The sequence below is a fragment of the Zootoca vivipara genome, chromosome 9, assembly GCF_965207765.1.
Source record: "Zootoca vivipara chromosome 9, rZooViv2.hap1.1, whole genome shotgun sequence".
Taxonomy (NCBI): Eukaryota; Metazoa; Chordata; class Lepidosauria; order Squamata; family Lacertidae; genus Zootoca; species Zootoca vivipara.
In genome coordinates, this window is record NC_142592.1 from 69,243,713 (window position 1) to 69,519,617 (window position 275,905).

Here is a 275,905-nt window from a genome sequence, read left to right on the forward strand (position 1 = left end):
TCCTCCTGGGCCATGTCCAAAAAGTGGTGATGGGTGATGAGTGCTCAGGCCCCTTGGGCTCTCACTTGTGGGGTGCCTCACGGCTCCATCCTCTCCCCCCTGCTTTTTAATATCTATATGAAGCTGCTGGGAGAGGTCATCAGGGGGTTTGGGCTGGGTGTTCCCCAGCATGTTGATGATTCCCAGTGCTTCCTCTCTTTTAAATTGGAACCAGTGAAGGTCCTGTGTGAGTGTCTGGAGGCGGTTGGAGGATGGATGGTGGCTAAGAGATTGAAGCATTGTGTTGGGGGCACAGAGGACGGGCAGGTGTGGGGGACTCCCTGGTCCTGAATGGGGTTAGGGTCAGTTCTGGGTCCAGGGCAGCTGTCTGGTACACAGGCTGAGACCCTACCAGCCTGCCGACTGTCTCCCCAGAGTGGTGCATGCTCTGGTTATCTCCCGCTTGGACTATTGTCATGCGCTACATGGGGCTACCTTTGAAGGCAACTTGTAAACTGCAACTGAATGGGAGCAGCCGCTGAGACAACATAACACCAGTCCTAATGGATATTCACTGGCTCCCAGTACATTTCTGAGCACAATTCACACAGCTGGTGCTGACCTTTCAATTGCCGTGGTTGCATTTTTCAGGCATGGAATCCTGTTATGCTTCCTTGCCTTCAGTAATAAATTTATTTGCTGAAGGAATTTTTTGCTATCTCTGAGCGTTTTTTCTTACTCTGCTAAGTGTACGTCGGACTTGTTCTGGAGATCATTGTGATCTGCAACCTAAAGCCCTAAACAGCCTCGGTCATGTAGGCCTGAAGGAGCGTCTCCACCCCCATCGCTCAGTCTGGACAGAGGTCCTCCTTCGAGGGTCTTCTGCTGGTCCTCCCCCCCCCCCCCCAGTGAGAAGCGAAGTTACAGGGAAGCAGGCAGAGGGCAAGGAAATGGGTAACTATCTGACATTTAGAAGAAAGCTAAAGGCAGCCTTATATCGGGAGGTTTTTAATGTTTGATGTTTTCCTGTATTTTATATGTTCTGTAAGCTGTCAAGAGTGGCTGCGGAAACGGAGCCAGATGGGCAGGGTATAAATACTACAATCATTCTTATTATATTGTGATTTTTTTTGTAGTTATTTTGGAATTCGTACTGCACATACCTCACCTGTGCTAATACTGGCAGTCTTTGGCCCGTATAGGCACACCCTGTGTGTAGAGCCTCCAGCCACAGGCACTGTCTATCATGAAAATGGGTCCTTTGACTGGAAAGAATCTCAGCTTGTCAGTCACTCTCTGTCACTGCCTACAATAAGAGGAAGAGAAATGCTTTCAACTTCTATATCAATCCTGAGCGTCTTTCCACGGACTCTGCACCCCTGTTTCTGATGACAGGTGTACATTATCCTCATCCTCAATGAACCAGGCAGTGGAAAAGACACTTAAAGATGGAAGCCTGAGAGAGAGGAAAAGGTTTCTGGCAAAGAGCCGCTTTGGAGAAGGCCTCTTCCCTCTCCTCTTCCTCTGGGGATTTCCTCTCCTCTCCAGGGGGACCAATGGTTGGACTGGGCAGGCTTATGGGGGCTTATGGGGTGGGAAGAGGATGGAACTTGCAGGAAGGAAGGGGTGGGGGGGACTGGACCCCCCGCTTTCCAGGGATCCCTCTCTGGTCGCCTCTCTGGCCAGGATAGAGAAGCCGAGGCGTCCACTACCCTATCTCTCCCCCCCCCCCACCAATGCTGCCCTTCCCTGCCCCAGGGATGCTCCCCCCCACTTCCTCGACCCCCCCTCTCTTTCCCTGGATCTCCCCTCGCCCTGCGCGCCCCATCTCTCCATCCAGAGGACACCCCCCTTACACGGGGGTCTCTATCCAGGCGTCCCCCGCGCCCGTTAACCCTTTCATGGCCCGCCTTTCTCAGGGATCCCTGCGTGGGGGAAACGGGGCAAGGGGGGGTCCTCGTGGGGACCCCCCTGGGTGGGCGCCCCATGTCCCCCCTGCCAAGGCGCCAAAGGGGCCAAGGAAAGCCCCCTTCGCAGCTCGCGTGCAGGGATCCAGGCCCTGCCGATGGGACCCACGAAAGGCGCTCTGGGGAGCTGGCGGGGGTCTCTGCGTCTTTTTCTCCCCGCCCCCGCGGCCCCTTTACCTCTTTTCCCTCGTTCCCGATTCTCTTTCCCACGGGGGGGTGGGATTTCCCCTGCCGCGCCTCCTCCCCTTTCCGAAAGCGCGCGCCCCGAGAGCTACGGCGCAGAGGAGCAACCCGGCATAGAAGCTCCACTTCCGGGAGAAGCAGGCAGTTTGGGAGGGGGGGATCACACAAACCCCCATCCCGGAACAGAAGCTGGATGGCAAGGAGGAGGAGCAACATATTGGGGAGGGGATTTGGGGTTGTAGGGGCGGAGTGAGGGAAGGATATGCCGGGAGGGGAGGGGAGAGGAGGATTTTTTTGGGGGGGGGAAGGACGGTTGGGAGTGGGGGAGGGAGCTGCAAAGTGGGTTCCCCAGTCCCCCCCAAAAAACGTTGCAAAAAGCAAAATCCTCCCCTCCCCCACCCCACGCCACGATATTAGATCCGTCCATGTTTTAGGTATTGGTGCAGAAGCTTGGACTCTGTCTCTGTGACTCCCAGGTAAATACATCCCTTGTGTCTCCCTTCAGAGGTAACACAATGAGGCTAGTAAGAAAGCGATGCAGCTGTTGATCTGTTTGCGCGCAGGGCCCCCCCCTGCAAGGAGTGAAGCAGCCCAGAACTAAAGCGCGTTGCAATTTGTACCCCCTCAGATAGTAGCCCCCCCCCACACGTCACAGAGAGAACACCCCAAAAACACCCTACAGGAGGAACGGCTTAGGGAGCTGGGTATGTTTAGCCTGGAGAAGAGAAGGTTAAGGGGTGATATGATAGCCATGTTCAAATATATAAAAAGATGCCATATAGAGGAGGGTGAAAGGTTGTTTTCTGCTGCTCCACAGAAGTGGACACGGAGCAATGGATTCAAACTACAAGAAAGAAGATTCCACCTAAACATTAGGAAGAACTTCCTGACAGTAAGAGCTGTTCGGCAGTGAAATTTGCTGCCAAAGAGTGTGGTGGAGTCTCCTTCTTTGGAGGTCTTTAAGCGGTCATATGTCAAGAATGCTTTGATGGTGTTTCCTGCTTGACAAGGGGTTGGACTGGATGGCCCTTGCAGTGATTTTCATGAAGTCACTAGTTTACACCAGGCGTCCTATTGGGAAGACCCAGTTCTCCGAGTGCATGTTCTGGAAGTTGGGCAACAGGAGCAGTACAGGATTCCTTTTGATGTACAGACCTCCCCGCTGCACCAAGGATTTCCTGGCCGAGCTGCTTCTGAGAAGGCTCAGAGCCCAGGCATTGGTGGTGGGACGATGATGAGAGGGCAGGAGGAGAAGACTGGGAAGAGGAGGTGTTGGAAGCTGAAGGGGTAACCCTGAATTGGGAGGTTCTGTGGCAGAGAGAAGCAGAAGCAGGAGAGTGGAATGAGGGAGGCCATGGGGCAGTGATGAGTCTGGCTGGTGAAAAGTCACAGGTATCTCTCCCTCCTTCTGTGACAAGCTCTCCTTCCTGGTCTCCCAGAACCAGAAGAGGCGTGAAGAGGGCAGAGGAGAGGTTAGTTTCAGACACAGTCTCAGATTGCTTGGGGAAGACCCGGGAGAGGAGGGCGGCTGAGGGACCTTCAGTCCCCCCAATTGCCTCATAGGGGCAAGACCTGCTGAGGAAGAGGACTTTTGCCGAAAGTGGCCTTGTTTTCATGTGTTTATCACTTTCATATCCCATCTCTCCTCCAAGGGGCTCAAGGTAGTGTATGCAGGTCTCTTCCTCCTCATTTTATCTTCACAACGACCCTATGAGGTAGGCCAGGCCGAGAGTGAGTGACTGCCCCAAGGTCACCCGCTGAGCTTCATGGCTGAGCAGGGATTTGGACCCTGGTCTCCCAGGTCCTACTCTGACACTCTAAATAATAATAATAATAATAATAATAATAATAATAATAATAATAATATATTATTATTTATACCCCGCCCATCTGGCTGGGTTTCCCCAGCGGCTTCCAACAGAAAAATGAAATAAAATAATCTATTAAACATTAAAAGCCTCCCTAAACAGGGCTGCCTTCTGATGTCTTCTAAAAATCTGGTAGCTGTTTTTCTCTTTGACATCTGATGGGAGGGCGTTCCACAAGGCGGGCGCCACTACCGAGAAGGCCCTCTGCCTGGTTCCCTGTAACTTGGCTTCTCGCAGCGAGGGAACCGCCAGAAGGCCCTCGGTGCTGGATCTCAGTGTCCAGGCAGAACAATGGGGGTGGAGACGCTCCTTCACTAAGCACTGCACAACACTGGTTCCTTAGCCATGGTTTCCTGTAGCTCAAAGATGGGTCCCCACAGATGTTATTCTGATCAGGCCAAACATGAGACCGAGACACATACAAACCCATTTAAAGTACTGAAAGTGGTTCAGGTGTATTTCCGTTCAAATATTTAGCTCTGCAAATCATTAACGGGCTTAAGACTTCTTTTGGTTCGGCAAACCTAACCCACACATGTCATTTTAACACACATTTTCATATATTATGCAAGTTTTGCTTCCCTTTTGATAATTTTTAGGTTGGCTTGCCTTCAGTATTTTTAATGAGCATTTTATATTTTACATGGAGGATTAAGTCTTACACAACTCCTATACAGAGAAAGCAATAAGTAAAATCTTATTCAATGAACAAAGAGATAAAGATGAAGTTTATTGGATGTTACATTTTCTGATCAACAACCAGGAGACGTGCGCAGGCAAATCAACAGCCAATCAACAAGGAGAGATCATAAAAGGATGTAGAGCTGGGGTCCTTGCAGGAATATCCCCTTTCCTTTATCTAAAGGAAGGTGTGTCTTCCTGATCCTGCCTTCTCAGGTGATGAGAAGCAGCGGCTCCATCCTAGCGTCTGTACTGGCAGAGGTATGGACGATCAGATCTGCAGTTCTCATCGTTCCACTTCAAGTATCCTGCAAAGCAAAAGAGAACCTGTGTCTCATGCTCCAGTCTGAGATTTTCCAAGGTTTAATATTGCAATGGATGTCACTGAGTTATCGCTAGGGATGTTGGAGAACTCGATAGTCAGAGAGCTATGACACCCAGACTAGTCAGAAGTACAAGATGGCAAAGCCCAAGGCTACTCCAGTTGCAAGTAGTTTATCTCCCTGAAATATACTCGGAGCCGAGAGTGAATTTCATGCTCTTTATTCAGCTTATATACATTATTTACACAATGGGCCTTGCATGATTGGCTACTTCAGGGCTACACCTGTGGGCCAATCAGGTTGTGGATTGACTTCTGCCTGCAGTCTGATTGGCTGCTCCTGCAGGCCAATCAGGTTGCGGGTTCACTTCCACCTGGAGTTGGATTGGGTAGCTCCTGCGGACCAATCAGACTGCTGATTCTGAATCCTATTGTTCTAGGATTCAGCTCAGTACATAACACTCCCCACAACTTTCTTTCTACTTGAAGAGCTGAGATTCCCCCCTCTCCTGTTTTGATGGCAGACTCCAACCTTAAGTTTACAGAAAACAGAAACAAGTTCTACACTGCAGCCACCAAAACTAGGATGCAATGGTTAAAGGGAGTATTAAAGGGAATATTAGATGTGTGTTTATAGGTTTGATCTGGCATCTCTCCCCCTGGAAACACTATATGGAGCAGTGATCGGGGACGACCTGGAGGAAACATCGCAGGAAATATTTGATTTATGGGGATTGCTCTAAGATGGCTGCGGCTGGCTGCTGTCGGCTGTGAGAAGGATCTTTGGATTTTTGGACGGACTTGGCAAAATACCAGGGGGCGAAGAGACAGGGTTAATTCATAGAGGAATCATAGGCATACTTTCACACAGAAACATATATGGTTTGGTTAAACTCGCTTGCTCGAAAAAACTCAGGGGCTTGAAAGAAGACAGAAGGATTTTAATAGACTATTGGATAAGATATGGACTTGATTGATTAGAAAGCAGTGAATATAAGAGGACTGGGCTTTCTGAGTCTGAAGTATGGGAAGTCAAATTTAAATTTGTATAATTCAGCAGAAGATTTGGATTAATTGTTTAATTGATATTTGTATAATTTGAAAATGGATTAGATGTTTAAATTGGGAAATCTAATAAAAATGTTTATTAAAAATAAATAAAGGGAATATGAGTTCTGATCATAGATTTTTTTATACTTTGGTTTTAAGATGAGGTCGTGCTTTTCCTAGATAGCTTTATGCAGCCTCTGATGCTTATTGCCTGCAGACCAATCAAATGAAACCTGACATGATTTTGCACTTCGTTACCCCAACGTGGGTTGCGTGTGGGTTAAACCACAGAGCCTAGGGCTTGCCAATCAGAAGGTCGGTGTTTCGAATCCCCGCAACGGGGTGAGCTCCCGTTGCTCGGTCCCAGCTCCTGCCCACCTAGCAGTTCAAAAACACGTCAAAGTGCAAGTAGATAAATAGGTACCGCTCTGGCGGGAAGGTAAACGGCGTTTCCGTGTGCTGCTCTGGTTTACCACATGACCCAGAAGCTGTACGCCGGCTCCCTCGGCCAGTAAAGCGAGATGAGCACCACAACCCCAGAGTCGTCCGTGACTGGACCTAACAGTCAGGGATAACTTTACCTTTACCTTTAGCCCGACGGCTAATAAGATTCAAAGAGATCTCTCATTCTGCAAGCACACCCTCCATTCCTAGGGGGTCCCACAACCGGGCTGCTCAGTTCATTGCCCCCCAGGGCCGGCTCTAGGTAGACCCCCGGTGGCGCGGTGCGCCAGGGCGCCGGGCCGTTAGGTAGGGCGCCGGGCGGAAACCATGCAGCGCCCTGTGAGGGCGGGGGCGCCGGAGCGATCTCCGCCCCTCAGCGCCAGGGCGGCCGACCTGCTCAAGACTGCCCTGTTGCCCCCCGCCAACATCTCCACGTCACCTGGGCTCACCCACTGGCGGAGGAAGGGGGTGCGGGGTGTGTGGTCCGTCCCAGGTGTCATTCCCGGGGTGTGTGACATTGTGCCACGCACCCCCCCACCTGCGACATGCTCTCTGGGACACGCACCAGCCACGCCCCCGCATGTGCGCCGCTCCGGATGCCAGAGCAGGATGCTCACTCTCTGGGCTCACCTGTGTCAGCCCAAAGCTCAACGCAGTTCTCGTTGTTGTTGTTGTTGTTGGGCTCTCCCGCATTCCAGTTCTTGTATCTGTTTGAAGACCAATCCGTCCACCGCCACTGCCGGTTCTGTGTGAGCAGGAAATAATAATTTAATAATAATAATTTATTATTTATACCCCGCCCATCTGGCCGGGTTCCCCCAGCCACTCTGGGCGGCTTCCAACAAAACAGAAATTCTAAAATACAGAAATCCATCAAACATTAAAATACAGAAATCCATCAAACATTAAAAGCTTCCCTAAACAGGGCTGCCTTGAGATGCCAGTTTGGTTGAGAAAGCAGTTTGGTTGTCAGGGAAGAGAGCAAAGATGCCCAGACGAGGCTCTCGCTAGGCAGAAGGGAGACCTGGAGTCTCCTTGCAGCAGATGCTCACTCTCTTTTTTACACACACACACACACATATATATATTATTTAATTTTCTTTTTTACAATTTAAATTACTCATTTTTTACATCCTTAAGATATCAATGGCTTCCCTTCTTCTCTTTCCACGGTTTATTTTACATATCACAAATCCCTGCATATTTTACAAAAACTATACTATTCAGTATTCCATTATTGCATCCATCAAAACTTATTTACACCGTTGAATTAATGCTGCCAGGGTTTTCAGCTGTACACAGTTATTTCCCGTATATCCAATCAACGTTTTCCGATCTTCTCTAAACGTATGTTCTTCTTGTTCTCTTATTCTATAGGTTAAGTCTGCAAGCTGCGCATATTCTGTCAACTTAAGTTGCCATTCTTCGTTAGTTGGGACCTCGCTCGTTTTCCATTTGGGGGCTAACGAAACGCAGTTGTTGCATACATAAAGAACCTTTTTTGACACCTGGGAATTTATGACTGAATTATCCCCAACAGAAAGGACTCTTGGGGGTTTTTTTGGGGGGGGGGGAGTACTTTTAAACTCCCCCCCCCAATTCATTATGGATCATTTGCTAATACCATTGTACCAAATGTGAAAGACCATTCCCTCCAGTGCAGCCACATGCTCTCAGTCTAGCCTACCTCGATGTACACCACTTTCCGCTCCTTGGAGGAGAGGCAGGATACAAATGCAATAAATTAAATAATAACCACTCAGCCAGTGCGGCCGCAGTGCATAGTATTTTAAAAATAAATTATTCTGCTACTGATCAATATATATGAAAATGGTTCACAACAATGAAGAATCCCAATGAATTTCCAAATACATTAAGTTCAGCATCTTCCTACAAGGCCCCCCGCAATCTGCTTTGGAGTCGTTTGTCCAAAAGCACCTTAGAAGCTAAAATAAGCCAGCAAATTCACCTTCAGGGGATCATGCAGTCCAATCCAGACACTAGTTCCATCTTTGTGGTATTTCATGATGTACTCGGCCAGCACGGCAGATTGATGGATGCTGTGGATGGAGGCCAGGTGACCGTAGGGGAAGTAATATTGGCAGGCGACCTGAGAGAGGGCAGGAGAAGCGTCAATTTTTTTAAAAAAAAAATTACCCAAAGAGCAGGAAATCAGGGAGAATTCAGTAAAGGGCAGGGATGAGGGAACATGCATGGAAGCCCAAAGAGTTTGGAGGTGGGAAAGAGGGTCCTGGGCACTTTTGTGGCATCCCATAGCTCAGAGTAAGCCCTGAAAGCTGGAGGCAGAGCTTGTTTTCCTGCCCTCCATCTAAAATCGCACGTATACCTAACTGGGGCACATGACCTGTCCTCCCACCCCTGCCAAGGACAGGGGCAGCCCTCTCCTTGAAAAATGGGGGAGGGATGAAGACCCCTCAGCCCCCAATACTTGGCACCCCAGATACCTATGAATTAGCACATGCAGATTTGAGACAAGGGCTTGCACCATTGCGCTTCCAGGCCCCCCTGTTCTGTATTTCGTATATTTGTGTATTTGTATTTGTATATTTGTATGGAAGTGAGAGTTGGACCATAAAGAAGGCTGATCGCCGAAGAATTGATGCTTTTGAATTATGGTGCTGGAGGAGACTCTTGAGAGTCCCATGGACTGCAAGAAGATCAAACCTATCCATTCTTAAGGAAATCAGCCCTGAGTGCTCCCTGGAAGGACAGATCGTGAAGCTGAGGCTCCAATACTTTGGCCACCTCATGAGAAGAGAAGAATCCTTGGAAAAGACCCTGATGTTGGGAAAGATTGAGGGCACTAGGAGAAGGGGACGACAGAGGACAAGATGGTTGGACAGTGTTCTCGAAGCTACGAACATGAGTTTGACCAAACTGCGGGAGGCAGTGCAAGACAGGAGTGCCTGGCGTGCTCTGGTCCATGGGGTCACGAAGAGTCGGACACGACTAAACGACTAAACAACAACAACAACATTTGTATTTGTATTTACAAACCGGCATCAACTCCCGCCCAGAAACCAATGTCCCCACTGTAAAAGGACGTGTGGATCCAGAATTGGCCTCCACAGTCACTTACGGACTCATTGTTAAGACCGCATTTATGCAAGACAATCTTCAGGGTCATCTTACCCATAGAGGCGCCAAGTTCTGGTGGCTGCCAGGGAAGAGGCAGAGGCTGGACGTGGCACCTCCCGGCATCAGCTCACCGCCCTGGCCGTCTCTGCCATGCAGCCTTCACCTCTTCCCCGCCAGAGGAGCCGGCTTCCAGCCGCTGCCCACCTCCTCCAGCCCCACCGGCAGCGCCGCCCTCCCTAAAAAACTCTGGGAAATGGGTGGCGGCGCCGGAGGGAGCTTTGCACCACGGCGCCAGATATGCTGAAGACGGCCCTGACAATCTTACTTCACTACAATATTTGTATTTCTAGTGCTCTGTGTTTGGGTGTTTTTAAGGTTTGCTGCAAGACGTTTTAGGCACGGCTCGTTGTGTAAAATCAGCATGTAAGTAAACCGATCAATCCAAGAGGCTGCACTTACCTCTGCCTCAGCCCAGGTCAATTTATTGCTGAAGAGTTTGTAGCAATAGCCACCATATGGAAACCAGTCCATGTGGCACCAGGAGGCCTCAGCAGCTGCTCACGGAGTCAAAGAAAAGCCCAGTCAGAAGCTGGCCTGGGGTTGATTTTCATTTATTTGTTTAGATATTTGTTTAGATACGTGTGTGTGTGTGTGTAAAATATTGTGTCAACACTACAACCAATTACATTCCCACCCCTTTCCCCCCTCCTCTCCCCGGACTTCCCTCAGCTCCCTTATCTGATTTGTATATTCATATTGTTTCTGCATATTATACAATTGTACCTATCAATTCCCTATACAGTGGTACCTCGGTTTACAAACACAATTGGTTCCGGAAGTCTGTACTTAACCTGAAGCGTACTTAACCTGAAGCGAACTTTCCCACTGAAAGCAATGGAAAGTGGACTAATCCGTTCCGGACGGTCTGCGGAGTACTCCACCTGAAGCGTACTTAACCCGAAGTATGAGTGTAATTGGTTCCGGAAGTCCGTACTTAAAGTGAAGCGTACTTAACCTGAAGCGAAGTTTCCCATTGAAAGCAATGGAAAGTGGATTAATCCGTTCCAGACGGGTCCGCGGAGTACTCAACTTGAAGTGTACTTAACCCGAAGTATGAGTGTAATTGGTTCCGGGAGTCCGTACTTAAAGTGAAGCGTACTTAACCTGAAGCGAAGTTTCCCATTGAAAGCAATGGAAAGTGGATTAATCCGTTCCAGACGGGTCCACGGAGTACTTAAACTGAAAGTACTCAAACCGAGGTGTACTTAAGCCGAGGTATGACTGTACAGTGGTACCTCAGTTTATTAACACAATTGGTTCTGGAAGTCTGTTCATAAACTGAAGCGTTCATAAACTGAAGCGAACTTTCCCATTGAAAGTAATGGAAAGTGAATTAATCCGTTCCAGACGGTCCCCGGAGTACTTAAACTGAAGCGTTCATAAACTGAAGCGAACTTTCCCATTGAAAGTAATGGAAAGTGGATTAATCTGTTCCAGACAGGTCCGCGGAGTACTCAACTTGAAGTGTACTTAACCCGAAGCATGGGTGTAATTGGTTCCGGAAGTCTGTTTATAAACTGAAGCGTTCATAAACTGAAGCGAACTTTCCCATTGAAAGTAATGGAAATTGGATTAATCCGTTCCAGATGGGTCCACGGCGTTCATAAACCGAAAATTCATAAACCGAGGTGTTCATAAACCGAGGTTCCACTGTAGTTCATATTCTACTAATAAAAAGTTATGTATGTATGTATGCTTGTTTGTTTCATTTCTATCCCACCTTTCCTCAAGGAGCCCAAGGTCCCTCCCTAGCTCTGTCTGGAAGAATGGAACTCACCTCTCGAGAAAGGAGCAGCAATTAGGAAGCTGAGACCAAAAAAAGCCAAAACCCCCATCTTTAGTTTTCCTTCCTTTTCTGTGGGGAGAAAGAGGTAAAGGTAAAGGACCTCTGGGTGGTTAAGTCCAGTCAAATGTGACTATGGGGTTGTGACGCTCATGCTGTCCCTGAATAAGTCTGGCCCAACTCATAGCCGCGGACGTGCCTTGGACCTGGTGTTTACCTCTATGGATGTTGGTGATCTGACACTAAGGAAAAGCGAAACTAAAGAAGTGCCATGGTCAGATCACTACCTGGTGCAACTGGACTTCTCCGCGACCCTTCTCCTCTGCAGGGAGGTGGGACCAATTTGGATGGTCCGCCCCCGCCACTTAATGGATCCAAATGGTTTCCAGAGAGTGGTAGGGGATGCTTTATCCCATGTTGATGGCCTTTCAGCCAATTCCCTGGTGGCCCGCTGGAATGTAGAGTTAACCAGGGCTATTGACTGTCTGGCTCCAAAGGGCCCTCTCAGATTGCATGGAGCCCGGACACACACAAAACCTAATCCTAATGACAAACTTAGTTGATCTCTAAGGTGCTACTGGAAGCAATTTTTTTATTTTGTTCCGTGTCAAGACGAAAGAGGAGATGGAGCTGAGAGAGGTGATCGGTGCCAAACCTTTGGAATGCCCCCCCCATCTGTTATGACAATTGCCAAATCCAACCTCCTTTGTGGAGTGTTCCTTCAGCTTCTTATCTCCTCTCCCCTCCTTGGGAGTCCTCTGGGTAGCTGCCGCTGCCATCCCTGGTCTCTGAGCTGCCCCACCTGCTGCCCCAAGGAGAGGTGCCTCCTCACACTGCCCCAAAGGGGCCTGGGACTTGTCTGTCCATTCCCAACAGCAAGGGCTGGTCGACTGGCTGGCTGGGCTCCCTCACCTGCTGGCTTGCTTACTCCGAGGCCACCTCAGCTCCTGGAAACCAAAACCCCCTGGCCAGCCCCAGAGGCACCATTCGCCTGTGGGTCTTGTAGCCAGGGCTGCTGCAACAAACAGCTGTGCAAGCCTTTGGGAGGCAGAGTCGCGAGAGGGCATCAGAGGAGGAAGGGAAGGACAGAGGGACAGAGCCCAGTGTTGCCCGGGCACCCCGGCCATCCTTCATGGCACCCCAGGGTGCTATGGCACACTGGTTGAAAACCACTGATCTTGGGGCATTGAGGTGCCCCCGAAAAACATACCCAGGTCAAGAGAATTCACTTGCACGGTGCAGTATGATTCTTCTGCAGGGATTTGGCTGCTGTTGAACCCTGGACAAAGGGACCAGCTTGGCTACTCACCTGTCCACCTGGATGAATGGATGATTGATCTGCTGTGGTGGCAATTCACGCTTCATCTGAGACAAACACAAACCGTTCTGGGTCATTTATATCCCCTGGAGAGTTTAGTGAGAGGCTAGTGGTTTTGCATTTGCATAGATAGGAGGAAGCACAAAAGGGCAAGTTGAATTTTTGTTTAAGGGCAAACATGACCCAGAAGCAAGGAAGTATTTTGCTTTTACGTAGTGGGACAATAGTGTGCTTCAAATGAGTTTTATGTTGTGCAAACACGGGTGTATGAATAACGTTCCCGGTTTACGGAAGTTTTTTTGACTGATGTTTTAATGTATTTTTAATCTTTTGTTGGAAGCCGCTCAGAGTGGCTGGGGAAACCCAGCCAGATGGGAAGCGTAGAAATTTGTTATTGTTATTATTATTATTATTATTATTATTATTATTATTATTATTATTACTCGTAGTTTCCTGAAATGTGGCCTGAAAACCTTTGCTTCATCTTAATGGTAGGCAATTAACTGAGTGAGTGGATTACCCTGACTCAGACTTGTGCCAACCACTCACATCAAAGTCCTGTTGGAATAATTTGCCTTATAAACTTTTAGCATATCCTTCCTGGATGGCGACCTGGGGCTTTCCCTGAAAACATACCAGACTATTCAAACATTCCTCACCAAGAGAAAGAGGGAGAGGAGAGGAGAGACAACTCACCGTAATTCTCACTGCTCTCTGATGCCCACACCAGGTCACTGAAGTAAGCAAGCCGAACCCCAGCATATGGAAAGAGAGAAATAAACAAACCAATCCTTAGGGCATGTAGCAACTCCCCTATCATAGAATCACAGAGTCAGAAGTGGTCATCTAGTCCAACCCCCTGCAATGCAGGAATCTCAGCTGAAGCATCCAGGTCAGAAGGCCATGCAATCTCTGCTTAAAAACCTCCAAGGAAGGAGAGTCCACCACCTGCCAAGGGAGACCGTTCCACTGCTGAACGCCTCTTACAGTCGGAAAGTTCTTCCCGATGTTGAGTTGGAATCTCCTTTCTTGTAACTGGAAGCCATTGGATCGAGTCCCGCCTTCCAGAGCAGGAGAAAAAAAGCTTGGTCCCTTTTCCTTGTGACAGCCCTTTGTCACACTAAACATATCCAGCTCCTTCGACCATTCCTCATAAGGCTCGGTTTCCAGACCCCCTAGGAGGAAAGGGAGAAATATTTGGGACTTTTCACTTTAGAGAACAGGCGAGTCGTGATGTGATCGAAGTTCATGAAATGATGCAGGGCATGGAGAGAGCAAATCGGGGAAAGTTTCCCCCCTCTCTCATGACGTTAGAACTCATGAGCATCCAACACAGCAGAATTTTGGAAGGGGGTATTGATGGCTCCTAGCCATGACGACTGTTCTGCCCCACAGCTGCTTCCAAATCTCAGCTGCTGGAAACCACAGGAGAGGAGAGTGTTGCTCTGGTGCTCGGATCCTGCTTGCAGGTTCCCCACAGGCATCTATTTGGCCACTGTGAGAACAGGATGCTGAACTAGACGCGCCATTGGCCTGATCCAGCAGGCTCTTCTTACCAAGTTCGCCCCCCCCCCACCAACACCATCACCAGTCAGCGGCACCCTCACCCCACCCCTCTCGGAGGCCTGAGCTCTGCACCGCAGCTCCCAACATCCCCTCTCTTAGATATTTATTTTGTACTAGGAAGTGTTTTTATTTGTTAATCCTTTGTTGCTCTTGTGAGCTGTTTTGAGCTCACCCTGGTTGTTAGGAAAGGGCTTGGAGGAGGAGTCAGCGGATCTCTGAGGCTTCTGTACACAGTGCTTGATTCTGATTTTTATGCTTGAGGAGCTGGACACAGAGGAAGGGTATAGAACTTGTACAGGTATATATCTGTATCTGCGAAGCTGTATGTATAGATCAATGTCCAGAATTAAGTAAAAGTGAAACAAAAGAAGTGCCATGGTCAGATCACTTTCTGGTGCAACTGGACTTCTCCGCAACCCTTCCCCTCTGCAGGGAGGTGGGACCGATTCGGATGGTCCGCCCCCGCTACTTAATGGATCCAATTGGCTTCCAGAGAGTGGTAGGGGATGTTTTATCCCATGTTGATGGCCTCTCAGCCGACTCCCTGGTGGCCCGCTGGAATGTGGAGTTAACCAGGGCCATTGACTGGCTCCGAAGCGCCCTCTCCGATTGCATGGAGCCCGGACAGCCCCGTGGTTTTCCCCAGAGCTGAGGGCGATGAAACAGTCGCTGAGACGGCTAGAGCGCCGGTGGCGGAAAACTCATTCTGAATCCGACCGAACACGGGCTAGAGCTCAACTTCGAGCCTACCAAGTGGCAATGGCGACGGCGAAGAGGACCTTCTTCACCGTCTCCATCGCATCTGCAGAAAACAGCAGCAGGAGACTCTTCCAGGTGGTTCGCAATTTAGCGGAACCACCTGCTCCATCCGGGCCCAGTACGGGCCACAGGATCTCCTGCAATGATTTTGCAAAGTTTTTTGCAGATAAAGTCGCTCAGATTCGGGTAGAGGTAGACTCCACCGTGGGAGCAGGGCCGGGGCGGGGGAGTGCTAGAGTCTTGTCTAGTCAAGTTTTGTGGGATCAATTTCAATCTGTTACCTCCGAGGATGTGGACAGGCTGCTTGGACGAGTGAAACCAGCCACCTGTCTCCTTGATCCTTGCCCATCCTGGCTAATAAAAGCTAGCCGGGAAGGGCTGGGCGATGGGCTCCGCAGGGTGATAAATGCTTCTCTCCATGAGGGAGCCTTCCCAGACCCGCTGAAAGAGGCGGTTATTAAACCGCTTCTTAAAAAACCATCTTTAGATCCAGCCAATATGGCCAACTATTGCCCAGTCTCAATTCTTGGGCAAGGTGATTGAGCAAGTGGTTGCTGAACAACTCCAGGCACGCCTGGAAGAAGCGGACCATTTGGATCCCTTCCAGTCAGGATTCAGGCCTCATCATGGGACTGAAACTGCCTTGGTCGCACTGGTCGATGATCTCCGGCGGGCTAGGGACAAAGGTAAGAGCTGTTTCCTTGTTCTGCTGGATCTCTCAGCGGCTTTTGACACCATCGACCATAACATCCTTCTGGACCGTCTAGAGGGCTTGGGAGCTGGGGGCACTGTCATGCAGTGGTTCCGCTCCTTCCTCCTGGGCCGTGTTCAGAAAGTGGTGGTGGGGGATGAGTGTTCAGACCCCTGGGCTCTCACTTGTGGGGTGCCTCAGGGTTCTGTCCTCTCCCCCATGCTTTTTAACATCTATATGCAGCCGCAGTTATATGCATATAGATGTTAAATATGCATATGCATATAGCTGCATCTATATGCAGCTCAGTTGCGGATATGCCTGGAAGCGAAGCGAAAGGAAAGTCCGATGCTGTAAAGAAAAATATTGCATAGGAACCTGGAATGTAAGAACCATGAATAGAGGTAAGCTGGATGTGGTCAAAAATGAGATGACAAGAATAAATATCGACATCCTGGGCATCAGTGAACTAAAATGGAAGGGAATGGGCGAATTCAGTTCGGGTGACTATCATATCTACTACTGTGGGCAAGAATCCTGTAGCAGAAATGGAGTGGCCCTCATAGTCAACAAAAGAGTGGCAAAAGCTGTGATGGGATGCAATCTCAAAAATGACAGAATGATCTCGATACGAATCCAAGGCAGACCTTTTAACATCACAGTAATCCAAGTTTATGCACCAACTACCGGTGCTGAAGAAAGTGAAATTGACCAATTCTATGAAGACCTACAACACCTTCTAGAAATGACACCAAAGAAGGATGTTCTTCTCATTACAGGGGATTGGAATGCTAAAGTAGGGAATCAAGAGATAAAAGGAACAACTGGCAAGTTTGGCCTTGGAGTTCAAAATGAAGCAGGGCAAAGGCTAATAGAGTTCTGTCAAGAGAACAAGCTGGTCATCAGAAACACTCTCTTCCAGCAACACAAGAGACGACTCTACACATGGATATCACCAAATGGGCAGCATCGAAATCAGATTGATTATATTCTCTGCAGCCAAAGATGGAGAAGCTCTATACAGTCAGCAAAAACAAGACCTGGAGCTGACTGTAACTCAGATCATCAGCTTCTTATAGCAAAATTCCAGCTTAAACTGAAGAAAGTAGGAAAAACCACTGGGCCAGTAAGATACAATCTGAATCAAATCCCTTATGAATACACAGTGGAAGTGAGGAACAGGTTTAAGGATTTAGATTTGGTGGACAGAGTGCCTGAAGAACTATGGATGGAGGCTCGTAACATTATACAGGAGGCAGCAACGAAAACCATCCCAAGGAAAAGGAAATGCAAGAAAGCAAAGTGGCTGTCCAACGAGGCCTTACAAATAGCGGAGGAGAGGAGGCAAGCAAAATGCAAGGGAGATAGGGAAAGATACAGGAAACTGAATGCAGATTTCCAAAAAACAGCAAGGAGAGACAAGAGGGTCTTCTTAAATGAGCAATGCAAAGAAATAGAGGAAAACAATAGAATGGGGAAAACCAGAGATCTGTTCAAGAAAATTGGAGATATGAAAGGAACATTTCGTACAAAGATTACCATAATCAAGGACAAAAGTGGTAAGGACCTAACAGAAGCAGAAGACATCAAGAAGAGGTGGCAAGAATACACAGAGGAATTATACCAGAAAGATATGGAGGTCTCGTACACCCCAGGTAGTGTGGTTGCTGACCTTGAGCCAGACATCTTGGAGAGTGAAGTCAAATGGGCCTTAGAAAGCACTGCTAATAACAAGGCCAGTGGAAGTGATGATATTCCAGCTGAACTATTTAAAATTTTAAAAGATGATGCTGTTAAGGTGCTACACCCAATATGCCAGCAAGTTTGGAAAACTCAGCAATGGCCAGAGGATTGGAGAAGATCAGTCTACATCCCAATTCCAAAGAAGGGCAGTGCCAAAGAATGCTCCAACTACCGCACAATTGCCCTCATTTCACACGCTAGCAAGGTTATGCTTAAAATTCTACAAGGCAGGCTTAGGCAGTATGTGGACCGAGAACTCCCAGAAGTGCAAGCTGGATTTCGAAAGGGCAGAGGAACCAGAGACCAAATAGCAAACATGCGCTGGATTATGGAGAAAGCTAGAGAGTTCCAGAAAAACGTCTACTTCTGCTTCATTGACTATGCAAAAGCCTTTGACTGTGTCGACCACAGCAAACTATGGCAAGTTCTTAAAGAAATGGGAGTGCCTGATCACCTCATCTGTCTCCTGAGAAATCTCTATGTGGGACAAGAAGCTACAGTTAGAACTGGATATGGAACAACTGAGTGGTTCAAAATTGGGAAAGGAGTACGACAAGGTTGTATATTGTCTCCCTGCTTATTTAACTTATATGCAGAATTCATCATGCGAAAGGCTGGACTAGATGAATCCCAAGCAGGAATTAAGATTGCCGGAAGAAATATCAACAACCTCAGATATGCAGATGACACAACCTTGATGGCAGAAAGTGAGGAGGAATTAAAGAACCTTTTAATGAGGGTGAAAGAGGAGAGCGCAAAATATGGTCTGAAGCTCAACATCAAAAAAACCAAGATCATGGCCACTGGTCCCATCACCTCCTGGCAAATAGAAGGGGAAGAAATGGAGGCAGTGAGAGATTTTACTTTCTTGGGCTCCTTGATCACTGCAGATGGTGACAGCAGTCACGAAATTAAAAGACGCCTGCTTCTTGGGAGAAAAGCAATGACAAACCTAGACAGCATCTTAAAAAGCAGAGACATCAGCTTGCCGACAAAGGTCCGTATAGTTAAAGCTATGGTTTTCCCAGTAGTGATGTATGGAAGTGAGAGCTGGACCATAAAGAAGGCTGATCGCCGAAGAATTGATGCTTTTGAATTATGGTGCTGGAGGAGACTCTTGAGAGTCCCATGGACTGCTAGAAGATCAAACCTATCCATTCTTAAGGAAATCAGCCCTGAGTGCTCCCTGGAAGGACAGATCGTGAAGCTGAGGCTCCAATACTTTGGCCACCTCATGAGAAGAGAAGAATCCTTGGAAAAGACCCTGATGTTGGGAAAGATTGAGGGCACTAGGAGAAGGCGACGACAGAGGACAAGATGGTTGGACAGTGTTCTCGAAGCTACGAACATGAGTTTGACCAAACTACGGGAGGCAGTGGAAGACAGGAGTGCCTGGCGTGCTATGGTCCATGGGGTCACGAAGAGTCGGACACGACTAGACGACTAAACAACAATGCAGCCGCTGGGAGAGATCGTCAGGGGGTTTGGGGTGGGTGTCCATCAGTATGCTGATGATACCCAGCTCTACCTCTCTTTTAAATCAGAACCAGTGAAGGCGGTGAAGGTCCTGTGTGAGTGCTTGGAAGCGGTTAGAGGATGGATGGCGGCTAACAGATTGAGATTGAATCCTGACAAGACAGAAGTCCTGTTTGTGGGGGACAGGAGGCGGGCGGGTGTGGAGGACTCCCTGGTCCTGAATGGGGAACTGTGCCCCTGAAAGACCAGGTGCGCAGCCTGGGAGTCATTTTAGACTCACAGCTGTCCATGGAGGCACAGGTCAACTCTGTGTCCAGGGCAGCTGTTTATCAGCTCCATCTGGTACGCAGACTGAGTCCCTACCTGTCTCTCCAGAGTGGTGCATGCTCTAGTTATCTCTCGCTTGGACTACTGCAATGCGCTCTACGTGGGGCTACCCTTGAAGGTGACCCGGAAACTACAACTAATCCAGAATGCGGCAGCTAGACTGGTGACTGGGAGCGGCCGCCGAGACCACATAACACCAGTCCTGAAAGACCTACATTGGCTCCCAGTACGTTTCCGAGCACAATTCAAAGTGTTGGTGTTGACCTTTAAAGCCCTAAACGGCCTCGGTCCGTTATACCTGAAGGAGCGTCTCCACCCCCATCTTTCTGCCCGGACACTGAGGTCCAGCTCTGAGGGCCTTCTGGCGGTTCCCTTGTTGCGAGAAGCCAAGTTACAGGGAACCAGGCAGAGGGCCTTCTCGGTAGTGGCACCCACCCTGTGGAATGCCCTCCCACTAGAGGTCAAAGAGAACAACAATTACCAGACCTTTAGAAGGCATCTCAAGGCAGCCCTGTTTATGGAAGCTTTTAATGTGTGATGGATTTCTGTATTTTAATGTTTGATGGATTTCTGTATTTTAGAATTTCTGTTTTGTTGGAAGCTGCCCAGAGTGGCTGGGGGCACCCGGCCAGATGGGCGGGGTATAAATAATAAATTATTATTATTATTATTATTATTATTATTATTATTATTATTATTATTATTACTGAAGCCTTATCTTCTGCAGGAGTAAACATTTTTGAATCTTAAGCTGTCTCTGTGAGGCAATTGGAACTGGGGGGGGGAACTTCTGCTATGTGGGTATCCCAACAACCTTGGGCTTCTGTTTCATGCACAGTGCTGTACAAAACTGGTTCATCTGACAACATTAATGTCAGGTGAGTGTCATTTCCAGCTCCCCCTGCATCTGAGAAGAGCCTGGCTGCTGGATTAGGCCAAAGGGGGCCCATCTGGTCCAGCAATCTGTTCTTCACCAGATGCCCAAATGGGAAGCCTGAAATCAGAACACCCTGTTCAACATGCCCCAGCTTTTCAAGGGTGGGTAAAGCTTTCTACAATGAAAACAGGCGAAATACCTCGTATAAGTGCTATGCAAATAGATGTGCAATGCTATGATTAGGAAGAAGCAATGCAAAACTCAGGCTGCTCTAAAAACAGTCCTGGACACTCCTTGGACACTTTCCAGCTTTTGGATCTGAATAGAGGATGCAAAGAACCAACATGCAGAATTGGAGGAGGGAGGAGGAAGGAAGCGTCAGTCCCCAACCTCACCAGGGCTTCCCCGTGCAGGTTTGGTGGCAAATTCCCAATTTCCTGGTCACATTCTTGGTACTCACCCAATCCTCCCAGACACTTGTAAAAAAAGTAAGTATTGACACTTAAAACAGGGAAATGTTCCATGCCCAGACTTGTGGTCAGCTTGATGGCAAAGTGTGTCTTTTCAGCTAATGCCAGGAATTAATTGTGCAAATACCAGAGGCTACTGGAGATTATTCGTTCAGGTAAATAGCTTAAAACACCGCACATGTTTCTAAGGAGGTGGCTGGGTGGAATGCTAATACAACAGGATGATAAAATGAATTCATAGATATTGTGAACAGTCAAATGGCATACAGGAAGTAGCATCATTGCTTCCCAATCCTCTTTTGCATTCTCCATTGTAGATTCACACCTATAAAAATGACCAGTAACCAAGGTGATTGAGAAATGAGATTGTGCTGCGCATGAGATTGTGCTGCGCATTAGGCATCACTGAAACCTGGTGGGATGAGTCTCGTGACTGGAATGTAGTAATAGAGGGATACAATCTATTTAAGAGAAATAGACCAAACAGGAAAGGAGGAGGAGTAGCTTTATATGTTAGGGATATGTATACCTGTGAAGAGATCCAGGATTTAAAACTTCAAAGCCAAATTGAGAGTATCTGGGTCAAAATTAAGGGAGAGAAAAACAACAGTGATCTCATTGTGGGAGTTTACTATAGATCCCCAAGCCAAACTGAGGACACAGATGATGCCTTCCTGGAACAGATGGCCAAGCATTCCAAAGGAAGTGAGATAGTAGTAATGGGGGATTTCAACTATCCTGATATTTGTTGGAAGTCAAACTCAGCCAAGAGCATAAGGTCGAACAGATTCCTCACTGGCCTTGCAGACAACTTCATTGTCCAGAAAGTGGGAGAAGCAACAAGAGGATCAGCCATTTTAGATCTGGTCCTAACCAATAGTGATGACTTGGTTAGTGGGGTAGAAGTGGCAGGATCATTAGGTGGGAGTGACCATGCTCTTCTGGAGTTTATTATCCAGCGGAAAGGAGCAACCAAGCACACTAAGGTCCAAATTCTTGACTTTAAGAAAGCCGACTTCAGAAAACTTAGGGAAACGCTGGGTGAAATCCCATGGACAGTAATACTAAAAGGGAAGGGAGTTCATGATGGTTGGGAGTTTGTTAAAAGGGAGATATTAAAAGCACAACTTCAGGCAATACCAATGAGACGGAAACATGGAAGGTGCCTAAAGAAGCCAGGCTGGCTATCTAAAGAACTTTTGACTGAGTTAAGATTTAAAAGGGATATGTACAAAAAATGGAAAAGGGGGGAAATCTCCAGAGAGGAATTCAAACATATAGCCAGCACGTGTAGAGACAAAGTCAGAAAAGCTAAAGCACAGAATGAACTCAGGCTCGCCAGAGAGGTTAAAAGCAACAAAAAGGGCTTTTATGGGTATGTTCGTAGCAAAAGGAAAAACAAGGAAACAGTGGGGTCACTCAGAGGAGAAGATGGTGAAATGCAAACAGGGGACAGAGAAAGGGCAGAACTCCTCAATGCCTTCTTTGCCTCAGTCTTCTCCAAGAAAGAAAAAAACACCCGACCTGAAGAATATGGAGCAGATGATTCAGCAGGGGGAACACAGCCCAGAATAAGTGAGGTGGTAGTACAAGAATACTTGGCTAGTTTAGATGTATTCAAGTCTCCAGGGCCAGATGAACTACATCCAAGAGTATTAAAAGAACTGGCAGAGGTGATTTCAGAACCACTGGCAATAATCTTTGAAAATTCCTGGAGAACAGGCGAAGTTCCAGCAGACTGGAGGAGGGCAAATGTTGTCCCTATTTTCAAAAAGGGGGGAAGAGAGGACCCAAACAATTACCGCCCAGTCAGCCTGACATCAATACCAGGAAAGATTCTAGAGCAGATCATTAAGCAAACAGTCTGTGAGCACCTAGAAAGAAACTCTGTGATCACTAAAAGTCAGCATGGGTACCTGAAAAATAAGTCATGTCAGACTAATCTGATCTCATTTTTTGACAGAATTACAAGCCTGGTAGATGAAGGGAACGCTGTGGATGTAGCCTATCTTGATTTCAGCAAGGCCTTTGACAAGGTGCCCCATGATATTCTTGTAAAGAAGCTGGTAAAATGTGGGCTAGACAATGCTACCATTCAGTGGATTTGTAGCTGGATTACTGACCGAACCCAAAGGGTGCTCATCAATGGCTCCTCCTCATCCTGGAGAGTAGTGACTAGTGGGGTGCCACAGGGTTCTGTCTTGGGCCCAGTCTTGTTCAACATCTTTATCAATGACTTGGATGATGGGCTTGAGGGAATCCTGAGCAAGTTTGCAGATGACACCAAGTTGGGAGGGGTGGCTAACACCCCAGAGGACAGGATCACACTTCAGAATGACCTTAACAGATTAGACAACTGGGCCAAAGCAAACAAGATGAATTTTAACAAGGAGAAATGTAAAGTACTACACTTGGGCAAAAAAAATGAAAGGCACAAATACAGGATGGGAGACACCTGGCTTGAGAGCAGTACATGTGAAAAGGATCTAGGAGTTTTGGTTGACCACAAACTTGACATGAGTCAGCAGTGTGATGCAGCAGCTAAAAAAGCCAATGCAATTCTGGGCTGCATCAATAGGAGTATAGCATCTAGATCAAGGGAAGTAATAGTACCACTGTATTCTGCTCTGGTCAGACCTCACCTGGAGTATTGTGTCCAGTTCTGGGCACCACAGTTCAAGAAGGATACTGATAAGCTGGAACGTGTCCAGAAGAGGGCAACCAAAATGGTCAAAGGCCTGGAAACGATGCCTTATGAGGAACGGCTTAGGGAGCTGGGTATGTTTAGCCTGGAGAAGAGAAGGTTAAGGGGTGATATGATAACCATGTTCAAATATATAAAAGGATGTCATATAAAGGAGGGAGAAAGGTTGTTTTCTGCTGCTCCAGAGAAGCGGACACGGAGCAACGGATTCAAACTACAAGAAAGAAAATTCCACCTAAACATTAGGAAGAACTTCCTGACAGTAAGAGCTGTTCGGCAGTGGAATTTGCTGCCAAGGAGTGTGGTGGAGTCTCCTTATTTGGAGGTCTTTAAGCAGAGGCTTGACAGCCATCTGTCAGGAATGCTTTGATGGTGTTTCCTGCTTGGCAGGGGGTTGGACTGGATGGCCCTTGTGGTCTCTTCCAACTCTATGATTCTATGATTCTATGATTCTATGATTATATCTACAAAATGACATGGGTGACAGAGACTTGGTTGGATGAAGCAGATGGGCCTGTCCTTGCCGCTGCTTGTCCACCAGGTTTCTCGTATGCACAGCAGCCCAAGTCATATGGTGTGTGTGTGTGTGTTTAACAGTGATTTTCAGGAAGTCACTAGTTTACATCAGGCGTCCTATTGGGAAGACCCACTTTTCTGAGTGCATGTTCTGGAAGTTGGGCAACAGGGGCAGTACAGGATTCCTTTTGGTGTACCGACCTCCCCGCTGCACCAAGGATTTCCTGGCCGAGCTGCTTCAGGTCGTGGCAGATGTTCTCCTGGAGACACCTAGTTTGATTGTCCTATGGGATTTTAACATCCATGCGGTCACTTCCCTGGTGGACTCCCAGGCTGTGGATCTGGTCCTTCAGGGGCACCGTTACCCCATTCAGGACCAGGGAGTCCTCCACACCCACCCGCCCTCTGTCCCCCCAAAACAGTACTTCTGTCTTATCAGGATTCAACCTCAATCTGTTAGCCGCCATCCATCCTCCAAACGCCTCCAGGGCCTTCACTGCCTTCACTGGTTCTGATTTGAAAGAGAGGTAGAGCTGGGTATCATCCGCATACTGATGAACACCCAGCCCAACCCCCCTGATGATCTCTCCCAGCAGCTGCATGTAGATTTTAAAAAGCATGGGGGAGAGGACAGAACCCTGAGGCACCCCACAAGTGAGAGCGCAGGGGTCTGAACACTCATCCCCCACCACCACTTTCTGGACACGGCCCAAGAGGAAGGAGCGGACTGTATGACAGTGCCCCCAGCTCCCAAGCCCTCTAGATGGTACAGAAGGATGTTATGGTTGATGGTATCAAAGGCCACTGAGAGACCCAGCGCAACTAGGAAACAGCTCTCATCTTTGTCCCTGGCCCGCCAGAGATCATCAACCAGTGCGACCAAGGCAGTTTCAGTCCCATGGTGAGGCCTGAATCCCACCTGGAAGGGATCCAAATGGTCCGCATCCTCCAGCTCCATGCCTGGAGTTGTTCCGCAATCACTCAGCACAGTATCCCTGAAGGAGCGTCTCCACCCCCATCGTTCAGCCCAGATACCAAGGTCCAGCTCCAAGGGCCCTCTGGCGGTTCCCTCCCTGTGAGAAGCCAAGTTACAGGGAACCAGGCAGAAGGCCTTCTTGGTGGTGGCTCCCACCCTGTGGAACGTCCTCCCATCAGATGTCAAAGAAATAGACAACTATCTGACTTTTAGAAGACATCTGAAGGCAGCCCTCTTTAGGGAAGTTTTTAATGCCCGATGTTTTATTGTATTTTAATACAACCCCCAGGATGGGCGGGGTATACTGTAAATAATAAATACTGTAATAAAGGTTGTGCCTGTGAGAATTTCTAGTCTGGAAAAAATGCAAGTAAGAGGTAACTGGATATAAATTTGTAAAACTATGAATGTGTGAGAAGTCCCTTACGTGGACTTGCAATCAGACAAGGAGACACCGAGGTAAGTCTTACCGGTTCCTCTTTATTGTAACGCGTTTGCAAAGGCGGGCTCCACGACCTGAGTGGCGAAGAGCCAAGAGCAATGTACAGGCTTAAGCTTATATCTCTCCCTACTGCTGCCGCCCCTCCCTTCAGAGGCTTGGCTTACAATCTAACTATCAGAGTCAAACACATTTCTATACATTAACCGAGCTACACTCCCTATTCTAACGTTTAACCTTATCAGGAAGCAGGGGCTATGCTTCCTTATCTCTATGGCACCCTCTAACTCAGCTGACAGGGCACCCTGGAATTTTCCACTGAGTTTGAGGCACATCCTGTCTTTGTTTTAGTGACATCCTGACTTAGTTTTTCCCACAATCCCCCCTCTTTTTATATCTTGTCTCAAACTCACAGAGTAGTTCATGTCCCAATCTGCTTTGATTATTCTCATCCTCCCTGGTGGAAACTGCCGTATACCTCATTGTCATCAAATGTGTATGTACTTTTCTCTCTGCTAATAGAGCCAGTGAATTATTAATAGCTCGGACAAAGATGGGCAATATGCATGGGATCAGGATGCACCCTGCTGCTATTAGTCCAATAAGGGCTACAATTGCCTGTAGTCCGGGTAATTTTGGAAACCAGGTACTGAACATGTCCTTAAAATTGAATCCATCCCACGTTTGAACCGGCACGTGAGCTAATTTAACCATTCTATCAGCTATGTCCTTTACCACCTTTCCACTATCATCTATTTCTATACAACAATTGGTCAGATTGAATTTTCCACAGACCCCTCCCAGCGCCCACGTTTTCTCCTTTAATATGTTTGAAAAGATATTTTCTGTCTTGTAAATAGGATCGTTCCCATTCGTAACTTCCACATCCAATTCCGGCGTTCCCATTTGGTCCTTGGCCTTTGTTTATTGCTAGACAGGCATCAAAGCAGACCATAACCTTCCCGGCTCCCCTTGTGGTGTTATGTGCTATGTATCCCTGCCTGTTTTGGGCTATCTGGAACATGTTTGTTCTTTCCCCGGCTGTATTTGATCCTACAATGCTGGATTATAACCTCCTCTATGAAAACTATATTACACTCTTCAGTACAATGCACACACAGCACACACCCCTCACAATGCGCACAGCAACAGCATTCAAAGAAACACTCACACGTGCAGAACAGACACATTTACAGTCTAGGAGTGCTCTGCTGGATTCTGGTTCCTGATTTTGTAAGAGTCACTCTTAGCGGGTTATCTGGACTGGCCGTTGCCGTCCAACTCTCCGGCGGGGCTTTCTTCACCCGGTGGTAGTGGGTCCATCCATGCTCTCTGGTCCGTACTGCTGACTCAGTGGTGAGTAGGACTTGGTATGGGCCCTCCCAACTCGGGGTGAGTTTCTCCGACCGCCACGCTTTTATCAGGACCAGGTCTCCAGGTTGGAAGCTGTGCTGTTGTTCCAAGAGTGGGGGTCTCTGTGCTAGTACGCCTTGCCTGTGAAAGGATAACAAAGACTGGGACAGTGACTGCAGATATTTCCGGGTGAACTGATCCCTAAATTCAATCTGAGGGTTTCCTAGGGGAGCTAGATAGGGGTGGCCCATCATCATTTCAAATGGGGACAGTCCAGTGTCCTTCCGGGGAGCCACCCTCATCCTTAATAAGGCCAGGGGGAGATTCTTTGTCCAGGGCAAACCATTCTCTAGATACAGCTTGGTCAAGTGTTTCTTAATCTCTCCATTGGCCCGTTCCACTTTCCCACTACTCTCAGGATGCCAGGGGGTGTGAAAGTTCCATGTGATTCCCACCGCCCTCATCACCTCTTGCATTGCCAATTGGGTGAAATGGGTCCCCCTATCTGAGTCTATTGCTTCCGTTATCCCATAGCGAGGAAGAATATGCTCCAGGATGGCTTTTCCAACCACTTGGGCCGTGGCTCTGCGGCTGGGAAAGGCCTCAACCCATCCTGTGAGATGATCCTTAAACACCAACAAATACTTTTGCCCCCCTCTTTCTGGCAACTCAGTAAAATCTACTTGTATCCTTTGGAATGGCCACACCGCTAACGGTCGCCCGCCCCTTTCTGTCTTTCTGGCTCGGGCCTTATTGACCTTCTGACATATTAAACATTTCCATGCAATGGCGTGCGCCATGGGCCACATGTCCCTGCTCCAATACAGGGGTTTCACCAGATTAACCATTCCCTCAGTGCCCAGATGGCTTCCCGCGTGTATTTTCTCTAAAATATTTAGCATCACCGATTTAGGAAGGACCATCTGTCTCTCTGGGGTTTCCCAATCATCTCCTTTCTTTTTCCACCCCTCCTTTTCCATATATTCCTTTTCCTTTTGAGTAAATACTAAATTTTTCAGGTCCTGCGGATCTATCACCGGAACCTGTAGGACACATTGCCTAATTACTTCGTCTCTGGGCTCTCCCTCAGCTGCTTCTCGCGCCCTGAGGTCTGCCCATGCATTTCCCTGCTCCTCTGGACTATGTCCCTTGGTATGAGCTAGAATATGCACAATCCCTACTTTCCGTGGTCCCATTAGAGATTCTAGCAACCGTTCCAACAAGGCCACATGCTCAATCCGTTTCCCATCTGCCTTAATAAAACCTCTCTCTCTCCATGTCCTGCCAAAAGTATGAACCACTCCCCACGCGTATCTTGAATCTGTCCATATGGTTATATCCAATCCTTTTGCTAATTCTAGGGCACGAGTCAATGCCATCACTTCACATTTTTGAGCTGACCAAGTGCTGGGGAGCGCCCCGCTTTCTATAGCCTCCCCATCTTCCTTTACCACTGCATATCCTGACTTCCTTCTGCCTTCTCTAACATAGCTGGACCCATCCACAAACCACCTTTCACCTTCCTTCAATGGCACTTCACTTAGATCTTCCCTTACTTTTGCCATCAATTCTATATCTCTCAGGCAGTCATGCTCATCTGGCTCCCATTCCTTCCTTTCTCCCCTAAGAAATTCCGCGGGATTCAAGTTCCTGTCTGTCCCAATAGTGATGTCTGAGCCTGTTCTCAAAATTCCCTCATATTGTACCAGACGTCTGTCCGTCATCCAGGTCGGAGCGGCTCCCGTCATGACCGCCCCGATCTGGTGAGGGCTGTGTACAATCAAGGCTCCCCCAAAAGTCAGTTTTCTGCTTTCTAGAACCAGTTCAGCTGCTGCTGCTACTGCTTGTATACACGCTGGCCACCCTCTGACCACTGGTTCTAATGTTGTACTCAAATAAGCCACCGGGTGGTATCTTCCTCCCCTTTTCTGAGCTAGCACCCCCACTGCCGTTTGGGATGCCACTGTCACATATAGGTGGAAGGGTTGTTGTAAGTTGGGCAGGGCCAATGCCGGACTGGCGATTAGGGTTCTCTTAATTTCTTCCCATCTTTCCCTGTCTCCTTCATCCCACAATACTTCCTCTTCCTTCCCAGTTAGCTTCTTATTCAAGAATTGGGTTAATTTTGAATATTGGTCTATCCATAATCTACAATATCCCAGCAATCCCAACATCCTTCGCACATCAGTCCTAGTTCTCGGGGGTCTCAATTCCATGATACCTCTTACCCTATCTGGGTCCAATTGTCTGGTTCCCCCATCCAATATGTGCCCTAAATATTTAACTCTCCTTTCAGTGAACTGCAACTTTTCCCTGGATACCTTGACTCCCAGGTTGCCCAGCCAATTCAACAATCGAATGGAATCTAATTTAACTTCCTTTTCCTTTTCTTGCAGACACATTCTCTCTTTCTCCTTCTACCTACCTAGCACCTTCACTGCACATACAACATACAATCCACCATTTAACTCCCCTACTCAGCAAGAAATTTGTAGGCTTGCAGACATGTTGCCTTCCACCTAGCCATAAAGTAACAGAATTGGAAGGGACCTAAGGTCATCCAATCTGACCCTCTAAAACAATGGTTCCCAAATAGGGGTTCGGGGACCCCTGGGGGTCCACGGAGTACACCCATGTGGTACACGGCCCCATCCCTTGCCTCCCCCCAACTAATTTTTGTCATTTTTGCATGGTAATAGCACAAATTTTATGGTCTGTTATATCACTGTGTGGTTTTTTAATAGATTGGCCAGAATCAGTTTATATATTTTGACCTGCCAATACATAGCAATGTTTCACTCCTCAGGCTGAGGGAAAACAGGGCAGCCGATTGCGAAACCCTGCCTTCCCCTCACACTGACAGATCATCCTCACTTCAAGGCACCATGGCACTACCTTCCCTTCTCACTGAGGCAAAGCAGCCTCTCTTAATCAGCAAGAAAGCAGCAGCAGCAGCCACAGTGGGCATGCATCTTCACTGGCTGCCACCGCTCGCTGCCCTGCTGATGGCGGCTTGAAGTACCGGTACCCCCTCATCCCCTTCCACTCAAACCATGCGGTGGAAGTGACTCTGCTTTCCTTCCCCCCCTCATCCGACCTCTGTGGCTGCTCCTTCCCTCAACCCCACTAGGCCTGGCTGATACATTGCCCAGGACCAGCATGAGGGACAGACTGCAACTACGGCTTCACTCAGCAGTGTATCATGGGTGAAACTGCTGCCTCCTGAGTCCCTCTGCACGCAAGCAGGTGTGGGATCGCGGCTGCTCAGCTGGGGAAATGCAAGTTCTGTCCCAGTTCTCCATTGAGAGGCATGCAGTTGCATTCCCCTCAAGTGGGAAGTTTAACCCCCACCTTGCCTCCAGCATGAGCCAGAGAGGGGGGTGAGGTCTCTGTTAGACTTCCCCCCCCCCACCCTCTACCACCACCTGGTCCATATTTGGGGGGGGGCACACATCATGGTCTATCAGGATATCATGATGCTAAGCTGCTGATATACCATGATGTTGAAAGCCAGCTATCACCCAGCCCTAGTCTGTTTTTTTTTTTTAGTATCCCTAAAATCCATTGCTTATTAGGAGCTACCCCACATTTTGTTCAAAAACTTGCTTTGCAGAGGTAACTACCATAGAGTTATAAGATACCCAAGTTGGGTGAATTTTCTAGAGAAAAATCATCCTCATTTGCATGGTACGCCTAACGCAAAGGATAGGAGTAACTAAGGGTTAAATAAGCACATACAGAAACTGAGAAGGGGTGAGTACCTTCCACACCAAATGGAGTTCCTAGCAATACTTTCCCCCTCCCTTTCAGCTTTCCCATGGAAGGAAGCTTACTTGGGAGTAAGTTTACTTATTAGTAAATCCTGGCTGCTCTCACAGAAACTGTAGGAGCCCTTCTGCCCAACTGAACCAAAGCTAAAACTGGACTCAGGTAGACAATTGCTGGCTATGGAGCCTCTACCTTTAATAATATTTTCCTAGAAGGCACGCCGTATTAAAACATTGGGCTAAATTCACAGCACATTTCAAAGTAGAATAGAACATGACGGTAGATTAGCTCTCTCATAAACTCAATTCCAACTAAACATTCCCCATAAGTTCCAAATTTCTTTCCTCTTTAATTGCAAGGGGGGGGGCAATCCCCCTCTCAGAACACAATTTAACACGTACAGGAATTCTTTCCTTTCCTTTCTACCACTTAGAGGAAGACTCTATTTTGGAGCCCTTCTTTTGACAAAACATTTGCACACCTCATTCTTACATTTCCATGTTTAAGATTGATCAGGTCCAACATGGCTTCTTTAAACTAATTTTTTTTTTTTTTTTGAGCAAGCTTGCAATTATAACTATCTGTGGATATTATGGCCAAATTTAAACAAATCCCTTGAACATTTTCAGTCTTGAGTACAGCTCTTATTTACTTCAAGAAAAACAGAGATCTCTAACATACAGACTCTCAGGCTGGATTTTTCTCTAATTATTTATGGGTTTCTGTCTGGCCTTTTGACAGAGACACAAAGAACAGACTCACATATACTTAACAAACACACATAATAGACAACATGTAACATATAACTATATATATATATCTTTCCTTCATTTTAAGGAATTTGCTTGTTCCATTAAACTCTTATACACTGGGGTTGATGAGCCTCCCCCCATTTTCCCTTCACCTCAATTATTCACTGCACTCACACACTCGCACCTGAGTTTTGTGGCCTGGGTGGTCGCCCACACGCAGGAAACGCACTACTGCCCAGTCCGGTCTCTGCCAAGGCAGAGACCCACACTCAGTTTTGGGTTTCCTCTACGGTCCCCCACTCTTTCACACTCCATGCATATAGGCGCCTCACACAAACAGCCTCCCAACCTAACCTGGTTCCCTTTTACCTTCCCATTTTTATTTTATTTTATTTTATTTTTACCTTACACGTTTTACCTTTACCCTATGGAAGGATAGTTCGGTCACGTCTTACCTCTACTGCGTGCCTACTAGACCACTTCCACGAGGCTGATCAGGCCTCTTGCCCCTACCTCTGCTGCGGGGTCCCTTATTCTCTGTTCCTTATTTTCTGTCAGTTCCTCTGACTTCTTCTCCCCTGTCTTTCCCTTCTCAGGAAATCACACAATACTCACCCCTTTCAGTCCAGTGCCCCCTTCTCGGTGTGGCTAGTGAACTGACAGGCGTCCCTGCAGGGCAAGGCAGTTCGTGACTGCAACGGTCCCTGACCGCTTCCTTTCTCTTATTTCCCTTAAACACACTTAAATCGGTTCTCCGTCGTTCAGCCCTCGGGATCTGTCACCACAGGATCCGGACAGTGGGTCTCTCTGAAAAGAACAGAGTGCCGGCCGACCCTCTCCCGAGATTCCTGCCGCGCAGACCGTCGAGGGCCCCACGTTGGGCGCCAAAATTGTGAGAAGTCCCTTACGTGGACTTGCAATCAGACAAGGAGACACCGAGGTAAGTCTTACCGGTTCCTCTTTATTGTAACGCGTTTGCAAAGGCGGGCTCCACGACCTGAGTGGCGAAGAGCCAAGAGCAATGTACAGGCTTAAGCTTATATCTCTCCCTACTGCTGCCGCCCCTCCCTTCAGAGGCTTGGCTTACAATCTAACTATCAGAGTCAAACACATTTCTATACATTAACCGAGCTACACTCCCTATTCTAACGTTTAACCTTATCAGGAAGCAGGGGCTATGCTTCCTTATCTCTATGGCACCCTCTAACTCAGCTGACAGGGCACCCTGGAATTTTCCACTGAGTTTGAGGCACATCCTGTCTTTGTTTTAGTGACATCCTGACTTAGTTTTTCCCACAATCCCCCCTCTTTTTATATCTTGTCTCAAACTCACAGAGTAGTTCATGTCCCAATCTGCTTTGATTATTCTCATCCTCCCTGGTGGAAACTGCCGTATACCTCATTGTCATCAAATGTGTATGTACTTTTCTCTCTGCTAATAGAGCCAGTGAATTATTAATAGCTCGGACAAAGATGGGCAATATGCATGGGATCAGGATGCACCCTGCTGCTATTAGTCCAATAAGGGCTACAATTGCCTGTAGTCCGGGTAATTTTGGAAACCAGGTACTGAACATGTCCTTAAAATTGAATCCATCCCACGTTTGAACCGGCACGTGAGCTAATTTAACCATTCTATCAGCTATGTCCTTTACCACCTTTCCACTATCATCTATTTCTATACAACAATTGGTCAGATTGAATTTTCCACAGACCCCTCCCAGCGCCCACGTTTTCTCCTTTAATATGTTTGAAAAGATATTTTCTGTCTTGTAAATAGGATCGTTCCCATTCGTAACTTCCACATCCAATTCCGGCGTTCCCATTTGGTCCTTGGCCTTTGTTTATTGCTAGACAGGCATCAAAGCAGACCATAACCTTCCCGGCTCCCCTTGTGGTGTTATGTGCTATGTATCCCTGCCTGTTTTGGGCTATCTGGAACATGTTTGTTCTTTCCCCGGCTGTATTTGATCCTACAATGCTGGATTATAACCTCCTCTATGAAAACTATATTACACTCTTCAGTACAATGCACACACAGCACACACCCCTCACAATGCGCACAGCAACAGCATTCAAAGAAACACTCACACGTGCAGAACAGACACATTTACAGTCTAGGAGTGCTCTGCTGGATTCTGGTTCCTGATTTTGTAAGAGTCACTCTTAGCGGGTTATCTGGACTGGCCGTTGCCGTCCAACTCTCCGGCGGGGCTTTCTTCACCCGGTGGTAGTGGGTCCATCCATGCTCTCTGGTCCGTACTGCTGACTCAGTGGTGAGTAGGACTTGGTATGGGCCCTCCCAACTCGGGGTGAGTTTCTCCGACCGCCACGCTTTTATCAGGACCAGGTCTCCAGGTTGGAAGCTGTGCTGTTGTTCCAAGAGTGGGGGTCTCTGTGCTAGTACGCCTTGCCTGTGAAAGGATAACAAAGACTGGGACAGTGACTGCAGATATTTCCGGGTGAACTGATCCCTAAATTCAATCTGAGGGTTTCCTAGGGGAGCTAGATAGGGGTGGCCCATCATCATTTCAAATGGGGACAGTCCAGTGTCCTTCCGGGGAGCCACCCTCATCCTTAATAAGGCCAGGGGGAGATTCTTTGTCCAGGGCAAACCATTCTCTAGATACAGCTTGGTCAAGTGTTTCTTAATCTCTCCATTGGCCCGTTCCACTTTCCCACTACTCTCAGGATGCCAGGGGGTGTGAAAGTTCCATGTGATTCCCACCGCCCTCATCACCTCTTGCATTGCCAATTGGGTGAAATGGGTCCCCCTATCTGAGTCTATTGCTTCCGTTATCCCATAGCGAGGAAGAATATGCTCCAGGATGGCTTTTCCAACCACTTGGGCCGTGGCTCTGCGGCTGGGAAAGGCCTCAACCCATCCTGTGAGATGATCCTTAAACACCAACAAATACTTTTGCCCCCCTCTTTCTGGCAACTCAGTAAAATCTACTTGTATCCTTTGGAATGGCCACACCGCTAACGGTCGCCCGCCCCTTTCTGTCTTTCTGGCTCGGGCCTTATTGACCTTCTGACATATTAAACATTTCCATGCAATGGCGTGCGCCATGGGCCACATGTCCCTGCTCCAATACAGGGGTTTCACCAGATTAACCATTCCCTCAGTGCCCAGATGGCTTCCCGCGTGTATTTTCTCTAAAATATTTAGCATCACCGATTTAGGAAGGACCATCTGTCTCTCTGGGGTTTCCCAATCATCTCCTTTCTTTTTCCACCCCTCCTTTTCCATATATTCCTTTTCCTTTTGAGTAAATACTAAATTTTTCAGGTCCTGCGGATCTATCACCGGAACCTGTAGGACACATTGCCTAATTACTTCGTCTCTGGGCTCTCCCTCAGCTGCTTCTCGCGCCCTGAGGTCTGCCCATGCATTTCCCTGCTCCTCTGGACTATGTCCCTTGGTATGAGCTAGAATATGCACAATCCCTACTTTCCGTGGTCCCATTAGAGATTCTAGCAACCGTTCCAACAAGGCCACATGCTCAATCCGTTTCCCATCTGCCTTAATAAAACCTCTCTCTCTCCATGTCCTGCCAAAAGTATGAACCACTCCCCACGCGTATCTTGAATCTGTCCATATGGTTATATCCAATCCTTTTGCTAATTCTAGGGCACGAGTCAATGCCATCACTTCACATTTTTGAGCTGACCAAGTGCTGGGGAGCGCCCCGCTTTCTATAGCCTCCCCATCTTCCTTTACCACTGCATATCCTGACTTCCTTCTGCCTTCTCTAACATAGCTGGACCCATCCACAAACCACCTTTCACCTTCCTTCAATGGCACTTCACTTAGATCTTCCCTTACTTTTGCCATCAATTCTATATCTCTCAGGCAGTCATGCTCATCTGGCTCCCATTCCTTCCTTTCTCCCCTAAGAAATTCCGCGGGATTCAAGTTCCTGTCTGTCCCAATAGTGATGTCTGAGCCTGTTCTCAAAATTCCCTCATATTGTACCAGACGTCTGTCCGTCATCCAGGTCGGAGCGGCTCCCGTCATGACTGCCCCGATCTGGTGAGGGCTGTGTACAATCAAGGCTCCCCCAAAAGTCAGTTTTCTGCTTTCTAGAACCAGTTCAGCTGCTGCTGCTACTGCTTGTATACACGCTGGCCACCCTCTGACCACTGGTTCTAATGTTGTACTCAAATAAGCCACCGGGTGGTATCTTCCTCCCCTTTTCTGAGCTAGCACCCCCACTGCCGTTTGGGATGCCACTGTCACATATAGGTGGAAGGGTTGTTGTAAGTTGGGCAGGGCCAATGCCGGACTGGCGATTAGGGTTCTCTTAATTTCTTCCCATCTTTCCCTGTCTCCTTCATCCCACAATACTTCCTCTTCCTTCCCAGTTAGCTTCTTATTCAAGAATTGGGTTAATTTTGAATATTGGTCTATCCATAATCTACAATATCCCAGCAATCCCAACATCCTTCGCACATCAGTCCTAGTTCTCGGGGGTCTCAATTCCATGATACCTCTTACCCTATCTGGGTCCAATTGTCTGGTTCCCCCATCCAATATGTGCCCTAAATATTTAACTCTCCTTTCAGTGAACTGCAACTTTTCCCTGGATACCTTGACTCCCAGGTTGCCCAGCCAATTCAACAATCGAATGGAATCTAATTTAACTTCCTTTTCCTTTTCTTGCAGACACATTCTCTCTTTCTCCTTCTACCTACCTAGCACCTTCACTGCACATACAACATACAATCCACCATTTAACTCCCCTACTCAGCAAGAAATTTGTAGGCTTGCAGACACGTTGCCTTCCACCTAGCCATAAAGTAACAGAATTGGAAGGGACCTAAGGTCATCCAATCTGACCCTCTAAAACAATGGTTCCCAAATAGGGGTTCGGGGACCCCTGGGGGTCCACGGAGTACACCCATGTGGTACACGGCCCCATCCCTTGCCTCCCCCCAACTAATTTTTGTCATTTTTGCATGGTAATAGCACAAATTTTATGGTCTGTTATATCACTGTGTGGTTTTTTAATAGATTGGCCAGAATCAGTTTATATATTTTGACCTGCCAATACATAGCAATGTTTCACTCCTCAGGCTGAGGGAAAACAGGGCAGCCGATTGCGAAACCCTGCCTTCCCCTCACACTGACAGATCATCCTCACTTCAAGGCACCATGGCACTACCTTCCCTTCTCACTGAGGCAAAGCAGCCTCTCTTAATCAGCAAGAAAGCAGCAGCAGCAGCCACAGTGGGCATGCATCTTCACTGGCTGCCACCGCTCGCTGCCCTGCTGATGGCGGCTTGAAGTACCGGTACCCCCTCATCCCCTTCCACTCAAACCATGCGGTGGAAGTGACTCTGCTTTCCTTCCCCCCCTCATCCGACCTCTGTGGCTGCTCCTTCCCTCAACCCCACTAGGCCTGGCTGATACATTGCCCAGGACCAGCATGAGGGACAGACTGCAACTACGGCTTCACTCAGCAGTGTATCATGGGTGAAACTGCTGCCTCCTGAGTCCCTCTGCACGCAAGCAGGTGTGGGATCGCGGCTGCTCAGCTGGGGAAATGCAAGTTCTGTCCCAGTTCTCCATTGAGAGGCATGCAGTTGCATTCCCCTCAAGTGGGAAGTTTAACCCCCACCTTGCCTCCAGCATGAGCCAGAGAGGGGGGTGAGGTCTCTGTTAGACTTCCCCCCCCCACCCTCTACCACCACCTGGTCCATATTTGGGGGGGGGGCACACATCATGGTCTATCAGGATATCATGATGCTAAGCTGCTGATATACCATGATGTTGAAAGCCAGCTATCACCCAGCCCTAGTCTGTTTTTTTTTTTTAGTATCCCTAAAATCCATTGCTTATTAGGAGCTACCCCACATTTTGTTCAAAAACTTGCTTTGCAGAGGTAACTACCATAGAGTTATAAGATACCCAAGTTGGGTGAATTTTCTAGAGAAAAATCATCCTCATTTGCATGGTACGCCTAACGCAAAGGATAGGAGTAACTAAGGGTTAAATAAGCACATACAGAAACTGAGAAGGGGTGAGTACCTTCCACACCAAATGGAGTTCCTACCGTGTTTCTCCGAAAATAAGACACTGTCTTACATTTATTTTTCCTCAAAAAAGCACACTATGGTTTATTTTCAGGGGATGTCTTATATTTTTCCTCCTCCTGCTGCCACGGCCAGTATTGCTGCTGTGCCTATCACTATGTCTTATTTTTGGGGTATGGCTTATATTCCTTGAATGCTTAAAAATCCTGCTATGGCTTATTTTATGACTACGTATTAAAATAGGAGAAACAGGGTAGCAATACTTTCCCCCTCCCTTTCAGCTTTCCCATGGAAGGAAGCTTACTTGGGAGTAAGTTTACTTATTAGTAAATCCTGGCTGCTCTCACAGAAACTGTAGGAGCCCTTCTGCCCAACTGAACCAAAGCTAAAACTGGACTCAGGTAGACAATTGCTGGCTATGGAGCCTCTACCTTTAATAATATTTTCCTAGAAGGCACGCCGTATTAAAACATTGGGCTAAATTCACAGCACATTTCAAAGTAGAATAGAACATGACGGTAGATTAGCTCTCTCATAAACTCAATTCCAACTAAACATTCCCCATAAGTTCCAAATTTCTTTCCTCTTTAATTGCAAGGGGGGGGGGGCAATCCCCCTCTCAGAACACAATTTAACACGTACAGGAATTCTTTCCTTTCCTTTCTACCACTTAGAGGAAGACTCTATTTTGGAGCCCTTCTTTTGACAAAACATTTGCACACCTCATTCTTACATTTCCATGTTTAAGATTGATCAGGTCCAACATGGCTTCTTTAAACTAATTTTTTTTTTTTTTTTTTGAGCAAGCTTGCAATTATAACTATCTGTGGATATTATGGCCAAATTTAAACAAATCCCTTGAACATTTTCAGTCTTGAGTACAGCTCTTATTTACTTCAAGAAAAACAGAGATCTCTAACATACAGACTCTCAGGCTGGATTTTTCTCTAATTATTTATGGGTTTCTGTCTGGCCTTTTGACAGAGACACAAAGAACAGACTCACATATACTTAACAAACACACATAATAGACAACATGTAACATATAACTATATATATATATCTTTCCTTCATTTTAAGGAATTTGCTTGTTCCATTAAACTCTTATACACTGGGGTTGATGAGCCTCCCCCCATTTTCCCTTCACCTCAATTATTCACTGCACTCACACACTCGCACCTGAGTTTTGTGGCCTGGGTGGTCGCCCACACGCAGGAAACGCACTACTGCCCAGTCCGGTCTCTGCCAAGGCAGAGACCCACACTCAGTTTTGGGTTTCCTCTACGGTCCCCCACTCTTTCACACTCCATGCATATAGGCGCCTCACACAAACAGCCTCCCAACCTAACCTGGTTCCCTTTTACCTTCCCATTTTTATTTTATTTTATTTTATTTTTACCTTACACGTTTTACCTTTACCCTATGGAAGGATAGTTCGGTCACGTCTTACCTCTACTGCGTGCCTACTAGACCACTTCCACGAGGCTGATCAGGCCTCTTGCCCCTACCTCTGCTGCGGGGTCCCTTATTCTCTGTTCCTTATTTTCTGTCAGTTCCTCTGACTTCTTCTCCCCTGTCTTTCCCTTCTCAGGAAATCACACAATACTCACCCCTTTCAGTCCAGTGCCCCCTTCTCGGTGTGGCTAGTGAACTGACAGGCGTCCCTGCAGGGCAAGGCAGTTCGTGACTGCAACGGTCCCTGACCGCTTCCTTTCTCTTATTTCCCTTAAACACACTTAAATCGGTTCTCCGTCGTTCAGCCCTCGGGATCTGTCACCACAGGATCCGGACAGTGGGTCTCTCTGAAAAGAACAGAGTGCCGGCCGACCCTCTCCCGAGATTCCTGCCGCGCAGACCGTCGAGGGCCCCACGTTGGGCGCCAAAATTGTGAGAAGTCCCTTACGTGGACTTGCAATCAGACAAGGAGACACCGAGGTAAGTCTTACCGGTTCCTCTTTATTGTAACGCGTTTGCAAAGGCGGGCTCCACGACCTGAGTGGCGAAGAGCCAAGAGCAATGTACAGGCTTAAGCTTATATCTCTCCCTACTGCTGCCGCCCCTCCCTTCAGAGGCTTGGCTTACAATCTAACTATCAGAGTCAAACACATTTCTATACATTAACCGAGCTACACTCCCTATTCTAACGTTTAACCTTATCAGGAAGCAGGGGCTATGCTTCCTTATCTCTATGGCACCCTCTAACTCAGCTGACAGGGCACCCTGGAATTTTCCACTGAGTTTGAGGCACATCCTGTCTTTGTTTTAGTGACATCCTGACTTAGTTTTTCCCACAAATGGTAAAGAGAAAGTAGATAGAGAACAGCTCTTCTGCCTCTTTCCTAAAACTAGAACGCCTGGTATACAACGAAACCGAATGTTGGAATTTAGGTGGGAATGTTTTAAAAGTTCTTGCAACCCTGCTTCAACTGCTCAGTCTTGGCTCGAACCTGTTGCGCAATAAACCTTGCTATTTTGCTCCGGTTGGTGGCTGGATTCCTTCCTTTATTCCGACCGCGGGCTCTTGGCTGAGCAGCTGGGTGGCTGAGCAGCCACGCACCGAGAATTTTCTATAACCGGCTGTATTTTACTTGGATGTCTCTTTTGTGTGTGTGTGTGTGTGTGTGTGTGTGCGTGCAAAAGCCAAAGCCCCATTTTCCCCATAACACAGGAGTCACAGAATCCAAGCCTCTGCACCAGGGGTCAGCAACCTTTTTCAGCAGGGGGCTGGTCCACTGTCCCTCAGACCTTGGGGGGGGGGGCGCGGACTATATTTTTTGGGGGGGGGGGGATGAACAAATTCCTATGCCCCAATAATTTCCCAGAGATTTAATAAAAGGACACATTCTACTCATGTAAAAACACACTGATTCCCGGACCGTCCGCGGGCCGGATTGAGAAGGTGATTGGGCCGCATCCGGCCCCCGGGCCTTAGGTTGCCTACCCCGCTCTGCACCAAAACCTAAATCACGGATGGATCTAATCTCGTGGCGTGGGGTGGGGGAGGGAAGGATTTTGCAATGAAAACATTGTGGGGGGGGGGCCCACTTTGCAATTGGATTTCTGGGATCAGCCCCTCCGTTGATCTCTAGATCCCCAGAAGGAAGAGGGGAGGGGGGAAACCTTCCTCTCCCCCCACATTCAACTCTTTCTCTCTCCTCCCTCACACAGCACCCACAACCCACCCATCATATGTTGCTCCTCCTCCTCGCCATCCGGCTTCTGTTCCGGGAATGGGAGGGGGAGAGAGAGCCCCCTCCCAAACTGCCTGCTTCTCCCGGAAGTGGCGCTTCTACGCCGGTTTGCTCCTCTGCGCCGTAGCTCTAGGGGCGCGCGCTTTCGGAAAGGGGAGGAGGGGCGGCAGGGGAAATCCCCCCCCCCGTGGGAAAGAGAATCGGGAGCGAGGACAAAGAGGTAAAGGGGCCGCGGGGGGGGGAGAGAAAAGGACTCAGAGGCCCCCCGCCAGCTCCCCAAAGAGCCTTTCGTGGGTCCCATCGGCAGGGCCTGGATCCCTGCACGCGCCATGGCGGGGGGGGGGGACATGGGGCGCCAACCCAGGGGGTCCCCACGAGGACCCCCCTTGCCCCGTTTCCCCCACGCACGGATCCCTGAGAAAGGCGGGCCATGAAAGGGTTAAGGGGCGCGGGGGACGCCTGGATAGAGACCCCCCTCGTCCCTTCTCTACTCGTCTTGGGGGGGGGCTCCGGATGGAGAAACAAGGGGTGCGGAGGGGAGACACAGGGACAGAGAGGGGAGGTCGAGGAAGTGGGGGGGAGCATCCCTGGGGCAGGGAAGGGCAGCATTGGCGGGGGGGGGGAGAAGAGAGAGATAGGAAGACCAGTTTTTAGGGAGACGTCTCCGCGGGGAAGCTCCGGAATGACCGTCTTGGGTTCTCCCTCCCACCCAGGAATCCACCTCCACGTAACCAGAGAGGGATCAAGGTAACCAGAGAGGGATCCCTGGAAAAGGGGGGGTCCAGTCCCCCCACCCCTTCCTTCCTTCATGCTCCATCCTCTTCCCACCCCAGAAGCCCCTTCCCTTCCCTGCCCAGACTCGTAGGTTCTGCCAAGTCCAACTGTTATGTATTAAGTTAACTGCAATTCTCACTCAGGTCCACAACATGCAAATGAAGGATTGAGAGTGCTGTTGACGGATTGGGTAGCTAGGGGAAGTTTGTTACTGCTACAAGTTACAGAGTACTATATAAGCCAGTTGGCTAAGCTACTGTTCAGCCTGGACTCAGAGCTAGAATAAAGAACTGGTTGTTTTGAGAGCTGTGTCTTCATCCTTCTTAGCCACTATTCAACACCAACCATTGGTCCCCCTGGAGAGGAGAGGAAATCCCAAGAGGAAGAGGGGAGGGGAAGCTTCCCGGAAGCGGCTCTTTGTTTCCGCAATCCCACCCAGGAAGCAGCCAGAAACCTTTCCCTCTCTCTCAGGCTTCCATCTTTAAGTGTCTTTTCCACTCCCTGGTTCATTGAGGATGAGGATAATGTACACCTGTCATCAGAAACACAGGTGCAGAGTCCGTGGAAAGGCTCTCAGGATTGATATAGAAGTCGAAAGCATTTCTCTTCCTCTTATTCTTTGTAGGCAGCGTCAGAGTGACTGACAAGCTGAGATACAATCCATCAGCATCCGATGACAGCGACTGCATGAATCTTCCCAGTCAAAGGACCCATTTTCATGATAGACAGTGCCTGTGGCTGGAGGCTCTACACGCAGGGTTTGCCTATGCAGGCCAAAGACTGCCAGTTTTAGCACAGGTGAGGTGTGTGACCTCCCCAAATTTACAGACTGTATGTGAATTAGAATTTGTGGGTGGGATTATAGTTCACGGCAACCCTGTGATTTTCTCCACCCATAATGTTTTGAGATCTGATATTGTAGTACAAATCCAAAATAACTACAAACAATCACAATATAACAACAAGAAGAGATAGTGGTTCATTTCCTTGACCTCTGAAGGGAGAGCGTTCCACAGGGTGGGTGCCACCACCGAGAAGGCCCTCTGCCTGGTTTCCTGTAACCTCATTTCTCATGGGGGGGGGAGGGACACTAGCAGAAGACCCTCTGAGTAGGACCTCAGTGTCTGGGCTGGACGATGGGCTTGGAGATGCTCCTCCAGGTCTTCAGAACCAAGTCTGGGCTTTAGGTTGCAGATTTTTCTCCTCCATAATGATCTCTAGATCAAGTACGACATATTATTAGCAGAGTAGGAAAAAACAGCAGCAAAAAAATTCAATCAGCAGAGAAATTTATTACTGAAGGTAAATAAGCATAACAGGAGCCAAAAAAAGGAGCAAAAAATTAACTTCCAGTAAAACCCTAACTTAGCAAACCCAAACAGCACTCAAGTAAGAAACACACAAGCAGAGTACAGAATAGCAGGATAGGAAGTGGGACCAGGCACCTTTCAATACTGTAATTTATAAGCAATTCAATGGCAGAGTAACCTTGGGACTGGATAACAAGCCTGGTTCACTCCAGTTCAAACCAGCTTCATCTGGTTCCCAAACACAAGGAAGGATCTCCTTCTATCTCAGGTCGGGGACAGAGGGTGGCGCTAAGGAAGGACTCGTTGCCACAGCCCTCCTTGGTGTGCGGAGTCCCCAGGGCGCAATACTTTCCCTGATGCTTTTCAACATCTTTATGCGTTCCTTTGCTCAGATTGTCCAGAGTTTTGGGCTGGGTTGTCATCAATATACTGATGACACCCAGCTTTATCTTTTGATGGACGGCCACCCTGCCTCGTCCCTGGACACACTGACCAGATGCTTGGATCCTGTGGCTGGATGGCTGCGTGGGAGACGGTTGAGCTAAATCCTTCGAAGACAGAGGTCCTCTGGCTGGGTCGGGACGACATGGGGTTGGGGGGCCATCTCCCATCTCTTGCCGGGGCTCAATTAGTGCCAGCTCCTTCTGTCAAGAGTTTGGGTGTAGCCTTTAACGCCTCCCTTTCCATGGAGGCGCAGGTTACAGCCACAGCAAAGGTGCCATTTTTCCATCCCCACCGTATCAAGCAGTTGGTCCCTTACCTCTCTCACCCTGATCTGGCCACAGTGATCCGTGCGACGGTCACCTCCAGGCTTGATTATTGTAACTCGCTCTACGCGGGGCTGCCCAGAAACTCCAGCGGGTGCAGAATGCTGTGGCGAGGCTCCTTACAGGGTCCCTGCCATGGGACCACATTCATCCAGTGCTTTACCAGTGGAGTACAGGGTCAGATTTAAGGTGCTGGTTTTGACCTTTAAAGCCCTATGCGGCCTAGGATCCTTGTACCTACCGGACTGCCTTTGCTGGTATGCCCTGCGGAGGACCTTAAGGTCCACAAATAACAACACATTGGAGGTCCTGAGCCTCAATGAGGTTAGATTGGTCTTAACTATTTGCAGCTTTTGAGTCACCTTCAAAGGTAGCCGCATGTTGAGCACATGGCAATAGTCCAAGCAGGAGATAACCAGAGCATGCACCACTCTGGGAAGACAGTCTGCAGGCTGGTAGGGTCTCAGCCTGTGTACCAGATGGAGCTGGTAGACAGCTGCCGTGGACACAGAACTGACCTGTGCCTCCATGGACAGCTGTGAGTCCAAAATGACTCCAAGGCTGCACACCTGGTCCTGAATGGGCACAGTTACCCCATTCAGGACCAGGGAGTCCCCCACACCTACCTGCCCTCTGCCCCCCCCCAAAAAAACAGTACTTCCGTCTTGTCAGGATTTGTCCTCAATCTGTTAGCCACCACCCACCTGCTGACAGTCAAACAGGGCATTCACCGCCTTCACTGGTTCCAATTTAAAAAGAGAGGTAGAGCTGGGTATCATCCACATACTGGTGAACGCCCAGCTCAAATGCCCTGATGATCTCTCCCAGTGGCTTCATATAGATGTTAAAAAGCCTGAGGGGGGAGGAAGATAATGGTGGCAGGAGCTTTCCTGGTCCTGCACCCCCAAAAGCTCCAGGCATAATACTTTCATTAGCTTTGAAGGGGGCACTTGATACTTCTTCAAAGGACAAATATTCTGCATACTTTTTCATTGACGTATGATATAAAAAGGAGTTATGTTTTATATATTCCACATAGGAGAGACTTTGATAAACAGGTCTGAGTTCATCGCTCCGCCTGAAACTGCTGTGTTAGCAGCAATGGAAGCCTGGGCAGTGTGGTTGGGGGTCCTGGGCTGCCTAGACCCCCTCCTCAGCCTGGCTGATATGGTCCCAAAGAAAGCAGAACAGAACGTTTGGCACCAGTTTGGCTGCAGGAGTTGCTGGAAGGAGGTGTGCAGGACACCATCCAACGGTCTTAGAGAGGCTCTCCTCCAGAGCCTTTTCTTCTCCTGAGGATAAACCACGAGGCAGCGAAGGTTTAGGATCCGAGTTTTCCTTCTCAATGGGCTCCCTTTCCCGGTTGACGAGCCCCACCTTCCCTTCACTTTCCTCTGCAACATGGACAGAATCTGCCTTCCTCACTGAGGGATTCACTGCTGTTCTCATCCTCTCCATCCAGCAGGGCCTGCCTTCACCTGCAGCAGAATTCCCCAACACACCAAGGATTGGAGACCCATCAGCTATCCTCACCTGGTTTAGCCGGCCGGTTGAAGCCGTTGCTTGGATCCTGGCCTCTGTTGCATGCTGGCAGCTTCTGGAAGCCACAGGTGAGCACTCAGTGCAGGGTGGGGACCCCCAAAACATGTCGGCCACCAAAGGTACTACTGCTCCCCCAACACCCCAAGACATCCTATAATTGTGATATTTAAGATGGATCAGGAATAAATTCATGTCCCCAGAAATAACACAACTTCTGGCCATTAATGAATCAATACTACATGTTCAAGGTTGAAGTTTCCCTTAAGTACAGTTATCCATTTGCCTTTGATATCCAGCTTTTTCAGTGCCAGATTAGGATAGTCCTGCGTCAGAAGAGGGGCACGAGGTCCGGCAGCACATCATTATAAAGAACAATGGGGGTGGGTGTTTCCATCTGGGATCCCCATGTTCCAGCTGCTTTCCTTCGGCTTCTCCTGCTCTTTCAATGCAATGTGAGGCATGTAGACGGAGGTCCATCTCCAAGAACAGGAGCTTCCCTGAGCACCCATTCAGCTGACCCCAAGCGCCAAGCCTTGTCACTAGTTCTCTGACTGACCCAGACCACAGTCCCTGGAAAAGATGTAGACCTGGATCTCACAGAATGGTCCATATGGACCTCCTGAGGCCAATGGGACTGTGCAGGGGATTAATGAAGATCTAGATCTGTTTGTTTCTGGTTGGTGACCTTGCAGTGACCTTCTGGTGAGTCAGGGGAGCCAGGTGATTAGCTGTGGGCGGAGCTAGTCAGTGCTTGGAGTGCAGCAACTGAAGAGGGAGCAGAAGGGCTTCTGCCTCTTGGATTTAGGTGACTGTCCAGGCTTGTGTGTCCAGGCGCGCAGTTTGACCCATCTTTTAGTTTTAGCTCAGCAAGTCTCACACATTTATTAGGGGGGGGGGGAGCCTAGGCTTCTTCTTCTTCACCACCGACTTCAAGCTTTTCAAGATGGAGGGGGAGGGAACAACTGTAGTCACTTGCAATTCCTGCGCAATGTTTGTTTTCTTGCCAAAGGATGTAGGCAGCTACACTTTCCGCAATTGCAAGTTGGTTGCCCTACTGGAAGGCAAGGTTGCCCTACTGGAAAACAAGGTCCAGCAACTTCGGGTCCGTGTTTCTACACTCCAGAGAATCAAAGAGCTGGAGCTTTACTTGGATGCAGCAGAGCACACTGTCTGCACCAAGGAGGAGGAGACAGGGGACATCCCTGAGGAGGTCAGTTCCCCAAGACAGCAGCCAGATGTATGGAGGAACGTGACTCATAGAAGTAGAAGGCCCAGGGATCGCTCTGAGTGTTTAGAGCTACACAATCGATTTGAAGTCCTCTCCCTTAACATGGAAGACGAGGAACAGACTCCGTTTGAAGATCTCTCCCTCATCACAGTTGATCAGGAATATGAAGATGAGCAGCAAAGTCAGTCCTCCGGGAATATGCAGGTAACCTTGGAAGAGACAGCACATGGAAGAATCCCGAACAAGCCTATGAAGAGGCGTGTAGTGCATAGCTGCCAAGTTTTCGCTTTTCTCGCGAGGAAGCCTATTCAGCATAAGGGAAAATCCCTGTAAAAAAGGGATAACTTGGCAGCTATGGGGTGTAGTGGTGATAGGGGATTCCCTACTGAGGGGTACAGAAGCAGTGATCTGTGGGCCTGACATGATGTCTCGAGAGGTGTGCTGTCTCCCCGGGGCCAAGATCAAAGATGTAACAGAACAGAACGGCTGCAAGGAATCACAAAACCCACTGACAAATACCCCTTCCTTTTGGTGCATGTGGGAACCAATGACACTGCAAGCCATAGCCTCCAGAAGATCAAAAGTGATTATGAGGCTCTGGGCAGGAAGTTGAAGCAATTAAATGCACAAATTGTCATCTCATCTGTCCTCCCAGTTGAACGACATGGCCCAGGGAGAGAGGGAAAAATAGGGGAAGTGAACAACTGGCTTCGCAAATGGTGCAAACAGGAACGGTTTGGATTCTTAGATCACGGTCTGCAGTTTCTTGAAGACGGACTTCTGGCAAGTGATGGGCTGCACCTCACAAGGGTTGGAAGGAATGTTTTTGCCATGAAACTCAAAAACCTCATCAGGAGGGCTTTAAACTGACTTATGTGGGGGAGGGAGACAGTGGTCCTGAAGGTAGGAGTCTATCAAATGCTGAAGATGATCATCCAAATGTCAAGGACCAAATGGAGCAAACAGCATGCAGACCTAGTGGCGGGAGGAAAATATCATTAAATAAGACACATGGGGGAATGATCAATGGTCTTCAATGTCTGTATACTAATGCACAGAGCATGGGAAATAAACAAGATGAACTTGAGCTCTTGGTACAGCAAACTAAATACGACATAATAGGCATCACTAAAACCTGGTGGGATGAGTCTCATGATTGGAATGTAGAAATAGAGGGATACAATCTATTTCAGAGAAATAGACCAAAGAGGAAAGGAGGAGGCGTAGCGTTATATGTCAGGGATGTGTATACCTGTGAAGAGATCCAGGATTTAAAACTTCAAAGCCAAGTTGAGTGTATCTGGGTCAAAATTAAGGGATGTGTATACCTGTGAAGAGATCCAGGATTTAAAACTTCAAAGCCAAGTTGAGTGTATCTGGGTCAAAATTAAGGGAGAGAAAAATAACAGTGATCTCATTGTGGGAGTTTACCGGTACTATAGCTCCCCAAGCCAAACTGAGGACACAGATGATGCCTTCCTGGAACAGATGACCAGGCATTCAAAAGGAAGTGAGATAGTAGTAATGGGGGATTTCAACTATCCTGATATTTGTTGGATGTCAAACTCAGCCAAGAGCATAAGGTCGAACAGATTCCTCACTGGCCTTGCAGACAATTTCATTGTCCAGAAAGTGGGAGAAGCAACAAGAGGATCAGCCATTTTAGATCTGGTCCTAACCAATAGTGATGACCTGGTTAGTGGGGTAGAAGTGGCAGGATCATTAGGTGGGAGTGATCATGCTCTTCTGGAGTTTATTGTTCAGCGGAAAGGAGCAACCAAGCATACTAAATCTCAAATCCTAGACTTTAAGAAAGCCGACTTCAGAAAACTTAGAGAAACGCTGGGTGAAATCCCATGGACAGAAATGCTAAAAGGGAAGGGAGTTCATGACGGTTGGGAGTGTGTTAAAAGGGAGATATTAAAAGCACAACTTCAGGCAATACCAATGAGACGGAAACATGGAAGGTGCCTAAAGAAGCCAGGGTGGCTATCTAAAGAACTTTTAACTGAGTTAAGATTTAAAAGGGAGATGTACCAAAAATGGAAAAAGGGGGAAATCACCAGAGAGGAATTCAAACAAATAGCCAGCACGTATAGAGACAAAGTCAGAAAAGCTAAAGCACAGAATGAACTTAGACTTGCTAGCGGTCACTCTGACCTGCACATCACCACTGGACGTTTTACGGTCGATTGGTGACGTGCCAACTACAAAATAAACACCTCCACCAAAACACCACAGACCAGGATACAGATAAAATAAAACGAAGTTGCTTTATTGTGTGTTCATATGCTTAATGGTTGCAGTACAAATCTTAGGTTGTTCTAAATTTCAGATGGTTCCTATACCGGCCTATTACCTCTAATTATAAATTACCGGCCTATTACCGCTAAAGTCAACTAAGTAAATATTTATTAATAATCTCACAACTTTGTATCCCGTCTGACTAAATCACCACCTATTCTCCTTCCTCAATATATTAAACCAGCTCTCTCTGCATATAACCAACCACTCCTAGCTCAACACCAACTCCCACTCCCTCAACCTCAACTCAACTCCAACCTCAACTGACTAACTACCACTCGGGAGGGGTTTTTATCCCTGGGCTGAGCCCGCCCCCGAGGGTTCTATCTGCTCTAAGCTTAACCCCTCACATGCTGGGTTTGTCTAGGTGGCGAATCGCCACATACCTCCCCCCATATTAAATTTGTAACAGGGCGTTGCTAGTTTTAAGTAACCCCCTGTTACAAATGGCATATTAAAAGGTCACACAACTAACTAATTTCCTAACATAAACATTTAAATCATGTTACTCTTACCTTTTAATTTCTTTTACACATATAACATAACAGTTTCAGCAACAGTAAAAATACATACCCTTTTGAAACCTTTATTTACATGCAATAGCATATTTTACCCAGACATGCAATAGTTCATTACTGGCATGGTGACTCCTTTATGGCTCAGTCCGTGTGATCAGGTCTTCTTGATAATGCATCAGCGATGACGTTCATAGTCCCTTTAACTGGTCGGATGGAGAAATAAAAGCAACAAAAAGGGCTTTTATGGGTATGTCCGTAGCAAAAGGAAGAACAAGGAAACACTGGGGTCGCTTAGGGGAGAAGATGGTGAAATGCAAACAGGGGACAGAGAAAGGGCAGAACTCCTCAATGCCTTCTTTGCCTCAGTCTTCTCCAAGAAAGAAAACAACGCGCGACCTGAAGAATATGGAGCAGATGATTCAGCAGGGGAAACACAGCCCAGAATAAGTAAGGAGGTAGTACAAGAATACTTGGCTAGTTTAGATGTATTCAAGTCTCCAGGGCCAGATGAACTACATCCAAGAGTATTAAAAGAACTGGCAGAGGTGATTTCAGAACCACTGGCAATAATCTTTGAAAATTCCTGGAGAACAGGCAAAGTTCCAGCAGACTGGAGGAGGGCAAATGTTGTCCCTATTTTCAAAAAGGGGAAAAGAGAGGACCCAAACAATTACCGCCCAGTCAGCCTGACATCAATACCAGGAAAGATTCTAGAGCAGATCATTAAGCAAACAGTCTGTGAGCACCTAGAAAGAAACTCTGTGATCACTAAAAGTCAGCATGGGTTCCTGAAAAATAAGTCATGTCAGACTAATCTGATCTCATTTTTTGACAGAATTACAAGCCTGGTAGATGAAGGGAATGCTGTGGATATAGCCTATCTTGATTTTAGCAAGGCCTTTGACAAAGTGCCCCATGATATTCTTGTAAAGAAGCTGGTAAAATGCGGGCTAGACAATGCTACCATTCAGTGGATTTGTAACTGGCTGACTGACCGAACCCAAAGGGTGCTCATCAATGGCTCCTCTTCATCCTGGAGAGTAGTGACTAGTGGGGTGCCACAGGGTTCTGTCTTGGACCCAGTCTTATTCAACATCTTTATCAATGACTTGGATGATGGGCTTGAGGACATCCTGAGCATGTTTGCAGACGACACCAAATTGGGAGGGGTGGCTAATTCCCCAGAGGACAGAATCACACTTCAGAATGACCTTAACAGATTAGACAACTGGGCCAAAGCAAACAAGATGAATTTTAACAAGGAGAAAGGTAAAGTACTACACTTGGGCAAAAAAAATGAAAGGCACAAATACAGGATGGGTGACACCTGGCTTGAGAGCAGTACATGTGAAAAGGATCTAGGAGTCCTGGTAGACCACAAGCTTGACATGAGTCAGCAGTGTGATGCAGTAGCTAAAAAAGCCAATACAATTCTGGGCTGCATCAATAGGAGTATAGCGTCTAGATCAAGGGAAGTAATAGTACCACTGTATTCTGCTCTGGTCAGACCTCACCTGGAGTACTGTGTCCAGTTCTGGGCACCACAGTTCAATAAAGATACTGACAAGCTGGAACGTGTCCAGAGGAGGGCAACCAAAATGGTCAAAGGCCTGGAAACAATGCCTTATGAGGAACGGCTTAGGGAACTGGGTATGTTTAACCTGGAGAATAGAAGGTTAAGGGGTGATATGATATCCATGTTCAAATATATAAAAGGATGTCATATGGAGGAGGGTGAAAGGTTGTTTTCTGCTGCTCTGGAGAAGCAGACGCGGAACAATGGATTCAAACTACAAGAACGAAGATTCCAGCTAAACATTAGGAAGAACTTCCTGACAGTAAGAGCTGTTCGGCAGTGGAATTTGCTGCCAAGGAGTGTGGTGGAGTCTCCTTCTTTGGAGGTCTTTAAGCAGAGGCTTGACAGCCATCTGTCAAGAATGCTTTGATGGTGTTTCCTGCTTGGCAGGGGGTTGGACTGGATGGCCCTTGTGGTCTCTTCCAACTCTATGATTCTATGATTCTAGAGGTGGAAACAGGGGTGGATGGAGGATTATGATGCAGAGGATGGGAAATATCCAAAGGAACGAGGAACCAGAGAAGGAGACAGAGAGCAGCTGCCTTTCCTGTGAGGAAACAATGGATTTGAAAAGGCTGTATTCCCAGATCATGCTGCTTTATTAACGATGATTGAGGACTATGAAAGGTTGCTGATGCATTACTATCATTTGATGACATTCCATCTTCATTTACTACAATCTGGAATCATGGGTGGAGATGTAGGAGGCATAGAAATAAGAGAGGGTGCTAATGGTGCTTGATGTGTTCTTTTTTTCTTTGTTCCCTTCCTTGAAACCCAAACAGGACTTCTTCTCAGCCCACCCTGAGGAAAGTGATGGAGAAGACAAGTCAGAATTTCAGGGGAGGGAGCAACTTTCATTTCCCTAGAAAAAACCATTATAATGTGTGAAATGTGGAATATGCTTCACTGAATGAGCACACATAGCTCACATCAACTATCTCAAGGAGCTAAGAAACCATTTAAAGGTATGGAGAGTGGAAAGAGTTTTACTGATAGTGGAACACTTAGAACACATCAGCGGACTCACATGGGCAAGAAAGGATTCCAATGCAAGGAGTCTGGAAAGAGCTTCAATCAGAGTGAACACCTCAATATTCACCTACAGACTCAAACAGGAGAGAAACCATATGAATGTATGGAGTGCGGACGACACTATAGTGATAGTGGAAACCTTCGAAGACACCAACGGGTTCACACAGGAGAGAAACCATATAAATGTATGGAGTGTGGAAAGAGTTTCAGTCACAGTGGTCACCTCAATATACATCTACAGACTCATACAGGAGAGAAACCATTTAAGTGCATGGAGTGTGGGAAGAGCTTCAGTCAGAGTGGAAACCTTAGACAACACCAATTGGTTCACACAGAGGAGAAACCATTTAAATGCATGGAGTGCGGAAAGAGCTTCAGTCAGAGTGGAAACCTTAGACAACACCAATTGGTTCACACAGAGGAGAAACCATTTAAGTGCACGGAGTGTGAAAAAAGCTTCAGTCAGAGTGGAAAGCTTAGACAACACCAATTGGTTCACACAGAGGAGAAACCATTTAAATGCATGGAGTGCGGAAAGAGCTTCAGGTTCAATGCAAACCTGAGATGCCATCAACGGACTCACACAGGAGAGAAACCATATAAATGTATGGAGTGTGGAAAGAGTTTTAGTGATAATGGAAACCTTAGAAGCCATCAACGGACTCACACAGGAGAGAAACCATATAAATGTATGGAGTGTGGAAAGAGCTTCTGTCAGAATGGACACCTTAGAAAACATCTACAGACTCACACAAGGGAGAAACCATTTAAATCCATGGAGTGCGGAAAGAACTTCAGTAGGAGTAGACAACTCAATATACATCTACAGATTCACACAGGGGAGAAACCATTTAAATGCATGGAGTGCGGAAAGAGCTTCAGTTTAAATGAGTCCCTTAGAAGACACCAACGGACTCACACAGGAGAGAAACCATATAAATGTATGGAGTGTGGACAGAGTTTCAGTCACAGTGGACAACTCAATATACATCTACAGATTCACACAGGGGAGAAACCATTTAAATGCATGGAGTGCGGAAAGAGCTTCAGTTTCAATGAGTCCCTTAGAAGACACCAACGGACTCACACAGGAGAGAAACCATATAAATGTATGGAGTGTGGAAAGAGCTTCAGTTTAAATGAGTCCCTTAGAAGACACCAACGGACTCACACGGGTGAAAAACCATATAAATGTATGGAGTGTGGAAAGAATTTTAGTGATAATGGAAACTTTGGAAAACATCAACGGACTCACACAGGAGAGAAACCATATAAATGTATGTAGTGTGGAAAGAGTTTCAGGTACAGTGGACACCTCAATAGACATTTACAGACTCACACAGGAGAGAAACCATATAAATGCATGGAGTGTGGAAAGAACTTCAGTAGGAGTAGACAACTCAATAGACATCTACAGATTCACACAGGGGAGAAACCATTTAAATGCATGGAGTGTGGAAAGAGTTTCAGTTTTAATGAGTCCCTTAGAAGACACCAACGGAATCACACAGGAGAGAAACCATATAAATGTATGGAGTGTGGAAAGAGCTTCTGTCAGAATGGACACCTTAGAAAACATCAACGGACTCACACAGGAGAGAAACCATATAAATGTATGGGGTGTGGAAAGAGTTTCAGTCACAGTGGAAATCTTAGAAAACATCAGCAGACACACAGGGAAGAAACCATATAAATGTATGGCATGTGGAAGGAACTTCAGTCAGAGGGGAGCCCTTGATTTAAGTCAAAAAACTTGCACAAGAGACAAACCATGTAAATGTCAGGAAAGTAGATAGAGGGTCAGTCCTAGTGGAAGTCCTGTATCAACAGACTCATGAGCAGGAAGAACTTTAATAGTTTAACCATACAAACCCATCAACAACTGAAGAGTAGAAGCAGTTTAAATGGAAAGATTTGCAGAAAGTGCTTTTGTTATAATGGAGTGTTTAAGAAACATCTTGGGACTCTCACAGGGGAGAACCCATTTAGATGTATGGAATGTGGGACGTGTTCCTCTCAGAATCCACTCCTTTCTTCACAGCAATAAACTCAGCAGGAAATCAGTCTTAAAAGCATGATGTGTATGTGAAGTTCTTGTGTTTATATGTAAAACAACAGTAATGAAATATTTAAGGCAATGTCTCACAATAGGGAGTATAATTTTAGATGTAAGATACCTTTTGATAGAGAGGGACAATCTGGATTGCTGGTGGGGAGTGAGGATTAGGGCTGGGCGATATATTAATAGCTCGTCCAATACCGGTTTCTAGACCACATTGTGATAACCTTTGAAAAACAATTGATATGGCAATAAACCACGAATCACAGTGTGTGTTTTGAGGATGTGCCTGGAAGCAGCCGGCAGAAAACTTTGCTTCGTGAAGCCCCTGAAGATGCCCAGTTGCTGACTTCCCTCCCAGACGACAGGAAGCGAAACACACACCTCCTTTGCCCTGTGTCGTTCCAGCCTCTTTCCTCCCTTGCTCCCTTCTGCCGGTTTGTGTGTCTGACTTAGATATACTGTGGGTGTATTTTTTTACTGCTGGAACTGGATTTGCTCTCAGGAGCTAAGCTTTGTGCCTCATTGGGCACCAACTGAAAATTGTATGCTTTGAACCCTCAGTAAACTATTACTGAAGAAGTCCTCCTGCCTGTGTGTGTTGTTGTTGTTGTTGTTGTTTTGACCTCTGCATGGGAATTGCTCTGCACGTGGCCCGTTCCCCGCTGATACTTAGTTTATGCCCTGGAGTTGCTGTACTCAAGCATGCAAGATGGGTGTGTGTGTGTGTGTGTGTGTGTGTGACTGGTTTTTCCACCAAACTCTGTCCCCCCCTCCCCCCACCACATGATCTCCAAACACTGCTTCTTCACTAGAACTTATCCCTGCCTCCTACATATTCTGAAGAAAACTTAAAATTCTGTAATTTAATGGGAGATTCCCCGCCCCTAAGCCTAATTGCAAGAGGGGGAAGGAGGGGCTGCAGGTACCAGGGAAGTCTCCTGGGGGGGGGTCCATCTTCACTCATGTACCCCATGGGGCACCCCAGAGCTGCTGCTTATTCCGGGGTTAGGGGATGATAGTACTTTTCCATTGTCCCAGAAGTTATTATTCTTCCAGCTAGAGGACCACAGTGCATATTGTTATTGTACTGATTTGATTGCTGCTGCTGCTGCTGCCATGGACTGGCAGGGTGGAAGGGGGGGGGGAGGCACCAGCTGGGGAACTGACCAGGGAAGAAGGCTGGATCCCGGGTGTTCTATGCCCCCAAAGGCTATCCAAACTCCTAGCTCTAGGTCTCGCCAGTGTGGTGTAGTGGTTAAGAGCGGTAGACTAGACGTAATCTGGGGAATCAGGTTCGAGTCTCCACTCTTCCACATGCAGCTGCTGGGTGACCTTGGTCTAGTCACACTTCTCTGAAGTCTCTCAGCCTCACTCACGTCACAGAGTGTTTGTTGTGGGGGAGGAAGGGAAAGGAGAATGTTATCCGCTTTGAGACTCCTTCAGGTAGTGATAAAGCGGGATATCAAATCTAAAATCCAAACTCTAGGTCTGGCCAATAAAAGGCTGATATGGGAGCTGTTGGGGGCCAGGCTGGTTCTTTCTTTTTCACCTCTCCTCTGGGAAAGTGCTCTTTCTTTTGGGCTTTGATTACTTCTGCCTCCTTCAGTGCCCACGGCACCATCAGCGAGGTACAATTCTGCGCCCCCATTCCTGGTGTTAACAGCACCAAGACCTAAAACATGGATGGAGCATTCTGAGGTCATGCCGTGGGGTGGGGGAAGGAAGGATTTTGCAATGTAACCATTGTGGGGGGGGGCGACCCCCACTTTGCAGTTTTATTGCTGGGATCAGCCCCTCCCTCGTTCTCCTGATCCCCAGAAGGAAGAGGGGAGGTCAAAAACCTTCCTCTCCCCCCACTAAATTCCTCCCCACTCCTCCCGGCACATCCTTCCCTCCCTCCGCCCCCTCAACCCCAAATCCCCTCCCCAATATGTTGCTCCTCCTCCTCGCCATCCAGCTTCTGTTCCGGGAATGGGGGGGGGAGAGCCCCCTCCCAAACTGCCTGCTTCTCCCGGAAGTGGAGCTTCTACACCGGATTGCTGCTCTGCGCCGTAGCTCTAGGGGCGCGCGCTTTCGGAAAGGGGAGGAGGTACACGCAGGGGAAATCCCCCCCCCCCGTGGGAAAGAGAATCGGGAACGAGGGGAAAGAGGTAAAAGGGCGGGGGGGGGGAGAGAAAAGGACCCAGAGACCCCCGCCAGCTCCGCAAAGCGCCATTCGTGGTTCCCGTCTGCATGTTGTCGATCCCTGCACGCGTGCTGCGAAGGGGGCTTTCCTTGGCCCCTTAGGCGCCTTGGCAGGGGGGGGCATGGGGCGCCCACCCAGGGGGTCCCCACGAGGACCCCCCTTGCCCCGTTTCCCCCACGCAGGGATCCCTGAGACCCTGTGGTCTCTGCATGGAGAAAGGCGGGCCAGGAAAGGGTTAACGGGAGCGGGGGACGCCTGGATACAGACCCCCCCTCGTCCCTTCTCTACTCGTCTTGGGGGGGGGGCTCCGGATGGAGAGACAAGGGGTGCGGAGGGGAGACACAGGGAAAGAGAGGGGAGGTCGAGGAAGTGGGGGGGAGCATCCCTGGCGGGGGGGGAGAGAAGAGAGAGATCGGAAGACCAGATTTTAGGGAGACGTCCCCATCGTCACCGTCTTGGCTTCTCTCTCCCACCCAGGAATCCGCCTCCCCGTCAAGGTAACCAGAGAGGGATCCCTGGAAAGGGGGGGTGTCCAGCCCCCCCCCTTCCTTCCTTCCTTCCTGCATGCTCCATCCTCTTCCCACCCCAGAAGCCCCTTCCCTTCCCTGCCCAGACTCATTGGCTCTTCCAAGTCCAACTGTTATGTATTAAGTTTACTGCAATTCTCACTCATGTCCACAACAAGCAAATGAAGGATTGAGAGTGCTGTTCACGGATTGGGTAGCTAGGGGAAGTTTGTTACTGTTGCAAGTTACAGAATACTATATAAACCAGTTGGCTAAGCTACTGTTCAGCCTGGACTCAGAGCTAGAATAAAGAGCTGGTTGTTTTGAGAGCTGTGTCTTCATCCTTCTTAGCCACTATTCAACACCAACCATTGGTCCCCCTGCAGAGGAGAGGAAATCCCAAGAGGAAGAGGGGAGGGGAAGCTTCCCGGAAGCGGCTCTTTGTTTCCGCACTCCCACCCAGGAAGCAGCCGGAAACCTTTCCCTCTCTCTCAGGTTTCCATCTTTAAGTGTCTTTCCCACTGCCGGGTTCATTGAGGATGAGGATAATGTACACCTGTCATAAGAAACAGGGGTGCAGAGTCCGTGGAAAGGCTCTCAGGATTGATATAGAAGTTGCACCTCAAAAGCATTTCTGTTCCTCTTATTCTTTGTAGCCAGTGTCAACTGCCCTGAAACCAGTTCTGGCCAGGGAGGGTGGGGTACCAATTAAAATTTATTAATATTATTATTCTTAACCTCATAACCACTTATCCCACCACCTGCTCTCAGCAGAAAGGAAACTGCCTTATCAGCTAAAATGTTCCAGTTAGAGAATACAACTTTGAATCACAGAGTAAAACTACCAGAACCTTCTTGAACCAATAGACTAGGAATCATCTCTCTACATGAGACCAATACTTTTCTATGCCTGAAAAAATGCAACCATGACACTTTAAAGGTCAGCACCAAGAGTTTGAATTAAGCTCAGAAATGCGCTGAGAGCCAGGGAAGATCCTTTAGGACCAGTGATATGTGGTCCCGGCGGCTGCTCCTAGGTCCTCATTATTTGGAGTTTTTGAGTCACCTTCAAAGGTAGCCCCATGTTGAGCACATGGCAATAGTCCAAGCAGGAGATAACCAGAGCATGCACCACTCGGGGGGGGGGGGGACAGTCTGCAGGCTGGTAGGGTCTCAGCCTACGTACCAGACAGCTGCCCTGGACCCAGAACTGACCTGCGTCTCCATGGACAGCTGTGAGTCCAAAATGACCCCCAGGCTGAGTACCTGGTCCTTTAGGGGCACAGTTAACCCATCAGGACCAGGGAGTCCCCCACACCTGCCCGCCCTCTGTGCCCCCAAATTGTTACTTCTGTCTTGTCAGGGTTCAACCTAAATCTGTTAGCCGCCATCCATCCTCCAACCACCTCTGGAAATGCGCACAAGGCATTCACTGCCTTCACTGGTTCCAATTTAAAAGAGAGGAAGATCTGGGAATCATCCACAGTTTCAGTTCCAGGATGAGGCCTGAATCCCAATTGGAAGGATAATGGTGGCAGAAGCTTTCCTGGTCCTGCAGCCCACAAAAGTTCCAGGCACAATACTTTCATTAGCTTTGAAGGGGCCATAGGATGCTTGGTGGTCTTTCCTTCAAAAAACAAATATTCGGAATACTTTGACAGTGACGTATGATGAAAATAGCACTTCTGTTTTCCTTATTCAACATCGGACAGACTTTGATAGACAGGTCTGAGCTCATCTCTTCATCCGAAACTGCTGTGTTAGCAGCAATGGAAGCCTGGGCAGTGGGGTTGGGGGTCCTGGGCTGCCTAGACCCTCTTCTCAGCCTGGCTACTATGGTCCCAACGAAAGCAGAGCAGTAGGTTTGGCACCAGTTTGGCTGCAGGAGTTGCTGGACACCATCCAACGGTCTTAGAGAGGTTCTCCTCCAGAGCCTTTTCTTCTCCTGAGGATAACCCACGAGGCAGCGGAGGTTTAGGATCAGAGTTTTCCTTCTCAATGGGCTCCCTTCCCCGGTTGACGAGCCCCATCTTCCCTTCCCTTTCCTCTGCAACATGGACAGGATCTGCCTTCCTGACTGTGAGATTCACTATTGTTCTCATCCTCTCCATCCACCAGGGCCTGCCTTCACCTGCAGCAGAATTCCCCAACCCACCAACGATTTGAGACCCATCAGCTATCCTCACCTGGTTTAGCCGGCCGGTTGAAGCCGTTGCTTGGATCCTGGCCTCTGTTGCATGCTGGCAGCTTCTGGAAGCCACAGGTGAGCACTCAGTGCAGGGTGGGAACCCCCCCCCCCCAACATGTCGGCCACCAAAGGTACTACTGCTCCCCTAACACCCCAAGGCATCCTATAATTATGATATTTAAGATGGATCAGGAATAAATTCATGTCCCCAGAAATAACACAACTTCTGGCCATTAATGAATCAATACTACATGTTCAAGGTTGAAGTTTCCCTTAAGTACAGTTATCCATTTGCCTTTGATATCCAGCTTTTTCAGTGCCAGATTAGGATAGTCCTGTGTCAGAAAAGGGGCACGAGGTCAGGCAGCACATCATTATTATAAAGAACAATGGAGGTGGGTGTTTCCATCTGGGATCCCCATGTGCCAGCTGCTTTCCTTCGGCTTCTCCTGCTCTTTCAATGCAATGTGAGGCATGTAGACGGAGGTCCATCTCCAAGAACAGGAGCTTCCCTGAGCACCCATTCAGCTGACCCCAAGCGCCAAGCCTTGTCTCTAGTCCTCTGACTGACCCAGACCACAGTCCCTGGAAAAGACGTAGACCTGGGTCTCACAGAATGGTCCACATGGACCTCCTGAGGCCAATGGGACTGTGCAGGTGATTCATGAAGATTTAGAGGTGGAAACGGGGGTGGATGGAGGATTATGATGCAGAGGATGGGAAATGTTCAAAGGAATGATGAAGTGGAGAAAGAGAGGACCTGTTGATGGACAGAGAGCAGCTGCCTTTCCTGTGAGGAAAGAATAGATTTGAAAAGGCTGTATTCCAAGATCATGCTGCTTTATTAACGATGATTGATAAACTATGAAAGGTTGCTGATGCATTAGTATCATTTGATGACATTGCATCTTCATTTCCTAAAATCTGGGAACATGGGTGGAGAATGTAGGAGACATCGAAATAAGAGAGGGTGCTAATGGTGCTTGATGTGTTCTTTTTTTCTTTGTTCCCTTCCTTGAAACCCAAACAGGACTTCTTCTCAGCCCACCCTGAGGAAAGTGATGGAGAAGACAAGTCAGAATTTCAGGGGAGGGAGCAACTTTCATTTCACTAGAAAAAACCATTATAATGTGTGAAATGTGGAATATGCTTCACTGAATGAGCACACATAGCTCACATCTCAAAAAGGGGAGAAACCGTTTAAAGCTATGGAGAATGGAAAGAGTTTAACTGATAGTGGAACACTTAGAGCACATCAAGGTACTCACATGGGCAAGAAAAGATTCCAATGCAAGGAGTCTGGAAAGAGGGGAAACCTCAATATACATCAGCGGACTCACACAGGAGAGAAACCATATGAATGTATGGAGTGCGGAAAGAGTTTTAGTGATAATGGAAACCTTAGAAGACACCAACGGGTTCACACAGGGGAGAAACCTTTTAAATGCATGGAGTGTGGAAAGAGCTTCAGTTGGAGTGGACACCTCAATAGTCATCTACAGACTCACACGGGAGAAAGACCATTTAAATGTATGGAGTACGGAAAAAGCTTCAGTCAGAGTGGAGACCTTAAATTACACCAGCGAACTCACATGGGAGAAAAACCATATGATTGCATAGAGTGTGGAAAAAGCTTCTGTTTCAATGCAAGACTTAAAACACATCAACGGACTCACACAGGAGAGAAACCATTTAAGTGCATGGAGTGTGGAAAGAGCTTCAGTTTAAATGCAAACCTTAGAAGCCATCAACGGACTCACGCGGGTGAAAAACCATATAAATGTATGGAGTGTGGAAAGAACTTCAGTAAGAGGGTACAACTCAATATACATCTACAGATTCACACAGGGGAGAAACCATTTAAATGCATGGAGTGTGGAAAGAGCTTCAGTTTAAATGCGTGCCTTCGAAGACACCAACGGACTCACACAGGAGAGAAACCATATAAATGTATGGAGTGTGGAAAGAGTTTCAGTCACAGTGGACAATTCAACATACATCTAGAGACTCACACAGGGGAGAAGCCATTTAAATGCAAGGAGTGTGGAAAGAGCTTCAGTTTAAATGCAAACCTTAGAAGCCATCAACGGACTCACACGGGTGAAAAACCATATAAATGTATGGAGTGTGGAAAGAGTTTTAGTGATAATGGAAACTTTGGAAAACATCAACGGACTCACACAGGAGAGAAACCATATAAATGTATGGAGTGTGGAAAGAGTTTCAGGTACAGTGGACACCTCAATAGACATTTACAGACTCACACAGGAGAGAAACCATATAAATGCATGGAGTGTGGAAAGAACTTCAGTAGGAGTAGACAACTCAATAGACATCTACAGATTCACACAGGGGAGAAGCCATTTAATTGCATGGAGTGCGGAAAGAGCTTCAGTTTCAATGAGTCCCTTAGAAGACACCAACGGACTCACACAGGAGAGAAACCATATAAATGTATGGAGTGTGGAAAGAGTTTTAGTGATAATGGAAACCTTAGACAACATCAACGGACTCACACAGGAGAGAAACCATATAAATGTATGGGGTGTGGAAAGAGTTTCAGTCACAGTGGAAATCTTAGAAAACATCAGCAGACACACAGGGAAGAAACCATATAAATGTATGGCATGTGGAAGGAACTTCAGTCAGAGGGGAGCCCTTGATTTAAGTCAAAAAACTTGCACAAGAGACAAACCATGTAAATGTCAGGAAAGTAGATAGAGGGTCAGTCCTAGTGGAAGTCCTGTATCAACAGACTCATGATCAGGAAGAACTTTAATAGTTTAACCGTACAAACCCATCAACAACTGAAGAGTAGAAGCAGTTTAAATGGAAAGATTTGCAGAAAGTGCTTTTGTTATAATGGAGTGTTTAAGAAACATCTTGGGACTCTCACAGGGGAGAACCCATTTAGATGTATGGAATGTGGGACGTGTTCCTCTCAGAATCCACTCCTTTCTTCACAGTAATAAACTCAGCAGGAAATCAGTCTTCAAAGCATGATGTGTATGTGAAGTTCTTGTGTTTATATGTAAAACTGAACAGTAATGAAATATTGAAGGCAATGTCTCACAATAGGGAGTATAATTTTAGATGTAAGATACCTTTTGATAGAGAGGGACAATCTGGATTGCTGGTGGGGAGTGAGGATTAGGGCTGGGCGATATATTAATAGCTCGTCCAATACCGGTTTCTAGACCACATCGCGATATCCTTTGAAAAACAATTGATATGGCAATAAACCACGAATCACAGCGTGTGTTTCTGGGATGTGCCTGGAAGCAGCCGGCAGAAAACTTTGCTTCGTGAAGCCCCTGAAGATGCCCAGTTGATGACTTCCCTCCCAGACGACAGGAAGAGAAACACACACCTCCATTGCCTTGTGTCGTTCCAGCCTCTTTCCTCCCTTGCTCCCTTCTGCCGGTTTGTGTGCCTGACTTAGATATACTGTGGGTGTATATTTTTTTACTGCTGAAACTGGATTTGCTCTCAGGAGCTAAGCTTTGTGCCTCACTGGGGACGCAATGAGAACTGTATGCTTTGAACCCTCAGTAAACTATTACTGAGGAAGTCCTGCTGCCTGTGTGTGTGTGTGTGTGTGTGTGTGTGGTTGTTGTTGTTGTTTTGACCTCTGCATGGGAATTGCTCTGCATGTGGCCCCTTCCCCGCTGATACTTAGTTTATGCCCTGGAGTTGCTGTACTCAAGCATGCAAGATGGTGTGTGTGTGTGTGTGTGTGTGTGTGTGTGTGTGTGTGTGTCTGGTTTTTCCACCAAACTCTGTCCCCCTCCCCCCACCACATGATCTCCAAACACTGCTTCTTCGCTAGAATTTATCCCTGCCTCCTACGCATTCTGAAGAAAACATAAAATTCTGTAATTTAATGGGAGATTCCCCGCCCCTAAGCCTAATTGCAAGAGGGAGAAGGAGGGGCTGCAGGTACCAGGGAAGTCTCCTGGGGGCGGGGCATCTTCACTCATGAACCCCATGGGGCACCCCAGAGCTGCTGCTTATTCTGGGGTTTGGGGATGATAGTACTTTTCCATTGTCCCAGGAGTTATTCTTCCAGCTAGAGGACCACAGTGCATATTGTTATTGTACTAATTTTATTGCTGCTGCTGCTGCTGCTGTCATTGACTGGCAGGGTGGAAGGGGGAGGGGAGGCACCAGTTGGGGAACTGACCAGGGAAGAAGGCTTGGATACCGGGTGTTGTATGCCCCGAAAGGCTATCCAAACTCCTAGCTCTAGGTCTCGCCAGTGTGGTGTAGTGGTTAAGAGCGGTAGACTAGACTCGTAATCTGGGGAATCAGGTTCGAGTCTCCACTCTTCCACATGCAGCTGCTTGGTGACCTTGGTCTAGTCACACTTCTCTGAAGTCTCTCAGCCTCACTCACCTCACAGAGTGTTTGTTGTGGGGGAGGAAGGGAAAGGAGAATGTTAGCCGCTTTGAGACTCCTTCAGGTAGTGATAAAGCAGGATATCAAATCCAAAATCCAAACTCTAGGTCTGGCCAATAAAAGGCTGATATGGGAGCGGTTGGGGGCCAGGCTGGTTCTTTCTTTTTCACCTCTCCTCTGGGAAAGTGCTCTTTCTTTTGGGCTTTGATTACTTCTGCCTCCTTCAGTGCCCACGGCACCCACAATTTTCTTGCCAAAGGATGTGGGTAGCTACACCTGCAACAATTGCAAGTTGGTTTCCCTACTAGAAAACAAGGTTGCCCTTCTGGAAGAGAAGGTGCAGCAGCTTCAGGGGCGTGTATCTACGCTCCAGAGAATTAAAGAGCTGGAGCTTTTCTCGGATGCAGCAGAGCACACTGTCTGCACCAAGGAGGAGACAGGGGATCTCCCTGAGGAGGAGGTCAGTTCCCCAACACAGCAGCCAGATGTATGGAGGAACGTGACTCATAGAAGTAGAAGGCCCAGGGATCGCTCTGAGTGCTTAGAATTACACAACCGTTTTGAAGTGCTCATGGAAGACGAGGAACAGACTCCACCTGAGGATCTCTCCCTCATCACAGTTGATGAGGAATATGAAGACGAGCAACCAAGTCAGTCCTCTGGAAATATGCAGGTAACCTTGGAAGGGACAGCACATAGAAGAATCCCAACCAAGCCTATGAAGAGGCGTGTAGTGGTGATTGGGGATTCCCTACTGAGGGGTACAGAAGCAGTGATCTGTGGGCCTGACAAGATGTCTCGAGAGGTGTGCTGTCTACCTGGGGCCAAGATCAAAGATGTAACAGAACGGCTGCAAGGAATCATAAAACCCACTGACAAATACCCCTTCCTTTTGGTGCATGTGGGAACCAATGACACTGCAAGCCATAGCTTACAGAAGATCAAAAATGATTATGAGGCTCTGGGCAGGAAGTTGAAGCAATTAGATGCACAAATTGTCATCTCTTCTGTCCTCCCAGTTGAACGACATGGCCCAGGGAGAGAGGGAAAAATAGGGGAAGTGAACAACTGGCTTCGCAAATGGTGCAAACAGGAACGGTTTGGATTCCTAGATCACGGCCTGCAGTTTCTTGAAGATGGACTTCTGGCAAGTGATGGACTGCACCTCACAAAAGTTGGGAGGAATGTTTTTGCCACAAAACTCAAAAACCTCATCAGGAGGGCTTTAAACTGACTTATGTGGGGGAGGGAGACAGTGGTCCTGAAGGTAGGAGTCTATCAAATGCTGAAGATGATCATCCAAATGTCAAGGACCAAATGGAGCAAGCAGCATGCAGACCTAGTGGTGGGACAAAAATATCCTTAAATAAGAGACATGGGGGAATGATCAACGGTCTTCAATGTCTGTATACTAATGCACAGAGCATGGGAAATAAACAAGATGAACTTGAGCTCTTGGTACAGCAAACTAAATATGACATAATAGGCATCACTGAAACCTGGTGGGATGAGTCTCATGACTGGAATGTAGTAATAGAGGGATACAATCTATTTAAGAGAAATAGACCAAACAGGAAAGGAGGAGGAGTAGCTTTATATGTTAGGGATATGTATACCTGTGAAGAGATCCAGGATTTAAAACTTCAAAGCCAAATTGAGAGTATCTGGGTCAAAATTAAGGGAGAGAAAAACAACAGTGATCTCATTGTGGGAGTTTACTATAGATCCCCAAGCCAAACTGAGGACACAGATGATGCCTTCCTGGAACAGATGGCCAAGCATTCCAAAGGAAGTGAGATAGTAGTAATGGGGGATTTCAACTATCCTGATATTTGTTGGATGTCAAACTCAGCCAAGAGCATAAGGTCGAACAGATTCCTCACTGGCCTTGCAGACAACTTCATTGTCCAGAAAGTGGGAGAAGCAACAAGAGGATCAGCCATTTTAGATCTGGTCCTAACCAATAGTGATGACTTGGTTAGTGGGGTAGAAGTGGCAGGATCATTAGGTGGGAGTGACCATGCTCTTCTGGAGTTTATTATCCAGCGGAAAGGAGCAACCAAGCATACTAAGGTCCAAATTCTAGACTTTAAGAAAGCCGACTTCAGAAAACTTAGGGAAACGCTGGGTGAAATCCCATGGACAGTAATACTAAAAGGGAAGGGAGTTCATGATGGTTGGGAGTTTGTTAAAAGGGAGATATTAAAAGCACAACTTCAGGCAATACCAATGAGACGGAAACATGGAAGGTGCCTAAAGAAGCCAGGCTGGCTATCTAAAGAACTTTTGACTGAGTTAAGATTTAAAAGGGATATGTACAAAAAATGGAAAAGGGGGGAAATCTCCAGAGAGGAATTCAAACATATAGCCAGCACGTGTAGAGACAAAGTCAGAAAAGCTAAAGCACAGAATGAACTCAGGCTCGCTAGAGAGGTTAAAAGCAACAAAAAGGGCTTTTATGGGTATGTCCGTAGCAAAAGGAAAAACAAGGAAACAGTGGGGTCACTCAGAGGAGAAGATGGTGAAATGCAAACAGGGGACAGAGAAAGGGCAGAACTCCTCAATGCCTTCTTTGCCTCAGTCTTCTCCAAGAAAGAAAACAACGCCCGACCTGAAGAATATGGAGCAGATGATTCAGCAGGGGAAACACAGCCCAGAATAAGTAAGGAGGTAGTACAAGAATACTTGGCTAGTTTAGATGTATTCAAGTCTCCAGGGCCAGATGAACTACATCCAAGAGTATTAAAAGAACTGGCAGAGGTGATTTCAGAACCACTGGCAATAATCTTTGAAAATTCCTGGAGAACAGGCGAAGTTCCAGCAGACTGGAGGAGGGCAAATGTTGCCCCTATTTTCAAAAAGGGGAAAAGAGAGGACCCAAACAATTACCGCCCAGTCAGCCTGACATCAATACCAGGAAAGATTCTAGAGCAGATCATTAAGCAAACAGTCTGTGAGCACCTAGAAAGAAACTCTGTGATCACTAAAAGTCAGCATGGGTTCCTGAAAAATAAGTCATGTCAGACTAATCTGATCTCATTTTTTGACAGAATTACAAGCCTGGTAGATGAAGGGAATGTTGTGGATGTAGCCTATCTTGATTTCAGCAAGGCCTTTGACAAGGTGCCCCATGATATTCTTGTAAAGAAGCTGGTAAACTGTGGGCTAGACAATGCTACCATTCAGTGGATTTGTAACTGGCTTACTGACCGAACCCAAAGGGTGCTCATCAATGGCTCCTCCTCATCCTGGAGAGTAGTGACTAGTGGGGTGCCACAGGGTTCTGTCTTGGGCCCAGTCCTGTTCAACATCTTTATCAATGACTTGGATGATGGGCTTGAGGGCATCCTGAGCAAGTTTGCAGATGACACCAAATTGGGAGGGGTGGCTAACACCCCAGAGGACAGGATCACACTTCAGAATGACCTTAACAGATTAGACAACTGGGCCAAAGCAAACAAGATGAATTTTAACAAAGAGAAATGTAAAGTACTACACTTGGGCAAAAAAAATGAAAGGCACAAATACAGGATGGGAGACACCTGGCTTGAGAGCAGTACATGTGAAAAGGATCTAGGAGTCTTGGTAGACCACAAACTTGACATGAGTCAACAGTGTGATGCAGCAGCTAAAAAAGCCAATGCAATTCTGGGCTGCATCAATAGGAGTATAGCATCTAGATCAAGGGAAGTAATAGTACCACTGTATTCTGCTCTGGTCAGACCTCACCTGGAGTACTGTGTCCAGTTCTGGGCACCACAGTTCAAGAAGGATACTGATAAGCTGGAACGTGTCCAGAAGAGGGCAACCAAAATGGTCAAAGGCCTGGAAACGATGCCTTATGAGGAACGGCTTAGGGAGCTGGGTATGTTTAGCCTGGAGAAGAGAAGGTTAAGGGGTGATATGATAACCATGTTCAAATATATAAAAGGATGTCATATAGAGGAGGGAGAAAGGTTGTTTTCTGCTGCTCCAGAGAAGCGGACACGGAGCAACGGATTCAAACTACAAGAAAGAAAATTCCACCTAAACATTAGGAAGAACTTCCTGACAGTAAGAGCTGTTCGGCAGTGGAATTTGCTGCCAAGGAGTGTGGTGGAGTCTCCTTCTTTGGAGGTCTTTAAGCAGAGGCTTGACAGCCATCTGTCAGGAATGCTTTGATGGTGTTTCCTGCTTGGCAGGGGGTTGGACTGGATGGCCCTTGTGGTCTCTTCCAACTCTATGATTCTATGATTCTATGATTCTATGATCAACGAGGTACAATACTTTCCTTTGAACTTCTGTAGCCACGTAGGGCTCTCTCTCAGGACCGCTACCCAGGAGTCGGCGTATGGAAACTGCTCCCAACATCCAGGGTGTTTTGTCACACTTCGAAAGATCTGGTTGGTTAGGTCCAGGTCCTACGAGCCCTGGGAGAGTGGGGCTGTTTGCAGGGAGTTCTCAGTCATTTGGGGTTCATCGCTCCACCGTACGTATTTGCGTTTGAATTTGCCAAAATTATTCACCATGCCTTGTAATGGAATCCATTCCTCCTATGAGTGTGCCCCCCCCCCCATTATGCCTCCTGCTTGAGTTGTCAGCCTTCAGTGCCCACGGCACCATCAGTGAGGTACAATTCTGCCCCCCATTCCTGGTGTTAAGAGCACCAAGACCTAAAACATGGATGGAGCATTCTGAGGTCATGGCGTGGAGTGGGGGAAGGAAGGATTTTGCAATGTAACCATTGTGGGGGGGGGGGCACTTTGCAGTTGGATTGCTGGGATCAGCCCCTCCCTCGCTCTCCTGATCCCCAGAAGGAAGAGGGGAGGGGGGAAACCTTCCTCTCCGCCCCCCACTAAATTCCTCCCCTCCCCTCCTGGAACATCCTTGTCTCACTCCGCCCCTACAACCCCAAATCCCCTCCCCAATATGTTGCTCCTCCTCCTCGCCATCCGGCTTCTGTTCCGGGAATGGGGGGGGGAGGAGAGCCCCGTCCCAAACTGCCTGCTTCTCCCGGAAGTGGAGCTTCTACACCGGATTGCTCTTTTGCGCCGTAGCTCTAAGGGCGCGCGCTTTCGGAAAGGGGAGGAGGGGCGGCAGGGGAAACGCCCCCCCCCGTGGGAAAGAGAATCGGGAGCGAGGACGAAGAGGTAAAGGGGCCGCGGGGGGGGGGGAGAGAAAGGACCCAGAGACCCCCGCCAGCTCCGCAAAGCGCCATTCGTGGTTCCCGTCCGCATGGTGTCGATCCCTGCACGCGTGCTGCGAAGGGGGCTTTCCTTGGTCCCATAGGCGCCTTGGCGGGGGGGGGGACATGGGGCGCCCACCCAGGGGGTCCCCACGAGGACCCCCCCCTTGCCCCGTTACCCCCACGCAGGGATCCCTGAGACCCTCTGGTCTCTGCATTGAGAAAGGCGGGCCAGGAAAGGGTTAACGGGAGCGGGGGACGCCTGGATAGAGACCCCCCCTCGTCCCTTCTCTACTCGTCTTGGGGGGGGGGCTCCGGATGGAGAGACAAGGGGTGCGGAGGGGAGACACAGGGAAAGAGAGCGGAGGGCGAAGAAGTGGGGGGGGGAACATCCCTTATGCATTAAGTTAACTGCAGTACTTGTTCTGGGCAACGTGGCTGCAGTTCTCACTCAGGTCCACAACATGCAAATGATGGATTGAGAGTGCTGTTCACGGATTGGGTAGCTAGGGGGAGTTTGTTACTGTTGCAAATTACTGAATACTATATAAGACAGTCGGCTAACCAGTGTTTCCCAACCTTGTGCCTCCAGCTGTTTTTGGACTACAACTCCCATCATCCCTAGCTAGCAAGACCTTGGTCAGGAATGATGGGAATTGTAGTCCGAAAACAGCTGCAGGCACAAGGTTGGGAAAAACTGGGCTAAGCTACTGTTCAGTCTGGACTCAGAGCTAGAATAAAGAGCTGGCTGTTTTGAGAGCTGTGTCTTCATCCTTCTTAGCCACTATTCAACACCAACCATTGGTCCCCCTGGAGAGGAGAGGAAATCCCAAGAGGAAGAGGGGAGGGGAAGCTTCCCGGAAGCGGCTCTTTGTTTCCACACTCCCACCCAGGAAGCAGCCAGAAGCCTTTCCCTCTCTCTCAGGCTTCCATCTTTAAGTGTCTTTTCCACTGCCTGGTTCATTGAGGATGAGGATAATGTACACCTGTCATAAGAAACAGGGGTGCAGAGTCCGTGGAAAGACTCTCAGGATTGATATAGAAGTTGCACCTCAAAAGCATTTCTGTTCCTCTTATTCTTTGGAGACGCAGGTCAGTATATTTGGCATCAGTTTGGCTGCAGGAGTTGCTGGACATCATCCAACGGTCTTAGAGAGGTTCTCCTCCAGAGCCTTTTCTTCTCCTGAGGATAACCCACGAGGCAGCGAAGGTTTAGGATCCGAGTTTTCCTTCTCAATGGGGTCCCTTCCCCAATTGAGGAGCCCCATCTTCCCTTCACTTTCCTCTGCAACATGGACAGAATCTGCCTTCTTGACTGAGGGATTCACTATTGTTCTCATCCTCTCCATCCACCAGGGCCTGCCTTCACCTGCAGCAGAATTCCCCAACCCACCAAGGATTTGAGACCCATCAGCTATCCTCACCTGGTTTAGCCGGCCAGTTGAAGCCGTTGCTTGGATCACGGCCCCTGTTGCATACTGACACAGGTGAGCACTCAGTGCAGGGTGGGGACCCCCCATAACCTGTCGGCCACCAAAGGTACTACTACTCCCCTAACACCCCAAGACATCCTATAATTATGATATTTAAGATGGATCAGGAATAAATTCATGTCCCCTGAAATAACACAACTTCTGGCCATTAATGAATCAATACTACATGTTCAAGGTTGAAGTTTCCCTTAAGTACAGTTATCCATTTGCCTTTAATATCAAGCTTTTTCAGTGCCAGATTAGGATAGTCCAGAAGATGGGCACGAGATCAGGCAGCACATCATTATTATAAAGAACAATGGGGGTGGGTGTTTCCATCTGGGATCCCCATGTGCCAGTTGCTTTCCTTCGGCTTCTCCTACTCTCTCCATGCAATGAGAGGCATGTAGACGGAGGTCCATCTCCAAGAAGAGGAGCTTCCCTGAGCACCCATTCAGCTGACCCAAAGCCCCAAGCCTTGTAACTACGGTTGTTCTCTGACTGACCCAGACCACAGTCCCTGGAAAAGACGTAGACCTGGGTCTCACAGAATGGTCCACATGGACCTCCTGAGGCGAATGGGACTGTGCAGGGGATTAATGAAGATCTAGAGGTGGAAATGGGGGTGGAAGGAGGATTATGATGCAGAGGATGGGAAATGTTCAAAGGAATGATGAAGTGGAGAAAGAGAGGACCTGTTGATGGACAGAGAGCAGCTGCCTTTCCTGTGAGGAAAGAATAGATTTGAAAAGGCTGTATTCCCAGATCATGCTGCTTTATTAACGATGATTGAGGACTATGAAAGGTTGCTGGTGCATTACTATCATTTGATGACATTGCATCTTCATTTCCTAAAATCTGGGAACATGGGTGGAGAATGTAGGAGACATCGCAATAAGAGAGGTTGCTAATGGTGCTTGATGTGTTCTTTTTTTCTTTGTTCTCTTCCTTGAAACCCAAACAGGACTTCTTCTCAGCCCATTCTGAGGAAAGTGATGGAGAAGAGAAGTCAGAATTTCGGGGGAGGGAGAAACTTTCATTTCACTAGAAAAAAACGTTATAATGTGTGAAAAGTGGAATATGCTTCACTGAATGAGCACACATAGCTCACATCAACTATCTCAAAAAGGGGAGAAACCATTTAAAGGTATGGAGAATGGAAAGAGTTTCACTGATAGTGGAACACTTAGAACACATCAGGGGACTCACATGGGCAAGAAAGGATTCCAATGCAAGGAGTCTGGAAAGAGCTTCAATCAGAGGGGAAACCTCAATAAACATCAGCGGACTCACACAAGTGAAAAACTATATAAATGTATGGAGTGTGGAAAGAGTTTTAGTGATAGTGGACGCCTTAGACAACATCAACGGACTCACACAGGAGAGAAACCTTTTGAATGTATCAAGTGCGGAAAGTGCTTTAGTGAGAATGGAAAGCTTAGAAGACATCAACGGGTTCACACAGGGGAGAAACCTTTTAAATGCATGGAGTGCGAAAAAAGCTTCAGTCAGAGTGGAAACCTTAAATTACACCAGCGAACTCACATGGGAGAAAAACCATATGATTGCATGGAGTGTGGAAAAAGCTTCCGTTTCAATGCAAGACTTAAAACACATCAACGGACTCACACAGGAGAGAAACCATTTAAGTGCATGGAGTGTGGAAAGAGCTTCTGTCAGAGTGGACAACTAAATATACACCTACAGATTCACACAGGAGAGAAACCATTTAAATGTATGGAGTGTGGAAAGAGTTTTAGTGATAATGGAAACCTTAGAAGACACCAACGGACTCACACAGGAGAGAAACCATATAAATGTATGGAGTGTGGAAAGAGTTTTAGTGATAATGGAAACCTTAGACAACATCAACGGACTCACACAGGAGAAAAACCATATAAATGCATGGAGTGTGGAAAGAGCTTCAGTTGGACTGGACAACTCAGTATTCATCTACAGACTCACACGGGCGAAAAACCATTTAAATGCATGGAGTGCGAAAAAAGCTTCAGTCAGAGTGGAGACCTTAAATTACACCAGCGAACTCACACGGGAGAAAAACCATATGAATGCATGGAGTGTGGAAAAAGCTTCCGTTTCAATGCAAGACTTAAAACACATCAACGGACTCACACAGGAGAGAAACCATTTAAATGCATGGAGTGTGGAAAGAGCTTCTGTCAGAGTGGACAACTCAATATACACCTACAGATTCACACAGGGGAGAAACCTTTTAAATGCATGGAGTGCGGAAAAAGCTTCAGCTTAAATGCAAAGCTTAGAAGCCATCAACGGACTCACACAGGAGAGAAACCATATAAATGTATGGAGTGTGGAAAGAGTTTCCGTCACAGTGGTCACCTCAATATACATCTACAGACTCACACAGGAGAGAAACCGTATAAATGTATGGAGTGTGGGAAGAGCTTCAGTCAGAGTGGACAACTTAGAGGACATCTTCAGACTCATACAGGAGAGAAACCATTTAAATGCATGGAGTGTGGGAAGAGCTTCAGTTTAAATTCAAACCTTAGAAGCCATCAACGGACTCACACGGGTGAAAAACCATATAAATGTATGGAGTGTGGAAAGAGTTTTAGTGGTAATACAAACCTTAGAAAACATCAACGGACTCACACAGGAGAGAAACCATATAAATGTATGGAGTGTGGAAAGAGTTTCAGTTACAGTGGACACCTCAATAGACATCTACGGACTCATACAGGGGAGAAACCATATAAATGCATGGAGTGTGGAAAGAACTTCAGTCACAGTAGACAACTCAATAGACATCTACAGATTCACACAGGGGAGGAACCATATAAATGCATGGAGTGTGAAAAGAGCTTCAGTTTCAATGAGTCCCTTAGAAGACACCAACGGACTCACACAGGAGAGAAACCATATAAATGTATGGAGTGTGGAAAGAGTTTTAGTGATAATGGAAACCTTAGACAACATCAACGGACTCACACAGGAGAAAAACCATATAAATGTATGGAGTGTGGAAAGAGTTTCAGTCACAGTGGAAATCTTAGAAAACATCAGCAGACACACGGGAAAGAAACCATATAAATGTATGGCATGTGGAAGGAACTTCAGTCAGAGGGGAGCCCTTGATTTAAGTCAAGAAACTAACACAAGAGACAAACCATACAAATGTCAGGAAAGTAGATAGAGGGTCAGTCCTAGTGGAAGTCCTATATCAACAGACTCTTGAGCAGGAAGAACTTTAATAGTTTAACCGTACAAACCCATCAACAACTGAAGAGTAGAAGCAGTTTAAATGGAAAGATTTGCAGAAAGTGCTTTTGTTATAATGGAGTGTTTAAGAAACATCTTGGGACTCTCACAGGGGAGAACCCATTTAGATATATGGAACTAGTGGAATTCAGCCCGTTTAGTAAACGGGCGCTAGCTGGGCGGGAACAGAGGGGAAGCCCTGGGACGGCGCAGGCGTCGCCTCCACCAGCGGGGATGTGCGTGGAAGACCCCAGGCTCCACCTGGGTGGTTTGCTGTGGCGGCGGGTGGGCGGTTTGTGTGTGTGTGTGTGTGTGTGTGTGTGTGAGAGAGAGAGAGAGAGAGAGAGAGAGAGAGAGAGAGAGAAGTGAGCGGGGCTTTTCTGGGATGTGCCGCCTGCGCGAGCTAAGTGCGCATTGCAGCCAGGCTGGTGGCAAGTTTGCACTCAGGGTCACTGTGGAATAGGGAGGACTGAATGTATTGGGGGTGGGAAGGGTGGGGGGGTTGTGTGTGTGTGTGCGGTATGTGTGTGGAGAGAGATGTGGTGGTCAAGCCACTCCGGCTCCAGCCTCTTATCAAAAGGTTGCTGTGGATCCCGTTTCCCTAAGCAACACCCAATAAAAGCCTCCATAAAAAATAAAAATAAAATAAAAGCACAGCCGAGAGAGGGGCAGACGCAGACGGCTTTCTCTCCCCTTCGCCCCAAATGCTTTAATTTCCCCTCAAACGCGGCCTGTCTGGACGGAGGAATCGAGGCTCTCGTTCGCTCGCTCGGCTTTGTGGGCGTTGTAGTTTCCCTTTCCCTCCTCCCTGCGCGGTATTAGAGACGGCTGTGTCGGGACGGGGGGTGGGTGGGCCGTGGCGGGCCAGGAGCGTGTCCTGCTCAGCTGTGTGTGTGCGTGTGTGTGTAAGAGAGAGAGAGCGCGAGCGCGCGCGAAGGGAAAAAGCAGCAGCCGTGAGAGGGGAAAGTTGCGGCTGCGTTTCCCTCCAGTGACTGCCTGAGGTGGTTTGCTGTGGCGACGGGCGGGCGGTTTGTGTGTGTGTGTGTGCGCAAGAGAGAGAGAGAGAGAAGCGCACGGGTCTATCCCGCAGCCTCCTCCTTCTCGCACTGCTGCTTAGAAGCGAGTGGTTGGCGACCGCAAACGGTAGGCAGAAGGGTTGGGGGGAGAGAGCGCGCGCCTGCGTTCCAAGTCTCTGGTCCAATCCCTGTATCCCTGGGGTACATGCGCAGTACCCCAGGGACACACGGGACAACTGGACGCAGGGACAACTTGGACATTATTATATAGGATGTGGGACATGTTCCTCTCAGAATCCACTCTTTTCTTCACAGCAATGAACTCAGCAGGAAATCAGTCTTAAAAGCATGATGTGTATTTGAAGTTCTTGTGTTTATATGTAAAACTGAACAGTAATGAAATATTGAAGGCAATGTCTCACAATAGGGAGTATAATTTTAGATGTAAGATACCTTTTGATAGAGAGGGAAAATCTGAATTGCTGGTGGGGAGTGAGGATTAGGGCTGGGCCATATATTAATAGCTCGTCCATACCGGTTTCTAGACCACATCACGATAACCTTTGAAAAATAATTGATATGGCAATAAACCACGAATCACAGTGTGTGTTTCTAGGATGTACCTGGAAGCAGCCGGCAGAAAACTTTGCTTCGTGAAGCCCCTGCACATTCCCAGTTGCTGACTTCCCTCCCAGGTGACAGGAAGAGAAACACACACCTCCATTGCCCTGTGTCGTTCCAGCCTCTTTCCTCCCTTGCTCCCTTCTGCCGGTTTGTGTGCCGGACTTAGATATACTGTGGGCGTATTTTTTTACTACTGAAACTGGATTTGCTCTCAGGAGCTAAATTTTGTGCCTCACTGGGGACCCACTGAGAACTGTAGGCTTTGAACCCTCAGTAAACTATAAATGAAGAAGTCCTGCTTCCAGTGTGTGTGTGTGTGTGTGTGTGTGTTGTTGTTGTTGTTGTTGTTGTTGTTGTTGTTGTTGTTGTTTTGACCTCTGCATGGGAATTGCTCTGCACGTGGCCCCTTCCCCGCTGATACTTAGTTTATGCCCTGGAGTTGCTGTACTCAAGCATGCAAGATGGGTGTGTGTGTGCGTGCGTGTGACTGGTTTTTCCACCAAACTCTGTCCCCCCTCTCCCCACCACATGATCTCCAAACACTGCTTCTTCACTAGAACTTGTCCCTGCCTCCTACGCATTCTGAAGAAAACTTAAAATTCTGTAATTTAATGGGAGATTCCCCGCCCCTAAGCCTAATTGCAAGAGGGGGAAGGAGGGGCTGCAGGTACCAGGGAAGTCTCCTGGTGGGTCCATCTTCACTCATGTACCCCATGGGGCACCCCAGAGCTATTGCTGCTGCTGCTGCTGCTGTCATGGACTGGCAGGGTGGAAGGTGGGGGGAGGCACCAGCTGGAGAACTGACAAGGGAAGAGGGCTTGGATCCCGGGTGTTGTATGCCCCCAAAGGCTATCCAAACTCTTAGCTCTAGGTCTAGCCAGTGTGGTGTAGTGGTTAAGAGGGGTAGACTAGACTCGTAATCTGGGGAACCGGGTTCACGTCTCCGCTCCTCCACATGCAGCTGCTGGGTGACCTTGGGCTAGTCAGACTTCTCTGAAGTCTCTCAGGCTCACTCACCTCACAGAGTGTTTGTTGTGGAGGAGGAAGGGAAAGGAGAATGTTAGCCGCTTTGAGACTCCTTCGGGTAGTGATAAAGCGGGATATCAAATCTAAAATCCAAACTCTAGGTCTGGCCAATAAAAGGCTGATACGGGAGCCGTTGGGGGCCAGGCTGGTTCTTTCTTTTTCACCTCTCCTCTGGGAAAGTGCTCTTTCTTTTGGGCTTTGATTACTTCTGCCTCCTTCAGTGCCCACGGCACCATCAACATACTTTCCTTTGAACTTCTGTAGCCATGTAGGGCTCTCTCTCAGGACCGCTACCCAGGAGTCGGCGTATGGAAACTGCTCCCAACATCCAGGGTGTTTTGTCACACTTCGAAAGATCTGGTTGGTTAGGTCCAGGTCCTTTGAGCCCGGGAGTTCTCAGTTGCAGGGAGTTCTCAGTCATTTGGGGTTCATCCCTCCACTGTATTTGCGTTTGAATTTGCCAGAAATTATTCACCATGCCTTGTAATGGAGTCCATTCCTCCTATGAGTGTGCCCCCCCCCCCCATTATGCCTCCTACCATTGAAGCCAGTTGAAGCCGTTGCTTTGATCACAGCCCCTGTTGCATGCTGGCAGCTTCTGGAAGCCACAGGTGAGCGCTCAGTGCAGGGTGGGAACCCCCCCCCCAAACATGTCGGCCACCAAAGGGAATTCTGCTCCCCTAACACCCCAAGGCATCCTATAATTATGATATTTAAGATGGATCAGGAATAAATTAATGTCCCCAGAAATAACACAACTTCTGGCCATTAATGAATAAATACTACATGTTCAAGGTTGAAGTTTCCCTTAAGTACAGTTATCCATTTGCCTTTGATATCCAGCTTTTTCAGTGCCAGATTAGGATAGTCCTGTGTCAGAAGAGGGGCACAAGGTCAGACAGCACATCATTATTATAAAGAACAATGGGGGTGGGTGTTTCCATCTGGGATTACCATGCTCCAACTTCTGCTCCTTCTGCTTCTCCTACTCTCTCCATGCAATGAGAGGCATGTAGACGGAGGTCCATCTCCAAGAACAGGAGCTTCCCTGAGCACCCATTCAGCTGACCCCAAGCACCAAGACTTGTCACTAGTTCTCTGAGTGCCCTGACCACAGTCCCTGGAAAAGACGTAGACCTGGGTCTCACAGAATGGTCCACATGGACCTCCTGAGGCCAATGGGACTGTGCAGGGGATTAATGAAGATTGAGAGGTGGAAACGGGGGTGAATGGAGGATTATGATGCAGAGGATGGGATGGGAAATGTCCAAAGGAATGATGAAGCGGAGAAAGAGAGGACCTGTTGATGGACAGAGAGCAGCTGCCTTTCCTGTGAGGAAACAATTGATTTGAAAAGGCTGTATTCCCAGATCATGCTGCTTTATTAACGATGATTGAGGACTATGAAAGGTTGCTGATGCATTACTATCATTTGATGACATTGCATCTTCATTTCCTAAAATCTCGGAACATGGGTGGAGAATGTAGGAGACATCGCAATAAGAGAGGTTGCTAATGGCGCTTGATGTGTTCTTTTTTTCTTTGTTCTCTTCCTTGAAACCCAAACAGGACTTCTTCTCAGCCCATTCTGAGGAAAGCGATGGAGAAGACAAGTCAGAATTTCGGGGGAGGGAGCAACTTTCATTTCATTAGGAATAGACATCAAAATGTGTGAAATGTGGAATATGCCTCACTGAATGAGCACACATAGCTCACATCAACTATCTCAAAGAGCAAAGAAACCATTTAAAGGTATGGAGAGTGGAAAGAGTTTTACTGATAGTGGAACACTTAGAACACATCAGGGGAATCACATGGGGAAGAAAGGATTCCAATGCAAGGAGTCTGGAAAGAGGTTCAATCAGAGGGGAAACTTCAATAAACATCAGCGGACTCACACAAGTGAAAAACCATATAAATGTATGGAGTGTGGAAAGAGCTTTAGTAATAGTGGAAGCCTTAGACAACATCAACGGACTCACACAGGAGAGAAACCATATGAATGTATGGAGTGTGGAAAGAGCTTCAGTTTAAATGCAAACCTTAGAAGACACCAACGGATTCACACAGGAGAGAAACCATATGAATGTATGGAGTGCGGAAAGAGTTTTAGTGATAATGGAAACCTTAGAAGACACCAACGGGTTCACACAGGGGAGAAACCTTTTAAATGCATGGAGTGTGGAAAGAGCTTCAGTTGGAGTAGACAACTCCATATTCATCTACAGACTCACACGGGAGAAAAACCATTTAAATGTATGGAGTACGGAAAAAGCTTCAGTCAGAGTGGAGACCTTAAATTACAGCAGCAAACTCACATGGGAGAAAAACCATATGAATGCATGGAGTGTGGAAAAAGCTTCCATATCAATGCAAGACTTAAAACACATCAACGGACTCACACAGGAGAGAAACCATTTAAGTGCATGGAGTGTGGAAAGCGCTTCAGTTTAAATGCAAACCTTAGAAGCCATCAACGGACTCACACGGGTGAAAAACCATATAAATGTATGGAGTGTGGAAAGAACTTCAGTAAGAGGGTACAACTCAATATACATCTACAGATTCACACAGGGGAGAAACCATTTAAATGCATGGAGTGTGGAAAGAGCTTCAGTTTAAATGCGTGCCTTAGAAGACACCAACGGAATCACACAGGAGAGAAACCATATAAATGTATGGAGTGTGGAAAGAGTTTCAGTCACAGTGGACAATTCAACATACATCTAGAGACTCACACAGGGGAGAAGCCATTTAAATGCATGGAGTGTGGAAAGAGCTTCAGTTTAAATGCAAACCTTAGAAGCCATCAACGGACTCACACGGGTGAAAAACCATATAAATGTATGGAGTGTGGAAAGAGTTTTAGTGATAATGGAAACTTTGGAAAACATCAACGGACTCACACAGGAGAGAAACCATATAAATGTATGGAGTGTGGAAAGAGTTTCAGGTACAGTGGACACCTCAATAGACATTTACAGACTCACACAGGAGAGAAACCATATAAATGCATGGAGTGTGGAAAGAAATTCAGTAGGAGTAGACAACTCAATAGACATCTACAGATTCACACAGGGGAGAAGCCATTTAAATGCATGGAGTGTGGAAAGAGCTTCAGTTTCAATGAGTCCCTTAGAAGACACCAACGGACTCACATAGGAGAGAAACCATATAAATGTATGGAGTGTGGAAAGAGTTTTAGTGATAATGGAAACCTTAGACAACATCAACGGACTCACACAGGAGAGAAACCATATAAATGTATGGGGTGTGGAAAGAGTTTCAGTCACAGTGGAAATCTTAGAAAACATCAGCAGACACAGGGAAGAAACCATATAAATGTATGGCATGTGGAAGGAACTTCAGTCAGAGGGGAGCCCTTGATTTAAGTCAAAAAACTTGCACAAGAGACAAACCATGTAAATGTCAAGAAAGTAGATAGAGGGTCAGTCCTAGTGGAAGTCCTGTATCAACAGACTCATGAGCAGGAAGAACTTTAATAGTTTAACCATACAAACCCATCAACAACTGAAGAGTAGAAGCAGTTTAAATGGAAAGATTTGCAGAAAGTGCTTTTGTTATAATGGAGTGTTTAAGAAACATCTTGGGACTCTCACAGGGGAGAACCCATTTAGATGTATGGAATGTGGGACATGTTCCTCTCAGGGTCCACTCTTTTCTTCACAGCAATAAACTCAGGAGGAAATCAGTCTTCAAAGCATGATGTATATGTGAAGTTCTTGTGTTTATATGTAAAACAACAGTAATGAAATATTTAAGGCAATGTCTCACAATAGGGAGTATAATTTTAGATGCAAGATACCTTTTGATAGAGAGGGAAAATCTGAATTGCTGGTGGGGAGTGAGGATTAGGGCTGGGCGATATATTAATAGCTCGTCCATACCGGTTTCTAGACCACATCGCGATAACCTTTGAAAAACAATTGATATGGCAATAAACCACGAATCACAGCGTGTGTTTCTGGGATGTGCCTGGAAGCAGCCGGCAGAAAACTTTGCTTCGTGAAGCCCCTGAAGATGCCCAGTTGCTGACTTCCCTCCCAGACGACAGGAAGCGAAACACACACCTCCATTGCCCTGTGTCGTTCCAGCCTCTTTCTTCCTTGCTCCCTTCTGCCGGTTTGTGTGCCTGACTTAGATGTACTGTGGGTGTATTTTTTTTACTGCTGAAACTAGATTTGCTCTCAGGAGCTAAGCTTTGTGCCTCACTGGGGACGCAATGAGAACTGTATGCTTTGAGCCCTCAGTAAACTATTACTGAAGAAGTCCTGCTGCCTGTGTGTGTTGTTGTTGTTGTTGTTGTTGTTTTGACCTCTGCATGGGAATTGCTCTGCATGTGGCCCCTTCCCCGCTGATACTTAGTTTATGCCCTGGAGTTGCTGTACTCAAGCATGCAAGATGGGTGTGTGTGTGTGTGTGTGTGTGTGTGTGACTGGTTTTTCCACCAAACTCTGTCCCCCCTCCCCCCACCACATGATCTCCAAACACTGCTTCTTCACTAGAACTTATCCCTGCCTCCTACGCATTCTGAAGAAAACATAAAATTCTGTAATTTAATGGGAGATTCCCCGCCCCTAAGCCTAATTGCAAGAGGGAGAAGGAGGGGCTGCAGGTACCAGGGAAGTCTCCTGGGGGCGGGGCATCTTCACTCATGAACCCCATGGGGCACCCCAGAGCTGCTGCTTATTCTGGGGTTTGGGGATGATAGTACTTTTCCATTGTCCCAGGAGTTATTCTTCCAGCTAGAGGACCACAGTGCATATTGTTATTGTACTAATTTTATTGCTGCTGCTGCTGCTGCTGTCATTGACTGGCAGGGTGGAAGGGGGAGGGGAGGCACCAGTTGGGGAACTGACCAGGGAAGAAGGCTTGGATACCGGGTGTTGTATGCCCCGAAAGGCTATCCAAACTCCTAGCTCTAGGTCTCGCCAGTGTGGTGTAGTGGTTAAGAGCGGTAGGCTAGACTCGTAATCTGGGGAACCGGGTTCGCTTCCCCGCTCCTCCACATGCAGCTGCTGGGTGACCTTGGTCTAGTCACACTTCTCTGAAGTCTCTCAGCCCCACTCACCTCACAGAGTGTTTGTTGTGGGGGAGGAAGGGAAAGGAGAATGTTAGCCGCTTTGAGACTCCTTCAGGTAGTGATAGAGCGGGATATCAAATTTAAAATCCAAACTCTAGGTCTGGCCAATAAAAGGCTGATATGGGAGCCGTTGGGGGCCAGGCTGGTTCTTTCGTTTTCATCTCTCCTCTGGAAAGTGCTCTTTCTTTTGGGCTTTGATTACTTCTGCCTCCTTCAGTGCCCACGGCACCATCAGCGAGGTATAATACTGCCCCCCCCCTTCCTGGTGTTAACAGCACCAAGACCTAAAACATGGATGGAGCATTCTGAGGTCATGGCGTGGAGTGGGGGAAGGAAGGATTTTGCAACGTAACCATTGTGTGTGGGGGGGGGCACTTTGCAGTTGGATTGCTGGGATCAGCCCCTCCCTCGTTCTCCTGATCCCCAGAAGGAAGAGGGGAGGGAAAAAACCTTCCTCTCCCCCCACTAAATTCCTCCCCACTCCTCCCGGCACATCTTTCCCTCCCTCCGCCCCTCAACCCCAAATCCCCTCCCCAATATGTTGCTCCTCCTCCTCGCCATCCAGCTTCTGTTCCGGGAATGGGGTGGGGGGAGAGCCCCCTCCCAAACTGCCTTCTTCTCCCGGAAGTGGAGCTTCTACACCGGATTGCTGCTCTGCGCCGTAGCTCTAGGGGCGCGCGCTTTCGGAAAGGGGAGGAGGTACACGCAGGGGAAATCCCCCCCCCCGTGGGAAAGAGAATCGGGAACGAGGGAAAAGAGGTAAAGGGGCCGCGGGGGGGGGGGGAAGGACCCAGAGACCCCCGCCAGCTCCCCAGAGCTCCATTCGTGGTTCCCGTCTGCATGTTGTCGATTCCTGCACGCGTGCTGCGAAGGGGGCTTTCCTTGGCCCCTTAGGCGCCTTGGCAGGGGGGGGACATGGGGCGCCCACCCAGGGGGTCCCCACGAGGACCCCCCTTGCCCCGTTTCCCCCACACAAGAATCCCTGAGACCCTGTGGTCTCTGCATGGAGAAAGGCGGGCCAGGAAAGGGTTAACGAGAGCGGGGGACGCCTGGATGGAGACCCCCCTCGTCCCTTCTCTACTCGTCTTGGGGGGGGGGCTCCGGATGGAGAGACAAGGGGTGCGGAGGGGAGACACAGGGAAAGAGAGGGGAGGTTGAGGAAGTGAGGCGGGGAGCATCCCTGGGGCAGGGAAGGAAAACATGGGTGGGGGGGGGGAGATCGGAAGACCAGATTTTAGGGAGACGTCCCCATCGTGGTGCCCGAGGGGAAGCTCCGGAACGACCGTCCTCTTGGTTTCTCCTTCCCACCCAGGAATCCGCCTCCCCGTCAAGGTAACCAGAGAGGGATCCCTGGAAAGGGGGGGTCAGCCCCCCCCACCCCTTCCTTCCTTCATGCTCCATCCTCTTCCCACTCCAGAAGCCCCTTCCCTGCCCAGACTCCTAGGTTCTTCCAAGTCCAACTGTTATGTATTAAGTTAACTGCAATTCTCACTCATGTACACAACATGCAAATGAAGGATTGAGAGTTCTGTTCACGGATTGGGTAGCTAGGGGAAGTTTGTTACTGTTGCAAGTTACAGAATACTATATAAACCAGTTGGCTAAGCTACTGTTCAGCCTGGACTCAGAGCTAGAATAAAGAACTGGTTGTTTTGAGAGCTGTGTCTTCATCCTTCTTAGCCACTATTCAACACCAACCATTGGTCCCCCTGGAGAGGAGAGGAAATCCCAAGAGGAAGAGGGGAGGGGAAGCTTCCCGGAAGCGGCTCTTTGTTTCCGCAATCCCACCCAGGAAGCAGCCGGAAACCTTTCCCTCTCTCTCAGGTTTCCATCTTTAAGTGTCTTTCCCACTGCCGGGTTCATTGAGGATGAGGATAATGTACACCTGTCATAAGAAACAGGGATGCAGAGTCCGTGGAAAGACTCTCAGGATTGATATAGAAGTTGCACCTCGAAAGCATTTCTCTTCCTCTTATTCTTTGTAGCCAGTGTCAACTGCCCTGAAACCAGTTCTGGCCAGGGAGGGTGGGGTACCAATTAAAATTTATTAATATTATTATTCTTAACCTCATAACCACTTATCCCACCACCTGCTCTCAGCAGAAAGGAAACTGCCTTATCAGCTAAAATGTTCCAGTTAGAGAATACAACTTTGAATCACAGAGCAAAACTACCAGAACCTTCTTGAACCAATAGACTAGGAATCATCTCTCTACATGAGACCAATACTTTTCTATGCCTGAAAAAATGCAACCATGACACTTTAAAGGTCAGCACCAAGAGTTTGAATTAAGCTCAGAAATGCGCTGAGAGCCAGGGAAGATCCTTTAGGACCAGTGATATGTGGTCCCGGCGGCTGCTCCTAGGTCCACATTCTGTATTATTTGGAGGTTTTGAGTCACCTTCAAAGGTAGCCCCATGTTGAGCACATGACAATACTCTGAGCAGGAGATAACCAGAGCATGCACCACTCGGGGGGGGGGGGGGAGAGAGTCTGCAGGCTGGTAGGGTCTCAGCCTGTGTACCAGACAGCTGCCCTGGACCCAGAACTGACCTGCGTCTCCATGGACAGCTGTGAGTCCAAAATGACCTCCAGGCTGAGTACCTGGTCCTTTAGGGGCACAGTTAACCCATCAGGACCAGGGAGTCCCCCACCTGCCCGCCCTCTGTCCCCCCAAAAGGTTACTTCTGTCTTGTCAGGGTTCAACCTAAATCTGTTAGCCGCCATCCATCCTCCAACCACCTCTGGAAATGCGAACAAGGCATTCACTGCCTTCACTGGTTCCAATTTAAAAGAGAGGAAGATCTGGGAATCATCCACAGTTTCAGTTCCAGGATGAGGCCTGAATCCCAATTGGAAGGATAATGGTGGCAGAAGCTTTCCTGGTCCTGCAGCCCACAAAAGTTCCAGGCACAATACTTTCATTAGCTTTGAAGGGGCCATAGGATGCTTGGTGGTCTTTCCTTCAAAAGACAAATATTTGGAATACTTTGACAGTGACGTATGATGAAAATATCACTTCTGTTTTCCTTATTCAACATCGGACAGACTTTGATAGACAGGTCTGAGCTCATCTCTTCATACGAAACTGCTGTGTTAGCAGCAATGGAAGCCTGGGCAGTGGGGTTGGGGGTCCTGGGCTGCCTAGAGAACAAGACCCCCTTCTCAGCCTGGCTGATATGGTCCCAAGGAAAGCAGAGCAGTATATTTGGCACCAGTTTGGCTGCAGGAGTTGCTGGAAGGAGGTGTGCAGGACACCATCCAACGGTCTTAGAGAGGTTCTCCTCCAGAGCCTTTTCTTCTCCTGAGGATAACCCACGAGGCAGCGGAGGTTTAGGATCCGAGTTTTCCTTCTCAATGGGGTCCCTTCCCCGGTTGACGAGCCCCATCTTCCTTTCACTTTCCTCTGCAACATGGACAGAATCTGCTTCCTGACTGTGAGATTCACGGTTGTTCTCATCCTCTCCATCCACCAGGGCCTGCCTTCACCTGCAGCAGAATTCCCCAACCCACCAACGATTTGAGACCCATCAGCTATCCTCACCTGGTTTAGCCGGCCGGTTGAAGCCGTTGCTTGGATCCTGGCCTCTGTTGCATGCTGGCAGCTTCTGGAAGCCACAGGTGAGCGCTCAGTGCAGGGTGGGACCCCCCCCCCAACATGTCGGCCACCAAAGGTACTACTGCTCCCCTAACACCCCAAGGCATCCTATAATTATGATATTTAAGATGGATCAGGAATAAATTCATGTCCCCAGAAATAACACAACTTCTGGCCATTAATGAATCAATACTACATGTTCAAGGTTGAAGTTTCCCTTAAGTACAGTTATCCATTTGCCTTTGATATCCAGCTTTTTCAGTGCCAGATTAGGATAGTCCTGTGTCAGAAGAGGGGCACAAGGTCAGGCAGCACATCATTATTATAAAGAACAATGGGGGTGGGTGTTTCCATCTGGGATTCCCATGCTCCAACTACTGCTCCTTCTGCTTCTCCTACTCTCTCCATGCAATGAGAGGCATGTAGACGGAGGTCCATCTCGAAGAACAGGAGCTTCCCTGAGCACCCATTCAGCTGACCCCAAGCGCCAAGCCTTGTCTCTAGTCCTCTGACTGACCCAGACCACAGTCCCTGGAAAAGACGTAGACCTGGGTCTCACAGAATGGTCCACATGGACCTCCTGAGGCCAATGGGACTGTGCAGGTGATTCATGAAGATTTAGAGGTGGAAACGGGGGTGGATGGAGGATTATGATGCAGAGGATGGGAAATGTTCAAAGGAATGATGAAACGGAGAAAGAGAGGACCTGTTGATGGACAGAGAGCAGCTGCCTTTCCTGTGAGGAAAGAATAGATTTGAAAAGGCTGTATTCCAAGATCATGCTGCTTTATTAACGATGATTGAGGACTATGAAAGGTTGCTGATGCATTACTATCATTTGATGACATTGCATCTTCATTTCCTAAAAATCTGGGAACATGGGTGGAGAATGTAGGAGACATCGCAATAAGAGAGGTTGCTAATGGTGCTTGATGTGTTCTTTTTTTCTTTGTTCTCTTCCTTGAAACCCAAACAGGACTTCTTCTCAGCCCATTCTGAGGAAAGCGATGGAGAAGACAAGTCAGAATTTCAGGGGAGGGAGCAACTTTCATTTCACTAGAAAAAACCATTATAATGTGTGAAATGTGGAATATGCTTCACTGAATGAGCACACATAGCTCACATCTCAAAAAGGGGAGAAACCGTTTAAAGCTATGGAGAATGGAAAGAGTTTAACTGATAGTGGAACACTTAGAGCACATCAAGGTACTCACATGGGCAAGAAAAGATTCCAATGCAAGGAGTCTGGAAAGAGGGGAAACCTCAATATACATCAGCGGACTCACACAGGAGAGAAACTATATAAATGTATGGAGTGTGGAAAGAGCTTTAGTAATAGTGGAAGCCTTAGACAACATCAACGGACTCACACAGGAGAGAAACCATATGAATGTATGGAGTGTGGAAAGCATTTTAGTGATAATGGAAACCTTAGAAGACACCAACGGATTCACACAGGAGAGAAACCATATGAATGTATGGAGTGCGGAAAGAGTTTTAGTGATAATGGAAACCTTAGAAGACACCAACGGGTTCACACAGGGGAGAAACCTTTTAAATGCATGGAGTGTGGAAAGAGCTTCAGTTGGAGTGGACACCTCAATAGTCATCTACAGACTCACACGGGAGAAAAACCATATAAATGCATGGAGTGCGGAAAGAGCTTCAATTTAAATGCGTCCCTTAGAAGACACCAACGGAATCACACAGGAGAGAAACCATATAAATGTATGGAGTGTGGAAAGAGTTTCAGTCACAGTGGACAATTCAACATACATCTAGAGACTCACACAGGGGAGAAGCCATTTAAATGCATGGAGTGTGGAAAGAGCTTCAGTTTAAATGCAAACCTTAGAAGCCATCAACGGACTCACACGGGTGAAAAACCATATAAATGTATGGAGTGTGGAAAGAGCTTTAGTGATAATGGAAACTTTGGAAAACATCAACGGACTCACACAGGAGAGAAACCATATAAATGCATGGAGTGTGGAAAGAACTTCAGTAGGAGTAGACAACTCAATAGACATCTACAGATTCACACAGGGGAGAAGCCATTTAAATGCATAGAGTGTGGAAAGAGCTTCAGTTTCAATGAGTCCCTTAGAAGACACCAACGGACTCACACAGGAGAGAAACCATATAAATGTATGGAGTGTGGAAAGAGTTTTAGTGATAATGGAAACTTTGGAAAACATCAACGGACTCACACAGGAGAGAAACCATATAAATGCATGGAGTGTGGAAAGAACTTCAGTAGGAGTAGACAACTCAATAGACATCTACAGATTCACACAGGGGAGAAGCCATTTAAATGCATGGAGTGTGGAAAGAGCTTCAGTTTCAATGAGTCCCTTAGAAGACATCAACGGACTCACACAGGAGAGAAACCATATAAATGTATGGAGTGTTGAAAGAGCTTCTGTCAGAGTGGACACCTTAGTAAACATCTACAGACTTACACAAGGGAGAAACCATTTAAATGCATGGAGTGCGGAAAGAGCTTCAGTTTAAATGAGTCCCTTAGAATCTTAGAAGACATCAGCAGACACACAGGGAAGAAACCATATAAATGTATGGCATGTGGAAGGAACTTCAGTCAGAGGGGAGCCCTTGATTTAAGTCAAGAAACTTACACAAGAGACAAACCATGTAAATGTCAGGAAAGTAGATAGAGGGTCAGTCCTAGTGGAAGTCCTGTATCAACAGACTCATGAGCACGAAGAACTTTAATAGTTTAACCGTACAAACCCATCAACAACTCAAGAGGAGAAGCAGTTTAAATGGAAAGATTTGCAGAAAGTGCTTTTGTTATAATGGAGTGTTTAAGAAACATCTTGGGACTCTCACAGGGGAGAACCCATTTAGATGTATGGAATGTGGGACATGTTCCTCTCAGAATCCCTTCTTTTCTTCACAGCAATGAACTCAGCAGGAAATCAGTCTTCAAAGCATGATGTGTAAAAATAAAATAAAAGCACAGCCGAGAGAGGGGCAGACGCAGACGGCTTTCTCTCCCCTTCGCCCCAAATGCTTTAATTTCCCCTCAAACGCGGCCTGTCTGGACGGAGGAATCGAGGCTCTCGTTCGCTCGCTCGGCTTTGTGGGCGTTGTAGTTTCCCTTTCCCTCCTCCCTGCGCGGTATTAGAGACGGCTGTGTCGGGACGGGGGGTGGGTGGGCCGTGGCGGGCCAGGAGCGTGTCCTGCTCAGCTGTGTGTGTGCGTGTGTGTGTGTAAGAGAGAGAGAGCGCGAGCGCGCGCGAAGGGAAAAAGCAGCAGCCGTGAGAGGGGAAAGTTGCGGCTGCGTTTCCCTCCAGTGACTGCCTGAGATGGTTTGCTGTGGCGACGGGCGGGCGGTTTGTGTGTGTGTGTGTGCGCGAGAGAGAGAGAGAGAGAAGCGCACGGGTCTATCCCGCAGCCTCCTCCTTCTCGCACTGCTGCTTAGAAGCGAGTGGTTGGCGACCGCAAACGGTAGGCAGAAGGGTTGGGGGGAGAGAGCGCGCGCCTGCGTTCCAAGTCTCTGGTCCAATCCATGTATCCCTGGGGTACATGCGCAGTACCCCAGGGACACACGGGACAACTGGACGCAGGGACAACTTGGACATTATTATATAGGATGTGGGACATGTTCCTCTCAGAATCCACTCTTTTCTTCACAGCAATGAACTCAGCAGGAAATCAGTCTTAAAAGCATGATGTGTATGTGAAGTTCTTGTGTTTATATGTAAAACTGAACAGTAATGAAATATTGAAGGCAATGTCTCACAATAGGGAGTATAATTTTAGATGTAAGATACCTTTTGATAGAGAGGGAAAATCTGAATTGCTGGTGGGGAGTGAGGATTAGGGCTGGGCCATATATTAATAGCTCGTCCATACCGGTTTCTAGACCACATCACGATAACCTTTGAAAAACAATTGATATGGCAATAAACCACGAATCACAGTGTGTGTTTCTAGGATGTACCTGGAAGCAGCCGGCAGAAAACTTTGCTTCGTGAAGCCCCTGCACATGCCCAGTTGCTGACTTCCCTCCCAGACGACAGGAAGCGAAACACACACCTCCATTGCCCTGTGTCGTTCCAGCCTCTTTCCTCCCTTGCTCCCTTCTGCCGGTTTGTGTGCCTGACCTAGATATACTGTGGGTGTATTTTTTTACTGCCAAAACTGGATTTTGTGCCTCACTGGGGACCCACTGAGAACTGTATGCTTTGAACCCTCAGTAAACTATAACTGAAGAAGTCCTGCTTCCAGTGTGTGTGTGTGTGTGTGTGTGTGTGTGTGTGTGTGTGTGTGTGTTGTTGTTGTTGTTGTTGTTGTTGTTGTTGTTTTGACCTCTGCATGGGAATTGCTCTGCACGTGGCCCCTTCCCCGCTGATACTTAGTTCATGCCCTGGAGTTGCTGTACTCAAGCATGCAAGATGTGTGTGTGTGTGTGTGTGTGTGTGTGTGTGTGTGTGTGTGTGACTGGTTTTTCCACCAAACTCTGTCCCCCCTCCCCCCACCACATGATCTCCAAACACTGCTTCTTCACTAGAACTTATCCCTGCCTCCTACATATTCTGAAGAAAACTTTAAATTCTGTAATTTAATGGGAGATTCCCCGCCCCTAAGCCTAATTGCAAGAGGGGGAAGGAGGGGCTGCAGGTACCAGGGAAGTCTCCGGGGGGGGGGTCCATCTTCACTCATGAACCCCATGGGGCAGCCCCAGAGCTGCTGCTTATTCTGGGGTTTGGGGGTGATAGTACTTTCCCATTGTCCCAGAGGTTTTTATTCTTCCAGCTAGAGGACCACAGTGCATATTGTTATTGTACTGATTTTATTGTTGTTGTTGCTGCTGCTGTCATTGACTGGCAGGGTGGAAGGGGGTGGGGAGGCACCAGCTGGGGAAATGACAAGGGAAGAAGGCTTGGATCCCGGGTGTTGTATGCCCCCAAAGGCTATCAAAACTCCTAACTCTAGGTCTAGCCAGTGTGTTGTTGTTTAGTCGTTTAGTCGTGTCCGACTCTTCGTGACCCCATGGACCAGAGCACGCCAGGCACTCCTGTCTTGCACTGCCTCCCGCAGTTTGGTCAAACTCATGTTCGTAGCTTCGAGAACACTGTCCAACCATCTTGTCCTCTGTCGTCCCCTTCTCCTAGTGCCCTCAATCTTCCCAACATCAGGGTCTTTTCCAAGGATTCTTCTCTTCTCATGAGGTGGCCAAGGTATTGGAGCCTCAGCTTCACGATCTGTCCTTCCAGGGAGCACTCAGGGCTGATTTCCTTAAGAATGGATAGGTTTGATCTTCTAGCAGTCCATGGGACTCTCAAGAGTCTCCTCCAGCACCATAATTCAAAAGCATCAATTCTTCGACGATCAGCCTTCTTTATGGTCCAGCTCTCACTTCCATACATCACTACTGGGAAAACCATAGCTTTAACTATACGGACCTTTGTAGGCAAAGTGATGTCTCTGCTTTTTAAGATGCTGTCTAGGTTTGTCATTGCTTTTCTCCCAAGAAGCAGGCGTCTTTTAATTTCGTGACTGCTGTCACCATCTGCAGTGATCAAGGAGCCCAAGAAAGTAAAATCTCTCACTGCCTCCATTTCTTCCCCTTCTATTTGCCAGGAGGTGATGGGACCGGTGGCCATGATCTTGGTTTTTTTGATGTTGAGCTTCAGACCATATTTTGCGCTCTCCTCTTTCACCCTCATTAAAAGGTTCTTTAATTCCTCCTCGCTTTCTGCCATCAAGGTTGTGTCATCTGCATATCTGAGGTTGTTGATATTTCTTCCGGCAATCTTAATTCCGGCTTGGGATTCATCTAGTCCAGCCTTTCGCATGATGAATTCTGCATATAAGTTAAATAAGCAGGGAGACAATATACAACCTTGTCGTACTCCTTTCCCAATTTTGAACCAATCAGTTGTTCCATATCCAGTTCTAACTAGCCAGTGTGGTGTAGTGGTTAAGAGCAGTAGACTAGACTCGTAATCTGGGGAATCAGGTTCGAGTCTCCACTCTTCCACATGCAGCTGCTTGGTGACCTTGGTCTAGTCACACTTCTCTGAAGTCTCTCAGCCTCACTCACCTCACAGAGTGTTTGTTGTGGGGGAGGAAGGGAAAGGAGAATGTTAGCCGCTTTGAGACTCCTTCAGGTAGTGATAAAGCAGGATATCAAATCCAAAATCCAAACTCTAGGTCTGGCCAATAAAAGGCTGATATGGGAGCGGTTGGGGGCCAGGCTGGTTCTTTCTTTTTCACCTCTCCTCTGGGAAAGTGCTCTTTCTTTTGGGCTTTGATTACTTCTGCCTCCTTCAGTGCCCACGGCACCATCAACGAGGTACAATACTTTCCTTTGAACTTCTGTAGCCACGTAGGGCTCTCTCTCAGGACCGCTACCCAGGAGTCGGCGTATGGAAACTGCTCCCAACATCCAGGGTGTTTTGTCACACTTCGAAAGATCTGGTTGGTTAGGTCCAGGTCCTACGAGCCCTGGGAGAGTGGGGCTGTTTGCAGGGAGTTCTCAGTCATTTGGGGTTCATCGCTCCACCGTACGTATTTGCGTTTGAATTTGCCAAAATTATTCACCATGCCTTGTAATGGAATCCATTCCTCCTATGAGTGTGCCCCCCCCCATTATGCCTCCTGCTTGAGTTGTCAGCCTTCAGTGCCCACGGCACCATCAGTGAGGTACAATTCTGCCCCCCATTCCTGGTGTTAAGAGCACCAAGACCTAAAACATGGATGGAGCATTCTGAGGTCATGGCGTGGAGTGGGGGAAGGAAGGATTTTGCAATGTAACCATTGTGGGGGGGGGCACTTTGCAGTTGGATTGCTGGGATCAGCCCCTCCCTCGCTCTCCTGATCCCCAGAAGGAAGAGGGGAGGGGGGAAACCTTCCTCTCCGCCCCCCACTAAATTCCTCCCCTCCCCTCCTGGAACATCCTTGTCTCACTCCGCCCCTACAACCCCAAATCCCCTCCCCAATATGTTGCTCCTCCTCCTCGCCATCCGGCTTCTGTTCCGGGAATGGGGGGGGGGGAGGAGAGCCCCGTCCCAAACTGCCTGCTTCTCCCGGAAGTGGAGCTTCTACACCGGATTGCTCTTTTGCGCCGTAGCTCTAAGGGCGCGCGCTTTCGGAAAGGGGAGGAGGGGCGGCAGGGGAAACGCCCCCCCCCCGTGGGAAAGAGAATCGGGAGCGAGGACGAAGAGGTAAAGGGGCCGCGGGGGGGGGGGGAGAGAAAGGACCCAGAGACCCCCGCCAGCTCCCCAAAGCGCCATTCGTGGTTCCCGTCCGCATGGTGTCGATCCCTGCACGCGTGCTGCGAAGGGGGCTTTCCTTGGTCCCTTAGGCGCCTTGGCGGGGGGGGGGGACATGGGGCGCCCACCCAGGGGGTCCCCACGAGGACCCCCCTTGCCCCGTTTCCCCCACGCAGGGATCCCTGAGACCCTCTGGTCTCTGCATTGAGAAAGGCGGGCCAGGAAAGGGTTAACGGGAGCGGGGGACGCCTGGATAGAGACCCCCCCCTCGTCCCTTCTCTACTCGTCTTGGGGGGGGGGCTCCGGATGGAGAGACAAGGGGTGCGGAGGGGAGACACAGGGAAAGAGAGCGGAGGGCGAAGAAGTGGGGGGGAACATCCCTTATGCATTAAGTTAACTGCAGTACTTGTTCTGGGCAACGTGGCTGCAGTTCTCACTCAGGTCCACAACATGCAAATGATGGATTGAGAGTGCTGTTCACGGATTGGGTAGCTAGGGGGAGTTTGTTACTGTTGCAAATTACTGAATACTATATAAGACAGTCGGCTAACCAGTGTTTCCCAACCTTGTGCCTCCAGCTGTTTTTGGACTACAACTCCCATCATCCCTAGCTAGCAAGACCTTGGTCAGGAATGATGGGAATTGTAGTCCGAAAACAGCTGCAGGCACAAGGTTGGGAAAAACTGGGCTAAGCTACTGTTCAGTCTGGACTCAGAGCTAGAATAAAGAGCTGGCTGTTTTGAGAGCTGTGTCTTCATCCTTCTTAGCCACTATTCAACACCAACCATTGGTCCCCCTGGAGAGGAGAGGAAATCCCAAGAGGAAGAGGGGAGGGGAAGCTTCCCGGAAGCGGCTCTTTGTTTCCACACTCCCACCCAGGAAGCAGCCAGAAGCCTTTCCCTCTCTCTCAGGCTTCCATCTTTAAGTGTCTTTTCCACTGCCTGGTTCATTGAGGATGAGGATAATGTACACCTGTCATAAGAAACAGGGGTGCAGAGTCCGTGGAAAGACTCTCAGGATTGATATAGAAGTTGCACCTCAAAAGCATTTCTGTTCCTCTTATTCTTTGGAGACGCAGGTCAGTATATTTGGCATCAGTTTGGCTGCAGGAGTTGCTGGACATCATCCAACGGTCTTAGAGAGGTTCTCCTCCAGAGCCTTTTCTTCTCCTGAGGATAACCCACGAGGCAGCGAAGGTTTAGGATCCGAGTTTTCCTTCTCAATGGGGTCCCTTCCCCAATTGACGAGCCCCACCTTCCCTTCACTTTCCTCTGCAACATGGACAGAATCTGCCTTCTTGACTGAGGGATTCACTATTGTTCTCATCCTCTCCATCCACCAGGGCCTGCCTTCACCTGCAGCAGAATTCCCCAACCCACCAAGGATTTGAGACCCATCAGCTATCCTCACCTGGTTTAGCCGGCCAGTTGAAGCCGTTGCTTGGATCACGGCCCCTGTTGCATACTGACACAGGTGAGCACTCAGTGCAGGGTGGGGACCCCCCATAACCTGTCGGCCACCAAAGGTACTACTACTCCCCTAACACCCCAAGACATCCTATAATTATGATATTTAAGATGGATCAGGAATAAATTCATGTCCCCAGAAATAACACAACTTCTGGCCATTAATGAATCAATACTACATGTTCAAGGTTGAAGTTTCCCTTAAGTACAGTTATCCATTTGCCTTTAATATCAAGCTTTTTCAGTGCCAGATTAGGATAGTCCAGAAGATGGGCACGAGATCAGGCAGCACATCATTATTATAAAGAACAATGGGGGTGGGTGTTTCCATCTGGGATCCCCATGTGCCAGTTGCTTTCCTTCGGCTTCTCCTACTCTCTCCATGCAATGAGAGGCATGTAGACGGAGGTCCATCTCCAAGAAGAGGAGCTTCCCTGAGCACCCATTCAGCTGACCCAAAGCCCCAAGCCTTGTAACTACGGTTGTTCTCTGACTGACCCAGACCACAGTCCCTGGAAAAGACGTAGACCTGGGTCTCACAGAATGGTCCACATGGACCTCCTGAGGCGAATGGGACTGTGCAGGGGATTAATGAAGATCTAGAGGTGGAAATGGGGGTGGAAGGAGGATTATGATGCAGAGGATGGGAAATGTTCAAAGGAATGATGAAGTGGAGAAAGAGAGGACCTGTTGATGGACAGAGAGCAGCTGCCTTTCCTGTGAGGAAAGAATAGATTTGAAAAGGCTGTATTCCCAGATCATGCTGCTTTATTAACGATGATTGAGGACTATGAAAGGTTGCTGGTGCATTACTATCATTTGATGACATTGCATCTTCATTTCCTAAAATCTGGGAACATGGGTGGAGAATGTAGGAGACATCGCAATAAGAGAGGTTGCTAATGGTGCTTGATGTGTTCTTTTTTTCTTTGTTCTCTTCCTTGAAACCCAAACAGGACTTCTTCTCAGCCCATTCTGAGGAAAGTGATGGAGAAGAGAAGTCAGAATTTCGGGGGAGGGAGAAACTTTCATTTCACTAGAAAAAAACGTTATAATGTGTGAAAAGTGGAATATGCTTCACTGAATGAGCACACATAGCTCACATCAACTATCTCAAAAAGGGAGAAACCGTTTAAAGGTATGGAGAATGGAAAGAGTTTCACTGATAGTGGAACACTTAGAACACATCAGGGGACTCACATGGGCAAGAAAGGATTCCAATGCAAGGAGTCTGGAAAGAGCTTCAATCAGAGGGGAAACCTCAATAAACATCAGCGGACTCACACAAGTGAAAAACTAAATAAATGTATGGAGTGTGGAAAGAGTTTTAGTGATAGTGGACGCCTTAGACAACATCAACGGACTCACACAGGAGAGAAACCTTTTAAATGTATCAAGTGCGGAAAGTGCTTTAGTGAGAATGGAAAGCTTAGAAGACATCAACGGGTTCACACAGGGGAGAAACCTTTTAAATGCATGGAGTGCGAAAAAAGCTTCAGTCAGAGTGGAAACCTTAAATTACACCAGCGAACTCACATGGGAGAAAAACCATATGATTGCATGGAGTGTGGAAAAAGCTTCCGTTTCAATGCAAGACTTAAAACACATCAACGGACTCACACAGGAGAGAAACCATTTAAGTGCATGGAGTGTGGAAAGAGCTTCTGTCAGAGTGGACAACTAAATATACACCTACAGATTCACACAGGAGAGAAACCATTTAAATGTATGGAGTGTGGAAAGAGTTTTAGTGATAATGGAAACCTTAGAAGACACCAACGGACTCACACAGGAGAGAAACCATATAAATGTATGGAGTGTGGAAAGAGTTTTAGTGATAATGGAAACCTTAGACAACATCAACGGACTCACACAGGAGAAAAACCATATAAATGCATGGAGTGTGGAAAGAGCTTCAGTTGGACTGGACAACTCAGTATTCATCTACAGACTCACACGGGCGAAAAACCATTTAAATGCATGGAGTGCGAAAAAAGCTTCAGTCAGAGTGGAGACCTTAAATTACACCAGCGAACTCACACGGGAGAAAAACCATATGAATGCATGGAGTGTGGAAAAAGCTTCCGTTTCAATGCAAGACTTAAAACACATCAACGGACTCACACAGGAGAGAAACCATTTAAATGCATGGAGTGTGGAAAGGGCTTCTGTCAGAGTGGACAACTCAATATACACCTACAGATTCACACAGGGGAGAAACCTTTTAAATGCATGGAGTGCGGAAAAAGCTTCAGCTTAAATGCAAAGCTTAGAAGCCATCAACGGACTCACACAGGAGAGAAACCATATAAATGTATGGAGTGTGGAAAGAGTTTCAGTCACAGTGGTCACCTCAATATACATCTACAGACTCACACAGGAGAGAAACCGTATAAATGTATGGAGTGTGGGAAGAGCTTCAGTCAGAGTGGACAACTTAGAGGACATCTTCAGACTCATACAGGAGAGAAACCATTTAAATGCATGGAGTGTGGGAAGAGCTTCAGTTTAAATTCAAACCTTAGAAGCCATCAACGGACTCACACGGGTGAAAAACCATATAAATGTATGGAGTGTGGAAAGAGTTTTAGTGGTAATACAAACCTTAGAAAACATCAACGGACTCACACAGGAGAGAAACCATATAAATGTATGGAGTGTGGAAAGAGTTTCAGTTACAGTGGACACCTCAATAGACATCTACGGACTCATACAGGGGAGAAACCATATAAATGCATGGAGTGTGGAAAGAACTTCAGTCACAGTAGACAACTCAATAGACATCTACAGATTCACACAGGGGAGGAACCATATAAATGCATGGAGTGCGAAAAGAGCTTCAGTTTCAATGAGTCCCTTAGAAGACACCAACGGACTCACACAGGAGAGAAACCATATAAATGTATGGAGTGTGGAAAGAGTTTTAGTGATAATGGAAACCTTAGACAACATCAACGGACTCACACAGGAGAAAAACCATATAAATGTATGGAGTGTGGAAAGAGTTTCAGTCACAGTGGAAATCTTAGAAAACATCAGCAGACACACGGGAAAGAAACCATATAAATGTATGGCATGTGGAAGGAACTTCAGTCAGAGGGGAGCCCTTGATTTAAGTCAAGAAACTAACACAAGAGACAAACCATACAAATGTCAGGAAAGTAGATAGAGGGTCAGTCCTAGTGGAAGTCCTATATCAACAGACTCTTGAGCAGGAAGAACTTTTATAGTTTAACCGTACAAACCCATCAACAACTCAAGAGGAGAAGCAGTTTAAATGGAAAGATTTGCAGAAAGTGCTTTTGTTATAATGGAGTGTTTAAGAAACATCTTGGGACTCTCACAGGGGAGAACCCATTTAGATATATGGAACTAGTGGAATTCAGCCCGTTTAGTAAACGGGCGCTAGCTGGGCGGGAACAGAGGGGAAGCCCTGGGACGGCGCAGGCGTCGCCTCCACCAGCGGGGATGTGCGTGGAAGACCCCAGGCTCCACCTGGGTGGTTTGCTGTGGCGGCGGGTGGGCGGTTTGTGTGTGTGTGTGTGTGTGTGTGTGTGTGTGTGTGAGAGAGAGAGAGAGAGAGAGAGAGAGAGAAGTGAGCGGGGCTTTTCTGGGATGTGCCGCCTGCGCGAGCTAAGTGCGCATTGCAGCCAGGCTGGTGGCAAGTTTGCACTCAGGGTCACTGTGGAATAGGGAGGACTGAATGTATTGGGGGTGGGAAGGGTGGGGGGGTTGTGTGTGTGTGCGGTATGTGTGTGGAGAGAGATGTGGTGGTCAAGCCACTCCGGCTCCAGCCTCTTATCAAAAGGTTGCTGTGGATCCCGTTTCCCTAAGCAACACCCAATAAAAGCCTCCATAAAAAATAAAAATAAAATAAAAGCACAGCCGAGAGAGGGGCAGACGCAGACGGCTTTCTCTCCCCTTCGCCCCAAATGCTTTAATTTCCCCTCAAACGCGGCCTGTCTGGACGGAGGAATCGAGGCTCTCGTTCGCTCGCTCGGCTTTGTGGGCGTTGTAGTTTCCCTTTCCCTCCTCCCTGCGCGGTATTAGAGACGGCTGTGTCGGGACGGGGGGTGGGTGGGCCGTGGCGGGCCAGGAGCGTGTCCTGCTCAGCTGTGTGTGTGCGTGTGTGTGTAAGAGAGAGAGAGCGCGAGCGCGCGCGAAGGGAAAAAGCAGCAGCCGTGAGAGGGGAAAGTTGCGGCTGCGTTTCCCTCCAGTGACTGCCTGAGATGGTTTGCTGTGGCGACGGGCGGGCGGTTTGTGTGTGTGTGTGTGCGCGAGAGAGAGAGAGAGAGAAGCGCACGGGTCTATCCCGCAGCCTCCTCCTTCTCGCACTGCTGCTTAGAAGCGAGTGGTTGGCGACCGCAAACGGTAGGCAGAAGGGTTGGGGGGAGAGAGCGCGCGCCTGCGTTCCAAGTCTCTGGTCCAATCCCTGTATCCCTGGGGTACATGCGCAGTACCCCAGGGACACACGGGACAACTGGACGCAGGGACAACTTGGACATTATTATATAGGATGTGGGACATGTTCCTCTCAGAATCCACTCTTTTCTTCACAGCAATGAACTCAGCAGGAAATCAGTCTTAAAAGCATGATGTGTATGTGAAGTTCTTGTGTTTATATGTAAAACTGAACAGTAATGAAATATTGAAGGCAATGTCTCACAATAGGGAGTATAATTTTAGATGTAAGATACCTTTTGATAGAGAGGGAAAATCTGAATTGGTGGTGGGGAGTGAGGATTAGGGCTGGGCGATATATTAATAGCTCGTCCATACCGGTTTCTAGACCACATCACGATAACCTTTGAAAAACAATTGATATGGCAATAAACCACGAATCACAGTGTGTGTTTCTAGGATGTACCTGGAAGCAGCCGGCAGAAAACTTTGCTTCGTGAAGCCCCTGCACATGCCCAGTTGCTGACTTCCCTCCCAGACGACAGGAAGCGAAACACACACCTCCATTGCCCTGTGTCGTTCCAGCCTCTTTCCTCCCTTGCTCCCTTCTGCCGGTTTGTGTGCCTGACCTAGATATACTGTGGGTGTATTTTTTTACTGCCAAAACTGGATTTTGTGCCTCACTGGGAACCCAATGAGAACTGTATGCTTTGAACCCTCAGTAAACTATAACTGAAGAAGTCCTGCTTCCAGTGTGTGTGTGTGTGTGTGTGTGTGTGTGTGTGTGTTGTTGTTGTTGTTGTTGTTGTTGTTGTTGTTGTTTTGACCTCTGCATGGGAATTGCTCTGCACGTGGCCCCTTCCCCGCTGATACTTAAATCATGCCCTGGAGTTGCTGTACTCAAGCATGCAAGATGTGTGTGTGTGTGTGTGTGTGTGACTGGTTTTTCCACCAAACTCTGTCCCCCCTCCCCCCACCACATGATCTCCAAACACTGCTTCTTCACTAGAACTTATCCCTGCCTCCTACATATTCTGAAGAAAACTTTAAATTCTGTAATTTAATGGGAGATTCCCCGCCCCTAAGCCTAATTGCAAGAGGGGGAAGGAGGGGCTGCAGGTACCAGGGAAGTCTCCGGGGGGGGGGGTCCATCTTCACTCATGAACCCCATGGGGCAGCCCCAGAGCTGCTGCTTATTCTGGGGTTTGGGGGTGATAGTACTTTCCCATTGTCCCAGAGGTTTTTATTCTTCCAGCTAGAGGACCACAGTGCATATTGTTATTGTACTGATTTTATTGTTGTTGCTGCTGCTGCTGTCATTGACTGGCAGGGTGGAAGGGGGTGGGGAGGCACCAGCTGGGGAAATGACAAGGGAAGAAGGCTTGGATCCCGGGTGTTGTATGCCCCCAAAGGCTATCAAAACTCCTAACTCTAGGTCTAGCCAGTGTGGTGTAGTGGTTAAGAGCAGTAGACTAGACTCGTAATCTGGGGAATCAGGTTCGAGTCTCCACTCTTCCACATGCAGCTGCTTGGTGACCTTGGTCTAGTCACACTTCTCTGAAGTCTCTCCGCCTCACTCACCTCACAGAGTGTTTGTTGTGGGAGAGGAAGGGAAAGGAGAATGTTAGCCGCTTTGAGACTCCTTCAGGTAGTGATAAAGCAGGATATCAAATCCAAAATCCAAACTCTAGGTCTGGCCAATAAAAGGCTGATATGGGAGCGGTTGGGGGCCAGGCTGGTTCTTTCTTTTTCACCTCTCCTCTGGGAAAGTGCTCTTTCTTTTGGGCTTTGATTACTTCTGCCTCCTTCAGTGCCCACGGCACCATCAACGAGGTACAATACTTTCCTTTGAACTTCTGTAGCCATGTAGGGCTCTCTCTCAGGACCGCTACCCAGGAGTCGGCGTATGGAAACTGCTCCCAACATCCAGGGTGTTTTGTCACACTTCGAAAGATCTGGTTGGTTAGGTCCAGGTCCTACGAGCCCTGGGAGAGTGGGGCTGTTTGCAGGGAGTTCTCAGTCATTTGGGGTTCATCGCTCCACCGTAAGTATTTGCGTTTGAATTTGCCAAAATTATTCACCATGCCTTGTAATGGAATCCATTCCTCCTATGAGTGTGCCCCCCCCCCATTATGCCTCCTGCTTGAGTTGTCAGTCTTCAGTGCCCACGGCACCATCAGTGAGGTACAATTCTGCCCCCCATTCCTGGTGTTAAGAGCACCAAGACCTAAAACATGGATGGAGCATTCTGAGGTCATGGCGTGGAGTGGGGGAAGGAAGGATTTTGCAATGTAACCATTGTGGGGGGGGCACTTTGCAGTTGGATTGCTGGGATCAGCCCCTCCCTCGCTCTCCTGATCCCCAGAAGGAAGAGGGGAGGGGGGAAACCTTCCTCTCCGCCCCCCACTAAATTCCTCCCCTCCCCTCCTGGAACATCCTTGTCTCACTCCGCCCCTACAACCCCAAATCCCCTCCCCAATATGTTGCTCCTCCTCCTCGCCATCCGGCTTCTGTTCCGGGAATGGGGGGGGGGGAGGAGAGCCCCGTCCCAAACTGCCTGCTTCTCCCGGAAGTGGAGCTTCTACACCGGATTGCTCTTTTGCGCCGTAGCTCTAAGGGCGCGCGCTTTCGGAAAGGGGAGGAGGGGCGGCAGGGGAAACGCCCCCCCCCGTGGGAAAGAGAATCGGGAGCGAGGACGAAGAGGTAAAGGGGCCGCGGGGGGGGGGGGAGAGAAAGGACCCAGAGACCCCCGCCAGCTCCGCAAAGCGCCATTCGTGGTTCCCGTCCGCATGGTGTCGATCCCTGCACGCGTGCTGCGAAGGGGGCTTTCCTTGGTCCCTTAGGCGCCTTGGCGGGGGGGGGACATGGGGCGCCCACCCAGGGGGTCCCCACGAGGACCCCCCTTGCCCCGTTTCCCCCACGCAGGGATCCCTGAGACCCTCTGGTCTCTGCATTGAGAAAGGCGGGCCAGGAAAGGGTTAACGGGAGCGGGGGACGCCTGGATAGAGACCCCCCCCTCGTCCCTTCTCTACTCGTCTTGGGGGGGGGCTCCGGATGGAGAGACAAGGGGTGCGGAGGGGAGACACAGGGAAAGAGAGCGGAGGGCGAAGAAGTGGGGGGGGGGGGAACATCCCTTATGCATTAAGTTAACTGCAGTACTTGTTCTGGGCAACGTGGCTGCAGTTCTCACTCAGGTCCACAACATGCAAATGATAGATTGAGAGTGCTGTTCACGGATTGGGTAGCTAGGGGGAGTTTGTTACTGTTGCAAATTACTGAATACTATATAAGACAGTCGGCTAACCAGTGTTTCCCAACCTTGTGCCTCCAGCTGTTTTTGGACTACAACTCCCATCATCCCTAGCTAGCAAGACCTTGGTCAGGAATGATGGGAATTGTAGTCCGAAAACAGCTGCAGGCACAAGGTTGGGAAAAACTGGGCTAAGCTACTGTTCAGTCTGGACTCAGAGCTAGAATAAAGAGCTGGCTGTTTTGAGAGCTGTGTCTTCATCCTTCTTAGCCACTATTCAACACCAACCATTGGTCCCCCTGGAGAGGAGAGGAAATCCCAAGAGGAAGAGGGGAGGGGAAGCTTCCCGGAAGCGGCTCTTTGTTTCCACACTCCCACCCAGGAAGCAGCCAGAAGCCTTTCCCTCTCTCTCAGGCTTCCATCTTTAAGTGTCTTTTCCACTGCCTGGTTCATTGAGGATGAGGATAATGTACACCTGTCATAAGAAACAGGGGTGCAGAGTCCGTGGAAAGACTCTCAGGATTGATATAGAAGTTGCACCTCAAAAGCATTTCTGTTCCTCTTATTCTTTGGAGACGCAGGTCAGTATATTTGGCATCAGTTTGGCTGCAGGAGTTGCTGGACATCATCCAACGGTCTTAGAGAGGTTCTCCTCCAGAGCCTTTTCTTCTCCTGAGGATAACCCACGAGGCAGCGAAGGTTTAGGATCCGAGTTTTCCTTCTCAATGGGGTCCCTTCCCCAATTGACGAGCCCCACCTTCCCTTCACTTTCCTCTGCAACATGGACAGAATCTGCCTTCTTGACTGAGGGATTCACTATTGTTCTCATCCTCTCCATCCACCAGGGCCTGCCTTCACCTGCAGCAGAATTCCCCAACCCACCAAGGATTTGAGACCCATCAGCTATCCTCACCTGGTTTAGCCGGCCAGTTGAAGCCGTTGCTTGGATCACGGCCCCTGTTGCATACTGACACAGGTGAGCACTCAGTGCAGGGTGGGGACCCCCCATAACCTGTCGGCCACCAAAGGTACTACTACTCCCCTAACACCCCAAGACATCCTATAATTATGATATTTAAGATGGATCAGGAATAAATTCATGTCCCCAGAAATAACACAACTTCTGGCCATTAATGAATCAATACTACATGTTCAAGGTTGAAGTTTCCCTTAAGTACAGTTATCCATTTGCCTTTAATATCAAGCTTTTTCAGTGCCAGATTAGGATAGTCCAGAAGATGGGCACGAGATCAGGCAGCACATCATTATTATAAAGAACAATGGGGGTGGGTGTTTCCATCTGGGATCCCCATGTGCCAGTTGCTTTCCTTCGGCTTCTCCTACTCTCTCCATGCAATGAGAGGCATGTAGACGGAGGTCCATCTCCAAGAAGAGGAGCTTCCCTGAGCACCCATTCAGCTGACCCAAAGCCCCAAGCCTTGTAACTACGGTTGTTCTCTGACTGACCCAGACCACAGTCCCTGGAAAAGACGTAGACCTGGGTCTCACAGAATGGTCCACATGGACCTCCTGAGGCGAATGGGACTGTGCAGGGGATTAATGAAGATCTAGAGGTGGAAATGGGGGTGGAAGGAGGATTATGATGCAGAGGATGGGAAATGTTCAAAGGAATGATGAAGTGGAGAAAGAGAGGACCTGTTGATGGACAGAGAGCAGCTGCCTTTCCTGTGAGGAAAGAATAGATTTGAAAAGGCTGTATTCCCAGATCATGCTGCTTTATTAACGATGATTGAGGACTATGAAAGGTTGCTGGTGCATTACTATCATTTGATGACATTGCATCTTCATTTCCTAAAATCTGGGAACATGGGTGGAGAATGTAGGAGACATCGCAATAAGAGAGGTTGCTAATGGTGCTTGATGTGTTCTTTTTTTCTTTGTTCTCTTCCTTGAAACCCAAACAGGACTTCTTCTCAGCCCATTCTGAGGAAAGTGATGGAGAAGAGAAGTCAGAATTTCGGGGGAGGGAGAAACTTTCATTTCACTAGAAAAAAACGTTATAATGTGTGAAAAGTGGAATATGCTTCACTGAATGAGCACACATAGCTCACATCAACTATCTCAAAAAGGGGAGAAACCATTTAAAGGTATGGAGAATGGAAAGAGTTTCACTGATAGTGGAACACTTAGAACACATCAGGGGACTCACATGGGCAAGAAAGGATTCCAATGCAAGGAGTCTGGAAAGAGCTTCAATCAGAGGGGAAACCTCAATAAACATCAGCGGACTCACACAAGTGAAAAACTATATAAATGTATGGAGTGTGGAAAGAGTTTTAGTGATAGTGGACGCCTTAGACAACATCAACGGACTCACACAGGAGAGAAACCTTTTGAATGTATCAAGTGCGGAAAGTGCTTTAGTGAGAATGGAAAGCTTAGAAGACATCAACGGGTTCACACAGGGGAGAAACCTTTTAAATGCATGGAGTGCGAAAAAAGCTTCAGTCAGAGTGGAAACCTTAAATTACACCAGCGAACTCACATGGGAGAAAAACCATATGATTGCATGGAGTGTGGAAAAAGCTTCCGTTTCAATGCAAGACTTAAAACACATCAACGGACTCACACAGGAGAGAAACCATTTAAGTGCATGGAGTGTGGAAAGAGCTTCTGTCAGAGTGGACAACTAAATATACACCTACAGATTCACACAGGAGAGAAACCATTTAAATGTATGGAGTGTGGAAAGAGTTTTAGTGATAATGGAAACCTTAGAAGACACCAACGGACTCACACAGGAGAGAAACCATATAAATGTATGGAGTGTGGAAAGAGTTTTAGTGATAATGGAAACCTTAGACAACATCAACGGACTCACACAGGAGAAAAACCATATAAATGCATGGAGTGTGGAAAGAGCTTCAGTTGGACTGGACAACTCAGTATTCATCTACAGACTCACACGGGCGAAAAACCATTTAAATGCATGGAGTGCGAAAAAAGCTTCAGTCAGAGTGGAGACCTTAAATTACACCAGCGAACTCACACGGGAGAAAAACCATATGAATGCATGGAGTGTGGAAAAAGCTTCCGTTTCAATGCAAGACTTAAAACACATCAACGGACTCACACAGGAGAGAAACCATTTAAATGCATGGAGTGTGGAAAGAGCTTCTGTCAGAGTGGACAACTCAATATACACCTACAGATTCACACAGGGGAGAAACCTTTTAAATGCATGGAGTGCGGAAAAAGCTTCAGCTTAAATGCAAAGCTTAGAAGCCATCAACGGACTCACACAGGAGAGAAACCATATAAATGTATGGAGTGTGGAAAGAGTTTCCGTCACAGTGGTCACCTCAATATACATCTACAGACTCACACAGGAGAGAAACCGTATAAATGTATGGAGTGTGGGAAGAGCTTCAGTCAGAGTGGACAACTTAGAGGACATCTTCAGACTCATACAGGAGAGAAACCATTTAAATGCATGGAGTGTGGGAAGAGCTTCAGTTTAAATTCAAACCTTAGAAGCCATCAACGGACTCACACGGGTGAAAAACCATATAAATGTATGGAGTGTGGAAAGAGTTTTAGTGGTAATACAAACCTTAGAAAACATCAACGGACTCACACAGGAGAGAAACCATATAAATGTATGGAGTGTGGAAAGAGTTTCAGTTACAGTGGACACCTCAATAGACATCTACGGACTCATACAGGGGAGAAACCATATAAATGCATGGAGTGTGGAAAGAACTTCAGTCACAGTAGACAACTCAATAGACATCTACAGATTCACACAGGGGAGGAACCATATAAATGCATGGAGTGTGAAAAGAGCTTCAGTTTCAATGAGTCCCTTAGAAGACACCAACGGACTCACACAGGAGAGAAACCATATAAATGTATGGAGTGTGGAAAGAGTTTTAGTGATAATGGAAACCTTAGACAACATCAACGGACTCACACAGGAGAAAAACCATATAAATGTATGGAGTGTGGAAAGAGTTTCAGTCACAGTGGAAATCTTAGAAAACATCAGCAGACACACGGGAAAGAAACCATATAAATGTATGGCATGTGGAAGGAACTTCAGTCAGAGGGGAGCCCTTGATTTAAGTCAAGAAACTAACACAAGAGACAAACCATACAAATGTCAGGAAAGTAGATAGAGGGTCAGTCCTAGTGGAAGTCCTATATCAACAGACTCTTGAGCAGGAAGAACTTTAATAGTTTAACCGTACAAACCCATCAACAACTGAAGAGTAGAAGCAGTTTAAATGGAAAGATTTGCAGAAAGTGCTTTTGTTATAATGGAGTGTTTAAGAAACATCTTGGGACTCTCACAGGGGAGAACCCATTTAGATATATGGAACTAGTGGAATTCAGCCCGTTTAGTAAACGGGCGCTAGCTGGGCGGGAACAGAGGGGAAGCCCTGGGACGGCGCAGGCGTCGCCTCCACCAGCGGGGATGTGCGTGGAAGACCCCAGGCTCCACCTGGGTGGTTTGCTGTGGCGGCGGGTGGGCGGTTTGTGTGTGTGTGTGTGTGTGTGTGTGTGTGAGAGAGAGAGAGAGAGAGAGAGAGAGAGAGAGAGAGAGAAGTGAGCGGGGCTTTTCTGGGATGTGCCGCCTGCGCGAGCTAAGTGCGCATTGCAGCCAGGCTGGTGGCAAGTTTGCACTCAGGGTCACTGTGGAATAGGGAGGACTGAATGTATTGGGGGTGGGAAGGGTGGGGGGGTTGTGTGTGTGTGTGCGGTATGTGTGTGGAGAGAGATGTGGTGGTCAAGCCACTCCGGCTCCAGCCTCTTATCAAAAGGTTGCTGTGGATCCCGTTTCCCTAAGCAACACCCAATAAAAGCCTCCATAAAAAATAAAAATAAAATAAAAGCACAGCCGAGAGAGGGGCAGACGCAGACGGCTTTCTCTCCCCTTCGCCCCAAATGCTTTAATTTCCCCTCAAACGCGGCCTGTCTGGACGGAGGAATCGAGGCTCTCGTTCGCTCGCTCGGCTTTGTGGGCGTTGTAGTTTCCCTTTCCCTCCTCCCTGCGCGGTATTAGAGACGGCTGTGTCGGGACGGGGGGTGGGTGGGCCGTGGCGGGCCAGGAGCGTGTCCTGCTCAGCTGTGTGTGTGCGTGTGTGTGTAAGAGAGAGAGAGCGCGAGCGCGCGCGAAGGGAAAAAGCAGCAGCCGTGAGAGGGGAAAGTTGCGGCTGCGTTTCCCTCCAGTGACTGCCTGAGGTGGTTTGCTGTGGCGACGGGCGGGCGGTTTGTGTGTGTGTGTGTGCGCGAGAGAGAGAGAGAGAGAAGCGCACGGGTCTATCCCGCAGCCTCCTCCTTCTCGCACTGCTGCTTAGAAGCGAGTGGTTGGCGACCGCAAACGGTAGGCAGAAGGGTTGGGGGGAGAGAGCGCGCGCCTGCGTTCCAAGTCTCTGGTCCAATCCCTGTATCCCTGGGGTACATGCGCAGTACCCCAGGGACACACGGGACAACTGGACGCAGGGACAACTTGGACATTATTATATAGGATGTGGGACATGTTCCTCTCAGAATCCACTCTTTTCTTCACAGCAATGAACTCAGCAGGAAATCAGTCTTAAAAGCATGATGTGTATTTGAAGTTCTTGTGTTTATATGTAAAACTGAACAGTAATGAAATATTGAAGGCAATGTCTCACAATAGGGAGTATAATTTTAGATGTAAGATACCTTTTGATAGAGAGGGAAAATCTGAATTGCTGGTGGGGAGTGAGGATTAGGGCTGGGCCATATATTAATAGCTCGTCCATACCGGTTTCTAGACCACATCACGATAACCTTTGAAAAATAATTGATATGGCAATAAACCACGAATCACAGTGTGTGTTTCTAGGATGTACCTGGAAGCAGCCGGCAGAAAACTTTGCTTCGTGAAGCCCCTGCACATTCCCAGTTGCTGACTTCCCTCCCAGGTGACAGGAAGAGAAACACACACCTCCATTGCCCTGTGTCGTTCCAGCCTCTTTCCTCCCTTGCTCCCTTCTGCCGGTTTGTGTGCCGGACTTAGATATACTGTGGGCGTATTTTTTTACTACTGAAACTGGATTTGCTCTCAGGAGCTAAATTTTGTGCCTCACTGGGGACCCACTGAGAACTGTAGGCTTTGAACCCTCAGTAAACTATAAATGAAGAAGTCCTGCTTCCAGTGTGTGTGTGTGTGTGTGTGTGTGTTGTTGTTGTTGTTGTTGTTGTTGTTGTTGTTGTTGTTGTTTTGACCTCTGCATGGGAATTGCTCTGCACGTGGCCCCTTCCCCGCTGATACTTAGTTTATGCCCTGGAGTTGCTGTACTCAAGCATGCAAGATGGGTGTGTGTGTGCGTGCGTGTGACTGGTTTTTCCACCAAACTCTGTCCCCCCTCTCCCCACCACATGATCTCCAAACACTGCTTCTTCACTAGAACTTGTCCCTGCCTCCTACGCATTCTGAAGAAAACTTAAAATTCTGTAATTTAATGGGAGATTCCCCGCCCCTAAGCCTAATTGCAAGAGGGGGAAGGAGGGGCTGCAGGTACCAGGGAAGTCTCCTGGTGGGTCCATCTTCACTCATGTACCCCATGGGGCACCCCAGAGCTATTGCTGCTGCTGCTGCTGCTGTCATGGACTGGCAGGGTGGAAGGTGGGGGGAGGCACCAGCTGGAGAACTGACAAGGGAAGAGGGCTTGGATCCCGGGTGTTGTATGCCCCCAAAGGCTATCCAAACTCTTAGCTCTAGGTCTAGCCAGTGTGGTGTAGTGGTTAAGAGGGGTAGACTAGACTCGTAATCTGGGGAACCGGGTTCACGTCTCCGCTCCTCCACATGCAGCTGCTGGGTGACCTTGGGCTAGTCAGACTTCTCTGAAGTCTCTCAGGCTCACTCACCTCACAGAGTGTTTGTTGTGGAGGAGGAAGGGAAAGGAGAATGTTAGCCGCTTTGAGACTCCTTCGGGTAGTGATAAAGCGGGATATCAAATCTAAAATCCAAACTCTAGGTCTGGCCAATAAAAGGCTGATACGGGAGCCGTTGGGGGCCAGGCTGGTTCTTTCTTTTTCACCTCTCCTCTGGGAAAGTGCTCTTTCTTTTGGGCTTTGATTACTTCTGCCTCCTTCAGTGCCCACGGCACCATCAACATACTTTCCTTTGAACTTCTGTAGCCATGTAGGGCTCTCTCTCAGGACCGCTACCCAGGAGTCGGCGTATGGAAACTGCTCCCAACATCCAGGGTGTTTTGTCACACTTCGAAAGATCTGGTTGGTTAGGTCCAGGTCCTTTGAGCCCGGGAGTTCTCAGTTGCAGGGAGTTCTCAGTCATTTGGGGTTCATCCCTCCACTGTATTTGCGTTTGAATTTGCCAGAAATTATTCACCATGCCTTGTAATGGAGTCCATTCCTCCTATGAGTGTGCCCCCCCCCCCATTATGCCTCCTACCATTGAAGCCAGTTGAAGCCGTTGCTTTGATCACAGCCCCTGTTGCATGCTGGCAGCTTCTGGAAGCCACAGGTGAGCGCTCAGTGCAGGGTGGGAACCCCCCCCCCAAACATGTCGGCCACCAAAGGGAATTCTGCTCCCCTAACACCCCAAGGCATCCTATAATTATGATATTTAAGATGGATCAGGAATAAATTAATGTCCCCAGAAATAACACAACTTCTGGCCATTAATGAATAAATACTACATGTTCAAGGTTGAAGTTTCCCTTAAGTACAGTTATCCATTTGCCTTTGATATCCAGCTTTTTCAGTGCCAGATTAGGATAGTCCTGTGTCAGAAGAGGGGCACAAGGTCAGACAGCACATCATTATTATAAAGAACAATGGGGGTGGGTGTTTCCATCTGGGATTACCATGCTCCAACTTCTGCTCCTTCTGCTTCTCCTACTCTCTCCATGCAATGAGAGGCATGTAGACGGAGGTCCATCTCCAAGAACAGGAGCTTCCCTGAGCACCCATTCAGCTGACCCCAAGCACCAAGACTTGTCACTAGTTCTCTGAGTGCCCTGACCACAGTCCCTGGAAAAGACGTAGACCTGGGTCTCACAGAATGGTCCACATGGACCTCCTGAGGCCAATGGGACTGTGCAGGGGATTAATGAAGATTGAGAGGTGGAAACGGGGGTGAATGGAGGATTATGATGCAGAGGATGGGATGGGAAATGTCCAAAGGAATGATGAAGCGGAGAAAGAGAGGACCTGTTGATGGACAGAGAGCAGCTGCCTTTCCTGTGAGGAAACAATTGATTTGAAAAGGCTGTATTCCCAGATCATGCTGCTTTATTAACGATGATTGAGGACTATGAAAGGTTGCTGATGCATTACTATCATTTGATGACATTGCATCTTCATTTCCTAAAATCTCGGAACATGGGTGGAGAATGTAGGAGACATCGCAATAAGAGAGGTTGCTAATGGCGCTTGATGTGTTCTTTTTTTCTTTGTTCTCTTCCTTGAAACCCAAACAGGACTTCTTCTCAGCCCATTCTGAGGAAAGCGATGGAGAAGACAAGTCAGAATTTCGGGGGAGGGAGCAACTTTCATTTCATTAGGAATAGACATCAAAATGTGTGAAATGTGGAATATGCCTCACTGAATGAGCACACATAGCTCACATCAACTATCTCAAAGAGCAAAGAAACCATTTAAAGGTATGGAGAGTGGAAAGAGTTTTACTGATAGTGGAACACTTAGAACACATCAGGGGAATCACATGGGGAAGAAAGGATTCCAATGCAAGGAGTCTGGAAAGAGGTTCAATCAGAGGGGAAACTTCAATAAACATCAGCGGACTCACACAAGTGAAAAACCATATAAATGTATGGAGTGTGGAAAGAGCTTTAGTAATAGTGGAAGCCTTAGACAACATCAACGGACTCACACAGGAGAGAAACCATATGAATGTATGGAGTGTGGAAAGAGCTTCAGTTTAAATGCAAACCTTAGAAGACACCAACGGATTCACACAGGAGAGAAACCATATGAATGTATGGAGTGCGGAAAGAGTTTTAGTGATAATGGAAACCTTAGAAGACACCAACGGGTTCACACAGGGGAGAAACCTTTTAAATGCATGGAGTGTGGAAAGAGCTTCAGTTGGAGTAGACAACTCCATATTCATCTACAGACTCACACGGGAGAAAAACCATTTAAATGTATGGAGTACGGAAAAAGCTTCAGTCAGAGTGGAGACCTTAAATTACAGCAGCAAACTCACATGGGAGAAAAACCATATGAATGCATGGAGTGTGGAAAAAGCTTCCATATCAATGCAAGACTTAAAACACATCAACGGACTCACACAGGAGAGAAACCATTTAAGTGCATGGAGTGTGGAAAGCGCTTCAGTTTAAATGCAAACCTTAGAAGCCATCAACGGACTCACACGGGTGAAAAACCATATAAATGTATGGAGTGTGGAAAGAACTTCAGTAAGAGGGTACAACTCAATATACATCTACAGATTCACACAGGGGAGAAACCATTTAAATGCATGGAGTGTGGAAAGAGCTTCAGTTTAAATGCGTGCCTTAGAAGACACCAACGGAATCACACAGGAGAGAAACCATATAAATGTATGGAGTGTGGAAAGAGTTTCAGTCACAGTGGACAATTCAACATACATCTAGAGACTCACACAGGGGAGAAGCCATTTAAATGCATGGAGTGTGGAAAGAGCTTCAGTTTAAATGCAAACCTTAGAAGCCATCAACGGACTCACACGGGTGAAAAACCATATAAATGTATGGAGTGTGGAAAGAGTTTTAGTGATAATGGAAACTTTGGAAAACATCAACGGACTCACACAGGAGAGAAACCATATAAATGTATGGAGTGTGGAAAGAGTTTCAGGTACAGTGGACACCTCAATAGACATTTACAGACTCACACAGGAGAGAAACCATATAAATGCATGGAGTGTGGAAAGAAATTCAGTAGGAGTAGACAACTCAATAGACATCTACAGATTCACACAGGGGAGAAGCCATTTAAATGCATGGAGTGTGGAAAGAGCTTCAGTTTCAATGAGTCCCTTAGAAGACACCAACGGACTCACATAGGAGAGAAACCATATAAATGTATGGAGTGTGGAAAGAGTTTTAGTGATAATGGAAACCTTAGACAACATCAACGGACTCACACAGGAGAGAAACCATATAAATGTATGGGGTGTGGAAAGAGTTTCAGTCACAGTGGAAATCTTAGAAAACATCAGCAGACACAGGGAAGAAACCATATAAATGTATGGCATGTGGAAGGAACTTCAGTCAGAGGGGAGCCCTTGATTTAAGTCAAAAAACTTGCACAAGAGACAAACCATGTAAATGTCAAGAAAGTAGATAGAGGGTCAGTCCTAGTGGAAGTCCTGTATCAACAGACTCATGAGCAGGAAGAACTTTAATAGTTTAACCATACAAACCCATCAACAACTGAAGAGTAGAAGCAGTTTAAATGGAAAGATTTGCAGAAAGTGCTTTTGTTATAATGGAGTGTTTAAGAAACATCTTGGGACTCTCACAGGGGAGAACCCATTTAGATGTATGGAATGTGGGACATGTTCCTCTCAGGGTCCACTCTTTTCTTCACAGCAATAAACTCAGGAGGAAATCAGTCTTCAAAGCATGATGTATATGTGAAGTTCTTGTGTTTATATGTAAAACAACAGTAATGAAATATTTAAGGCAATGTCTCACAATAGGGAGTATAATTTTAGATGCAAGATACCTTTTGATAGAGAGGGAAAATCTGAATTGCTGGTGGGGAGTGAGGATTAGGGCTGGGCGATATATTAATAGCTCGTCCATACCGGTTTCTAGACCACATCGCGATAACCTTTGAAAAACAATTGATATGGCAATAAACCACGAATCACAGCGTGTGTTTCTGGGATGTGCCTGGAAGCAGCCGGCAGAAAACTTTGCTTCGTGAAGCCCCTGAAGATGCCCAGTTGCTGACTTCCCTCCCAGACGACAGGAAGCGAAACACACACCTCCATTGCCCTGTGTCGTTCCAGCCTCTTTCTTCCTTGCTCCCTTCTGCCGGTTTGTGTGCCTGACTTAGATGTACTGTGGGTGTATTTTTTTTACTGCTGAAACTAGATTTGCTCTCAGGAGCTAAGCTTTGTGCCTCACTGGGGACGCAATGAGAACTGTATGCTTTGAGCCCTCAGTAAACTATTACTGAAGAAGTCCTGCTGCCTGTGTGTGTTGTTGTTGTTGTTGTTGTTGTTTTGACCTCTGCATGGGAATTGCTCTGCATGTGGCCCCTTCCCCGCTGATACTTAGTTTATGCCCTGGAGTTGCTGTACTCAAGCATGCAAGATGGGTGTGTGTGTGTGTGTGTGTGTGTGTGTGACTGGTTTTTCCACCAAACTCTGTCCCCCCTCCCCCCACCACATGATCTCCAAACACTGCTTCTTCACTAGAACTTATCCCTGCCTCCTACGCATTCTGAAGAAAACATAAAATTCTGTAATTTAATGGGAGATTCCCCGCCCCTAAGCCTAATTGCAAGAGGGAGAAGGAGGGGCTGCAGGTACCAGGGAAGTCTCCTGGGGGCGGGGCATCTTCACTCATGAACCCCATGGGGCACCCCAGAGCTGCTGCTTATTCTGGGGTTTGGGGATGATAGTACTTTTCCATTGTCCCAGGAGTTATTCTTCCAGCTAGAGGACCACAGTGCATATTGTTATTGTACTAATTTTATTGCTGCTGCTGCTGCTGCTGTCATTGACTGGCAGGGTGGAAGGGGGAGGGGAGGCACCAGTTGGGGAACTGACCAGGGAAGAAGGCTTGGATACCGGGTGTTGTATGCCCCGAAAGGCTATCCAAACTCCTAGCTCTAGGTCTCGCCAGTGTGGTGTAGTGGTTAAGAGCGGTAGGCTAGACTCGTAATCTGGGGAACCGGGTTCGCTTCCCCGCTCCTCCACATGCAGCTGCTGGGTGACCTTGGTCTAGTCACACTTCTCTGAAGTCTCTCAGCCCCACTCACCTCACAGAGTGTTTGTTGTGGGGGAGGAAGGGAAAGGAGAATGTTAGCCGCTTTGAGACTCCTTCAGGTAGTGATAGAGCGGGATATCAAATTTAAAATCCAAACTCTAGGTCTGGCCAATAAAAGGCTGATATGGGAGCCGTTGGGGGCCAGGCTGGTTCTTTCGTTTTCATCTCTCCTCTGGAAAGTGCTCTTTCTTTTGGGCTTTGATTACTTCTGCCTCCTTCAGTGCCCACGGCACCATCAGCGAGGTATAATACTGCCCCCCCCCTTCCTGGTGTTAACAGCACCAAGACCTAAAACATGGATGGAGCATTCTGAGGTCATGGCGTGGAGTGGGGGAAGGAAGGATTTTGCAACGTAACCATTGTGTGTGGGGGGGGGCACTTTGCAGTTGGATTGCTGGGATCAGCCCCTCCCTCGTTCTCCTGATCCCCAGAAGGAAGAGGGGAGGGAAAAAACCTTCCTCTCCCCCCACTAAATTCCTCCCCACTCCTCCCGGCACATCTTTCCCTCCCTCCGCCCCTCAACCCCAAATCCCCTCCCCAATATGTTGCTCCTCCTCCTCGCCATCCAGCTTCTGTTCCGGGAATGGGGTGGGGGGAGAGCCCCCTCCCAAACTGCCTTCTTCTCCCGGAAGTGGAGCTTCTACACCGGATTGCTGCTCTGCGCCGTAGCTCTAGGGGCGCGCGCTTTCGGAAAGGGGAGGAGGTACACGCAGGGGAAATCCCCCCCCCCGTGGGAAAGAGAATCGGGAACGAGGGAAAAGAGGTAAAGGGGCCGCGGGGGGGGGGGGAAGGACCCAGAGACCCCCGCCAGCTCCCCAGAGCTCCATTCGTGGTTCCCGTCTGCATGTTGTCGATTCCTGCACGCGTGCTGCGAAGGGGGCTTTCCTTGGCCCCTTAGGCGCCTTGGCAGGGGGGGGACATGGGGCGCCCACCCAGGGGGTCCCCACGAGGACCCCCCTTGCCCCGTTTCCCCCACACAAGAATCCCTGAGACCCTGTGGTCTCTGCATGGAGAAAGGCGGGCCAGGAAAGGGTTAACGAGAGCGGGGGACGCCTGGATGGAGACCCCCCTCGTCCCTTCTCTACTCGTCTTGGGGGGGGGGCTCCGGATGGAGAGACAAGGGGTGCGGAGGGGAGACACAGGGAAAGAGAGGGGAGGTTGAGGAAGTGAGGCGGGGAGCATCCCTGGGGCAGGGAAGGAAAACATGGGTGGGGGGGGGGAGATCGGAAGACCAGATTTTAGGGAGACGTCCCCATCGTGGTGCCCGAGGGGAAGCTCCGGAACGACCGTCCTCTTGGTTTCTCCTTCCCACCCAGGAATCCGCCTCCCCGTCAAGGTAACCAGAGAGGGATCCCTGGAAAGGGGGGGTCAGCCCCCCCCACCCCTTCCTTCCTTCATGCTCCATCCTCTTCCCACTCCAGAAGCCCCTTCCCTGCCCAGACTCCTAGGTTCTTCCAAGTCCAACTGTTATGTATTAAGTTAACTGCAATTCTCACTCATGTACACAACATGCAAATGAAGGATTGAGAGTTCTGTTCACGGATTGGGTAGCTAGGGGAAGTTTGTTACTGTTGCAAGTTACAGAATACTATATAAACCAGTTGGCTAAGCTACTGTTCAGCCTGGACTCAGAGCTAGAATAAAGAACTGGTTGTTTTGAGAGCTGTGTCTTCATCCTTCTTAGCCACTATTCAACACCAACCATTGGTCCCCCTGGAGAGGAGAGGAAATCCCAAGAGGAAGAGGGGAGGGGAAGCTTCCCGGAAGCGGCTCTTTGTTTCCGCAATCCCACCCAGGAAGCAGCCGGAAACCTTTCCCTCTCTCTCAGGTTTCCATCTTTAAGTGTCTTTCCCACTGCCGGGTTCATTGAGGATGAGGATAATGTACACCTGTCATAAGAAACAGGGATGCAGAGTCCGTGGAAAGACTCTCAGGATTGATATAGAAGTTGCACCTCGAAAGCATTTCTCTTCCTCTTATTCTTTGTAGCCAGTGTCAACTGCCCTGAAACCAGTTCTGGCCAGGGAGGGTGGGGTACCAATTAAAATTTATTAATATTATTATTCTTAACCTCATAACCACTTATCCCACCACCTGCTCTCAGCAGAAAGGAAACTGCCTTATCAGCTAAAATGTTCCAGTTAGAGAATACAACTTTGAATCACAGAGCAAAACTACCAGAACCTTCTTGAACCAATAGACTAGGAATCATCTCTCTACATGAGACCAATACTTTTCTATGCCTGAAAAAATGCAACCATGACACTTTAAAGGTCAGCACCAAGAGTTTGAATTAAGCTCAGAAATGCGCTGAGAGCCAGGGAAGATCCTTTAGGACCAGTGATATGTGGTCCCGGCGGCTGCTCCTAGGTCCACATTCTGTATTATTTGGAGGTTTTGAGTCACCTTCAAAGGTAGCCCCATGTTGAGCACATGACAATACTCTGAGCAGGAGATAACCAGAGCATGCACCACTCGGGGGGGGGGGGGGAGAGAGTCTGCAGGCTGGTAGGGTCTCAGCCTGTGTACCAGACAGCTGCCCTGGACCCAGAACTGACCTGCGTCTCCATGGACAGCTGTGAGTCCAAAATGACCTCCAGGCTGAGTACCTGGTCCTTTAGGGGCACAGTTAACCCATCAGGACCAGGGAGTCCCCCACCTGCCCGCCCTCTGTCCCCCCAAAAGGTTACTTCTGTCTTGTCAGGGTTCAACCTAAATCTGTTAGCCGCCATCCATCCTCCAACCACCTCTGGAAATGCGAACAAGGCATTCACTGCCTTCACTGGTTCCAATTTAAAAGAGAGGAAGATCTGGGAATCATCCACAGTTTCAGTTCCAGGATGAGGCCTGAATCCCAATTGGAAGGATAATGGTGGCAGAAGCTTTCCTGGTCCTGCAGCCCACAAAAGTTCCAGGCACAATACTTTCATTAGCTTTGAAGGGGCCATAGGATGCTTGGTGGTCTTTCCTTCAAAAGACAAATATTTGGAATACTTTGACAGTGACGTATGATGAAAATATCACTTCTGTTTTCCTTATTCAACATCGGACAGACTTTGATAGACAGGTCTGAGCTCATCTCTTCATACGAAACTGCTGTGTTAGCAGCAATGGAAGCCTGGGCAGTGGGGTTGGGGGTCCTGGGCTGCCTAGAGAACAAGACCCCCTTCTCAGCCTGGCTGATATGGTCCCAAGGAAAGCAGAGCAGTATATTTGGCACCAGTTTGGCTGCAGGAGTTGCTGGAAGGAGGTGTGCAGGACACCATCCAACGGTCTTAGAGAGGTTCTCCTCCAGAGCCTTTTCTTCTCCTGAGGATAACCCACGAGGCAGCGGAGGTTTAGGATCCGAGTTTTCCTTCTCAATGGGGTCCCTTCCCCGGTTGACGAGCCCCATCTTCCTTTCACTTTCCTCTGCAACATGGACAGAATCTGCTTCCTGACTGTGAGATTCACGGTTGTTCTCATCCTCTCCATCCACCAGGGCCTGCCTTCACCTGCAGCAGAATTCCCCAACCCACCAACGATTTGAGACCCATCAGCTATCCTCACCTGGTTTAGCCGGCCGGTTGAAGCCGTTGCTTGGATCCTGGCCTCTGTTGCATGCTGGCAGCTTCTGGAAGCCACAGGTGAGCGCTCAGTGCAGGGTGGGACCCCCCCCCCAACATGTCGGCCACCAAAGGTACTACTGCTCCCCTAACACCCCAAGGCATCCTATAATTATGATATTTAAGATGGATCAGGAATAAATTCATGTCCCCAGAAATAACACAACTTCTGGCCATTAATGAATCAATACTACATGTTCAAGGTTGAAGTTTCCCTTAAGTACAGTTATCCATTTGCCTTTGATATCCAGCTTTTTCAGTGCCAGATTAGGATAGTCCTGTGTCAGAAGAGGGGCACAAGGTCAGGCAGCACATCATTATTATAAAGAACAATGGGGGTGGGTGTTTCCATCTGGGATTCCCATGCTCCAACTACTGCTCCTTCTGCTTCTCCTACTCTCTCCATGCAATGAGAGGCATGTAGACGGAGGTCCATCTCGAAGAACAGGAGCTTCCCTGAGCACCCATTCAGCTGACCCCAAGCGCCAAGCCTTGTCTCTAGTCCTCTGACTGACCCAGACCACAGTCCCTGGAAAAGACGTAGACCTGGGTCTCACAGAATGGTCCACATGGACCTCCTGAGGCCAATGGGACTGTGCAGGTGATTCATGAAGATTTAGAGGTGGAAACGGGGGTGGATGGAGGATTATGATGCAGAGGATGGGAAATGTTCAAAGGAATGATGAAACGGAGAAAGAGAGGACCTGTTGATGGACAGAGAGCAGCTGCCTTTCCTGTGAGGAAAGAATAGATTTGAAAAGGCTGTATTCCAAGATCATGCTGCTTTATTAACGATGATTGAGGACTATGAAAGGTTGCTGATGCATTACTATCATTTGATGACATTGCATCTTCATTTCCTAAAAATCTGGGAACATGGGTGGAGAATGTAGGAGACATCGCAATAAGAGAGGTTGCTAATGGTGCTTGATGTGTTCTTTTTTTCTTTGTTCTCTTCCTTGAAACCCAAACAGGACTTCTTCTCAGCCCATTCTGAGGAAAGCGATGGAGAAGACAAGTCAGAATTTCAGGGGAGGGAGCAACTTTCATTTCACTAGAAAAAACCATTATAATGTGTGAAATGTGGAATATGCTTCACTGAATGAGCACACATAGCTCACATCTCAAAAAGGGGAGAAACCGTTTAAAGCTATGGAGAATGGAAAGAGTTTAACTGATAGTGGAACACTTAGAGCACATCAAGGTACTCACATGGGCAAGAAAAGATTCCAATGCAAGGAGTCTGGAAAGAGGGGAAACCTCAATATACATCAGCGGACTCACACAGGAGAGAAACTATATAAATGTATGGAGTGTGGAAAGAGCTTTAGTAATAGTGGAAGCCTTAGACAACATCAACGGACTCACACAGGAGAGAAACCATATGAATGTATGGAGTGTGGAAAGCATTTTAGTGATAATGGAAACCTTAGAAGACACCAACGGATTCACACAGGAGAGAAACCATATGAATGTATGGAGTGCGGAAAGAGTTTTAGTGATAATGGAAACCTTAGAAGACACCAACGGGTTCACACAGGGGAGAAACCTTTTAAATGCATGGAGTGTGGAAAGAGCTTCAGTTGGAGTGGACACCTCAATAGTCATCTACAGACTCACACGGGAGAAAAACCATATAAATGCATGGAGTGCGGAAAGAGCTTCAATTTAAATGCGTCCCTTAGAAGACACCAACGGAATCACACAGGAGAGAAACCATATAAATGTATGGAGTGTGGAAAGAGTTTCAGTCACAGTGGACAATTCAACATACATCTAGAGACTCACACAGGGGAGAAGCCATTTAAATGCATGGAGTGTGGAAAGAGCTTCAGTTTAAATGCAAACCTTAGAAGCCATCAACGGACTCACACGGGTGAAAAACCATATAAATGTATGGAGTGTGGAAAGAGCTTTAGTGATAATGGAAACTTTGGAAAACATCAACGGACTCACACAGGAGAGAAACCATATAAATGCATGGAGTGTGGAAAGAACTTCAGTAGGAGTAGACAACTCAATAGACATCTACAGATTCACACAGGGGAGAAGCCATTTAAATGCATAGAGTGTGGAAAGAGCTTCAGTTTCAATGAGTCCCTTAGAAGACACCAACGGACTCACACAGGAGAGAAACCATATAAATGTATGGAGTGTGGAAAGAGTTTTAGTGATAATGGAAACTTTGGAAAACATCAACGGACTCACACAGGAGAGAAACCATATAAATGCATGGAGTGTGGAAAGAACTTCAGTAGGAGTAGACAACTCAATAGACATCTACAGATTCACACAGGGGAGAAGCCATTTAAATGCATGGAGTGTGGAAAGAGCTTCAGTTTCAATGAGTCCCTTAGAAGACATCAACGGACTCACACAGGAGAGAAACCATATAAATGTATGGAGTGTTGAAAGAGCTTCTGTCAGAGTGGACACCTTAGTAAACATCTACAGACTTACACAAGGGAGAAACCATTTAAATGCATGGAGTGCGGAAAGAGCTTCAGTTTAAATGAGTCCCTTAGAATCTTAGAAGACATCAGCAGACACACAGGGAAGAAACCATATAAATGTATGGCATGTGGAAGGAACTTCAGTCAGAGGGGAGCCCTTGATTTAAGTCAAGAAACTTACACAAGAGACAAACCATGTAAATGTCAGGAAAGTAGATAGAGGGTCAGTCCTAGTGGAAGTCCTGTATCAACAGACTCATGAGCACGAAGAACTTTAATAGTTTAACCGTACAAACCCATCAACAACTCAAGAGGAGAAGCAGTTTAAATGGAAAGATTTGCAGAAAGTGCTTTTGTTATAATGGAGTGTTTAAGAAACATCTTGGGACTCTCACAGGGGAGAACCCATTTAGATGTATGGAATGTGGGACATGTTCCTCTCAGAATCCCTTCTTTTCTTCACAGCAATGAACTCAGCAGGAAATCAGTCTTCAAAGCATGATGTGTAAAAATAAAATAAAAGCACAGCCGAGAGAGGGGCAGACGCAGACGGCTTTCTCTCCCCTTCGCCCCAAATGCTTTAATTTCCCCTCAAACGCGGCCTGTCTGGACGGAGGAATCGAGGCTCTCGTTCGCTCGCTCGGCTTTGTGGGCGTTGTAGTTTCCCTTTCCCTCCTCCCTGCGCGGTATTAGAGACGGCTGTGTCGGGACGGGGGGTGGGTGGGCCGTGGCGGGCCAGGAGCGTGTCCTGCTCAGCTGTGTGTGTGCGTGTGTGTGTGTAAGAGAGAGAGAGCGCGAGCGCGCGCGAAGGGAAAAAGCAGCAGCCGTGAGAGGGGAAAGTTGCGGCTGCGTTTCCCTCCAGTGACTGCCTGAGATGGTTTGCTGTGGCGACGGGCGGGCGGTTTGTGTGTGTGTGTGTGCGCGAGAGAGAGAGAGAGAGAAGCGCACGGGTCTATCCCGCAGCCTCCTCCTTCTCGCACTGCTGCTTAGAAGCGAGTGGTTGGCGACCGCAAACGGTAGGCAGAAGGGTTGGGGGGAGAGAGCGCGCGCCTGCGTTCCAAGTCTCTGGTCCAATCCATGTATCCCTGGGGTACATGCGCAGTACCCCAGGGACACACGGGACAACTGGACGCAGGGACAACTTGGACATTATTATATAGGATGTGGGACATGTTCCTCTCAGAATCCACTCTTTTCTTCACAGCAATGAACTCAGCAGGAAATCAGTCTTAAAAGCATGATGTGTATGTGAAGTTCTTGTGTTTATATGTAAAACTGAACAGTAATGAAATATTGAAGGCAATGTCTCACAATAGGGAGTATAATTTTAGATGTAAGATACCTTTTGATAGAGAGGGAAAATCTGAATTGCTGGTGGGGAGTGAGGATTAGGGCTGGGCCATATATTAATAGCTCGTCCATACCGGTTTCTAGACCACATCACGATAACCTTTGAAAAACAATTGATATGGCAATAAACCACGAATCACAGTGTGTGTTTCTAGGATGTACCTGGAAGCAGCCGGCAGAAAACTTTGCTTCGTGAAGCCCCTGCACATGCCCAGTTGCTGACTTCCCTCCCAGACGACAGGAAGCGAAACACACACCTCCATTGCCCTGTGTCGTTCCAGCCTCTTTCCTCCCTTGCTCCCTTCTGCCGGTTTGTGTGCCTGACCTAGATATACTGTGGGTGTATTTTTTTACTGCCAAAACTGGATTTTGTGCCTCACTGGGGACCCACTGAGAACTGTATGCTTTGAACCCTCAGTAAACTATAACTGAAGAAGTCCTGCTTCCAGTGTGTGTGTGTGTGTGTGTGTGTGTGTGTGTGTGTGTGTGTGTGTTGTTGTTGTTGTTGTTGTTGTTGTTGTTGTTTTGACCTCTGCATGGGAATTGCTCTGCACGTGGCCCCTTCCCCGCTGATACTTAGTTCATGCCCTGGAGTTGCTGTACTCAAGCATGCAAGATGTGTGTGTGTGTGTGTGTGTGTGTGTGTGTGTGTGTGTGTGTGACTGGTTTTTCCACCAAACTCTGTCCCCCCTCCCCCCACCACATGATCTCCAAACACTGCTTCTTCACTAGAACTTATCCCTGCCTCCTACATATTCTGAAGAAAACTTTAAATTCTGTAATTTAATGGGAGATTCCCCGCCCCTAAGCCTAATTGCAAGAGGGGGAAGGAGGGGCTGCAGGTACCAGGGAAGTCTCCGGGGGGGGGGTCCATCTTCACTCATGAACCCCATGGGGCAGCCCCAGAGCTGCTGCTTATTCTGGGGTTTGGGGGTGATAGTACTTTCCCATTGTCCCAGAGGTTTTTATTCTTCCAGCTAGAGGACCACAGTGCATATTGTTATTGTACTGATTTTATTGTTGTTGTTGCTGCTGCTGTCATTGACTGGCAGGGTGGAAGGGGGTGGGGAGGCACCAGCTGGGGAAATGACAAGGGAAGAAGGCTTGGATCCCGGGTGTTGTATGCCCCCAAAGGCTATCAAAACTCCTAACTCTAGGTCTAGCCAGTGTGTTGTTGTTTAGTCGTTTAGTCGTGTCCGACTCTTCGTGACCCCATGGACCAGAGCACGCCAGGCACTCCTGTCTTGCACTGCCTCCCGCAGTTTGGTCAAACTCATGTTCGTAGCTTCGAGAACACTGTCCAACCATCTTGTCCTCTGTCGTCCCCTTCTCCTAGTGCCCTCAATCTTCCCAACATCAGGGTCTTTTCCAAGGATTCTTCTCTTCTCATGAGGTGGCCAAGGTATTGGAGCCTCAGCTTCACGATCTGTCCTTCCAGGGAGCACTCAGGGCTGATTTCCTTAAGAATGGATAGGTTTGATCTTCTAGCAGTCCATGGGACTCTCAAGAGTCTCCTCCAGCACCATAATTCAAAAGCATCAATTCTTCGACGATCAGCCTTCTTTATGGTCCAGCTCTCACTTCCATACATCACTACTGGGAAAACCATAGCTTTAACTATACGGACCTTTGTAGGCAAAGTGATGTCTCTGCTTTTTAAGATGCTGTCTAGGTTTGTCATTGCTTTTCTCCCAAGAAGCAGGCGTCTTTTAATTTCGTGACTGCTGTCACCATCTGCAGTGATCAAGGAGCCCAAGAAAGTAAAATCTCTCACTGCCTCCATTTCTTCCCCTTCTATTTGCCAGGAGGTGATGGGACCGGTGGCCATGATCTTGGTTTTTTTGATGTTGAGCTTCAGACCATATTTTGCGCTCTCCTCTTTCACCCTCATTAAAAGGTTCTTTAATTCCTCCTCGCTTTCTGCCATCAAGGTTGTGTCATCTGCATATCTGAGGTTGTTGATATTTCTTCCGGCAATCTTAATTCCGGCTTGGGATTCATCTAGTCCAGCCTTTCGCATGATGAATTCTGCATATAAGTTAAATAAGCAGGGAGACAATATACAACCTTGTCGTACTCCTTTCCCAATTTTGAACCAATCAGTTGTTCCATATCCAGTTCTAACTAGCCAGTGTGGTGTAGTGGTTAAGAGCAGTAGACTAGACTCGTAATCTGGGGAATCAGGTTCGAGTCTCCACTCTTCCACATGCAGCTGCTTGGTGACCTTGGTCTAGTCACACTTCTCTGAAGTCTCTCAGCCTCACTCACCTCACAGAGTGTTTGTTGTGGGGGAGGAAGGGAAAGGAGAATGTTAGCCGCTTTGAGACTCCTTCAGGTAGTGATAAAGCAGGATATCAAATCCAAAATCCAAACTCTAGGTCTGGCCAATAAAAGGCTGATATGGGAGCGGTTGGGGGCCAGGCTGGTTCTTTCTTTTTCACCTCTCCTCTGGGAAAGTGCTCTTTCTTTTGGGCTTTGATTACTTCTGCCTCCTTCAGTGCCCACGGCACCATCAACGAGGTACAATACTTTCCTTTGAACTTCTGTAGCCACGTAGGGCTCTCTCTCAGGACCGCTACCCAGGAGTCGGCGTATGGAAACTGCTCCCAACATCCAGGGTGTTTTGTCACACTTCGAAAGATCTGGTTGGTTAGGTCCAGGTCCTACGAGCCCTGGGAGAGTGGGGCTGTTTGCAGGGAGTTCTCAGTCATTTGGGGTTCATCGCTCCACCGTACGTATTTGCGTTTGAATTTGCCAAAATTATTCACCATGCCTTGTAATGGAATCCATTCCTCCTATGAGTGTGCCCCCCCCCATTATGCCTCCTGCTTGAGTTGTCAGCCTTCAGTGCCCACGGCACCATCAGTGAGGTACAATTCTGCCCCCCATTCCTGGTGTTAAGAGCACCAAGACCTAAAACATGGATGGAGCATTCTGAGGTCATGGCGTGGAGTGGGGGAAGGAAGGATTTTGCAATGTAACCATTGTGGGGGGGGGCACTTTGCAGTTGGATTGCTGGGATCAGCCCCTCCCTCGCTCTCCTGATCCCCAGAAGGAAGAGGGGAGGGGGGAAACCTTCCTCTCCGCCCCCCACTAAATTCCTCCCCTCCCCTCCTGGAACATCCTTGTCTCACTCCGCCCCTACAACCCCAAATCCCCTCCCCAATATGTTGCTCCTCCTCCTCGCCATCCGGCTTCTGTTCCGGGAATGGGGGGGGGGGAGGAGAGCCCCGTCCCAAACTGCCTGCTTCTCCCGGAAGTGGAGCTTCTACACCGGATTGCTCTTTTGCGCCGTAGCTCTAAGGGCGCGCGCTTTCGGAAAGGGGAGGAGGGGCGGCAGGGGAAACGCCCCCCCCCCGTGGGAAAGAGAATCGGGAGCGAGGACGAAGAGGTAAAGGGGCCGCGGGGGGGGGGGGAGAGAAAGGACCCAGAGACCCCCGCCAGCTCCCCAAAGCGCCATTCGTGGTTCCCGTCCGCATGGTGTCGATCCCTGCACGCGTGCTGCGAAGGGGGCTTTCCTTGGTCCCTTAGGCGCCTTGGCGGGGGGGGGGGACATGGGGCGCCCACCCAGGGGGTCCCCACGAGGACCCCCCTTGCCCCGTTTCCCCCACGCAGGGATCCCTGAGACCCTCTGGTCTCTGCATTGAGAAAGGCGGGCCAGGAAAGGGTTAACGGGAGCGGGGGACGCCTGGATAGAGACCCCCCCCTCGTCCCTTCTCTACTCGTCTTGGGGGGGGGGCTCCGGATGGAGAGACAAGGGGTGCGGAGGGGAGACACAGGGAAAGAGAGCGGAGGGCGAAGAAGTGGGGGGGAACATCCCTTATGCATTAAGTTAACTGCAGTACTTGTTCTGGGCAACGTGGCTGCAGTTCTCACTCAGGTCCACAACATGCAAATGATGGATTGAGAGTGCTGTTCACGGATTGGGTAGCTAGGGGGAGTTTGTTACTGTTGCAAATTACTGAATACTATATAAGACAGTCGGCTAACCAGTGTTTCCCAACCTTGTGCCTCCAGCTGTTTTTGGACTACAACTCCCATCATCCCTAGCTAGCAAGACCTTGGTCAGGAATGATGGGAATTGTAGTCCGAAAACAGCTGCAGGCACAAGGTTGGGAAAAACTGGGCTAAGCTACTGTTCAGTCTGGACTCAGAGCTAGAATAAAGAGCTGGCTGTTTTGAGAGCTGTGTCTTCATCCTTCTTAGCCACTATTCAACACCAACCATTGGTCCCCCTGGAGAGGAGAGGAAATCCCAAGAGGAAGAGGGGAGGGGAAGCTTCCCGGAAGCGGCTCTTTGTTTCCACACTCCCACCCAGGAAGCAGCCAGAAGCCTTTCCCTCTCTCTCAGGCTTCCATCTTTAAGTGTCTTTTCCACTGCCTGGTTCATTGAGGATGAGGATAATGTACACCTGTCATAAGAAACAGGGGTGCAGAGTCCGTGGAAAGACTCTCAGGATTGATATAGAAGTTGCACCTCAAAAGCATTTCTGTTCCTCTTATTCTTTGGAGACGCAGGTCAGTATATTTGGCATCAGTTTGGCTGCAGGAGTTGCTGGACATCATCCAACGGTCTTAGAGAGGTTCTCCTCCAGAGCCTTTTCTTCTCCTGAGGATAACCCACGAGGCAGCGAAGGTTTAGGATCCGAGTTTTCCTTCTCAATGGGGTCCCTTCCCCAATTGACGAGCCCCACCTTCCCTTCACTTTCCTCTGCAACATGGACAGAATCTGCCTTCTTGACTGAGGGATTCACTATTGTTCTCATCCTCTCCATCCACCAGGGCCTGCCTTCACCTGCAGCAGAATTCCCCAACCCACCAAGGATTTGAGACCCATCAGCTATCCTCACCTGGTTTAGCCGGCCAGTTGAAGCCGTTGCTTGGATCACGGCCCCTGTTGCATACTGACACAGGTGAGCACTCAGTGCAGGGTGGGGACCCCCCATAACCTGTCGGCCACCAAAGGTACTACTACTCCCCTAACACCCCAAGACATCCTATAATTATGATATTTAAGATGGATCAGGAATAAATTCATGTCCCCAGAAATAACACAACTTCTGGCCATTAATGAATCAATACTACATGTTCAAGGTTGAAGTTTCCCTTAAGTACAGTTATCCATTTGCCTTTAATATCAAGCTTTTTCAGTGCCAGATTAGGATAGTCCAGAAGATGGGCACGAGATCAGGCAGCACATCATTATTATAAAGAACAATGGGGGTGGGTGTTTCCATCTGGGATCCCCATGTGCCAGTTGCTTTCCTTCGGCTTCTCCTACTCTCTCCATGCAATGAGAGGCATGTAGACGGAGGTCCATCTCCAAGAAGAGGAGCTTCCCTGAGCACCCATTCAGCTGACCCAAAGCCCCAAGCCTTGTAACTACGGTTGTTCTCTGACTGACCCAGACCACAGTCCCTGGAAAAGACGTAGACCTGGGTCTCACAGAATGGTCCACATGGACCTCCTGAGGCGAATGGGACTGTGCAGGGGATTAATGAAGATCTAGAGGTGGAAATGGGGGTGGAAGGAGGATTATGATGCAGAGGATGGGAAATGTTCAAAGGAATGATGAAGTGGAGAAAGAGAGGACCTGTTGATGGACAGAGAGCAGCTGCCTTTCCTGTGAGGAAAGAATAGATTTGAAAAGGCTGTATTCCCAGATCATGCTGCTTTATTAACGATGATTGAGGACTATGAAAGGTTGCTGGTGCATTACTATCATTTGATGACATTGCATCTTCATTTCCTAAAATCTGGGAACATGGGTGGAGAATGTAGGAGACATCGCAATAAGAGAGGTTGCTAATGGTGCTTGATGTGTTCTTTTTTTCTTTGTTCTCTTCCTTGAAACCCAAACAGGACTTCTTCTCAGCCCATTCTGAGGAAAGTGATGGAGAAGAGAAGTCAGAATTTCGGGGGAGGGAGAAACTTTCATTTCACTAGAAAAAAACGTTATAATGTGTGAAAAGTGGAATATGCTTCACTGAATGAGCACACATAGCTCACATCAACTATCTCAAAAAGGGAGAAACCGTTTAAAGGTATGGAGAATGGAAAGAGTTTCACTGATAGTGGAACACTTAGAACACATCAGGGGACTCACATGGGCAAGAAAGGATTCCAATGCAAGGAGTCTGGAAAGAGCTTCAATCAGAGGGGAAACCTCAATAAACATCAGCGGACTCACACAAGTGAAAAACTAAATAAATGTATGGAGTGTGGAAAGAGTTTTAGTGATAGTGGACGCCTTAGACAACATCAACGGACTCACACAGGAGAGAAACCTTTTAAATGTATCAAGTGCGGAAAGTGCTTTAGTGAGAATGGAAAGCTTAGAAGACATCAACGGGTTCACACAGGGGAGAAACCTTTTAAATGCATGGAGTGCGAAAAAAGCTTCAGTCAGAGTGGAAACCTTAAATTACACCAGCGAACTCACATGGGAGAAAAACCATATGATTGCATGGAGTGTGGAAAAAGCTTCCGTTTCAATGCAAGACTTAAAACACATCAACGGACTCACACAGGAGAGAAACCATTTAAGTGCATGGAGTGTGGAAAGAGCTTCTGTCAGAGTGGACAACTAAATATACACCTACAGATTCACACAGGAGAGAAACCATTTAAATGTATGGAGTGTGGAAAGAGTTTTAGTGATAATGGAAACCTTAGAAGACACCAACGGACTCACACAGGAGAGAAACCATATAAATGTATGGAGTGTGGAAAGAGTTTTAGTGATAATGGAAACCTTAGACAACATCAACGGACTCACACAGGAGAAAAACCATATAAATGCATGGAGTGTGGAAAGAGCTTCAGTTGGACTGGACAACTCAGTATTCATCTACAGACTCACACGGGCGAAAAACCATTTAAATGCATGGAGTGCGAAAAAAGCTTCAGTCAGAGTGGAGACCTTAAATTACACCAGCGAACTCACACGGGAGAAAAACCATATGAATGCATGGAGTGTGGAAAAAGCTTCCGTTTCAATGCAAGACTTAAAACACATCAACGGACTCACACAGGAGAGAAACCATTTAAATGCATGGAGTGTGGAAAGGGCTTCTGTCAGAGTGGACAACTCAATATACACCTACAGATTCACACAGGGGAGAAACCTTTTAAATGCATGGAGTGCGGAAAAAGCTTCAGCTTAAATGCAAAGCTTAGAAGCCATCAACGGACTCACACAGGAGAGAAACCATATAAATGTATGGAGTGTGGAAAGAGTTTCAGTCACAGTGGTCACCTCAATATACATCTACAGACTCACACAGGAGAGAAACCGTATAAATGTATGGAGTGTGGGAAGAGCTTCAGTCAGAGTGGACAACTTAGAGGACATCTTCAGACTCATACAGGAGAGAAACCATTTAAATGCATGGAGTGTGGGAAGAGCTTCAGTTTAAATTCAAACCTTAGAAGCCATCAACGGACTCACACGGGTGAAAAACCATATAAATGTATGGAGTGTGGAAAGAGTTTTAGTGGTAATACAAACCTTAGAAAACATCAACGGACTCACACAGGAGAGAAACCATATAAATGTATGGAGTGTGGAAAGAGTTTCAGTTACAGTGGACACCTCAATAGACATCTACGGACTCATACAGGGGAGAAACCATATAAATGCATGGAGTGTGGAAAGAACTTCAGTCACAGTAGACAACTCAATAGACATCTACAGATTCACACAGGGGAGGAACCATATAAATGCATGGAGTGCGAAAAGAGCTTCAGTTTCAATGAGTCCCTTAGAAGACACCAACGGACTCACACAGGAGAGAAACCATATAAATGTATGGAGTGTGGAAAGAGTTTTAGTGATAATGGAAACCTTAGACAACATCAACGGACTCACACAGGAGAAAAACCATATAAATGTATGGAGTGTGGAAAGAGTTTCAGTCACAGTGGAAATCTTAGAAAACATCAGCAGACACACGGGAAAGAAACCATATAAATGTATGGCATGTGGAAGGAACTTCAGTCAGAGGGGAGCCCTTGATTTAAGTCAAGAAACTAACACAAGAGACAAACCATACAAATGTCAGGAAAGTAGATAGAGGGTCAGTCCTAGTGGAAGTCCTATATCAACAGACTCTTGAGCAGGAAGAACTTTTATAGTTTAACCGTACAAACCCATCAACAACTCAAGAGGAGAAGCAGTTTAAATGGAAAGATTTGCAGAAAGTGCTTTTGTTATAATGGAGTGTTTAAGAAACATCTTGGGACTCTCACAGGGGAGAACCCATTTAGATATATGGAACTAGTGGAATTCAGCCCGTTTAGTAAACGGGCGCTAGCTGGGCGGGAACAGAGGGGAAGCCCTGGGACGGCGCAGGCGTCGCCTCCACCAGCGGGGATGTGCGTGGAAGACCCCAGGCTCCACCTGGGTGGTTTGCTGTGGCGGCGGGTGGGCGGTTTGTGTGTGTGTGTGTGTGTGTGTGTGTGTGTGTGTGAGAGAGAGAGAGAGAGAGAGAGAGAGAGAAGTGAGCGGGGCTTTTCTGGGATGTGCCGCCTGCGCGAGCTAAGTGCGCATTGCAGCCAGGCTGGTGGCAAGTTTGCACTCAGGGTCACTGTGGAATAGGGAGGACTGAATGTATTGGGGGTGGGAAGGGTGGGGGGGTTGTGTGTGTGTGCGGTATGTGTGTGGAGAGAGATGTGGTGGTCAAGCCACTCCGGCTCCAGCCTCTTATCAAAAGGTTGCTGTGGATCCCGTTTCCCTAAGCAACACCCAATAAAAGCCTCCATAAAAAATAAAAATAAAATAAAAGCACAGCCGAGAGAGGGGCAGACGCAGACGGCTTTCTCTCCCCTTCGCCCCAAATGCTTTAATTTCCCCTCAAACGCGGCCTGTCTGGACGGAGGAATCGAGGCTCTCGTTCGCTCGCTCGGCTTTGTGGGCGTTGTAGTTTCCCTTTCCCTCCTCCCTGCGCGGTATTAGAGACGGCTGTGTCGGGACGGGGGGTGGGTGGGCCGTGGCGGGCCAGGAGCGTGTCCTGCTCAGCTGTGTGTGTGCGTGTGTGTGTAAGAGAGAGAGAGCGCGAGCGCGCGCGAAGGGAAAAAGCAGCAGCCGTGAGAGGGGAAAGTTGCGGCTGCGTTTCCCTCCAGTGACTGCCTGAGATGGTTTGCTGTGGCGACGGGCGGGCGGTTTGTGTGTGTGTGTGTGCGCGAGAGAGAGAGAGAGAGAAGCGCACGGGTCTATCCCGCAGCCTCCTCCTTCTCGCACTGCTGCTTAGAAGCGAGTGGTTGGCGACCGCAAACGGTAGGCAGAAGGGTTGGGGGGAGAGAGCGCGCGCCTGCGTTCCAAGTCTCTGGTCCAATCCCTGTATCCCTGGGGTACATGCGCAGTACCCCAGGGACACACGGGACAACTGGACGCAGGGACAACTTGGACATTATTATATAGGATGTGGGACATGTTCCTCTCAGAATCCACTCTTTTCTTCACAGCAATGAACTCAGCAGGAAATCAGTCTTAAAAGCATGATGTGTATGTGAAGTTCTTGTGTTTATATGTAAAACTGAACAGTAATGAAATATTGAAGGCAATGTCTCACAATAGGGAGTATAATTTTAGATGTAAGATACCTTTTGATAGAGAGGGAAAATCTGAATTGGTGGTGGGGAGTGAGGATTAGGGCTGGGCGATATATTAATAGCTCGTCCATACCGGTTTCTAGACCACATCACGATAACCTTTGAAAAACAATTGATATGGCAATAAACCACGAATCACAGTGTGTGTTTCTAGGATGTACCTGGAAGCAGCCGGCAGAAAACTTTGCTTCGTGAAGCCCCTGCACATGCCCAGTTGCTGACTTCCCTCCCAGACGACAGGAAGCGAAACACACACCTCCATTGCCCTGTGTCGTTCCAGCCTCTTTCCTCCCTTGCTCCCTTCTGCCGGTTTGTGTGCCTGACCTAGATATACTGTGGGTGTATTTTTTTACTGCCAAAACTGGATTTTGTGCCTCACTGGGAACCCAATGAGAACTGTATGCTTTGAACCCTCAGTAAACTATAACTGAAGAAGTCCTGCTTCCAGTGTGTGTGTGTGTGTGTGTGTGTGTGTGTGTGTGTTGTTGTTGTTGTTGTTGTTGTTGTTGTTGTTGTTTTGACCTCTGCATGGGAATTGCTCTGCACGTGGCCCCTTCCCCGCTGATACTTAAATCATGCCCTGGAGTTGCTGTACTCAAGCATGCAAGATGTGTGTGTGTGTGTGTGTGTGTGACTGGTTTTTCCACCAAACTCTGTCCCCCCTCCCCCCACCACATGATCTCCAAACACTGCTTCTTCACTAGAACTTATCCCTGCCTCCTACATATTCTGAAGAAAACTTTAAATTCTGTAATTTAATGGGAGATTCCCCGCCCCTAAGCCTAATTGCAAGAGGGGGAAGGAGGGGCTGCAGGTACCAGGGAAGTCTCCGGGGGGGGGGGTCCATCTTCACTCATGAACCCCATGGGGCAGCCCCAGAGCTGCTGCTTATTCTGGGGTTTGGGGGTGATAGTACTTTCCCATTGTCCCAGAGGTTTTTATTCTTCCAGCTAGAGGACCACAGTGCATATTGTTATTGTACTGATTTTATTGTTGTTGCTGCTGCTGCTGTCATTGACTGGCAGGGTGGAAGGGGGTGGGGAGGCACCAGCTGGGGAAATGACAAGGGAAGAAGGCTTGGATCCCGGGTGTTGTATGCCCCCAAAGGCTATCAAAACTCCTAACTCTAGGTCTAGCCAGTGTGGTGTAGTGGTTAAGAGCAGTAGACTAGACTCGTAATCTGGGGAATCAGGTTCGAGTCTCCACTCTTCCACATGCAGCTGCTTGGTGACCTTGGTCTAGTCACACTTCTCTGAAGTCTCTCCGCCTCACTCACCTCACAGAGTGTTTGTTGTGGGAGAGGAAGGGAAAGGAGAATGTTAGCCGCTTTGAGACTCCTTCAGGTAGTGATAAAGCAGGATATCAAATCCAAAATCCAAACTCTAGGTCTGGCCAATAAAAGGCTGATATGGGAGCGGTTGGGGGCCAGGCTGGTTCTTTCTTTTTCACCTCTCCTCTGGGAAAGTGCTCTTTCTTTTGGGCTTTGATTACTTCTGCCTCCTTCAGTGCCCACGGCACCATCAACGAGGTACAATACTTTCCTTTGAACTTCTGTAGCCATGTAGGGCTCTCTCTCAGGACCGCTACCCAGGAGTCGGCGTATGGAAACTGCTCCCAACATCCAGGGTGTTTTGTCACACTTCGAAAGATCTGGTTGGTTAGGTCCAGGTCCTACGAGCCCTGGGAGAGTGGGGCTGTTTGCAGGGAGTTCTCAGTCATTTGGGGTTCATCGCTCCACCGTAAGTATTTGCGTTTGAATTTGCCAAAATTATTCACCATGCCTTGTAATGGAATCCATTCCTCCTATGAGTGTGCCCCCCCCCCATTATGCCTCCTGCTTGAGTTGTCAGTCTTCAGTGCCCACGGCACCATCAGTGAGGTACAATTCTGCCCCCCATTCCTGGTGTTAAGAGCACCAAGACCTAAAACATGGATGGAGCATTCTGAGGTCATGGCGTGGAGTGGGGGAAGGAAGGATTTTGCAATGTAACCATTGTGGGGGGGGCACTTTGCAGTTGGATTGCTGGGATCAGCCCCTCCCTCGCTCTCCTGATCCCCAGAAGGAAGAGGGGAGGGGGGAAACCTTCCTCTCCGCCCCCCACTAAATTCCTCCCCTCCCCTCCTGGAACATCCTTGTCTCACTCCGCCCCCTCAACCCCAAATCCCCTCCCCAATATGTTGCTCCTCCTCCTCGCCATCCGGCTTCTGTTCCGGGAATGGGGGGGGGGGAGGAGAGCCCCGTCCCAAACTGCCTGCTTCTCCCGGAAGTGGAGCTTCTACACCGGATTGCTCTTTTGCGCCGTAGCTCTAAGGGCGCGCGCTTTCGGAAAGGGGAGGAGGGGCGGCAGGGGAAACGCCCCCCCCCGTGGGAAAGAGAATCGGGAGCGAGGACGAAGAGGTAAAGGGGCCGCGGGGGGGGGGGAGAGAAAGGACCCAGAGACCCCCGCCAGCTCCGCAAAGCGCCATTCGTGGTTCCCGTCCGCATGGTGTCGATCCCTGCACGCGTGCTGCGAAGGGGGCTTTCCTTGGTCCCTTAGGCGCCTTGGCGGGGGGGGGACATGGGGCGCCCACCCAGGGGGTCCCCACGAGGACCCCCCTTGCCCCGTTTCCCCCACGCAGGGATCCCTGAGACCCTCTGGTCTCTGCATTGAGAAAGGCGGGCCAGGAAAGGGTTAACGGGAGCGGGGGACGCCTGGATAGAGACCCCCCCCTCGTCCCTTCTCTACTCGTCTTGGGGGGGGGGCTCCGGATGGAGAGACAAGGGGTGCGGAGGGGAGACACAGGGAAAGAGAGCGGAGGGCGAAGAAGTGGGGGGGGGGAACATCCCTTATGCATTAAGTTAACTGCAGTACTTGTTCTGGGCAACGTGGCTGCAGTTCTCACTCAGGTCCACAACATGCAAATGATAGATTGAGAGTGCTGTTCACGGATTGGGTAGCTAGGGGGAGTTTGTTACTGTTGCAAATTACTGAATACTATATAAGACAGTCGGCTAACCAGTGTTTCCCAACCTTGTGCCTCCAGCTGTTTTTGGACTACAACTCCCATCATCCCTAGCTAGCAAGACCTTGGTCAGGAATGATGGGAATTGTAGTCCGAAAACAGCTGCAGGCACAAGGTTGGGAAAAACTGGGCTAAGCTACTGTTCAGTCTGGACTCAGAGCTAGAATAAAGAGCTGGCTGTTTTGAGAGCTGTGTCTTCATCCTTCTTAGCCACTATTCAACACCAACCATTGGTCCCCCTGGAGAGGAGAGGAAATCCCAAGAGGAAGAGGGGAGGGGAAGCTTCCCGGAAGCGGCTCTTTGTTTCCACACTCCCACCCAGGAAGCAGCCAGAAGCCTTTCCCTCTCTCTCAGGCTTCCATCTTTAAGTGTCTTTTCCACTGCCTGGTTCATTGAGGATGAGGATAATGTACACCTGTCATAAGAAACAGGGGTGCAGAGTCCGTGGAAAGACTCTCAGGATTGATATAGAAGTTGCACCTCAAAAGCATTTCTGTTCCTCTTATTCTTTGGAGACGCAGGTCAGTATATTTGGCATCAGTTTGGCTGCAGGAGTTGCTGGACATCATCCAACGGTCTTAGAGAGGTTCTCCTCCAGAGCCTTTTCTTCTCCTGAGGATAACCCACGAGGCAGCGAAGGTTTAGGATCCGAGTTTTCCTTCTCAATGGGGTCCCTTCCCCAATTGACGAGCCCCACCTTCCCTTCACTTTCCTCTGCAACATGGACAGAATCTGCCTTCTTGACTGAGGGATTCACTATTGTTCTCATCCTCTCCATCCACCAGGGCCTGCCTTCACCTGCAGCAGAATTCCCCAACCCACCAAGGATTTGAGACCCATCAGCTATCCTCACCTGGTTTAGCCGGCCAGTTGAAGCCGTTGCTTGGATCACGGCCCCTGTTGCATACTGACACAGGTGAGCACTCAGTGCAGGGTGGGGACCCCCCATAACCTGTCGGCCACCAAAGGTACTACTACTCCCCTAACACCCCAAGACATCCTATAATTATGATATTTAAGATGGATCAGGAATAAATTCATGTCCCCAGAAATAACACAACTTCTGGCCATTAATGAATCAATACTACATGTTCAAGGTTGAAGTTTCCCTTAAGTACAGTTATCCATTTGCCTTTAATATCAAGCTTTTTCAGTGCCAGATTAGGATAGTCCAGAAGATGGGCACGAGATCAGGCAGCACATCATTATTATAAAGAACAATGGGGGTGGGTGTTTCCATCTGGGATCCCCATGTGCCAGTTGCTTTCCTTCGGCTTCTCCTACTCTCTCCATGCAATGAGAGGCATGTAGACGGAGGTCCATCTCCAAGGACAGGAGCTTCCCTGAGCACCCATTCAGCTGACCCAAAGCCCCAAGCCTTGTAACTACGGTTGTTCTCTGACTGACCCAGACCACAGTCCCTGGAAAAGACGTAGACCTGGGTCTCACAGAATGGTCCACATGGACCTCCTGAGGCGAATGGGACTGTGCAGGGGATTAATGAAGATCTAGAGGTGGAAATGGGGGTGGAAGGAGGATTATGATGCAGAGGATGGGAAATGTTCAAAGGAATGATGAAGTGGAGAAAGAGAGGACCTGTTGATGGACAGAGAGCAGCTGCCTTTCCTGTGAGGAAAGAATAGATTTGAAAAGGCTGTATTCCCAGATCATGCTGCTTTATTAACGATGATTGAGGACTATGAAAGGTTGCTGGTGCATTACTATCATTTGATGACATTGCATCTTCATTTCCTAAAATCTGGGAACATGGGTGGAGAATGTAGGAGACATCGCAATAAGAGAGGTTGCTAATGGTGCTTGATGTGTTCTTTTTTTCTTTGTTCTCTTCCTTGAAACCCAAACAGGACTTCTTCTCAGCCCATTCTGAGGAAAGTGATGGAGAAGAGAAGTCAGAATTTCGGGGGAGGGAGAAACTTTCATTTCACTAGAAAAAAACGTTATAATGTGTGAAAAGTGGAATATGCTTCACTGAATGAGCACACATAGCTCACATCAACTATCTCAAAAAGGGAGAAACCGTTTAAAGGTATGGAGAATGGAAAGAGTTTAACTGATAGTGGAACACTTAGAACACATCAGGGGACTCACATGGGCAAGAAAGGATTCCAATGCAAGGAGTCTGGAAAGAGGTTCAATCAGAGGGGAAACCTCAATAAACATCAGCGGACTCACACAAGTGAAAAACTATATAAATGTATGGAGTGTGGAAAGAGTTTTAGTGATAGTGGACGCCTTAGACAACATCAACGGACTCACACAGGAGAGAAACCTTTTAAATGTATCAAGTGCGGAAAGTGCTTTAGTGAGAATGGAAAGCTTAGAAGACATCAACGGGTTCACACAGGGGAGAAACCTTTTAAATGCATGGAGTGCGAAAAAAGCTTCAGTCAGAGTGGAAACCTTAAATTACACCAGCGAACTCACATGGGAGAAAAACCATATGATTGCATGGAGTGTGGAAAAAGCTTCCGTTTCAATGCAAGACTTAAAACACATCAACGGACTCACACAGGAGAGAAACCATTTAAGTGCATGGAGTGTGGAAAGAGCTTCTGTCAGAGTGGACAACTAAATATACACCTACAGATTCACACAGGAGAGAAACCATTTAAATGTATGGAGTGTGGAAAGAGTTTTAGTGATAATGGAAACCTTAGAAGACACCAACGGACTCACACAGGAGAGAAACCATATAAATGTATGGAGTGTGGAAAGAGTTTTAGTGATAATGGAAACCTTAGACAACATCAACGGACTCACACAGGAGAAAAACCATATAAATGCATGGAGTGTGGAAAGAGCTTCAGTTGGACTGGACAACTCAGTATTCATCTACAGACTCACACGGGCGAAAAACCATTTAAATGCATGGAGTGCGAAAAAAGCTTCAGTCAGAGTGGAGACCTTAAATTACACCAGCGAACTCACACGGGAGAAAAACCATATGAATGCATGGAGTGTGGAAAAAGCTTCCGTTTCAATGCAAGACTTAAAACACATCAACGCACTCACACAGGAGAGAAACCATTTAAATGCATGGAGTGTGGAAAGGGCTTCTGTCAGAGTGGACAACTCAATATACACCTACAGATTCACACAGGGGAGAAACCTTTTAAATGCATGGAGTGCGGAAAAAGCTTCAGCTTAAATGCAAAGCTTAGAAGCCATCAACGGACTCACACAGGAGAGAAACCATATAAATGTATGGAGTGTGGAAAGAGTTTCAGTCACAGTGGTCACCTCAATATACATCTACAGACTCACACAGGAGAGAAACCGTATAAATGTATGGAGTGTGGGAAGAGCTTCAGTCAGAGTGGACAACTTAGAGGACATCTTCAGACTCATACAGGAGAGAAACCATTTAAATGCATGGAGTGTGGGAAGAGCTTCAGTTTAAATTCAAACCTTAGAAGCCATCAACGGACTCACACGGGTGAAAAACCATATAAATGTATGGAGTGTGGAAAGAGTTTTAGTGGTAATACAAACCTTAGAAAACATCAACGGACTCACACAGGAGAGAAACCATATAAATGTATGGAGTGTGGAAAGAGTTTCAGTTACAGTGGACACCTCAATAGACATCTACGGACTCATACAGGGGAGAAACCATATAAATGCATGGAGTGTGGAAAGAACTTCAGTCACAGTAGACAACTCAATAGACATCTACAGATTCACACAGGGGAGGAACCATATAAATGCATGGAGTGCGAAAAGAGCTTCAGTTTCAATGAGTCCCTTAGAAGACACCAACGGACTCACACAGGAGAGAAACCATATAAATGTATGGAGTGTGGAAAGAGTTTTAGTGATAATGGAAACCTTAGACAACATCAACGGACTCACACAGGAGAAAAACCATATAAATGTATGGAGTGTGGAAAGAGTTTCAGTCACAGTGGAAATCTTAGAAAACATCAGCAGACACACGGGAAAGAAACCATATAAATGTATGGCATGTGGAAGGAACTTCAGTCAGAGGGGAGCCCTTGATTTAAGTCAAGAAACTAACACAAGAGACAAACCATACAAATGTCAGGAAAGTAGATAGAGGGTCAGTCCTAGTGGAAGTCCTATATCAACAGACTCTTGAGCAGGAAGAACTTTTATAGTTTAACCGTACAAACCCATCAACAACTCAAGAGGAGAAGCAGTTTAAATGGAAAGATTTGCAGAAAGTGCTTTTGTTATAATGGAGTGTTTAAGAAACATCTTGGGACTCTCACAGGGGAGAACCCATTTAGATATATGGAACTAGTGGAATTCAGCCCGTTTAGTAAACGGGCGCTAGCTGGGCGGGAACAGAGGGGAAGCCCTGGGACGGCGCAGGCGTCGCCTCCACCAGCGGGGATGTGCGTGGAAGACCCCAGGCTCCACCTGGGTGGTTTGCTGTGGCGGCGGGTGGGCGGTTTGTGTGTGTGTGTGTGTGTGTGTGTGTGTGTGTGAGAGAGAGAGAGAGAGAGAGAGAGAGAGAGAGAGAGAGAGAGAGAGAAGTGAGCGGGGCTTTTCTGGGATGTGCCGCCTGCGCGAGCTAAGTGCGCATTGCAGCCAGGCTGGTGGCAAGTTTGCACTCAGGGTCACTGTGGAATAGGGAGGACTGAATGTATTGGGGGTGGGAAGGGTGGGGGGGGTTGTGTGTGTGTGCGGTATGTGTGTGGAGAGAGATGTGGTGGTCAAGCCACTCCGGCTCCAGCCTCTTATCAAAAGGTTGCTGTGGATCCCGTTTCCCTAAGCAACACCCAATAAAAGCCTCCATAAAAAATAAAAATAAAATAAAAGCACAGCCGAGAGAGGGGCAGACGCAGACGGCTTTCTCTCCCCTTCGCCCCAAATGCTTTAATTTCCCCTCAAACGCGGCCTGTCTGGACGGAGGAATCGAGGCTCTCGTTCGCTCGCTCGGCTTTGTGGGCGTTGTAGTTTCCCTTTCCCTCCTCCCTGCGCGGTATTAGAGACGGCTGTGTCGGGACGGGGGGTGGGTGGGCTGTGGCGGGCCAGGAGCGTGTCCTGCTCAGCTGTGTGTGTGTAAGAGAGAGAGAGCGCGAGCGCGCGCGAAGGGAAAAAGCAGCAGCCGTGAGAGGGGAAAGTTGCGGCTGCGTTTCCCTCCAGTGACTGCCTGAGGTGGTTTGCTGTGGCGACGGGCGGGCGGTTTGTGTGTGTGTGTGCGCGCGAGAGAGAGAGAGAGAGAGAGAGAGAGAGAAGCGCACGGGTCTATCCCGCAGCCTCCTCCTTCTCGCACTGCTGCTTAGAAGCGAGTGGTTGGCGACCGCAAACGGTAGGCAGAAGGGTTGGGGGGAGAGAGCGCGCGCCTGCGTTCCAAGTCTCTGGTCCAATCCCTGTATCCCTGGGGTACATGCGCAGTACCCCAGGGACACACGGGACAACTGGACGCAGGGACAACTTGGACATTATTATATAGGATGTGGGACATGTTCCTCTCAGAATCCACTCTTTTCTTCACAGCAATGAACTCAGCAGGAAATCAGTCTTAAAAGCATGATGTGTATTTGAAGTTCTTGTGTTTATATGTAAAACTGAACAGTAATGAAATATTGAAGGCAATGTCTCACAATAGGGAGTATAATTTTAGATGTAAGATACCTTTTGATAGAGAGGGAAAATCTGAATTGCTGGTGGGGAGTGAGGATTAGGGCTGGGCGATATATTAATAGCTCGTCCCTACCGGTTTCTAGACCACATCACGATAACCTTTGAAAAACAATTGATATGGCAATAAACCACGAATCACAGTGTGTGTTTCTAGGATGTACCTGGAAGCAGCCGGCAGAAAACTTTGCTTCGTGAAGCCCCTGCACATTCCCAGTTGCTGACTTCCCTCCCAGGTGACAGGAAGAGAAACACACACCTCCATTGCCCTGTGTCGTTCCAGCCTCTTTCCTCCCTTGCTCCCTTCTGCCGGTTTGTGTGCCGGACTTAGATATACTGTGGGCGTATTTTTTTACTACTGAAACTGGATTTGCTCTCAGGAGCTAAATTTTGTGCCTCACTGGGGACCCACTGAGAACTGTAGGCTTTGAACCCTCAGTAAACTATAAATGAAGAAGTCCTGCTTCCAGTGTGTGTGTGTGTGTGTGTTGTTGTTGTTGTTGTTGTTTTGACCTCTGCATGGGAATTGTTCTGCACGTGGCCCCTTCCCCGCTGATACTTAGTTTATGCCCTGGAGTTGCTGTACTCAAGCATGCAAGATGGGTGTGTGTGTGTGTGTGTGTGTGTGTGCGTGCGTGTGACTGGTTTTTCCACCAAACTCTGTCCCCCCTCTCCCCACCACATGATCTCCAAACACTGCTTCTTCACTAGAACTTGTCCCTGCCTCCTACGCATTCTGAAGAAAACTTAAAATTCTGTAATTTAATGGGAGATTCCCCGCCCCTAAGCCTAATTCCAAGAGGGGGAAGGAGGGGCTGCAGGTACCAGGGAAGTCTCCTGGTGGGTCCATCTTCACTCATGTACCCCATGGGGCACCCCAGAGCTATTGCTGCTGCTGCTGCTGCTGTCATGGACTGGCAGGGTGGAAGGTGGGGGGAGGCACCAGCTGGGGAACTGACAAGGGAAGAGGGCTTGGATCCCGGGTGTTGTATGCCCCCAAAGGCTATCCAAACTCTTAGCTCTAGGTCTAGCCAGTGTGGTGTAGTGGTTAAGAGGGGTAGACTAGACTCGTAATCTGGGGAACCGGGTTCACGTCTCCGCTCCTCCACATGCAGCTGCTGGGTGACCTTGGGCTAGTCACACTTCTCTGAAGTCTCTCAGGCTCACTCACCTCACAGAGTGTTTGTTGTGGAGGAGGAAGGGAAAGGAGAATGTTAGCCGCTTTGAGACTCCTTCGGGTAGTGATAAAGCGGGATATCAAATCTAAAATCCAAACTCTAGGTCTGGCCAATAAAAGGCTGATACGGGAGCCGTTGGGGGCCAGGCTGGTTCTTTCTTTTTCACCTCTCCTCTGGGAAAGTGCTCTTTCTTTTGGGCTTTGATTACTTCTGCCTCCTTCAGTGCCCATGGCACCATCAACATACTTTCCTTTGAACTTCTGTAGCCATGTAGGGCTCTCTCTCAGGACCGCTACCCAGGAGTCGGCGTATGGAAACTGCTCCCAACATCCAGGGTGTTTTGTCACACTTCGAAAGATCTGGTTGGTTAGGTCCAGGTCCTTTGAGCCCGGGGGGAGGGGGGCTGTTTGCAGGGAGTTCTCAGTCATTTGGGGTTCATCCCTCCACTGTATTTGCGTTTGAATTTGCCAGAAATTATTCACCATGCCTTGTAATGGAGTCCATTCCTCCTATGAGTGTGCCCCCCCCATTATGCCTCCTACTTGAGTTGTCAGCCTTCAGTGCCCACTGCACCAAGCGAGGTACAATTCTGCCCCCCATTCCTGGTGTTAACAGCACCAAGACCTAAAACATGGATGGAGCATTCTGAGGTCATGGCCTGGAGTGGGGGAAGGAAGGATTTTGCAACGTAACCATTGTGGGGGGGGGCACTTTGCGGTTGGATTGCTGGGATCAGCCCCTCCCTCGTTCTCCTGATCCCCAGAAGGAAGAGGGGAGTGGGGAAACCTTCCTCTCCCCCCACTAAATTCCTCCCCACTCCTCCCGGCACATCTTTCCCTCCCTCCGCCCCCTCAACCTCAAATCCCCTCCCCAATATGTTGCTCCTCCTCCTCGCCATCCAGCTTCTGTTCCGGGAATGGGGGGGGAGAGCCCCCTCCCAAACTGCCTGCTTCTCCCGGAAGTGGAGCTTCTACAGCGGATGGCTGCTCTGCGCCGTAGCTCTAGGGGCGCGCGCTTTCGGGAAGGAGAGGTGGTACACGCAGGGGAAATCCCCCCCCGTGGGAAAGAGAATCGGGAACGAGGGGAAAGAGGTAAAGGGGCCGCGGGGGGGGGAAGGACCCAGAGACCCCCGCCAGCTCCCCAGAGCGCCATTCGTGGTTCCCGTCTGCATGTTGTCGATCCCTGCACGCGTGCTGCGAAGGGAGCTTTCCTTGGCCCCTTAGGCGCCTTGGCAGGGGGGGGACATGGGGCGCCCACCCAGGGGGTCCCCACGAGGACCCCCCTTGCCCCGTTTCCCCCACGCACAGATCCCTGAGACACTGTGGTCTCTGCATGGAGAAAGGCGGGCCAGGAAAGGGTTAACGGGAGCGGGGGACGCCTGGATAGAGACCCCCCTCGTCCCTTCTCTACTCGTCTTTGGGGGGGGGGGCTCCGGATGGAGAGACAAGGGGCGCGGAGGGGAGACACAGGGAAAGAGAGGGGAGGGCGAGGAAGGGGGGGGGAGCATCCATGGGGCAGGGAAGGAAAATATGGGGCGGGGGGAGATCTGAAGACCAGATTTTAGGGAGACGTCCCAATCGTGGAGCCCGAGGGGAAGCTCCGGAACGACCAAGGTAACCAGAGAGGGATCCCTGGAAAGGGGGGGGGGTCCAGCCCCCTACCCCTTCCTTCCTGCATGCTCCATCCTCTTCCCACCCCAGAAGCCCCTTCCCTGCCCAGACTCATAGGTTCTTCCAAGTCCAACTGTTATGTATTAAGTTAACTGCAATTCTTACCCTGCCCACTTTTGCTGCAGTTCTCACTCAGGTCCACAACATGCAAATGAAGGATTGAGAGTGCTGTTCACGGATTGGGTAGCTAGGGGAAGTTTGTTACTGTTGCAAGTTACAGAATACTATATAAACCAGTTGGCTAAGCTACTGTTCAGTCTGGACTCAGAGCTAGAATAAAGAGCTGGCTGTTTTGAGAGCTGTGTCTTTCTTCATCCTTCTTAGCCACTATTCTACACCAACCATTGGTCCCCCTGGAGAGGAGAGGAAATCCCAAGAGGAAGAGGGGAGGGGAAGCTTCCCTGAAGTGGCTCTTTGTTTCCGCACTCCCACCCAGGAAGCAGCCAGAAGCCTTTCCCTCTCTCTCAGGCTTCCATCTTTAAGTGTCTTTTCCACTGCCTGGTTCATTGAGGATGAGGATAATGTACACCTGTCATAAGAAACAGGGGTGCAGAGTCCGTGGAAAGACTCTCAGGATTGATATAGAAGTTGCACCTCAAAAGCATTTCTGTTCCCCTTATTCTTTGGAGACGCAGGTCAGTATGTTTGGCATCAGTTTGGCTGCAGGAGTTGCTGGACACCATCCAACGGTCTTAGAGAGGTTCTCCTCCAGAGCCTTTTCTTCTCCTGAGGATAACCCACGAGGCAGCGAAGGTTTAGGATCCGAGTTTTCCTTCTCAATGGGGTCCCTTCCCCAATTGACGAGCTCCATCTTCCTTTCACTTTCCTCTGCAACATGGACAGAATCTGCCTTCTTGACAGTGGGATTCACTATTGTTCTCACCCTCTCCATCCAGCAGGGCCTGCCTTCACCTGCAGCAGAATTCCCCAACCCACCAAGGATTGGAGACCCATCAGCTATCCTCACCTGGTTTAGCCGGCCAGTTGAAGCCGTTGCTTTGATCACAGCCCCAGTTGCATGCTGGCAGCTTCTGGAAGCCACAGGTGAGCGCTCAGTGCAGGGTGGGAACCCCCCCCCCAAACATGTCGGCCACCAAAGGGAGTTCTGCTCCCCTAACACCCCAAGGCATCCTATAATTATGATATTTAAGATGGATCAGGAATAAATTAATGTCCCCAGAAATAACACAACTTCTGGCCATTAATGAATAAATACTACATGTTCAAGGTTGAAGTTTCCCTTAAGTACAGTTATCCATTTGCCTTTGATATCCAGCTTTTTCAGTGCCAGATTAGGATAGTCCTGTGTCAGAAGAGGGGCACAAGGTCAGACAGCACATCATTATTATAAAGAACAATGGGGGTGGGTGTTTCCATCTGGGATTCCCATGCTCCAACTACTGCTCCTTCTGCTTCTCCTACTCTCTCCATGCAATGAGAGGCATGTAGACGGAGGTCCATCTCCAAGAACAGGAGCTTCCCTGAGCACCCATTCAGCTGACCCCAAGCGCCAAGCCTTGTCTCTAGTCCTCTGACTGACCCAGACCACAGTCCCTGGAAAAGACGTAGACCTGGGTCTCACAGAATGGTCCACATGGACCTCCTGAGGCCAATGGGACTGTGCAGGGGATTAATGAAGATTGAGAGGTGGAAACGGGGGTGAATGGAGGATTATGATGCAGAGAATGGGATGGGAAATGTCCAAAGGAATGATGAAGCGGAGAAAGAGAGGACCTGTTGATGGACAGAGAGCAGCTGCCTTTCCTGTGAGGAAACAATAGATTTGAAAAGGCTGTATTCCCAGATCATGCTGCTTTATTAACGATGATTGAGGACTATTAAAGGTTGCTGATGCATTACTATCATTTGATGACATTGCATCTTCATTTCCTAAAATCTTGGAACATGGGTGGAGAATGTAGGAGACGTCGAAATAAGAGAGGTTGCTAATGGTGCTTGATGTGTTCTTTTTTTCTTTGTTCTCTTCCTTGAAACCCAAACAGGACTTCTTCTCAGCCCATTCTGCGGAAAGCGATGGAGAAGACAAGTCAGAATTTCGGGGGAGGGAGCAACTTTCATTTCATTAGGAATAGACATCAAAATGTGTGAAATGTGGAATATGCCTCACTGAATGAGCACACATAGCTCACATCAACTATCTCAAAGAGCAAAGAAACCATTTAAAGGTATGGAGAGTGGAAAGAGTTTTACTGATAGTGGAACACTTAGAACACATCAGGGGAATCACATGGGGACGAAAGGATTCCAATGCAAGGAGTCTGGAAAGAGGTTCAATCAGAGGGGAAACTTCAATAAACATCAGCGGACTCACACAAGTGAAAAACTATATAAATGTATGGAGTGTGGAAAGAGCTTTAGTAATAGTGGAAGCCTTAGACAACATCAACGGACTAACACAGGAGAGAAACCATATGAATGTATGGAGTGTGGAAAGAGCTTCAGTTTAAATGCAAACCTTAGAAGACACCAACGGATTCACACAGGAGAGAAACCATATGAATGTATGGAGTGCGGAAAGAGTTTTAGTGATAATGGAAACCTTAGAAGACACCAACGGGTTCACACAGGGGAGAAACCTTTTAAATGCATGGAGTGTGGAAAGAGCTTCAGTTGGAGTAGACAACTCCATATTCATCTACAGACTCACACGGGAGAAAAACCATTTAAATGTATGGAGTACGGAAAAAGCTTCAGTCAGAGTGGAGACCTTAAATTACACCAGCAAACTCACATGGGAGAAAAACCATATGAATGCATGGAGTGTGGAAAAAGCTTCCATTTCAATGCAAGACTTAAAACACATCAACGGACTCACACAGGAGAGAAACCATTTAAGTGCATGGAGTGTGGAAAGCGCTTCAGTTTAAATGCAAACCTTAGAAGCCATCAACGGACTCACACGGGTGAAAAACCATATAAATGTATGGAGTGTGGAAAGAACTTCAGTAAGAGGGTACAACTCAATATACATCTACAGATTCACACAGGGGAGAAACCATTTAAATGCATGGAGTGTGGAAAGAGCTTCAGTTTAAATGCGTGCCTTAGAAGACACCAACGGAATCACACAGGAGAGAAACCATATAAATGTATGGAGTGTGGAAAGAGTTTCAGTCACAGTGGACAATTCAACATACATCTAGAGACTCACACAGGGGAGAAGCCATTTAAATGCATGGAGTGTGGAAAGAGCTTCAGTTTAAATGCAAACCTTAGAAGCCATCAACGGACTCACACGGGTGAAAAACCATATAAATGTATGGAGTGTGGAAAGAGTTTTAGTGATAATGGAAACTTTGGAAAACATCAACGGACTCACACAGGAGAGAAACCATATAAATGTATGGAGTGTGGAAAGAGTTTCAGGTACAGTGGACACCTCAATAGACATTTACAGACTCACACAGGAGAGAAACCATATAAATGCATGGAGTGTGGAAAGAAATTCAGTAGGAGTAGACAACTCAATAGACATCTACAGATTCACACAGGGGAGAAGCCATTTAAATGCATGGAGTGTGGAAAGAGCTTCAGTTTCAATGAGTCCCTTAGAAGACACCAACGGACTCACATAGGAGAGAAACCATATAAATGTATGGAGTGTGGAAAGAGTTTTAGTGATAATGGAAACCTTAGACAACATCAACGGACTCACACAGGAGAGAAACCATATAAATGTATGGGGTGTGGAAAGAGTTTCAGTCACAGTGGAAATCTTAGAAAACATCAGCAGACACAGGGAAGAAACCATATAAATGTATGGCATGTGGAAGGAACTTCAGTCAGAGGGGAGCCCTTGATTTAAGTCAAAAAACTTGCACAAGAGACAAACCATGTAAATGTCAAGAAAGTAGATAGAGGGTCAGTCCTAGTGGAAGTCCTGTATCAACAGACTCATGAGCAGGAAGAACTTTAATAGTTTAACCATACAAACCCATCAACAACTGAAGAGTAGAAGCAGTTTAAATGGAAAGATTTGCAGAAAGTGCTTTTGTTATAATGGAGTGTTTAAGAAACATCTTGGGACTCTCACAGGGGAGAACCCATTTAGATGTATGGAATGTGGGACATGTTCCTCTCAGGGTCCACTCTTTTCTTCACAGCAATAAACTCAGGAGGAAATCAGTCTTCAAAGCATGATGTGTATGTGAAGTTCTTGTGTTTATATGTAAAACAACAGTAATGAAATATTTAAGGCAATGTCTCACAATAGGGAGTATAATTTTAGATGCAAGATACCTTTTGATAGAGAGGGAAAATCTGAATTGCTGGTGGGGAGTGAGGATTAGGGCTGGGCGATATATTAATAGCTCGTCCATACCGGTTTCTAGACCACATCGCGATAACCTTTGAAAAACAATTGATATGGCAATAAACCACGAATCACAGCGTGTGTTTCTGGGATGTGCCTGGAAGCAGCCGGCAGAAAACTTTGCTTCGTGAAACCCCTGAAGATGCCCAGTTGCTGACTTCCCTCCCAGACGACAGGAAGCGAAACACACACCTCCATTGCCCTGTGTCGTTCCAGCCTCTTTCCTCCCTTGCTCCCTTCTGCCGGTTTGTGTGCCTGACTTAGATATACTGTGGGTGTATATTTTTTTACTGCTGAAACTGGATTTGCTCTCAGGAGCTAAGCTTTGTGCCTCACTGGGGACGCAATGAGAACTGTATGCTTTGAGCCCTCAGTAAACTATTACTGAAGAAGTCCTGCTGCCTGTGTGTGTGTGTGTGTGTGTGTGTGTGTGTGTGTTGTTGTTGTTGTTGTTGTTGTTGTTGTTTTGACCTCTGCATGGGAATTGCTCTGCACGTGGCCCCTTCCCCGCTGATACTTAGTTTATGCCCTGGAGTTGCTGTACTCAAGCATGCAAGATGGGTGTGTGTGTGTGTGTGTGTGTGTGTGTGTGTGACTGGTTTTTCCACCAAACTCTGTCCCCCTCCCCCCACCACATGATCTCCAAACACTGCTTCTTCACTAGAACTTATCCCTGCCTCCTACGCATTCTGAAGAAAACATAAAATTCTGTAATTTAATGGGAGATTCCCCGCCCCTAAGCCTAATTGCAAGAGGGAGAAGGAGGGGCTGCAGGTACCAGGGAAGTCTCCTGGGGGCGGGGCATCTTCACTCATGAACCCCATGGGGCACCCCAGAGCTGCTGCTTATTCTGGGGTTTGGGGATGATAGTACTTTTCCATTGTCCCAGGAGTTATTCTTCCAGCTAGAGGACCACAGTGCATATTGTTATTGTACTAATTTTATTGCTGCTGCTGCTGCCGCTGTCATTGACTGGCAGGGTGGAAGGGGGAGGGGAGGCACCAGTTGGGGAACTGACCAGGGAAGAAGGCTTGGATACCGGGTGTTGTATGCCCCGAAAGGCTATCCAAACTCCTAGCTCTAGGTCTCGCCAGTGTGGTGTAGTGGTTAAGAGCGGTAGGCTAGACTCGTAATCTGGGGAACCGGGTTCGCTTCCCCGCTCCTCCACATGCAGCTGCTGGGTGACCTTGGTCTAGTCACACTTCTCTGAAGTCTCTCAGCCCCACTCACCTCACAGAGTGTTTGTTGTGGGGGAGGAAGGGAAAGGAGAATGTTAGCCGCTTTGAGACTCCTTCAGGTAGTGATAGAGCGGGATATCAAATTTAAAATCCAAACTCTAGGTCTGGCCAATAAAAGGCTGATATGGGAGCCGTTGGGGGCCAGGCTGGTTCTTTCGTTTTCATCTCTCCTCTGGAAAGTGCTCTTTCTTTTGGGCTTTGATTACTTCTGCCTCCTTCAGTGCCCACGGCACCATCAGCGAGGTATAATACTGCCCCCCCCCTTCCTGGTGTTAACAGCACCAAGACCTAAAACATGGATGGAGCATTCTGAGGTCATGGCGTGGAGTGGGGGAAGGAAGGATTTTGCAACGTAACCATTGTGTGGGGGGGGCACTTTGCAGTTGGATTGCTGGGATCAGCCCCTCCCTCGTTCTCCTGATCCCCAGAAGGAAGAGGGGAGGGAAAAAACCTTCCTCTCCCCCCACTAAATTCCTCCCCACTCCTCCCGGCACATCTTTCCCTCCCTCCGCCCCTCAACCCCAAATCCCCTCCCCAATATGTTGCTCCTCCTCCTCGCCATCCAGCTTCTGTTCCGGGAATGGGGGGGGGGAGAGCCCCCTCCCAAACTGCCTGCTTCTCCCGGAAGTGGAGCTTCTACACCGGATTGCTGCTCTGCGCCGTAGCTCTAGGGGCGCGCGCTTTCGGAAAGGGGAGGAGGTACACGCAGGGGAAATCCCCCCCGTGGGAAAGAGAATCGGGAACGAGGGAAAAGAGGTAAAGGGGCCGCGGGGGGGGGGGAAAGGACCCAGAGACCCCCGCCAGCTCCCCAGAGCGCCATTCGTGGTTCCCGTCTGCATGTTGTCGATTCCTGCACGCGTGCTGCGAAGGGGGCTTTCCTTGGCCCCTTAGGCGCCTTGGCAGGGGGGGGACATGGGGCGCCCACCCAGGGGGTCCCCACGAGGACCCCCCTTGCCCCGTTTCCCCCACACAGGAATCCCTGAGACCCTGTGGTCTCTGCATGGAGAAAGGCGGGCCAGGAAAGGGTTAACGAGAGCGGGGGACGCCTGGATGGAGACCCCCCTCGTCCCTTCTCTACTCGTCTTGGGGGGGGGGGGCTCCGGATGGAGAGACAAGGGGTGCGGAGGGGAGACACAGGGAAAGAGAGGGGAGGTCGAGGAAGTGAGGCGGGGAGCATCCCTGGGGCAGGGAAGGAAAACATGGGTGGGGGGGGGGAGATCGGAAGACCAGATTTTAGGGAGACGTCCCCATCGTGGTGCCCGAGGGGAAGCTCCGGAACGACCGTCCTCTTGGTTTCTCCTTCCCACCCAGGAATCCGCCTCCCCGTCAAGGTAACCAGAGAGGGATCCCTGGAAAGGGGGGGTCAGCCCCCCCCACCCCTTCCTTCCTTCATGCTCCATCCTCTTCCCACTCCAGAAGCCCCTTCCCTGCCCAGACTCCTAGGTTCTTCCAAGTCCAACTGTTATGTATTAAGTTAACTGCAATTCTCACTCATGTCCACAACATGCAAATGAAGGATTGAGAGTGCTGTTCACGGATTGGGTAGCTAGGGGAAGTTTGTTACTGTTGCAAGTTACAGAATACTATATAAACCAGTTGGCTAAGCTACTGTTCAGCCTGGACTCAGAGCTAGAATAAAGAACTGGTTGTTTTGAGAGCTGTGTCTTCATCCTTCTTAGCCACTATTCAACACCAACCATTGGTCCCCCTGGAGAGGAGAGGAAATCCCAAGAGGAAGAGGGGAGGGGAAGCTTCCCGGAAGCGGCTCTTTGTTTCCGCAATCCCACCCAGGAAGCAGCCGGAAACCTTTCCCTCTCTCTCAGGTTTCCATCTTTAAGTGTCTTTCCCACTGCCGGGTTCATTGAGGATGAGGATAATGTACACCTGTCATAAGAAACAGGGATGCAGAGTCCGTGGAAAGACTCTCAGGATTGATATAGAAGTTGCACCTCGAAAGCATTTCTCTTCCTCTTATTCTTTGTAGCCAGTGTCAACTGCCCTGAAACCAGTTCTGGCCAGGGAGGGTGGGGTACCAATTAAAATTTATTAATATTATTATTCTTAACCTCATAACCACTTATCCCACCACCTGCTCTCAGCAGAAAGGAAACTGCCTTATCAGCTAAAATGTTCCAGTTAGAGAATACAACTTTGAATCACAGAGCAAAACTACCAGAACCTTCTTGAACCAATAGACTAGGAATCATCTCTCTACATGAGACCAATACTTTTCTATGCCTGAAAAAATGCAACCATGACACTTTAAAGGTCAGCACCAAGAGTTTGAATTAAGCTCAGAAATGCGCTGAGAGCCAGGGAAGATCCTTTAGGACCAGTGATATGTGGTCCCGGCGGCTGCTCCTAGGTCCACATTCTGTATTATTTGGAGTTTTTGAGTCACCTTCAAAGGTAGCCCCATGTTGAGCACATGGCAATACTCTGAGCAGGAGATAACCAGAGCATGCACCACTCGGGGGGGGGGGGAGAGAGTCTGCAGGCTGGTAGGGTCTCAGCCTGTGTACCAGACAGCTGCCCTGGACCCAGAACTGACCTGCGTCTCCATGGACAGCTGTGAGTCCAAAATGACCCCCAGGCTGAGTACCTGGTCCTTTAGGGGCACAGTTAACCCATCAGGACCAGGGAGTCCCCCCCCACCTGCCCGCCCTCTGTCCCCCCCAAAAGGTTACTTCTGTCTTGTCAGGGTTCAACCTAAATCTGTTAGCCGCCATCCATCCTCCAACCACCTCTGGAAATGCGAACAAGGCATTCACTGCCTTCACTGGTTCCAATTTAAAAGAGAGGAAGATCTGGGAATCATCCACAGTTTCAGTTCCAGGATGAGGCCTGAATCCCAATTGGAAGGATAATGGTGGCAGAAGCTTTCCTGGTCCTGCAGCCCACAAAAGTTCCAGGCACAATACTTTCATTAGCTTTGAAGGGACCATAGGATGCTTGGTGGTCTTTCCTTCAAAAGACAAATATTTGGAATACTTTGACAGTGACGTATGATGAAAATAGCACTTCTGTTTTCCTTATTCAACATCGGACAGACTTTGATAGACAGGTCTGAGCTCATCTCTTCATACGAAACTGCTGTGTTAGCAGCAATGGAAGCCTGGGCAGTGGGGTTGGGGGTCCTGGGCTGCCTAGAGAACAAGACCCCCTTCTCAGCCTGGCTGATATGGTCCCAAGGAAAGCAGAGCAGTATATTTGGCACCAGTTTGGCTGCAGGAGTTGCTGGAAGGAGGTGTGCAGGACACCATCCAACGGTCTTAGAGAGGTTCTCCTCCAGAGCCTTTTCTTCTCCTGAGGATAACCCACGAGGCAGCGGAGGTTTAGGATCCGAGTTTTCCTTCTCAATGGGGTCCCTTCCCCGGTTGACGAGCCCCATCTTCCTTTCACTTTCCTCTGCAACATGGACAGAATCTGCCTTCCTGACTGTGAGATTCACGGTTGTTCTCATCATCTCCATCCACCAGGGCCTGCCTTCACCTGCAGCAGAATTCCCCAACCCACCAACGATTTGAGACCCATCAGCTATCCTCACCTGGTTTAGCCGGCCGGTTGAAGCCGTTGCTTGGATCCTGGCCTCTGTTGCATGCTGGCAGCTTCTGGAAGCCACAGGTGAGCGCTCAGTGCAGGGTGGGACCCCCCCCCCAACATGTCGGCCACCAAAGGTACTACTGCTCCCCTAACACCCCAAGGCATCCTATAATTATGATATTTAAGATGGATCAGGAATAAATTCATGTCCCCAGAAATAACACAACTTCTGGCCATTAATGAATCAATACTACATGTTCAAGGTTGAAGTTTCCCTTAAGTACAGTTATCCATTTGCCTTTGATATCCAGCTTTTTCAGTGCCAGATTAGGATAGTCCTGTGTCAGAAGAGGTGCACAAGGTCAGGCAGCACATCATTATTATAAAGAACAATGGGGGTGGGTGTTTCCATCTGGGATTCCCATGCTCCAACTACTGCTCCTTCTGCTTCTCCTACTCTCTCCATGCAATGAGAGGCATGTAGACGGAGGTCCATCTCCAAGAACAGGAGCTTCCCTGAGCACCCATTCAGCTGACCCCAAGCGCCAAGCCTTGTCTCTAGTCCTCTGACTGACCCAGACCACAGTCCCTGGAAAAGACGTAGACCTGGGTCTCACAGAATGGTCCACATGGACCTCCTGAGGCCAATGGGACTGTGCAGGTGATTCATGAAGATTTAGAGGTGGAAACGGGGGTGGATGGAGGATTATGATGCAGAGGATGGGAAATGTTCAAAGGAATGATGAAACGGAGAAAGAGAGGACCTGTTGATGGACAGAGAGCAGCTGCCTTTCCTGTGAGGAAAGAATAGATTTGAAAAGGCTGTATTCCAAGATCATGCTGCTTTATTAACGATGATTGAGGACTATGAAAGGTTGCTGATGCATTACTATCATTTGATGACATTGCATCTTCATTTCCTAAAAATCTGGGAACATGGGTGGAGAATGTAGGAGACGTCGAAATAAGAGAGGTTGCTAATGGTGCTTGATGTGTTCTTTTTTTCTTTGTTCCCTTCCTTGAAACCCAAACAGGACTTCTTCTCAGCCCATTCTGAGGAAAGCGATGGAGAAGACAAGTCAGAATTTCAGGGGAGGGAGCAACTTTCATTTCACTAGAAAAAACCATTATAATGTGTGAAATGTGGAATATGCTTCACTGAATGAGCACACATAGCTCACATCTCAAAAAGGGGAGAAACCGTTTAAAGCTATGGAGAATGGAAAGAGTTTAACTGATAGTGGAACACTTAGAACACATCAGGGGAATCACATGGGGAAGAAAAGATTCCAATGCAAGGAGTCTGGAAAGAGGGGAAACCTCAATATACATCAGCGGACTCACACAGGAGAGAAACTATATAAATGTATGGAGTGTGGAAAGCACTTTAGTGATAATGGAAACCTTAGAAGACACCAACGGGTTCACACAGGGGGGAAACCTTTTAAATGCATGGAGTGTGGAAAGAGCTTCAGTTGGAGTGGACAACTCAATATTCATCTACAGACTCACACGGGAGAAAAACCATTTAAATGTATGGAGTGCGGAAAAAGCTTCCGTTTCAATGCAAGACTTAAAACACATCAACGGACTCACACAGGAGAGAAACCATATAAATGTATGGAGTGTGGAAAGAGTTTTAATGATGGTGGAAACCTTAGAAAACATCAACGGACTCACACAGGAGAGAAACCATATAAATGTATGGAGTGTGGAAAGAGCTTCTGTCAGAGTGGACACCTTAGACAACATCTACAGACTCACACAAGGGAGAAACCATTTAAATGCATGGAGTGCGGAAAGAACTTCAGTAGGAGTAGACAACTCAATATACATCTACAGATTCACACAGGGGAGAAACCATTTAAATGCATGGAGTGCGGAAAGAGCTTCAGTTTCAATGAGTCCCTTAGAAGACACCAACGGACTCACACAGGAGAGAAACCATATAAATGTATGGAGTGTGGACAGAGTTTCAGTCACAGTGGACAACTCAATATACATCTACAGATTCACACAGGGGAGAAACCATTTAAATGTATGGAGTGTGGAAAGAGCTTCAGTTTAAATGAGTCCCTTAGAAGACACCAACGGACTCACACGGGTGAAAAACCATATAAATGTATGGAGTGTGGAAAGAGTTTTAGTGATGGTGGAAACCTTAGAAAACATCAACGGACTCACACAGGAGAGAAACCATATAAATGTATGGAGTGTGGAAAGAGCTTCTGTCAGAGTGGACACCTTAGTAAACATCTACAGACTCACACAAGGGAGAAACCATTTAAATGCATGGAGTGCGGAAAGAGCTTCAGTTTAAATGAGTCCCTTAGAAGCCATCAATGGACTCACACAGGTGAAAAACCATATAAATGTATGGAGTGTGGAGGGAGTTTCAGTCACAGTAGAAATCTTAGAAGACATCAGCAGACACACAGGGAAGAAACCATATAAATGTATGGCATGTGGAAGGAACTTCAGTCAGAGTGGGACCCTTTATTTACATCTACAAACTTACACAAGAGACAAACCATATAAATGTCAGCAAAGTAGATAGAGGGTCAGTTCTAGTGGAAGTCCTATATCAACAGACTCATGAGCAGGAAGAACTTTAAGAGTTTAACCATACAAACCCATCAACAACTCAAGAGGAGAAGCAGTTTAAATGGAAAGATTTGCAGAAAGTGCTTTTGTTATAATTGAGTGTTTAAGAAACATCTTGGGACTCTCACAGGGGAGAACCCATTTAGATGTATGGAATGTGGGACGTGTTCCTCTCAGAGTCCCCTCTTTTCTTCACAGGTATGAACTCAGCAGGAAATCATTCTTAAAAGCATGATGTGTATGTGAAGTTCTTGTGTTTATATGTAAAACTGAACGGTAATGAAATATTGAAGGCAATGTCTCACAATAGGGAGTATAATTTTAGATGTAAGATACCTTTTGATAGAGAGGGAAAATCTGAGTTCCTGGTGGGGAGTGAGGATTAGGGCTGGCCCATATATTTATATCTCGCCCAATACCAGTTTCTAGACCACATCACGATAAGTGAGGCCCCTGCAGATGCCGAGTTGCTGACTTCCCTCCCAGGTGACAGGAAGAGAAACACACACCTCCATTGCCCTGTGTTGTTCCATCCTCTTTCCTCCCTTGCTCCCTTCTGCCGGTTTGTGTGCCTGACTTAGATATACTGTGGGTGTATTTTTTTACTGCTGAAACTGGATTTGCTCTCAGGAGCTAAGCTTTGTGCCTCACTGAGAACTGTATGCTTTGAGCCCTCAGTAAACTATTACTGAAGAAGTCCTGCTGCCTGTGTGTGTGTTGTGTTGTTGTTGTTGTTGTTGTTTTGACCTCTGCATGGGAATTGCTCTGCATGTGGCCCCTTCCCCGCTGATACTTAGTTTATGCCCTGGAGTTGCTGTACTCAAGCATGCAAGATGGGTGTGTGGGTGGGTGTGTGGGTGGGTGTGTGTGTGACTGGTTTTTCCACCAAACTCTGTCCCCCCTCCCCCCCCACATGATCTCCAAACACTGCTTCTTCACTAGAACTTATCCCTGCCTCCTACGCATTCTGAAGAAAACTTAAAATTCTGTAATTTAATGGGAGATTCCCCGCCCCTAAGCCTAATTGCAAGACGGAAAAGGAGAATGAGGGGCTGCACGTACCAGGGAAGTCTCCTGGGGGGCCCCAGCTTCACTCATGAACCCCATGGGGCACCCCAGAGCTGCTGCTTATTCTGTGGTTTGGGGATGATAGTACTTTCCCATTGTCCCATTGTCCATTGTATCTGAAGAAGTGTGCATGCACACGAAAGCTCATACCAAAATATAAACTTAGTTGGTCTTTAAGGTGCTACTGAAGGAATTTTTTTATTGTCCCAGGAGTTATTCTTCCAGCTAGAGGACCACAGTGCATATTGTTATTGTACTGATTTTATCGCTGCTGCTGCTGCTGCTGCTGTCATTGACTGGCAGGGAAAAGGGGGGGGGGAGGCACCAGCTGGGGAACTGACAAGGGAAGAGGGCTTGGATCCCGGGTGTTGTATACCCCCAAAGGCTACCCAAACTCTTAGCTCTAGGTTTAGCCAGTGTGGTGTAGTGGTTAAGAGGGGTAGACTGGACTCGTAATCTGGGGAACCGGGTTCACGTCTCCGCTCCTCCACATGCAGCTGCTGGGTGACCTTGGGCTAGTCACACTTCTCTGAAATCTCTGAGGCTCACTCACCTCACAGAGTGTTTGTTGTGGAGGAGGAAGGGAAAGAAGAATGTTAGCCGCTTTGAGACTCCTTCGGGTAGTGATAAAGCGGGATATCAAATCTAAAATCCAAACTAGGTCTGGCCAATAAAAGGCTGATACGGGAGCCGTTGGGGTCCAGGCTGGTTCTTTCTTTTTCACCTCTCCTCTGGAAAAGTGCTCTTTCTTTTGGGCTTTGATTACTTCTGCCTCCTTCAGTGCCCACGGCACCATCAACGAGGTACAATACTTTCCTTTGAACTTCTGTAGCCATGTAGGGCTCTCTCTCAGGACCGCTACCCAGGAGTCGGCGTATGGAAACTGCTCCCAACATCCAGGGTGTTTTGTCACACTTCGAAAGATCTGGTTGGTTAGGTCCAGGTCCTTTGAGCCCGGGGGGAGGGGGGCTGTTTGCAGGGAGTTCTCAGTCATTTGGGGTTCATCCCTCCACCGTATTTGCGTTTGAATTTGCCAGAAATTATTCACCATGCCTTGTAATGGAGTCCATTCCTCCTATGAGTGTGCCCCCCCCCATTATGCCTCCTACTTGAGTTGTCAGCCTTCAGTGCCCACGGCACCATCAGCGAGGTACAATTCTGCCCCCCATTCCTGGTGTTAACAGCACCAAGACCTAAAACATGGATGGAGCATTCTGAGGTCATGGCCTGGAGTGGGGGAAGGAAGGATTTTGCAACGTAACCATTGTGGGGGGGGGCACTTTGCAGTTGGATTGCTGGGATCAGCCCCTCCCTCGTTCTCCTGATCCCCAGAAGGAAGAGGGGAGGGGAAAAACCTTCCTCTCCCCCCACTAAATTCCTCCCCACTCCTCCCGGCACATCCTTCCCTCCCTCCGCCCCCTCAACCCCAAATCCCCTCCCCAATATGTTGCTCCTCCTCCTCGCCATCCAGCTTCTGTTCCGGGAATGGGGGGGGGAGAGCCCCCTCCCAAACTGCCTGCTTCTCCCGGAAGTGGAGCTTCTACAGCGGATGGCTGCTCTGCGCCGTAGCTCTAGGGGCGCGCGCTTTCGGGAAGGGGAGGTGGTACACGCAGGGGAAATCCCCCCCCCGTGGGAAAGAGAATCGGGAACGAGGGGAAAGAGGTAAAGGGGCCGCGGGGGGGGGGAAGGACCCAGAGACCCCCGCCATGGGGCGCCCACCCAGGGGGTCCCCACGAGGACCCCCCTTGCCCCGTTTCCCCCACGCAGGGATCCCTGAGACCCTGTGGTCTCTGCATGGAGAAAGGCGGGCCAGGAAAGGGTTAACGGGAGCGGGGGACGCCTGGATAGAGACCCCCCCTCGTCCCTTCTCTACTCGTCTTGGGGGGGGGCTCCGGATGGAGAGACAAGGGGCGCGGAGGGGAGACACAGGGAAAGAGAGGGGAGGGCGAGGAAGTGGGGGGGGGAGCATCCATGGGGCAGGGAAGGAAAACATGGGGGGGGGAGATCGGAAGACCAGATTTTAGGGAGACGTCCCCATCGTGGAGCCCGAGGGGAAGCTCCGGAACGACCAAGGTAACCAGAGAGGGATCCCTGGAAAGGGGGGGGGGTCCAGCCCCCTACCCCTTCCTTCCTGCATGCTCCATCCTCTTCCCACCCCAGAAGCCCCTTCCCTGCCCAGACTCATAGGTTCTTCCAAGTCCAACTGTTATGTACATTAAGTTAACTGCAATTATCACTCATGTCCACAACATGCAAATGAAGGATTGAGAGTGCTGTTCACGGATTGGGTAGCTAGGGGAAGTTTGTTACTGTTGCAAGTTACAGAGTACTATATAAGCCAGTTGGCTAAGCTACTGTTCAGCCTGGACTCAGAGCTAGAATAAAGAACTGGTTGTTTTGAGAGCTGTGTCTTCATCCTTCTTAGCCACTATTCAACACCAACCATTGGTCCCCCTGGAGAGGAGAGGAAATCCCAAGAGGAAGAGGGGAGGGGAAGCTTCCCGGAAGTGGCTCTTTGTTTCCACACTCCCACCCAGGAAGCAGCCAGAAGCCTTTCCCTCTCTCTCAGGCTTCCATCTTTAAGTGTCTTTCCCACTGCCGGGTTCATTGAGGATGAGGATAATGTACACCTGTCATAAGAAACAGGGGTGCAGAGTCCGTGGAAAGGCTCTCAGGATTGATATAGAAGTTGCACCTCAAAAGCATTTCTGTTCCTCTTATTCTTTGTAGGCAGCGTCAGCTGCCCTGAAACCATTTCTGGCTAGGGAGGGTGGGGTACCAATTAAAATTTATTAATATTATTATTATTCTTAACCTCATAACAACTTATCCCACCACCTGCTCTCAGCAGAAAGGAAACTGCCTTATCAGCTAAAATGTTCCAGTTAGAGAATACAACTTTGAATCACAGAGCAAAACTACCAGAACCTTCTTGAACCAATAGACTAGGAATCATCTCTCTACATGAGACCAATACTTTTCTATGCCTGAAATAATGCAACCATGACACTTTAAAGGTCAGCACCAAGAGTTTGAATTAAGCTCAGAAATGCGCTGAGAGCCAGGGAAGATCCTTTAGGACCAGTGATATGTGGTCCCGGCGGCTGCTCCTAGGTCCACATTCTGTATTATTTGGAGTTTTTGAGTCACCTTCAAAGGTAGCCCCATGTTGAGCACATGGCAATAGTCCAAGCAGGAGATAACCAGAGCATGCACCACTGGGGGGGGGGGGAGACAGTCTGCAGGCTGGTAGGGTCTCAGCCTGTGTACCAGAGAGCTGCCCTGAACCCAGAACTGACCTGCGTCTCCATGGACAGCTGTGAGTCCAAAATGACCCCCAGGCTGAGTACCTGGTCCTTTAGGGGCACAGTTAACCCATCAGGACCAGGGAGTCCCCCCCACCTGCCCGCCCTCTGTGCCCCCAAAATGTTACTTCTGTCTTGTCAGGGTTCAACCTAAATCTGTTAGCCGCCATCCATCCTCCAACCACCTCTGGAAATGCGAACAAGGCATTCACTGCCTTCACTGGTTCCAATTTAAAAGAGAGGAAGATCTGGGAATCATCCACAGTTTCAGTTCCAGGATGAGGCCTGAATCCCAATTGGAAGGATAATGGTGGCAGAAGCTTTCCTGGTCCTGCAGCCCACAAAAGTTCCAGGCACAATACTTTCATTAGCTTTGAAGGGGCCATAGGATACTTGGTGGTCTTTCCTTCAAAAGACAAGTATTTGGAATACTTGACGTATGATGAAAATTGGACTTCTGTTTTCCTCATTCAACATCGGACAGACTTTGATACACAGGCCTGAGCTCATCTCTCCATCCGAAACTGCTGTGTTAGCAGCAATGGAAGCCTGGGCAGTGGGGCTGGGGGTCCTGGGCTGCCTAGAGAACAAGACCCCCTTCTCAGCCTGGCTACTATGGTCCCACGGAAAGCAGAGCAGTAGGTTTGGCACCAGTTTGGCTACAGGAGTTCCTAGAAGGAGGTGTGCAGGACACCATCCAAAGGTCTTAGAGAGGTTCTCCTCCAGAGCCTTTTCTTCTCCTGAGGATAACCCATGAGGCAGCGGAGGTTTAGGATCAGAGTTTTCCTTCTCAATGGGCTCTCTTCCTTTCTCGGTTGACGAGCCCCATCTTCCCTTTCCTTTCCTCTGCAACATGGACAGAATCTGCCTTCCAGACTGTGAGATTCACTATTGTTCTCATCCTCTCCATCCACCAGGGCCTGCCTTCACCTGCAGCAGAATTCCCCAACCCACCAAGGATTTGAGACCCATCAGCTATCCTCACCTGGTTTAGCCAGCCGGTTGAAGCCGTTGCTTGGATCACGGCCGATGTTGCATGCTCACAGCTTCTGGAAGCCACAGGTGAGCGCTCAGTGCAGGGTGGGGACCCCCCAAAACATGTCGGCCACCAAAGGTACTACTGCTCCCCTAACACCCCAAGGCATCCTATAATTATGATATTTAAGATGGATCAGGAATAAATTCATGTCCCCAGAAATAACACAACTTCTGGCCATTAATGAATCAATACTACATGTTCAAAGTTGAAGTTTCCCTTAAGTACAGTTATCCATTTGCCTTTAATATCCAGCTTTTTCAGTGCCAGATTAGGATAGTCCTGTGTCAGAAGAGGGGCACAAGGTCAGGCAGCACATCATTATTATAAAGAACAATGGGGGTGGGTGTTTCCATCTGGGATTCCCATGCTCCAACTACTGCTCCTTCTGCTTCTCCTACTCTCTCCATGCAATGAGAGGCATGTAGACGGAGGTCCATCTCCAAGAACAGGAGCTTCCCTGAGCACCCATTCAGCTGACCCCAAGCGCCAAGCCTTGTCTCTAGTCCTCTGACTGACCCAGACCACAGTCCCTGGAAAAGACGTAGACCTGGGTCTCACAGAATGGTCCACATGGACCTCCTGAGGCCAATGGGACTGTGCAGGGGATTCATGAAGATCTAGAGGGGGAAACGGGGGTGAATGGAGGATTATGATGCAGAGGATGGGAAATGTTCAAAGGAATGATGAAGTGGAGAAAGAGAGGACCTGTTGATGGACAGAGAGCAGCTGCCTTTCCTGTGAGGAAAGAATAGATTTGAAAAGGCTGTATTCCAAGATCATGCTGCTTTATTAACGATGATTGATAAACTATGAAAGGTTGCTGATGCATTACTATCATTTGATGACATTGCATCTTCATTTCCTAAAATCTGGGAACATGGGTGGAAAATGTAGGAGACATCGCAATAAGAGAGGTTGCTAATGGTGCTTGATGTGTTCTTTTTTTCTTTGTTCCCTTCCTTGAAACCCAAACAGGACTTCTTCTCAGCCCATTCTGAGGAAAGTGATGGAGAAGACAAGTCAGAATTTCGGGGGAGGGAGCAGCTTTCATTTCACTAGAAAAAACCATTATAATGTGTGAAATGTGGAATATGCTTCACTGAATGAGCACACATAGCTCACATCTCAAAAAGGGGAGAAACCGTTTAAAGCTATGGAGAATGGAAAGAGTTTAACTGATAGTGGAACACTTAGAACACATCAGGGGAATCACATGGGGAAGAAAAGATTCCAATGCAAGGAGTCTGGAAAGAGGGGAAACCTCAATATACATCAGCGGACTCACACAGGAGAGAAACTATATAAATGTTTGGAGTGTGGAAAGCACTTTAGTGATAATGGAAACCTTAGAAGACACCAACGGGTTCACACAGGGGAGAAACCTTTTAAATGCACGGAGTGTGGAAAGAGCTTCAGTTGGATTGGACAACTCAATATTCATCTACAGACTCACACGGGAGAAAAACCATTTAAATGTATGGAGTGCGGAAAAAGCTTCCGTTTCAATGCAAGACTTAAAACACATCAACGGACTCACACAGGAGAGAAACCATATAAATGTATGGAGTGTGGAAAGAGCTTCAGTCACAGTAGACAATTCAATAGACATCTACAGTTTCACACAGGGGAGAAACCATTTAAATGCATGGAGTGTGGAAAGAGCTTCAGTTTAAATGCGTGCCTTCGAAGACACCAACGGACTCACACGGGTGAAAAACCATATAAATGTATGGAGTGTGGAAAGAGTTTTAATGATGGTGGAAACCTTAGAAAACATCAACGGACTCACACAGGAGAGAAACCATATGAATGTATGGAGTGTGGAAAGAGCTTCTGTCAGAGTGGACACCTTAGACAACATCTACAGACTCACACAAGGGAGAAACCATTTAAATGCATGGAGTGCGGAAAGAACTTCAGTAGGAGTAGACAACTCAATATACATCTACAGATTCACACAGGGGAGAAACCATTTAAATGCATGGAGTGCAGAAAGAGCTTCAGTTTAAATGAGTCCCTTAGAAGACACCAACGGACTCACACAGGAGAGAAACCATATAAATGTATGGAGTGCGGAAAGAGCTTCTGTCAGAATGGACACCTTAGAAAACATCTACAGACTCACACAAGGGAGACACCATTTAAATGCATGGAGTGCGGAAAGAGCTTCAGTTTAAATGAGTCCCTTAGAAGACACCAACGGACTCACACAGGAGAGAAACCATATAAATGTATGGAGTGTGGAAAGAGCTTCAGTTTAAATGAGTCCCTTAGAAGACACCAACGGACTCACACGGGTGAAAAACCATATAAATGTATGGAGTGTGGAAAGAATTTTACTGATGATGGAAACCTTAGAAAACATCAACGGACTCACACAGGAGTGAAACCATATAAATGTATGGAGTGTGGAAAGAGCTTCTGTCAGAGTGGACACCTTAGTAAACATCTACAGACTCACACAAGGGAGAAACCATTTAAATGCATGGAGTGCGGAAAGAGCTTCAGTTTAAATGAGTCCCTTAGAAGCCATCAATGGACTCACACAGGTGAAAAACCATATAAATGTATGGAGTGTGGAGGGAGTTTCAGTCACAGTGGAAATCTTAGAAGACATCAGCAGACACACAGGGAAGAAACCATATAAATGTATGGCATGTGGAAGGAACTTCAGTCAGAGTGGGACCCTTTATTTACATCTACAAACTTATACAAGAGACAACCATATAAATGTAAGGAAAGTATATAGAGGGTCAGTCCTAGTGGAAGTCCTATATCAACAGACTCATGAGCAGGAAGAACTTTAATAGTTTAACCATACAAACCCATCAACAACTCAAGAGGAGAAGCAGTTTAAATGGAAAGATTTGCAGAAAGTGCTTTTGTTATAATGGAGTGTTTAAGAAACATCTTGGGACTCTCACAGGGGAGAACCCATTTAGATGTATGGAATGTGGGACGTGTTCCTCTCAGAGTCCCCTCTTTTCTTCACAGCTATGAACTCAGCAGGAAATCAGTCTTCAAAGCATGATGTGTATGTGAAGGTCTTGTGTTTATATGTAAAACTGAACAGTAATGAAATATTGAAGGCAATGTCTCACAATACTGAGTATAATTTTAGATGTAAGATACCTTTTGATAGAGAGGGAAAATCTGAATTGGTGGTGGGGAGTGAGGATTAGGGCTGGGCGATATATTAATAGCTCGTCCATACCGGTTTCTAGACCACATCACGATAACCTTTGAAAAACAATTGATATGGCAATAAACCACATCACGATAAGTGAGGCCCCTGCAGATGCCGAGTTGCTGACTTCCCTCCCAGACGACAGGAAGCGAAACACACACCTCCTTTGCCCTGTGTCGTTCCAGCCTCTTTGCTCCCTTGCTCCCTTCTGCCGGTTTGTGTGCCTGACTTAGATATACTGTGGGTGTATTTTTTTACTGCTGAAACTGGATTTGCTCTCAGGAGCTAAGCTTTGTGCCTCACTGAGAACTGTATGCTTTGAGCCCTCAGTAAACTATTACTGAAGAAGTCCTGCTGCCTGTGTGTGTGTAGTGTTGTTGTTGTTGTTGTTTTGACCTCTGCATGGGAATTGCTCTGCATGTGGCCCCTTCCCCGCTGATACTTAGTTTATGCCCTCATTACAGGGGACTGGAATGCTAAAGTAGGGAATCAAGAGATAAAAGGAACAACTGGCAAGTTTGGCCTTGGAGTTCAAAATGAAGCAGGGCACAGGCTAATAGAGTTCTGTCAAGAGAACAAGCTGGTCATCACAAACACTCTCTTCCAACAACACAAGAGACGACTCTACACATGGATATCACCAAATGGACAGCATCGAAATCAGATTGATTATATTCTCTGCAGCCAAAGATGGAGAAGCTCTATACAGTCAGCAAAAACAAGACCTGGAGCTGACTGTAACTCAGATCATCAGCTTCTTATAGCAAAATTCCAGCTTAAACTGGGCCAGTAAGATACAATCTGAATTAAATCCCTTATGAATGCACAGTGGAAGTGAGGAACAGGTTTAAGGATTTAGATTTGGTGGACAGAGTGCCTGAAGAACTATGGATGGAGGCTCGTAACATTATACAGGAGGCAGCAACGAAAACCATCCCAAGGAAAAGGAAATGCAAGAAAGCAAAATGGCTGTCCAACGAGGCCTTACAAATAGCGGAGGAGAGGAGGCAAGCAAAATGCAAGGGAGATAGGGAAAGATACAGGAAACTGAATGCAGATTTCCAAAAAACAGCAAGGAGAGACAAGAGGGTCTTCTTAAATGAGCAATGCAAAGAAATAGAGGAAAACAATAGAATGGGGAAAACCAGAGATCTGTTCAAGAAAATTGGAGATATGAAAGGAACATTTCGTATGATGCAGCAGCTAAAAAAGCCAATGCAATTATGGGCTGCATCAAGAGGAGTATAGCATCTAGATCAAGGGAAGTAATAGTACCACTGTATTCTGCTCTGGTCAGACCTCACCTGGAGTACTGTGTCCAGTTCTGGGCACCACAGTTCAAGAAGGATACTGACAAGCTGGAACGTGTCCAGAAGAGGGCAATCAAAATGGTCAAAGGCCTGGAAACGATGCCTTATGAGGAACGGCTTAGGGAGCTGGGTATGTTTAGCCTGGAGAAGAGAAGGTTAAGGGGTGATATAATAGCCATGTTCAAATATATAAAAGGATGTCATCTAGAGGAGGGAGAAAGGTTGTTTTCTGCTGCTCCAGAGAAGCAGACACGGAGCAATGGATTCAAACTATAAGAAAGAAGATTCCACCTAAACATTAGGAAGAACTTCCTGACAATAAGAGCTGTTCGGCAGTGGAATTTGCTACCAAGGAGTGTGGTGGAGCCTCCTTCTTTGGAGGTCTTTAAGCAGAGGCTTGACAGCCATATGTCAAGAATGCTTTGATGGTGTTTCCTGCTTGGCAGGGGGTTGGACTGGATGGCCCTTGGGGTCTCTTCCAACTCTATGATTCTAAAGCATCCATAACAGATGTCCATGTGGCCATGGATTAAAATCTCCCCAGTAAGTCTCTGGAAAAGGAGTTGAGAGGTGGGAGTTTGGGGGTGGGGAAATGGCAGCAGAAAACAGGTTCGGTCCCTCCACCTCCCAAGGCTGTTTTTTGTTTTTAAAAATAACACAGGATTGCTGGTGTGGGCTGTGGACTCCGAGGGACATTCCTCCAATTCTGGTGGGAACGCCCTCAGGTTTCATTAGTCTGGCCTCAAGTACCGTATATCCAAAAATAGATGAAGCAATTCAATCACCTGTTCAGGCTTCCCCACAACTGCAGCTAAGATTTCCCAGGATTGGAAAACCTTGAGAAATCTACGTTTGCCTTCATTTGCCATAAGAATTTACGGACTTTGGCTGTTGCAGGAAAAAAACCACCCTGGCTACGTGACCTCTCGCTTTAAGGATTATGGCTGTTCCCTGCATCCCTGAGAGCCCTTGGCCAGAGTCGCAAAAAGGGGGGTTTCATTTAGAAATACAGATACACGGTATTCATTCATAAAGAAATATGGTTACATAGAGTCTCAGGCAACAGAGAAAGGGTAGGAAAGGGAGCCTTTATTACACAGGGCTTTATCTTGAGGGGTTCGTGTTGGTGCGATACTAGAGTGGTGTTGTAGGATCAGACTGGGTCCCCTTGAGGGCATTTATGCCAATCTTGATTCCCAAATGAAGCCTCGTTTGGGTGCCCCCCCCCCATAAAATTCCCTAACAATGCTGGTTCTCAATAATATGTGTTGTCTGCTCCCAAGTCTTTGGGGAGGGCGGGGAGGGAATGCCACTAGGTGCAGAAGCCGGGTGGCAATGGAAAATGTGTGCCCCAGTGTGGCTGTACTCCTGCCAGCTGGGCTTGTTTTCCTCTTGTGCCCCTGAATCTTCCTGCGCAGCTGCAAACGTCTCTCTCTGTTGCATTCTTGCATCTTCTCCAGGACGTTTTGTCCTGTCTGATCTGCAGACTATCCCTGCTAACAGTCCTGGTCTTCCTCTTGCATCAGCCTGGCCTGGAAGAGGAGGAGGAGGGTGCAGCAGGACGAGGAATCACCAGCCCCACCTCAGATGATTCAGGAGCACGTCCTCAGAGCCGAGGCCATGTTGCGCTCTGAACTCCCCTGTGGGAGACCCACAACCTGCATTGTGAGAACACGAGAAGAACCTGCTGGATCACGCCAGTGGCCCATCGAGTCCATCCTCCTGTTCTCATGGGGGCCAACCAGATGTGAAGGCCAGAGCAGGATCTGAGCACAAGAGCCCCCCCCTCCCCTTTGGTGATTTCCACCACTGGTTTTCAGAAACTTCTCTGTCGCCTCAAATAGTGGAGCCAGAGCAGAGGAATCCTGGCTAGGAGCCACGGAGAGACTTCTCCATGAATTTGGCAAACTGCAGGCAAAAGACCTTCTCAGTAGTGGCGCCCACCCTGTGGAACGCCTTCCCGTCAGATGTCAAAGAGATAAATAATTATATGGCCTTCCATAGACATCTGAAGGCACCCCCATAGGAGGAAGCTTTTATAGCTCAGCTTGTAGAGCACGAGACTCCTAATCCCAGGCTTGTGAGTTCGAGCCCCACGTCACGTTGGGCAAAAGATTCAGGGGGTTGGACTGGATGGTCCACAGGGTCCCTTCCAACTCTCTGAGTCTGGGTGCAATGTTCTGTTGTGTTTTCTACATTCTGTTGGAAGCCGCCCAGATTGGCTGGGGCAGCCCAGTCAGAGGGCCAGCGTGCAAAAAACCCCCCCCAAAACATTATATTACTGTATTATTATTACAAAGGCTGCTGGCGATCACCAACTCCAGATTCTAGCTTTGCTTTCTCCCCGAGCGCAAGTCATTCCGTGTGTTGCAGAACAGCATCCCCTGGGGTCAATCTGCCACCTGCCCCAGCCAGACCCAAGTTCACCTCCGCAGTGAGAATGAGGCCACGGCTGCCACCTGCTCACAATCTCTCTCCCTCGGCTGGTACATTCAGTGCTGCCAGCAAAAGCTCGTTCCAGATTTGTCACCACGATTTCGAAATCAAGGGGAAGAGGCTGGTCTGGTCTGGAAGCGCAAGCCCTGGACTCAGTTGCCCCTCGACCCTTGCTCACATTTGCTTGCTGGGTGGATCAGGGCCCAGGGACAACATCGGCCACAGTATCAGCCATGTGGTTGGGTTCCACAGTGCAGAAACTGCTCGACACCCCACAACCTCAGGCATTGCATGAATCCTGATATTATGAGACTTGTAAAACAATCTCTCTCTCTCTCCCTCTCTCTCTCTCTCTCTCTCACACACACACACAGTCATAGAATCGTAGATGGGATCCCCGAGGGTCATCTAGTCCAACCCCCCTGCAATGCAGAAATCTCAGCTCAAGAATTCATGACAGATGGCCATCCAAACGCTGCTTTAAAACCTCCAAGGAAGGAGAGTCCACCTTCTCCAAAGGGAGACCTTTCCACTGTTGAACAGCTCTCACCATCAGATCAGAAAGTTCTTCCATATGTTGAGTCGGAATCTCCTTTCTTGTACCTTGAAGCCACTGGTTCTTGAGTCCTGCCCTCCAGAACAGGAGAATACAAGCTTGCTCCCTCTTCCATGGGACAGCCCTAACTGTGTTTCAGTCAGGAGGCATTGCCTCCTGAGTTTTGACAGCGGGGGAACTCTGCTAGTGGGGGAAAGCAGCAAGCCTGGGTGTGAAAAGGGGCACAAGGAAGATATCAATAGGCAGGGAGTTCCAAAGTGTCGGTGCTGCCAGAAAATCGAGTTCTTCCAAATGTGCCCAGGGCCATTTTGCTCTTTGCAGGCTCCCCTCTGCCCCATTCTTCCCAGGCACAAAGCAAGCTGGCAGCCACATGTTATGTGTGCCCCAAGCCCAAAGGAATGCTGGATGCCCCGAACCTGTTTTCTGGGTGAAAGGTGACGGAAAGCCTCAGGGCTCCGGCTGCCTTTGGGTCCGGCCTCATCGCTCAGGTTCCTTCTCTGCCCTTGCTCAGGTCGGCCCAGGGAATGCAGAAGATTGTTGTCTTGCCAGTTGGAAATCTGAGGAACCAGGAGGCCTCGCCAGTGGCTATTTTTACAAATGCGCAGGAGCTTAAGTGCTTTGCACCAAGACCGAGATTTTGTGCGATTCCTGGCTGTGGCAAGCAAGGCGTTCCCAGCCACAGATTATCCAGCCATTGTGATCAAATGCAAGGACGTGGCTGGTGCTGTGGTCTAAATCACTACGTTTGTCACTGAGCTTTCATGTGCATGCACACTTCTAGTTGGTCTCTAAGGTGCTACTATGGGATGCAGGTGGCGCTGTGGATTAAACCACTGAGCCTAGGGCTTGCCGATCAGAATGTTGGTGGTTCGAATCCCTGCGACGGGGTGAGCTCCCGTTGCTTGGTCCCAGCTCCTGCCAACCTAGCAGTTTGAAATCACATCAAAGTGCAAGTAGATAAATAGGTACTGCTACAGCGGGAGGGTCAACGGCGTTTCCGTGTGCTGCTCTGGTTCGCCAGAAGCGGCTTAGTGACGCTGGCCACATGACCTGGAAGCTGTCTGTGGACAAACGCCAGCTCCCTCAGCCTATAGAGCGAGATGAGCGCCACAACCCCAGAGTCGTCTATGATTGGACTTAACTGTCAGGGGTCCTTTACCTTTTTAAGGGCATAAGAGCCTGCTGGATTTGGCCCAAGGAGACCCATCTAGTCACAGTGGTCAGCCAGATGCCCACCAGCAAGACCCGAGTGCAAAACCACCCCCACCAACGTTCTCCCCACTTGTGATTCTGGGCAATTGGCATGATTCAGAGGTGAGATTATCCCAACAGTGGAGGGACGGCCAGTATTGTTGATTATTATTTATCTTTTGTGTGCCTATGCCACCTTTTTCTCTAGGGAGCTTGAGGTAGTGTACTTGCTTCCCCATTGTCGCTCCTCATTTAATCCACACAACAACCCTGTGAGGTAGGTTAGGCTGAAGGGCAGCAACTGGTCACCCAGCAAGCTTTTTTGGTTTGAGCCACCATTGGCAGCAAAAGCAGCAGAGATGTTTTATACTTAAAACAATATTTAGTCTCTTGCTAATTATGCTAAGGGACCCAGGTGGCGCTGTGGGTTAAACCACAGAGCCTAGGGCTTGCTGATCAGAAGGTCGGCGGTTCGAATCCCTGCAACGGGGTGAGCTCCTGTTGTTCGGTCCCAGCTCCTGCCAACCTAGCAGTTCGAAAGCACATCAAAGTGCCTTCTGGCGGGAAGGTAAACGGCATTTCCGTGCGCTGCTCTGGTTCGCCAGAAGCAGCTTTGTCATGCTGGCCACATCACCCGGAAGCTGTCTGCAGACAAACACCAGCTCCCTTGGCCTATAGAGCGAGATGAGCGCCGCAACCCCAGAGTCGGACACGACTGGACCTGATGGTCAGGGGCCCCTTTACCTTTACCTAATTATGCTGCTTCAAATGCGCATTTTATATTTGACTTCCTTTAGCAACGCTTTGTTTTGAAATGTTTAAGAGAAGGTTTTTCATAAAATTATAGCTGCATTCCGTAGTTGGCCTCCTTTGTAATGTTTTATGTTGTCTTTTAAGACAACATTTTAGTTTCCTGTTAACTATGTTGCTTTAAATCAGACATACGGTAGCCAAACTCGGCCCTCCAGATGTTTTGGGACTACAACTCCCATCATCCCTGACCACTGGTCCTGTTAGCTAGGGAACATGGGAGTTGTAGGCCAAAAACATCTGGAGGGCTGAGTTTGCCTATGCCTGCTTTAAATGCATACTTTACTTTTGTCTTTCTTCAGGACTGCTTTATTCTCAATGGTTTTGTCTTAAAAATATAAACTGCTATAGATGTTATAAGAGAAAACTCCTCCTTTATCCAAGAGCCCACCCAAGCGTCCTTACGTAGGTGTTCTATCGGTAGGAGAAAATAACAGAGGCCAGCCAGAGAATATTGAGAAGCAAAGCAGCTATGTAGTAAGCCTGATCTTTATTAAACTGTTGCAACAGGGTCCCCCACTCACCACAAGCAGGAGAGAAGAGGGACCCTAAACAATGGTGTGCAAGCCCTTATATAGACTTTTGAAATAAATAATGATGATGATGATAATAATAATAATAATAATAATAATGATGATGATGTTAGGGAAAAATCTGGGTGCGAGGCTGCTCTGCCACCCAGCTCATCGGGCATGAGCCTGTGGTCCACTGCGAAATGAAAAGGAAGGAGTCCAGCCACCAACCGGAGCAAACAGCAAGGTTTATTACTGCGCAGCAGGTTCAAGCCAAGACTGAACACTGAGAACAGGGTTACAATAACTTCTAAAACTTCCCACCTGAATCCCATAATGCATTTCAAAAGCGTCATTCCTACATCACTGTTACATAGCTAAACGTCAGAAAAGGGGAGGTACATACAGCATTAACATACTGGTAAACCAGGGACCCAGGTGGCGCTGTGGGTTAAACCTCAGAGTCTAGGGCTTGCTGATCAGAAGGTCGGCGGTTCGAATCCCTGCAACGGGGTGAGCTCCCGTTGCTCGGTTCCAGCTCCTGCCCACTTAGCAGTTCGAAAGCACATCAAAGTGCAAGTAGATAAATAGGCGGGAAGGTAAATGGTGTTTCCATGCGCTGCTCTGGTTTGCCAGAAGCAGCTTTGTCATGCTGGCCACATGACCCGGAAGCTGTCTGCGGACAAACGCTGGCTCCCTCGGCCTATAGAGCGAGATGAGCGCCGCAACCCCAGAGTCGGACACGACTGGACCTGATGGTCAGGGGCCCCTAGGCACTCCTGTCTTCCACTGCCTCCCGCAGTTTGGTCAAACTCATGTTCGTAGCTTCAGGAACACTGTCCAACCATCTCGTCCTCTGTCGCCCCCTTCTCCTAGTGCCCTCCATCTTTCCCAACATCAAGGTCTTTTCCATCAAGGTGATGGGATTAGGCTTGGCCAAAAATCAGCTCAGCAAAGTGCCTCTGGGCACTTCCTGGAGTCCCTTTTCAAGGGCAAAATAGTGTTGGAATGGGGGAACTGGAGTTGATTTTATATGATTTTTAAAACTAGGTAACTTCCCTGAGCTGTCAAGTCGAAAGGATACATTAATGCATAATATTTATAATAAAGATGTGCCCCCCCTCCGTGAATTCCCCAACAAATAATAATTTAAAGAAAAACACCTCCAGTGAAGGAGACTTCTCCTTGGAAGGTGCTGGCCTCTCTTCCTTGAAGACTTTTAAGCAGAGGTTGGATGGCCACCTGTTAGGGTTTTCTTAGCTGCAATTCCTGCATTGCAGGAGGCTGGACTAGAGGACCCTTGGGGGTCCCTCCTTCCAACCCTACTATTCTCTGATTCTATGAGGAATGAAGGAGACTGGTACCAGTGCCGAGTGCTGCCCCTGGGGAACCTGGCCCCAAAGTGAATTTGGCTGGGGATTTAAATAATCCCCGCCCTTCCGCAGTGTGTGCCTGCCTGGGGGTGAAATTCTCACTCTTCGCAAGGATGGTGAAAGCCCAGGGGTCTAAGTAGGTGAAAGGGCAACTGGGCGCCCAGGAAGGAGGAAGGAGGGGAGGGTCCCTCCCTGGTGATGCATCCAGGGGGCGTCTTGCGAGGGGGCGCACAAGGCCAAGGGGCGGGCTGGACGGCTGAGTCTTTCCTGTTTGTTGGTTGAAAGAAGAGGAAGCTGGGGGGGCGATGGGGGGGAGGAGCACAGAACGGGAGCTCAGGTCCTGCTTGCGAGGGGTTCCTGTAATGGGCACCAGGTTGGCCACCGTGAGAAGGCAACACTGGATTCTCTCCCGTCTCCCTGCGCTATCCAGCAGGGGTTTCAGAAGCACTGCTGCCTCTGACTGGGGAGGGCAGGGTACAGCCACCCTGCCCAGGAGCCCCCCCAAACCTCTCCCCTCCTCCAGGAATGGTCGTTGCTGCCCCCTGTGGCAGGGAGTTCCACAGGTTCACTCTGCGCCAGGTGAAGACGCACTGTCCTCCCTGAGAGAGGGAGAAAAGCTCTTCTCCATCCGCTTTCTCCATTCCAGACGTACTTTTCATAAACTTATACAGTGGAACCTCGGTTTATGAACACCTCGGTTTACGAATTTTCGGTTTACGAACGCCGCGGACCCATCTGGAACGGATTAATTCACTATCCATTACTTTCAATGGGAAAGTTTGCTTCAGTTTATGAACGCTTCAGTTCATGAACAGACTTCCGGAACCAATTACACCCATGCTTCGGAGCAAAATAAAAAAATTCCTTCAGTAGCACCTTAAAGACCAACTAAGTTTATATTTTGGTATGAGCTTTCGTGTGCATGCACACTTCTTCAGATACACACAGTGTGCATGCACACGAAAGCTCATACCAAAATATAAACTTAGTTGGTCTTTAAGGTGCTACTGAAGGAATTTTTTTATTTTGCTTCGACTCAGACCAACACGGCTACCTACCTGTAACCCATGCTTCGGGTTAAGTACGCTTCAGGTTGAGTACTCTGTGGATTCACTTTCCATTACTTTCAATGGGAAAGTTCGCTTGAATTTATGAACACTTCAGTTTAAGTACTCCGCGGACCATCTGGAACAGATTAATCCACTTTCCATTACTTTCAATGGGAAAGTTCGCTTCAGTTTATGAACGCTTCAGTTTATGAACAGACTTCCGGAACCAATTGTGTTCATAAACCGAGGTACCACTGGATCAGTATGCTATATGAGGCGAGGCGGCCAGAACTTTACGCAGCCTTCCAAATCTGGTCGCACCAAACATTCATAAAGTGGCCTTAGGAAACACAGGATCGAGTTGGGAGGTACCCCGGGGTCATTTAGTCCAACCCCCTTCAACGCAGGCCGATAGTGGCCGTTTCGTTTCCAGTCGCTTTCCTAACGATCCCTCGTAGGGGACTTGTCTTTTCCACGGCCGCTGCCTCCCCCCACTTCATCAAAACTGGGTGCTTGAGCGGAGGGGGGTGCAATTGGAGGGTAGCGCGCCTCCCTTCGGAGAGAGAGCCCAAAAACCGAGCAAGCGGTGCAGAAGTCGCGGGATTAGGCATCTTCGGAGCTGGCGGGACGCGGGTGTGTGTGTGTGTGTGTGTGTGTGTGTGTGTGTGAGAGAGAGAGAGAGAGAGAGAGTGTGTGTGAGAGAGAGAGTGTGTGTGAACGGCGTGTTAGACGGGGCTAGCCCCCCCTTCTCTGGCCAAGAGCTCAGTGGGTGAGAGGTCACTGCAGGGGCTAGGGGGAGAGAGGGCGGCTCCTGCACAGCCCGGGCGTGCGGCACGTGCAAGGCGTGTACAGCCGTCGGGGGGTGGGGAAGCGTGCAAAGGCAGCAGGGAGCCCCTCCTCACGCTCCCTCTCCGCCCCCGAGCTTTCAGGAGGGGAGGGGCCGCCCCCGCGACGCCAGTTCCCACGGCCGCCCCGTCGAGTCAGCGCCGCCCCGTCGGAGGAGCCATAAGAGGCGGACGCGTGGCCGGCGGACGGGCTGCGCGTCGCCGCTGCCGGGAGACGAAGAGGAGGAGAGCCGGTGAGTTGTCGTCGTCGTCCCCCTCTCCGTCCCGTCCATTGGTTGGGGTCGTTCGGGGAAGACGGGTCGGGGCTGCATTGAGCCTCGACGCCTCCTCGCCTCTCCCCCCCCCCCCAATTGGGAAAAAGGGACGCCATGGGTCGGGGGTAGGGGAGCCTCTGCCCGTCGAAGGGGCCCGGGCCCATCGCCAACCGGGCGGGCTGGGAATGGCGCCCCGGACACCTGGGAGACCCTGCAGGGTCGTCCACGCCCATCCAGATGGTGCCCGGGTCGGGACTCTGCACATGCTCCGGGGTAGCCTGGTTTAGTAACATGGGTTGGTTTTCGGTCCAGGCAGGGACATTCCAGTTCCAGTTTGTGTTCCTGCTTACATTTTGGGGTGTGTATGGGCTGAAATCTAGAGGTGAAACTCAGGAAATTAGAATATCATGGAAAAGTGCATTTATTTCAGTAATGCAACCTATTTTTTAATTTTTCTTTAATTTTTACAAATGCTTTCTTTTGCAAATTCCACAGTAATAAAATAAATAGTTCCAATAATACAAAAATAAACATCGCTATTACATTTAATTAATTGCATTCTAGTTATAATTGACCCGCCTAATGACAAATAATTACAATTACAACAAACAAAGGCTTGGCATCTTGCTTTGCATGTCATGCATCTATCTCATATATTGGTTTCACCTTTTAAGTCGTGTTACTGAAATAAATGCACTTTTCGCCGATATTCTAATTTTCCTCCTGCTCCGCTTTAATTGCTATATCTGGGAGACTGATAGTTGAAGCGCTCGCAACAGGAGTCATGTGTTGCGGAGCACGTGCAGAGCTCCTCCCGTTCCTTCGGACCGCTCAAATTCATTTTATTTATTGGTCTTCTTCTATCCCACCCTTTCCTCCGAGGAGCTCAAGGTATGGCTTACATGGTCCTGTCCCCCCCAGTCTCCTTTAATCCCCACCAAAAACCCTGCGAAGTAGGGTAGGCCCAGAGAGTAAGGGACTGGCCTTCAGTCCTATCCAGTGAGCTTCATGGCCGAACTTGGCTGGGCGGGATTTGAACCCTGGTCTTAGTCCTCATTGAATCCCCACCACAACCCTGCAAGGAAGGTGAGCCTGAGGGGCAGCTTGGCCCCACTTTCTTGCTTTTGCACTGATGGCTAAGTGGCAGCCCCAGCCCTGCTTCTAGAAAGGGGGCCTGGCATGCCGCCCTCTGGCTCTCTCTCTTTGGGGGCCCTCCTGTGTGCAGAGTGGGGCTCCCCTTACTTTCGCGAGAGGCGGAGGCTGGTGGCCAGCGGTGTAGGCCAGTCGGAGCCTGCTCTTGGGCCCATCCTGCACAGCCCCATTTAGTTTCAGAGCAGATTCTCTAGCTGAGTTTATTTCCAGCGCCTGCTGAAAGCATTATTCCTTACAGATGCTGATCCGAATTTTAGGCGGGTGTAGTGTTATAACTTTTTGAACGTTTTAACACATTGTAATCTTTTCCCTTTGTTTCCCTTACTTTATCTTTCTGCAAACCTCCCGGAGGCTTATTTTTAATCAAACAGCGGTTTATAAATTCTGGGAAACAAATAAAATAAATGCACCTGATTTTGAGAAGGCTGAAGGATTAATCTGAGAGGCCTGCAAATGGTGTGTTGGGGTTGAATCTAAAGCTGCCTCTGAGAGTTTATTATGAAATATAAAATATCCTTGTTATAGAGACATCGGATTCTTATCTCATTATGCATGATCAAGCTTTCTTTAGCACCTCAGCCCAGGACTAATTGCAGCCATCAGCAGCCATTAACACCCATCTACAGGTTTACCACTCCCATCAGCCCATCTCCCATTCCCACCCACCCCCACCACCCTCTGTATATATATAGGGTCTGACACTTCTGTTTCTAGTGTATCTGAAGAAGTGTGCATGCACACGAAAGCTCATACCAAAATATAAACTTGGTTGGTCTTTAAGGTGCTACTGAAGGAATTTTTTTATTTTGCTTCGACTCAGACCAACACGGCTACCTACCTGTAACTAATCCTTGTTATTGTTTGCCCTCCCATCAGATGTCAAACAGATGAACAACTATCTGACTTTTAGAAGAAATCTGAAGGCAGCTCTGTATAGGGAAGTTTTTTTTTTAAATGTTGGATGATTTGTGGTGTTTTATATTTTTATATTGTGCTGGAAGCCTCCTTAGAGTAGCTGGGACAACCGAGTCAGGGTGCATATACTTCTTCTTCTTAGAATCATAGAATCATAGAGTTGGAAGAGACCACAAGGGCCATCCAGTCCAACCCCCTGCCAAGCAGGAAACACCATCAAAGCATTCTTGACATATGCCTGTCAAGCCTCTGCTTAAAGACCTCCAAAGAAGGAGACTCCACCACACTCCTTGGCAGCAAATTCCACTGCCGAACACCTCTTACTGTCAGGAGTTCTTCCTAATGTTTAGGTGGAATCTTCTTGCTTGTAGCTTGAATCCATTGCTCTGTGTCTTCTTCTTCTTCTTCTTCTTCTTCTTCTTCCAGGTACCTGGGAGAGAGCAGGCTTCTAATGCCACCCCCATTTCCCATGAGAAGCTCTTTCAGTGACCTGGGGGTGGCGTCACCCACTGTCTCCTCTCAGCCTGACCCTACCTCACAGGGTCGTTGTAGGGCTTCAGTGAGGAGAACCATGTTAGGCACCTTGAGCTTGGAGGAAAAGCTGAGATTTAAGTGCAGTAAATTTAGATAACAAGGAGAGGGTGGAGATTCTGGGGCCAAAATCAGAGGTGTGAGATGTTTTGTCCTTTCAGGAGCAAGTCCCGGATCTGTGCCCCCATCACCATGCAGTGGGTGGTGAAGATATACCTCCTGGGCCTGATGTTCTCTCTGCTGTCTCTGCTCTTCGGACTGATGGGCTTCCTGGGAGATTTGATGCCCCCCCAGGGGCTGGACCCCTGCCTCCCCGGCCGGTGGGTGGAATCAGAGGGCGGTAGCCTTGCGGATGGAGCCCCCCCAGGCCTCTCGGGACACAACAAGCTCAGGACAAGCAAAGAGACTGGCTCCTCCTACACATGAGCCGAGGGGCTTCGCAGACGGCAAACCAAAGTGTCACGGATTATGTGGGGGTTTTTTTGGGAGGGATGGGGTGAACGTGGATGGGGCTGGGTTTGTATGTGCCTTTGCCAACCTGCCCTGGCGAAAGAGGGGGCTGGCAGCAGAAGCCCAGCCGGCTTGGGGGAGGAAGATGCCCCCACTTGGGAGACTTATGGGGCAGGTGTTGGAACCCCTGAGGATCGATATGGAGATGTTGCCCTTAGCCCCACAGCAAGCCCAGACTCCTCAAAAAGGACGCCTATTGATCTTCTGCTGCGGGACACGGAGAGAAACACTGAGGACTAGCGACTTAGGGCCAAGAATGTGGCTGGCTCCTTCCACTTCAGAGCCTTTTCCAAACGCAGACGGCCTTGATTCTCCGCAAACTGGGCTGCGTCAGACTCACAGAGATCTAGACTCTTGGCTACACACACAGAAAAGGTGTGCCGTGTGGCTGAGCCTGGCTGTTGGAAGGACCTAGATTGCCAGAGCAAAATTCTGGGCTCCCTTCATAGAAACATTCCCCCTGTTGTTCGGCCCAATAATGGATCTGTGTTCTCATCCTGTGAAAGTTTGCGAGGAATCTGTTTACTTACTCCAAGATTTAGCCATGCTGTCGCCAGCCCACCTGCAAGCAGCAGTTGGTGGAAGAGTCCTCCTGGACTGTGGATCATTTATTATTAGTAGTAGTATTTGGGGGGGGGGGCTCAGGGGGTCCCTAATTGTTCCCCTGGAAGGGAGGGCAGCTGTGGGCAAGGCAATCCCAGGGGCTGGGCGGGGGGGGGGTGGAGAAGAGAAAGAGACCTGCCCCTGGTGTTGCCAGGCTGCCCTGCTCTTCTTGAGGTGCTTCAAACAAAATCCCTGTGCTTTTAATATCTGTGGTTTACGAAGACACCCCTAAAAGGATGCTATTTGGTCTGGAAGGAGCAAAGTCAGCTGCAAAGGAAGGGCTCTCACATGCCCCCTGGTGGCAGCTGCTAAGAGTTTTAATGGAACCAGCTAAGAGTCTTTTTAAGGACAGACTTGGGGGAATTCTAGCCTTTTTGTGCTCCAAATCACCTCCTGGATCTTCTGATTTTGCTGGAAAAGCAGAAGGCTGTATTCTAAATTCTTCGCTGCCTCTCCCCCTCCGAAGAAAGAAAGATGGACATTTTAAGCCTGTTGAGCTGGCCTCTCTTGAAAGGGAACGTTTGTGATTACTTCAATAAATGGCAACTCTTTTTAAATATATATAAAATTCAAAATGCGAGCTCTTTATTTGTGGGGAGGGAAAATTTTTTGGAGCAGGAAAACGGGGTGCTTTAAAAAGCTCCCCCCGTCACCCCCACTTGCTGGCAAGGGGTTCTGGTTTTGTGAAGGAAGGGTGACTGATTTCAAAATATGCCTTAAGAATAAATCAGTTGAGGTGTTCCTCCTCTGCAGAGGACAGGTATGGAAAACCCCCGTGAATGTTTATGATTGAAGAAGCATTCTGTGCTACCCAGAAGCTTACTTCCAGAAGGGCTAAAAGGAACAGAAACACACGCACACACCCCTTCTTGTGACTGGCTGTGTTGCTGATGCCTCCGCTGGGCAGCGACTGCCCCCTCACAGGAACAGCCCCCCCTTGCTGGCCAGTGTGACATCACAGCTTCAGCCAGGTAGCCCCGCCCCTCAGCAGGGTGTCATCGCTGATGCTGCAGCAGAGGAGCCCGGATGCTGCTGGCTGGCTGGGCCAGGGAGGGCCGAGAGTGGCAACCGAGGCCCCCCCGAGGCATGCTCACCCCCTTGAGTGCCCATGTCTAGAGGGGCCTTGGCTCGCAAGCACAGTGCTGGGGAGGAGCTGGGCCTGGAAGGGGGCCTGCTCTGCCAGCTGGTCCGCTCCCCGGATTACAACCTGTTTCCCAACTCAGCGGTCTTTGAGAGCAACTTCATCCAGGTAGCTCCCCCCCCCCCGGGAGGTTTTTAAGCAGAGGTCAGATGGCCACCTGCCAGGGATGCTTCAGCTGACATTCCTGCATTGTAGGGTGTTGGACTAGATGGCCCCTGGGGGTCCCCCCTTCCAACTTGTGATTTTAGCCTGGTTTGGGCCGGGGGGGTGCTTGCTTTTATTCGACAGGTGACAAAGAAGGGGAAATGGGTGGACATCACGAATTCGCCCACCATCGTGACCATGGGAGTGACTTCCTCGGACCCCTGCCTACCACTCCCCAACGTCTTGCTGATGGGGCGCCACAGGGTCCCGAGCCGGAGGAGCCACAGCAAGGCTTTAAGGCGTCCCCCTCTAGAGCTGACCAGGTAAAGTGCAGAAAAGGGATCTGTTGCTACAGCCTAGCACTTTTGCAACTCTTACGTAGCTCTCCCTCTGGGGGTGATAAGAGGAATAAGAGGAAGATAGGTGAGTTTGACTCGGTACGGCCTTGATTTTTGTATCGTTTATTGACGATAGCACAGTTATTTCACAAAATCCTGGGTGTCGGGTGGCTTATTCATTCACTTATTTTCATTTATTGCATTCTGTATCACTCAAGGTGGCATACATAGTGAGGTAGCTTAGGCAGAGAGGCAGAGTCTGGCCCAAGATGAGCTTCACAACTGAGGGGGGATTCGAAACTAGGTCTCTCCCGTGTCCTCAGGGCTGGATTTAGATCTGATGAAGCCCTAAGCCCCTGAAGGTAATGGGGCCCTTTCTATGTCCAGCTGTCTTTTGTCAGCAACAAATGGTCACTGGTTTTTGTGTTGAATATATGCTATATGGTAATTTATGGACCTAATAGGGATCTACTGTAAAGCCATTTGCACCTGTTGCCATGCAACCCGTCCATGCAGAATGTAGGTACCCTATATATAAAGGTAAAGGGGCCCCTGACCATCAGGTCCAGTCGTGTCCAACTCTGGGGTTGCAGCGCTCATCTCGCTCTATAGGCCGAGGGAGCCGGCGTTTGTCCGCAGACAGCTTCCGGGTCATGTTGCCAGCATGACAATGCTGCTTCTGGCGAACCAGAGCAGCACATGGAAACGCCGTTTACCTTCCCGCCAGAGCGGTCCCTATTTATCTACTTGCACTTTGATGTGCTTTCGAACTGCTAGGTGGGCAGGAGCTGGGACCGAGCAACGGGAGCTCACCCCGTTGCAGGGATTCGAACCGCCGACCTTCTGATCAGCAAGTCCTAGACTCTGTGGTTTAGCCCACAGCGCCACCTGGGTCCCTATATATAGAAAGGAGCAAACCAGGGATATTTTAGGGAGGAGGCTAGCAGGCGGGGCCCATGACTTGCATCATAGGAGCCTACACAATACAAAACTGTTGTTATTATTATTATTATTATTATTATTATTATTATTATTATTATTATTTTATTTATACCCCACCCATCTGGCTGGGTTTCCCCAGCCACTCTGGGCTGCTTCCAACAGAAAAATAAAACAATCGATTAAACATTAAAAGCCTCCCTAAACATGCTGCATTCAGATGTCTTCTAAAAATCTGGTAGCTGTTTGTCTCTTTGACATCTGATGGGAGGGCGTTCCACAGGGCGGGCGCCACTACCGAGAAGGCCCTCTACATACAGTGTTGCTGTATGTAGGTTTTATTTTATTTGTTTTTCATCTTATATTTTGGAAATGTACATCCAGTTTTTTTCCTTTAATTTTTTTGGGCGGCCCCAAGAGAGTGGGGCCCTAAGCTAGAGCTTGTTTGGCTCATACGTAAATCGGGCACTGCATGTCCTAATCCACCACTCTCACCGCACTGTTTCTGAGCCTCCCCTGCCTAGCAGCGCCCATATCCTGACCAGTTCCGCCGCTTTGCCCCAGGCTGCTCCCCCTGCGCTACGTCCGCCTGTCCGTTCACGACGAAGCCCAGCACATCCTGCGCGTTCAGACTGTGACGGGGAAGGTCTACTACCTGCAGCTGCACCAGGAGCACCCCCGCGCCGTCTTTGCCCTGTGGAGCCGCCTGGCCGAGATCCTGCAGAAGGGCCTCTCCATCACCACCAAGGACCCCAACATCCGCATCCGCCACAGCTTGGTCCCCAGCGCCAGCAGCCCCTCCAGCACCTCCTCGGGTGAGGTAAGGAACCTGCTCTTCTTGCAAACTCCGGCACAAGGAGCGACATGGTCCGAGGTCTTGCGGGGGGGGGGGGCTGGTTCTTCTTGTGGGATGCGATCCATGAGAGGCAGTCAAGTACAACATTCCTTATAATGCTAAAGAAGACATGCGAGGGAATGTTTGGTCCAGCCAGTCGAAACTTCTTGTTTCTCCTGGTTGGAGCATCCTTCCTTTGCGCATGTGATAGAACAGGGGTAGGCAACCCAGTGGGACGCAGGTGGCGCTGTGGGTTAAACCACTGAGCCTAGGGCTTGCTGATCAGAAAGTCGGCGGTTCGAATCCCTGTGACGGGGTGAGCTCCCGTTGTTCAGTCCCAGCTCCTGCCAACCTAGCAGTTCAAAAGCACGTCAAAGTGCAAGTAGATAAATAGGAACCGCTACAGCGGGAAGGTAAACAGCGTTTCCATGTGCTGCTCTGGTTTGCCAGAAGCGGCTTTGCCATGCTGGCCACATGACCTGGAAGCTATACGCCGGCTCCCTCGGCCAATAATGCGAGATGAGCGCGCAACCTCAGAGTTGGTCACGACTGGACCTAATGGTCAGGGGTCCCTTTACCTTTACCTTTAGGCAACCTAAGGCCCGTGGGCCGGATGCGGCCCAATCGCCTTCTCAATCCGGCCCATGGATGGTCTGGGAAGCAGCATGTTTTTACATGAGTAGAATGTGTGCTTTTATTTAAAACTAGCTGGCCCGGCCACGCATTGCTGTGGTTCTTTCCTGTGATCCCCCCCACTCTGTCCGGTTCATCCCTCCTCCCCCCACCCCCCGGTTCATCCCTGTGACTGTCCCCACCCTCTTCCGACCCATGAGCTATCGAGCCCCCTCCCCCCCCACCCCCGCGGCACATCCATGTGACTGGCCCCGCTGTGAAAGGTGTGGTTTTTTGATAATTTTTAAATGCTAGATCCCTCCCTGATGGGCAAGGTACGTTGTGCCCAAATTTGTTGCAGTGCGGTGCAGCGGTTACAGTGAAAGGCTGGGACATCTGCGCACGCAATGCCTACATTTATATATATATATATAGATACACCACTTGATTGTGCGGGGAGAAAAACCTCGAATCAGGTTACAAAAGATAAACCCGGAAGAATTTGCTGCAATGCTTTAAAATGTACAAAAAGTTAAAATACAGGCAAACCCCCATTTATGTGGGGGCTACATTCAGATGCATTTAAGTGAAAGAGGGTATATTTGAAACACCATTGGAAAAGCCTGCAAACTCCCTGTTCCGCCTTTGGCCTCTTTTTGTGAATTTTTTTGGTCGCCTAAAATGCTCACTGCCTCTACTGAAACCGGCTAGAATTCATGCCAACCTTCTTGGAATCTGGGCAGGTTGGTCTAAACAGAAGCTGCTTTTATTAGGCACCAGAAAGAATGCATTGAAGACGCATGCTTGCTATCAATAGGCAGGGAGTTCCAAATCGGGTTCTTGCAAATGCAGAACAGATATTACATAGTTTTCCTGCTTCTCATTTAATCCCCACAAGAACCCTGTGACGGTTTGGCTGAGAGGCAGTGGCTGTGAAAGTGAGCCTCCCTTCCAAGTGGGGAGGATAATAATAATAATAATAATAATAATAATAATAATAATAATAATAATAATCCTATATAATAAAGTGCAAGTGTCTCTGCGTCCAGTATTCCCTGTGTCCCTGGGTTTGCGCTACTGCGCATGTGCCCCACGGACACAGGGACTGGACGAAGAGGCGGGACGTACACACGCGCACGCTCTCTCCCCCCTTCAACCCTCTGCCTCCCGTTCCCCTGCGGTGGCGGACCAAGATGGCGGCATCGGGCTCCGGGGCCGCGGCGGTGGGAGCCCGGTTCGGCTCCCCCCGCAGCCGTGGGCCGCGGCCCCGGAGCCCGATGCCGCCATCTTGGTCCGCCGCCTACTCCTCCTGACAACCCTACCTGGCCCGTGGGAGGAGCGGCGGGGCCGCGGCCTTCCCTCCCTCTCTGCGCTCGGCCACGGGACACGACGGGAGAGCGCTTTGTTTAATTGCGTTCCTGGCGTGCCCCCGTCGCACCTCTAACGCCCGTTTTCTTAACGGGCTGAATGAGACTAGTAATAATAATAAAGACCCCAGCCTCCAACACACATAAAAACATAATAAAACATAAGCAATCTGATGCAGTATGAAAAGTCACCATATATTTTAAAATGATTTTATTTATTTTAAAGCATTTATATCAAATACAGTGGTACCTTGGTTATCAAACATGATTCGTTCCAGAAGTCCGTTCCAAAACCAAAGCGTTCCAAAACCAAGGCGTGCTTTCCCATAGAAAGTAATTCAAAACGGATTAATCCATTCCAGACTTTTAAAAACAACCCCTAAAACAGCAATTTAACATCAATTTTACCATCTAACGAGACCATTGATCCATAAAATGAAAACAATAATCAATGCACTCTACTATAAAATAAATAAGACAGTATTGTAGATGATAAAAATAAAAATTATTTCCCCCCCCCCTAATCCTGCACTGATGATAGTCATTGTTTGGATGGGGGGCTTTTATCCATTTCTGCAGTCATACAATCAGTCAGTCAATCAATCAATCAATCAATAGCTGAACTGGGTTCCACACAGTCACAAAAACAAATTAACTGAAAAAGCCTCAACAACAAAAACGCAAAATAAAAAGCAAAAACAAAAGCAGCAAACTTATCCATTCTGGAAGTCCGTTTGACTTCCGAAATGTTCAAAAACCAAGGTGTGGCTTCTGATTGGTGCAGGCGCCCCAGAAACAATAGCCGACAGCCGCATCGGACATTTGGCTTCTGAAAAACGTTAGAAAACCGGAACACTTACTTCTGGGTTTTCGGTGTTTGGGAACCAAGGCGTTTGAGAACCAAGGTACCACTGCAAAACAATATTTAATCATCCATTCGAATCTAATAGTAAACCGTAAAATTAAACACCCGCAAATAATAATTTGAAGAATGGTCAATTGGTGCTTGTTTTGTAACTTTGGCAGTGTTTTGCTGCAAACAGCTTTGATATGCATTTTTATGACAGAGCGACATACAGATATTTGTTATAAATAAATGAACTGGGTGGGGGGCAGCCAGGGGGAAACGGGAGTGCCTTGGATTCACAGCAGCCTCTCTGGTTCTCTCTCTCTCTCCCCCCCCCCCCACGTTATGGCTTCAGTACGTGGACAAGGTGTCCCGGGGAAGGAGTGCAATGAAGAAGGCAGGCAAGAAGGTGACGGGTGCCGTCGCCCACATCTCGAAAAGCCCCCCGAAGGACAAAGGGAAGAGGAAGTAAGTGGCCTGGACTTACTCGTTACCAATGGACACAAAATTGTAGAGCTGGGAGGGGCATTTAGCCCAACCCACTGTCGACAGTAAGAGCTGTTCGACAGTGGAATTTGCTGCCAAGGAGTGTGGTGGAGCCTCCTCCTTTGGAGGTCTTTAAGCAGAGGCTTGACAGCCATATGTCAAGAATGCTGTGATGGTGTTTCCTGCTTGGCAGGGGTTTGGACTGGATGGCCCTTGTGGTCTCTTCCAACTCTATGATTCTAACCCCATAGAATGCAGAAATTATCCCAGGCAGGCGGCTGCCCAACCTGAGTTAATCTAAGAACATCAGAACAGCCGTCTGGGTCAGGCCAAATGGGGCCCACCTGGCCCAGCCTCCTGTTCTCACAGTGGCCAGCCAGATGCCCATCATGGGAAAGCAGCAAGCAGGATTCGAACACAAGGGCAACTCTCCCCTCTGGGGTTCGGAAGCGTTGCATCCAGAGCATAGCCGTCGTGACTCCATGAATTTGGACACCTCTTGTGTCTTCCTGATGTTTAGTCAGAATCTCTTTTCTTGACAGTTATGTTGTGAACTGCCCTGAAATCTACAGATGAGGGGGGGGGGGCATGCAAAGTTAATAAATAATAATGATAATTTGGATCCGTTGGTTCAGGTCCTAACGGACGCTTCCCAGGCACAATGGCTGGAGCGTGTTTGCAGGCTCGAGGGCACATTTTTGGCACATCAAAAATGGTTGCCCTGGGAATGGTCAGCAGGCAATGAGATTGGGCAGGACGCCACTTGCTCTGCCTGTGGCTAGTCTGAGGGGCTAGCCAGTGGGGAGGAAACGGCAGCTCTGGGCTGGAGGGACAGAAAATGGGCAAGCAGGGATCACCCGCAGAGCAACAAAGTCCATTCTGTGCTGCGCGATGGCGGGGAAAGTGGAATGAGCTTTAAAGGCAAAGAAGTTGCTTTAGTGGTGGACGCCTTGGTTGTGATTTCTGCATTGCCGGGGGTTGGACTAGATGACCCCTGGGGGTCCCTTCCAACTCTACAGTTTTGGGATTATATGCAACACATAGTTAAATGGTGGAACTCATTGCCACCTGAGGCAGTGGTGGCCACCAACTGAGATGGCTTTAAAAAAGGATTCATGGAGGGAGGCAGCGATGCTTCTGAATCTAGTCGTTGGAAACCACGGGAGGGGAAAGAGTAGCTCTTGCTTGCTGGTTTCCCATGATGGGCACCCAGTTGGCAATTGTGAGAACAGGATGGGCCATTGGCCGCCTCTTTTTATACCTCCTGTGGGAGTGAGTTCTGCAGATTAACTATCCCTGTTAAGCGAAGTTTTTAATGTTTGAAGTTTTATTCTGTTTAATATTCTGTTGGGAGCTGCCCAGAGTGGCTGGGGAAACCCAGCCAGATGGGCAGGGTATAAATAATAATAGCATTGTTGTTGTTGTTTAGTCGTTTAGTCGTGTCCGACTCTTCGTGACCCCATGGACCATAGCACGCCAGGCACTCCTGTCTTGCACTGCCTCCCGCAGTTTGGTCAAACTCATGTTCGTAGCTTCGAGAACACTGTCCAACCATCTTGTCCTCTGTCGTCCCCTTCTCCTAGTGCCCTCAATCTTTCCCAACATCAGGGTCTTTTCCAAGGATTCTTCTCTTCTCATGAGGTGGCCAAAGTATTGGAGCCTCAGCTTCAGGATCTGTCCTTCCAGTGAGCACTCAGGGCTGATTTCCTTAAGAATGGAAATATTTGATCTTCTTGCAGTCCATGGGACTCTCAAGAGTCTCCTCCAGCACCATAATTCAAAAGCATCAATTCTTCGGCGATCAGCCTTCTTTATGGTCCAGCTCTCACTTCCATACATCACTACTGGGAAAACCATAGCTTTAACTATACGGACCTTTGTCGGCAAGGTGATGTCTCTGCTTTTTAAGATGCTGTCTAGGTTTGTCATTGCTTTTCTTCCAAGAAGCAGGCGTCTTTTAATTTCGTGACTGCTGTCACCATCTGCAGTGATCAAGGAGCCCAAGAAAGTAAAATCTCTCACTGCCTCCATTTCTTCCCCTTCTATTTGCCAGGAGGTGATGGGACCAGTGGCCATGATCTTGGTTTTTTTGATGTTGAGCTTCAGACCATATTTTGCGCTCTCCTCTTTCACCCTCATTAAAAGGTTCTTTAATTCCTCCTCACTTTCTGCCATCAAGGTTGTGTCATCTGCATATCTGAGGTTGTTGATATTTCTTCCAGCAATCTTAATTCCGGCTTGGGATTCATCTAGTCCAGCCTTTCGCATGATGAATTCTGCATATAAGTTAAATAAGCAGGGAGACAATATACAACCTTGTCGTACTCCTTTCCCAATTTTGAACCAATCAGTTGTTCCATATCCAGTTCTAACTGTAGCTTCTTGTCCCACATAGAGATTTCTCAGGAGACAGATGAGGTGATCAGGCACTCCCATTTCTTTAAGAACTTGCCATAGTTTGCTGTGGTCGACACAGTCAAAGGCTTTTGCATAGTCAATGAAGCAGAAGTAGACGTTTTTCTGGAACTCTCTAGCTTTCTCCATAATCCAGCGCATGTTTGCTATTTGGTCTCTGGTTCCTCTGCCCTTTCGGAATCCAGCTTGCACTTCTGGGAGTTCTCGGTCCACATACTGCCTAAGCCTGCCTTGTAGAATTTTAAGCATAACCTTGCTAGCGTGTGAAATGAGCGCAATTGTGCGGTAGTTGCAGCATTCTTTGGCACTGCCATTCTTTGGAATTGGGATGTAGACTGATCTTCTCCAATCCTCTGGCCATTGCTGAGTTTTCCAAACTTGCTGGCATATTGGGTGTAGCACCTTAACAGCATCATCTTTTAAAATTTTAAACAGTTCAGCTGGAATATCATCACTTCCACTGGCCTTGTTATTAGCAGTGCTTTCTAAGGCCCATTTGACTTCACTCTCCAAGATGTCTGGCTCAAGGTCAGCAACCACACTACCTGAGGTGTACGAGACCTCCATATCTTTCTGGTATAATTCCTCTGTGTATTCTTGCCACCTCTTCTTGATGTCTTCTGCTTCTGTTAGGTCCTTACCACTTTTGTCCTTGATTATGGTAATCTTTGTACGAAATGTTCCTTTCATATCTCCAATTTTCTTGAACAGATCTCTGGATTTCCCCATTCTATTGTTTTCCTCTATTTCTTTGCATTGCTCATTTAAGAAGACCCTCTTGTCTCTCCTTGCTGTTTTTTGGAAATCTGCATTCAGTTTCCTGTATCTTTCCCTATCTCCCTTGCATTTTGCTTGCCTCCTCTCCTCCGCTATTTGTAAGGCCTCGTTAGACAGCCATTTTGCTTTCTTGCATTTCCTTTTCCTTGGGATGGTTTTCGTTGCTGCCTCCTGTATAATGTTACGAGCCTCCATCCATAGTTCTTCAGGCACTCTGTCCACCAAATCTAAATCTTTAAACCTGTTCCTCACTTCCACTGTGTATTCATAAGGGATTTGATTCAGATTGTATCTTACTGGCCCAGTGGTTTTTCCTACTTTCTTCAGTTTAAGCTGGAATTTTGCTATAAGAAGCTGATGATCTGAGTTACAGTCAGCTCCAGGTCTTGTTTTTGCTGACTGTATAGAGCTTCTCCATCTTTGGCTGCAGAGAATATAATCAATCTGATTTCGATGCTGTCCATTTGGTGATATCCATGTGTAGAGTCGTCTCTTGTGTTGTTGGAAGAGAGTGTTTGTGATGACCAGCTTGTTCTCTTGACAGAACTCTATTAGCCTTTGCCCTGCTTCATTTTGAACTCCAAGGCCAAACTTGCCAGTTGTTCCTTTTATCTCTTGATTCCCTACTTTAGCATTCCAGTCCCCTGTAATGAGAAGAACATCCTTCTTTGGTGTCATTTCTAGAAGGTGTTGTAGCATTATTATTATTATTATTATTATTATTATTATTATTATTATTTATTAGCATACCTAAAACAGAACACAGAGCTTTGAGGTACATTCCAAATAGTTTAAGCCACATCCTTGAGTTGCATTTTGTCTCCTTCCCTGACAGGGTGTCCTTTCAGGGAGATTACAAGGACGAACTCTCTGCTTTGTCCAATGACATTAAAGGTAAGCAATCCCCCCCCCAAAGATGCTTATTTCCGCCAATAGAAAGCACCCACCAGACCTGCCATGAGATGCCACTGAGCAAATCTCAGGTGTGCAGAGTCAGAGGGAGGAAGGGTGGGAGGGGGGGGGCAGACACTCAGGTCTCCTTTTCCAAAGTGGAGCAGGTGTGTGGCATGGCAAAAGGCCCTCAGGATCTTCTGGGGATGAGGGTCAAAGTCAGGCATCCCCAAACTGCGGCCCTCCAGATGTTTTGGCCTACAACTCCCATGATCCCTAGCTAACAGGACCAGTGGTCAGGGATGATGGGAACTGTAGTCCAAAATATCTGGAGGGCCGAAGTTTGGGGATGCCTGGTCAAAGTTAATGGCGCTGGGCATAGAGGAGCCTTTCCCAAACCGGGTGCCCTCCAGCTGTGTTGCGCTATAACGCCACCCAGCACAGCGAATGGTAAAGGATGTTGGCAGCAAGAGTCCTGCAACATCGGGAGGGAGCAGGATTCTCATTGCTATGAATTTATGCAGGCCTGTCTCAAGGATATCTGGCACCCCCTCCCCCATTCCAATATCCCTCCGGCGCCCCCACCCAGGAAGAGTGGCACTGGTAACCATGTGAGCTCATGTGCACATGTGTGTGAGGTACTGCCAGAAGAACAGAGAGAGGGCAGCCCCACTCTCCCCACCTGCCACCCATATGAAGATGGCGCCGCAAGTGCGTCTCTTCCATGCCCCGTTCCGCATTCCCGCCCAGGGAAAGGCAAGCGCTGGGCAACCTCTGCGCACGCCCTGGGCAAAAACCGTGTTGCACGTGGGCTAGAGCCGCCGAAAAGCCACGTGGAGCACAGCTCTACGCGCCGGGATCCGCAACCCATACCAGCCCAGCCCGGGGCCACGTGGCGGGGCTCCTTACGTTTCTCCTTCCTCTCTGGCTGCCCGTTCGGAGCAGTGGGCCGAGGTTGGTCATGCTGGGGGCGGTGCGGGGCCTTCTCCGGCGTGCCCAGTGCACATAAGACAGTGGCGGTGGCGGCGCCCTGGTTTCTGCTTGGCTGTGCCAGGCGGGCGGGGGGTTGCAAAGGTGGAGCGAGGTGAGGCGCCTCTGGGCCCCACGACTGAGCAGCCCGGGGAAGGTGCCGGGGGAGGGAGCGGCCTGCACCGCCTTCTCCGCGAGATTCGGCCAACACAAATTCGGAATGATGCCGGAGCTCTGGAAGTGGACGAGGGCTGCGCTGCTGGTAGGGAGGAGACGCCGTGGAGGAGCCAGACTCGGGAGCCGCCGGAGCCCTTTCCGCAGCACACCACGGCCTCGCCTCCACGTGGGCGGCAAGGGGTGCTTGCTCTGCGCAGCTCCCCCACTCGCTGGGGCACCCCTCAGAGGCCGGTCAGAGGTTGGCGCGCCAGTCAGCCCAATAGGAAAGATGGCTCTGAATTTATGTATTGCTAGCTCGAGTTAAGGCATTAAAGCACAATGTTAAAAACAGATTAAAACAACCTCCAGGCGCAAAACGAAGGTGCGTCCTTAAGGACATGTACCTTGAGCGGCGAAAGCCCAGAGCAAAGAGGTGTGTCTCTGCTATGGGATGGAAGCAGAGTAATGAAGGTGTCAGGCACACCTCTGTGGGGAGGGAGGCCCACAGCTTAGAGGCCGCAACAGAGAAAACCCTCTCCCTCGGGATGCCAACCCCAAGTCTCTGGGGGTGGAGGAACCATCATGAGCCCCCCCTCTGCCAATCCCAGCACCCAAAAGGGCCTGTATGGAAGGAGGTGGCCTTTCAGATACAGTGGTACCTTGGTTCTCGAACTTAATCCATTCTGGGAGTCCGTTCGACTCCTGAAACCGTTTGAAAAGCAAGGTGCGGCTTCCGGTTGGCTGCAAGAGCTTCCTGCACTCAATCGGAAGCCATGTCGGGCGTTCAGCTTCCGAAAAACGTTTGCAAACTGGAACACTCTCTTCTGGGTTTTGCAGCATTCAGGAGCGGATTTGTTTGGATGCTAAGCTGTTTGACTACCAAGGTACCACTGTATTTGCAGCCCGAGTCATTTGGGGCTTTAAACACCAACACAAAGCTCTTGAATTGGGCCTGGAAATGAACCGCCAACCAGTGTAGCTGTTTTAAAATGGGGGTTATATGAGAACCCCAGACAGGAATCCAGCTGCTGCATTTGGGGGTGGCTGCAGTTTCCGAGGCGTCTTCAAGGGCAGCCACACGTAAATGGTTTTGCAGTAGCACCGCCTGGAAGTTACCAGTGCCTGGAGTCCACAGGCCAACTTGTCTCTTTCCAAAGGGGGCCACTGGTGGTTTAGGGACACTGGTGGCGCTGTCGTCTAAACCCCTGAGCCTCTTGGGCTTGCCGGTCAGAAGGTCAGCAGTTCAAATCCCAGCAACGAAGTAAGCTCCCGTCGCTCAGTCCCAGCTCCTGCAGTTCGAAAGCATGTCAAAGTGCAAGTAGATAAATAGGTACCAGTCCGATGGGAAGGTAAACGGCATTTCTGTGCACTCTGGTTTCCATCACGGTGTCCCGTTGCAACAGAAGCGGCTTAGTCCTGCTGGCCACATGACCCGGAAAGCTGTCTGTGGACAAACGCCAGCTCCCTTGGCCTGAAAGCGGAGATAAGCGCTGCAACCCCAGAGTCGCCTTTGACTGGACTTAACCGTCCAGGGGGCCTTTCCCTTTCCCTTTTTAACTGGCGTCTCACAAATTCCCCAGCTGAGCCAAGAGGCTCCTTCCGTTTTAACAGAGCAGCTGTAGCTGCCGATAGGATGGAGACTCCAGAAGAGGAACCGCTGAGACAGAAAATGGGTCCCAGAATCTTCTGGAGAGGAAGAAGGAACTCCTTTTCCTAACTGGGCACCAGAAACTCCCACTCTCAGCGCAACCTCTGCAGTGCAAGGAGCTGGAGCCCCCAGACAGGGCTGGTTTAACCTTTTGGGCACTGATTAATCCAGATTAGTGGTTCTAGATTTGGGATTGTTAACAGAAGGAAGCACTTTGCTGCTTATTTAATTGCATCCATATCCTGGCTTTTCCTCCAAGGACCACAAGGGGGCATTTGTGGTTTCCTCCCCCTCCTCATTTAATCCTCCCAAGAACCCTGTAAAGTAGATTAGACTGAGAGATGGCAGCGACCGGCCCCCAGGGACACCCCCTGTGAGTTTTGGGTCAAGTGGGAATTTGAACCCTTGTCTCTCAGGACCTAGTCCTCATTTAATTCCCACAACAGCCCTGGGAGGTGGGTTAGGCTCACAGGCAGTGAATGACCCCAGCACACACAGTGAAAGCTTCAGGGCTGAGGGGGGATTTGAACCTGAGTCTTTCCCAGGTCCTAGTCTGGCACTCTGACCACTACTCCATGCTGACTCCCTTGCTCAGACTAAGACCCATCAGACCAGATTTTCTGTGACCACCTATAGCCACAATTTTATTTGCCCTCCTCTGTCGGATAAAACTGCATTGCCCAGAGGCTGCTAATACATTTTATTTATCTGATGAAATTTACAGCGCGCTTGGTTGTAGAAAACCTCAAAGTGGTTTGCGAAAATAATAAAACAGTCTGATTATTATTGGCAATTAAAATATTCAACAGCGATGAATCTAGCATACATAAAATCAGCAGCTGAGTTATTTTTATTTAGGTCAACATCCTTTTTTACTTTTGTTATTGAAAATTTTGGGGGGTGTTATTGAATGTTTTGGGGTGTATGTTACATTTTGTGTAAACTGATGAGTAGTTTTTCTAATAATTTTTCATTTTTAAGCGATAAATCTAAAAACCCATCCTCATTACTGAGATCTGCGTAGACTCATCTCAACAAAAACGTTACTCGGTGCCGAAAAGCCATGTCAATAGGCAGGGAGTTCCAAAATGTACGGTGATCATGAGCATAGCTGCCAAGTCTCCCGTTTTCCCCGGGAAACCCCCGTTTTTCCAGCTGTCCCCAGCCAAAAAAACCGGGTTTTTTTGTTTTCCCCCAGTTTATTCTGGCACGGCGGCCATTTTGGAACTGGGCGGAGCATACTCAGAAGCGACTTTTGATGCTGCTCTGCCCAGTTCCAAAATGGCTGCAGCGCGACTTCTGGTGCGGTAGCCATTTTGGAACTGGGCACAGCAGCATCAAAAGTCACTTCTGAGCATGCTCCGCCCAGTTCCAAAATGGCCACCACGCTACTTCCAGTATGCTAATTTCGGTCCGGTCCCTTATTTTTCAGAGAGGAACTTGGCAGGTATGATTATAAGGCACCTGTAGCAGTGCCAGCTCCACAGTTTGGAGCGGTGAGGAGGGCATATATATATATATATATAGGGCCTGGTGTTTGGGGTGGCCTCATGCCTGCCCCCTTAATTCCACCTTTCAGGGGCGCCTTTGTGGTGCAACCTGAGCCCTCCCACCTCCTTCACCCACTTTCCTGTGCTCTGCCCCTCAGTGCTGTTCTACGACATGCCTGCCCCCCTGGTCTGCGCCCGGTGCAAAGGGCGTCTCTCCAAGATGTCCCGCCGGCACAGCCGAGAGCTCAGGACCTGTGAGAGGGATTTGGACCTCCTGCCATGGATGGACAGCAGGAGCTACGGACTCTGGCAGCAAGAGACACCTACGTGGCTGCAGCCCCTTAACCGACTGAGCAGCCTGGCTGCCGCAGGCCTGAAGTAGAGAGGCGGGCAGAGGCGCCGGAGATGAAGGCTGGGCAGCGATGGCACTGGGAAAACTGAGGCGCCGGCTGGCAGAGACTAGAGAGAGAAATCCAAAGCGTAATAAAACTATATGGCTGGGTGTGAGCAGCATGGTGGCAGCACTTTTTGGGGGGTGGTGGTGGTGGCTTGGCGTTTCCAGCTTATGTTCCTGCCCCTGCTGAGGTGCCCCCTTTCTTGTCCTCATGCCAGGGAGGATGAAGGGAAAGTGGCCAGAAACGGCCCCCCGCTGCAATTTCTAGCATTCACAGGGCTGGGAGAATGTACAATACTACCTTGGTTCTCAAACGCCTTGGTACTCAAACAACTTAGAACTCACACACTGCAAACCCGGAAGTAACTGTTCCGGTTTGCGAACTTTTTTCGGAAGCCGAACGTGCTCCGTTTTGAGTGTTATGCTTCCGATTTGAGTGTTACGCTGAGGTCCGTCTGTTTTTACTTTTTTTTTTGGTGTCTGTGTGTGTTTTTGCGGTTCTTTTTTCTTTTGTTTTTGTGCCTGTGTGGAACCCAGTTCAGCTCCTGATAGACTGATTGTGTGACTGCAGTACATTGTGTATTGCTTTTGTTTTATGGATCGATGGTCTCGTTAGGTAGTAAAAATTCATGTTAAATTGCTGTTTCAGGGGTTGTTTTCCAAAGTCTGGAACGGATTAATCCATTTTGCATTACAGTGGTACCTCTACTTACGAACAACTCTACTTACAAATGTTTCTACTTACGAACTGAGCTCCATCTGCCATCTTGGATGCGGTTTAGATAGGATTTTTTCTACTTACAAATTTTTAGATAGGGTTCTCCCAATGCATTCCTATGGGATTCGACTTACAAATTTTTTCGACTTAAGAATGTGCATTCGGAACGCATTAAATTCGTAAGTAGAGGTACTTTCTATCTCATAGCATGCCTTGGTTTTGGAACGGACTTCTGGAATGGGTTAAATTTGGGATCCAAGGTACCATTGAATGTGCCTACCCTCTCATAGAATTGTAGGGTTGGAAGGAACCCCCAAGGGTCCTCTAGTCCACTCCCCTGCAATGTAGGAATCTCAACTAGATCCTACATGACAGATATCTATCCAACCTCTGCTTAAAAATGTTCAGCGAAGGGTGTCCACCACTCTTCCTGGAATCCTTCCTCTGGGTAGGTTATGACTTCTCACGCTAGGTTCCTTTTTGCAAGGAGCATGGAAGAGGCTGGCGTAGCTTTCCTCCAAAGAATCCTGTGTGTCTCCTGTTAGAAATCCACAGAATTCCCCAGGATTTCTTGGCACAACGGCTATTAAGCCAGATATACAGGTGAAACTCGGAAAATTAGAATATCGGCGAAAAGTGCATTTATTTCAGTAATGCAACTTAAAAGGTGAAACCAGTATATGAGATAGATGCAGAACATGCAAAGCAAGATATGTCAAGCCTTTATTTGTTGTAATTGTAATTCTTTGTCGTTAGGCGGGTCAATTATGAATGGAATGTAATTAATGAAATAGCAGTGTTTATTTTTGTATTATTGTAACGATTTGTTTTATTACTGTGGAATTTCCAAAAGAAAGCATTTGTAAAAATTAAAAGAAAGATGTTGTTGTTTAGTCGTTTAGTCGTGTCCGACTCTTCGTGACCCCATGGACCATAGCACGCCAGGCACTCCTGTCTTGCACTGCCTCCCGTAGTTTGGTCAAACTCATGTTCGTAGCTTCGAGAACACTGTCCAACCATCTTGTCCTCTGTCGTCCCCTTCTCCTAGTGCCCTCAATCTTTCCCAACATCAGGGTCTTTTCCAAGGATTCTTCTCTTCTCATGAGGTGGCCAAAGTATTGGAGCCTCAGCTTCACGATCTGTCCTTCCAGGGAGCACTCAGGGCTGATTTCCTTAAGAATTGATAGGTTTGATCTTCTAGCAGTCCATGGGACTCTCAAGAGTCTCCTCCAGCACCATAATTCAAAAGCATCAATTCTTCGGCGATCAGCCTTCTTTATGGTCCAGCTCTCACTTCCATACATCACTACTGGGAAAACCATAGCTTTAACTAGACGGACCTTTGTCGGCAAGGTGATGTCTCTGCTTTTTAAGATGCTGTCTAGGTTTGTCATTGCTTTTCTCCCAAGAAGCAGGCGTCTTTTAATTTCGTGACTGCTGTCACCATCTGCAGTGATCACGGAGCCCAAGAAAGTAAAATCTCTCACTGCCTCCATTTCTTCCCCTTCTATTTGCCAGGAGGTGATGGGACCAGTGGCCATGATCTTGGTTTTTTTGATGTTCAGCTTCAGACCATATTTTGCGCTCTCCTCTTTCACCCTCATTAAAAGGTTCTTTAATTCCTCCTCACTTTCTGCCATCAAGGTTGTGTCATCTGCATATCTGAGGTTGTTGATATTTCTTCCGGCAATCTTAATTCCGGCAATCTTAAAAGAAAGATAATAAATAATAAGTTGCATTACTGAAATAAACTCCCTTTTCGACAATATTCTAATTTTCCGAGTTTCACCTGTGAGTCTGGTGTGGATATTTTGCTTAGCCAAAAGGGGTTGGCGCAGACAACCCATTGTGTCTGTTGCCCCTCGGAGTTGCCAAACTTGATCCAAAATCCATTTTTGAACACACTGCCCTTTTGTGACACAAACAACAAACCCGAGTGTCATAGTCCAGCCTTTTCCTTTTCCAATCCATCCACAAATTTCTCATAAAACCCATCCCTGCAAGTGTCCCGGAGGCACAACTTCAGCTAGCCAAGCAGAAGACACATTTAACTAAATCAACAATAATTCTGGTTCTCGGAAGAGGCCATTTCATCGCTGAAATGAAGCAGAGCGATCAGGAGAGGAGGACAAGGAGAATGCCAGCGGCTCAGGAGAGCAAATATTTGGGGAAGGCGGAAAGAGGGCTTATTGGCTGGGATTATACCAGGTTTACCTGTTGTGGCCTGTAGCCTGCCCACCTGCTCAGGGGGACCAGGTGTGCTTCAAATTGAGCAGGTGATAGACACCTCAGGACTAGGTTTACCTAGTTCAGCATCCTGTTTCTGATAGCTTTTGGGGAACAACAGTTGCAAAGGTGACTACCCTGCCTGGAGTGTCATTTCCGTGTGCCAGTGCCTCCTCTTCAGAGGCAGACGCTTCAAGATTGGAGAATTGATGCACCTCGTGCATATGAGGTTTCCTTTGTTGCAATGGCCATGATGCCAGCCCATAATATGCTTTCACTGTATCAGGATTTACCCTTGCAGCAGAAAAGCTGGTAAAATAAAAACAACCCTTTACATATCTGTAGCCAGTGCTGGTGGGGAAGCTCCATGAATCAAAGAAGTAAAGCATTTGGGGTGGGGTGGGGGGTTGGGGGTTGGAGGGATCCCCAAAGGTCATCTAGCTCAACCCCCTGCAAAGCAGGAATCCCCGGCAGTTGGTCCCCCAACCTCTGTTGAGAAACCTCCAATGAGTGAGAGACCACCACCTTCCAAGGGCAGGGCTGGATGAATCACGAAGCAAAATGAGCATGCGCTTAGGCCAGGGGTTCCCAACAAAATTTTCTCGAGGACCCCTCATCGAGCCGCTATTGTGACAAGGACCCCCATTAATTCCTAATCCTAAAATTAAAAAATGGTTTTATTTATTTTTCAGTTGTTTTCCTCTATTCTTTATCCTTCTTGGGGGGGGGGCGTTGGTGTGGTGGTGGCTGTGGTGGCGGCGGTGTGGGGGTCGGGGGGTTTCCCTCTGGAGGGGGGAAGGTTTCTACCCTTTCACCTGGGTTGAGGGTGGTGGTGGGGCCCTCTCTTCCCTGTCGTCCCCTCTTCTTTTCTCCTCCTCTGGGGGTGGCTGTATTTGCGGCGGTAGGAGCGCCAGCGCCAGCAGGTTTGGTGCGGCCTTTGTTCTTCGGGTCCCCCCACGAGGCTCCCCGTGTGGCGCGCAGGAGCTGCGGGATCGGGGGCCTTTGCTTGGGGGGGCTCCTTCCCCCTCTTGGGCAGCTAGGGGTGATGGCGACTGCAGTCGCGAGGCAGGCCCCCCCAGGATCGTTGCGCGGTGGGAGGTCTCGGGCCACGGAGCACCGCTCGGCCGTCAGCCGGGCGCCCTCGGCTTTGGCCCAGCGGGCTTCAGCGGCTCCTCACTTGCTCCGCCGGACGTTTCCGACGCCCACGCGGTCGCCGCGGGGTCCGCGGCCTGGAAGGCGGTTTTGGGCCTCTAGGCCCAGGGGTTCCGCCGAGTCTCCAGCCGGACGCACTCAGCCTTGGTCCGGTGGGGTCGCCGGGGGGCCTTCAGTGACTCCCCGGTTGATCCACCGGGCTCGCTTGGCGTCCGCGCACCGGCGGCGACAGTTCCGCCGGTTCCGGCGGGCCAGAGTCTTGGCATCTAATAGCATCTTGAGGACCCCTCTGGCATAGCTCGCGGACCCCTGGGGGTCCCTGGACCACCTGTTGGGAACCACTGGCTTAGGCCATCAAGGGAAGGGAAATTTTCCATTGCTGGATTTACTATGGGCCATATGGTGCAGCTCGGGGGGTCGGGGGGAAAGGCTCCACCCTCCCCAAAGACTTGGGAGCAGACAACACATATTACTGAGAAAATTTTGTAATCCACATTTAGTAAAGATATGGGGCGGTAGTTCTTTACTTGAGTTCTGTCCGCCCCCTCTTTCGGCAACAATGTGATGAATGCATCTTTCCACGACTCTGGCGCCCGATCCCCTTCCAGTATTTTGTTGCATACTTCCATTAGTGGTTGTATTAGCCAGTCCTTTAGAGTCTTATAATATTTTGCAGTCAATCCATCTGGTCCTGGAGCTTTGCCCAATTGCATTTGATTGATTGCTGTTTCAATTTCATTTCTTGTTATCTTACAATTGAGTAGGGTTTTATTTTGCGTCGAAATTTTTGATAATCCATATTTGGCCACAAATTGGTCCAATTCTCCTGAATCTTCTTTATCTTCTTTTCCTCCTGTATAATCTTGCTTATTGTGCTTTGCTTTTGTCTCTTTTTCATTTGCCATGCCAGCAGTTTCCCACATTTATTGGCTGATTCGAAGGTTCTTTGCTTCATCATCTTCACCTTCCACTCTAGTTCCAATTTTATTAATTGAGAATACTGTATTTGTAATGCCTTTATTTCCTTTTGAATCTGTTTGTTTTTTGGGTTGGCTCTTAATTTCTTCTCCTCCTCTTTTAACCTGTTTAAAATACTCTCTTTCTTTGCTTCTTGTGTTTTTCTTCTTATTGTGTTTTGTTGAATTAGAAAACCTCTCATCACCGCCTTGCTGGCATCCCATGTGACCCTTCTTTCCGTTTCATTATTTAGATTTATTTCAAAATAGTCTTTTAGGGTCTTTTGGGCTTTTTGGACTATCTGCTCATTCCTTAGCAGGGCATCATTCATTCTCCATCTAAACGAACCCTGCAGAAACAGTTTCAATTCCAACAGAACTGCATTGTGGTCAGAAAATGTCTTTGGGCAGATTTCCACCTTTGTTATTTTTGGAGACAGATCTCTTGTAATCCAGATATAATCTAATCTGGAGCCCGTTTGATGTACATCTGAGAAAAACGTATACTCTTTTTCTAATGGGTTTTTCAACCTCCATGTATCTATCATATCAAAGTTATCTGTCATCTCAAAGAAGGTCTTAGGGAGCCTACCTTCATTTGTTAGTTTTAGTCTTTGTGACCTATCCATCAACGTGGATACAACCCCGTTTAGGTCTCCCATCAAAATTATTTTGTAATCCAAATAATCCAACAGTCTATCATGCAATTTTTTGAAAAATTCAGATTTGGCATCATTTGGGGCATAAATTCCGACTACTAAGAATTTTTCGCCTTGCGCTTTTACTTCAACCGCAACGTATCTTCCTTCCTCATCTTTAAATATCAATTTGGCTTCTAATCTCTCCCTGACATAAATCACCACTCCTCTTTTCTTAACTTTGTCCGATGATATAAAGTCATTTCCCAGGTTTTTATTTTGCAATATTTTTCTATGAGATCTTGTCACATGTGTCTCTTGTAAACATATCACATTTAAGTTCTGTTTTCGCAACACATGATAAACCTGGTTCCTTTTCACTTTTGAGTTAAAACCGTGAACATTCCACGAAAGTATTCTCAGCGCCATCTTAGCTGCTTAGTTTCCGACTGGTGCTGCTCCTGGTCTTGCTCCTCCTAGCAGAGGATCGAAGAGGGGTGATGGCAACGCTTGTGGGTCTGTGTCTGGTCCTCTTTCTCTCTCAAAGTCTTTTGCGTTTTGCTCCAAAAATCTTAACTTGTCTTCCACTGATTTAATCCAAACTTTTTTCTGGTGATATTTGAAAAAAATCCCCTCCGGAAATTCCCAGCGAAAGAGTATACCTTTCTTTGTCAAGAGGTTTGTATATTTCTCTCTGAGGGTCAAAAAGAATTTCGGGGTGTCTTTGAAAAAGATGACCTGTTTTCCCTTTACTTTCAACTTTCTCTGGTAGTGTAATCCCAAAATTTTATCTCTTTGTTCCTTTGTCTGGAAGACCACCATACAATCACTTGTGAATTTGGGGTCCTTTTTCTTCGATTTTGCTCCGAATCTGTATGCCTTTACAATTATTGATTCTAGTTCTTCCTTTGTTAAATTCCACGCCGTCATAAATTCCTGGATTAGAACAGCTTTTAAATCCTCTTTTTCTATCTCTGGAAAATCCCGTATCCTCAAATTCATCTGCCTCTCCCTCATCTGCAGAAACGCGATTTGCACTTGCGTTTGGTAGTGCTGGCTTTCCAGATCTTGCACCCTTATATTTTCCAGGTGCGCCACTCTGGTCTCCACTCCTGCCACATCAGCCTTCACCTGCTGTACATCTTGTTTCAAAGTGCCAATTTTCTCTTTTAATTCTTTAAAATCCTCTGTATGTTTATCCTGTGTCTCCTGTAATTTATCCTGCCCCTCCTTAAGGGTACTTAGCATTTTGAGCACTTCATCTTCAAAAGTTGGCGAGACCGACAATTTCCTCCTTGGTCTTGCTCCTGGACCCTCACCTGCCATATCAGCATAAAGCTCCTAGTTCTGCCGTCACTGAGGGGTTAATTGGGCTTCCTTCTCCTGTTTTGCGGCTTCCCACCGTTGAAAAGCTGCTTTGCTTGCAAGATTGGAATGTCAAGGTCACCGTTTTCCCACTATCTGCCAGCCGGCTGCAGCTGCCAAGACGCACCAGTTCCACAGTAACAGAGACTTTCCCACTGGCAGACAAATTAAAGTATAATCCATAAACCGAAAGAGAATGAATACTTAAACGAGCGGCAGGAAGGCTGAGACGCTGCCAATTGTCCTTTGTGCTTAAAAGTCTTAAAATATCTTTTTTCAGGAGTCCTGGCTGTTGCGATGTCTCTTTGTAATCCAGTTCAGAAACACTGTATACGTTCCATTCCCTCACGTCGTTACAATGTAGCTAGCCGTCTGACCCGGTCTCTCCCTCCCAGCGAGAGAGGCGGCTTCTCCTTCACCAAAAACTGTCTTCACAGGGCGATTTAAACTCAGTCTTCCCCCTCCCACTGCCCTGCTGCGGGGGGGATCCCGAGGGTTGGATTTTGATATTGCAAAGTCCAAAATACCTTGTTATTGCAGCAATTCTTACTTGCTTCCGTTGTTAACGCAGCAGAGAAGGAGCGACCTCCATTTTAGCTCCTCCCCGCAGATCGAATAATGTCCAAATTATCCAACACTTTAATAAAATTCTTTTTACTCACGGGATGCCAATTTAAAAGATCGTCGCTTGTTTTGGTTGGAGAACTTGATCGCTTGAAGATCTGTCGGACTTGCGGCTGCGCGCTCCGGAGATAGCGAAAGTGCTTCGATGGTGCCCTAGTCTTCGACCTCACCCGCTCTCAGCGACCCTTACTAGGGTTTACTGGGGAGACGTCCAGGCACCCGCCGAATCCTGTCCTCATAACGCTCTATATGAGGCTTGTATGGAAACCCGCATCGCCGTTGTCGCGGTTTCCTTGCCCCCAAAGCGCCGGAGATTCCCGCAGCTGGAAATCTCCCGTCCGACCAGCTCCGCGATCAAGCGGAAGTCCCAGTATCTGTATTTCTAAATGAAACCCCCTTTTGCGACTCTGGCCAAGGACTCTCAGGGATGCAGGGAACAGCCACAATCCTTTAAGCAAGAGGTCACGTAGCCAGGGTGGTGCTCCTCTGCATACCCATAATGCATTCAGGTACCATCTCCTGCCATTCCCGACCCTCCGAAGCCAGAGGCAATACACACACCTGGACCCATTGTTTTCCCCCCTCCAGGTACTCAAGGATCCCCTCCCAGATACTTACTGGTACTTGCTTATCAATGTCCTGGGACATCGTGCATTGTTACCTTATGCTAATCCTGTTTACCTCCTGTTTACCTGTATGCTAATGCCCCTTGCCCCTTCCCCTTTTCTGACGTTTTACCCTGTCACAAGTGATGTATGTATGATGCTTTCGATATGCATTATGGGATGGTGGTGGGAACTTTTAAAAGTTCAGTCTGGCATTGAACCTACTGCGCAGTAATAAACCTTGCTGTTTGCTCCGGATCGTGGCTGGACTCCTTCCTTTTATACTCCGCAACGACCACAGGCCCTTGCCTGATGAGCTGGGTGGCTGAGCATTCTCGCACCCAGAATTTTGCCCTAACAAGCATCCTGTTCTCACAGTGGTTAAACAAAAGTCCCAGTGGGAAACCAGCAAGCAGGATTCAAACTCAAGAGCTCTCCCTGTGTGTTAGGGCAAAATTCTGGGTGCGAGAATGCTCAGCCACCCAGCTCATCAGGGAAGGGCCTGTGGTCGTTGCGGAGTATAAAAGGAAGGAGTCCAGCCACGATCCGGAGCAAACAGCAAGGTTTATTACTGCGCAGTAGGTTCAATGCCAGACTGAACTTTTAAAACTTCCCATCACCATCCCATAATGCACATCGAAAGCATCATACATGCACACTTGTGACAGGGTAAAACGTCAGAAAAGGGGAAGGTACAAGGGGCATTAGCATACAGGTAAACAGGAGGTAAACAGAGGACGAGATGGTTGGACAGTGTTCTTGAAGCTACGAACATGAGTTTGACCAAACTACGGGAGGCAGTGCAAGACAGGAGTGCCTGGCGTGCTATGGTCCATGAGGTCGGACACGACTAAACAACAACAATGGTAAAGATTCTAGTGCAGCATTTTGAAGTAGTACAATAAACTAGCTCTATTTTTTAAAAAAATGAAAAATCAGGGGAAAGCGCGAACGCAGTTCCCCACTACCACAAATTATGCAGTCGAGTTTCCTGCATTTGGGGAAATCGCAAGGGTCAGCACACCCGCAGTGCAATGGATGAGCCTCACCCTGGGAAAACCACCTTCATGATCATGGTGTCTCCCCTGCCAGGTAAGTATCTGAAGAAGTGTGCATGCACATGAAAGCTCATACCAAAATAAAAACTTAGTTGGTCTTTAAGGTGCTACTGAAGGAATTTTTTTATTTTGTTTTGACTCAGACCAACAGGGCTACCTACCTGTAACAGGAGGTAAACAGGATAAACATAAGGTGGGACCCAGGTGGCGCTGTGGTTAAACCACTGAGCCTAGGGCTTGCTGATCAGAAGGTCGGCGGTTCGAATCCCTGTGATGGGGTGAGCTCCCGTTGCTTGGTCCCAGCTCCTGCCAACCTAGCAGTTCGAAAGCACGTCAAAATGCAAGTAGATAAATAGGAACCGCTACAGCGGGAAGGTAAACGGCGTTTCCATGGGCTGCTCTGGTTTGCCAGAAGCGGCTTTGTCATGCTGGCCACATGACCTGGAAGCTATACGCCGGCTCCCTTGGCCAATAATGCGAGATGAGCGCGCAACCCCAGAGTCGGTCACGACTGGACCTAATGGTCAGGGGTCCCTTTACCTTTACCTTTAACAATGCACGATGTCCCAGGACATTGATAAGCAAGTACCAGTAAGTATCTGGGAGGGGATCCTTGAGTACATGGCCGGGGGGGGGGGGCAATGGGTCCAGGTGTGTGTATTGCCTCTGGCTTCGGAGGGTCAAAAACAATGGGTCCGGAGGGTTGGGAATGGCAGGAGATGGTACCTGAATGGATTATGGATATGCAGAGAAGCACCACCCTGGCTACCTGACCTCTTGCTTAAAGGATTATGGCTGTTCCCTGCATCCCTGAGAGCCCTTGGCCAGAGTCGCAAAAAGGGGGGTTTCATTTAGAAATAAAGATACAAGGTATTCATTCATAAAGAAATATGGTTACATAGAGTCTCAGGCAACAGAGAAAGGGTAGGAAAGGGACCCTTTATTACACAGGGCTTTATCTTGAGGGGTTCGTGTTGGTGCGATACTAGAGTGGTGTTGTAGGATCAGACGGGGTCCCCTTGAGGGCATTTGTGCCAATCTTGAGTCCCAAATGAAGCCTCGTTTGGGTGCCCCCCCCATAAAATTCCCTAACAAATGAAAAAAATACATCCTTGTGGCATTGCTTGGCTGAAACATCAGTTCAGAGCCCCTTTGCTTCCACCTCCCTCCATTGTTTAAGCCTGGATTTGGGAGCTTCTACAACCCAGGAAGCCCCTTCTTCTGCCAGGTCAATGTTTGCCAGAGTTCCACAACCTGCATCCCAAACTAAGAACAAGCAAAGGCTTGTTTCTTTGCCCAGGAGACTTTCAGGGTGATAGCCAAGCCATATATTTAAAGCATCTTATACCACATCATCATTGTCATCAATAATTTATACCCCGCCCACCTGGCTGGGTTTCTCCAGCCACTCTGGGTGGCTTCCAACAGAATATTAAAAGCACAATAAAACTTCAAACATTAAAAGCTTCCCTAAACAGGGCTGCCTTCCCATGTCTTCTAAAAGTCAGATAGCTGTTTATTTCCTTGACATCTGATGGGAGGGCGTTCCACAGGGCGGGCGCCACCACCGAGAAGGCCCTCTGCCTGGTTCCTTGCAACCTCACATCTCGCAGGGAGGGAACCGCCAGAAGGCCCTTTGAGCTGGACCTCATGTCTTTTGACTGCCCTGGCTTCTCCCAAAGAATCCTGGGAACCACAGTTTGCTAAGGATGCTGAGAGTGGTTAGGAGACTGCTATTCAACTCCTAGAACTACAGTTCCCAGGGTTCACCACAAAGAGGGATTAATGGTTAAAAACCACACTGAGAATCGAAGCTCTGCGAGGGGTCCTGGGGTCTCCATGCCCTTAGCAAACTACAGTTCCCATGGTGCTTGGTGATGGCTCTGACTCTGGGGTTCAGCTCCTTGAAAGCACACACTTTTCTAGCACTGATTCTCTCCTTTCTTTCAAAAGATCTTCTTTTTAAAAAATTAAATGTTATCCACATAACCTAAACAGCGAAACAGAACTTCCTGAGACAAAACACGTGGAATCTAAACCGAGCCGAACGAAGGCTCGCTTGGGATGCTACAATCGCAAGAATACATGAAAGAGCTGGTTGTCAGGATACTTGTGAACAAGATACAGTAGAAACACAAAACTACAGCAGAAAACCCCAGAGACGCAAGGAGCAGCAAAGGCAAAAGGCTCTCTATTATATCCAGAAAAATTCTCAACCAATTGGATGTTACTTATTCCACATTTACTGAGACAAATTTGTATACTGCATACCGCATATCTCAGGGGGTTCACCAAAGTTGATGATAAAAAAAGATGATAACGCCAGCTTGGATGAGAATAAAATATGTTCTGCTTGAAAGCTGCTTCAAATCCTCTCCTAGCTGATCTTTCATGGGACGGAGGGAAGCAGAGAGCAGACCTCCCTCTCCTGCTGCTGCCTGACCCCCCCCCCCCCGCTGGGTGCCTGCCCAAGTTGGCACAAATTGGTTGGAGGGACAGGATCCTCCTGAGACTTTGTTTGCAAGAGGTTTTGAGACATGCCAGGCCTGGGTTTAGTCTGCCCAGCCCCTCCCTCTTGTAGGGGTATATAGCAACCGCTTGGCATCTCGGCCTCACTCTGCACCCGGGGACTAGCGCAAAAAGGGAGCGTTTTAAACACAGAGGTGAGTGACTGGTGAGAAAAAGGCCCATGTCCTTTGTCTGGTTTCACGAGGGCTGGAGCTGTTTCTTTGATTTTAAGCAGGCATTCCCTTCGAATCATAGAGCTGTAGAGTTGGGAGGTGACCCCGAGGGCCCTCTAGTCCACCCCACTGCAATGCAGGAAACTCAGCTAAAGCATCCATGACAGATGGCCATCCAAAATTTGCTTAAATGCATCCAAGGAAGGAGAGTCCCCAAACTCCCAAGTCGAGACCATTCCACTGTGGAACAGCTCTTGCTGTCAGAATGTTCCTCCTGATGGCTAACTGGAATTTCCTTTCTTGTAATTGGAAGCTATGGGTTCGAGTCCTCCCCTCTGGAGCTTCAGAAAACAAGCTTGCTCCATCTTCCTTGTGACAACCCTTGTTATCATTCCTAACAATTTCCCATGAGTTTGAGGGTGGAGCGACTTTCCTCTGAGACCTGCTCGCTGGTATCCAAAGCCTTCGGGAGTAGCCAGGGACATCCTTGCCTTTCTCTGCTGTGAGTCCTTCCTTCCTCCATCTCCCTCCAGGCAAGGAAGGATCCAGGCCATGGGGACCACGGCTTACATCATCGTTGCTCTGAGCATCCTTGGCCATTGGGCTGGCAGCCCCTCCGCAGCAGGTGAGTCGAGGTCCCTCCTTGCTCCTCTGTGCCTTGGAGAATCAGTGGGCAAAGGGCCAGAGGGAAGGGAGGGCAAAGGACCAGACTGGCACTCAGAGGCATCACTGCCTCCAATGTGGGACAAAAGAAATCAAAAACCCCTCTGAAACGGACCTTGAAGCCTTGGATCTGGGCCTAGAAATGCAGTGCAAAAGCAAGTGAGCCCCCAGTGAGCTTCATGGCTCAGTGGGGATTTCAACCCTAGTCTCTCAGGTCCCGACCCAACACTCTAACCACTACAGCACACTGCCTGTTTCCTGCCTGTTCCTCATTTTGTTGACTTGGCTTAATGGGGGAATTGAAAGAGCTTGAAGTAAGTAAACTGGCTAGCTTTGCTCGTTTCTTCTGTGTTTACTCTGCTATTGTCTATATGGGAAATATTCTTCTTATAGGAGAGGCAGATTAATTTTTGCTGGTGATCTTTGCACAAAGCTTTAAGAGATCAGGAAGCCTGCCAGGCCAATGGCCCATCTAGTCACAGAGATGTAGAGTTGGAAGGGATCCCCAAGGGCCATCTAGTCCAACCCCCGGCAGGGCAGTAACCGCAGCTAAAGAACCAAAGGATCCTGTATATATATATCTCTCTTTTTGGTCTTCACCCAAACCTCTTTCAAAAGCAGCTGCAGAATCGATGGAGGGCCCCACTTCTCCCTGCCCGACGGACTGGCTCTTCTACGAGGGCAGCTGCTACGGATACTTCTCCGACCGGAAGTGTTGGAGAGAGGCCGAGGTGAGTCCGGAGTCACGCCTGGATCATTCACACCAGACCCAACACCCTGCGGGGCTGCTCTTTCCAGAGAGAGACGCTCTTGAACTGACCGCATCTTTTATTTATTTATTTATTAACAAAAATATACATTAAAAAGCAAACAGAAAAAAGCATACATAAAAAGAAAAGGGGAAAAAAAGATAAAACAATCTTACAATATCGGAAAAAATAAAAATACAAAATTGTCCAGTAGCACCTTAGAGACCAACCAAGTTTGTTCTGGGTATAAGCTTTCGTCGGCATGCTGCACACTTCTTCAGATAATTCTGATTTTTTTTCGACTGCATCAGACCAACACGGCTACCTACCTGAATCTAGAATCTTGCAATGGTTATTCTTAGACTGATGTAGATCTTGACTTGTATATAATGAAATTATTTAAAAGTCTGAGATTCATATACATAGTAATATAGTTATACAGCACAGTATCTAAGAAAAAAGAAATAGAAATTCTATGATTCTATGAAAAAGAAAAGAAAAAACCAACTGTGTCAAAATGACAATTTAAACAATAAAAAATACCCATAGCACCGGTCCTGAAAGACCTACATTGGCTCCCAGTACGTTTCCGAGCACAATTCAAAGTGTTGGTGCTGACCTTTAAAGCCCTAAATGGCCTCGGTCTGGTATACCTGAAGGAGTGTCTCCACCCCCATCGTTCTGCCCGGACACTGAGGTCCAGCACCGAGGGCCTTCTGGTGGTGCCCTCACTGTGAGAAGTGAGGTTACAGGGAACCAGGCAGAGGGCCTTCTCAGTGGTGGCACCTGCCCTGTGGAACGCCCTCCCATCAAATGTAAAGGAAATAAATAACTATCTGACTTTTAGAAGACACCCGAAGGCAGCCCTGTTTAGGGAAGTTTTTAATGTGTGACATTTTAATGTATTTTTAATCTTTGTTGGAAGCTGCCCAGAGTGGCTGGGGAAACCCAGATTGGCGCCCTGGCCTCTATGGGTGAGACGCCCCTGCTCACTGTTAAATAAAAACTGCCTCTGAACTGACCGCATTCTTGTCCTGCCCCTGCTTAGGAAGAATGCCAGCAACAAGGCTCTCACCTGGCTTCCATTCTGACCAAGAAGGAGTGCTGCCGCCTCCGCAGGTACCTCTCCAGGTTTCGGCCTGACGGGGACGTCTGGATCGGGCTCCACAATCTTGCCAAGGTTGGTCTCCCTGCCCCATGCGCACCCACCGACCCCCACCTTAAGCAACCCCCATTCCCCAGAGTGTAGCCCCTTCACACCGATTTCATTTTGTTCTTTATTGCCTGCCCTTCACCCCAAGGTCCCAGGGCAGGTTGTAGCAATAAAACACAGCATTTAAAAAAAACCCCAGTTAAAAACAACTTGCCATTACAGGGATGAGTTGGGCCCCCAAACCAATACATCTCATCTTGAAAAGGATCTAGGAGTCTTGGTAGACCACAAACTTGATATGAGTCAGCAGTGTGATGCAGCAGCTAAAAAAGCCAATGCAATTCTGGGTTGCATCAATAGGAGTATAGCATCTAGATCAAGGGAAGTAATAGTACCACTGTATTCTGCTCTGGTCAGACCTCACCTGGAGTACTGTGTCCAGTTCTGGGCACCACAGTTCAAGAAGGATACTGACAAGCTGGAACGTGTCCAGAAGAGGGCAACCAAAATGGTCAAAGGCCTGGAAACGATGCCTTATGAGGAACGGCTTAGGGAGCTGGGTATGTTTAGCCTGGAGAAGAGAAGGTTAAGGGGTGATATGATAGCCATGTTCAAATATATAAAAGGATGCCATATAGAGGAGGGAGAAAGGTTGTTTTCTGCTGCTCCAGAGAAGCGGACACGGAGCAATGGATTCAAACTACAAGAAAGACGATTCCACCTAAACATTAGGAAGAACTTCCTGACAGTAAGAGCTGTTCGGCAGTGGAATTTGCTACCAAGGAGTGTGGTGGAATCTCTTTCTTTGGAGGTCTTTAAGCAGAGGCTTGACAGGCATATGTCAAGAATGCTTTGATGGTGTTTCCTGCTTGGCAGGGGGTTGGACTGGATGGCCCTTGTGGTCTCTTCCAACTCTAGGATTCTAGGATTCTATGATCTCAAGCAGGGACCCACATGCCGTTCTGATCTGCAGAATTGGCACTGCTACATACCACATTGGTCCGAATATAAGCTGCACCTTTAAAATTCAAGGAGGGTAAAGAAAAAAAGACAATACCCAAATATAAGCCACTCTCTTAAAATTCCGCAGGCACTCACACCTGAAAATGGCAAATGTAGCAGAAAATCCTACAGCAATATCGTAAAAGCCAATTTTTGTAAGGTCGCGAATTTAAGCTGCACTTTTCACAGTCGTAATTTGAAGGGGGAAAAGTGCGGTATTCAGGCCAGTATGGTAATGCCCGTTGTGCATTCATAAAGATTAATTCACAACCATAGTTTAAAAGATACAGGAAGCTGAAACACTAACATAGGTTAAAATTCACAGCACCTTTCTAAGCCTCTGGGTGTAGGCTTGCCTAAGGAGGAATGTTTTTTAGCAGCCGCTGAAAAGAGCGCAGGGAAAGCAAAGCGCCTGCTTGATCTCAAGAGGCAGGGAGTTCCAGAGGGCATTGCCGCGCAAAATGATTTGAGTTCTTGAAAATGTGAAACAGGCATTACGTGGCACCTTCAGTTGTGCCCATTCCGCCGATCTGAAGCAGTCAGGTGGGCTTGTGTGGGGTAAGGATATCTCACGGGTAAATGGGTCCCAAGTTATTGAGGACTTTATATACTAATAGTAGTGCCTTGAGCTTGCCCCGGAAGCAAACTGGCAATCAGTGCAGACTAGCTGTATACAGTCTACCCTCCTGAAGCACATTCAAAGAGCCATCTTTCCTGCAAAGAATTCTGGGTACTGCAGTTTGTTAAGGCTTTTCTGGGAATTATAGCTTCAAAGGATGCTTTGAAGGCAAGAAGGTGCATCAAATGTGCTTTGAAGGCCACAGTCTCCTTGCTGCTCTGTGCCACATTTTGAGAACTTTAAAATAATGCTTCTGACATTATTTACACCCCCCTCTCTCTCTGAGAGAGAGAGAGAGCGAGAGAGAGAGAGAGAGAAGTTGACTGTTCCCTTCAGTCCAGGAAATGCTCATGTCACCTATTATTATTTGCTAAATGACCGTGAAAAGATGACTATTGTCAACATGGGTGTGCTCCAAAAGGCATTTAGCTTCTCCCCAGCCCTTTTTATTTGCTTTGATTAATCTATGCTCTGTGTAAACTCCCTCTCCCTAGTGTGAAAAACCTGCACCATCCTTTTGTTTTAAATGGGGGAAGGGGGGGGAAGCAGTGCATGAGTGAGCAACGCCCCCCCCCCCCAGTCTTGCTCTGCCTTTGCCGCAAGGCTGCTCCTTGCCCCTCCTCCTCATTGCTAGAGAGCAGGACCAGAGGTTGACTGAGTTTACATGCATGCTGCTTTTACATGTATTGTTTGTGACTTTTGTAGTTGTGCTATTGCTGTATTGTTTTAATATTCGATTGGGAGCTGCCCAGAGTGGCTGGGGAGACTCAGCCAGATGGGCAGGGTACAAATAAAAAAATATTATTATTATTATTACACTACTATGAGATGTGCCCAAATTGGCTTATGGAAAATATAGCAAACGCTCAGAACATCGAAATAACAGAGTCCTGGAAATGCAGACAAACAAAATACAGAACGTGTTGGGAAATGACAACAGAAATGACAACAAATCGACAATGTGGCAAGAGCGGAATAAATCCAATATTACAAAAAAACAACAACAACCCCAAACCCCAAAAAACATTTAAGTTGAGAAATACCCAAAGCAAAGCATGGTTTTGCTGCACTCCAAAGAGCCTGGCTTAAAATCAGCTACAAATCCAGCTGACAGTCCCCTTGTCCAGCCCTCATTCTGTTCTTATCTCTGCCAGAAGCGCCTCTGGGGTGCATCATGTTCCATTCAGGAAAGAGCTGGTGGCAGACTCTCCTTCCCCGGATGTCTTTAAACAGAGGAATCATTTAGCTGTGATTCCTCTGCATTGCAGGGGGTTGGACTAGATGACCCCTGGTGTCCCCTTCCAACTCTCCAGCTCTGTGAGTTGCCGTTTTTATTAGCCAAAAGCAAAAGTTTGTCATTGGCAGTGTGGCAAGCTGCTGCTTTCTCTCGTTGCCCATCTAGCCAAGGGTCCAAGTGTGTTTATCGCAGGCTGTGACACTTTTCATTAGGGATCCCGTGGGGGACTCAGCCCTGAGCCCATCTGCATGCCAAGCAAGTGCTGTTTTTATTTAGTTATTGCATTTATATCCCACCCTTTTCTCCAAGGAGCTCAAGGCGGCATCCGTAGTTCTCCCTTTCCTCATTTAATCTCCTAAACAACCCTGCGAGGTAGGTCAGGCTGAGAGAAGACGGTGACCAGCTCCCAAGGCCACAGCCAATGAGCTTCTCGGCCCAGTCCTTCTTAGCTCCTAGTCTGATGCTCTAACCACTACACAAGGCTCCCCAGATGGAGCCTGATGCCTGTGGCAGGGAGGTCCACCACCTAGCACTACTGGGTGCTTTGGGGAAGGTTCCCCCTGCCTGAACTTTGCTCTTATGTGCCTATGGGAGCCCCTGTCCTCCTCCTCCTCCTTCCACCCTCCCCTCGAGGCACAAGGGTCACCCCTTCCTCGTTTTCTCTGTCCCTGCCAGGCCCCTGGAAATGGATCCTGGCAGTGGAGTGATGGGCTCATCGCCGACCACACGCAGTGGAGCACTGGGCAGCCCAATAATCATGGCAAGACTGGAGAGTGGTGCGTGGAGCTGTGGCGAACCACAGGTGAGAAGCCTGCGGACAGGTGTGCATTGCGCTCTGTGGGCTGGGAATCCCCTCGCTCCCTGACCCATAGTGGAACGGAGACCGGGTGCGGTGGGTCTTTGTTGCAGAAACTGGTTGTGCACAGCGCTGAGTGGCCAGCGCTTATGATGCCACGAACACCACCCACCTCATGACTCAGAACAGCCTGGGTGCAGTAGCTGGATCAGGCCCAAGTGTGTGTGTGGGGAGTCCACCTAGCCCAGCATCCTTTCGGTAGAGAAGGAGACTCTTCATCTCAGGGTTGTGGGGTTCGATCCCCATGTTGGACCAAAAGATTCCTGCTGTTCGACAGAGGTCTCCCTCGGAAGGTGGTGGCCTCTCCTTCCTTGGAGGTTTTTAGGCCTTCTGTCATGAATGCTTTCGTTGAGATTCTTGCATCAAACCAGGTTGGGCTAGATGCCCTTTGGGGGGGACGCTTCCAACCCTACCATTTTGCTTCTGCTGTTCCCAAATGTTGGCGTTAATTCCTGTCTCACTGCTTAGGTTTCCGAAAATGGAACGACGAGCTCTGCAGCCGTAAGAACAGCTTTGTGTGCAAGTATGAGGCTGAGATGGCTGCCACGGAAAACGACTGCGAGTGAGCAGCAGAGGTGGGGGCCTCCTCTGCTCTCTGCTGCCCTGGTGTGTTTCCTCCTCTGCTGCTTGGCCTCTCCTGTGCCAGGCAGAAAAAGGTCTTCCTTTTCCCTTCTTTCCGGTCGCCACACTGTGGCAGCAATAAACTCTCTGAAGCAAGCAGGTTTCTCTGTGCCTGTCCTTCCATCGCACCTTGAAAGCGCACGCCAAAGATTCATCATGTGCGCATTGCTCTGGCACCGAAATTTGTGGGTGTGAGTGGTGCGTGGAGCTGTGGCGATTCACAGGTGAGAAGCCTGCGGACAGGTGTGAATTGTGCTCTGCGGGCTGGGAATCCACACTCTATGCCACACTCTAACAACACTGGCTCTCTTGGCTTTGTGACCGATGCTTTTTCATTTCTTCAAAATCCCATCTGAAAGATCTTCACCACTTTTCTGTCCTGCCCTGCCCTCCCCAAAACCCACATCCCTCCTGCTTTGCACCTTTAATCTAGTGCAGCAGCTGTCCAAATGTGAGCAGAGGATTTGCAATGCCATCCTCCTCCTCCCGCCTTTTGCTGAAACAACCAAACTATGGAATACCGGTAATTGGGGTGCTTAAAACTGCAGAATTTCATCACCAGGAAACTGCACTGCAGTATCCCTGCCAAGAAAACTCCATGGACGAAGACAACAGGCATATAAATGCCTTGATACCTTTATTTATTGTGTTTCTATCCCACTCCCCCCCCATGTTGCTCAAGGTGGTGACAATGGTTCTCCCTTTCCACCCTTAACCCACACAACGGCCTTGTGAGGAAGGCTTAAGATGAGGGGCATTGACTGGCTCAAGGGACTTCCGCTAGTGCTGTGTTTCAGTTGGGGCTTTAAAGCTCCATTTCCAAGCAGGGTTTTGGGGTTTTTTTTGGTCCTGGCTCTTTCCTCCAGGAAAAAACCTCATTTTACTGCTGAATTGGTGGAACAATTGCCTCCAATTCAGTGGTAAAATGCGGATTTTGCCCGGGAAAGAGCTGGGGCAGAAACAAAACTGTTTGGACATAACAGCATCCCAATTGCACTCATTTCACACACTAGCAAGGTTATGCTGAAAATTCTACAAGGCAGGCTTAAGCAGTATGTGGACCAAGAACTCCCAGAAGTGCAAGCTGGATTTCGAAAGGGCAGAGGAACCAGAGAACAAATTGCAAGCATGCGCTGGATTATGGAGAAAGCTAGAGAGTTCCAGAAAAACATCTGCTTCTGCTTCATTGACTGTGTCGACCACAGCAAACTCTGGCAAGTTCTTAAAGAAATGGGAGTGCCTGATCACCTCATCTGTCTCCTGAGAAATCTCTATGTGGGACAAGAAGCTACAGTTAGAACTGGATATGGAATAACTGATTGGTTCAAAATTGGGAAAGGAGTACGACAAGGCTGTATATTGTCTCCCTGCTTATTTAACTTATATGCAGAATTCATCATGTGAAAGGCTGGACTGGATGAATCCCAAACTGGAATTAAGATTGCTGGAAGAAATATCAACAACCTCAGATAAGCTGATGACACAACCTTGATGGCAGAAAGTGAGGAGGAATTAAAGAACCTTTTAATGAGGGTGAAAGAGGAGAGTGCAAAATATGGTCTGAAGCTCAGCATCGAAAAAACTAAGACCATGGCCACTGGTCCCATCACCTTCTGGCAAATAGAAGGGAAGAAATGGAGGCAGTGAGAGATTTTACTTTCTTGGGCTCCTTGATCACTGCAGATGGTGACAGCAGTCACAAAATTAGAAGACGCCTGCTTCTTGGGAGAAAAGCAATGTCAAACCTAGACGGCATCTTAAAAAGCAGAGACATCACCTTGCCGACAAAGGTCCATATAGTTAAAGCTATGGTTTTCCCAGTAGTGATGTATGGAAGTGAGAGCTGGACCATAAAGAAGGCTGATCGCCGAAGAATTGATGCTTTTGAATTATGGTGCTGGAGGAGACTCTTGAGAGTCCCATGGACTGCAAGAAGATCGAACCTATCCATTCTGAAGGAAATCAGCCCTGAGTGCTCACTGGAAGGACAGGTCCTGAAGCTGAGGCTCCAATACTTTGGCCACCTCATGAGAAGAGAAGACTCCCTGGAAAAGACCCTGATGTTGGGAAAGATGGAGGGCACTAGGAGAAGGGGACGACAGAGGACGAGATGGTTGGACAGTGTTCTCGAAGCTACGAACATGAGTTTGACCAAACTGCGGGAGGCAGTGCAAGACAGGAGTGCCTGGCGTGCTCTGGTCCATGGGGTCACGAAGAGTCGGACATGACTAAATGTCTAAACAACAACAACACAGCCTCCCAAGCATGTTTCAGGAGAGCTGTTGCTTTGGGTTGCAAAAAGCAGCACACCAACATTCACCTGTTTATCCATTCATTCATGGGTTTATTCATTTTGAAAGCTTTGATTTATTTATTTTATATAAAGTGTCACCACTAAGCTCCCACTAAGCTAAGCATTAAGCTCCCATTTGGATGCAACTTCATATCCAAGCCAGGTTGAGAAACTCCAAGGATACAGCGGCGAAGCAATGAGATGAATTTTGTGCACGTGATCCATTATGGGCGAAGTTAGAAGAAGAAGAAAATCAAATGGGGAGAAGATGCATTTTGTTTGTTTCCAGCAAAGGATGGGTCGTGGGCTCTGAGATCTGGCAGGGGCAGCCCACCCACCATGCCCACGGGCACCCCTGGCATTGCCACCTGAGCTTGGCAGTCCTTAACAGCCCTCGGCTGCTACTCTTCCAGCGGCTGAGCTAGGAATCACTTCCATTTGTAAGAAACTTGGTCCCAGGTGGCGCCGCAACTTGCCTTTGGAGTGGCTTCAGTGACCGGAACTCACTCTGTGGCGGGGGTGTGCGAATCATGACCCACGGCCTGTAAATCTGCCCATGCCAAGCTGGGGCCCTTGTCCTCAGATGCCACCTTCCCGGCCGCACGGACCACGGAGGAGGTGTTAGGCCCCAGATTGGGCCGTGGGGGAGAGTTGAGGCGTCCAGTCCCATGGGCCTCGTTCCGGGAGACATGCGTGATACAAAGGGACTCCCTCTTCTGGGCCACCATGTGGGATGGGAGTTGGGGGTGGACCAGGACATGGGAACAGTCTGGGGGGTGGTCTCGGGGGGTAGCTGAGGTCTGGTGGTGGGCCAGACCACAGGAGTGGTCTGAGTGGTGGTCTCGGGGGGTGGCAAAGGTCTGGTGGTGGCCCAGACCACAGGAGGGGTCTGAGTGGTGGTCTCAGGGGGTGGCCAAGGTCTGGTGGTGGGCCAGACCACAGGAGGGGGCTGAGGGGTGGTCTCAAGGGGTGGCCAAGGTCTGGTGGTGGGCCAGACCACAGGAGGGGGCTGAGGGGTGGTCTCAAGGGGTGGCCAAGGTCTGGTGGTGGGCCAGACCACAGGAGGGGGCTGAGGGGTGGTCTCAAGGGGTGGCCAAGGTCTGGTGGTGGGCCAGACCACAGGAGGGGGCTGAGGGGTGGTCTCGGGGGGTGGCAATGGTCTGGTCGTGTACCAGGCTGCTGGAGACCTCTGGGGAGTGTTATTGGGGGGTGGCCAAGGTCTGGTGGTGGGCCAGACCACAGGAGGGGTCTGAGTGGTGGTCTCGGGGGGTGGCAAAGGTCTGGTGGTGGGCCAGACCACAGGAGGGGGCTGAGGGGTGGTCTCAAGGGGTGGCCAAGGTCTGGTGGTGGGCCAGACCACAGGAGGGGGCTGAGGGGTGGTCTCGGGGGGTGGCAACAGTCTGGTCGTGTACCAGGCTGTTGGAGACCTCTGGGGAGTGGGATTGGGGGGTGGCCAAGGTCTGGTGGTGGGCCAGACCACAGGAGGGGTCTGAGGGGTGGTCTCAGGGGGTGGCAAAGGTCTGGTCGTGTACCAGGCTACTGGAGGCCTCTGCGGGGTCATCTCGAGGGGTGGCCAAGGTCTGGTGGTGGGCCAGACCACAGGAGGGGTCTGAGGGGTGGTCCTGGGGGATGGCAAAAGTCTGGTCGTGTACCAGGCTATTGGAGGGCTCTGGGGAGTGGTATTGGGGGGTGGCCAAGGTCTGGTGGTGGGCCAGACCACAGGAGGGGTTTGGGGGGTGGTCTTAGGGGGTGGCCAAGGTCTGGAAAATGGCACATTCCCATTTTGTTGCAGTTGGAGCTGTGGCCTTGGAGGTGGTTGTAGCCGTGGCAAAGCCTGGGGCTGCGCCATTTGCCGCTGGTCGTTGGGTAGTGAAAGCTCCTCGTTGGTCGTCTTCCTGATCCAGTCGAGGTAGAATTGTGTGGAGGTGTAGACCCCCGGCCTCTTTTCCTGGCCGCAGACAGACGGTCCCCAGCTGGCGATTCCAACCACCCAGTAGCGTTCGGACCTCTGCCCCCGGCACATGAGGGGGCCGCCTCTGTCACCCTGCAAGTGGAAGAGAAAAGGCTCCTGTGAGGATCTGACCTAGGAAGGGCCTTCTCCCCCTCCTCTCATGGCTGCTGCCTGAGATGCTGCAGGCTGAATCACAAAGAAGTTTTGCATGTTCAGAGAAAGTGTTCCGCTGTTCCAGGAGCACCAGAAACCCGTAGCCTTGATTTTGTCTGAGCTTCACCCACCTTGCAAGTAGCTATGCCTGCTTCCATGCTTCCAGCACAGATGTTCTCCTCAAGGATCTGATAGGACCACCAGTCCGGGCTACTGCAAGTTTCCTTGGGGATGAGGTCAACAGTACCCTCCTGCATTAAGTCGGGAAATTTTCTCGCTGAGAACAGAAAGGGAAAGTGGGGGGTGAGGGGGAGGCTCAGTTCAGATTCCACTCCCCACCCCACCTGCACCCCCCAGGACTAATGGAGAGAGGCATGAAGGCATGTGCAGCAGCATTCCCTCCCCCTCAAACCTAGTTGATGGACTGGGGGTGGATCAGAAACAAGGGTATGTCAGGCTGCAGAGTAGGCGAGCTCCTGGTTTGAGAGGGCCCTTAGGGACCCCAAAACTCTCTGTTTCCACCTGAAACCACATCCCTTACTCCCAACCTCTCCATCAGTCCCAGTATTGCATACACTGAGCGATAGCAGCATAAGACAGGAGTTTCCAGCAGCCGTACCCAGAGATTGAAACTCATTCTTCTGCATGCAAAGCCATCATTTCTGAGCTGAGTTTTGTGGGCAAGCATCTATGTCTGGAGAAGGTGCTCTGCCCAGAAGCCGTGAAGGGGAATGGCTCTCAAAACCAACCATCTCCATGCACACACCTGCCTCACGCCAAAGACTAAGGACTTCTGATGAACACAGCCCAACCATATCTACCAACGTAGAATCAAAGAGTGGGAAGGGAAGCCCAAAGGGCATCCAGACCAACCCCCTACAACACAGGAATCAAGATTCAGGACTGCAATTGTGGCCACTGTAATTTTCACCATGACTACCATTGCTATTATGGTTTTTTTTTGGGGGGTGAAAGTGATTGGCAGGGAAGGTGTGGTCTGCAAATTTACTTTAGGCACACAGCCAGGGCGCTCCTTCTGGGGGGCCTGGTTTCCCTGCAGATCTCACTTTTCGGGTCTATGATTCCGAAACCGCTGACGTAGCAGTGCGTGAGCAAGGAAACTGCCACGCTGTTGTCCGGCAAGCAGGCTGGCTGGATATAGTCTGTGCAGTTGACTGGCTCGTTCAGCTCCACCAAGGAAATGTCGTTGTGCACTTTCCTGTAGGTATCGTTCAAAAAGTGCTCGAAGCGCTCGTGGTTCACTAGCCTTTTGATCCTGCGCCTCTGGGCATCGGGGCCGGGGTTGGAGATGCGGTTGGCGCCCATCAACAGGCTGATGTGTGGTATTTCCCTGGAACAAAGAATGCAAACAGGGTGGGGGGGCTGTGCTCCTGAACAAAATGAAGGTCAGCAGAAGTTGGGTGGATGTTGGAGTACAGGCAGCACAGCTGGGTCTGAGAAGAGAGAAGAGCAGGCAGGACTCAGTGCCCTTTGCCTGATTCCCTTTCCCTAATTTGGTTCTGACCTGCACATCTTTCCCTTCTCACATAATGCCACTAGCTGGATTTGGAAAACCGGACGCAAACAACTTGCTCATCAGTGGTCCCTCATCAAACTGGGGCAACATTATAAGTGGAGCAATGAAGAGTTGCTTTGATCCATGACTTTGCTCAAGGGGTGGAGGGAATCTTTGGAAATTACATTTGGGGTGTCGGTTTTGGTTTCTATCATTTTTCTAATCTTCTCTGCGTCCTTTTTTTGCACCCACCCTTGTTTTAGTGTAAATTCCTCTTAATGTACACATTTTCGCAGAGCAATTTGCCCCCAAACAATTGTTTTTGTACATTGTTTTCATGAAATATTGCATTTTAAAGGACACTTTGCCCCAACGCGTGCATTCTTACACATATTGCAATTCATTAATTCTGTTTAAAACCTCTAGTAAATATGCCAATTGCTCTCCTTTTTTTAAAAAAAGTGTAATAAATGTGACTTTTCATCTACCTCTGCTGTTTTTGTTAAACCCTGGAGTGTCAAATTCTGGAGCAAAAGTTTCTCAAAAGAACTCCAGAAAGGCTTGTCCGGTTTGCAGATCTGTGGGCCTGTGTACGAACTGCAAACTTCAGTAACACTTCATAGTCGAAGGAGCCTATAGGATGAGTCTCAGAAACTTGAGTCAAACAGAAGGGGGCCACCTTAGTCCTAGTGTCCTTCTTTCAAGTTTTGCAGGAGATCTGCTAGACCAGGCATGTCCAAATTCAAGTGATCTACGATCCAGTATTAAAAACTGGCAGTGATCCACCACCCTCCAAAGTCATTTAAGTTTATGAAATAAGCAGGCAGGCAGGGAGGCAAGCACACAAACAAACAAACAAACAAACAAACAAACAAACAAACAAACAGATTTCTATTTCACAAATATTGTAGCTATGTTTTGATATTATCATGACGGACCCAAATAGTTACTAGATGGACAAGTGAGAAAAGTCAAACTATATTTTTATATTAGTTTACAGAGATCTGAGGAGACAGTTGGCGCGCAAAGGGCTTCTCTCTCTTCCCCCTCCCAAAGCAGCCCTTTCTCCCCCCCCAAGTGCAGAGCGGGCAGCGGGGAAGGGAGGAAAGTGACTTTGGAGGAAGAAAGCTCGGCTGGAGGAGGAGGAGGAGGAGGAGGAGCTCAGGCTTGCATGATTCTGGCGGCAGAGAAAGGATTTCTTTCTCATTCCGCAACTGACCAAGATCAATCCCATGATTGATGAGGGTTGTTCCTGGGCTTCCGATTACATTGTCCTAAGACAGGTATGTCCAAAGTCCATTTTGGGTGCTTAAGCTGGCCTGCTGGCCGGTTTAATCAGGCCCCTGTGGCAGTTTCTTCCTTGGGGTAAAATCCTCAAAAAAGCTCATCAACTTCAATCCAAAAAAAGGCCAACAACTTCGGTTGGCCCTCGCGACGTTTCACCTCATCAAATCTGGCCCTCTTCTGAGTTTTGACGCACTGCAATGCTGAGAGCAGCCCTCTGAAGGCAAAAGGTGGGACTCTGCTCCCCTGAGATGCACCCACCCTGAATGCCACGTTTCCAGACCCCGTGACAACACATCTTGGGAACCCTTTGCTTACTTTGCTTTCTGAAAACAGTGGGCTGCACTGAGGACCCATCGAGGGCTGATGAGGGAACCGCCACAGAAACTGAAGAATCCCCTAAAAGTACTTATTTGGAAGCTGACCATCCAGGGCCACATTCCGGGGAGAACGTTGCTGCCGCCCACAACACGGAGGGGGTTATGGCTGCCCGCCATGGGACGCCTTCCGCAGACTCCGCTGGAAAGCAAGACACAGATTGCCATCTACAGAGGATCAGAGCCATTGCATATATATCACCTCCCCCCAGTTTGCTCCAAATACTGGACAGTCCCCTCCTCTTGGACATCTTGGGAAGAGAGGGATGAAACTGGAGGTGTCCAGCTGCACTTCTGGATGCCTCCCAAAAGACACTCATTCCAAGACTTTTAAGACAGAGGAGGGAACCATTCAAAAATGAACTGTTCAGCAAATCCAAATTAATACGCTATTTTCTACCCCTCTCTCCCACCCTCCCTCTGTCCTCTATCTAGAAAAGAAATATTTCCTTTTGTCTGTCCCCCTGACTGGTCCACCATTCTGCTTCCTTGGGGGACCCAGATGGATTCTTATATTCCGAGAGAGGGGCAAACATGCCCTCTGAGAACAGACACTGTCTTTGACCCCCCACAATGAAGGGGAGCGAGAGCAACCAGGGGCTCTGTTGTGCCTCCCTCTTCTTCGAGACCACATCCAGAAGGAGCTGATGGGTGGGATTCCCCCTCCTGCCTCCTTGCCATGTCTGCCCTCTATCCCCACTTACTCGCAGGTGGTTTCCTCGGGATGGGAGGGCTGGAAAGCAGCAAGGGCCAGAACGGGGAGGAGCCACCACCCCATCCTTCTTCCAGCTCCAGGTGTTGCTGCTTCCTCCATGTTTTCCTGGAATCCATGACATCACAAAATGGAAGATTAGTCAGATCAGCAGGTGGAAAGTCTGACATCATCACAAGTTCTCCTCTCCTCTCGTCTCCTCTTCTCTTGAACAACCCTTTCATTTGAGAGAAGTGTTTATGTGCCCAGAAGCATGGAAAGAGCAAGGCTTGCAGCTGACTTTCTGCCCCATGGAGTGGGCATCCTGTCATGCGGATCCCTGCAGGCGTTGGCCAGCTGCAACATCCATTCTTTGCAGCACAGGGTGCCCTTCCTTGTGCCTACAGGAGTGCCAGAGTGCCAAGGCAAGGCACCCATTATAGTCCTAGAAAGAGAAGCACTGGCTCCGTGCTCAAAAGCCTATGTTCTGGAGACAAGTTGTGTGTGTAAAGGGCTCCTTTCTGTTCCATGTTCCATGTGCCCCTTTCTCCCTGCATTGCCCATTCACACTCAAACTGTGTACAACAGTGGGCCTTCCTAGAGTCCCTGTTTTCCAGGGACATTCCTGGATTTATGGGAGCTGACCCAGGTTCTGATTTGATCCTGGAATGTCCCGCTTTTCCTTAGGATATCCCTATTTCCATCAGAGAAATGTTGGATGGAAAGGAGTTATTTGACCGCCCCCCCCCCCCGGGGCAAGGAGATAAGCAATCACACAATGTTTAGAAGACATATCTATGATTTTTCCATCATGTGACTCAAGCAAGAGTCAAAGCAGGACATCCTGGAATCCAATCAGAAGCTGGAGTAGTTTTTGTAATTCTGGGATGTCCTCCTCAAAGTGTGATGGTTGAGGGGTATGTGCTGTGAGAACAGGATGCTGGACCAGATGGGCCATGGGCCGGATCCAGCAGCCTCTCCTTAGGTTGTTATATCTATTCACCAGTAAACCCCACTGAGGTCAAAGGGGTTACTTCAAAGAAACTCATTGCCTGCTACATATTTGCATTGCAACAGGTTGGGGGGGGGGGAGGGAGAGAAAAGACCCACCGCTTATCTTTGTTGCTGAAAGCTGATCCTTAATCCTATAAGCCACTGGGCAGGCATGGGATCCCTCAATTATCAAATTTTTGAGAGGTTAAAATCAGATATTAAACAAGGATTTGAAGAAGAAAATCCCAAATTTGAAGTAGAAGTGATAAATTCAAAAGCTAAAATTCTCTCGAAAGCATATCGTCTTCTATTAGAATGGAAAGTTCAAGAGGACGAGGTCAAAACAGTGATGATCCGTTGGGCACAGGATGTTGGGCACAACATAATGTTTTCTAGATGGGAAAAAGTATGGGGAAAAAGTTGGAGTTTCAGTACGTGTAATGCTATTAGAGAAAATCTATTAAAAATGTTCTATAGGTGACACACTCCACAGAGACTTTCTAAAATGTATAAAAGAGTGCAAAATACCTGTTGGAGGTGTGAGAAAGTTGGTTATCTGTTTCACATCTGGTGGAAATGTAAAAAAATTAAATATTTTGGGATGAAATCCATCTAGAACTGGAAACAATCTTAGATATTAAATTTCAAAAAACACCAGAAGTTAACCCCTTAGGGATTACAACCCTGGATATACCCAACAAAATTCAAACCTTCTTCTTGTACACCTCTGTGGCCACAAGTATCCTGGTGGCGTCATACTGGAAGAGTGATAAAGTTCCAAACAAAAGGGAATAGCTCCACAAAACAGTGGATTATACAGTGGTACCTCGGTTTATGAACACAATTGGTTCCAGAAGTCTGTTCATAAACCGAAGCGTTCATAAACCGAAGCGAACTTTCCCATTGAAAGTAATGGGAAGTTGATTAATCCGTTCTAAACGAGGAAAAACACCCCCTAAAGCAGCAGGGCCTTCGCTCCGATGCTTCCGCGGCTGCAGCCCAGTTGCTGCAAAAGGACTGTTTTCAGTTGGTTGCTGTGGGATTTTGTGTGTCACATTTTGTGATGGAGTCTTCAGAGCTTCTGGTGGTGACGTCTAATTTGGGCGCCACTTTTTTGTGTGTTTAATCATTATTTTAGGTGTGAAAGGTGTGGTTTTTTGATAATTTTTTTATGCCAGATCCCTCCCTGTTGGGGCAAGGTACTTTCTGCCCAAATTTGTTTCAATTCAGTTTAGCGGTTACAGAGAAAGGCTGTTTCATCCGCGTGCGCAATGCCTACATTTATATATATATAGATATGTTAATATTGTGGTCTTTCCTTTGTGAATATGTAATGTATTAGATTCTAAATGGAATTTATTGTAATGTAATATTTGTATGAGATAAAGATGTATATCTAAAAAAACGAATAAAAAAGATAAAAATAAATAAAAGTGCAGAATATAATAATAATAACAATAATAATTTATTATTTATACCCCGTCCATCTGGCTGGGTTCCCCCATTCACTCTGGGCGGCTTCCAACAATATACTAAAATACAGAAATCCATCAAACATTAAAAGCTTCCCTAAACAGGGCTGCCTTGAGATGCCTTCTAAAGGTCTGGTAATTGTTCTCTTTGACCTCTGGTGGGAGGGCATTCCACAGGGTGGGTTCCACTACCGAGAAGGCCCTCTGCCTGGTTACCTGTAAATTGGCTTCTCGTAGCGAGGGAACCGCCAGAAGGCCCTTGGCGCTGGACCTCAGTGTCCGGGCAGTGTCCAGGCAGTGTCCGGGCAGAACGATGATGAATTTCATCATCAGGAAACTGCAGTGCAGGAACCAGCAGGAAGCAAAGCGGGATAAAGGCCTTGATACCTCTATCTATTGCATTTCTATCCCACTCCCCCCCCCCCATGTTGCTCAAGGTGGCAGACATGATTCTCCCTTTCCACCCTTAACCCACACAACGGCCTTGTGAGGAAGGCTTCAGCTGAGGGGCAGTGATTGGCACAAGGGACTTCCTTTGGTGCTGTGTTTTGGTCGGGGCTTTTAAGCTCCATGTCCAAGCAGGGTTTTTGGTCCTGGCTCTTTCCTCCGGGAAAACCCTCATTTTACCGCTGAATTGGAGGAAACATTTGTTGGGATTTCTATGGACTGGCGAAGCTACGTAGCCTGAGCCAGGTGCTGATGGTGTTGTTGTGTCTGTTCCCAGGAGAAAGGAAGTTCTTATCTCCTGGTGCTCACGTGATGTTTTCCATTGTACTCTGGACTCTTTTTACTTTCTCTTTTGGCTGTGCAAGATGCCGGACGCTAGGCTGCATCTTTCTCTCTGCAATAAAGTATCTAGACACTACTTATTGATTCCTGTGTGTTGTTCTTCAAGTTGAAGGCAATCGCAATTTGCTCTAGCTTCTGTTAGCTGTGGGGGGGCAGACTTCCCCCCTGGCTATGGAATGCTAACAGTGGTAGCGGTCGGACGGTTCTGTTGGGGTTCATCGGAGCCTCTGCTGGCTTGAAACCAGAGGAATTTGCCTGAACGGTCACTGGAGGAGCTTACGTTCCGGGGAGAAGTGCTGGGAATTGGCCTTATCTTTCGGCAAAGCAGTGAGTAAACCGGGACTGATTTATCAGGCAATTAAACCTCTGAAGTCAGGCGGCTAAATTAGCTGCAGCCTGAATTATTGCCTGGATTTATTGCTCTCGGAGGTCAGAAGCAAGCTCTTTAAGCTAAGATGGCTAAAGACGTGAAAACACGCAATAGCCTCTGCCCGTTGTTGACAGATGAAAATTATTCAACGTGGTCAATTAAAATAGAGGCTGTCCTCACAAGGCAGAATTTGCTTGATATTGTCCGGAATGCACCCCCCCCTTGTGCCAGGCCCGAGGTGGTTATCCCGGGATTCCCAGGCAAAGGAGACGTTGGCTTCGCATCTGGATTCATCCCAATTGATCCACATACGGGATTTGCCTCATGCTCATGATTATTGGAATGCGCTGCGGGAGGAGCATCTTCACGTGGCCTCTGGGAGTTCTATGCTCTATTTTCAGTGCTTGGTTAATCTGCGTTTGAAAGAAAATGGGGATCTTAGAGCCCACCTGCATGAGATGAGACAGCTGCGTCAGCAATTGCAGGAAAGGAATGTTCTTTTCAATGAGGACATTTTCTGCTTTACTGTTTTAAACAGTCTGCCTCCCAGCTACAATTCCATAGCGTCACTGTTGGGCGCTCTTGATCCACAAAATATGACTGCTGCAAGGGTGTTTTCCTCTTTGCTAAATGAGGAGGATCGTAACAAAGCTCAGAGAGAAGCCAACGGTAGGGGGAGTTGAGTTCGTCACCCCCACCTGATGCTTCTGCTGAAACTGTGCATGCTCTTAAAGTCGTACGCTGCCAAAACTGCAATTGCAAAGGGTCACAAAACCGAGCAGTGCAGGAAACCTCGCAAGGGATCCAAAGATAGCCAGCCGGCTCATGGATCGAAGGGAAAGGGGATTTCCAAACCCTCTACAGCGTGTGTGTTTGCATTGCTTACACAAGGCGTGAAAGAGAGCGAGACAGAGCTATCTTTTGTGGTTGACAGTGCGGCCTCGCACCACATGACGAGCGATCGCCCTCTGTTCAAGACTTTTACAAAGCTGGATTATAACCCGTGTCGCAAGCAGATGGAAAGCATCTTAAATTGACCGGATATGGAACTTGAAACAAAATTTAAAAAAAATCCTTCCAGCAGCACCTTAAAGACCAACTAAGTTTTTATTTTGGTATGAGCTTTCATGTGCATGCACACTTCTTCAGATATGGATATGGAACTGTTCATCTACAGTCTCTCCGGCTGTCTATACATAATGTTTATGGTGTGCCAGAGCTCCAATTCAACCTTCTGAGTGTTTGCCAACTCATGGAGAAAGGTTTTGAGCTGCATTTTCACAGAGACACCTGTGTCATTTCCAGAGATGGAGAAGATCTCCTGACCTCTCACAAAGGCGAAGATAGACTTTTCTTACTGTCTTTTGCTAAAAGTGATTGTTGTTTTGATGTTGTTGACAAATATTTTGCAGGTGCTGAGAAGTCTGAGAAGGCGCAGCGGCCCGGCAAGAAGTATGTCACGCATTGCTTCCAGCGTGTTTATGCTGATGTACTAGGACCTTTGCCACAGTCCAGGGGCAAAGCCAAGTATTACCTTCTGCTGTGTGATTATTTTTCCAGGTTCTCGTGGATCTACGCTATGGAGAAGCCTCAGCAGACTCCAGCCAAATTCTCAGAATCTTGTGCTAAGATTAAGTTTATGCATGATGGTGTAATCAATTGTTTGTATACAAATGATTTACCAATTTTTGCTTCACAGGACTTTCGAGCTTTCCCAGATGGTCAGAGCATTGAGCACAAAGTTGCAAAAAGCCAATCATCAAGGGACAAAGACTTGTGTGTTAAAATTAACACTGAGATAGGAGAAGATGATAATGTTTTATGCCTTTTTATTTTAAATTTGGGCCTTTTTTCTTTTTTTTCTTTACCGTTCCATCACATTTTTATATATAATGAGTAAGAATGATTTTAAAATAAGGTTATGAAATGTGAGATAAGATGTAATTTTATGATATTTAGATATGATAAGAGTTAATTATAAACTAGGATAGTAAGAAAGGGAAGGGAAGAGGCTGGAAGAAGTAAGAGGGGATATACATTGTCTTTTTTCTTTTTGCATTATGTGTTTTTGTATTTCTTTTTTAAAAAAAAGTTTTCTTTTTCTTTTGTTTCTCTTTTTTCTCTATGTAAAATTCAATAAAAATTATTCAAAAATAAAATAAAACTAACACTGAGTTGCATGAAGGGATGCAGGCACAGCTGAAATGTGAGAGCCAATCTGCCTTTCTTTATGCTTGGGTCCGAAAGGTTCCTAAAGGAATGGAATGCTCTCCTTATGAGATTCTGTTTCAGAGAAAGCCTTATGGGAGACACATTAAGGTTTTTGGAATTTGGGATTCCACGTGGGTGGAATCGCTTGAGGGCACACCCATCCAAGGCATTCTAATGGGCTATGAGAAAGGTCAATACAGAGTTCTGTTGCCTTCCTCCAATGAGGTGATTCTTACTCATGAGGTAGAACACACTCCTAAGCCAGAGACAGTTGTTCTACAAAGCTTTCCCATTGATGCCAATACACATGATGCTTCCTACACGGAGAATAATAGGCAGTGCAAGCTCAACCAGAGCTGGTTCCGACACTGATGACGGTACTAGCCCCCCGAGCAGTTCAGACACGGGGGAGACAGTCATTCACAAAGGAACTCATGCTGGAACCAGGCCTTCATCGAATGAGGATTTAGTGCGTGAAGCATGGGCGTAGACAGGGGGGCAGGAGGGGGCAGTTGCCCCCCCTAGAAGCAGGGCCGGCAAAGCGGTCGTCAGAGGCGTCACGTTCTGGAGGGCGCCAAAGAAGAGGCGGAGGCTGGACGCCATGGCTGGAGCCTCTTCCCTGCCGGAGCGCCACCCTCCAGAGCCTCGCCGGCAGCACCGCCTCCACCATGCCGCCCTGCGCTGCGGCCAAAGTCTCCGTCCTGCTGGAGCCGCCTTCCAGTTGTTCCCCACCCAGAGGGAGATGTCCCTTGTAGCCGGCTGGCTGTGGGGTGGGTGGGCAGAGGGAAAGCCCCAGAGCCGCGCAAAGCGTTTGGCTGGCTTTCTCTCCACCCGCCTCACAGCCAGCTAGGGAGAAGGGAGACGTCCCTTGTAGCCGGCAATCACAGAGGGGGAGGAGGGGGTCGGAGCAGCCCATTTTCAGGCTGATCCTGGCACCCCCTCGCCCCTGAACGACCATGGCTTTCCTTGCCCCACTGTGGCCCCTCCCCTCCCATGCCTTGGCCCTGCCCCTTGCCCCCCTAATTTTGATCCTGGCTAAGCCCCTGGCGTGAAGTCAAAGACCCCCTGTTTACCATTGGTAAGAGTTCTCCCAAAACTCCTGAAGGGGAGGATCTCAGTAAACAGGATCTGCACCTCATACGTAGGTCTGAGAGGATTACAAGAGGTCAGCCCCCCAAAAGGTACTCTCAGGAGTTTGCCGACACAGCGATTGCAAATATAGCCGTGCTTTGCACTCCTAAACAGGACACAGACTCACAGGCTAAGTCCACAGCTGTGACTAAGCCACAACAACAGGTTGTGAGACGCAACACTGTTTTTGCCAACAGAGCAACTGCTCTGGTCCCCTGGAAGATAGGCGCACAGAAGCTCCAGCTGGTAGAACCAGTTTCAGAGAGTTCCAAGGTTGGAACAAATACGGCAGGGTGGTACTATGTTTATGACAACTGTTTGTTTACATCTCTGGATAAGGCTTTTGCTTACGTAGCTCTTTGTTTACAGAATTCCGGGGAGGATGTTGGGATTTCTCTGCACTGGCGAAGCTACGTAGCCTGAGCCAGGCTGATGGTGTTATTGTGTCTGTTCCCAGGAGAACGTAAGTTCTTACCTCCTGGTGCTCACGTGATGTTTTCCATTGTACTCTGCACTCTTTTTACTTTCTCTTTTGGCTATGCAAGATGCCGGATGCTAAGCTGAATCTTTCTCTCTGCAATAAAGTAGCTAGACACTACTTATTGATTCCTGTGTGTTGTTCTTCAAGTTGAAGGCAATTGCAATTTGCTCTAGCTTCTGTTAGCTGTGTGGGGGCAGACTAACACCTTCCACCCTGGCTATGGAATGCTAACAACATTTGCTCCAATTCAGTGGTAAAATGTGGATTTTGCTCGGCGAAAGAGCTGGGGGAGAAACAAAACTGTTTGGACCTGGAGCTTCCAGGCATGCAACTGCGGTTGGAAAATGCAGAGGTTTGGCTGCATCTCCAGGGAACGCCATGGCTTCAGGAATCCCTTTCACCTGGTGCAGGTAGGCCTGGCTTACCCAATAGAGCAGGCACATGCAAAATCCGGCCTAATCTGGTCTGCCAGTCGGATCAATCCGGCCCCTGTTGCAGTTTATTTCCTGGGGTAAAATCCCAAAAACCCTCAACAACTTTGGTCAGCACTCACGCATGTTCACTCCATCAAATCTGGCCCTCTTTGAAAAAAAAAGTTTGGACACCCCTGCAATAGATCCTTGCAACTTCCTGGGAACAGCCTGGATCTGCAGCTGAAAGAACAGAAGCAGATCACAGCAGGTGACACAAATAATTCAGGAGAGCTGTTGCTTTGGGTTGTGAAAAGCAGCACACCAACACTCACCTGTTTATCCATTCATTCATGGGTTTATTCATTTTGAAAACTTTGATTTATTTATTTTATTAAAAAGTGTCACCATCAAGCTGTTTGCAGCATTAAGCTCCCATTTGGATGCAACTTCATATTCCAGCCAGGTTGAGAAACTCCGAGGAAACAGCGGCGAAGCAATGAGATGAATTTTGTGCACGTGATCCATTATGGGCGAAGTTAGAAGAAGAAGAAAATCAAATGGGGAGAAGATGCATTTTGTTTGTTACCAGCAAAGGACGGGTTGTGGGCTCTGAGATCTGGCAGGGGCAGCCCCCCCCCCATGCCCACGGGCACCCCTGGCATTGCCACCTGAGCCTGGCAGTCCTTAACAGCCCTCAGCTGCTACTCTTCCAGCGGCTGAGCTAGGAATCACTTCCATTTGTAAGAAACTTGGTCCCAGGTGGGGCCGGAACTTGCCTTTGCAGTGGCTTCAGTGACCGGAACTCACTCTGTGGCGGGGGTGTGCGAATCATGACCCACGGCCTGTAAATCTGCCCATGCCAAGCTGGGGCCCTTGTCCTCAGACGCCACCTTCCCGGCCGCACGGACCACGGAGGAGACGTTAGGCCCCAGATTGGGCGCTGGGGGGGAGTTGAGGCGTCCAGTCCCGTGGGCCTTGTTCCGGGAGGTATGTACCATATAAAGCGCATGGGAGCCTGTCCTTTGGGCCACCATGTGTGATGGGAGTTGGGTCTGGGGGTGGGCCAGGCCATGGGATGGGTCTGGGTGGTGGTCTTGGGGGGTCCCCAAGGTCCAGGTGTGTACCCGGCTGCTGGAGGGGTCTGGGGAGAGGTCTCAGGGGGCTGCCAAGGTCTGCTGGTGGGCCAGACCTCAGGAGGGGTCTGGGGGGAGGTCTTGTGGGGTGGCCAAGGTCTGGATGTTTGCCAGGCTGTTGGACGGCTCTGGGGGGTGGTCGCAGGGGGTGGCCAAGGTCTGGTGGTGGGCCCGACCACAGGAGGGGTCTGGGGGGTGGTCTTGTGGGGTGGCCAAGGTCTGGGTGTTTGCCAGGCTGTTGGACGGCTCTGGGGGGTGGTCTCAGGGGGTGGCCAAGGTCTGGTGGTGGGCCCGACCACAGGAGGGGTCTGGGGGGTGGTCTTGTGGGGTGGCCAAGGTCTGGGTGTTTGCCAGGCTGTTGGACGGCTCTGGAGAGTGGTCTTGGGGGGTGGCCAAGGCCTGGTCGCCCAGGGTGCTTTCGGGGGCCTGTGATATGGCATGTTCCCATTTTGTTCCAGTTGGGTCTGTGGCCTTGGAGGTGCTTGCGGCCGTGGCGTAGCCTGGGGCCGCGCCATTAGCGGTGGTTTGTTGATTTGGGAATGGTCCTCCTTGGTCGTCTTCCTGATCCAGTCGAGGTAGAACTGTGTGGAGGCGTAGACTGCCGGCTTCGTTTTCTCGCCGCAGGATGGCGGTCCCCAGCTGTAGATTCCAATCACCCAGTAGCGTTCGGACCTCTGCTCCCGGCACATGAGGGGGCCGCCACTGTCGCCCTGCAAGTGGGAGAGAAAAGGCTCCTGTGAGGAGGAGTGTGTTGACAGCCCCATGGCTCAGAGGTGGAGTTTGTGAAGACGTCATATGCGAACTCTGCCTGTGGCATTGGACCTGTAACTGCACTTTTGCTCGTGCAAGCAGTCCGTTGCTTTTCTCAGGATGAAGCAATGTGTAAGGAATGGAGTTGGAAGGGTCCCTGAGAATCCTCTAGTCCAACTCTTTGCAGCTGTCCCATATGGGGATGGAACCAGCAACCAGCACCACACTTGAACAAAGTCAGCTATTCAGGACAAAGAAGGGCTTTTTGTGTCTGCTGAGAACCAAAATGAGGTGAGCTGCTTGGAGGGCAGCTGTGCTCATCACTAGAACACCACCGTCAGTCTCTTGCGGCATCTCCAGAAATGTGGCCGCTGTTGGTGACACCCTTCCACTGTGGGATTTTCTCTTTCGACAAATATTTAACGTAGAATTGAGCTGACCTTCCTGGTGGTTTGGCCAGTAAAGGACTCCTATCCACCACTGAGGCAATGACCCCTATTTGGGTTGTGACTCCTTCTGAGCCCAGATGCTAAGGGAGGCAGCCTCTTGAGCAGAGCTTTGAGGGATGCTGAGGGCAAAGGGGATCATTTTCATCTGCCCTGTGTCTGTTAAGGAAGACCTCTGAACTCCAAGGAGGACATTCATGTTATGCAGATGTCTTATACTGAGTTTTCTGTTCTGGCCAGTTGCAGCTCTCCAAGGATTTGTCCTCAGAGGGGCCTTCTCCTTCTCTCACAGCTGCTGCCTGAGATGCTGCAGGCTGAATTGCAGGGAAATTTTGCATGTTCAGAGCAAGTGCTCTGCTGTTCCAGGATCACCAGAAAGTTTCGCGCCCCCCCCCCCGCAACCAAACCTGTAGCCTTGATTTTGTCATAGCTTCGCCCACCTGACAATTAGCAATGCCTTTTTCCAACCGTCCAGCACAGATGTTCTCCTCGAGGATATAGTTATACCAGAACTCGGGGCTGCTGCAAATCGCCTTGGGGATGATGTCAACGGGACCTTCCTGCATGATATCAGGCATTTTTTTGGCTGAGGGCAGAAAGGGAAAGTGGGGGGAGGGGGAGGATCAGTTCAGATTCCACTCCCCACCCCACGTGCACCGCCAGGACCAATGGAGAGAGGCATGAAGGCATGTGCAGCAGCATTCCCTCCCCCTCAAACCTAGTTGATGGACTGGGGGTGAGATCAGAGACAAGGATATGTTGGGCTGCAGAGTAGGGTGAGCTCCAGGTTTCTGGGGGCCCTTGGGGACCCCAAGACTCTCCCTCATCCCTCCCCCTTTAGAACAAAACACATTTGGACCCCTTGTGGTGTCAGGAAAATGCAGGCTTTAGTGTTTCACTCGTTCCTCTATTGTTTCCAGAGTATATCCCAGGGAATTTGGTGGGGTTCACTTGTTGCAATGGGTTAACCTGTCAACAGCCGCTTTCCTCGTTATTTTTCTATTTTTAGCTTCGATCTCCCTGTTCATACATCGCTTTGTGAAGGTTTTTTGAAAATTTGTGAAAATTCACCAGGCATTTTTCTATGTTTATTTTGGATCTCCCCGTTCATACATCAGTTTGTGAATGCTTTTTTAAAACCCATGATAATTCACCAGGCATTTGGATACAAATTTCTCCTAAGAGAAACCTTTCTGCAAAGCCATTTCCCCTAATATAATGCCTTTTTGTACATTATTTTCACAAATACAGGAAGTTTTTAATGCACAATCCGCTCTAGCACATCCCTCTTGGTACATGGCCATCCTATTATCTCTCCATCCATCCCAGTATTGCCTACACAGAGCGATAGCAGCATAAGACAGGAGTTTCCACCAGCCCTACCCAGAGATTGAAACTCATTCTTCTGCATGCAAAGCCATCATTACTGAGCTGAGTTTTGTGGGCAAGCATCTATGTCTGGAGAAGGTGCTCTGCCCAGAAGCCGTGAAGGGGAATGGCTCTCAAAACCAACCATCTCCATGCACACACCTGCCTCACGCCTAAGACTCAGGGCTTCTGATGTACACAGCCCAACCATAACTAGCAACTTAGAATCATAGAGTGGGAAGGGACCCCGTAGGGTCAACCAGCCCAACCCCCTGCAACGCAGGAATCAAGATTCAGGACTGCAATTGTGGCCACTGTAATTTCCATCATGACTACCATTGCTACTGTACTTCCCCTATTTTAAGACACCGTCTTATTTTTAATTACTGTAAGTACCTCCTTACCGCGGCCAGCGTTGCTGCTGCTGGGTCCCGCTGGCTCAGGGCGTGCAGCAAGCCTCCTCCTCCTGCCACGTTGCTGCTGCTGGATCAAGGAGGCAGCCTGCTGGGTCGGTGCTCAGCAGTGCCGTGCGGAGCGCCAGATCGAGGAGGCAGCCTGCTGGGTCAGCGCCGATCAGTGCCGGATCAAGGAGCCGGTCTGCAGAGTCAGCGCCCAGCAGCGCCGCACTGGATTGAGGAAGCGGTGCTCCGTGCGGTGCTGCTGGGCGCCGACCAGACAGGCCGCCCGATTGGTGCCCAGCAACGCCGTGCAGAGCACCGGATCGAGGAAGTGACCTGCAGGGTCGGTGCCCAGCAACGCCGAGCTGGATCGAGGAGCCAGTGCTTCATGCGGTGCTGCTGGGTGCTGACCCTGCAGCCTGTTTCCTCGATCCTGCCGGGTCGGCGCCGATTAGTGCCTCGCGGGGCACCGGATTGAGGAAGCAGCTTGCAGGGTCGGCGCTGATCAGCGCTGCACAGAGCACTGCCTCCTCAATCCAGTGTGGTGCTGCTGGGTGCCGACTCTGCATACGGCTCCTCGATCCGGCACTCTGTGTGGCACTGCTGGGTGCTGACCCGGCAGGCCGCCACCTCCTCCTCCTGCCGCGGCCGGCCTGCTGGGTCCCGCTGGCTGGCTGGGGCGCTCGGCGGTCTCGCTCCACGCGGCGCGGCACAGAGGTATGTCTTATTTTCGGGGTATGTCTTATATTTCACAAATCCTTAAAAATCCTGCTACGGCTTATTTTATGACTACGTCTTAAAATAGGGGAAACACAGTATTACGTTTCTTTGGTGAAACTGATTGGCAGGGAAGGTGTGGTCTGCAAATTTACTTAAGGCACACAGCCAGGCCGTTCCTTCTGGGGGGCCTGATTTCCCTGCTGATCTCACTTTTCACTTCCATGATTCCAAAACCGCTGACGTAGCAGTGACTGAGCAAGGAAACCACCACGCTGTCGTCTGGCAAGCAGGCTGGCTGGATATAGTCTGTGCAGTTGACTGGCTCGTTCAGCTCCACCAAGGAAATGTCGTTGTGTATTTTGCTGTAGGTAGAGTTCAAGAAGTGCACGTAGTGCTCGTGGTTCACCAGCCTCTTGATCGAGCGCCTCTGGGCATCGGGGCCGGGGTTGGAGACGCGGTTGGCACCAATCGACAAGCTGATCTCTGGTAATTCCCTGGAACAAAGAATGCAAACAGGGTGGGGTGGGGACTGTGCTCCTGAACAAAATGAAGGTCAGCAGAATTTGGGTGGATGTTGGAGTACAGGCAGCACAGCTGGGTCTGAGGAGAGCATAGATGCCAAGTTCCGGCCTGAGAAATAAGGGACTGGACCGGAATTAGCGCTGCTGCCATTTTGGAACTGGGCGGAGCATGCTCAGAAGCTACTTTTGATGCTGCTCTGCCCTGTTCCAAAATGGCCGCCACACCAGAAGTCACGCTGCGGCCATTTTGGATGAGCAAATGAACAAGTGAGAAAAGTCAAATTATATTTTTATATGAGTTACACAGATCTGTGCACAGGGCTTCTCTCTCTTCCCCCTCCCAAAGCAGCCCTTTCTCTCCCTCCCCCAAGCGCAGAGCGGGCAGCAGGGAAGGGAAGAAAGTGCCTTCAGAGGAAAAAAAGCTCGGCTGGAGGAGGAGAAGCTCAGGCTTGCATGAGACTGGCAGCAGAGAAAGGATTTTCTTTCTCAACCTGCGGTCGACCAAGATCAGTCCCGCGATTGGTAAGTCGATTGCGATTGACCTGTTGTATATTCCTGAAATAGACTATCTGGACCCTGAGTTCTGATCCAGGAAGGCGGTTCCTGGGCTCCTGATTCCGTTGTCCTAAGAGGATGGCTCTGAGTTTTGACGCACTGCAATACTGACAGCAGCCACCCCTCTGAAGGCAGAAGGTCGGACTCTGCTCCCATGAGATGCCCCTGCCCTGGATGTCAGGTTTGCAGACCCCGTGACAACACCTCTTGGGAACGCTTTGCTTACTTTGGTCTCTGAAAGCAGTGGGCTGCACTGAGGACCCATCGAGGGCTGATCAGGAAACCTCCACAGGTACTGAAGTATCCATTCTGTGTCAGAAGTTGGAAGCTGACCATCCAGGGCCACGTTCCGGGGAGAACGTTGCTGCCGCCCACAACCCGGAGGTTATGGCTGCCCGCCAGGGGACGCCTTCCGCAGACTCCGCTGGAAAGCAAGACACAGGTTGCCATACAGAGCCATTGCATATATTTCACCTCCCCCCAATTTGCTCCAAATACTGGACGGTCCCCTCCTCTTGGCTATCTTGGGAAGGCCGGCGTGTCCATTTCAGCGAACTAGGCAGCTGCCTAGGGTGCCAAAATGGAGGGGGCGCTGGGCAGCTGTGGCTGTCAGCTGTTGAGCAGCTTCAGGCCACTATCCTGAGGTGTGTGTGTGCCTCCGGAGAGCAGCCTGAAGCCGCTCAACAGCTGACACCCGCAGTGGAGGCAGCCGCCCCAGGCTCGCACTCCTCGTGCGAAGCTTCGGTGGCGCATGGGAAGCGCAAGCCTGGGGCCACCTCACCATGCCTCTCAGCGGTTTTTTATTTTATTTTAATTTTTTATTTTTATTTTTCCTACTTTTTATTTTTCTCTATTTTCTATTTTCTGTTTTTCTATTTTTTATTTTTTACTGGGGGGGGGGCAGAAGGTGATCTCACCTAGGGCGAAAAAAACCCTAGCACCGGCCCTGGATGTCCAGCTACACTTCTGGATGCCTCCCAAATGCCCATCACTCCCAGATGTTTAAGACAGAGGAGGGAACTTTTTCCAAGCCAGGGGCCACATTGTCTTTTGAGGGCCACATCTCAGTGGTGGGTGGGGCCAGAGGCAAAAGTGGACTGTTCAGCAAATCCAAATTAGTACGCTATTTTCTACCCCTCTCTCCCACCCTCCCTCTGTCCTCTATCTAGAAAAGAAATATTTCCTTTTGTCTGTCCCCCTGACTGGTCCACCATTCAGCTTCCTTAGGGGACCCAGATGGATTCTTATATTCCGAGAGAGGGACAAACATGCCCTCTGAGAACAGACTCTGTCTTTGACCCACCACAATGAAGGGGAGCGAGAGCAGCCAGGGGCCCCGTTGTGCCTCCCTCTTCTTCAAGACCACATCCAGAAGGAGTTGGTGGGTGGGTTTCCCCCTACTGCCTCCTTACCAAATCTGCCCTCTATCCCCACTTACTCGCAGGTGGTTTCCTTGGGATGGGAGGGCCGGAAAGCAGCGAGGGCCAGAACGGGGAGGAGCCACCACCCCATCCTTCTTCCAGCTCCAGGTGTTGCTGCTTCCTCCATGTTTTTCTGGAATCCATGACATCACAAAACGGAAGATCTGTCAGATCAGCAGGTGGAAAGTCTGACATCATCACAAGTTCCCTTCCCTTCCCTTCCCTTCCCTTCCCTTCCCTTCCCTTCCCTTCCCTTCCCTTCCCTTCCCTTCCCTTCCCTTCCCTTCTCTTCTCTTGAACAACCCTTCCATTTGAGAGAAGTGTTTATGTGCCCAGAAGCATGGAAAGAGCAAGGCTTGCAGCTGACTTTCTGCCCCATGGAGTGGGCATCTTGTCATGCTGATCCCCGCAGGCGTTGGCCAACAGCAACATCCATTCTTTGCAGACCTGGGTGCCCTTCCTTGTGCCTACAAGAGTGCCAGAGTGCCAAGGCAAGGCACCCATTATAGTCCTAGAAAGAGAAGCACTGGCTCCGTGCTCAAAAGCCTATGTTCTGGAGACAAGTTGTGTGTGCTAAGGGCTCCTTTCTGTTCCATGTTCCATGTGCCCCTTTCTCCCTGCATTGCCCATTCACACTCAAACTGTGTACAACAGCGGACCCTCCTAGGGTCCCTGTTTTCCAGGGACATTCCTGGATTTACGGGAGCTGACCCAGGTTCTGATTTGATCCTGGAATGTCCCGCTTTGCCTTAGGATATCCCTATTTCCATCAGAGAAATGTTGTAAGATAAGGAGTTATGTGACCCCCTGGGGAAAAGAGATAAGCAATCACACAATGTTTAGGAGATATACCTTGTTACAATCTAATCAAAAACTTAAGAAAGAATGGAAATGCTTCGATGAAAAAAATGGAAATGCTTAAATGATTATACGGTCACAACATCAAAACTGAAAGGGAAAATTCCGTGTTTTGAAGGTACTCAACACCCCAGCTTGTCGGGCAGAGCCCAGGGGTACTCACTGTCAGAAAGGAGAGAGATCCCAGCCACAAACTGGAGCAAAATGGCCATGAGTACTGTGACGACCCGTGTCCCACTCTGCCTTACTATCACTGCGACACAGGAATCCAGAGGGGAAAACACCCACCCTCTGGTCCTGCCGCCTCAAAAATAAACCCCCTTTTACTAATGGGATTCTTAGTAAGGAGAGCCTTCCAGCTTGCGTGGCCTGGTACCTTAAGAAACTCTAGGCTGTCCCCCAGGAATAACCTCTTGCCTCCAGTAAAGGGTCTCCCTCAGTTGGATTTCCCCACTGTAGAAGTTTGCCCTATGCACTCTGGCAACTTCTTGGCACCTCAGGTTACCCTTCTAAGCCTCCTCCGTGTAACTTCAGGACACAAACCACTACCTCCCTGCCTGAGGTGAGTTTTGCCCTCTCTTGAGTCACCACGGCTGTGAGTCCTGGTACCTCGCTGGAAAAATACAGACGGACCTCTTGTTGGCAAAAACAGAGATGAAGTTTTATTGTGTTAAAAACATAAGTGATTCTTTAACGTGTCATTTATTAATTAGCTTTGTTCCAGTTGTACAAAATAAACTCAGTCAAACATTTAACTTTAAGTTTTCCTAGCCTCTTAACTGTCTTCATACAAGCCACCTCATAACACCACACCACACCTTCCTCCCTCTCCCTCCTCACTAACCAAACCGACTCTCCCTCCTTTTTTAAAACCGGGCACAGTCCCGCCCCCATCAGAGTTCTATGCCAGTCAGGCTGGAGGTGGGTTAACTCTTTGCCGGCCGGGCAGAAATAAACATTTTAAAAGTGCTTCAATTTGTCACATATCTCCCCCACCACAAAGACATTGCGTCGGCTTGCTCTTAATTAACTAGAGCAATGCCAAAGCAATGGGCTTGGGGTCCAAAATACTTCAATGCATTCTATAACACTCATATTACAAAGTCAACTAAATTAACATCTCATAAACTTGTACACAAATAAACCATGTTTGACATGTGTTAGATTATAACGCCTAAGCACTAATGTTCTGCTAGGGTTATCACCGTTTCATATAATAATTTGCACCATCCTATACCTCTCAAAAATACCTGGATAAAGCGTCCGCTATGATGTTTTCCTTCCCACTTATATGTTTGACATCAAAAGTGTAATCCTGTAACTGCATGCTCCACCTGATTAACTTGCTGTTGTTACCCTTCATTTGGTTTAGCCATTTCAGCGGTGAGTGATCGGTATATAGGGTAAACTTTCGGCCCCACAGGTAAGGCTTCAGTTTACCTACGGACCACAAAATCGCTAGGCATTCGAGTTCTATGGTAGAGAGGTGCTTTTCCCTCTCTAATAGCTTCCGGCTGATATATAACACTGGGTGTAAAAAACCTCCTTCTCCCTCCTGTGCCAGCACTGCCCCTAAACCAACACCTGAAGCGTCCGTCATTAAATTAAAAGGGCAAAAGAAATCAGGTGCTTTTAAAATGGGCTCTGTCATTAGAGCAGCCTTTAAAAGTTCAAAAGCTTGTTGACACTGTGTGGTCCAGATAATCTTGTCCGGGCGGCTTTTCTTCGTACAGTCACTCAACACAGCCGCGTGAGTGCTGAACTGGGGGATAAAACGCCTATAATAACCTATAGCTCCTATAAAGGCACGCACCTGCTTCTTAGTTTTGGGAGCCGGCCAGCTTCTGATGGCTTCCACTTTGTTAGTATCTGGCCTGATCACTCCCCCTCCGAGAACATGGCCTAAGTATTTAACCTGTCTTTTCCCCATCTGACACTTAGCCGCTTTTACTGTTAAACCTGCCGCTTTTATCCTCTGGAAAACCACACTTAGGTGTTGTAAGTGATCTCTCCACGATGGGCTAAATACCGCTATGTCGTCAATGTAAGCAAGGGCGAACGTTTGCAGACCCCTTAGCATCCTATCGATGAGTCGCTGGAACGTGGCTGCCGCGTTCTTTAATCCAAAAGGCAACACTTTAAATTCAAACAACCCATCTCTAGTGATGAAAGCGGTTTTGGGCTTGTCTAAGGGATCCATTTCCACTTGCCAGTACCCTTTTGTTAAGTCAAGTGTAGATATATAATTCGCTTTTCCTATGGTCTCAACCAAGTCGTCCACCCGTGGCATGGGGTAAACGTCCGGCACGGTCACCTGGTTCAACTTTCTGAAGTCTACACAGGGACGAAAGGTATTGTCTGGCTTCCTGACCAAGAGCAGGGGCGATGACCAGGGGCTGTAAGAGGGCTCAATCAATCCCAGTGCAAGCATCTCCCTGATCTCTGAAGAGACCAAGTCGGCGTGCTCCCCCGTCACTCTGTAAGGAGGGGTAGCTATGGGTCTTGCTTCCCCCGTATCTATTTTATGAGTTGCTAGGTTGGTCCTCCCTGGGATGTTTGAGAAGATCTGAGCAAACTGAGCAAGGACTATTTTTAACTGCTCCTTTTGCTCTGGGGTCAGACCTTCGTCGAATGACACCTCTGCTAGAGTTGTGCCCTTACTTAGCTCTCCCCACCCAGTTAAATGAATCCCTTGGGTCACCTTCCCCTTTACTTGTAACACCAACTTATTTCTGTCAAAATAAGGCTTAAGTAAATTTACATGAAAGTTTTTACATCGGTTCCCTTCCCCATCTAACTCTACCAAATAGTTCACCGCAGATATCCTCTCGACCACTTTGAAGGGACCGTCCCACGACATCTCCAACTTCTTTCGACGTCTTGTTCTTAACACGAGCACACTGTCACCAGGCTGGAAAGATCTGTCTCTTGCGTGTGCATCATACCACTGCTTCTGTCGACGCTGTGCCTGTTGCAAGTTGTGAGCAGCTTGCTCCCGTAGCTCTTGAAGGTCGCTCTGCAGCTCCTGTAGATACGTCACAACATCAGGGCTGTCGATCTGCTCCTCCCCTGACCACGCTGCTTTCATCAAGTCTAGGGGTCCTCGTGGCTGTCGTCCAAATAGGAGTTCAAAAGGACTGAACCCTGTGCTCTCCTGCGGCACTTCGCGATAACCAAATAGGAAGTGTTGCAGCCTCTCATCCCAGTCGTTAGGATGATTGATGGAATAGGTTTTTAGCATCCGGCTCAGGGTCGAATTAAATTTCTCCGTCAAGCCATTCGACTGTGGATGATAAGCCGTCGTTTTAACATGCTTAATCCCACAAAGAGTTAAAAGCTCTTCCATGGTCTTGGACGTGAAGGATGTCCCTAAATCTGTTATAATTTCTTTGGGGAATCCCAGCCTTAAGAATACCGACATGAGGGCTTTTGCTACAGTCTTGGAATCAATGTCCTTTAGAGGTATTGCTTCTGGATAGCGCGTAGCATAATCTACGAGGCATAAAATAAACTTATTCCCCCTTTTTGTAACTCTGGAGATAGGCCCGAGGATGTCCACTCCTACTCTGGAAAAGGGCTCAGTAATTACAGGAATAGACTGTAACAAGCCTCGCGTTTTGTCCGCTCTTTTGCCTGCTTTTTGGCAGATCACACAGGACTTGCAATACTCTTTGATGTCCTTGCCCATCCCAGGCCAGTAAAACCTTGCTTGGATTCTATCACTAGTCTTTCTAATGCCTAGATGCGCTGCTGAGGGTGCGTCGTGTGCCATTTGTAGCACTTGCAACCGGTAAGCTCTTGGCAACACTAACTGTTTCTTCCTTTCCCAAACCGCAGCAGTTTTCCTCCTCCTAGAAATTCTATACAGTCTTCCCTCAATGGTGGTAAATAGGCAGGGGTTCTCCACAGTTACTTCTGCAGTAGGACTTTGTGCTTTACCCCACAGCTCTTTTATAGTTTCATCCTCTTTTTGATCACTCAAGAATTGGGCACCGTGCTCCTGGACCACTGGCACGCTAATCAGCCCTTCATCCTCACCAGGCTCTATGGGTGACTCTATAACTGCAGGAGGATTACTCTCAGTGACTTGAGACTGTGACCTAGTTATCACTTGAATACGGTGCTTCTGACTAGCTAGGTCATTCCCTATTAAAAAGGGTACCTCCAATTCATTTAGGATTCCTACTCTCCATTTGCCACAAAATCCTTTGTAGGTAATATCAACTTCAGCTAATGGTACTTCAAAATGTGGCCCCCATATGCCTTTTAAACTATAGGACTGACCCTTGAGGTACTGCTCCTTTGGAACAAATTGTGATTTGACAAGTGAGACTTCTGCTCCTGTGTCCCTCAAACCTAAACAAGACTGACCATTTAATTCAATTGGCTCCATGTAATCTTGGTTGCACTCCTGCTCAGCCCTCCAGACCTGTAAGACCTTAGAAGTAGTCTCAGCTGGACTGTCCGCTTTCTCTGAGCCTTCTGTCTGAGGCGAGCTATTTTCCTGTGACTGCATTACCAGTTTTACTTGTTTAGCTGCAGTAGGTGTAGTTTGCGACTTAACCAGCAGGGGGCACCTGGCACGTACATGGCCCTCACGATTACAGAAAAAACAAGTGATTTTCTTAGACCCTGTCTTGTCAGAAACTGATTCCCTGACAGGAAAATTTTCTTGCCTGTCTTTATTTTCTCTGTTTCTCCATGGATTACCCTTCTGTGAGTGTTTTGGGAATGCTATTTCATTGAAATCTCCTTGTAGTTCGTCTAAGACCTCAGCAACCCGTGCCACAGTTTTCAGTTTTTTATCCCTCAAGAACCAACGTAAATTGCTAGGGATTTGCTTAAAAAATTGTTCTAAACAAATTAATTGTTTTAACTCATCAAAGTCCTTCACTCCACTCCCTTGAATCCATCTGTCAAGTAATTTATCTAAGCGGCTAGCTAGTTGGGCATAAGTCTCTTTATGTTCCTTTTTTGCCTCACGAAAAGCCTTTCTGCTTTGTTCAGCCGTGAGCCCACATCGAACCCTGACCCTTTGCTTAAATACTTGGTAACTTGACAGCTCTTCTTCCCTCAGGTCAGCATAAATTTCACTTAGTATCCCACAAATTTGAGGTCTTAAATAAAGCATCCAGTTCTCCTCAGGTATTTGAAATTCCACACAAACGCGTTCGAAGGTAAATAGAAACGATTCGACATTATCGTCTTTTCCAAATTTGGGGAACCTTTTTAAATTAATTGCGATACTATCATTATTAACTGGGCTACTAGTTAATTCTGATCGCAAACGTATCTCTTCAAGCTTCATTCTGTCCTGTTCTAATTGAACCCTTAATCTCTCGGACTGCATTCTCTCCTCAGCTTCCATTCTAGCTTTTTCCCTCTCACTTTCAGCTTCAATCCTAGCTCTTTCTCTCTCACTTTCAATTCTGGCTTTTTCCCTCTCACTTTCAGCTTCAATCCTAGCTTTTTCTCTCTCACTTTCAATTCTAGCTTTTTCCCTCTCACTTTCAGCTGCTATCTTTTCCCTCTCAGCTTCAATTCGGGCCATCTCAATTCGTAGTTTCATCAGTTCTACCTCAGAACCTGGGCTTCCCTCAGCCCCCTCCGTTCTTTCATCTCCTTTTGCCTCTCTGGGTTTTCTTACGTGAGTCATTTTCCTCACAGGAAAATCCTGACAGACTCAAACCAAGCTAGGCGCGTGAGCTTTTAATTTCGATCACGACGCTGCCACCAAAAATGTGACGACCCGTGTCCCACTCTGCCTTACTATCACTGCGACACAGGAATCCAGAGGGGAAAACACCCACCCTCTGGTCCTGCCGCCTCAAAAATAAACCCCCTTTTACTAATGGGATTCTTAGTAAGGAGAGCCTTCCAGCTTGCGTGGCCTGGTACCTTAAGAAACTCTAGGCTGTCCCCCAGGAATAACCTCTTGCCTCCAGTAAAGGGTCTCCCTCAGTTGGATTTCCCCACTGTAGAAGTTTGCCCTATGCACTCTGGCAACTTCTTGGCACCTCAGGTTACCCTTCTAAGCCTCCTCCGTGTAACTTCAGGACACAAACCACTACCTCCCTGCCTGAGGTGAGTTTTGCCCTCTCTTGAGTCACCACGGCTGTGAGTCCTGGTACCTCGCTGGAAAAATACAGACGGACCTCTTGTTGGCAAAAACAGAGATGAAGTTTTATTGTGTTAAAAACATAAGTGATTCTTTAACGTGTCATTTATTAATTAGCTTTGTTCCAGTTGTACAAAATAAACTCAGTCAAACATTTAACTTTAAGTTTTCCTAGCCTCTTAACTGTCTTCATACAAGCCACCTCATAACACCACACCACACCTTCCTCCCTCTCCCTCCTCACTAACCAAACCGACTCTCCCTCCTTTTTTAAAACCGGGCACAGTCCCGCCCCCATCAGAGTTCTATGCCAGTCAGGCTGGAGGTGGGTTAACTCTTTGCCGGCCGGGCAGAAATAAACATTTTAAAAGTGCTTCAATTTGTCACAAGTACACAGATATATTTATTTGTTGCGCAACAGGTTCAAACGTCAGTAAGAACCCCGAGCATACGGTGACATTCCTTTTAAAACTTCCCACGGTAGCCCATAAGACATTGCATACAGTGTCACCGAAACGTCATTTTTACATCAATAGAACATCAAAAGGGGAAGGGTTATACATGATTAAAGTAAACAGACATAGTTACAGTTAGGTGGTCGTGTTGGTCTGCCGTAGTCAAAACAAAATAAAAGAAGAGAGAGCAGTACATGTGAAAAGGATCTAGGAGTCCTGGTAGACCACAAACTTGACATGAGTCAACAGTGTGATGCAGCAGCTAAAAAAGCCAATGCAATTCTGGGCTGCATCAATAGGAGTATAGCATCTAGATCAAGGGAAGTAATAGTACCACTGTATTCTGCTCTGGTCAGACCTCACCTGGAGTACTGTGTCCAGTTCTGGGCACCACAGTTCAAGAAGGATACTGACAAGCTGGAATGTGTCCAGAGGAGAGCAACCAAAATGGTCAAAGGCCTGGAAACGATGTCTTATAAGGAACGGCTTAGGGAGCTGGGTATGTTTAGCCTGGAGAAGAGAAGGTTAAGGGGTGATATGATAGCCATGTTCAAATATATAAAAGGGTGTCATATAGAGGAGGGAGAAAGGTTGTTTTCTGCTGCTCCAGAGAAGCGGACACAGAGCAATGGATTCAAGCTACAAGAAAGAAGATTCCACCTAAACATTAGGAAGAACTTTCTGACAGTAAGAGCTGTTCGGCAGTGGAATTTGCTGCCAAGGAGTGTGGTGGAGTCTCCTTCTTTGGAGGTCTTTAAGCAGAGGCTTGACAGGCATATGTCAAGAATGTTTTGGTGGTGTTTCCTGCTTGGCAGGGGGTTGGACTGGATGGCCCTTGTGGTCTCTTCCAACTCTATGATTCTATGATTCTATGACCCAGACCAGGACCCGGGAGATGACCCTACTTGCTGCGCTTGAATGGGGTGGTTGGGAAGCTGCTCTAGGGCATGACCTCTTGTGTGGGTGCTGGGTCAGGGCTGGTCTCTGGTAGTGGCAGCTGGCTGAGGGTGTCCACATGGCCCATCGCCTTCCCGGGCCGGCGGACCAGTGCATACTGGTAGCCAGCAAGGAAGATTGCTGGTAGCCAGCGAGGGCGTGGGGGGGGACAGTACTTTGGGGGGGGGTCTGCTTCTTGGGGGTGAACAGGCCAAGTAGTGGCTTGTGATCGGTCACCACAGTAAAGGGGTGTCCGTAGAAGAAATTGTGAATTTTTTTTACTCCCTTCATGATTGCCAGACCCTCCTCGTCAATCTGCGAGTAGTTCTGCTCAGCTGCGGAGACAGTCTGGGAAAAGTATGCCACCGGCATCTCCCTCCAGTCCAGGATGGCACCGACGCCATAGGGTGAGGCATCGCATGCCAGCACCACTTGCGGTCTCTTGTCAAAGTGCGCCAGGACTGAGTTTGAGATGAGCAAGTCCTTGACTGCGTGGAACGCGGACTCCTGGTGCTGCCCCCCCCACCCATGGGGCCCGCTTGTCTACCTTTGTCTATTGCATTTCTATCCCACTCCCCCCCCTGTTGCTTAAGGTGGTGACAATGGTTCTCCCTTTCCACCCTTAACCCACACAACGGCCTTGTGAGGAAGGCTTAAACTGAGGGGCAGTGACTGGCCCAAGGGACTTCCGCTGGTGCTGTGTTTCAGTTTGGGCTTTTTTTGTCCTTGCTCTTCCCCCCTGGAAAAAAACCCCCTCATTTTACCGCTGAATTGGTGGAACAATTGCCTCTAATTCAGTGGTAAAATGCGGATTTTGCTCGGCGAAAGAGCTGGGGCAGAAACAAAACTGTTTGGACCTGGAGCTTTCAGGCATGCAACTGCGGCTGGAAAATGAGGTTTGGCTGCATCTCCAGGGAATGCCATGGCTTCAGGAATCCCTTTCACCTGGTGCAGGTAAGCCTGGCTTACCCAATAGAGCAGGCACATGCAAAGTCCGGCCTAATCCAGTCTGCCGGTTGGTTTAATCTGGCCCCTGTTACAGTTTATTTCCTGGGGTAAAATCCCCCCAAACCCCAACAACTTTGGTCAGCCCTCACGCATGTTCACTCCATCCAATCTGGCCCTCTTTGAAAAAAAAAGTTTGGACACCCCTGCAATAGATCCTTGCAGCTTCCTGGGAACAGCCTGGATCTGCAGCTGAAATAACAGAAGCAGATCATAGCAGGTGACACAAATAATTCAGGAGAGCTGTTGCTTTGGGTTGCGAAAAGCAGCACACCAACACTCACCTGTTTATCCATTCATTCATTCATGGGTTTATTCATTTTGAAAACTTTGATTTATTTATTTGATTAAAAAGTGTCACAATCAAGCTGTTTGCAGCATTAAGCTCCCATTTGGATGCAACTTCATATCCAGGTTGAGAAACTCCAAGGATACAGCGGCGAAGCAATGAGATGAATTTTGCGCACGTGATCCATTATGGGCGAAGTTAGAAGAAGAAGAAAATCAAATGGGGAGAAGATGCATTTCGTTTGTTTCCAGCAAAGGACGGGTCGTGGGCTCTGAGATCTGGCAGGGACAGCCCACCCACCATGCCCACGGGCACCCCTGGCATTGCCACCTGAGCCTGGCAGTCCTTAACAGCCCTCGGCTGCTACTCTTCCAATGGTTGAGCTAGGGACCTCTTCCATTTGTAAGAAACTTCGCCCTCGGGTGGCACCGCATCCTGGAACTCAATCCATGATGGGGGGGTGCGAATCATGGCCCATGGCCTGTACATCTGCCTGTGCCAAGCTGGGGCCCTTGTCCTCAGACGCCACCTTCCCGTCTGCATGGACCATGAAGGTGTTACATCCCAGACTTGGCCCTGGGGGAGAGCTGAGGCACCCAGTTCCATGGGCCTCTTTCTGGGAGGAATGTACCATACATTGGGCCTGGTTATGCGCCATCGTGTACGACGGGAGTTGTGTATTGGTGTATACCAGACCGTAGGAGGGGTCTGAGGGGTGGTTTTGGGGGGTCCCCAAGGTCTGGTAGTGTACCAGGCAACTGGAGGGGGCCTGGGAAATAGAACATTCACATTTTGACCTGGTTGGGACTGTGGCCTTGGAAATGGGGGCGGCAGTGGCGTAGTCTGAGACTCTGCCATTAGCGGTTCGTGGTTGGGTTGAGAAAAGTCCATGTTGGTTGTCTTCTTGATCCAGTCAAGGTAGAACTGTGTGGAGATGTAGACCCCTGGTTTCTTTTCCTGGCCGCAGAAAGACGGTCCCCAGCTGGTGATTCCAATTACCCAGTAGCGTTCGGACCTCTGCTCCCGGCACATGAGGGGACCACCACTGTCGCCCTGCAAGTGGGAGAGAAAAGGCTCCTGTGAGGGGAGCGTGTTGACAGCCCCATGGCTCAGAGGTGGAGCTGTGTAAGAGGGAAGGTTTGTGAAGATGTCATATGCAAACTCCGGCTGTGGCGTTGGACCTGTAACTGCACTTTTGCTCGTGCAAGCAATCCGTTGCTTTTCTCAGGATGAAGCAATGTGTAAGGAATGGTCCTTTAGAAGGTGTTGGGAGCTGTGAAATCATAGAGATGGAAGCGTTCACAGAGTTGCATCCTGCACCCTCAACCATCCATTGAGTCGATGGTTGGCCTAGGTGAACTTCCAAGGAAGCTCATCTAATCTAAGGGAAGGCTGTAGCTCAGAAACAGAGCCCCTGCTCTGCATGTTGAAGGTCATAGAATCGTGGAGTTGGAAGGGTCCCTGAGAATCCTCTAGTCCAACTCTTTGCAGCTGTCCCATATGGGGATCGAACCAGCAACCTTGAGTTTCTTAGCACCACACTTGAACAAAGTCAGCTATTCAGGACAAAGAAGGGCTTTTTGTGTCTGCTGAGAACCAAAATGAGGTGAGCTGTTTGGAGGGCAGCTGTGCTCATCACTAGAACACCACCGTCAGTCTCTTGCGGCATCTCCAGAAATGTGGCCGCTGTTGGTGACACCCTTCCACTGTGGGATTTTCTCTTTCGACAAATACTTAACGTAGAATTGAGCCCACCTTCCTGGTGGTTTGGCCAGTAAAGGACTCCTATCCACCACTGAGGCAATGACCCCTATTTGGGTTGTGACTCCTTCTGAGCCCAGATGCTGAGGGTGGCAGCCTCTTGAGCAGAGCTTTGAGGGATGCTGAGGGCAAAGGGGATCATTTTCATCTGCCCTGTGTCTGTTAAGGAAGACCCCTGAATTCCAAGGAGGACATTCATGTTATCCGGATGCCTTATGCTGAGTTTTCTGCTGGTGAATCTCGCCCGGCATTTTCTGCTCTGGCCAGTGGCAGCTCTCCAAGGATTTGTCCTCGGAGGGGCCTTCTCCTCATCTCATGGCTGCTGCCTGAGATGCTGCAGGCTGAATTGCAGGGAAATTTTGCATGTTCAGAGGAAGTGCTCTACTGTTCCAGGAGCACCGGAAAGTTTCACCCCCACACCAAAATTGTAGCCTTGATTTTGAGGGAGCTTCACCCACCTTGCAAGTAGCTATGCCTCCTTGTATGTGTCCAGCGCAGATGTTCTCCTCGAGGATGGCCTGGGACCACCAGTCTGGCTTGCTGCAAATCGCCTCGGGGATGATGTCAACGGGACCTTCCTGCATGATGTCAGCCTTTTGCCCCGCTGAGAGCAGAAAGGGAAAGTGGGGGGAGGGGGAGGATCAGTTCAGATTCCACTCCCCACCCCACCTGCACCGCCAGGACCAATGGAGAGAGGCATGAAGGCATGTGCAGCATAATCACTCCCCTAAAACCTAGTTGATGGACTGGGGGTGGATCAGAGACAAGGATATGTCAGGCTGCAGAGTAGGTGAGCTCCTTGTTTCTGGGGGCCCTTGGAAGACCCTAAGATTCCACCTGTTTCCACCTGAAACCACATCCCTCCCCCTTTAGAACAAAACACATTTGGACCAATATGGCAAACCCCTTCTGGTCTCAGGAAAATGCCGGCTTTAGTGTTTCACTCGTTCCTCTATTGTTTCCAGAGAATATCCCAGGGAATTTGTTGGGGTTCACTTGTTTGCGATAGGTTAACCCAGGGGTCAGCAAACTTTTCCAGCAGGGGGCCGGTCCACTGTCCCTCAGACCTTGTGCGGGGCCGGACTATATTTTGAAAAGAATATATGAACAAATTCCTATGCCCCACAAATAACCCAAGGATGCATTTTAAATAAAAGGACACATTCTACTCATGTAAAAACACCAGGCAGGCCCCACAAATAACCCAGAGATCATTTTAAATAAAAGGACATATTCTACTCATGTAAAAACATGCTGATTTCCAGACCGTCCGCGGGACGGATTTAGAAAGCGATTGGGCCGCATCCGGCCCCCGGGCCTTAGTTTGGGGACCCTGGGTTTACCTGTCAACTTCTGTTTTCCTCGTTATTTTTCTATGTTTAGTTTGGATCTCCCTGTTCATACATCAGTTTGTGAAGGTTTTTTAAAACCCATGAAAATTCACCAGGCATTTGGATACAAATTTCTCCTAAGAGAAACCTTTCTGCAAAGCCATTTCCCCTAATATAATGCCTTTTTGTACATTATTTTCACAAATACAGGAAGTTTTTAATGCACAATCCACTCTAGCACATCCCTCTTGGTACACGGCCATCCTACTATCTCTCCATCCGTCCCAGTATTGCATACACTGAGTGACAGCAGCGTTAGACAGGAGTTTCCACCAGCCTTACCCAGATATTGAAACTCATTCTTCTGCATGCAAAGCCATCATTATTGAGCTGAGTTTTGTGGGCAAGCATCTATGTCTGGAGAAGGTGCTCTACCCAGAAGCCCTGAAGTGGAATGGCTCTCAAAACCAACCATCTCCATGCACACACCTGCCTTACGCCTAAGACTAAGGACTTCTGATGAACACAGCCCAACCATATCTACCAACTTCCAGACCAACCTCCTACAACACAGGAATCAAGATTCATGACTGCAATTGTGGCCACTGTAATTTTCACCATGACTACCATTGCTATTATGTTTTTTTTTTTTGGGTGAAACTGATTGGCAGGGAAGGTATGGTCTGCAAATTTACTTAAGGCACACAGCCATGCCATTCCTTCTGGTGGGGGGTGGGGCTGGTTTCCCTTAAGATCTCACTTATCGAGTCCATGATTCCAAAACCGCTGACGTAGCAGTGCTTGAGCAAGGAAACCACCATGCTGTCCTCTGGCAAGCAGGCTGGCTGGATATAGTCTGTGCAGTTGACTGGCTCGTTCAGCTCCACCAAGGAAATGTCGTTGTGCACTTTGTTGTTGGAACCGCGCTTGTAGAGCTTGTGGTTCACCAGCCTCTTGATTGAGCGCCTCTGGGCATCAGGGCCGGGTTTGGAGACACGGTGAGCGCCAATCGACAGTCTTATGAATCGTATTTGCCTGGAACAAATAACGCAAACAGGGTGGGGGGGGGACTGTGCTCCTGAACAAAATGAACGTTAGCCGAAGTTGGGTGGATGTTGGAGTACAGGCAGCACAGCTGGGTCTGAGGAGAGAGGGGAGAAGGCCGGCCTCACTGCCCTTTGCCTCATTCCCTTTCCCCAATTTGGTTCTGACCTGCACATCTTTCCCTTCTCACATAATGCCACTAGCTGGATTTAGCAAACCGGACACAAACAAGTTGCTCATCGGCGGTCCCTCATCAAACTGGGGCAACATTATAAGTGGAGCAATGAAAAGTTGCTTTGATCCATGACTTTGCTGAAGGGGTGGAGGGAAATTACATTTGGGGTGTCGGTTTTAGTTTCTATCATTTTTCTAATCTTCTCTGCGTCCTTTTTTTTTTTAAAGTCCTCTTAAAAATTCATCATCGTTTTAGTGTAAATTCCTCTTAATATACACATTTTTGCAGAGCAATTTGCCCCCAAACAATTGTTTTTGTACATTTCTTCATGAAATATTGCATTTTAAAGGACACTTTACCCCAAAGCATGCATTCTTACACACACTGCTATTCATTAATTCTGTTTAAAACCTCTAGTAAATATGCCAAGTGCTCTCCTTCATTTTTAGTGTAATAAATTGACTTTTCATCTACCTCTGCTGTTTTCCATTAAACCTTGGATTGTCAGATTCTGGAGCAGAAGTTTCTCATATAAGAACTCCAGAAAGGCTTGTCCAGTTTACAGATCTGTGGGCCTGTGTACGAACTGAAAACTTCAGTAACACTTCATAGTTGAAGGAGCCTATAGGATGAGTCTCAGAAACTTGAATCAAACAGAAGGGGGCCACCTTAGTCCTAGTGTCCTTCTTTCAGGTTTTGCAGGAGAACTGCTAGACCAGGCATGTCCACCTTCAAGTAGGTTGTGATCTACTATCCAGTATCAGAAACTGGCAGTGATCCACCACTCTTCGAAGTCATTTAAGTTTATGAAATAAATAAATAAACGGATCTCTATTTCACAAACGCAGTAGTTATGTTTGGCTATCATAATGACAGACCCAAATAGTTAATAGGTGGATGAGTAAATGAACAAGTGAGAAAAGTCGAACTATATTTTTACATTAGTTTACAAGGATCTGAGGAGACAGTTGGCGCGCAAAGGGCTTCTCTCTCTTCCTCCTCCCAAAGCACAGAGCGGGCAGCGGGGAAGGGAGGCAAGTGACTTTGGAGGAAGAAGGCTTGGCTGGAGGAGGAGGAGGAGGAGGAGGAGGAGGAGGAGGAGCTCAGGCTTGCATGAGACTGGCAGCAGAGAAAGGGTTTTCTTTCTCAGCCCGCGATCGACCAAGATCTGTCCCTTGATTGATAAGTCGATTGCGATTGACCTGTTGGACATGCCTGAAATAGACTATCTGGACCCTGAGTTCTGATCCAGCAGGGCAGTTCCTGGGCTTCTGATTCCGTTGTCCTAAGAGGATGTTTCTGAGTTTTGATGCTCTGCAATGCTGACAGCAGCTACCCCTCTGAATGCAGAAGGTGGGACTGTGTTCCCCTGAGATGCCCCCGCCCTGGATGCCACATTTGCAGACCCCATGACAACACTTCTTGGGAACCCTTTGCTTACTTTGGTTTCTGAAAGCAGTGGGCTGCACTGAGGACCCATCGAGGGCTGATCAGGGAACCTCCACAGAAATTGGTGTATCCTTTTCGTGTCAGAACTTGGAAGCTGACCATCCAGGGCCACGTTCCGGGGAGAACGTTGCTGCCGCCCACAACCCGGAGGAGGTTATGGCTGCCTGCCAGGGGACGCCTTCCGCAGACTCCGCTGGAAAGCAAGGCACAGATTGCCATCTACAGAGGATCAGAGTCATTGTATATATATATCACCTCCCCCCAGTTTGCTCCAAATACTGGACAGTCCCCTCCTCTTGGCCATCTTGGGAAGAGAGGGATGAAACTGGAGATGTCCAGCTGCACTTCTGGATGCTTCCCAAATGACACTCATTCCAAGACTTTTTAGACAGTGGAGGGAACCATTCAAAAATGGACTGTTCAGCAAATCCAAATTAGTAAACAATTTTCTACCCCTCTCTCCCACCCTCCCTCTGTCCTCTTTCTAGAAAAGAAAGATTTCCTTTTGTCTGTCCCCTTGACTGGTCCACCATTCTGCTTCCTTAGGTGACCCAGATGGATTCTTATATTCCGAGAGAGGGACAAACATGCCCTCTGAGAAGAGACTCTGTCTTTGACCCACCACAATATGAAGGGGAGCGAGAGCAGCCAGGGGCTCCGTTGTACTTCCCTCCTCTTCAAGACCACATCCAGAAGGAGTTGGTGGGTGGGTTTCCCCCTCCTGCCTCCTTGCCATGTCTGCCCTCTATCCCCACTTACTCGCAAGTGGATTCCTCGGCATGGGAGGGTCGGAAAGCAGTGAGGGCCAGAACGGGGAGGAGCCACCACCCCATCCTTCTTCCAGCTCCAGGTGTTGCTCCTTCCTCCATGTTTTCCTGGAATCCATGACATCACAAAACGGAAGATCTGTCAGATCTGCAGGGGGAGAATCTGACATCATCACAAGTTCTCTTCTCTTCTCTTCTCTTCTCTTCTCTTCTCTTCTCTTCTCTTCTCTTCTCTTCTCTTCTCTTCTCTTCTCTTCTCTTCTCTTGAACAACCCTTCCGTTTGAGAGAAGTGTTTATGTGCCCAGAAGCATGGAAAGAGCAAGGCTTGCAGCTGACTTTCTGCCCCATGGAGTGGGCATCCTGTCATGCGGATCCCTGCAGGCGTTGGCCAACAGCAACATCCATTCTTTGCAGCACAGGGTGCCCTTCCTTGTGCCTACAGGAGTGCCAGAGTGCCAAGGCAAGGCACCCATTATAGTCCTAGAAAGAGAAGCAATGGCTCCGTGCTCAAAAACCCTATGTTCTGGAGACAAGTTGTGTGTGTAAAGGGCTCCTTTCTGTTCCATGTGCCCCTTTCTTCCTGCATTACCTGTGCACACTCAAACTGTGTACAACAGGGTCCCTATTTTCCAGGGACATTCCTGGATTTACGGGAGCTGACCCAGGTTCTGATTTGATCTCGAAATGTCCCGCTTTTCCTTGGGATGTCCCTATTTTCATCAGAGAAATGTTGGAAGGTAAGGAGTTATGTGACCCCCTGGGGCAAGGAGATAAGTAACTATACAACTTTTAGAAGACATAGCTATGATTTGTCCGTTGAAACTAGCGTCCAGGCACAATTTCCGAAATTTTGTAAATATTCTCAGGAAAACCCAGGTGTATGGCAAACCGTATCGGAGTGTTGATTTATTGGCAAATTTCAAAGAGGAGAAAAGCTCGAAATTTTCACTTTTTGAAATATGGCAGCCCTATTTTATGCACGTCTTTGGGGGCCATGCTCCCACACTAGTCATGTGACTCAAGCAAGAGTCAAAATGGGACGTCCTGGGATCCAATCAGAAGCTGGAATGGCTTTTGTAATTCTGGGATGTCCTGCTCAATGTGTGACTGTTGAGGGGTATGCGCTGTGAGAACAGGATGCTGGACCAGATGGGCCATGGGCCGGATCCAGCAGCCTCTCCTTAGTTTGTTTTGTCTATTCACCAGTAAACTCCACTGAGGCCAAAGGGGTTACATCAAAGAAACTCTTTGCCTGCTTCATCAACCCAGTGCAACAGATCAAGGGGGTGGGTTGGGGGGAAGGAAAGACCCACTGCTTATCTTTGTTGCTGAAAGCTGGTCCTGAATCCCATAAGTCAGTGGGCAGGCATGGGATCCCTCGATACGTGGGCCTCATCCAGCTGCTAAAACAAGTCTGCTTTCGGCTCTATTGGCAAACCGCAGCTGGACGCAGAAGGGGGACTAATCAAGAATAAATTTCCAGATGAAGAATAAATTTCCAGAAAACTTGGTTGCCACCTGTCACGAATACTTTAGGTGAGATTCCTACATTGCAGGGGGTTGGACTAGATGACCCCCGGGGATCCCTTCCAACTCTGCCGCTCTATGGTTCTGTTGCCCAGTGCCAGCATGATTTAGGCCCATTAATTTCAGTAGCTTTCCTCTGAGGAGGACTAGCACTGGGGGAAACAGCAGCCCTTCTTCCATTTGGGCCGTATGGGAACCTTGGTTTCCAGGAAGAGACATGCATAAATGGATGGTTTTATTAGATCATGGAGCGGGAGATTTAAATGTGACACCCCCTAACTGGGTATAGACTCCAAGTGTTGTAAAAAAGTTGAAAGAGCTACCTCACTGCAATTGCATCAGATATTTTAAACCGCTCAAAGAAAGGAGACACAAAGAAGAAATGTCATAAAATGGTCCTGATTTGGCTCTTTTTTCTGCAAATCTCGGTCCGCCGATGGCAGAAAACCTATTGGTGCCCACTGCCCAAATTCCAAACAACAAAGCTTTACAGCTTGTTTGCACCAGATAAGAATTTGATCTATTGCTTCATTCAAAGACTTGCATAGTCTTCAGAGACTTTCAGAGACTTATAAGACTTCTGTTTATGCGGTTTTGAAGAGAATCCACAAGAGTTCACATTTCATATATTTCAATTCGTTTAATGTTCTGTATAGTTTTCATAAGGAGTTGATATTTGACATTGCATCATTGTACTCAGTCATCGTGTTGCCCTTGGATATTACTGACAAATTCCAAACGGATCTGCTCAATTTGCCTTCATTCACATATCTTCATAGGTACATTATACATATCAATGGTGTGCCGGCTGCTTTGACTTTATGCCATGCTCCCCTCATGGCGGCAGCTGCCCTGGCAGCAGAACTGGTGGCTGCGCTTGAGGCCTGGGGTTGATGTAGCCCTGGTCCCAGCTGTAAAAAACCCCATAGCCTGGAGGTGCTGCCCCCTGGTTCGGCTTGGCACTAGGCCTGGCCTGGCCTGGGGGCCGTCCCCTCTTGGGGTGCCGCTTTGTCTGTCTCAGCCGCCTAGGCGGTGGTGGAGGACCCCGCCGGGTGCGCCTGGCGCACATAGCCATGTGCCGTCTTGTGGGCCTGGGCCAAGGCCTGCCAGTGGGCATGGGTGGAGGTCTGTGGTCCTGCTTTGTGCTGGGTGTGTGCCTCTGTGCCAGGAGGGGTTGGCGGCCGGGGGCAGAGAGGCTCTCCATGATGGTCTTTTTAATCCAGCGGAGGTAGTGCAGCGTGGAGACGTAGGTGCCTGGCCGCTTCACCTGGCCGCAGGTGGGCACCGCCAAGCTGGTGACGCCAATCACCCAGTAGCGCTCGGACCTCGGTTCCCGGCACATGAGCGGGGCACCAACGTCGGTCTGTGGGGGGGGGAGGAAAGGAGGGAGGGAGGCGTTCAGCAGGCGGGCAGATGGGCATTTGGGGGAAAAGGAGGCCCTAAGGAGCAGCCGGCCACTTTTGGAGAAGGGCAGTGCCACCCAAGCCCAGGTTGCTGGTTCCTCAGCGTAGCACAGCAGAGAGCTGTGGGTCTGTAGAAGCTGGACTAGGAATATGGAGAAATGCTGGGTCAGATCATTTGGTCCACCCAGCAGAATATTCTCGACACTTCCTGGAAAAAGGATTCCAGGCAGGGGTCTCTCCCAGCTAGATCTGGAGATGCCAGTAGGGCCTGATCCTGGGACCTGCATGCAAGGCAGGTGCTCTTTCTCCTGCTGAGCTATGGCTTTCCTGAGAGGGAGGCAGGCAGCTCAAGTGGGGCATTGGGAGGGAGGCAAGTGGTGATTGGAGAATTCACTAGATGGGAAGGTGGGGGAGATGAGTAGTGCAAGAGGAAGGTGGGGCTGGAGCCGAGTGGGGTCCTCAGCAGCCAGGAAATCGGGCTGCTCTGACCCCCTCCTCCCCCTCCACGATCGCCGGGGCGGGTGGAGGGAAAGCTGGCTTTCCCTCCACCCGCCCCACAGCCAGCCAGGGAGAAGGGAGACGTCCCTTCTAGCCGGCTGGCTGTGGAGCGGGTGGAGGGAAAGCCCCAGAGCCGTGCAAAGCATTTGGCTGGCTTTCCCTCCACCCGCTTTGCGCAGCTCTGGGGCTTTCCCTCCACCCGGCCCACAGCCAGCCAGGGAGAAGGGAGACGGCACCGGGTGGCGACAGACAGTGGGGCAGGCTGGCCAGTGGCCCTGTTTCTAGGGGGGGCAACTGCCCCCTCCTGCCCCCCTGCCTACGCCCATGATGGGGAATGAAGAAAATGGTTTGGGGGTTAAGGTCTGGATTGGGTGGGGTGTGAGTTTGTGTTGGGGGGTCATGTATGAATCTGCCCCTGCAAGGGGGACATTTGATGGGGAGAGGAAGGTTAGGCTTGCATCTCCTGGTTTTCATCACCGGGATGTTGGAGGCTACGCGATTGCAACCTGCCTGGCTCTATATCGCACTTGCACCATGCCAGCTCAGCTCAGCTCAGCCAGTGTGCAAAGTCAGTGAGTGCTCTAAGGAGTGCTCCTCAGGGGGCAGCAAATCCAGTTCTCCCTCTCCTCTCCAGCAGTAGCCCTGTAAGGCTTTGGCCCTCGCCTACCTCGCAGGGGTTGTCGCCTCCTTCTTCCTCGTGTCCAGCACACAGGATCTCATCGGCCTCCTTCCGCTTCCGCTTGCTCTTGCTGCCGCAGGTTTTTAGGGAAAGGAGTTTCACCTTTGATTCTTGCAGGATGCCAGATATTTTATGCCCTGTGAGCGGAAGGCAGGAAGAAGTGTTCAGTTTGCATCCAGGAATTAAATGAGAGATATTTACAGAGAATGTTGAGTTATGACCCTTCGATCAATGCCACGTGGCAAAGGCAGCTGTTGAGACACCTCCCCCCCCCCAAATCCTCAGAGATAGCCTGGGGATTATGCAACAAGATTATGCAACAACAATATTTATTTTGCTGTCTCCCACTCTCAGGCTAACCTACCTAACAGGGCTGGTTCTGAGGATGAAAAGGGGTGGAGACCTATGTTTTCCACCTTAAGCTCCTTGTAGAAAACTTGGGATATAAACCTAAACAGTGAATAAATTCAGGTAGGTAGCCATGTTGGTCTCATGCAGTCGAAATAAATAATTTGTCCAGTAGCACCTTAGAGACCATCTAAGATTGTTCTGGGTATAAGGTCTTCCTCCCAGAGCTTGAGAAAGAGAACTGTCGTTGTTTGGGAGGAAGACCTTTCATTGCCTACAGACAGCCACCCAATCTTAAACAACTCCTCACCCACAATAATACAGCGACCAGACTTAACATGGAGACTGGTACCAGAGCCTGCAATAAACCCAAATGCCAACTTTGCTGCCACAGACACCCAGAGAACACCATCACTGGACCCAACAACATCAAACATACCATCTCAGGACTATTTAATTGCTCATCTCCTAACATTGTGTATGCCATCAAATGCCAACAGTGCCCTATATTGGACAAACAGGCCAGGATAACAGGATAAATGGACATAAATCTGACATCAGGAATCACAAGACAGAGAAGCCAGTAGGAGAACACTTCAGTCTCCCAGGACGTTCCATACAGGATCTCAAAAGAATTTAAGAAATAGACTTGAAAGAGAAGTTGCTGAATTACAACTTATTACTAAACTGAAAACTATGGAGAGACCTGGTCTGAATAGAGATACAACTGGATTATTGACTCATTACACATGCTAAAGCTATTATCCCATGCTTTTTCCTCTAGGACTAGCTGTAGTCGTTAACAGTCGCCAACAGGTTTACCATACCCACTGAGTCAATCACCCATCTCCCATTACTCTAGTGAGAAAACCCCACCCCACCCCACCCCACACTATATATTATAAGGGTCTGGTGACTTCTGTTTTAGTTATGGTGCTGGAGGAGACTCTTGAGAGTCCCATGGACTGCAAGAAGATCAAACCTATCCATTCTGAAGGAAATCAGCCCTGAGTGCTCACTGAAAGGACAGATCTTGAAGCTGAGGCTCCAAGACCGTGGCCACCTCATGAGAAGAGAAGACTCCCTGGAAAAGACCCTGATGTTGGGAAAGATTGAGGGCACTAGGAGAAGGGGAAGACAGAGGACGAGATGGTTGGACAGTGTTCTTGAAGCTACGAACATGAGTTTGACCAAACTGCGGGAGACAGTGGAAGACAGGAGTGCCTGGCGTGCTATGGTCCATGGGGTCACGAAGAGTCGGACACGACTAAACGACTAAACAACAACAACAATCTGAAGAAGTGTGCATGCACACAAATGCTTATACCCAGGACAATCTTAAAAGGTAAAGGTAAAGAGACCCCTGACCATTAGGTCCAGTCGCGGACGACTCTGGGGTTGTGGTGCTCATCTCACTTTACTGGCCGGGGGAGCCAGCATACAGATTTCGGGTTATGTGGCCGGCATGGCTATGCAACTTCTGGCGAACCAGAGCAGCACACGGAAACGCCGTTTACCTTCCCGCCGGAGGAGTACCTATTTGTCTACTTGCACTTTGACGTGCTTTTGTACTGCTAGGTTGGCAGGAGCAGGGACCGAGCAACGGGAGCTCACTCCGTCACGGGGATTCGAACTGATGACCTTCTGATTGGCAAGCCCTAGGCTCTGTGGTTTTAACCCACAGCGCCACCCGTGTCCCTTATATCTTAGTTGGTCTCTAAGGTGCTACTCGGCAGGTTTTATTTATTTATTTCCGTGAATAAATGTTGGTGATGGGTTGGCCTCCTCCTCCACTGCTCCTGGGCGCAGTCAGGTAGCTAAGCGGGTGTGGGGCAGCCCACTTGGGCCTCCCACGGAGGAGAGGGATGGAGGAGCTGCCGTGGCTGCTTTTTGGCATCTTCCACCTGAGACGGTTGCCTCGTTCTCCCTCTCCCGCAACACCGGAACTCAGGGTCATCCAGGGAAGAGTCAGTGTTGGAAGGTTCAAGACCAGAAGGGCTTTCCCCACCCAGCTATCCTCAGGAACTCTGCCACAGGAGGCAGAGATGGCCACTAACTATTAGAGGTTACCGTCCACACTCTTTCGCCGTGCAGATATCAGTGGTTAGGTAAAACCTCTTTCAAATGTTTAGCAGAGCAATCTTCCTGGAAGCAGTGGATGATAGGAAAAGTTGTTTTAAAGATGACTCACAGACTCTGTGAAGTCTAGTCAAGAGATTTTATTCTCAGACCGCGTGCAAGCGTTACAGTAGCAAATATATTTCCGGCTGTTAAAATTAACAGCAATTAACAGTAAACTTTCAAACAAAAGTCTCTCTTATCTCCCATACGTCGTAAATTACAGGAACAATCCTTCAACAGATTTTACAGGCGCCTGCGAAAACGAAGCCGAGTGGTCTTCTTTGTATTGGCACTTCTAGCTGATGCTAAGTAAGCTCAGAGCGCCACTCCCATATATAAAGGAATGTTCCGGAACCTTTGAGAAACTTCTACTTGTTTCTGGCAGAATGATTCCTTAACACTAACCTGGGTGGCTTTGAAAGAGGATTCAACAAAATTTTGATACATCTTGTGAAATAACTACAAAACACGGAGCCTTCGCAGATTCAACCACATCCTTTCTGTGGGGCTGAGGAACCTGCCTAACCTGCCTGAGGACAAGTGATGTCCAATGTCCCCCCGTCCCCCCTGGCTCGGTGCTGCACGTACCCTGAATGGCTCGATGGTCTCATCATCTCAAGGCAGCCCTGTTTAGGGAAGCTTTTAATGTTTGATGGATTTCTGTATTTTAGTATTTTGTTGGAAGCTGCCCAGAGTGGCTGGGGGAACCCGGCCAGATGGGCAGGGTATAAATAATAAATTATTATTATTATTATTATTATTATTATTATTATTATTATTATACAAGCCTGCCTGGAGGTGCCAGGGGTTGTCTTTGAGATCTTCCGCATGCCAACCTCTACTCTGCCACCAAGGCCCATCAGTAAAACCATGGCTATGCAAAATCAAATGAGTGGTTGTTGCATAGTTTCTGTGAGAATTATGGGTTTCTCTTTCCTGGGCTCGCTTGCAAGATGTAACACCCAGCAGCTAGGATGCCCCTGTGGCTTCTGGTGAAGCCGCATTCCTTGGGACCACAGCTCAGCAGGTGAGCACATGCCTTCAGTTCTCGGCACTTTCAGTTAAAAAGGTCCCCGTGAGCAGGTAGGTGATCAGAAAGTGGACACGGAGCAATGGATTCAAGCTTCAAGAAAGAAGATTCCACCTAAACATTAGGAAGAACTTCCTGACAGTAAGAGCTGTTTGGCAGTGGAATTTGCTACCAAGGAGTGTGGTGGAGTCTCCTTCTCTGGAGGTCTTTAAGCAGAGGCTTGACAGGCATATGTCAAGAATGCTTTGATGGTGTTTCCTGCTTGGCAGGGGGTTGGACTGGATGGCCCTTGTGGTCTCTTCCAACTCTATGATTCTATGATCTCTTGGAGACCAGTCAGACTGGACTGTAATGACCGGGCCAGCCCTGTCATGGGACAGTGGGAAACAGTTGCCTCAGGCAGCAGGTCAGCACAGCAATGGGGCTCCTCTGCAGTGAGGGGAACTGCCAGCAGCGCTTCCAGAGGGATTTCTGGACCCACCACAGCTCGTCCCATAGAAGGGGTCCTTCCTCAGCGTGAGGCATTATGGGTGTATCTGTACCAGAGACCCCACACGCTTGCCACTTTGCCACAGTGGGAGCAAATCCGAGAACAACAGTATCTTAGAATCACAACTCAAGCATCCATGACAAATGACCCTCCACCCTCTGATGGAGTCCTGCTCACGAAGTTGAACAGAAGTGGTGAAACGTTTAAAGAGTCGTCGTGGCAAAGCAGCAGTGCTACTTCATTTCTCTGGTGCCGAGCACCCCAACAATGTCTCACTCCAGGGGAAGGAGTCGTTTTGCCGGGGGCAGAAAGGATTGCCCACCCCACCTCATGAACGAGCGGCAGCTCAGCAAGGAGGGAAGAGAAGGTGGCAGGAGCTCCCCTCGCAAGGCGCAGTGTGATCCCCAAACACTTAAAGGGAGACATGTTCTGTTATACGGTGTTTTCCTGTCCTGGGCTGGGTGGAGGGTGGTAAGACTTTGGGATTTGAACACAGCTCCTGAAAGAAGGAAATGGGCATTCCAATCCCAGAATCATAGAATTGGAAGGTGCCCGGGTCATCTAGTCCAACCCCCTGCAGTGCGGGAATAGAAGGCCACGCAACCTCAGCAAGGAAGGAGAGTCCACCACCTTCTGAGACCAGACATTTGTTCACAACCATTGTTGCGATTCTTGTGTGTTTTGTTACACTTCGCATGGAAGGCATGGGCCATATTTTCACTCTGATCTCCCAGGGTGGGGTCAGTCCTCGCAGGGGGCTGTTTTTGTGGCAGTGCTGGGGGGGGTCCTGGGCCTCTCACTTTCCTCACCCATGTCTCCCCAGCCACTGATATAGCAATGAGTTAGCATCGAAAGTACCACGCTGTCGTCAGGCAAACAGGCCGGCTGGACATAGTCGCTGCAGCGGACCGGCTCCACCAGCTCCACCACGGAGAGGCCGTAGCGAAGTGCCTCGTCGTCCTCGTAGAGTTTGTAGTCCACCACCCGCTTTATCCAGCGGTGCTGGGCATTGGGGCCAGGATGTGAGAGCTTGGTGATGCCAACCACCACCTTAAGGGCTTTTCTCAACCTGGAAGGGAAGAATAGGCTCATTGCTGGTGGGACGATGTTCTTGGACCGAACAAAGGTTACCCAAAGAGGTCTGGAGGCTCCTGTGAAGGGCCTAGAGCACTAACCCTGACACAGCTCAGCTGATGGAGGAATAAGACAGAGAGGCAAGTCGGAGCCAAGGAGTTTGGTCTATTTGTGACCCAGGCGGGAAGAGGCATTGGGTGAAGGGGCTAGAAAGGGGAAAGGGAGGGGTTTTTTAAAGAAGAAACCAGCTCATTGTCTGGCAAGGTCATCTCCTGGGTCACTCTAAGGGCTGCATAAATGCCATACATTTCACATAATTCTAGTTACAGGTAGGTAGCCGTGTTGGTCTGAGTCGAAGCAAAATAGAAAAAAATTCCTTCAGTAGCACCTTAAAGACCAACTAACTTTTTATTTTGGTATGAGCTTTCGTGTGAAGTGTGCATGCACACGAACGCTCATACCAAAATAAAAATTAGTTGGTCTTTAAGGTGCTACTGAAGGAATTTTTTTCTACTGTACATTTCACATGATGGCTCGGCTCTGCCTCCACCACTGGAGACTACAATGCTTCTGAAAACCATTTGCTGGAAGCAGGAGGGGAGAGGGCTCTTCCTGGTCGGATGGCACTTTCAGCAGCCCTAAGGACTAGATGCTTGCTTTCAGAATGTCAAAACTGAGACAGATCCCCCAAGGGCTGATCTAGCAGCAGCTTTCGCCCGCCACAACTAAAGAGGCCTTCACGCTCCATGTTGGGCAAAGGCAGAAGATGGGACTCTGATTCCATGAGATGCCCCCAGGCTGCCTGCTTTGTGGACCCCGCCATGTCCTCCCACCCAAGGAGCAGCTGCTCCTTTGGCTTACGACTTGATCTTCAAGCAGTGGGCTGCACTGAGGACCCAGCGAGAGCTGATGAGCGAACCTCCGCAGAAATGGACCCAGTTCCCAGCTTGGCTTGCGTACTGGAAGCTGACTTGCCAGGGCCATGTTCCCGGCAGGACATCAGTGCCGGTCATGACCTTCCTCAAGTACTGACTGACCGCCAGCGGACGTCTTCCACAGGCTCCCCTGGAAAGGAACATTTCCATCAGTTTTCAGCCACACATGTATTGCTGCCACTGTAGAACCACAAGGAGTTTGGAGGCTCCATCCCTCGAGAGGAATTTACTTCCTTTCTTATGCTTTTCACACTGTGTGCTTCCTGCTTGTTTTGATGCCCAATAGATAGTTGCTGAGGGACCTGTGTGTTGTATTCTTTTAAAATGCAATGCCAGCAAACCGTGGTGCTTAGCGCCACATGGAAGATGGAGCAAGCTTATTTTCTGCTGCTCCAAGGGGTTCAAACCAATGTATTCAAACTGCAAGAAAGGAGATTCTGACTCTACACTAGGAAGAGCTTTCTTGAGAGCTGCTCAAGAGTAGAACTGATAACCTCAGAAGGTGGTGGACTCTCCTTCCTTGGAGGTTTGTAAACAGAGGTCGGATAGCCTCTGCCCGGAATTCTTTAGCTGTGTTTCCTACATTGCAAGGGCTTGGATCAGATCAGTGGCATAGCATGGGTTGCCATGGCCCGGGGCCACACAGAGGGAGGCGGGCAGGCGGGAAACAGACAGAGTGCACATGTGCATACAGCTGTAGGGCGTCTGTGTCACCCAGGAGATCACAGCCGCAGAGATCAGAAGAGTCATTCTGTTGTCTGGAGAGATCGCTTCTTGCTTCACACGGAGAAGCCATTTTCAACTGAGCCAAGTGACAAAAGCACATAGCTGTATTGAAGCATCACTGCATGTTGAAATGTTGTGCCCTTAACAAATTTTGCATCCGGGGCAGCTGCCCCTGTGCCCCCCTCATGCTACACCATTTGGGGTCCCTTCCAACTCCACAGTTTTATGATTGTATAATATACCTGTTTAGTCTAGAATAAACCAGTGGGAGATTTCACTTTGCCTAGTGGCCCAGGCAACTCACAGTTGATCTAAATGCCAGGGATCTGAAAACGTTTCTGTCAAAGGCAAAAGATGCCAAGCACTTGTGCCCTCTCCAAGAATAGGGTTTGACTTTCCTTAGACCGTGGGGGATATAGATTGGGGAGGAAAGGGCCACTCAGGCCACGGAGGCCGCATCCAGAGGGTGATGCCTCTCTACTGCCTCCTTGCTACATTGGTCCATTTTGGGACTTACTTGCAAGTAGTGTCTCCAGCATGGGTGGGCCGGAAATCAGCGAGGGCCAGAATGAGGAGAAGCCACCGGCTCATCCTTCTGCCAGCTCCTCCACCATGTTTTCCTGGTATCCATGATGTCACAAAACAGGTGTGCCCAGGTTCTGACATCACACAGCTGGCTTTGGCAAAGGTGTGAGAACGGAAGAAGCCAGTGTGAAACTCAGCGCTTGGTGAGCAGGAAGAGAAAGTGAAGGAAACAGCAATGGACAGCTGGAATCAAAGAATTGCCAAGCCAGAAGGGACCCCAAGAATCATCTAGTCCAACCCCTTGCAATACAGGGTTAGGGAAGAGAGAGGATGATTTGTACCCCTTTCAAGACTTCGGGTTCCAAGGCCTGTGTCAAGCTACTAGCCACAGTTAAATCTGCTACAGCTGTGTTAGCAAACTCCTGAGCATACTTGGTGGTAGCTGTCTCACATCTGCGCATCAGGCGCACATCTTTCACTGTATCAGTGGAACTCACCTCACTTTTAGCGACAGTAGCAGACTCAGTATCTGAGCCTTCAAAAATGGGGTAGCCTGGGAAAACACACACATTTCCTCCCCATTTTGTGCTGCACTCTACATCCCTAGTGAGTAAGATCATCTTGGTCTGAGGCCTCAGTACTTTGTACAAGCCATCTCCATACCTGAGGAAGAATCTATGCTTCCTGCCTTCTGACGTCTCCACCCACATGTCAGACCCATCTGTCGGTCCCTTTGCACATCTTGGCTTTACCTTGTCACAGTCCCTATCAGAACTTGTCTGAATCCAGGGAAAGGCCTTGCAAACTATGTTTGCAGAGCGTATCACTCTGTTGCTTCTGGACCCACACATCAGAATCTCCATTACCCATAGGGCGCCTCTGTGAGATACCCATATTGCCTCCCCCTTTTGCTTTGTCCTGAGCACATTCGGTACACTGGACCATCTTCGTGTCAGACATCAGCAATCTGGAAGACCCATGCACACATCCTGCATGAAAAAAAATGGTTATAAGACATAACATTTCATGTCTCTCCAACCTTCCCACCACCCACCATGTTAACATCACAACACAGGAAGAACAAGCCATTTATAATGTCGCTTTCGTTCTTCTGTATGGTTGCACGCTGTTCGTTGCCATAAACAGAACAGCCACGCTGCATGAGCTGGGTTTCTATCTTCCTGGCCTTTGGACTCTGTCCAAACTTCTCACAGGAAAAACTTCCCACTGCTTCGAACTCAGCAGCACCATCTGCTGGTTGCAATGATGGTTGGGATGACGTGACAGTCAACTCCCCATGCTCCTCCTGCTTTGGAGACTTCTCCCCCTGAACAAATAACACCAACACCCCCCTCATGCACTCTTCCTCCAAAAGCATCCCTTCTGTAGAGCTTTCGCTTTCAGGAACACAACCCTGCATGGTCGTCTGGGATATTGTATCAGCTTTCCCCAGAGTGTAACTTCTGGCAGTCTCCTTAGCAGCCCCCGCCATCTTGAAGTGTCCATCGTGTGACGCAGCTTTAATTCCTGCTGAACATACACACTGTCTGGCATCAGACACAGCCTGTGTCTCAAACGGCTTTTTCAGCTTCGAGAATAAAACACCTCCCCATTCTTCTCAGGCCTTTTGCCTTGTCTGCTGCTATGCAGCACCTGGGGACTTACTCCCTCCCCCATAGCTGATACTTCACATACAGCTATTGTCCTGGTAAAGCCTTCCCGGGGCACGACTCTAGCTTTCGCTTTCTGCCACTCCCTATTCTCTTCTCAGGGAATGATTCAGAAGCATTGGGAAATGTCCTCCCTTTGTAGTACATAAATCAAGGGCTACATTCTTGGCAAAGTCTTGCCGCATCAAGCAGCTTTTCTCTCTCTGTCAAAAAACAGCTTTTCCCATTCCCTCTACGTAACTCGGGGACTGGGAATTTTACCGCTTCCAAAAGGTCCATTCCGCAGCTTAGCTCAAGCTAGAACTACCTTTTTAAGCTCCTTATCAGACAGCCACTATAAATCAAGTGGTCTGCTGCTTCTGCCAGTGATTAGTGCCTGGCAAACAAGAACTTCAAAGGCCTCTCGCCTTCTTCTGTGCGAGAGCTGCTGGCATCGGCACAAAAACAGTCCAGCCTGTTTCTACTTTCGTTTTTAGGCTCTTGCTGTACTCACACAGACTCCTTCTGCAGCTGCTCTTTCTCTTCCATCTCTGAAGAGACTTGTTTCAGGAGACTCCAACCGGGACAAAAACAGCCCCCGGTCCTTCCTCTGCCAGCACAGGATCTGTGGCCCCGATCCCTGGGCCCATAACCATGGTAGGATCGTCCTAGTAATGTGTAGGACCCTGGCAGAGACACATGCCCGACTGGCTTGTTCTCTCCCTCCTGGTCGGTTGTTCGGGAGCTTCAAAAGCTTTCTCCAGCCTGAACATTACCAGCTACTGATACCAAGAGGCATCAGCATGCCTTTAGGATCCTGCAGAGTGTTAGCAGTTCGCGTAAATGACTCAGTAGCACAGCATTTTGGCTAAGCTACTTTATTTACATATAATACACTTGGAGCATTCTGACTCAGCTCCTTCCTCTTTCTCATCAGACAGCAAAGAGAGAAAGAACAAAGGACAGTATTCCCACATCACGGAACAGAGTAGCACAAACATTCTGTCTCCGTCACTTTCCACTATGTGGAATGAAAACATACACCGTCATGTGATAGAAAACAATCCCATGACTGCAAGCACAGAGGAAGAATCCTAACAATTTTAAGTTATAAGTTTAGGTCAAGTCTGCTGCAACTGGATTTCTTATGGACAGTGCCAATCCTGATTGTGTTGGATTTGTGACCATTATGCTCATTTGCCTTCAGTAGCAGTAAAGCTCTGCTGGATGAAATACAATTGCCTCTGGTTGTTTTTTTTAAAAAAATTAAATCCTGCAACGTGTTGCTAACTATACATTGGAATCTGCTCTGGATCAATACTGTGTAGAATTTCAATGGCAGTTTCTGAGCATCTCCTCAAGATACAAAGGTCTTTCAGATACTGTATATACAGTGATCTTGAGATGGAGAATGCAATCAAAGAGGAGATGTTGTCTGGCTGCATATTTGTTCTAAACACAGCAAAGAGCTAACATTTATACATACACTAAATGACTGTTCAAGAACAGTCATTGGTATCTGAAGAAGTGTGCATGCACACGAAAGCTCATACCTAGGACAAACTTAGTTGGTCTCTAAGGTGCTACTGGAAGGATTTTTTAAATTTTGTTTTGACTGTGTCAGACCAACACGGCTACCTACCTGTTCTAGAACAGTTAGTAATGGAATTGACCAGAAGAACATAAACTCTGGGTTTTATCTTAAGTGACAGCCAGTATCTGGTTAGAGATGAAAGTGTTGCTGAACTAATTGGGAAGGGTGACCACAGTGCTATCAAATTCAATTTATGTATGTACTGGACAATTGCCAAGTAAGTTCATTGTAGTCACATTTGACTTCAAAGAAAGGAACTCCCCAAAAATGAGGGAGCTGGTAGAAAGGAAGGTGAAAGGCAAAAACCCTGCAGAACACTTAGGGGTTGTTCAAAACCACAATAAGGGGATCTCAACTATAATGTACATTGCAGTTCAGGAAAAAAATACCACCCGGGCAAAAAGGATGCCAGCATGGCTAAAGAGCAGAGTCCAGGAACCAGGGAACCAGGCAGAGGGCCTTCTTGGTAGTGGCGCCCTCCCTATGGAACACCCTCCCTTCAGATGTCAAGGAGATAAAGAACTATAAAACTTTTAGAAGACATCTGAAGGCAGCCCTGAATTGGGAAGCTTTTAACGTTTGCAGCTTTAAAATGTTTTAATTATTCTGTAGGCTGCCCAGAGTGGCTGGGGAAGCCTAGTCAGATGGACAGGGTATAAATAATAAAATTGTTGTTGTTGTTGTTGTTGTTGTTGTTGTTGTTGTTGTTACTATTATTATCCTCATTTTGGCATCTTACCCTGGTGCTTCTGTTAATATTAATAACATTTGTCTGTTTCGAAAAGAGAGAGGAGGAGGAGGATAAAGCAGCGATGATGTCAGGCTGTCCACATGCTCCCTGGACAGAACCTGGATTCATGTGTTTTATGATGTCACGAATTCTAAGAAAAGGTGGTGGTGGTGGACCCTGTAACCTTGGGAGATGCCCAAAGGATGAGATGGTTGGTCCTCTCTGTTCTGGTCCTTGCTGCATTCCAGCCCACCCACAACGCAACCGTCAGCAATTGCGAGTAAGAGGCCATTGGGGTGATGGGTGGCATTTTGTAAGGAAAGGCAAAACAGGGAAGAAGTTTTTTTTCATGGAAAAAGACACCAGGTGGTCTTCTGTCTGTCTGTCCATCTACCAGGGTTGCTCTCCTTCCATTTTGCCTTGAGGGTCTCGTGAAATTTGGTGGCATTTCATCCAACCCTCTGAAATAGAACATGAACAAGTTAGGCCAATTAATTTTGGTGGATCTACTTTGAGTCAAATCTTGTTGATTACCACCTATAGGTATGGTGTCCGAAAATATCTCACAAGGTTGCTATCATGAATTGTATAAAACTGACAAGGCTGGATTTTTTAAATAAAAAAAATAGTAGAATCCCCCCCCCAAAAAATAAAAATTTCTGAACTATATAAAAGACCTGCAAAATACCAGATGATATCCGAGGAGCCTGTTTTAGTAAAAAAAGGTAAAATGTCCGATCACAATATTCAAAGAGACTTTGGGTGCTGTTTTCAAGTTTAACATGCTATGTACCACCAAGGGGACACAGCTTGATCATAGGTAGAGTTCCTGTTGGAAGGAAGACTGGGAGTTCTGCTACCGAGATGGGCTCTCCCTGGGTCTCCCTGGTCTTTCCTGATGGATCTCCTGTCATGTTGGAGGCAACCAAAATCTTGATCAAAATTGGACTGTAGAGCAGTCCAAACGGGAAGGCCCTAAAGCACAAACTATTGCATATATTTATATTGTGCTGCTTGAAGCATCTAGATGCATACAAAACTGTCTCCTTTTGGAATAAAACATTTCCAGGCCCATCAGTTTGATTCACCGCTTTACATGCAGAACTTTCTTCAAAACAGAACAAAAACACCAACAATGCATCTAAATAAATGTACAATATCTTGTGCATGTCCAGCACAGGCTCACCATCTTACTGTATAAGAAATAACTTTACTTCTTCCAGAAATCAAAACTGTGTCTCTCTGCCATTCCAGCCTGCATTCTAAATACCTTACTCGTGTGGCCTAAGGTTAAACACCCATGCGCTAGCCAGCAGAGAACCATAGCAGTTAATTATCAACCCATCTAGGTGTTTGGAGAGATCTTCATGCCCTTCAGTGGAATCTTCCAGTTAAACCCTTTCAGCATTAATAAAAAATTCCTTCAGTAGCACCTTAAAGACCAACTAAGTTTTTATTTTGGTATGAGCTTTCGTGTGCATGCACACTTCATCAGATACCTTTCAGCATTCTCCATCTCTGTGTGAATAAAGCAATTATACTTAACATGAACCGCCCTGGTATTCTGCAAGGACGTTTGCAGGTGACAAGCCCTGGAGGGCACCATGTTGTCCAAAACTGGCTTAGCCCATGGCCAGTGAATGGGCTCTCTGGTGCACAGGGATCTGGTCCCATGGGTGTCTCCAGCTTTGTACTTCACTCTGCCAAGGTGGTCAAGAAAGAGATGCTTGTCTGCTGCAGGAAAGCATTTGGGGGGAAGTGTGGACGTTAAGTGTGTCTGAGTCCCTTATGCCAGCCGCACAATCCACCCACGTCAAGTGCATGAACTGTTGGCGCTCTCTATCTTTTTCAGTGGCATCTGCGGAAGGCGACCCTTGGCAAGCAGCCACAAGTTGATGCGTGTTATGGGCGGCAGCAATGTTCTTCCGGGGACGTGGCCCTGGATGGTCAGCGTCCAGACGAAAGTCCAAGGGAGCCTCTACTACCATACCTGCGGAGGTTCGCTCATCGGCCCCCAATGGGTCCTCAGTGCAGTCCACTGCTTCCCAAGAGAAAAGTAAGCAGAAGGGGAAGTCTGCTTAGCAGAAGGCTGTTCCTGGGGAGGGTTGTGGAGTCTGCAAGCCCAGCAGTTTGGGGGCATCTCAAGGAAGCAGAGTCCCTCCAGCTGATACTTACAGGAACTGCAGTTTGCCTCAACTCAGAGCCGTACTCTTAGGACGGTGGAGTCTACAGCCCAGGAACTGCCCTACTGGATCAGGACTTAGGTTCAGCTAGTCCAGCGTCCCATTAGGAACCTCCAAGGGCTGGGCACTAGGGCTGATCCACCCCAGTTTGGGCCATAGGAATATAGGCCTCACCCACAATTTCATTTGTCCTGTGACCTGTAGGCACAGATCCGAGTGGCTTCTTTTTTTCTCCCACTGCTTTCCCCAGGAAAACACACTGTTCATCGCTGAATCAGAACAAATGTCAATCGGGTTTTCTGCAGATTTATGTTTGCCCCGATTTAGAGGTAAACGGCAGGTTTTCCCAGGGAAAGCGTCCAGGCACAGGAACGAGGACGTGGGCCAGCCCCCTTGTGCTAAAATTGTGCTTTTAATGGGTATGTTGTTCTAACTTGGATGGGTGTTGTTTATTGTTCTTAAGTGTTACATGTTAATTTGTATTTGTCGTTTTTGTTTTTGTTTTATAAAGCTGATTAATATTCTACAGTTTTTTAAAATGTGTTTCTCCAAAGTCCTAGGGGAGTCCCTCCACCTCCCTGATAATTTTGGTGATCCTTTTCTGAACCTTCTCCAGCTCTGAGATATCCTTTTGGAGGTGAGGCCAGCTTCACTGGATATCCAGGTGTTCTAGCCTCATGGGAGAGGGAGGGAGTCTTCCCCCCCTCCTACCTCTGACATTCAGGGAGTTCAAGAACAGCCCCCCACAAACCATATATCCCTGTTTCTTGGTCCCACCTGCAGAGACCAGTACAAGCTTGTTATTGGCTCCAACCGGCTCACGAATCTGGGCCCTGAGGCCGAGCAGCGCTTCATTAAGAGGCTGGTGAAACACGAGAAGTACGACAACCGGCTGAGTCAAGGGGAGGTGGTGTTTGCAGACATCGCTTTGGCGGAGATGGATGAGCCGGTCAACTGCAGTGACTACATCCAGCCAGCCTGCCTGCCTGAGGAAAGCCTGCCGATTTTGACGCTCGGCCATTGCTACGTCAGTGGCTGGGGTGGCCTGAAGCCAAGAGGTGAGAGCAGCCTTGTGAAAAGCAGGAGGAACGGCTCCCACGAAGTGTTTGAAAGAAAATCGTCACCTGTACCTTCGCTGCAAGCCGGCACGTCTGCACTTCTGCTTATCCTGCTGTTTTCCCCCAGGGAAAACCTGCAATCGAGTTCTCCACAGATTGCTGTTTGCTCCGAGTCAGCAGTCAAGAGCGAGTTTCCTGGGGAAAGTAGCAGGGCATGCAGAAATCCACTCGGACTCATGCCTAGAGAGCACAATCCTCTCGGACTCATGTTTTCTAGGCAGGGGGTGAGTGGAAGTGTGGACAAGCCCTTCTATTGGGAGGAAAGTTAATAAATAAAATGGAAATGACCATGGCAAAAAATATAGTTCTGAGTTAATAGACACTTCTGGTTGGCCTGCACAAGGTTCCTTCCTTGTAGGAGAGGTTTTCTTTTGGGGTGCTCCATCCCTGTTTCACTTCCCCTCTCTCTTGCACGGATGAGTTTTTCCTCGTTCTTGCCTGTAATTATTCTGCTTTAATAATATACTGGGCTCAGGCTATCTATTTATGAATTAAAAACATGGTTATCAGGACTTTTTGAAGAGACCAAGAAAGGCGTTTTTGTTGCATTCTGACACCTTTTTTTCCTAGTAAAATAGCACTGCTGGTCCACGTGCTGAGAGCAGCTAGCCGTTAGGCAGGTCCAGGGCCGGCGCGTCCATTTAGGCAAACTAAGCAGGTGCCTACGGTAGGGCGCCAAAATGGAGGGGGCGCTGGCCAGCCTGCCCGCCGTCCCCTGGTGCTGCCTGGGGCCGCCTCCACTGCGCCTGTCACCTGTTGAGTGGCTTCAGGCCGCTATCCTGAGGCGCGCACGTGCCTCCAGAGAGCGGCCTGAAGTCGCTCAACAGCTGACAGCCACAGTGGAGGCAGCCCCAGGCTCGCGCTCCCTGCGCGAAGCTCCGGAGGCGCGCGGGGAGCGCGAGCTTGGGGCCACCTCGACGCGCCTCTCAGCTGTTTTTTATTTTTATTTTTTTCTACTTTTTATTTTTCCTATTTTTATTTTTTCTATTTTTTCCATTTATTTATTTATTATTAATTTTTTGGGGGGGGGGCGCCAGAAGATGATCTCTCCTAGTGTGCAAAAAACCCTAGCACTGGCCCTGGGCAGGTCTTAGGGCTTGTCCACACGTCTGCTTTCTAGGCATGGCTCTGAGGGGTTTCCCCCCTTTCTTTCCTCTCTCCTTTCCCTGCCCCAGTTAGGATCCACGGGCAGGGCACCCCCTGGCCAGACGTCCAACTCTCTATCTCTATTCCCACCCCGCTGCTTTCTGCCCACAGATTCCCGCCCTCCTGACATCATGCAAGAAGGGGCGACGAGTACCTACACTAGAATCCAATGTGGGATGCGGTGGGGAAGGAAGATCCCTACACAGAACGTCTGTGCCGGACACGAAGAAGGAACCATTTCAATCTGCCGGGTAGGGTGAACCACGGTCAGGAGCCAAGATCAGGATTTTGTGCTCATCTGATGCAGGGGGGTTGGCACCCAGTGGCACTCTGCGGCTCTACATAGGAGCTCTTTTGCGGCCCACCAATGAATGCTCCAAGTTTCAACGCCTGGCAAGTTGCGCTGAGGCTGCTCGCCGAGGCTGTCTACAGACCACACGTTCAAAGCACATTCAAAGTGCAGGACTCCTGCTGTCCACTCCCTGCCACTGAAAAAAAGAATCCTGAGACTGCAATTTGGGTACCAGGAATCAGATCTCCTTGAGGAGTGAACTACAGTTCCCAGGATTCGGGGGGGGGGTGTCATACACTTTAAATGTGTACTCGGCACACTTTAATTGTAGGGTGTTGGTTAATAATAATAATAATAATAATAATAATAATAATAATAATAATAAATTATTTATACCCCGCCCATCTGGCTCTGGGCCACTCTGACTCTGGGCAGCTTCCAACAGAATATTAAAATACAATAATCTATATGTTTCAATCCATTTTGAGTTTGCAGCTGGTTTTATCTTCTGAATGTTTTCAAGAGTTGGTTTTACTCGTTATTGTTTTCTTTTCTTTGTAAGCCGCCTTGAGGTTGCTGTTGTACAATCAAGCAGGGTATATGTTTAGAACTGAAGAGTTGGAAGGGACCTCGGGGGGTCATCTAGTCCAACCCCCTGCAAGGCAGGAATTTGATGCAATAAATAAGCGAAATTGGTGTGCTGTGCTGCCCCCTGGCAGGATGGCTGTGCCTTGCACCCCACCCCCAATTTGCCTCTTTTCAGTAGCCTCTGCCTTGGTTTCCACAGCGTCCTGCCTGCACCTCATTCTACCACCTTCTTTTCCCCCTCCCAGGGTGACAGCGGAGGCCCCCTGATGTGCAGGGAAGAGAGATCTGAGCGCTACTGGGTGATTGGAATCGCCAGTTTCGCACCGATGTACTGCGGCACAGCGAAGGTGCCAAGCGTCTTCATTTCCACGCAGTACTTTCTAGACTGGATCCAAAGGACCTCTAAACTGCAGCTCTCGGTTCCCACAATCACCCCGCTGCTGGCGCAGACCCAGGCCACAACAACGCGCAAGCCCACGACTTTCCCTACCGCGGCCAGGCCAAGACCCTACAGGCCTACCTGGGCGGGGCCCCCACAGTGGGGTGGGAGGCCTCCTCCCCAGGTGCAGACCACAAGGTCCTCCTTCCCTCCCTGGATGAGGGAGAACTATTTTTGGGGTAACCGGAAGCCTGGCCGCAGGATTAGGCAAAGGTACAGATTGCAGCCCTCGTTCCATATGGCACCTCGAAGCCAGTTCGCAGATGCTCCAGGGTACTACCCTGGATCCGAAGACTACTCCAATCCGCTTGTGCCCTCGGGAGAGCAGGATTGAGAGGGGCAGTTGGGGCAGGGGGCAGGCATTGTAAAGCAGAGGGGCCAGGCTAGGGCCCACCATGATAAGCACCGGATATTCTATTGAATAATAAAACGGAGGTGGTTTGCGCAAGCTGCTTGGAGTTTGGCAATGGGTCTTTGTGTCTTTCAGACCATTATCTCACCATATCTCAGAGAGATGTGTTGGGAAATAGCCAAATCCAGAGCCATATTCTCCTACTTATGTTCATAATTCACTCAGGTCTTTCTTTCCGTTAAATGGAAGTGGTAGAAAAAGAAAAGCAAAAGAAGAAAGAAGGAAGGGAAGGGAAGGGTGAAGGACATTCCACGTTTAAGATATCCAAAATGTATTTTACAACAAATTAGAAACACTTTATATTTCACATTTTGCAGTTTAAACTCCAAATCAAAACTATTGCAGTTAATTTATTACCCCAAAAGAGTTTGAAATGTAGGGTGCTCACCCAAAGGGAACATGGCTCAGCAAATGACCTGCTATAAAACCATTAAGACACTTTCCATCCTCTCAGGCCTAATCAATCACCTACTCCTTTAAGATAGGACTACAGCTTATTTTACCACTGTTATTAGGCAAATATAAACGTCCCTTGCATGCCAGTAAAACCACTGCCAGCTCCCAGCCCCTCTGGGTTCTCCATACCTCCCACAGCTGCATCTGCACCAACCACTTACAGCCATCTCTGGAATCAAGCCTCTTCCAGCTTCTCAGCAATGCAGGGCTGTTCCACAATAGCTACCCTGCTCAGAAATCACCACGGCTGGCATCCACTCCAGCCGCTTCACCGCCGCTGTCCAGGCACGGGGACTCTCCAGGTCCTCCTCATCAGCATTTTGGTGCAGCTACTCCTTCACTCCTTCACAGCAAACACTCTGGCACTGCACAATCAGATCTCCTCAGCACTCTGCTCAGCCTCAGGAACCCATCAGCACATCAAAAGAACTTTCTGGGCCCATAACCTGGCGAGAAATTCTACTCAATATTGATCCAGAGCAGAACTCTGACGTATAGTTAGCAGAGCAAAAACTTAAACACTTTGCAGGATTCAAAAAAAAAAAAAAAAAAGGACCAGAGGCAAGCAGGGAGAAGAGCTGAGATCCATATTGGGCAGGCTGGCAGATGGTTGCCTATGCTGCTGTCTCTGGAAATGTGTATGTCGTAAGATCTGGACTCCCTCCATGTAGACTAGAGGTGTGACCAGGAGAATAAATCATATTTCTTAAAGCCACGACAGTCTCTGCCATGTCTTCAGTTCTCCAAAGGAGCACAGAGCATGTGTGAGTGCCTGGGACCCCATGGGCTCTTGCCATCGCTTGGCAGAGAGAGGTGTCAGGCATGGAGAATCTTCTCCTCCCCCTGTAGCACCAAAGGCAAGAAGAACAAGCATGTTCATATTTATGGTTTTTATTCAGTCATCTGGTAGCAAGACAAAGAATCCATGTCTCCACGCAAAGGAGACGTTGCCTACTTTGAGCCCTCCTCTTCCATCCCCCACAACACCCTGAATACCTACAGTGTCGCATTCCTCTGCAATCTCTTTCTTGAATGCAGAGGGACCGACAGGACCTTGGAGAAGGAGGATCTCCCAGACTCTCCAGGGAGGTCTCTGCTTGCTGCTCTCTCCCTCCTCCCTTCTCCTCTACTATCTCGTAACTAGGCAATTCTTCATTCAACTGTAATTCAGCCCTGTCTCCTTCTCATTTAGCATCAGGAGCCCAGGCTGCCATCTTAATAACACAACATGCAAGTCGTAATTAGCTTGAAGATTTATTGCAATACAAACAATTAGCCTCAGATATCTAACCAAGCATCCGTGCCTTACAAGTCAGTTGACCCTTCTGAGGAGTGCTTCCTGGTTCTGCAGAATATCCTGAACCTATGACCCTTACATTTCTGGGTTTATTTCCTGTCTTATACATTTCCCATACTTCTACTCTTTGGGCTCAGGGGATTTATTGCCACCTCTTCCGGTGAGGAAATGCTACCCCTCCTGCTTTCCTAAGCTGCCTGGGCTTCTTGAGTGAGCTGGCTTCTTTCCCTCCTGCTCTCTGCTAACGCCTTATCTACATGCCATTCTGTGTCAGGGGGAGGGGGACTGCTCCCAGCTGTCTGACTGCTTCCTAACTCATGCTGTGTTTCTCTACTTGGGGCAGCTGTGTTCATGACATCTCGAAACTGCTGGAGACGGGGGGGGGGCAAAGCTTCCCACTCCCCCTCCTCTTACGAGAGGAGCCGAGCAGACCGAGGGGACACTTCCCAGCCTTCCTGTTCAGTCCAGTCCCTGACATCACACCCCTATGCAGAGCTTTCCTCCTCCCTTCCTTCCCCCCCCCACCCCTTCGGTATTGGTCTGTTGGTGTGGCTCACTTTGCAATTCCTGGGCGTGAACATGTTCTGCATATTCCCACGATCTTTCTTCAGGCAACCAAGTATTTCAGCCTCTTTCGTGTCATGCTTGAGTCTAGAATCTGCTCTACCTCAAACTCCTTCTCTCCCTCTACCAGAACAGGAAGTGGGGGCGTTTGCCAGGGAGTTTGTTAGGCGTGTGCTGGCACTCCTGGGGACAGCATGGATATTTGGAATACAGGGTGCATCTTCATTGATCCTGGCAACCTGAGTCTGAAAGTTCACTTCAAATGGCCCCACCTGCTGGGGGTCTAGCTTCCTGCATCTACCTCTCTGGGGCAAACCGTGTGTAGACAGCCACACCTGACCCCCCCCACCTTTATCTCGCTACCTGGTTGTCTATGGGCATCTGCTGCTCTCTTATACAACCCCATAGCATAGTCCAAGCAAACTTCCTTAGCAAACTTTGGATGGCTGCTAAGTCTTCTACGAAGTCCTCTGCTGCTGGTACTGATAGGGTGTCAGTCTGTGATGGGAAAGTACATGGATTGTATCTGTAACTGGCAAAAAAGGGGGGGGTCTGCTGAGTTGAAGCGTGAAGTGCATTGTTGTACGCAAATGCCGCTGCGGGCAATTTGTGTGGGATGCAAAAGGGTTAAGTGCAGTCAAGTCACAACAATTCCTAGATAGTCCACTTGGAGGACTGAGGAGGAACACATGACTAAGGCTAGTTTCCTGTTCATCCACATGCTAATTAGATGGGAAAGGTGGTAGATAAATTCTGAAGGAACCAGCCATTTCCCTCTCTTACACTCTTACACTCTTGGACTCTTGGATTGCAGTTACTCTCTCTCTCAAGGCCTCCAGCCTAGAGAGAGATGAGATGGAGTCTCACCTCTTATAAGTGAACTTCACAATGTATATATTACTTTTTACCAAAGCAAGTCTACCTCTTGAGTATGCTGTATCTCAGGAAGATTGTAAGTAAACATCTTTTATACTTTTAAGAGCATTGTGTCGTGTCTTTTCTTTTAAGAGGGACAAAGGGGAAATACCAGGAAAATACACTTTATTTTAGTGGCTTATACAAGCCTGCGCAAACGCTTTTCTGCTGTGTATTTTGCAAAAGGGGAATGTTTTTACTCTGCTAAAGTTTGGTGCTTGCTAGCGCAAGTGGGGATAGGATATATCTAACAATATCTCCTCATCCACATTCCTGAACATTCCCACAATTTGGACACCCAATCATCTTGCTGGTAGTTCACATAACACCAGAGGTACTTCTGCAATGTGGCGTTAGTCCTTTCCAACTCCCCATTAGTCTCTGGGTGTCAGGCTGAGGTGAATTGGGTCCCCCAATCTGAAATCACTTTAAGGGGGAGCCCATGTGACTTAAATACAGGGTCTCCAAAGAGCTGTGCCGTCTCTTGTGCTGTCGGCAGTCCCTTACAGGGCATGGAGTGAGCCATCTTTGTGAACAGGTCTACCACCACCCAGACCACTGTCTTCCGCAGTGACTCTGGCAGATCAGTGATGTAATCCATAGCTACGGCTTCCCATGGTCCTTGCAGTGTGGTTAGTGGTTGAAGCAATCCTGCAGGTGCTTCCCCGGGTCTTTTTGCCCACTGACAAACCTCACAGGCTCAGACGCATCCCTTGACCTCCTCCCTCAATCTTGGGCACCAAAATTGCCTCGTCACATGGTATAGCATTTTGTGGTACCCAAAGTGTTCCACTGTAGTGTTGTCATGTATTCGAAGCTGCCATACCTAGTGCAGAACATTGTTTTCCACTCATCTCCCTCCCTCACACGGATCAAGTCGGGATTTAGGCCTCATCATGGGACTGAAACTGCCTTGGTCGCACTGGTTGATGATCTCCGGCGGGCTAGGGACAAAGGTGAGAGTTGTTCCTAGTCCTGCTGGATCTCTCAGTGGCTTTTGACACCATCAACCATAACATCCTTCTGGGCCGTCTAGAGGGGTTGGGAGCTGGGGGCACTGTCATACAGTAGTTCCGCTCCTTCCTCCTGGGCCGTGTTCAGAAAGTGGTGCTGGGGGATAAGTGTTCGAACCCCTGGGCTCTCACTTGTGGGGTGCCTCAGGGCTCTGTCCTCTCCCCCAAGCTTTTTAACATCTACATGCAGCCGCTGGGAGAGATCATCAGGGGGTTTGGGCTGTGTGTTCATCAGTATGCGGATGATACCCAGCTTTACCTCTCTTTCAAATCAGAACCAGTGAAGGCGGTGAAGGTCCTGTGTGAGTGCCTGGAGGCGGTTGGAGGATGGATGGCGGCTAACAGATTGAGGTTGAATCCTGACAAGACAGAAGTACTGTTTGTGGGGGACAGGGGACGGGCAGGTGTGGAGGACTCCCTGGTCCTGAATGCGGTTAATTGTGCCCCTGAAGGACCAGGTGCGCAGCCTGGGAGTCACTTTGGACTCACAGCTGTCCATGGAGGTGCAGGTCAATTCTGTGTCTAGGGCAGCTGTCTATCAGCTCCATTTGGTACGCAGGCTGAGACCCTACCTGCCTGCAGACTGTCTCATCAGAGTGGTGCATGCTCTAGTTATCTCCCGCTTGGACTACTGCAATGCGCTCTATGTGGGGCTAGCTTTGAATTACAACTAATCCAGAATGCAGCAGCTAGACTGGTGACTGGGAGCGGCCGCCGAGACCACATAACACCGGTCTTGAAAGACCTACATTGGCTCCCAGTACGTTTCTGAGCACAATTCAAAGTGTTGGTGCTGACCTTTAAAGCCCTAAATGGCCTCAGTCCAGTATACCTGAAGGAGTGTCTCCATCCCCATCGTTCTGCCCGGACACTGAGGTCTAGCACCGAGGGCCTTCTGGCAGTTCCCTCGTTGCGAGA

The 275,905-nt window shown here is 48.6% G+C and overlaps 18 protein-coding genes, 1 long non-coding RNA gene, 1 other non-coding gene and 2 pseudogenes across 38 annotated transcripts; 15 read left to right on the top strand and 7 right to left on the bottom strand.

The window, feature by feature from the left end:
• Nucleotides 1-4,707: 4,707 nt before the first annotated feature.
• Nucleotides 4,708-12,897, bottom strand: LOC118091516 (C-type lectin lectoxin-Thr1-like). The gene is made up of 6 exons (XM_035128601.3): nt 12,746-12,897; nt 11,431-11,508; nt 10,053-10,147; nt 8,464-8,604; nt 7,125-7,239; nt 4,708-4,986 (listed from the first exon to the last, which is right to left on the bottom strand). The coding sequence occupies exons 2-6, from the start codon at nt 11,486-11,488 to the stop codon at nt 4,919-4,921; spliced, it is 477 nt and encodes a 158-aa protein (XP_034984492.2). The 5' UTR covers nt 11,489-11,508; nt 12,746-12,897; the 3' UTR covers nt 4,708-4,918.
• A 12,422-nt stretch (nt 12,898-25,319) lies between these two features.
• LOC148684694 (uncharacterized) lies at nt 25,320-40,207 on the bottom strand. The gene is made up of 2 exons (XR_015951717.1): nt 38,821-40,207; nt 25,320-33,585 (listed from the first exon to the last, which is right to left on the bottom strand). It is a non-coding gene; the product is annotated as an uncharacterized LOC148684694 (long non-coding RNA).
• Nucleotides 40,208-41,837: 1,630 nt separating this feature from the next.
• Nucleotides 41,838-53,518, top strand: LOC132592713 (uncharacterized). Its single transcript, XM_088676534.1, is given in 3 exon segments — nt 41,838-41,973; nt 44,715-44,862; nt 51,206-53,518. A coding segment is annotated over 1 exon segment (1,815 nt). The 5' UTR covers nt 41,838-41,973; nt 44,715-44,862; nt 51,206-51,333; the 3' UTR covers nt 53,149-53,518.
• On the top strand, nt 41,858-61,962 carry LOC132592714 (uncharacterized). Of its 3 annotated transcripts, none has more exons than XM_088676543.1 (3): nt 41,858-41,973; nt 58,327-58,471; nt 59,427-61,962. In XM_088676543.1, exon 3 carries the CDS (start codon nt 59,605-59,607, stop codon nt 61,012-61,014), a length of 1,410 nt encoding a protein of 469 aa, XP_088532669.1. In that variant the 5' UTR covers nt 41,858-41,973; nt 58,327-58,471; nt 59,427-59,604; the 3' UTR covers nt 61,015-61,962. The 3 variants fall into 3 exon arrangements, with proteins under 3 accessions (XP_088532669.1, XP_060135276.1, XP_088532670.1); XM_060279293.2 differs by lacking the exon at nt 41,858-41,973 and adding an exon at nt 55,316-56,199; XM_088676544.1 differs by lacking the exon at nt 41,858-41,973 and adding an exon at nt 55,316-55,667.
• A 7,352-nt stretch (nt 61,963-69,314) lies between these two features.
• On the top strand, nt 69,315-74,605 carry LOC132592715 (uncharacterized). The gene is given in 3 exon segments (XM_060279294.2): nt 69,315-69,445; nt 70,395-72,480; nt 72,482-74,605. Coding segments are annotated over 2 exon segments (2,085 nt in total). The 5' UTR covers nt 69,315-69,445; nt 70,395-70,522; the 3' UTR covers nt 72,609-74,605.
• A 1,277-nt stretch (nt 74,606-75,882) lies between these two features.
• On the top strand, nt 75,883-88,283 carry LOC132592716 (uncharacterized; annotated as a pseudogene). The gene is made up of 4 exons (XR_015951715.1): nt 75,883-75,950; nt 76,909-78,651; nt 85,315-86,167; nt 86,419-88,283. The product of XR_015951715.1 is annotated as an uncharacterized LOC132592716 (transcript).
• On the top strand, nt 83,928-97,893 carry LOC148684695 (uncharacterized). Its single transcript, XM_088676532.1, has 3 exons — nt 83,928-84,065; nt 92,629-92,759; nt 93,709-97,893. The coding sequence occupies exon 3, from the start codon at nt 93,893-93,895 to the stop codon at nt 95,816-95,818; it is 1,926 nt and encodes a 641-aa protein (XP_088532658.1). The 5' UTR covers nt 83,928-84,065; nt 92,629-92,759; nt 93,709-93,892; the 3' UTR covers nt 95,819-97,893.
• Nucleotides 83,975-120,216, top strand: LOC148684696 (uncharacterized; annotated as a pseudogene). The gene is made up of 4 exons (XR_015951716.1): nt 83,975-84,065; nt 108,842-110,584; nt 117,248-118,100; nt 118,352-120,216. The product of XR_015951716.1 is annotated as an uncharacterized LOC148684696 (transcript).
• On the top strand, nt 101,243-106,539 carry LOC148684697 (uncharacterized). Its single transcript, XM_088676531.1, is given in 3 exon segments — nt 101,243-101,379; nt 102,329-104,414; nt 104,416-106,539. Coding segments are annotated over 2 exon segments (2,085 nt in total). The 5' UTR covers nt 101,243-101,379; nt 102,329-102,456; the 3' UTR covers nt 104,543-106,539.
• LOC132592718 (uncharacterized) lies at nt 101,249-129,826 on the top strand. The gene is made up of 4 exons (XM_088676533.1): nt 101,249-101,379; nt 115,854-115,998; nt 124,562-124,692; nt 125,642-129,826. The coding sequence occupies exon 4, from the start codon at nt 125,826-125,828 to the stop codon at nt 127,749-127,751; it is 1,926 nt and encodes a 641-aa protein (XP_088532659.1). The 5' UTR covers nt 101,249-101,379; nt 115,854-115,998; nt 124,562-124,692; nt 125,642-125,825; the 3' UTR covers nt 127,752-129,826.
• A 1,825-nt stretch (nt 129,827-131,651) lies between these two features.
• LOC132592717 (uncharacterized) lies at nt 131,652-138,482 on the top strand. The gene is made up of 3 exons (XM_060279298.2): nt 131,652-131,789; nt 133,180-133,310; nt 134,260-138,482. Exon 3 carries the CDS (start codon nt 134,444-134,446, stop codon nt 136,367-136,369), a length of 1,926 nt encoding a protein of 641 aa, XP_060135281.2. The 5' UTR covers nt 131,652-131,789; nt 133,180-133,310; nt 134,260-134,443; the 3' UTR covers nt 136,370-138,482.
• LOC132592719 (uncharacterized) lies at nt 131,655-145,031 on the top strand. Of its 3 annotated transcripts, none has more exons than XM_088676535.1 (3): nt 131,655-131,789; nt 141,770-141,917; nt 142,877-145,031. In XM_088676535.1, exon 3 carries the CDS (start codon nt 143,005-143,007, stop codon nt 144,697-144,699), a length of 1,695 nt encoding a protein of 564 aa, XP_088532661.1. In that variant the 5' UTR covers nt 131,655-131,789; nt 141,770-141,917; nt 142,877-143,004; the 3' UTR covers nt 144,700-145,031. The 3 variants fall into 3 exon arrangements, with proteins under 3 accessions (XP_088532661.1, XP_060135285.2, XP_088532663.1); XM_060279302.2 differs by lacking the exon at nt 131,655-131,789 and adding an exon at nt 138,624-140,294; XM_088676537.1 differs by lacking the exon at nt 131,655-131,789 and adding an exon at nt 140,267-140,816.
• Nucleotides 145,032-147,681: 2,650 nt separating this feature from the next.
• LOC132592721 (uncharacterized) lies at nt 147,682-161,538 on the top strand. Of its 4 annotated transcripts, none has more exons than XM_088676542.1 (3): nt 147,682-147,775; nt 157,882-158,026; nt 158,979-161,538. In XM_088676542.1, exon 3 carries the CDS (start codon nt 159,157-159,159, stop codon nt 160,648-160,650), a length of 1,494 nt encoding a protein of 497 aa, XP_088532668.1. In that variant the 5' UTR covers nt 147,682-147,775; nt 157,882-158,026; nt 158,979-159,156; the 3' UTR covers nt 160,651-161,538. The 4 variants fall into 4 exon arrangements, with proteins under 4 accessions (XP_088532668.1, XP_088532667.1, XP_060135289.1 ...); XM_088676541.1 differs by lacking the exon at nt 147,682-147,775 and adding an exon at nt 149,949-150,068; XM_060279306.2 differs by lacking the exon at nt 147,682-147,775 and adding an exon at nt 153,423-155,732.
• Nucleotides 149,931-153,287, top strand: LOC132592720 (uncharacterized). Its single transcript, XM_060279304.2, has 2 exons — nt 149,931-150,068; nt 151,022-153,287. Exon 2 carries the CDS (start codon nt 151,200-151,202, stop codon nt 152,439-152,441), a length of 1,242 nt encoding a protein of 413 aa, XP_060135287.1. The 5' UTR covers nt 149,931-150,068; nt 151,022-151,199; the 3' UTR covers nt 152,442-153,287.
• Nucleotides 161,539-176,200: 14,662 nt separating the features above from the next.
• LOC118090892 (Golgi-associated RAB2 interactor protein 1A-like) lies at nt 176,201-192,296 on the top strand. Its single transcript, XM_035127223.3, has 6 exons — nt 176,201-176,486; nt 176,667-176,845; nt 178,364-178,619; nt 181,816-181,928; nt 185,974-186,032; nt 190,451-192,296. The coding sequence occupies exons 1-6, from the start codon at nt 176,346-176,348 to the stop codon at nt 190,672-190,674; spliced, it is 972 nt and encodes a 323-aa protein (XP_034983114.3). The 5' UTR covers nt 176,201-176,345; the 3' UTR covers nt 190,675-192,296.
• Nucleotides 192,297-199,906: 7,610 nt separating this feature from the next.
• Nucleotides 199,907-200,070, bottom strand: LOC118091590 (U1 spliceosomal RNA). Its single transcript, XR_004693402.1, has one exon. It is a non-coding gene; the product is annotated as a U1 spliceosomal RNA (small nuclear RNA).
• Nucleotides 200,071-202,529: 2,459 nt separating this feature from the next.
• LOC132592761 (C-type lectin BpLec-like) lies at nt 202,530-209,554 on the top strand. Its single transcript, XM_060279766.2, has 5 exons — nt 202,530-203,334; nt 203,991-204,103; nt 205,170-205,301; nt 208,808-208,934; nt 209,457-209,554. The coding sequence occupies exons 1-5, from the start codon at nt 203,262-203,264 to the stop codon at nt 209,552-209,554; spliced, it is 543 nt and encodes a 180-aa protein (XP_060135749.1). The 5' UTR covers nt 202,530-203,261.
• Nucleotides 209,555-212,323: 2,769 nt separating this feature from the next.
• LOC132592762 (serine protease hepsin-like) lies at nt 212,324-217,997 on the bottom strand. Its single transcript, XM_088652552.1, has 6 exons — nt 217,888-217,997; nt 217,125-217,325; nt 215,074-215,357; nt 214,138-214,283; nt 213,571-213,946; nt 212,324-212,850 (listed from the first exon to the last, which is right to left on the bottom strand). Exons 1-6 carry the CDS (start codon nt 217,995-217,997, stop codon nt 212,324-212,326), a joined length of 1,644 nt encoding a protein of 547 aa, XP_088508678.1.
• Nucleotides 217,998-226,069: 8,072 nt separating this feature from the next.
• On the bottom strand, nt 226,070-233,886 carry LOC132592763 (uncharacterized). The gene is made up of 5 exons (XM_088676517.1): nt 233,064-233,886; nt 231,852-232,049; nt 230,760-231,043; nt 228,504-228,649; nt 226,070-227,577 (listed from the first exon to the last, which is right to left on the bottom strand). Exons 1-5 carry the CDS (start codon nt 233,171-233,173, stop codon nt 226,456-226,458), a joined length of 1,860 nt encoding a protein of 619 aa, XP_088532643.1. The 5' UTR covers nt 233,174-233,886; the 3' UTR covers nt 226,070-226,455.
• Nucleotides 233,887-242,126: 8,240 nt separating this feature from the next.
• On the bottom strand, nt 242,127-246,272 carry LOC148684698 (uncharacterized). Its single transcript, XM_088676518.1, has 2 exons — nt 244,927-246,272; nt 242,127-243,760 (listed from the first exon to the last, which is right to left on the bottom strand). Exons 1-2 carry the CDS (start codon nt 245,050-245,052, stop codon nt 243,071-243,073), a joined length of 816 nt encoding a protein of 271 aa, XP_088532644.1. The 5' UTR covers nt 245,053-246,272; the 3' UTR covers nt 242,127-243,070.
• Nucleotides 246,273-251,330: 5,058 nt separating this feature from the next.
• Nucleotides 251,331-263,170, bottom strand: LOC118091575 (acrosin-like). Of its 10 annotated transcripts, none has more exons than XM_088676522.1 (6): nt 262,755-263,170; nt 260,584-260,739; nt 259,366-259,470; nt 258,141-258,400; nt 253,331-253,479; nt 251,331-252,125 (listed from the first exon to the last, which is right to left on the bottom strand). In XM_088676522.1, the coding sequence occupies exons 1-6, from the start codon at nt 262,787-262,789 to the stop codon at nt 251,598-251,600; spliced, it is 1,233 nt and encodes a 410-aa protein (XP_088532648.1). In that variant the 5' UTR covers nt 262,790-263,170; the 3' UTR covers nt 251,331-251,597. The 10 variants fall into 10 exon arrangements, with proteins under 10 accessions (XP_088532648.1, XP_088532645.1, XP_088532647.1 ...); XM_088676519.1 differs by having other exon boundaries at nt 259,267-259,470; XM_088676521.1 differs by having other exon boundaries at nt 259,267-259,470; nt 260,584-260,743.
• A 1,597-nt stretch (nt 263,171-264,767) lies between these two features.
• LOC118091572 (acrosin-like) lies at nt 264,768-270,664 on the top strand. The gene is made up of 5 exons (XM_060279771.2): nt 264,768-264,844; nt 266,417-266,620; nt 267,531-267,805; nt 269,123-269,262; nt 270,137-270,664. Exons 1-5 carry the CDS (start codon nt 264,768-264,770, stop codon nt 270,662-270,664), a joined length of 1,224 nt encoding a protein of 407 aa, XP_060135754.2.
• The last annotated feature ends 5,241 nt before the right edge of the window (nt 270,665-275,905 follow it).

Coding starts and splice junctions, on each gene's coding strand:
- LOC118091516 (XM_035128601.3), bottom strand. CDS start 11,488: ATGGGGGTTTTGGCTTTTTTTGGTCTCAGCTTCCTAATTGCTGCTCCT. Junction 10,148..11,430: donor TGCTGCTCCTTTCTCGAGAG/GTGAGTTCCATT, acceptor CTCCGTGAGCAG/CTGCTGAGGCCTCCTGGTGC. Junction 4,987..7,124: donor TGAGCTTTGGGCTGACACAG/GTGAGCCCAGAG, acceptor TTTGCTTTGCAG/GATACTTGAAGTGGAACGAT.
- LOC132592714 (XM_088676543.1), top strand. CDS start 59,605: ATGGAGAATGGAAAGAGTTTAACTGATAGTGGAACACTTAGAGCACAT.
- LOC148684695 (XM_088676532.1), top strand. CDS start 93,893: ATGGAGAATGGAAAGAGTTTCACTGATAGTGGAACACTTAGAACACAT.
- LOC132592718 (XM_088676533.1), top strand. CDS start 125,826: ATGGAGAATGGAAAGAGTTTCACTGATAGTGGAACACTTAGAACACAT.
- LOC132592717 (XM_060279298.2), top strand. CDS start 134,444: ATGGAGAATGGAAAGAGTTTAACTGATAGTGGAACACTTAGAACACAT.
- LOC132592719 (XM_088676535.1), top strand. CDS start 143,005: ATGAGCACACATAGCTCACATCAACTATCTCAAAGAGCAAAGAAACCA.
- LOC132592720 (XM_060279304.2), top strand. CDS start 151,200: ATGGAGAATGGAAAGAGTTTAACTGATAGTGGAACACTTAGAACACAT.
- LOC132592721 (XM_088676542.1), top strand. CDS start 159,157: ATGGAGAATGGAAAGAGTTTAACTGATAGTGGAACACTTAGAACACAT.
- LOC118090892 (XM_035127223.3), top strand. CDS start 176,346: ATGTCTAGAGGGGCCTTGGCTCGCAAGCACAGTGCTGGGGAGGAGCTG. Junction 178,620..181,815: donor CCAGCACCTCCTCGGGTGAG/GTAAGGAACCTG, acceptor TTATGGCTTCAG/TACGTGGACAAGGTGTCCCG. Junction 186,033..190,450: donor TTTGTCCAATGACATTAAAG/GTAAGCAATCCC, acceptor TCTGCCCCTCAG/TGCTGTTCTACGACATGCCT.
- LOC132592761 (XM_060279766.2), top strand. CDS start 203,262: ATGGGGACCACGGCTTACATCATCGTTGCTCTGAGCATCCTTGGCCAT. Junction 205,302..208,807: donor GGCTCCACAATCTTGCCAAG/GTTGGTCTCCCT, acceptor TGTCCCTGCCAG/GCCCCTGGAAATGGATCCTG. Junction 208,935..209,456: donor GGAGCTGTGGCGAACCACAG/GTGAGAAGCCTG, acceptor CTCACTGCTTAG/GTTTCCGAAAATGGAACGAC.
- LOC132592762 (XM_088652552.1), bottom strand. CDS start 217,997: ATGGAGGAAGCAGCAACACCTGGAGCTGGAAGAAGGATGGGGTGGTGG. Junction 215,358..217,124: donor CACTGTTTTCAGAAAGCAAA/GTAAGCAAAGGG, acceptor TCTTTGTTCCAG/GGAAATACCACACATCAGCC. Junction 213,947..214,137: donor CAGGCATAGCTACTTGCAAG/GTGGGTGAAGCT, acceptor TTCCACTTGCAG/GGTGACAGAGGCGGCCCCCT.
- LOC132592763 (XM_088676517.1), bottom strand. CDS start 233,173: ATGGAGGAAGCAGCAACACCTGGAGCTGGAAGAAGGATGGGGTGGTGG. Junction 231,044..231,851: donor CACTGCTTTCAGAGACCAAA/GTAAGCAAAGCG, acceptor TCTTTGTTCCAG/GGAATTACCAGAGATCAGCT. Junction 227,578..228,503: donor AAGGCATTGCTAATTGTCAG/GTGGGCGAAGCT, acceptor TCCCACTTGCAG/GGCGACAGTGGCGGCCCCCT.
- LOC148684698 (XM_088676518.1), bottom strand. CDS start 245,052: ATGCAGGAAGGTCCCGTTGACATCATCCCCGAGGCGATTTGCAGCAAG. Junction 243,761..244,926: donor GAGGCATAGCTACTTGCAAG/GTGGGTGAAGCT, acceptor TCCCACTTGCAG/GGCGACAGTGGTGGTCCCCT.
- LOC118091575 (XM_088676519.1), bottom strand. CDS start 262,789: ATGGAAGAGAAAGAGCAGCTGCAGAAGGAGTCTGT. Junction 258,401..259,266: donor CACTGCTTGAAGATCAAGTC/GTAAGCCAAAGG, acceptor CTTCCCTTCCAG/GTTGAGAAAAGCCCTTAAGG. Junction 252,126..253,330: donor GAGGCGACAACCCCTGCGAG/GTAGGCGAGGGC, acceptor CCCCCCCCACAG/ACCGACGTTGGTGCCCCGCT.
- LOC118091572 (XM_060279771.2), top strand. CDS start 264,768: ATGAGATGGTTGGTCCTCTCTGTTCTGGTCCTTGCTGCATTCCAGCCC. Junction 266,621..267,530: donor CACTGCTTCCCAAGAGAAAA/GTAAGCAGAAGG, acceptor TCCCACCTGCAG/AGACCAGTACAAGCTTGTTA. Junction 269,263..270,136: donor GAACCATTTCAATCTGCCGG/GTAGGGTGAACC, acceptor TCCCCCTCCCAG/GGTGACAGCGGAGGCCCCCT.